Source organism: Schistocerca serialis, chromosome 2 (genome assembly GCF_023864345.2).
Source record: "Schistocerca serialis cubense isolate TAMUIC-IGC-003099 chromosome 2, iqSchSeri2.2, whole genome shotgun sequence".
NCBI lineage: Eukaryota > Metazoa > Arthropoda > Insecta > Orthoptera > Acrididae > Schistocerca > Schistocerca serialis.
In genome coordinates, this window is record NC_064639.1 from 908,026,512 (window position 1) to 908,314,869 (window position 288,358).

A 288,358-nucleotide genomic window follows, 5' to 3' on the forward strand; every position below is an offset into this window, starting at 1 on the left:
AAGTTAAGGATAGGAAAACTTACATTTCTAGCATTTGTAGACTTAGAGAAAGCTTATGACAATGTTGACTGGAATACTCTCTTTCAAACTCTGAAGGTAGCAGGGGCAAAATACAAAGAGCGAAAGGCTATTTACAATTTGTACAGAAACCAAATGGCAGTCATTAAAGTTGAGGGGCATGAATGGGAAGCAGTGGTTGGGAAGGGAGTGGGATAGGGTTGTAGCCTCTCCCCGATGTTATTCAGTCGGAATGCTGAGCAAGCAGTAAAGGAAACAAAAGAAAAATTAAGAGTAGGAATTAAAATCCATAAGGAAAAAATAAAAACTTTGAGGTTTGCTAACGACATTATAATTCTGTCAGAGACAACACTGGATCTGGAAGTGCAGTTGAACGGAATCTACAGTGTCTTGAAAGGAGGATATAAGATGAACATCAACAAAAGCAAAACGAGGATAATGGAATGTAGTCGAATTAAATCATGTGATGCTGAGGGATTTAGATTAGGAAACAAGACAAAGTAATAGATGAGGTTTGCTATCTAGGAAGCAAAATATCTGATAATGGCTGAAGTAGAGAGGATGTAAAATCAAGAGTGGCTATGACAAGGAAAGCGTTTCTGAAGAAGAGAAATTTGTTAACATCGAGTATAGATGTAAGTGTCAGGAATTCGTTTCTGAAAGTATTTGTATGTAGTGTAGCCATGTATGGAAGTGAAACATGGATGATAAATAGTTTAGACAAGAAGAGAATAGAAGCTTTCGAAATGTGGTGCTACAGAAGAATGCTGAAGATTAGATGGGTAGATCACACAACTAATGAGGAGGTACTGAATAGAATTGGGGAGGAGAGTAATTTTTGGCACAACTTGACTAGAAGAAGGGATCGGTTCTGAGGCATCAAGGGATCACCAATTTAGTATTCGAGGGAAGCGTGGAGGGTAAAAATCGTAGAGGGAGTACAAGAGATGAATACACTAAGCAGATTCCAAAGTATGTAGGTTGCAATAGTTACTTGGAGGTGAAGAACTCAGAACTAATTAAACCTAACTAACCTAAGGACATCACACACATCCATGCCCGAGGCAGGATTCGAACCTGCGACCGTAGCGGTCGCTCGGTTCCAGACTGTAGCGCCCAGAACCGCACGGCCACTCCGGCCAAAAATCTTAACGTAATATGGGGTATTATGCATGCACAAACTGACATTAGACACTATACCTTAACAATACTCAACTTAAAACCGAAAATGTGATGAAACCGCAATTGAGTTAACGAATAACTTCTACTAGTATGCGTCTCAGGTCGTTGTACAGCGTTCCGAGGTGTTACTACAGCGGCAATTTGCTGTTTAAGCCATCGACGAGTCGAGAATCTTCTTCCCGATTTTCTCCGCTATTCTTCGACAACTGCTAACAGTGTTAACGCAGCTATTTCACGTGCTTGCATTTTCGTAAGGAAACTGTGTGGTTTGCGTGCCAAATAAAGCCGACAACGGCCACTAGAGAGCTGAAAGCGCAAAACACGTTAACCAACTCGTGCCGTGTGCCGACGGCGCTGTGTCTTGTGAGGTCGGATGACACGTCCACGTTCACGTTAACGTTGGCTGCCTCGTCCCGTGCGAGGACGGCTTTATTGGACTTAGCTTCCTCAGTATCGAAAGTGAAAGAGCTAGTTCTGTCGATGTTAGTGAAACTGTCAAACAACACATAAAGCTTAGGCCTATGCTTGTTGAAATTGAATGTCAATCAATACAACCAAACAAATTTTTAACAACATTTACCAGTATTTTGTTTATGTTACATGGGATTATACAACATATTGCCTTAAATTTCTACTTTTAGCCGATGTAATTAAAGTTAAGTTAGTTACTTATAAGCTGTAAAGTTTATTTTAGACGAGCCGGATTCGTATTCTTACAGGGCGGCCTGTATTGCATACGTTAGGCCTCTGATGGCTGCACTACATTCTTAGATTCATAACTCGAAGTTGTTTCGTAAAACTTTGTAAGTAGGCTTTGATGGGGTAGCTTGCGTCCGTCTTAAAGAGCGTGCCAGTTCAGATCTTTCAGCGCCGCCTTCCATATGTTTTCCGTAGCAGGTTATTCCCACCACTTTTACTGAAGTCGCCGGCCGGAGTGACCGAGCGGTTCTAGGCGCTAAAGTCTGGAACCGCGCGACCGCTGCGGTCGCGGATTCAAATCCTGCCTCGGGCATGGATGTGTGTGATATCCTTAGGTTAGTTAGGTTTAAGTAGTTCTGAGTTCTTGGGGACTGATGACCTCTGCAGTTAAGTCCCATAGTGCTCAGAGCCATTTGAATCATTTTTTTGCTGAAGTATTTTTTCATTTCCTTGTCTCTAAATATGGCGTAACAGACGATCCAAGCTCACTATGAGAAAGCTCCAGACGGTGCGAGTACATTACAAGAAATTATTTCTGACTGTGTGGTCAGACATAAAAAAAAGAACAATGTTTCAGACTTGCAAACAGCAGTGTGTCCCCAGTCGCATGAGAGACATGTGTCACCGTCGCTTGACGATAAGCACTCGAGTAACTGAAGTTGTTCGTGGAGTGAAATACCGAGTTAAGCAGTAATATACAGCTCTTATGATAACGCTAATGAGTTTTAAGAATGTGAGGGAAGTCCCTGGCGTTCTTCAAACTGTTACCATGCGAGAATGTCAGGAACTGGCGATTCATCAACTTTATCATCAGAACGCAGTAACATTGTTTCCCAAAATCTGAATTTTCGTGCGTTGTTCCACGTCGACATCCTTATTTACTACGTACTGGGAAGTGGGAGGCGATTTGATAGCTCAGCCAACGAAGAAAAGTTAGAGGAAAAATTCGTGCAGTTGCAAATTTTTGTACAGTGGTAAGTAGGAGTCTGATGAATAACATATCAAAAATCCTGACTGGTGGGGTGTGAGGGTGGTGGCGAGAGGCGTTTAGCCATGGCAATACCAAGGTGAGGATGAGGGATGGGGGACATTATATCCACCATTTGAAAATACTGTAATCTAGTAATGTACTTTACATTATAAAATTTGGAAAAGATATTTATTGTGTTTAATGATTTCTTATACGAGACCGAGCGAGGTGGCGCAGTGGTTAGACACTGGACTCGTATTCGGGAGGACGACAGTTCAATCCCGCGTCCGGCCATCCTGATTTAGGTTTTCCGTGATTTCCCTAAATCACTCCAGGCAAATGACGGGATGGTTCCTATGAAAGGGCACGGCCGACTTCCTTCCCCATCCTTACCTAATCCGATGAGACCGATGACCTCGCTGTCTGGTCTCCTTCCCCAAAACCAACCAACCTTATACCAGATTCCGAAATTATTTTGAATTTTTCAGTAAAATGTAACACAAGAACTTCAGTCTCGGTAGTGAATATGGCTTTTCTAAACAAGTGTTGTGTTCACATTTTCAAGTTCAGGACCCTTTTTACACATTTATATATCTTTAAAAAGCCCTCTTCTCGGCACTACAGGCAGCCATTTTCCACTTATACACACTTTTCCATTTATACACATGGCAAGAACCTCACAGAAGTAGCGGAATGCACATGTATACAGACAAACCTGAACGCAGCACGTGGCGCAAATGACTCAAAGCAGTAGTCACCCAACACATCGGCAACCCTGGGGAGTTGCCATGGTAACGTAACGAAAGCTCTCGGTCTGATTGGCCGTCGTGGATGCGCGAAGCCCGTGCGCCAAGGCTGCGTCAACTGTCACAGCTCTTCTCTCGCCATATGGAGTATAGTGTTGAAGGTCTGATTATTATGGTTTTCGCAGCTTTTAGGGAAAATGTTTCGCCATAGAAAACTGAACTACATTAAATTTCCTACAAGAAAGGTCCTATTCCTTTTTTTCTTAGGACTAATGTTTTTCGTATTGCAGGGGACAGAAAATAGCGGATTGTTAACAATAGTGTTTTAATAGTATAAAATTAATGTATATTGTTCAATAACAAATATTAAATTTGTTTACCACATATAATGCAGCAGAACCGCATTCAGGAATAAATTGTGTTCTGGGGTGTAACCGGGCGGTAAGGTGAGAGTGGTGATGAAGAAGCATGAGGGGAGATAGGCTTGGTTCAAATGGCTCTGAGCATTATGGGACTTAACTTCTAAGGGCATCAGTCCCCTAGAACTTAGAACTACTTAAAACTAACTAACCTAAGGACATCACACACGTCCATGCCCGATGGAAGGTAGGTCCCCGAATTGTGTCATGCATTTCCCTACTTCATAGTTCTGCAAACGAAGGGCGAGCAGGCAATTCCCCATTCTCTCTTCGCCGCACTACGTCAGAAAAAGCTACTACAGGGTGTTTCACAAAGCTATACTGACCCTTCCTCTGCTCGGCTAATAGATCATTGGCAGCGCAGGGTGGCAGACAGACCCGGAGGTGTTTATTTTCCACAGAGTGCGAAGCAAGACATGGAATACAGATATGAATTACTAATAATACTAACTCAAGAGACGCATATGGACAGAATCTACGTAAATCTCTTCACAGTGATCTACAATGCTATATAGGTGGAGACTGATTCTTAGTTATCCTGTATTCTGTGTTCTTCTGGGAAAGGCTACTTCCCCTCACCAGAAGCACTGTTCGCTTTTCAGAGTACAGACTACATTTCCGCAGCATTTCCTGTACAGCTCTCTAAAATGAGTAGCGAAATATCTACAGTCAGCTCATGTTTATACGGGGTGCTCAGAAACAATAAGCTGTCTCAAAAGCTTGTTAGTATGTTGCAGGGTACATCGCCTTGAGAAATAACTGTCAAGAAAAAAATTCGATACACTGCGCCATTTCCGATTTAATTGGCACTGAACTTAGCCAATCAGTGCTGTGCGCGCAAATTGAAGCAGTCTGCCAAAGCCAATGTCGCCAGACGAATACTTCCTTTGGATTTCCTCAGACCAAACAAACGTAGCTTTTGTTCACCTGGCTTAAATTTATCACGTCCAAAAAAGGTACATTTTAAATGGTTATGGGCATTTGAACAACTGGTAACTCACAGTCCCACGGAAGTCTGTGCACTACCGCATTTCAGGGCGTGAAGGTGCTTGAATTTGCGAGCACAGCGATCTGATTGGCTAACGTCAGTACCAATTAAATCAGAAATGGCACAACGTATCGAATTTTCTTCTTAACAATTATTTCTCAGCACAACCTACCATCAACAGCCTTACAAGTTTTTAAGCCTGTTTCTGACCACCCTGTATAATGGAGTTTGTATTATTTATGGCCTTTGGATCGCAGGCTTCCGTCCTAAGATTCAGATTATAGTGTTGTTGAGATTGCAGTAGCTGAGGCATAACGCAAAGCCGGGTGAGAGGCGTACAGAGAGAACCAGTTCCGCGAGAAATTGCACTAGTGTAATAGGTGGATAATCTGATTGGTTATTGGCCAGCGATTCCAGACAATTTTTGAAATTCCTCCACACCAGACAAATAAATTCCCCAAAATGATACATTTCAGTAACTTTTCCCAAAATATCTTAAACCTACCTATTCCTTTTAACCAGTGTTTTTCAACCAGTTTGAATACGCGACCCCTTTCCAAACAAAAACATTCTGGCGACCCCTAGAACCCTAATAAAAGTACGTCAGCGATTTCAAAGGCAGCATACTTAGTTTTCTTTCTACTGATACTATACTGATCGAGAAATCAAGTGCAATGTGAAAAGAGGTCGCAGTGCTCTGTGGGCAAAGATATAATTATATTCCTTGTCGCTGTGGAGGCGTAGTGATGAGAAGGGGTCAGTGGGGGCATAGTCGCGCGCTTTCTGTCACTGCAATCAGTTGTCCCAGTTCGCCAGCAAGTACAGTTGTGATTATTGTCAACGCGCTTCGTTCTGAGCGAGCATAAAATGGACAACTTTCTTGAAAGATCTGTGCAGCCCTCCACGTCTGGTACAAGTGGCAGTGGCGGTAGCGAATCAAAATCGAAAAACAATAGACTTTATGATGACTGTTATCTGAAGTATGGTTTTACTGTCATGAACAATAAACCTCAATGTGTAATTTGTCGCGAAGTATTGTCACGTGAGAGTATGAAACTATCAAAGCTTCTGCGTCACGTCTCAACTAAATATTCCATGGAAGATGAAAAACCTTGCATTTCGTCGAAAGGAAACTGAAAACACTTAACCAGCAGCAAACTACTATGATCAGGTAATAAAATAGCAATATTATTTGTTGATTTAAAATAATATTAATGTTTCTGATTTTTTATTCGTTTTACTGATTTAACAATACGTTTTCTCTATTTTTAGGTATCCAGTGTCAACGAGAAAGCGATACTAGCTAGCTACCGAGATGAATTACGTGTCCCTAAAGCAGGGCAGCCGCATACAGATGCAGAGAATCTTATTTTGCCAGCAGCTCTGAATATGGTTGAAATTATATTAGGTAAGCAAGAGGCAAACAAGCTAAAAAGCATACCACAATTGATAATACCATTGAACGCAGATAAACGGTATGGCCGGTGACATCCTTAACAGTTAGTCGAAAAATTAAAAGAAAAGCCCATGTTTTTCTGAGCAGTTTGATGAATCTATTAATGTTTCAGATCGTGCTCAATTTGTGGTATTTGTTCACTGTGAAGCAGACGAAAGTATCGTGGAAGACAGTGGCCAGTGTTTGTATGACATGTTTTTTTTGAAAGCACTCGAAACTACGAGATTCATTGGTCAAAACGTGTCGCCATTTGTAGTGACGGTGCTAAAGCCACGCAGTCTGGAACCGCGCGACCGCTACGGTCGCAGGTTCGAATCCTGCCTCGGGCATGGATGTGTGTGATGTCCTTCGGTTAGTTAGGTTTAAGTAGTTCTAAGTTCTAGGGGACTGATGACCTCAGAAGTTAAGTCCCATAGTGCTCAGAGCCATTTTGCTAAAGCTATGACTAGCAGTAAAAGTGGGCTCGTCGCGAAAGTAAAATCAATAATGCCGAATTTTTTGTGGACACACTGCTTGCTTCATCGACAAGCTCTGGCAGCCACGATTTTAACTTATGATTTAAATGATATGCTTAAATAGGTAATCAAAGTTGTAAGCTCTATTAAAGGTAAAGCGTTGCAAACTCGACTGCTTAGGATTGTAGGCAGCCGCAAAACGCGCAGTAAATTCTGCGCTGCCTCGCTCTTTCCACAGTCCAAACGAATGCATACACTGGTTGTAAAGGAATGGCGGTTGAAATGAAAGTACATGATTCGCAAAAACAGACTGTATTTAGAGTTAAATTGCGAGACATAGATACAGATGCGTGCGCGCTGCTTGGTGGTCACGGCCCGTCTGGCGTCACCCCTGCCCCGGCCAGTTCGGCCGTGCGTTGTGTGCTGCTGCGTGCGCCCTTGTGGCACGTCGCACCAATACAGAACAAGGATCATTTGTGAAGACGTGGGTTCGCTCCATCAAAATCTCCTTTATCACACAGGGGTCAGGTGGCTTTCCAAAGGAAAGGTGATGACACGAGTTCTGGAATTAAAAGGTGAATTGTTAATGTTCTTACAAGATTCTCAATCTGGATATGCGAATTACTTCTGTAACCCTGTTTGGCTATTACGATTATCATCTCTCGCGGATCTTTTTAACTACCTAAATATTTTAAACAAGAGTCACTAAGGGAAAGAAGAAAACATTATAACAAACTAGGATAAAATCAAAGGATTCCTCGCAAAACTCAGTTTGTGGTCACCTTTTTTACAAAAGATGATGTTTGAGTGTTTTCCTTGTATTCAGACGATTATCTTAGAAATTTCAATGGAGCAGTCGGTGATACTAAGTTCTCACATTCATTTCGTGATACAGAGCTTTTTGGAAGAGAAATTGTTATTTTCCAGAGCTGAACTCTGACGCTGACAACGGTCATAGATGGATACTAAATCCTTTTTTAGATATGTCAGCACAACTGGCTGCCCTGAGCACGATGATGAAAGAAACACTTACAGATTTAGCAGCTGACGGGATGCTTGAAATAGAATTTAATTCGCGGAAAATTGGCGTCTTCTGGATGAAGAGAAAAGAAGAGTATCCACAGCTGGCGAAGGAAACTTTGAAATTATTAGTGCCATTCGCCACTTCCTATCTTTGTGAAATAGCGTTCTCTTCAATAGTGAACATGAAAACGAAGAAGAGAAATAGACAATTAGAAAATGATTTGGTGATTTGTGTCTCAAAAATAGAACTAAGATTTGAAAAATTATTAATACATAAACAGGCGCAGCCTTCTCATTGAAACTGTTGTATTTTAATTGTAGTCTAGAACCTATAATCCTTGCTCACTTTCATCTGGCTAAGTGGCATCCCTGGCAGATTCGCTGGTGTCACCCTATGATTAAAAACTGTTCAAAACAATAAAATCTTAATAAGTGTCAAGTAAGCTTTTTAATAATACAAATGAGAGACATTAGTCAACAGGCAGCAAATTGCAGTTGTGCCGATAAAGCGCTGTGCATCTGCGTATAATCGCTGGATCGTACCATTATTGTTATTGACTTATTCTTGACGGTATGGCTCCGCGGGAAAGAAATGACAATGAAATAACAGAAAACGCTGAGGAGTAAAGAGCGCAATGTTTTACACCAGTGTCATTATTATTATTATTATTATTATTATTATTACCACGGGGAAAAAATACATCAGATGCTCCAACAAACACAACGCCTGACAGCAACTGAATAAAACACAATTTTAGTGTCATACGCGTTTCGCCTTTATTTTCTGCAAGGCATCATCAGTGGCAGGTTGCGTGGACAATTTCCTACATATTACGCTCCTGTTGCATTTTTGGTGTTGTTCAGTGCATAGTGTTGTGGAATGGGGAAAAAACCGCAAATTGGCGTTCATAAGAGGAAGAACAACACCAAAAATGCAACAGGAGCGTAATATGTGGGAAATTGTCCACGCAACCTGCCACTGATGATGCCTTGGAGAAAATAATTTTAGTGCCATACGCGTTTCGCGTATGGCACTAAAATTGTGTTTTATTCAGTTGCTGTCAGACGGTCCATAAGTAAAAATTATTAATATACCGTAATATTACACGCAACTGAGGAAGACAGGACTATAAAAGTTGAAGATGTAAACACAACGCCGCCGACAATGCAGTATTCAGCTGTACTGTTAGCTACACTCCTCGTATTGCCATTATTGTAACCTATACCTCCGCTCGGGTCTCCTCGACGATATTACCAAATTTTCTGTGACGGTGTTGCAAGCAAGACTCATGTTACTTCATGGCCTTGAAATACCTCTATATGAATTCCATTTTAGATACGTCGTCGTTAACCAACACGAATTCAGTAAAGCTGCGGACTAACCAATACGTAGGCAGATGTTTCATTCAGCTAGCCGTCTTCTGTGTTAATGACTCATTTTGAAGAGAAGGTAAAAACAAATGCCTTTAGACGACTTCTTGTAAAAAAGAATGTACATTTTATAAAATGTTTTAGTATTTTGTCGGAATAGAATGCATTATCCTTTTTTTTACGTGAATTACAACAGAAAAGTAGTTTCGCATAACGAGTGTTTCGCACTGCAGATAAGACTCAGAAGTGAATTATCCTCATTTTACGAGATCCCACTGTATAGACAATTTGTAAACAAGAATATCTTTTTTCGAATTTCTCACAGTTACTTATTGGATCTTCTTCATTTAGTTATCGATCGTTTCCTGAAAACAGTTTCCCAGTTTTGCGTTTATTTATCGAAAACACTGTATTTGTTATAAAGCAATCTACATTATGCTCAATTCAGAATTAATGTTAAACAAGGAATTACGTAATTTTAATAAAAAATAGATACTATTTTCCTTAGGCCTATGTTTTTGTATTACAGAACCCCTAGTTTTGAGACATGTAGCAGGATGGTTATTTCATTTACTGTAATTCAGTTTCAAAAGAAGACATTTATTTTTAATTAAATGCGAGAATATGTAGTATACGTATTTACAAATGATGGCACTAGTTTTTTGTAAGATATTTTTCAACTCTTTTGTAGAGCACTATCTAAGAAACAATGATTCACTTCACGGCAATCACCACAATTAACTACACGAAAGAAAAGAGAAATTACCCAGGTGATCAGCAACGACGATTTTGTGGGAATCCCGATGAAGCCACAGATATAGAAAAATAGAAACAATGTCAACATGCAATGTGTGTATGTTGAGCTCAGGCATCCTAGGTCCGCTCGATAGAAATTGCTGTACTTCGTGCCTTGTCTCACAAGTGCCAGTGCTAGCGATCTATTGTTTGGTTCGAAGCTTGTTACCGAAATGCATTCTAGTAACAGTGGTGCCAAATTTTGCACGTGAGGTGCGTGCGTGTTGTTGCAGCCATTTTGTATCACATCTGAACGTGAGCATGTTTTAAACGCGCTTTCATAAATTGTTCTCGTTCCGCCGAGAAGTTGATGTGGCCCTTTCCCTCTTCCTGCAAACCAACCAGAGGTAATTACTATCTGTACAGGAATTAGTGACTCTCGCCGCCCTAGTTCCATTCTGCAGAAGTGTGAAGAGATCGATAGACATCGTGTTGCTTCTCACTGCTGCAAGTGTTTGCGTATTTGAACTCTTCAACAAGTTTAGATTAAATTCGTATTCATTATTATAAATAAGTACCAGATGTGAACGTGAGCGAATTTGCAAGGTGCTTTCACAAAGGAGGTTCGAGTCCTGCCTCGGGCAACGGTGGGTGTGTCGTCCTTAGCGTAAGTTAGTTTAAGTTAGATTAAGTAGTGTTTAAGCTTAGGGACCGATGACCGTAGCAGTTTGGTCTCATAGGACCTTACCACAACTTTCCAATTGCTTTCACAAAACCTTGTCACTTCCGTGTGACATTTGTACAATAGCAGATGATCGTCATGAAACATACGTTACCAGCCATGGTGCAACTGCTTTCTCCTGCGACTAAGACATCCTGAGCAAGGCTTTGGGACGCCCCAGGTTGAAAAACTCTGGTTTAAACTACTGTTTATTATCTTTGTTGGCAGCTAGAAGAGGTAGGTTTTTGCATTCAAGGTCGTGAAATTATCGTACACAACTACAAATTATAGTACATTGATTAAGTTTGCAATTTGTAAATGAAACACATAGCCCGGCCATAGTCCCTACGCTATACTGCACCGAACACTCAGACTCCATGCCTGTGTTGTTTACTTGCATTCAGTTATAACAAATTATGCTAATACCGACACGTTTTCGAGATTTCCTCAATATTTGAAACAGCATACATTTCATAGGACATACGTTTTAATATAAAACCCTTCAAGGAACTCGATACGACAACGACAGTCGGTCGAGACCGGATATTTACACGTCGTAGTGGTGTCACGGAGAGGTATCAATGCGCTGAGTCTTCAGTCCCCTAAAAGAAGAAGGGTGTGTTAATTGGTTTGAAGAGTGAGAGAGTGACATCTGCTGAATATCTAGAAAGCGAAGTATTTGTAGAGATGAGTCAACTCGAGTTACCAAACCGAGTTAACTCGGGCTGATGGGATTTCAGTTTAACCCGAGTTAGACTGTTGCTTATTCGAGTCGTGTTCACGCGGTGCGCGACGGCCGCCATTATTATGCTTTATTTTGTTTGCAGAACATTTGCGTCATGACAACTAGGAAATTAAAATGTTGCGTAGAGAATGAGTGAAGGAAACGATGACGAAACGGTAACTTTTTCTCTGCTAATGCTCGAGCAGTGGTATTTTGCTACCTTAAGATCATCCGAGTGACATCATAATTGTTACGGCAAATTCCGGGTATCTCATGACTGTATTTCCGAATTGCGGCCTACAGCAAGGCAACCATTCATGCATATGACGAGGCATTTCGCTACCTTAAAAGATCGTCCGATCACTGTTCAAATCTTACAGCAATTTCAAAATGTCTGGCGAGGGTCTTCTTAAATTTCAGTCTGTAATGTGGTATCCATTAATTCTCGTGACGAGGCATCTGGCTATCTTACCATTACAACAATTTCAGCTGTATCAACTTCTTCAAAGTTTCACGTCAAAAAACTCGAAATTGATGCCTGTATCGCGGTTCATAGTCATGACCGTAAACTGGAATTTGGCTACGCTACGATCTAAAGATAATTGTCAGAATCTATGCAGCAAGTTTCAGATGTTTCAGAAGTCTATTTTCAAAATTTCAAAACAAAAGACCCAAAAATGTCGCCTCTAGCGAGGTATGAAATCATGCTCGAGAACAGACTTTTGGCTGCCTTACAATCGACCAATGGCTGTCGGAATTTATACCGTGAATTTCTGGTATTTCGCAAGTCTATTTTCAAAATTTCAAATCAAAAGACCGAATATTACGGCCTGTAGTGCGGTATGCAGTCATAATCGTGAACGGGAATTTGGCTACCTTACCATCACCCGATAGTTGTCAAAATCTACACAGCATGTTTCAGATTTTTCACAAGTGCATCTTCAAACTTTCAAACCGAAAGACCAAAAATTGCACCCCACATAGTATCCATCACACTCGTGACTATAGATATAATCATTAATCACCAATTAGGTAACCGTGAAGCTCGGGTTGGTTAACTGACCTGAATCGTAAGCAGCGCAGACGCGAAAGAGAGAATGGCGCTGAATGTTATATCAGTTTCTTCGTCCCAACTTGGTTTAACTCTATTTGAACTCGGTTTACGCAAACTTTCAACGTGGTTTCGTGTAAACCCGCGTTGGCCCATCGCTAGCTGTTTGAACTAAATTATCAGAGATGGTTTTAGAAGTAACGCTAGGTGGATACAGTACTTCCTCAAGTTCCCAGGTGCCGAAATTTTCTTCGCCAAAAATATCCCCAAGGTTTCCCTTCCCCCAAAAGCTTCCCAAAAAATTATATTTTACTAAAGTTGCACAAAAAAGAAACACTATGGAGCTGCTGTTGTCGCCACAGGAGTCAGCGCTCCAAATTTCGTAGATTCATTTATTAAGATCAGTAACGTAGAATTCAGATTTATTTGTCAACGAGACTGAATACACTCTCAATAGCAAGCTTACGTCCACTTGTTTCATATATCGTTTTTCTAACACATTTTATTAAGGTTGCAATAACCATATTCGCACGAAGCACTTCGTGCGTCTTCGGCCCCCGCCAAAAGTGCATTAGGAAGCGAAGTGACTCGGGCTGTCTAGTCAGTCTGGAGCGAGGGGCTGAACGCTACAGTTCACGATACACGCTGCAAAATTACCGTAAGACCTTCGATGCGCGCCTTGTGAAATTGTACTTAAATATCGTGACTCTGCGTGCAAAGCAGAGACTAACAGAGTAACAGTGTCAAGGTTACTCACTGTGCGACGGACTCTTTTTTTTTTTTTTTTTTTTTTTTTTTTACGTGCGTGCCTGTGATGCACCAATTGCGACGGATTATACGTTGCTGCTGCAATGCAATTTCTTTTATAATTTTTGTTCACCTACCTGTTTACAGCGGTAGATCTTCGCACGTAAACTCCTGACTGCAGCTACTTACGAGATCACAGAAAAGCAGTGTTGAGGAAACTGTAACCTCATAGCTACACGCCGGATGCCGCTATAAGTAAAATTTGCTGAAAATTTTCTATGTACTTTAAAGAAATGATTCGGAAAGGGGATGTCACTCGTACTTTAAACATGAAGTTCAAATTTAAACCTTCAATAGATCTTTATTGCCGTTAAGCAGGATCATCAGACCACATTTACGAAAATTACGAAAGTTTCTGCTCACAGTTATCACCATACCTAAAACAGCCAGAACTTTTTCCTTCCCAAATCCCGAAACCAATTACTTGTAACACAGTCATTGATCGGCCAATTACTTCTGCACACGATATTCAGTGGTTGTCTTTCGTCAAAGTTTATGCTCGCCATAAAGTACTCATGAAGAATATACTCAGTACCGCCACGCTATATAATTCAAAGTTCACTCGCGATTTTCGTCGGAACGAATTATCACAACACACTAAAGTTTTCATAAACAGTTTCTGGTCACTACCAGATACCATTAACACTGGACCATAACGCGGAAGTCATCCCAAGACTTCATCTTACACGTAATGCGAAAAGTCACATCCAGCATAACCGCCTCCAATCAAAGCTAGCTCGCGACTCCTTTCTCACTCTCCCACACTCAAAACTATATCTCCTCGCTAGGCGGCCAACCGTCTCGCTTCTCATTGGCTGTCCGCACTTGGGTCATTCCATGCCAAGTGGTCTAGAGGCTCCCACATGACCCTCATGGATTTTGATGAAATTTTGTATGAACGTTCACACATGTTCTCAATGAACACTGGTAAAGTTTCAGTTTCAAAAATACAATACTTTCGGAGATACAGTCACTTGTTTAAGACCATAGCACAGCTTTCTATAGTGCGTCCTTGAATTTTCAGCAACTTTGAGATGAGATATCTCTGTAAGTATTTGCATGAAAGAAACAAAACTTGGCCATCTTATACAACTTTTAGAGCTCTTTAAATTAAAATATTAAGAAAAAGATTTCTGAGCAATTTTCATATAGATAATTTGAAGCAAAATTGGGCGAAACAGTAGCTGTTAAAAAAAATGCGAACTTTAATTTTTTATATCTCCAAAAGTAATTGTGGGATGTACATGAAACTGTGCACACCATAACTCACCAACACAAAGTCTTAGAATATAAAATTTCATTCACCTATTGCTTTCCATTATTTCACAAATCCAGGGTGAAGTTGACGATTTTTCAAAAAGTTCTAAAAATGGGTAGTTTTAGTCAAATTTTTCAAAAAAGTGTTTTCTCCAAACTCTTCTAAACTATGGTCATTAGAAAGAGCATATTCTAAACTATCTAGAAAAGTGGATTTGGTTTTGCAATGCAAGCATATAAGGCCATAAAAAGTAGCATCATCAAAGAGGCGCACTGGAAGTTTGAACACATTAGAATATGCTCTTTCTAATGACTATAGTTTAGAAGAGTTTGGAGAAAACACTTTTTTGATAAATTTCACTAAAAATACCCATTTTAGCACTTTTTGAAAAATCGTCAGTTTCACCCTAGATTTGTGAAATAATGGAAAGCAATAGGAGAATGAAATTTTATTTTCTAAGACCTTAAGAATCATGAAAGAAGGTTGTATACATGGAAGAACCCTGGAGATACTAAAAGGTATCAGATAGATTATATAATGGTAAGACAGAGATTTAGGAACCAGGTTTTAAATTGTAAGACATTTCCAGGGGCAGATGTGGACTCTGACCACAATCTATTGGTTATGACCTGTAGATTAAAACTGAAGAAACTGCAAAAAGGTGGGAATTTAAGGAGATGGGACCTGGATAAACTAAAAGAACCAGAGGTTGTACAGAGATTCAGGGAGAGCATAAGGGAGCAATTGACAGGGATGGGGGAAATAAATACAGTAGAAGAAGAATGGGTAGCTTTGAGGGATGAAGTAGTGAAGGCAGCAGAGGATCAAGTAGGTAAAAAGACGAGGGCTAGTAGAAATCCTTGGGTAACAGAAGAAATATTGAATTTACTTGATGAAAGGAGAAAATATAAAAATGCAGTAAGTGAAACAGGCAAAAAGGAATACAAACGTCTCAAAAATGAGATCGACAGGAAGTGCAAAATGGCTAAGCAGGGATGGCTAGAGGACAAATGTAAGGATGTAGAGGCCTATTTCACTAGGGGTAAGATAGATACCGCCTATAGGAAAATTAAAGAGACCTTTGGAGATAAGAGAACGACTTGTATGAATATCAAGAGCTCAGATGGAAACCCAGTTCTAAGCAAAGAAGGGAAAGCAGAAAGGTGGAAGGAGTATATAGAGGGTCTATACAAGGGCGATGTACTTGAGGACAATATTATGGAAATGGAAGAGGATGTAGATGAAGATGAAATGGGAGATATGATACTGCGTGAAGAGTTTGACAGAGCACTGAAAGACCTGAGTCGAAACAAGGCCCCCGGAGTAGACAATATTCCATTGGAACTACTGACGGCCATGGGAGAGCCAGTCCTGACAAAACTCTACCATCTGGTGAGCAAGATGTATGAAACAGGCGAAATACCCTCAGACTTCAAGAAGAATATAATAATTCCAATCCCAAAGAAAGCAGGTGTTGACAGATGTGAAAATTACCGAACTATCAGCTTAATAAGTCACAGCTGCAAAATACTAACACGAATTCTTTACAGACGAATGGAAAAACTAGTAGAAGCCAACCTCGGGGAAGATCAGTTTGGATTCCGTAGAAACACTGGAACACGTGAGGCAATACTGACCTTACGACTTATCTTAGAAGAAAGATTAAGGAAAGGCAAACCTACATTTCTAGCATTTGTAGACTTAGAGAAAGCTTTTGACAATGTTGACTGGAATACTCTCTTTAAAATTCTAAAGGTGGCAGGGGTAAAATACAGGGAGCGAAAGGCTATTTACAATTTGTACAGAAACCAGATGGCAGTTATAAGAGTCGAGGGACATGAAAGGGAAGCAGTGGTTGGGAAGGGAGTAAGACAGGGTTGTAGCCTCTCCCCGATGTTGTTCAATCTGTATATTGAGCAAGCAGTAAAGGAAACAAAAGAAAAATTCGGAGTAGGTATTAAAATTCATGGAGAAGAAATAAAAACTTTGAGGTTCGCCGATGACATTGTAATTCTGTCAGAGACAGCAAAGGACTTGGAAGAACAGTTGAATGGAATGGACAGTGTCTTGAAAGGAGGATATAAGATGAACATCAACAAAAGCAAAACAAGGATAATGGAATGTAGTCTAATTAAGTCGGGTGATGCTGAGGGAATTAGATTAGGAAATGAGGCACTTAAAGTAGTAAAGGAGTTTTGCTATTTGGGGAGCAAAATAACTGATGATGGTCGAAGTAGAGAGGATATAAAATGTAGGCTGGCAATGGCAAGGAAAGCGTTTCTGAAGAAGAGAAATTTGTTAACATCCAGTATTGATTTAAGTGTCAGGAAGTCATTTCTGAAAGTATTTGTATGGAGTGTAGCCATGTATGGAAGTGAAACATGGACGATAAATAGTTTGGACAAGAAGAGAATAGAAGCTTTCGAAATGTGGTGCTACAGAAGAATGCTGAAGATTAGATGGGTAGATCACATAACTAATGAGGAGGTATTGAATAGAATTGGGGAGAAGAGGAGTTTGTGGCACAACTTGACAAGAAGGAGGGACCGGTTGGTAGGACATGTTCTGAGGCATCAAGGGATCACCAATTTAGTATTGGAGGGCAGCGTGGAGGGTAAAAATCGTAGAGGGAGACCAAGAGATGAATACACTAAGCAGATTCAGAAGGATGTAGGTTGCAGTAGGTACTGGGAGATGAAAAAGCTTGCACAGGATAGAGTAGCATGGAGAGCTGCATCAAACCAGTCTCAGGACTGAAGACCACAACAACAACAACAAGACCTTGTGATGGTGAGTTATGGTGTGCAAAGTTTCATTTACATCCAACAATTACTTTTGGAGATATAAAAAACTAAAGTTCGCATTTTTTTAAAACAGCTATTTTTTCGCCCAACTTTGCTTCAAATTATCTATATGAAAATTGCTCAGAAATCCTTTTCTTATTATTTTACTTTAAAGAGCTCTAAAAGTTGTATAAGATGGCCAAGTTTTGTTTCTTTCATGCAAATACTTACAGAGATATCTCATCTCAAATTTGCTGAAAATTCAAGCATGCACTATTGGAATCTGTGCTATGGTTTCAAACAAGTGACTATATCTCTGCAAGTATCGAATTTCTGAAACTGAAGCTTTACCAGTGTTCATTGAGAACATGTGTGAATGATCATACAAAATTTCATCAAAATCCATGATGGTCATGTGGGAACATTTCTCGATATTAGACCACTTGGCACGGAATGGCCCACTTACAGCCAATGAGAATTCACTTCTAGGGCGCGGCTCGCGCCAAAATCTAGCAAGCACCAACCACTTCTCTAGGCTCATTGACGTCATCAAATTAAGTAACACAAAACTCTCTAATTAAAGAAACAAAACAAAATGAACTATAAGCTTTACTCTACATCTGGAAATTTATTATGTAGTCGCGAATGTTCTGGCTGTCTCATACATAAGCATACATACTTGGACATCCGACATTCACTAGTAAGGGAACCACTAGTGGATTCGTTCCCACGTTACAGAGTTGGAACAGTTGCCAGTTCCTGTAGAGAATCACATGAATGATTGTTAATAATGCCGAGCATCCCACATACTCTCACGCACGCATTCTCATTCACACGCACCCCAACACACAATACACATATTTACTTAGAATTTTTGAAATTATTATTAAAGAAAAGTCACAGAGGTTTTCTGAAACTAAAAACCTTCCAAACACTGAAAGTGTTATCAGATCTTCGTACATAGTCACTGAAAGTGAACTATTACATCACTGTATTTATTTAAATTCTTGACTGTCGAAAAATTACGGTTTTTTTTGGAATTTTACTAACTTCCAAAATACAACTATTTTTGATCTCAGACTTTGACATATTGTTTGTTTTCACAACAGAAGGATGTACATCAAATATGACATTCCTCAGGTTATTCCTTTATTAGTTATTAATATTCTTAGTTTCGTATAATGTAAGTGGCCTGCCAGCACTGCTCCACTGCTTTCACACGTGCAGCTGCAACAGATAATTGTGGCGTCAGTCTGCAGGACACAACTCGTCAGTTACTGACTGTATAATACTCTACCGGCTTACATTGCAGCCCACATAATTCTGAAGTAAAGCTTTTAATAGACAAATGGGTGATTGCACACTAGTTGCGACGCCACAACTGAACTACTAGTTTAACATTTTATGAAAAAGTTATGACATAATGTTTCCCCATGGTGGAGGTCGAAAGATTTGGTAGTGAGTTATACAGGGTGTATAAAAACATGTCTTAGAAACTTCAGGTATTTATTCTTGTCATCAAAATGTTATAAGAGGTTCATACGAACGTCGGTCCGCAAATCCATCTTTAGGGAGAGACGAAAGGATTTGCTATTATTCATGGCACAAAAGTGATACATTTACCAAACACATTTCCATTTTCAGAAATTGCTCGAAGTAATCGTCTCCTGCTTCTTTGCATCCCCTGAGTTTAAGTTCCATAGACTGCTGTATGTTGTGAAAAACTCCCTCTGGATTTCAAATGTTCCCAAAGGAAAAAGTTTCATCGGATTCAAATCTGGCGATCGGGCAGGCCACGCAGTGAATTGCTCTCGACCAATGCACCTGGTCAGACTCTGGTTATCGAGACTGTGATGGTCTGCTTATGTCGGTCGCCTTATACTTCTTTCCCCAAAGATCGCACATTGTAAACATGTTGGAATGGGAAATTATACATACAGTCGAGACAAAAAAAGACATACTTCCTTCTCATGCGTGAAATAATGAGTTTATGTTCCCTTATTGTCAGCGGTGTGAGCTGCAGCTATGCACATAGTCGAAAGTATTACTTCATGAATTACTTGTAGTTTATGTCATAGAATCAGTAAGATTCGGCTATTTTTACATTAATTCATGTCTCTTGGTAATTTACTATTCCATGGAAGGAATACAGTGACTATTTCATTAAATAAGTAGTAAGAAACAAACGTTATCCTTACGATGCAAGTGACTGCTTTGTCACCAGCTGGCAGTGTTGCCAACAGTGAAATGGAATTTCCCACTAAAAACCTCATTCAAAATCACCATAACTTTTTCGTGCGTTTAACAAAAGAGTTACGTTGTAATTTTTTTAAGCATTGAGTATGTGAAGTAGCCAAACATAGGAGACAATTCGTTTTATTCCACATGTTTAAAGCTAGAACAGTATTATATATGTGTCACAGTGAACTTACCTATGAGAACATGAGCAGCAAGCAATCATCATCGTCTTCCTTGACAGAAGGTTCAACACCAGAGGCAGAGGTAATAGCGGATGAAGTACGTTTAGATGTTTTATATGCCGTAACACTTCCTATCTGCTTCAGCATTTCAGTTGGCAGTTCATAATTGTGGCAACATTGTATCTTCCTTCTCACTCCTGCTCGAATCGACATAAGTGAATTCATCATTTGGATTTCATCCTATTCCTATTTCTAGTTTTAATAATGTTCATCTCGCTAAAAGGTCTTTCCACTTCTGCATTCAACCGCAGTAACACCACTGGAGCCATTGTTAACACCTACCATTACATTCGAATTGACTGTGTCTATACCCTACAGTTTGTTTGGATCTAATTTGAATTCCTGAAGCGTGTCTTTAATTTCTGCTTCAACAGACTGTGCTTTTCAATATCTGACGTTGGATACCTTCAAAAACGTTGAAATGATGGAGCTGGTTGCAGCACTGTAGTACATTGTTGTTATTCCTAAAAATTTGATCACGCTAATATCCATCGATTCATCAGTTAACACTAGAAGGACCAGGGATTCGATCTTCCTAGAAGGGCCAACCTGTCATTTTAACAGGTACAGTTTCATTTGCCGTTTTTAAAAAAGTAAACACATTTTAAAATATATCAGTTTGTTTCAGACAAGTTATACAGTTTACCAGGATACAGTTTTACTTTTTTGTATAGAATTACATGGTACAATGAACATTTTATACCTAAAAATTAATCAAAACATTATGTAACAAAATGTTGAATGGATAACTTTCTGTAGAAAAGAAAACCATGTGTTTCAACAAAAATATCAGAAAAGCGGAATATATTTTATAGAAAACATTTATAACCCATCTTTTACTCATTCAAAACCACCTGCTGCGTCGTGACACCTCACACAGAAGTATTCAGCATTGTCTAATCATGGTCCGCAAACCTACTTGCTGCACTTTATACATAAATGCTTGCTTCTTCTATTCTTGCCTCTACACCCTCCAATTTGACAAGTCTTCTGAATGTTGCAATGTCGTGATACTGTATTAGGAAGAGTGTTTTGTACCCTTGTGGCCTTATATTTTGAAGCCAACTCTTCTGCCAATTTGAATATAAGCTGACGTCTGCTTACTTTTTCTCTTGTTAGATTAGATTAGAGATTAGATTAGATTAATACTAGTTCCATGGATCATGAATACGATATTTCGTAATGATGTGGAACGAGTTAGTTCCTTATAGAGTGTCCAAGCATTTATAGCTGCTAAATGCGAGACATTGAAAACAAAACAAAAAAAAACTGTCATGGGCCATCTGCGGCATCCATATTTCAGTGTAAAGCCGAGCCATTTGATCGATTACGTCAAGGCCATAGTCTGTGTTATTGTAGTAGACCACTGACTCTGGTAGCTTTTTAGGGTGTCGTTCATCGATAGTTACTGTGTCATGCATTGAACTCAAAATAAGCACATTTCTGTTCTTTTTCCCCTGATTGCATGTTAGAGTCATGTCACCTGACTTATAAAGGATAGTTGTGTGCAAAGGTGCTACAGCAGATTTTACTGATCGAGGTATTTCCCTTCCAGATTTCTTCACTGTGCCTACAATGCTTGTACTCTTACGTTTCAAATTTTCTGCAAGGCATTTCGTTGCGAAAATACTGTCGCAGGTTATGTTTCTTCCTGCGGAAACAAAGGGCTGCGTAAGACACGTTACAACATGCTCTGCAAGTGGAACACCTGCGTAATGCTGCTCATCTTTGCCTAGGTAAGGAAACCTATTAACCAGAAACTTTATTCAAAATTTGTCTGCTTTATTGCTCACGCATTGAATGAAAGAGCATCTATCCTTGCATGGAAACAGTTGCTCATCCACAGTGATATTTTCACCTGGAATAACACACAGTAAGGAATTGGCAGTGAAAGAATAGCAGGTGCAAAACGATCTGTCGTATCGCAAAATTTCGGTGAACTTATTTCTACTCACTATGTTCCGAAAAAATACTGGTCCCCATCTATTCGACCATAACAGCTTCAACGGAAAGATTTTGCTCCATATTCACCTTGTAAATACATTTCATAGATGCTAATGTTTCAGTCATCATCATGTAGCTCTTAGCGTGCTCCGTTTTCTGTACCCTTCTTTATATTTTGAAGCATGCTGTCATCAATCAACCATCCCCATGCACTAGAATATATACCTTTCCTGACAAACTTCTTTGTATAGCCTGTACGTCCTGGAGCTACCTTCAAGATGTTTTGCTATGGACGTCTTCCAGGAACAGCTTTCGTAGGTGTAACAGTCCATGTTATTCCGTCATTAGCTGTCTCACTACTCCCAATGGAAGGATTTCCTTCCATCTAAATTTTTCCTTTCATTCTGCCACGAGCGCCTCTAGTGTTGTTAGCTGGAGGTAAGCGCATGCTGTTGTTTGACGTACATGAATATACAGTATATAATAGAATAATTCAATTACAACAAAACATGAATTTCAGATTATAATACAGCAAAATAGAAAAAATTTATAATGCTTGCTGAAATATCAGTTGCGATAAAACATAAAATAATAGTACAGGGTATAAATAAAGTCCAGGAACACTTTCAATTAGTTATTGCGCAAGAACCAAACTTTTACAGTTATCATACATATGTCATTTTGAAGAGAAACCCCGAAAGTTTTCTTTGTTTTTTTATGTATACCGCCACAGCGTAGTTTGGTAATTTTCCGATAGTCAGCGCTAGTCGCAAACATGGCGAGTTCAGGTGCGGAGCGAGCTTTCTGTGTGTTCGAGTTCGACAAAAACTAGTGAGCTACAGCTGTTCAACGGATGTTCAGAACGAAGTACGATAAGAAGCCACCAACAAGGAAGGCCGTTTACCACTGGCACAACAAATTCGTTACGATGGGTTGCTTGTGCCCGGCAAAGAGAAGCGGACGTCCCAGGCGACGATGCCATGCTGGGACGGCTATGGCAAGAATATAGAACGTCTGGAAAAAAAAAAGTTCAGAGTTTCTTTTCAAAATGCAATATGTGTGACATCTGTCCAATGTTTAGTTCTTGAGCAATGAATAATCGAAAGTGTTCCCAAACTTTATGTACATCCTGTACAATGGCTATACAAACGTACCTGCTGTAGATGAAACAACATTGGTTTGCTACTTCTCCGCTTGCTCTTGTCCAGTAGTTGCAACATCGCTGTCTGAAGACTCACTGATTTCATTGATGGGAGGGATACATTCCTCATTAACAGTAGCGCTTGCAGCGTCATCTTCTCGTAATTCATCAGCTTCACAAACATCACAAGGATCTTCTCCATCGGATTCACCATCTGACATTGACATCAAATATTTTAAAAATTCTTCTTCAGACAAACCGCGTCTTTGAATCGCCATTACGAAACAACTGAAATGTGGACAACACAAACTGCGTCACTTGAGCAACAAAGCTCGTTGTTCATCGACAATGGGTCTGCAGAAGACAATAATCAAATTAGGGTGATAAACAACAATACCTTTGGACATGTCCGAAAGCTGTTGTCCACATTTCGGTACCCGTCAAAATGACGGATTTTGGTCCGTGTAGTAGGAGTTGTTTCATCCGATCTGCCGAGCGCTATTGGCAAGCGGGGTGCACTCAGCCCTTGTGAGGCAAACTGAGGAGCTACTTGATTGAGAAGTAGCGGCTCCGGTCTCGTAAACTGACGTACAGCCTGGAGAGCGGTGTGCTGACCACATGCCCCTCCATATCCGCTTCCAGTGACGCCTGTGGGCTGAGGATGACACGGCGGCCGGTCGGTACCGTTGGTCCTTCATGGCCTGTTCGGGAGGAGTTTAGTTTTTTAGTTTTAGTAGGAGTTGTTTAGGTCACTTTTCAGAATGGACCAGTGGAAGAATCCATTTAGGAGAAATAAGCCTATAGAAGTTGAACACTCGTCAAAATGACGGGTGCGGTCTCTCTAGTGTTCAATTGCTATACATACTGTCATTGATATCTTGCTCAAATTTTCCACAAAATAGGGCCTTAGTACTGAGTGTTTCATAACTGCAGTACATTTCGTTCTATGTATTTGAAGTTTTCTGGCGTCATCACTGTCTGTGAATTTAATCTTGCACAAATCACTTAACTGATCAGATTACATGATAACACAATGGCTAGAAACAAATAATGCAACAGACCCTTCAGCTTGATTCACTTCTAAAGATTGTTTCACGATTTGAAGGGTATTTTTGTTTGTCTTACCCTAGAAAATGGTGCTGTAGCTGTTTGTGTTCTTCTGTGTCTTGTTAGCTTAATATGTCAGCATAATGAGCCAACAAAGTACAGCGACAAAATTTACAATTGCTCTTGTGTCATCACTTTCAATTCTTTCTAGCCACTCTGCAAATTTACGATCGCGCAGCCACTCAGCACGAAATTTGTGTGTTTACTGTGCCTTTCCATAATAATCTTCTATCAAAATAAAAAAAAAGATTTTCGTTAACGAAATAAACAATTATCTAGTCATCTGGGACAGTAAACGAAAAGATCTTCAATAACTTTTGGTCATTTCATTTACATTTATAAGTAAATAACAATGCAAAGTTATGTAACATTTTGTCATTTGAAACCACTGCATCAAGATAGTTCTTTTTCTTGTAAATCATTTCGTGGAACTCTTTGTGATTGTATTGGTTTGCAGTTTATTGCGTTCCTTTCTCCACTGGGAGTTTGTGAAAGAGAGCACTTTTTTTGGCCATTAATTTCCTGAAATTTTGCTACTGGTCAATGAATTTACTGTCATGCAACTTTTTTTCTGATAGTCTCTCTCTTGATTCCTTCTTATAATTTTTCCTCGAGCTTACGTCATTAACTTGGGAGTGGGCCTTAGTTGTGCATTCTCTACTTAATCGCTAAAAAGCCTAACAAAAGCCGGACTTGTATGTATTTGGCCGAACACGACCGTAAAAAGCCGGAATTTTGCGGCTAAAGCCCGACGCGTGTCAACCATACTTCGGCGCTCCAGTACAAGAGTTGCCCATCCACTCTTTCGCTACAGTGCCAGGTGTGGTGTCACCGCCAGACACCACACTTGCTAGGTGGTAGCTTAAATCGGCCGCGGTCCATTTAGTACATGTCGGACCCGCGTGTCGCCACTGTGTGATCGCAGACCGAGCGCCACCACAAGGCAGGTCTCGAGATACGGAATAGCACTCGCCCCAGTTGTACGACGACTTTGCTAGCGACTACACTGACGAAGCCTTTCTCTCATTTGCCGAGAGATAGTTAGAATAGCGTTCAGCTAAGTCCATGGCTGCGACCTAGCAAGGCGCCATTAACCGTATCTGAAGATAGTCTTATTTGTATTATCAAGAGCGATGTACCACAAGGATGGAATAAAGTTACGTATTCGAGGAGCTGCATACTTTTCTTATTAGCATTCACTATTTCTCCTGTTCCAGAATTCACGCCCGTCTGCGTTAGATAGCGTGCATTTCGGCCTCCTCTATCTACAAGGTGTTGGCACATTTGCCAACACATCACCAGGGCCGCTGGAATGGCCTTGGCAGGACACCACGGGAGATCCCCAGATACCAGACGCGGGACGTCATCTCAGAGGGGACTCCCAGCCCTTCTGCACTCATCTTTCTGCCTAGTGCCGGCACAAGCGCAACTCCTGTGGTGTCGAAAGTTGTCCAGTAGCAACCCAGCGCATTTCTCAGAACTTGTTTAATTTCCACGAGTTCGCGCCACGTTCGCGATTCCCTCTACACATTGTACGTCATCAAAGGGACGTTGGAGGATGACACCAAAGGAAATCCAAGTTATATACTTGTATTGTGCGTTAACCGGGTACCTAGAAACGACGGAGGGCTCCGTCCCCGCCGCAGCCGCAGTGGTCCACAACCCCACGACGACTACCGCAGTCCACTTCACCCCTCCGCCGCCCCACACCGAACCCAGGATTATTATGCGGTTCGGCCCCCGGTTGACCCCCCCCCCCTCCCCCCCAGGGAACGTCTCACACCAGACGAGTGTAATCCCTATGTTTGCGTAGTAGAGTAATGGTGGTGTACGCGTACGTGAACTGGTTCGCGCAGCAATCGCCGACATAGTGTAAGGGGAACCAGACCGCATTCGCCGAGGCAGATGGAAAACCGCCTAAAAACCATCCACAGACTGGGCTGTTCACCGGACCTCGACACAAATCCGCCGGGCGGATTCGTGCCGGGGACCGGCGCTCCTTCCCGCCCGGAAAGCCATGCATTAGCCCTTTGCACTCCGTAAAGCATGCACAAGGCGGCATCGCGCGGTCTTATTTAAATAGGCGCTCCCTGGGCGGCAGCGCGCCACAGCGAATTGCGCGTACCTCCTTGTGAAGGCAATGAAGCCACTGACCAAGAATTAGGGTGTATATTAAAATAAAAAATGCGCTTTCATTCAAATATATTTACAGAAACATGACAGTAAAAACTTTTCTTGGTGTGATATTTTTGCAATAGGAACTTCGCTAGCGCAAAAGTGATGGCCTCTCAGAAACACTTCTCATCCGATTTTAAGAAAACTATTCACTAAAAAAAGACTGAAGTTTTAAACATATCATAGTCAAATATGTTAGCTTGATAATGAACTGACAATCTCTTCGTAATTCGTTATGTTTATGGTTCAACTTTGAAGTAAAGTAAGCCATTGCATGTGCTTATGGGGAATTTTCATGTTACTACTAGTTTACTTTTGGTTTACGTTATACCATACATTATTGGCTTTGAAATGAAGCTAACATATCAAAGTTCTATTTAGAGTCTGCCCTAAAGTCATATCTATTTTTATTCTCGAGTTATTAGTTTGTACGTGTGGCGTAAGATTAGTGCGTGGTTCATCCAATACTGTACTGCACATTGTATAGGACTGAAATAATTCTTAAACACGTTGAACTGAACTACCCAAAAAAGAAGTACCTCCTTTCCTTTCTTTACATACATGGCAGCAGTATGTAGCATTGATGCTGAGTACAGTCAGAATCGACATGAAGCATGTTAGAGCTACAAATAATCGTGTCGAATGAGGCTCGACATCGGAGCGGAAAACAAAATTTGCAATGTTGAGCCCCACTCAACGGGGGAGCGGAAAGCGTTAGACCGCACGGCCAACCGGCCGGGCAAAGTTATATACTTACTTCACTTTACTTTACATGTGGCAAGGGCCTGCTCGATGAGTCTCTTCCAATTCTCTCCGTCGAGTGCACTATTTGTACATTATGAGTTGATGTTCATCCTAGATGTATCGTCACGGATGTTATCTGACCACCGAATTATGCGACTTTCTCTCGTTCCCTCTATTGTACTGCAGAATGCTAATCTAGGTAGTTTGCTCTCCGTCATTCTTGCAATATGACCAGCCCAGCTAGGATTGCCAGGTGAGCAGCTTTAACATGACATATCCGGCTGTTTGCGATCATGTCCGGCCACATACGAGGCGTATTCGGAAAGTAAGGTCCGATTAGGCGTGAAATGGAAACCACTGTAAAAATCTGATAGAACTTTGCACAGATCTGTCGGCCAGTGTCTTTAGTGTGCCTGTCGATCGCTTCACGTCGTTCTTTTCAGTTCAGAGCGCGAAGTGATCACGTAGAGAGGCCTAAAGCAACAGTGTCTCCTGCCAAGTAAGTGAATCTGGTGAGAGATTTCGCTTGAAACTATGCAGCACACATAACATAAATGTCATGCGTTTCTTTCTTCAAGACAATTCTCAGCCGCATTCTCCAGGAACAACGAAGACGCTCCTGCAGCATTTTCGGTGGGAAGTGTTTGATCATCCACAATACAGCCCCTAATTGGTTCCCTCCGTTGTTCAACTCTGCTCACATGAACCCCTGACTACTACGACAACATTTTGGCGCAAACAACGAAAGGCAGACCAGCGTTGGGAATTGACGGAAATCACAGGCGGCTGCTTTCTGTGGCGAGGATACTGGAAAGTTTGTGCAACGCAACGACAAATCTTTAAGTAGGAGCGGCGACTATTTAGAGAGGTAGTTGGAAGGTGTGGCTAACTACAGCGAATAAAAAATTTTTGATTTTCACTGTGGTTATCATTTCGCGGCCGATCGGACTTTTGCCTTTTGAACAGCCCTCATATAAACAGGGTAGGCCTGTCCAGGTTTTGTTACGCTTTTTAGCGATAACTAGAGAACGCACAACTAACGCGCCAGGGTAGCCGAGTGTACTAACCCGCTACTTCCTTGACTCGGGTAGGCGCGCCAACCCCGGATCGAATCCGCCTGGCGGATTAACGACGAGGGTTGGTGTGCCGGCCAGCCTGGATGTGGTTTTTAGGCGGTTTTCCACACCTCACTAGGTGAATACCGGCCTGGTCCCCACGTTCCGCCTCAGTTACACGCGCCACGGACATTTGAAACACATCCGCACTATTTCACGATTTACACTAGACGCAGACAGTTGGGGTACACTGATTCCATCCTGGGGGGTACGGAGTGGCGGCAGGAAGGGCATCCGGCCATCCCTAACACTAACACTGCCAAATCCGTTGTAACCATGCCGACCCTGCGATCGCTGGGGGACTATGGCATAAGCGAAAGAAAGAAAGAGAATGCACAACTAAGGCTTGTTCCCAGCAAATGACGTAAATTCCCAATCAAAAATCTCGGAATATTAAGATGTTGATTATAGACCCACCAAAATCAGGTATAAGAATTTAGAACAAAAATGATAAATACACTCCTGGAAATGGAAAAAAGAACACATTGACACCGGTGTGTCAGACCCACCATACTTGCTCCCGACACTGCGAGAGGGCTGTACAAGCAATGATCACACGCACGGCACAGCGGACACACCAGGAACCGCGGTGTTGGCCGTCGAATGGCGCTAGCTGCGCAGCATTTGTGCACCGCCGCCGTCAGTGTCAGCCAGTTTGCCGTGGCATACGGAGCTCCATCGCAGTCTTTAACACTGGTAGCATGCCGCGTCAGCGTGGACGTGAACCGTATGTGCAGTTGACGGACTTTGAGCGAGGGCGTATTGTGGGCATGCGGGAGGCCGGGTGGACGTACCGCCGAATTGCTCAACACGTGGGGCGTGAGGTCTCCACAGTACATCGATGTTGTCGCCAGTGGTCGGCGGAAGGTGCACGTGCCCGTCGACCTGGGACCGGACCGCAGCGACGCACGGATGCACGCCAAGACCGTAGGATCCTACGCAGTGCCGTAGGGGACCGCACCGCCACTTCCCAGCAAATTAGGGACACTGTTGCTCCTGGGGTATCGGCGAGGACCATTCGCAACCGTCTCCATGAAGCTGGGCTACGGTCCCGCACACCGTTAGGCCGTCTTCCGCTCACGCCCCAACATCGTGCAGCCCGCCTCCAGTGGTGTCGCGACAGGCGTGAATGGAGGGACGAATGGAGACGTGTCGTCTTCAGCGATGAGAGTCGCTTCTGCCTTGGTGCCAATGATGGTCGTATGCGTGTTTGGCGCCGTGCAGGTGAGCGCCACATTCAGGACTGCATACGACCGAGGCACACAGGGCCAACACCCGGCATCATGGTGTGGGGAGCGATCTCCTACACTGGCCGTACACCACTGGTGATCGTCGAGGGGACACTGAATAGTGCACGGTACATCCAAACCGTCATCGAACCCATCGTTCTACCATTCTTAGACCGGCAAGGGAACTTGCTGTTGCAACAGGACAATGCACGTCCGCATGTATTCCGTGCCACCCAACGTGCTCTAGAAGGTGTAAGTCAACTACCCTGGCCAGCAAGATCTCCGGATCTGTCCCCCATTGAGCATGTTTGGGACTGGATGAAGCGTCGTCTCACGCGGTCTGCACGTCCAGCACGAACGCTGGTCCAACTGAGGCGCCAGGTGGAAATGGCATGGCAAGCCGTTCCACAGGACTACATCCAGCATCTCTACGATCGTCTCCATGGGAGAATAGCAGCCTGCATTGCTGCGAAAGGTGGATATACACTGTGCTAGTGCCGACATTGTGCATGCTCTGTTGCCTGTGTCTATGTGCCTGTGGTTCTGTCAGTGTGATCATGTGATGTATCTGATCCCAGGAATGTGTCTATAAAGTTTCCCCTTCCTGGGACAATGAATTCATGGTGTTCTTATTTCAATTTCCAGGAGTGTATATACATAACTGCCAAATACCACTTACAATCCTGGACATGTAAATTTATCGCCCATTTAAAGCACTTTCAGTGAATGACAATAGCTGATGCTCTACCCTCGCAATAAACAGCAAAAACTATCGATATTTTGTATAGAATAAACCTAAAGCTGCGTTGACACATAATTCTTAGATCAGAGGCAAAATTTCACGAAATTGATGCAGCCAAAGAAAGATGACATCGCATCGTAAAAAGTTTACGACACATGAAAAGTGGACAGCTTATTTTCAATCACAGCACTATGAAGAATTTTATTTCTTATGACTGAAAATGGCAGAATATTGCTTTGCAATTCCAGGCCATATGCCAGCATTGGTAGGGTGATCCGTTTCTTAAACGCCCAATGGAGGAAGGAACGCATTAAATTGTAAACCAAAAGAATCACGAAGATGATGCTGTTATGTAATTTAAAATTATCTTCTCAAGAGTTCCACAAAATGATATCGCAAAAAGTAACATTCCTGATGAAGTTGGTCCAAGGGAAAAATATTAATACTTCACAACAAATTATTGTTCTGTCTCTGCAAGTCTAATTGAAATGACAAAAGTTATTGAATATATTATCCTTTTCCGTCTCAGAGAAAAGATAATTAATATAAAAGTGAGCTAAAGATACTTGTTTATTTTGTTTAAAGAAGAGCTTTTGCTTTACTTTGGCATAAATTATGATAGGAAGAAGAATTAGTATTAACAAGATCTACTGATTTAATTGGTAATTTTAAGAATATAATTACGACTGGAAATTGCTGGCGCCGCGCGAGAGGTCCAACTATAGTGATTCGCTCTGGAGCGTGTATCTCAGCTAATTTACGCACCGCGTCGCATAATCCAGACAGTCAGGCATATGATTTTTCGTATACACGAAAAATCTGTAACATATAATACTGTATTTTTAGTTGACACTTGTGCGAACCTTGAACTCATTTACTTCCTCTTCGTCTTCGAAGACAATGTTATGGCGTCCAGCTTGCTCTCCTTACATTTCTTGTTTCTCCGAAGTATTACAGGTACCGGTGATACAGATGGATAGATCAGTTGACTTCGCACCATAAAAATTAATATATTTCACATTATTAGTGAAATTCACAACTTCCCTCTATCATGGACGGGAAAAGGCAGATAGTTCAAGACCGATGAAATATCCCATGGGGATTTTTACAATACATAAGAAAATTAATAATCTTGATTTTTGTCTCTCTGTCTCCACAGGCTGCATTGCTGTGGTCGTGTCGGATTTCAATCTTTGCCGTAAACTGCTTAGGCGAATAAACAGATGAAATAAAAAGAGAAAAATAAAACATATACCCATATAGGTAAACCAGCATAAGTCCCAATACAAAGACTGAGCCTGTAGCTGCTATAGTAAAAGTCAAATTATAAGGGTGTTGGTTGACTGTTTTCTTAGTTTACGCACATTTAAATTTGGTCTCGCACAAAACTGACCGTAATTGATTATTAAGCAACAACTGAAAATATAGAAATGACTACTTTTATTTAAAATAGGCAGGCCCTAATCTGGCTTTTAGGGCGACTTTGACGATGTTACGGCGTTCGCACAGTTCATGTAGTTCACGTAGTTTCATATCCTCCATTCCACGTTATTTTCAGGTCCAAAGTTTTTTCTTTAGAATATTAAAAGTTTTTCTCATTTTTCTTTTTAAACATTAATGTTTCGTATCTGTATACTGTTGCCGTTACAACAGTTGTTCGATACAAGCGAATTTTGCTATTTCTATGTCCGTTCTGTTCTTGTTATTAAAATGACTCCCTAAATGCTTGTAGCGATCAGCTGTCTTGAAAGTGAGGAGTCCATTTACAGTGAAGGTGGATCATCTCGGATTTTCTTAGTCAAGACCAGTCAAGACCATCACGCTGGTTAGTTCTCTCTTGGAACCACTTATTAATGCTGCATCATCTGGGAAGGTAATTCTAGTAACTTTCACGGCCTGAAACTGGATCCCGTGTCAATTAGTTTTAGTAAATTCCCCTACCAAACTTCTCTAAGAAGAAGTTAAATAAAATAGGTCAAATAGCTTGCCCTTGTCTCATTCTAGTGCACTCAGTCAAATTTCCAGGATCTCCTAAAAGTGTCCTTGTACGACATACACTTCCGTGTACATGCATCTTAACTACTCTAATTAATTTCAAATGATGAAAACTGCATAGTTTGAAAAGGATAATATCTCCCCATACTAGATGGTTTGTTGTGGTCTTCAGTCCTGAGACTGGTTTGATGCAACTCTCCATGCTACTCTATCCTGTGCAAGCTTCTTCATCTCCCAGTACCTACTTCAACCCACACCCTTCTGAATCTGCATCTCTTGGTCTCTCTCTACGATTTTTACCTTCCACGTTGCCCTCCAATACTAAATTGGTGATCCCTTGATGCTTCAGAATATGCCCTTCCAACCGATCCCTTCTTCTAGTCAAGTTGTGCCACAAACTCCTCTTCTCCCCAATTCTATTCAATACCTCCTCATTAGTTATGTGATCTACCCATCTAATCTTCAGCATTCTTCTGTAGCACCACATTTCGAAAGCTTCTATTTTCTTCTTGTCCAAACTATTTATCGTCCACGTTTCACTTCCATACATAGCTACACTCCATACAAATACTTTCAGAAATGACTTCCTGACACTTAAATCTATACTCGATGTTAAAAAATTTCTCTTCTTCAGAAGCGCTTTCCTTGCCATTGCCAGTCTAACTTTTATATCCTCTCTACTTCTACCATCATTATTTATTTTGCTCCTCAAATAGCAAAACTCATTTACTACTTTAAGCCTCTCATTTCCCAATCTAATTCCCTCAGCATCATCTGACTTAATTCGACTACATTCCATTATCCTCGTTTTGATTTTGTTGATGTTCATCTTATATACCCCTTTCAAGACACTGTCCATTCCGTTCAGCTGCTCTTGCAGGTCTTTTGCTGTCTCTGACACAATTACAATGTCATCGGCGAACGTCAATGTTTTTATTTGTTCTCCATGGATTTTAATTCCTACTCCAAATTTTTTCTTTTGTTTGCATTACTGCTTGCTCAATATACAGATTGAATAACATCGGGGATAGGCTACAACCCTGTCTCACTCCCTTCCCAACCACTGCTTCCCTTTCATGTACCTCGGCTCTTATAACTGCCATCAGGTTTCTGTACAAATTGTAAATAGCCTTTCGCTGTCTATATTTTACCCCTGACATCTTCAGGCTTTGAAAGAGAGTACTCCAGTCAATATTGCCAAAAGCTTTCTCTAAGTCTACAAATGCTAGAAACGTAGGTTTGCCTTTTCTTAATCTATTTTCTAAGATGAGTCGTAGGGTCAGTATTACCTCACGTGTTCTAACATTTCTACAGAATTCAAACTGATCTTCCCTGAGATCGGTTCTACCAGTTTTTCCATTCGTCTTTAAAGAATTCGTGTTAGTATTTTGCAGCCGTGGCTTATTAAACTGATAGTTCGGTAATTTTCACATCTGTCAACACCTGATTTCTTTGAGATTGGAATTATTATATTCTTCTTGAAGTCTGAGGGTATTTCGCCTGTCTCATACATCTTGCTCACTAGATGGTAGAGTTTTGTTAGTCCTGGCTCTCACAAGGCTGTCAGTAGTTCTAATGGAATGTTGTCTACTGCTGGGGCCTTGTTTTGAGTTAGGTCTCTCAGTGCTCTGTCAAACGCTTCACAAAGTATCATATCTCCCATTTCATCTTCATCTACATGCTCTTCCATTTCCATAATATTGTCCTCAAGAACATCGCCCTTGTGTAGACCCTCTATATACTCCTTCCACCTTTCTGCTTTCCCTTCTTTGCTTAGAACTGGGTTTCCATCTGAGCTCTTGATATTCATACAAGTGATTCTCTTTGCTCCAAAGGTGTCTTTAATTTTCCTGTAGGTACTATCTATCTTACCCTTAGTGATATGCCCCTTTACATCCTTACATTTGTCCTCTAGCCATCCCTGCTTAGCCATTTTGCACTTTCTGCGATCTCATTTTTGAGACGTTTGTATTCCTTTTTGCCTGCTTCATTTACTGCATTTTTGTATTTTCTCCTTTCATCAATTAAATTCAATATTTCTTCTGTTACCCAAGGATTTCTACTAGCCCTTGTCTTTTTACCTACTTGATCATCTGCTACCTTCGCTATTTCATCTCTCAAAGCCATCCATTCTTCTTCTACTGTATTTCTTTCCCCCATTCTTATCAATAGTTCCCTAATGCTCTCCCTGAAGCTCTCTACAGCCTCTGGTTCTTTCAGTTTATCTAGGTCCCATGTCCTCAAATTTCCACCTTTTTGCAGTTTCTTCAGTTTTAATCTACAGTTCATAACCAATAGATTGTGGTCAGAGTCCGCATCTGCCCCTGGAAATGTCTTACAATTTAAAACCTGGTTCCTATATCTCTGTCTTACCATTATGTAATCTATCTGAAACCTTCTAGTATCTCTAGGGTTCTGCCATGTATACAACCTTCTTTCATGATTCTTTAACCAAGTGTTAGCTGTGCAAAATTCTACCAGGCTTCCTCTTTCATTTCTTAGCCCCAATCTATATTCACCTACTACGTTTCCTTCTCTCCCTTTTCCTACCATCGATTTCCAGTCACCCATGACTATTAAATTTTCGTCTCCCTTTACTATCTGAATAACTTCTTTTATCTCATCATACATTTCATCAATCTCTTCGTCATCTGCAGAGCTAGTTGGCATATAAACTTGTACTATTGTGGTAGGCGTGCTCTTCGTATCTATCTTGGCCACAATAATGCGTTCACTATGCTGTTTGTAGTAGCTTACCCGCATTCCTATTTTCCTATTCATTATTAAACCTACTCCTTCATTACCCGTATTTATAAACCCGTATTCACCTGACCATAAGTCTTGTCTTCCTGCCACCGAACTTCATTAATTCACACTATATCTAACTTTAACCTATCCATTTCCCTTTTTAAATTTTCTAACCTACCTGCCCGATTAATGGATCTGACATTCCGCACTCCAATCCGTAGAATGCCTGTTTTCTTCTCCTGATAATGACATCTTCCTGAGTAGTTCCCACCTGGAGATCTGAATGCGGGACTATTTTACCTCCTAAATATTTTACCCAAGAGGATGCCATCATCATTTAACCATACAGTAAAGCTGCTATCTAATTTTTAGGGCATTTGAAATTCTATCCCTATATTTAAGAGTTTCTTTGGTTTATGGATATAAAAACCAATAGGCAATCTTAAATAAAATCACAATCGTATCATATTTATGAGTGTCTGTTGGTTTGTATACATGTAATCGACTGCTACTCATATATATATATATATATATATATATATATATATATATATATATATATGGTGTCCAAAAACTTCTAAATGGGCAGAATGCAATATCTTATCTTGGATAGGGAATCATGCACAGATAGACATGGCACCAGGTGTGCCCTGTGGAACTGTGGCACAGCCACTACTATTTGGAACACGTCTCTTGGGCTCTGCAAACCACAGTGAATGAATGACGGAGGTCTTCCATGGCGTCAGTTATCAGGTTTCTTTCCCATTCCATGGTGTATGGAGCGCGGAAAAAAGGTTGTTTAAATTAATAATTAATGTAGTCTTGTCCTCATAATCCCTACAGTAGTGATATATAGGGGTTGTAATATATTCCTAGAGTCATCATTTAAAGCTTGTTCTCGAAAATCTTTAAGTAGGCTTTCTCAGAACAGTTCAGGGCTATCTTCAGGAGTCTGCTAGTTCAGTTTCCTCAGCATCCATGTGACACTCTCCAATGTATCATAAAAGCCAGTGACCACTCTTGCTACCCTTCTCTACTTCGCTCATTATCCTGTGTTAGTCCTTAGTCCTATTTAGTATGGACTCCGCACAATATTATAGAATGGATCGCTCAAGTGATTTGTATAGCAATCTCCTTTGTAGACTATTTTCTGAATATTCTACCACTGATCTGCAGTGTGTGACCTGCTTCATCTACGACTGAACCTATGTACTCAATCCATTTCATACCCCCACGTATTATTACATGCAGGCATTTATATTGGTTGACTGATTCCATCTGTGATTCACTGATATTATATTCCTAGGATACTACGTTTTTCTTCAATGAATGGAAGAAGTTAGTAGATGGAACTGGAAAGAACCTTGATTCTCAACTAAAGGCTCAAGAACATAGTAGTCAGGTGGGTAAGTATTAGACTGCAAGTTCCGAGTATCAGTCGTAAAGGCTCAAGAACGTTGTCAGTGGTTAGGTGGGTAAGTATCAGACCGCAGATTCCGGTTATCAGTCATAAAGGCTCAAGAATGTAATCAGTGGTTAGGTGGTTAAGTATCAGACTGTAAGTTCCGAGTATCAATAATAAAGGCTCAAGAACTTAATCAGTGGTTGGATGGATAATCATCAGACTGCAAGTTCCAGGTATCAGTCATAAAGGTTCAAGAATGTAGTGAGTGGTTAGGTGGGTACGTATCAGACTGCAAGTTCCAGCAAACCATGTAAAAAAATATATATGTTCCTGTAATCCCAGAGTATGGAGATGATCGCAACTCATTGCAGGAATCATGGTAGCAAGCAGACCAGATCAGAAACAGTACTGTCAGTTGATGCCTTTTTGCTGGGGGAACCAGCCCAGCCTATGTACGCCAGTTCGGAGAGTGGCTGCATTCCACAGAGAGCACTCTGACTGAGCAGCAGGTCAACGTGTGCAGTAGGTGGTTGACTCATAACCATTGGCCGCGGTCGCTGACTGACCGACCTCACGGGAAATATCCAATGCTGTGACTATATATGATGCATGTGCTTATGTTTTATGGGATCCGTCCGTCTGCGCAGTATATGTATGAGTATCTGGTGGTTGATAACTATATGCAGGATGCAAAGTGATGATTTTGTATGGTGCAGGATACAAACTGCATTTTATTGCATCGTTATGGTATGGTAGTGAAACCGTTTGTGGTGATACAGCATGGTTGGAGATCGCTTTCACGCCACTTTTGCACTTTACCTGTCAGTGCAATATGACTGCTGTATGTTTTTTTCGATTTGTACAAAATAGTTTTTCTAGTAATTTGTCCATCATCAGAAAGTGGCAGACAGAGCTCCCACACCACCATCAACAGTTTGTTGGGCAAATTCAGTGAGAACCTTTAGAGCATCTCCAGACCAGCAGTTGTAGGACATCGAACATTCACCAAAAATTCCAGCCATTTTTCTCGTCTATAGGACAATGCTTTGAATTCTGTTTGTGTTTTCTTCATTTCTGTTGTGATATTCGAAATGTGTCACGAACTTTTAGGTATGTAATTGTTCTGATTTTCCCATCTGTTCTTAAACACTAGCGTGCTTCGAGAAGGAGAAAAATAAAAAGTAAGAGCTTTAAGTTCATGACTCCAGCAGCAAATATAAACTAAGCCGACTCAGTGTTCCATAAAAGTGATGAATACTACAGCAGCTGTAGGACTCAGAAATTTTTCTCTCTCTGGCAGTGCCATCAAATAAGAAGTTAAAATTCGAAAAATGGTGAGTGTCCTGTTTAGAGTTACAGAGATATTTATTTCAACTTCCAAATATCATCCTTTTGGGGTGTGAAATCAGATACTGCAGCCAATATCAGTTTTGGGCTCTATTTCCCACAAAAGCTTGTGAAGTGTCTCAGGGATGAAGACAGAGGTTTCACAAGTGTGCCAAAATATTTTTTTTTAGATTCCAGGTTCAAGCACAGTGGTGGTATTCCTTGAAATAAAAAATGTAATTACAATGGAAACTGTTTAAATATTTTTCCATCATCTGCAAAACTCTCTCTCTCTCTCTCTCTCTTTCTTTTTGTGCAGTGGTAGATTTAGCTCCTTTCACATCTTCAAGATGTATATGTGGCAATATCCCGCACATTGCTTAACACTATTTTACTAACCTTGAAGCATTATGTTTTCAATGACAAAAGGGAGGGGAGAGGAAGGAGGGGGTGGAATTAGGTTATTGGAGGTAGTATGGTTGACCTGTTTTCCCACCAAAATTGTAACCTCCCTCTATGACGTCAGAGCGACATTGCCACATCCATGGCCCCCATCTTGAATCCGCCATCTTGAATAATTTGGCGATAATGCAGAGTGGGGTGGTGTCCTTGTTGCCCTACTACTTGCAGTTCACATCAGATCTGACTTTCCGGAGTTGCACACTAAGAAGGGTAAATCACTTCATAATGAAACTAGGAATGAAGTGACAGGTGTGAATTCAGAATATTTATTCGAGATTAGTGTAATGTATGGCGGTCCAGTGTCTAACTTAACTCAATACGAAATACTTATTTTTTAGATGATTCATTTGGGTTTTAAGGAAATACTGAAAGATGACTGATGATCATGTCACTGAGGTATGCAAGTTATTTATCAATGAATATTTTGATGAGATCACAATAGATTTAGAGGACGATATTAAATGTTTGAAAACAATTCATACTTCTACCTTAAAATACATTAGTCTGGAACCACTGTAATTCTTGAATAAGATGTGCAAGCTTGAAATTTTAAACTGGTTTCCGCAGTTTTGCGCATATTTTTCACTCTTCCGGTGACTGTATTGTTGTCTCAGATCAACTATGCATCAACAACCTGTCATCATAGGTTTTGGAATTTTGGCAAATGAATATAACTTGGCAAGGCGACTAGTCTCCTTCTGCATCAAAGCATCATGGCTCTAGTATTCTTTCTCAATACATTTAACCTTTGCACACTCAATCATTTTTCATCTGACTAGTGTATTAGGTCTTTCAAAATCCGCAGTGGGAAACTGGAGACATGACTGGCGTCTATTTTTTTACTATATTCCAAATAATTTTGATTGTAACAGAACGTCATGCAAAGTATATCATAGTAGCTATTATTACTTTTCTGAAATAACAGGGGGCCTGAAATTAAACATATTTTCAATAAAGCAATACCCAGTTATCCATCGTTTTGAACTTGCACTAGGATGAAGGATGCTATATATTGTTAATACAAATTCTGGAAAGACATCAGTGCAAAGCGGGTGTCACATTTAGAGCATGATATTAGCAAGGGCAGATAACGCAGGTGTGCAACAAATTTTTTTTCTTTGTACAAAATTATAATTAAACACAAAGAAAATTACAAATACATTTATAAATGCTATTTAAATTTGTAGTTAGGCAATCTACTGTAATTCTGATTGAAAATATGTGTGGAAAGCAGAAATGTGAATGCAGCAAATGTGCTTGGAAAAAAATTACGTGCTGAAAACAGGAAATTCAACTTTCAGTGCCAGTCCTGTAATTAGGAAGCCAGTCTCATCGCAATTTCGTCGAAAAACAATTTGTACTGTGACTTACAACAAGAAACTAACTTGAGTAGTTTATTACTCCCATGGTAAGAATAACAACTGAAAGAAAAACATCTAAAATCTGAGTGATGAGCTCTGGCTGTTGTATAGAAGACGAAGCATTTGCGGACACGGTATTACTGATAAGTACCGGTAATGAATACATTCTCGTCCTCTACGACATCAGAAAATTAGGAACAGTTACTCTGATAAATCTGTATATAAACTTTCTGCTGTGCATTGGAACATTTTGTGCTGTTGCTTCGGGAAGATCCGCTTTCTAAATACAATACAATGACCAGTTACGGTCTGTATAACTTCCTTGAATGTTCACATGTTCTCTAATAGAGGATAACACTGCATACAACATGTAACTGGAGTTAGTAACGTTAGTAGTTGGTCAATGATGCACATGTGTATACTACCGCACACTCAGATTCATCGTATTGGTCCAGGAGCAACTGTTAATTCCCTCGAATTCCTCCGCAGTATCTCGTGTAACATAAATTACAATAGTATAAACCAGCGGAAAAATGCTCCTGTCGGAGCACAACAAGGTGGATACGCTCCTCTTGAAGAGGCTCTGACAGAATATTGGCAAACCTGTTGCATTAATCCTTATCCAGCCTTCCCCACCAAAAATTTTGGCATGCCATCATATTTGCGCTGTTTTAGTACAGAACATTCTACATGCTCAGTCTCTCTTTGTAGTGAAGCCTTCATACTCAGTGTCTCCCTCTTAGTACCACTGTCTATGTCTCTCTCCCACTGTCTCGATTCTCTCCCACCGATTTACATTATATCCCACTACCACTGTCCCCCCTCTCACTTACACTGGTCTTTCTTTGCCACTGTCTCCGCCATTTCTCGGCAGTTCAGAAATTCTGGAAAGGGGGGGGGAGGCCAATTTAATTTTTATCCTATACCCACATGTTTAAATTTCGGTCCAGAATGCACCCTCCTCAATACTTATGTGTTAAAGTTCGCCGATCTGGGAGGCTGCAGAACCCTCCCGACGCCCCCCCCCCAAGCTTATGAATGGTGACTATGCATCTCTCTTTTCATTTCCGCTCTCTCCTCTTTCTCTTCCTCCCAGTACTTCTATACGCATTCACCTGTCTCTTTCTTTCTCTCTTACTGCCATTGTCTATCACTGACCATTATAACGTTTCCATATTTGGACATTAAAGGCTGCATGATTTTTGTAACTGACTATTAAAATGTTAGAAGTGTATAGTAATTATTTTTCATCGAAGACATAGTCTGAACAATATAGCTACCATACCTGACAACTGCAATTATACATAATAATCCCTTCTCTTGTTCTATAAAGAAGCCGTCCTAATAGCCACTATGGTACTTCTTCTGTCTATCTTATTTTCGTTTCCCCTGTTCTTGGAGAAGAGTCATTTCCGTTGAGGAATGAAATGTTAGCCTTGTTGTTATTCAAAGTAACCTTCTGATCCGTCACGTCAATATGTTGAACATTTAAACAATTTACAGCAATTTATAGCTGCTGCGCCTCCAGGAAACAGAACATCTCTGGTGTGCAGCAATCAGCCGCCATTAAGTGGCAACTTCAACTATTACAAAATATTTCATGTCGTTTTCCACTGCAGCAGCCACAAAGCACTTTAAAGCATTTGATTTATTAACAGCTTGCATAGCAAAGAGTTTATTTTATTACAATGTCAGTGTTTACAATATTTTAGATTCAAGGTAGATACAGCAGCTGTGGCCTTGACTAGGAACGAAAGAAAATGTTTATATGTTTATTTATTAGCCGTTCAGATTGTTTACCATGCAGTTGGCTTCGTCAAAATTCATTTTACATACTCCTAAAAGTATAGAAGTTAGTAATTTTTACATTATGCATACATATACATACACTCTTTTTGGTAGTTAGTAATTTTAACATTTTACACATATCATCATTTTACATATACCCATAAATACGAGGTGCGACAATAAAGTAATGAGACTGATGTGGGGAAAAAAAATGTTGCTCACCATCTTAGTCAAGTTTAGTGTTGTATACTTCAAAGTAGTTCCCTTCTGATTGCACACACTTTTTCCAGCGCTCCTGCCATTGATGGTAACATTTCTGGAACTCATCTTCTGTAATATCCTTCAAGACCCTCGTCACAGCTTTTTGGACATCTTGTGTTGTTTGAAAATGGTGTCCCTTGCCCGCCATTTTGACTCTTGGAAATAGATAAAATGGTGGCTGTGGTAGTACTGAAATTTGTTTTGAAGTTAAAAATTGCTGTACTGACAGAGCAGTATGGGATGCTGCATTATCATGATGCAGAATCCAATTATCAGCAATGTTATTATTAGACGAACCGTTTCTCGATTGATGTTCAGTTCTTCTGCAATCATTTTCACGGCTAACCTTCGATCAGATCGTACGAGTTCATGTACCCTGGCCAAGTGGACATCCGTCCTTGAGGTTGATGGTCGTCCACTGTGGCCTTCATCTTCAATATTCGCTCTGCCTTCACTAAACAATTTATGCCAATGAAAAACTTGAGCTCTTGACATAACCTCCTCTCTAAAAGCCTTCTGAAGCTTACCGTAAGTTGTTGTCGTGTTTCCACCCAATTTAACACAAAAAGAAATGGCATACCATTGTGCAATATTATGCGGTTCCGCTTTCATGACAAGAGACACAAACACGTTATCTTATTAAAGCACAATTCACGATGGCCTGCAGGGTTGCCACATCTTGCAAAGAAAATCAGTCTCATTAGTTTAGTGTCGGCCCGTGTACATAAACTTCTTATTAATCAGAAGATTTCAGTAATAATCATTGTGTAGTTCACATTCAAGAATTAATTATGCAGTTATACACATTTAGTTAATGATAGTTACATTACTTCATTGTTTATACATACCTTCCAAATTACTTCCAATATATTCTTCAATTGAGAAATAGGCTTAATTTTTAAACCATGTGTCTAATACCTCCTTAAACTTAAAGAGGGTGAGTGTTTTGACTGATTGTGGCAGTTTATCATATAACTTTAGACTTAGTTGTTTGTGACTGTTGTGTGTCAGTGACAGCCTAGAATACGGTATATCAAGCATGCAGTCATTTCTAGTGCTGTGCAAATGTAAATTTATTCTCTGTGTAAATTGCTGTATATTTTCTTTTACATATATATTATAGAGACTTGGGAGGGTCATTATGTTTAATAGGCTGAAGTTCTCCTTACTGGTTGCTCTTGGCCCCTATCCTTGTCAACATCTAATTGCCTTTTTTTGCCATTTGAACACACAGTGTGTGTCTGTTGAATTATCCTACAACAGAATCCCATATTGTAGCTGTGACTGAAAGAATGCGTAGTATCAAAGCATCAATAAACTTTTACTGACAGAATATCTTAGTTTACACAGCAGGAATATCACATGTGCAGATATCTGTCACCCCATGAGAGCCTTTGGTCTATTTTTAGTCCCAGTAGAGTGACACTGTGATTCACATCTTTCCATACCTTCAGATTAAAATAAATTTCCATCGTTTTTGTGTTGTTTGTACATAATTGGTTAGCAATACAACATACCCTACATTTTTCCAAAAGTTCATTATTTTTGTTTACCATCTCTTGCGTACTCTCACCTGTGGAGCTCATGGTCATATCATCAGCATATAAGACATTTTTGCAGGCTATTTAGTTTGAGAAGTCATTAACATAGACAATAAAGAGGAGGGGTTCAAGAACGGAGCCCTGTCGAATACCTCTCTTAATTTTCATTAGTTCTGATCTTTCACTGTTCACATACACTAACTGTTGCCTGTTATTTAGGAATAATTTAATCAGATTAAGTGGTCTGTCTACAATGCCATAATTTCTAATTGTTTAACAATTATCTTAAAGTATATAAATTGCTTAGGCGCCTTTTTGATAAAATTGAACCACCAACAAAATGTAAATGCAAGCCAGTATTTTATTGTCTTTACATATTTTTATTGTATTGGTTTGCCTACGGAAGTCTGACGTCTATTATAAGCAAGTTTGCGCGATTTCTAGGCAGGCTTGGTGTCGGAATATCAATTAACGGACCAGTAAGCAAGAGTAAAATGAAATACCATCAATATCTGCTTTCTCTTTGTCTCCCACTGCTATTGTCTTCAACCATCTCTCTTTCACAGGCACTTTCTCTCTCCCACCATCACTGTTTCCTCTCTCTTCCACTGTCACTGTCCTTCTGCTACTCTCTTCAAAAACAAAAAGTACGAATATGTTTCCATGCCAAAATTTTTGGTGAAAAAGACTGAATGAGGATTGGGATAGCTTGTTCCCCACTTTTCTCTCTGAATCTTTTCGAGGGGAACATATTCGCCTTTTTCTGGGCCCACAGGAGTATTTTTCGCTGTTGCCCTTCTTTTCCCTGCCAGAGCAGCGTATGCAGCTTCCACCAAACGAATCCTAAAGATTGGGAAAGTTTTAAAAGTTATTTACATACTTCGACACATTTATATAAAGGGTGGGGCAAATAAAAGTGACCCAGAGAACAGAGTTCCAGGATACAAAGAAACAGCAGAGAAAAGGAAATACAGTACTAACTTGACAACAGCAGATGTTGAAAGTGACCACCACTCATCTCTTGGTGCTTTTGGGCCCTGTTGTCAAGTTGCTGGAGGCAGATAGAAGCTGGACTGCTGGAATTGCTGCAGTCTCATCCGAAACGCAGTTCTTGCGGACTGTGAGTGTTGTTGGCGATACACCTTAGACTTGAGGGCTCCCCACACAAAGTAACCGCACACTGACAGATCAGATGACCTGGGTGGCCAGCTAGGCAGAGATGCATGTGCAGGTCCAGGTGGAGTATTCGTCCGCATGATCGACGTGATGTGCCGGTATCTTATGACATGTGTCGAATTCATTTGATAGGACTTTGAAGCATTTTCTGATGAACTGCAGCCTCATTATCTGGTGTGCGGGCACGTTTCGGAATGTTTTTTGACTAATTCGAAACATATCCTGTCTGACGCCATTTTCGACCTAAGCTTTGCAAGGAACTCTTTGCTGAGACTTTGACACCTTTAAACTTCTCAGGAACAACTGACAACACAGTTTCCACGATTTTCTTATCACGTAACTTTCCTCATCGAACACCCTCTGCTCCACTGTGACTATGTCTTTATATGTTTATTTATTAGCCGTTCAGCATGTTTACCACGCAACTGGCTTCACCATAATGCGTTATACATATTCATAAGAGTGTAGTTGTTATCTAGTTCCAGAGATATGTGATAGATTACGAATACAATGTAAATTCGTAATGTCAAGTAAATATTTTTTATCTAATTACAGATTAACAATTTTTGGATTTTTTCCCTTACTTGTACGAAACTTTCCTTCTTGCCAAATTTCATGATTCTAGGAAAACCGGAAGTACCTTATGAGTTTTGCAAGAGAGTTTGCAAGTATCAAAAAATTGCAGTATCTTTTGATTGCATGAACTTTCAAGCTTATATTTTTCAGATCGCTAAGGTACCGTAGATGTTGGTTTGTGCCATCAGTTTCAACTCGGTATCTCTACCTGTTCCTGAAAGAAGGGGACGTAACAGTTCGGTGGTGGGCGGAGTACGGTATTGATATTGTATTTGCCCAGAAATCGTGCAATTTTGGCCGAGAGCGGACCCACGTACGGAAGGAACGCGAGTCGTTTGTCTCCTTCTTCTACTTCCGGGGTTGTCGCTGCTTCTTTCTTCCTCTTTATCATCCTGTAGATTTGCGTTTCGCTGTAGCCATTTTGGCAGAAGACCTCCCTCAGGTATTGCAGCTCGGATGGGTAGGCTCTTTGTTGGAGATGTCACGCCCCCTATGTACCAGGGTGGTCAGCACTGTCTGTCTTTGTGCTGGATGGTGGCAGCATGTTGCATGAAGATATAGGTCCGTATGTGTCTTCTCCCTATGCACTGTATGGCCTAGTGAACCATCTGCCTTCTCGACACGCCGCCTGAGGATGCGTAGTTTGACACTTCCCGAGAAAAGTCACGATATATCAACGCTACCACACGGCTGGAGACCCGAGAAACCTTCATCAGTAGTATACGTTCGGAAAGCCTACAGTCACATACCCGGAAAGTTATTTCAACTGTGTGAGAATGTCACTAGAACTGTGTACGCTTCTTCTTAATAGGAGTTAAGGATACGATAAGAAAGGAGGAAAGATATTATAAAGCAGTGACGTCATATAAATAAATATTCAATGAAGACTTCAGCTTACCAGAGTTGTGTAGCTTCTCCTCCTGTAAACAATCGTCGACAAAAAGGAATCCGTCAATTCGAACCACGGGATTTTTATACTATACATGTGGCTTGTTCGGCAGCCAGATATTTTTAAGTTGCTTATATTTTTCGTAATACATTTGTGTTTGTATTCCTTATGGAACGAATTTTTTGGTCTGCGGCTCAGACGTCCTTAAACCATCCATGAGCCTGCCGCCGTGGCCGAGCGGTTCTAGGCGCTTGAGCCCGGAACCGCGGTGCTACGGTCGCAGGTTCGAATCCTGCTTCGGGCATGGATGTGTGTGATGTACTTGGGTTAGTTAGGCTTAAGTAGTTCTAAGTCTATGGGACTGATGACCTCAGATGTTAAGTCCCATAGTGCTTAGAGCCATTTGAAACCATTCATGTACAAGTCGTGTAGGACGGCCTCAAGTGCTTCTCAAGTTGCCTACTTTTCTAGTCAACGTTTCCAAATCCCACAAACACCTAGACATAGCGTAGATGTCCAAGAAGCGAACAATTTTCTCCATTTCCCACTTCATATTTAACTTGTTGACATGCTACAGACTTGACATCTAACCTCAAAGCAAACGCAACTACTAGTTTCGCGTCTCCGAAGTTGGAACAAGCCGAAACTGAGTAGTTTTGACAGCGACTTGCGCAACGTTGCACCGTGAATGAGCAAAGGCAAGCAGCGCAGTTTCGAAACTTAGTTTCACCAATCTAGTGTCGGCGTGCAAGCTAGCCTTCAGAGAACCTGCATTTGTATCTCGCGTAAGGTTGGTTCAAATGGCTCTGAGCACTATGGGACTCAACTGCTGTGGTCATTAGTCCCCTAGAACTTAGAACTACTTAAACCTAACTAACCTAAGGACATCACACACACCCATGCCCGAGGCAGGATTCGAACCTGCGACCGTAGCAGCAGCGCGGCTCCGGACTGGAACGCCTAGAACCGCACGGCCACCGCGGCCGGCTCGCGTAAGGCCTAAATGAGAGAGATTAGGGATCGTTATAGAAGCATACATACAAACACTTTTGCGTCATTTTGTAAAGTAACGGAATAGGCTGACTCCTGATGGAAATAGCAATTCCCGGCCAACTGAGCCGTTAGGTACCACTTCGCGATGTACCGGGTGATCAAAAAGTCAGTATAAATTTGAAAACTTAATAAACCACGGAATAATGTAGATAGAGATGTAAAAATTGACACACATGCTTGGAATGACATGGGGTTTTATTAGAACCAAAAAAAGAAAACAACCCCATATTGCTAGACGCGTGAAAGATCTCTTGCGCGCGTCGTTTGGTGATGATCGTGTGCTCAGCCGCCAGTTTCGTCATGCTTTGCCTCCCAGGTCCCAAGACCTCAGTCCGTGCGATTATTGGCTTTGGGGTTACCCGAAGTCACAAGTGTATCGTGATCGACCGACATCTCTAGGGATGCTGCAAGACAACATCCGACACCAATGCCTCACCATAACTCCGGACATGCTTTAGAGTGCTGTTCACAACATTATTCCTCGACTACAGCTATTGTTGAGGAATGATGGTGGACATATTGAGCATTTCCTTTAAAGAACACCATATTACTTTGTTATGCTAATTATTGCTGCTCTGATCAGATGAAGCGCCATCTGTCGGACTTTTTTGAACGTTTGTATTTTTTTGGTTCTAATAAAACCCCATGTCATTCCAAGCGTGTGTGTCAGTTTGTACCTCTCTATCTACATTATTCCGTGATTTATTCAGTTTTCAAATTTATACTGACTTTTTGATCACCCGGTATATGCGATGTAGCGAATCTTAGTGAGCACATCTTGTAATGTTGTTAGTTGGCTAGAGTGATGAAATTATGGTACTCTGAGCACAGTTATTATGACTTACAATGAAATTTTTATGAAATATAGCTTTTATTCGAAGCTGTACACAATGAAAGTAAGCAAACAGCAAAACACACATTTATAAGAATTGTGAAGTAAAACCTATTTGTTATTATTGTTCAGCTCAATGAAAAGGCCCAGGAAACACGTTAGTAATAAAATCCATTCCGTAATTAAAGAGTTATTTAGTTTTGTAAATTATATATTATTGTACAACTACATTTTCTGTTTTGGGAACGTTAACTATACTCTTTGACCTGCTTGTTATTCTAGAGTGTTTGTAATGATTTATTAATCTAAATTTTGTAACTCATCTGCTAAAACTGTTAAACTTTTAACTGAAATCATGAAAATTAATATTTTAAACAATGCAGACCGCTGTGTTCCGATCGTTAGAATCTGTGTAAACCTCGGCGGTAGCAGCCGGAGGCAGGCTGTTCTGTGCCAGATTTCGAAGTGGTCAGTTGTATTACAGATTTTGTAAGGCTCAGTTATATGTGACGTTATGTTGTGATGCAATAACGGTGTTATAAAACAAGTTTTATATGTTTCCGCTACATCATGGTTCCATTTGCGACGGGAGGGGGAATTACTAGCCGTGCACTGCATAGTCGCTTGCGGAATATGTAGGTAGATTTATGTAGGATGCAAGGCAAGAATGCAGCATGCAAGACGCTACCGGAAAGCTACTGGCTCGCGCGGCAGAATATCGCTGCTGGAAGGATGTTTTCGTGTGGAGTAGGTTTCGCCATGTGCGCGCCCACTTCCGAGGAGCGGCCACCTGGCGTAAGTGCGGCAGCCGGTGCTACTTAAAAGGGCAGAGCTGCCAAGCCGGTGCCGCCAGCCACTCCCCTGCAGACATGAAAGGAAGAGTAACGGCTCTGGTAGCAGTCGTAACGTGCGCCGTGTGGCTGGCGGCCGCCGGCGAGTGCGGGGCGCCGTCGACGTCAGCGTCAGAGGAGTTCCCGGAGGTGCAGACGCCGCTGGGGCGGCTGCGAGGCAGCGTGCTGCGCTCCCTGGACGGCCGAACTATTTACTCGTTCAGGGGAGTGCGCTACGCGCAGCCTCCAATCGGCGGCTTGCGCTTCAAGGTACGCTGCAGTCTGTTGGTAAACTGAAGAGCGAGCCGCGCTTCAGGCAGAGGACGAGGCCTGCCGCGGAAGAGCATATATATATATATGAGTCGCTTAGATGCAAAACTGTCCATGTCCACTTTTTAAAAAAATTGAGTTGGCAACTCTGGATTGTAGAGCATGACATTTTACACATGCTTGAAATGCTATTTATGCTCAAAGCTCTCCATGTCCTATGGAAAACTGCTCACGAAAAGTGTGGTTAGATTCAAAACTGTCCATGTCTATCAGTAAGTTGGGTGCAAAACTTGCCTTGTCCCTTTTGACAAATCGCATTGAAGGCTGGGGTCATGTGACTGTAATGCAAGATGGCTACCATAAGCATCTAAACATTGTACTTGTGTGGTCTGTTACAGCTGTTTATTCTGAAAGCTATACACATTCTCAGAATGCTATAAAAGTCCAAGGGGAGCCTAATTATAATTCTGAAATCAACCTACCAGTGTCCGTATGCAAACGTGGCAAACACTTAGGACACATATACTCGAGCTGCATTACGAACACGGTTGTTCCCATTAATGAAAAGAAACTGGAGGATGTTTCAAAACTCCTCGAGAAACACTACGGTGAGTCCTGGAGGGAACGTGAATCCCTGTCGTGGTACATTACATTACTAGGTTCCAGCGGGTCAGGGGCATCAGTTGAATCAGAATGTCTATCAGGAGAAGATGAAGACATTGTTCCAGATATGATGTGTCAAGTGGATTGCAGTTTGTCAGTCGTTACACCATGTACCTTCAGAAATATTAAAAGATATTAAAACTGAATACATAGTTTTATGTTCGCCCCATATCCTCTCCTCATGTACAACTAGTCAGGTTCAAAACTGTCCATGGCCATTTCAGTTGCATGCAAAAGTGGCCATCTGCAAAGTCAGATGCAAAACTGTCCAAGTCCATTTTTATTTTGCTTATATCTTACATGCATTGAGTTCCTGACGTTTTTTCAATAGCGCAAATGGTTTTGTACTATCCATACTTATGTATACAACATACAGTGTAGGGCAGTTTGTATTTACCCACTGAAAACAATTTTTCCACTTTTTCTCAAAACCGGTTATGGAGGACATGGACAGTTTTGCATCTAGGCAACTCATATACATATACATATACATATATATATATATATATATATATATATATATATATATATATATATATATATATATATATATATATATATATATGCTTGGCCATGATGATAATGTTTGTGTTTTTGTGCGTGGTAAGGGTGTTGATATGAAATGTAAAATAGTTGGCGATATGCAAACAATGGAAAATCCAGGATGGAATGTAACGATACGAGAGAAGGAAAGTTGCTACTCATCATATAGCGGAGATGCTGAGCCGCGATAGGCACAATAAAAAATTCACACAATCATAGCTTTCGGCCATTAAGGCCTTTGTCTAGCAGTAGACGCACATATACACACCCACTCACGCAAGCGCAACTTGCACACACATCTGCCGTCTCAGAGAGCTGAAACTACACTACCGATGTGTGAATCTTTTTATTGTGCCTATCGCGGCTCAGTATCTCCACTATATGGTGAGTAGCAACTTTCCTTCTCATATGTATATATCAATTCGATATCTTGGAGTAGGGACCGGAAAATGTAGCATCTATTTTTGACAAAATTCCCAACAATTTTTTGCACAATTCTCGTCTATTTTTGTCGAAATTAAACTTAAACGGTTGTCACTCTACATGACTGAAGACAAACAAATTATTAGTTCTTTGAGATTGACTGTTTAAAAAAAGTGCTGATTGGGAACTTTTTGACTTGTTGGCTTATCCAAAAACTTCAAACATCTCTGCCGGCCGCTGTAGCCGAGCGGTTCTAGGCGCTTCAGTCTGGAACCGCACGACTGCTACAGTCGCAGGTTCGAATCCTGCCTCGAGCATGGATGTGTGTGATGTCCTTAGGTTAGTTAGGTATAGTAGTTCTAAGTTCTAGGGGACTGATGACCTCAGATGTTAAGTCAGATAGTGCTCAGAGCCATTTGAACCATTGAACCATTTAAACATCTCTTTTTTCCGAGATGGCTGTTGTTCTGTTCGTTTGACAATTTTTAAGCTTTCAAAAATGGTTGTTCTGTTGAAAAGTAGCAGCATTTTCCCGCCACTTAGGTGAATGCGTCTCCGATATAAGGTGTTTCCAGACATTATTTGTTTTTTCCCGCCCAATCTGAAAATCAAAAAATCTGCAGGTTACTAATTTCGACCTTTCGTGGCTATTCGTAGACCTACGACACATGCTTCACAACGCTGCAGATAGAACTGACAAGGCCCTTAGCGTAGTAATAGAACCGGGCGTACAGCAACTTGATTTTAAAGTTAGGGGAAGAATTTCGGCGCGATCGAAAAACGTCATATGTTTTGTTTTCCAATCGCTATAGCGCAGAGGACGGGCTCTGTACGCTGTTGTCGCAGATGGCCGCGAGCGTAAACAAACGAGAATTTTGACCGCCACAGGGGAAGGAGCGGTACGGGTAAGCAAACATTTCGCTAGGCAACAGCCTACAGTAGAACTGACACATTGTTACAGGGATCACCGATCTCTTCTGGTGTCGTACGAGTCGTAATCGAAACACGTGATAGACCAGGTTAGTCTCTTATTTCAAAATAAGCAAAGAAAAAAAGCAACGCGCAACTCTAAGCATTCGGGGACGCCTACCGCACAAGTGTTTGTTGAAGTCAGCAGAGTATTGTTAACGACGTAGTTCAGGCCCAACCTCTAGCGGTATTCGATGCAACTGTAGTTCAAAACATTCGCCACGTTAAAATTGTCCGCATTATACTATCTTTTGAGCTTTAGCTAACAAACAAACGTACAAGTGGTAATTTATTGAAACCCTCAGCTGCCGACAGGTGTTGCTGATATACCTCGATGGGGACAGCTGAAAATGTGTGCCCCGACCGAGACATTTTCAGCTGTCCCCATCGAGGTTTATCAGCAACACTTGTCGGCAGCTGAAGGTTTCAATTAATTATTATTATTCTAGAGAAGCTGTACGGTCATCAGTGGTATCTGTTCTTTCGAGAACAGTTACTATCTTCAAAAATACAAGTGTCTTTCTTATAAATGCTAGGTCCCGTTGCATTATGCGACGTGTATCTTCAACAGGTAATTCAACGGTCCACAACTGGCATGGCACCAAATCATTGAGCGCATTGATACATCGTAGCTTACGTACATTTTATTTTGCAGGTAGGTTACACGCATCATCTTTTCAAATTGGGCTTCATCAGATGATGTACAATGCCAGTTTTCGATATTGTATGCAGAAAATAAAGCTGTTTGTAATTATCTCTTATAAATACATTAGCTGATTCGGATACAATTCGCCATCAAACAGCATCCATTGAGTTATTTTGTGTTTTCGCATTTTGAGGCAGAATTGGCATCTATTTCACATTTATCGCAAATGAATTTTTCCGGCCCTTGGTTATGAGATACGTTGATTATTACGACCATATGATTGTCACACGCCACAGGCCTTCGGATTTAAAATCCGGTAACTCGAGAACGAAAAAAGAAATTCTTCTGCTTTCAATTTTAAATACCATTTAGTGATCGTATCTATATTTCACTCACTGCATTGTACGAGCTAAAATCAACCATACGCAACATTTACGTAATGCGTTTTTACACCTGACTTTGATGCAGCACAGTAACTATGACGAATAACGACAATAAATACATTCAATTCTTTATCGAGTAAAGATATCGGACTGTAAGATGCGTAAAAATCAAATTTTTTCACGTAATAGTTTTCGAAAAATCGTATGATAAGTCTTTCATTTAGGCCAGAACGCTGTCTCTCAGCAGAGGCACAGAGAAAGGACTGACAAACAGTTTGCCATCTAGCGGTGCGGTCCACCGAGCAATTTTGTCAGTGTGTGTTTCTTGCGTTAGTTATATTAATGACTAATTTCTGTATTCGGTTAGACCGTCAGTAACACAGCCGCTCGAGTTCCTGCTGCTAATAAGGCGAGTACACCATTCGTTTATTACATATTTATAAGAGCTTCAATCAGGAGCGACTTATTTTCGGTTTCCTGAGTAGTTACTAGTATATCTTTGTAATTTCTTGTGTGTTTGAGTGCTTACTAGGAAGAACCTTTTATTTTAATTTATTTTAATAACAGTGTAGTGTAGAGTACCGCTGTTGCTATCGACCCTTGTATCGACTCTCGCATTGTACAGGATTTTGTTTGTTTTCCTTAGACCAGCTCAGTGTCGGTTAGATCGTCAGTGACAGAGCCGCTCAGTTCCTGCTGCTAATAAGGCGAGTGCACCATTCATTTATTACATATTTTTTACGAGTTTCAAACAGGAGCGACTTCAGAAATGGATGGGCACTGTGATTGCTGTGTGCAAATGCGAGCTGAGTTTGTGACCCTTCGCTCATAGCTCCAGGCAGTGTTGGCTTCCAACACATAGCATGAGGCTGCTGCCAAGGGCACCACTGTGGGGGGTCGAACGCGAAGGACGTCGAGCATGACCCACGTGTCCCCCGATTGGTCCATTGCTGTGACCGCCCCGGGTACTGCCTGCACTGAGGTTGATCCTTCACCCGTGGTCGAGTGGGAGATCATTCCAAAGTCTGGCAGGCAGTGGGCAGGCAATGGGCCGATCGTAGGGCCTCCCCAGTTCGTTTGACGAACAGGTTTCTGGCGTTATCTGTGACTGACGAAGTCTCTGAGCCGGGTGCAGTCGTCCACGCTGTTGCAGACGAAGCTTCTCGACCCTCAAGGTCTGTGCATCCACAGAGGGTGGGTTTGCTGGTGGTTGGGAGCTCCAATGTTAGGCACGTAATGGGGCCCCTTAGGAACATGGCTGCCAAGGAGGGGAAGGAATCCATTATGCACTCCATGTGTACTGGAGGGAGTCATTTCGGATGTGGAACAGGTGCTTCTGGATGCCATGAAGAGTAGAGGGTGCAGCCAGCTGCTGGTGGTGGCCCATGTGGGTACCAATGACGTGTGTCGCTTTGGATTGGAGGAGATTCTCTCTGGATGCAGAAATGGTAAAGACTGCCAGTCTTGCTTGCGAGATTAAGGCGGAGCTCAGCATCTGCAGTATCGTCTACAGAACCGACTGTGGTCTTTTGGCGCAGAGCCGAGTGGAGGTTCTGAATCAGAGACTCAGGTTGTTCTGTGACCATGTAGGCTGCAGAATACTTGACTTGCATCATCAGGTGGTGGGTTTCTGTGTTCCGCTTAATAGGTCAGGAGTCCATTACACACAGGAAGCAGGTACACAGGTAGTGGGGACTCTGTGGAAGGGACTGGGCGGTTTTTTAAGTTAGAGGGTCTCAGGAAAACACAGAAAGGGCGTCCGTCCAAAATGGGCAGGTAAAACACAGTATGGTAGTTTTAGAAACGATCGGTATTGTAGTTGTAAATTGTAGCTGTGTCGGGAAAGAACCAGAGCTTCAAGCCCTAATAGAAAGCACTGAAGCTCAAATAGTTATAGGCATGGAAAGCTGGATAAAGCCGGAAATAACTTCAGCCGAAGGTTTTTCAAACGACCTAACGGTGTTCAGAAAGGATAGATTAAATACAGTTGGTGGAGTATTTATTGCTGTCAGAAGTAGTTTACCGTGTAGTGAAGTTGAATTAGATAGTTCCAGGGAAATAGTATGGGTAGAGGCTATACTTGACAATCGAACTAAACTATTAATTGTATCGTTTTACAAACCCCGCGACTCAGAAGATATAGTTGTTGAACGGTTCAAAGAAAACTCTAGTCTCATTTCAAATAGGTACCCCACTCATGCAATTATAGCCAGTGGCGACTTCAACCCACCCTCGATATGCTGGAAAAATTACACGTTTAAAGCCGGCGGCAGGCATAAAACGTCATCCGAATTTGTACTGAATGCTTTCTCAGAAAGCTTAAATGGTTGCGAAAGCATACTTGACATCTTAGCAGCAAATAGCCCTGGACAAATAGGGAGTATCGTGACGAATACAGGGATTCGCGACCATAAGGCAGTTGCTGCTAGGCTGAACACCGTAACACCCACAACCATTAAAAAAACGCAAAGTACGTCTATTTAAAAAAGCTGATAAAAATGCTCTTAACTCCTTTTTAAGAGACAGTCTCCACTCCTTCCGATCTGATCACGTAAGCGTAAAAAAGATGTGGAATGATTTCAAGGAGATAGTATCGAGGGCAATTGAGAGATACATGCCACATAAATTAATAATTGATGGTACTGATCCCCCATGGTACACAAAACCTGTCAGATCGCTGTTGCAGAAGCAACGGAATGAGCATGCCAAATTTAAAAGAACGCAAAATCCCCAAGATTGGCAAAGTTTTGCAAAAGTTCGAAATATAGCGCGTGCTTCAAAGCGAGATGCTTTTAATAATTTCCACAATGAAACTCTGTCTCGGAATCTGGCAGAAGACCAAAAGAGATTCTTGTCATACATAAAGCACACCAGTGGCAAGACGCAATCAATACCTTCACAGAGCGATAACAACGGTAAAGGCACTGATGACAGTGCCACTAAAGCAGAGTTATTAAACACAGTTTTCCAAAACACCTTCACCAAAGAAGACGAAGTAAATATTCCTGAATTCCAATCAAGAACAACTGCCAAGATGAGAAACGAAGTAGATATCCTCGGTGTGGCAAAGCAGCTTAAATCACTTAATAAAGGCAAGGCCTCCGATCCAGATTGTATACCAGTCAGGTTCCTCTCAGAGTATTCTGATACAATAGCCCCATACTTGGCAATGATATACAACCGCTCGCTCACAGAAAGATCTGTACCTAAAGACTGGAAAATTGCTCAAGTCACATCAATACCCAAAAAGGGAAGTAGGAGTAATCCGCTGAATTACAGGCCCATATCACTAACGTCGATTTGCGGTAGGGTTTGGAAACATATAGGCCTACTGTATTCGAACATTAGGAACTACCTTCAAGAAAACGATTTATTGACATATAGTCAGCACAGATTTAGAAAATATCGTTCTTGCGAATCACAAATAACTCTTTATTCTCATGAAGTAATGAGTCTATCGACCGGGGATGTCAAATTGATTCCATATTTTTATATTTCCAGAACGCTTTCGACACCGTTCCTCACAAACGTCTTCTAACCAAACTGCGTGCCTATGGAATATCACCTCAGTTGTGCAGCTGGATTCGTCATTTCCAGTCAGAAAGGTCACAGTTCGTAGTAACAGACGGAAAGTCGTCGAATAAAACAGAAGTAATATCCGGCGTTCCCAAAGGAAGTGTTGTAGGCCCTGTATTGTTCCTGATCTATATTAACGACGTAGGAGACAATGTGGGTAACCTCTTAGATTGTTTGCAGATGACGTTGTCATTTACCTACCGTCTTGTAAAGTCATCAGATGGCCAAAACGAATTGCAAAATGATTTAGATAAGATATCGGTACGGTGCGAAAAGTGGAAATTCACCCTGAATAAAGAAAAGTGTGAAGTTATTCACACGAGTACTGAAAGAAATCCGCTAAGTTTCGATTACGAGATAAGTCACAAAAATCTGACGGCTGTAAATTCAACTAAATACTTAGGGTTTACAATTACAAATAACTTACATTGGAACGATCACATAGATAATGTTGTGGGTAGAGCAAACCAAAGACTGCGATTCATTAGCAGAACACTTAGAAGGTGCAACAGACCCACTACAGAGACTGCTTACACTGCATTTGTCCGCCCTGTTCTGAGTACTGCTATGCGGTATGGGATCCGATGAGACGGGACTGACTGATGGCATTGAAAAAGTTCAAGAAGGGCGGCTCGTTTTGTATTATCGCGAAATAGGGGTGATAGTGTCACAGACATGATACGTGAATTGGAATGGCAATCATTTTTCGTTGCGACGGGATCTTCTCATGAAATTTCGACCACCAGTTTTCTCCTCTGATTGCGAAAACATTCTGTTGGCACCCACCTACATAAGGAGAAATGATCATCACGATAAAATAAGAGAAATCAAGACTCGCACAGAAAAATTTAATTGTTCGTTTTTCCCCCACGCCGTTTGAGTGGAACGTTAGAGAGACAGCTTGAAGAACCCTCTGCCAGGCACTTAACTGTGAATAGCAGAGTAAACACGTAGACCGTGGACGTAGATACATTCTGTATATTTAACACATTCAGAGGAAAATAAATGCTCCCAGGTATGTCTGATTACTCCGTTACCATTCATTTTCTGATTACTCCGTTACCATTCATTTGAAAGGCTCGTTGTGAAAGGGCGTGAATAACACTGTGAAACAGCCTGTGGCTGTCCTCGTGACGCACTCTTTATTTGCCGATAGGTTATACTTGTTGTGTACGTGTACTGCATTTTCTACAAGTAGCACGTCTACAATCTGCAGATCACTGTAAAGTGTATGACAGACGGGTACTGTTGTGGTTAAGGTACGGATACATGTATCGCGACGTGTATAGGTACGTTTACACTGGGATACATGTATCGCGACATGTATGAGCGACATGTCAATTTGACATGTCGCGATACATCACCTCATACAGAAATACGCGGAACTTGTATGCGGACCCTCGAGCTCATACATGTCGCGTATACATTTTGTATATCACTTTTTGGCCACAACGCGACATGTATAGGTACGTTTACACTGGGATACATGTATCGCGACATGTATGAGCGACATGTCAATTTGACATGTCGCGATACATCACCTCATACAAAAATTCACGGAACTTGTATGCGGACCCTCGAGCTCATACATGTCGCGTATACATTTTGTATATCGCTTTTTGGCCATATACGCGACATGTATGAGCGACATTTGAAGAAATCGCGCATGCGCAGTACTATCATTTCCTGTCGCCTTGTCGACTGCCGCTTATTTCGACGATTAGCGTATGCGTAGTACCAGGCTCTTTGGCGGCTGTTTGAGTTTTGAAGGTGCCGACTGTCGTTTCGACGTTAATGTATCTGCATAGAATATCAAAAAGTGCCATATGCAACATTATTCTTCGTGTTTGAGAGGCCATTGTGCAAGTTTTATCCCAATAAGTGAAGGTAAAAGTTTTATATATATCAGAGTATGTAATACATTATATAATTTTTTCATGCATCTGGCACGTATATCAATGTTTTGCTGTTATTCCGGCGGCCTCGCGTGATAATGTTGACAACGGATGCCGACAATCGTGTGTGAGACGTTGGCATTAGCTATAGCGCGACAATGCAAATGTTTTGTCATGAAATCTTCGGTTTACGAGGAATCCCCAGTGGCTAAAAACCGGATTGTTACTGCCAACTGATCCTCTGGTGGAATCGCTTCCCGAAAGTTTGTGTTGGTTTTGGACACAAGAGGAGCCAAAAGTGATAACAAACCGCGGAAATCCTCCATACTCATCCTAACATAATTTCTAAAATATGCGCCATCCTCTAGCGTTAATTCGCGAGAAACTCTCTGTGCCACCATCTACGCTTCCTCCGCCTTTTCTTCTTATCATCTTCCAAAAGAGCAAGTGTATCAGCACATAAAAATGTGAAAACTTCCAAATCGTCGTCGGAAGCTATCGCACAGTGATACATATCAACCAGTGTAAACGCACGCTCATACATGTATGAGGTTGATACTTGTCAACTCATACAAGTCGCGATACATGTCGCAAAGTCGCATATACATGTATCTCATACATGTGCCGATACAAATGGCAGTGTAAATGCACCTTTAACAGGTACTAACCGTTCTGCACATAAATCTGTGCTCTGCATTCCGTCGTAAGGTGTGTAACACCGGGCACCTCTGCTATCGACTAGAAGCTGAACCTGTGTTGCGGACACTTCCATGTGAAATTTTGTGGTAAATAACGCATAAAAAATCTTTCCAGGGCAATTTTCGAATTAAAACCCTATTGAACAAAATTTAAATTTCGTTATGGTGAGGGAATTTGGTTAGGAAGTGAGACGTTAAAAATAGTGTTTGAGGTTTGAGCTAAAGTTTAAATCAAGCCAGCAGCAGTCACAGAATATTTCCCTATTGTTCATAGGTTGGCAACATGTCCAGTTTGCGTGGCCATTGGGGTGACACTTTCACATAACTAATGAGAGACGCTAAAGAAGTAATAAATTTCTAGTGACAAAGTTGAAACCAATCTGCCCTTCATTTTCATTACAAATATTTGAGTGTTTTTTCCCAAACATATATCACAAATTCACCCCCATGAACTTGGATCTTGTCGTTGGTGTGGTGACTTGCGTGCCTCAGCGAGACAGATAGCCATACCGAATGTGCAACCATGACGAAGAGCTATCTGTCAAGAGGCCACAGACAAATGGGTGGTTTCTGAAGAGGGGCAGCAGACTTTTCAGTAGTTGCAGTATGGATGAGTAACAGAACTGGACCCCTAACATCAACTAAAATGGTCTTGCCGTACTGGTGTTGCAAATGGCTGAAAGCAAGCAGAAACTACAGCCAGTTATACTGATGGCATGGTGCCCTATTGTATTGTTAAATGATGATGATGTCCTCTTGGGTAAAATATTCTGGAGGTAACATAGTCCCCCGTTTGGATCTCTGTGCAGGTATTACTCAGGCAAATGTCGTTATCAGGAGAAACAAAACTGGCCATCTATGGATTGGAGTGTGGGATGTTCGATCCTGTAGTCAGGCAGGCAGGACAGAAAATTTAAAGAAAGAAGTGGATAGGTTGCTTTTAGATAGTTTGGGAATTAGTGAAGTTCAGTGACAGATGGAAGTGGACTTCTAGTCAGGTGATTACAGGGCTATAAATACAAAATCAAATAGGGGTAATGCAGGAGTAAGTTTAATAATGAATAAGAAAATGGGTAAGCTACTATGAACAGCATAGCGAACACATTATTGCAACAAATATAGACATTAATCCCACTTAAACACAGTAGTATGAGTACATTGCCAACAATCTCTTCAGATGATGAAGAGATTGAAGAAATGTGTGATGAGACAAAAGAAATTATTCAGAGAGTTAAAGGAGACAAAAATTTAATTGTGGGGACTGGAATTTGATAGTAGGAAAAGGAAGAGAAGGAAAAATAATAGCTGAATATGGGGGGGGGGGGGGGGGGGGGGAGTAATGGAAGAGGAAGCCACCTGGTAGAATTTTATGCATAACATAATTTAATCATTGCTAACACTTCGTTCAAGAATCAAGAAAGTAGGTTGTATACTTCGAGACACCAGAAGGTTTCAGATTGATTCTGTTGTGATAAATCAGCCATTTCAGAACCAGATTTTAAATAGTGAGACATTTTCAGGGGCAGATGAGGACTCAAACAACAATTTTTGGTTATGGTCTGTAGATTAAAACTGAAGAAATTGTAAAAAGATAGAAAATTAAGGAGCTGGTACATGGATAAACTGATAGTTTCAGAAGGAACTTTAGGCAGCAGTTGACTGGAAAAGGGGATGGGAATACAGTAGAGAACAGATGGGTAGCCTTGAGAGTGAAGGCAGCAGGGGACCAAATAAGTGTAAGGACAAGACCTAGTGGAAATCCTTGTACAACACTGAAGATATTGAACTTAACTGATGAAAGAAGAAAACACAAAAATACAGCAAATGAAGCAGGTGAAATGGAATACAGAAATCTAAAAAATTACATTGATAGTAAGTGCAGAATGGCTAATCAGGAATGGCTAGAGGTCAAATGTAAGTATTTAGAAACATATTTCTCTAGGGGAAAGATAGATACCACCTACAGGCAAGTTAAAGAGGCCTTTGGAGAAAAGAGAAGCAGCTACGTGAATATCAAAAGCTCAGATGGAAAACCAGTTTTAAGCAAAGAAAAGAAAGCTGAAAGGTGGGGAGAGCATATAGAGGGGCTGTACAAGGGAGATGAACTTGAAGACAGTATTATAGAAATGGAATAGTATGTAGAGGAAGATGAGATGGGAAATATTATACTGTGAGAAGTTTGACAGAGCCCTGAAAGACCTAAGTTGAAGCAAGACCCTGGGAGCAAACAACATTTTGTCAGAATTACTGATAATCTTGCGAGAGCCAGCAATGACTAAACTCTCCCATCTGGTGTGCAATGCATATGAGACAGGTGAAATACCGTCAGACTTCAAGAAGAATGGAATAATTCAAATTCCAAAGAAAGCAAGTGCTGACAGGTTTGAAAATTATTGGGGTATCAGTTTAATAAGGCATGGTTGCAAAATACTTACACAAATTCTATACAGAAGAATGGAAAAATTGGTAGAAGCTGACCTTGAGGAAGGTCAGTTTGGATTCTGGAGAAATGTAGGACCTGTAACTTCTCTTAGAAGACAAACACACGTTTATAATATTTGTAGTGCTAGGGAAAGCTTTTTCCAGTGTTGACTGGAATACTCTCTTTGAAATTCTGAAGGCTTGAGTGGTAAAATTCAGGGAGAAAAAAGCTATTTCTGACCTGTACAGAAACCAAATGGCAGTTGTCAAGGGGCATGAAAGGGAAGCAGTGGTTACAAAGGGAGTGAGTCAGTGTTGTAGTGTACCTCTGATGTTATCTGATCTGTACATTAAACAAGCAGTCAAGGAAACCAAAGAAAGATTTAGGGTAGAAACTAAAGTTCAAGAAGGAGAAGTAAAAACATTGAGGTTTGCTGATGATGTTGTAATTCTGTGAGAGACAGCTGGAGACTTGGTAGAACAGCAGAATGGAATGGGCAGTGTCTTGAAAAAAGGGATATAAGACAAACAGCAACAAAAGCACAACAAGCATAACAAGCATGTAGTCAAATTTAATCAGTTGACACATAAGTGAACTAGGAAGTGAGACACTTAAAGCAGTGAATGGATTTTGTTATATGGGCACCAAAATAACTGATGATGGCTGAAGTAGAGAGGATGTAAAATGTAGACTGGCAATGACAAGGAAAGCATTTCTGAAGAAGAGAAATTAGCTACCATCGAGTATAGATTTGTGTGTCAGGAAGTCTTTTTTGAAAATATTTGTAAGGTAGTCATGTGTGGAAGTGAAACATGGAGAATAAACACATTAGACAAGAAAAGAATAGAAGCTTTTGAAATGTGCTGCTACAGAAGAATGCTGAAGATTAGATGGGTAGATCATGTAACTAATGAGGAGCTACTGAACAGAACTGGGGAGACAAGAAATTTATGTCACAACAAAACAAGGGCTCAATTGACAGGACACATTTAAGACATCAAGGGATCACCTATTCAGTGTTGATGTGAAGTGTGTGACAACAAAGTTATACCTTAAAAAAACAGTATCTACATTTTAAAAATAACATATTGTAACTATAAGCAGACATGATTGTTTGGTAAATGCCAGATAACAAAGTGGATGCATTTTTTTTACAGGGTTTTTCATTAGTAACTCCATGGTTTCTGAAGATGATGCTGTAAAAACTACAAGACATACAGAAAAAATCAAACAATGGAAAATCCAGGATAATATGTAACAGTATTATGAAAAGGATAGTGGCTACTCATCATATAGTGGAGAAGTCGAGGGGCAGATAAGCATAACAAAAAGACTATCAGGAAGTGAGCTTTTGCCCAATGAGGTCTTTGTCAGAAATATGAAACACACACACACACACACACACACATTCACACACATGAAACTCGCATACATATGACTATAGTCTCTGGCTGCTGATGCCAGACTGGCCTCAAGAGGTAGAGACTGCAGTCATGTGTGTATGAGTTGTATTTGCATGTGTGTGTCCTTTTATGGATGCAGCATCTCACTGAAATCTCCTGTGTCCATACTGAACAAACAGTGTAATTGGCAGTTAATAATAAAATCAGCATTATGAATTCATCTCTTATTTTACCTTTTCTGCCCACACCTCATTTCCAATTCATTACATATGAGACATTCATTGACATCTTTCTTGCATTCATAGCATCAGATTTGTATCTTTTGGCCAAAACTGTAACTAATTTATTTCCAGCACAATTTGGTTCTGCATTAAAGCTGTAGAATGTTACCAAGTTGTTCTGCCACACGATAATTACAGCCCATACTAAACCTCTGTGAGTAGTTGCACTTTAATTATAATCACCCAGTACATTGGCCAAGTCACAAACAGTGCCCATATTGAGCACCCCTAATGTTACTTAAGAACTTCCTCCATCCAGCGATATGAATCTGTTTCTGTATCTCCTGTAGTTTTCAAGTACTCATCTTCTGAAATTCTTATGAACAACAGTATTCATTTAATTCAAATACAATACTTTCCCGCAATGTCTTGTTAGGAAATAAAGTTATCTGAAAGTGGGTTTACCAAACTTTTAAGAGCTCAAGAATCTGTGCCTGAACATGGGAGGTAAAAACTTTTATGAGTCCTGGATTGGATGAGATGAGGTATCGAAGATTTAACTTTTCATAAATCAATCTCACTTCAAACTGACAAAAGGTTATTGATGTCTGTTTCGTGTTCTTTGACTGAAGTTTGTTTGACAATTTTCCTGATGTTTTGCCAGCACCAGTGTCTGGCATTGTCAAATTTTACCCTCCATTGCTACTGGCAGCCTGAAGGGTGAAGCATTGTCAGTGCCAGCTAATCATGCTGATGAAATGGCAGAAAAATAGTCCAACAAATGTTGTGTGAAGAGCACGAGACAGAAGCCAGCAGGAAATTTGTCAGAAAGTGGCCACAATAGTCTTAACAATTTTATCACTTCAAACTGCTAAAATTCCATGAACCATTCTTTTAAAAGTTTTAGTAATTTTTGCCAAACAGTGGATCAGGCATCACTGGGAATTTGACACAAAAGAGGATAGAGTTTTAATGGTAAATACTGACTTAATTCATATCACCTGTCCACTAAAAAATTCAGCTGATTAAGCCCATACAGAATAACTAAGTGTAATTCCTTTATTATTGTAAGGCATGTTGCACCATGGTATTAAAAGAAACTCTTTTTTGATTGAAATTTTTGTGGTGTGGACCACTTGAAGGTCAGTACCCTGCTGGTATAGTCAGCTATCAAATAATTTCGACCTTTCCTGCTCTGTTCATGAATAAAGCATGGAAAGAGCAACTGTTGGTGATTACACCTCTGTATGAGCTAGAATTTCTCTTATTTCTCTGATGAGGTCATTTCATGAGAAGTTTCTTTAATGTTCTCACCCCTTGGTCTTCCTCTAAAATTTTAACCCCTCCTCCCGCCCCCCTTTCCTTGTGCTATCAAATTGACAATTCCTTCATGTCTCAGGATATTTCCTGCCAACCAAGTCAAGCTGAGCCACAAATTTCTGTTCTCCCCAATTCAAATCACTACCACGTAATTAGTTTCACGACATCTCCAGCTGATCTTCAACATTCTTCTGTAGCAACACATTTCAAAAGCTTCTGTTGACTTCTTGTCTGAATGACTTATCATCCGTCTTGTATAAAGCTACATATACCTTCAGAAAAGACTTTCTAACACTTAAATTTACATTAGATGTTAACAAATTTGTCTTTTTCAGAAATGCTTTTCATGCTATAGCCACTCTGCATTTTCTGTTCTTTCTACTTTTGCTATAATCAGTCATATTGCTGCATAAATAGCAAATCTCATCTATTACTTCTAGTGTCTCATTTTCTTATTCCCTCAGTATTGCCTTTTTTAATTTCATTACCATTGTTTTTATTTTTTTGGTGTTCATTTTATGTCCTCCTCCTCACGTCTATTCCATTCAACTACTCTTCCAAATCCTTTGCTGTCACTGGGAGAGTTACTATGTCATCAGTTAACCTTGAAATTTTTAATTTTTTTTCACTGAACTTTAATTCCTTTTCCAAATTTCTTCTTCTACTGCCTGCTCAATGTGCAGATTGAATAAAATTGGGGATAGTCCACAAATCTGTTTCACTCCCTTCTCAACCACAGCTTCCATTTAATGTCCGTTGATTCTTACAACTGCAGTCTGGTTTCTGTACAACTTGTAAATAAGCTTTTGGTTCCTTTATTTTATCCCCGTTACCTCCATAATTTCAAAGAGTATATTCCAGTCAACATTGGCAAAAGCATTCTCCAGATGTACAAATGCTTTCAATGTATGTTTGCCTTACTTTAACTTATCTCTTAAAATAAATTATAGTGTCAGTACTGTCTTGCATGTTCCTAAATATATCCGAAACCCAAACTGATCTGCTGTAAAGTTGGCTTTTGTCAGTTTTTTGATTCTTCTGAAAATAACTCTTGTCAGTATTTTGCAATGGATTACAACCAGTTAAATATTCTTTATTATGTCTCCACACTCTCTGCCAAATACGTGGTGTGATGGAAGCCTCCCTACTTGGTTTGCCAGACAAACATTCAGACAAATCGTATTAATGAGTTTTATTACCAAATGAAACCAAAAGAAATTTACATTACTTATCTTTTGCAATTACACTGATGTGTCACAAGCAAAGGGCAACATACAAAATAATTAATCTTCTTCAGTAATAGGCAGTTCTCAAGTCTGAGATACATAGAGACTACCAGCAAGAGTTGATGTTGCTATTGAACTGGCCATCACCAGTTGTTCGCAGCGCTTATGTCCTCTTCACATTGTTGTCCTGGAGAGAGGTCCAGTCAGCATGTGATTGGCTGACTTCTTATCATAGCCTTCCCTTCTCTATCATTCTCAACTGGCGTGCCAGCTCTTGACTTTACGCTGTAACATTCTTCCCATAGAGATCATAAAGACAAGATTAGAGGCATTTGAGCAATCATTCTTCCCACACTCCATATGCAAAAGAAACGTGAAGTAACACTTATGTATAGTATAGCACTTACTTCACAGTAATTTTCAGAGTGTAAGTATAGACAAAGTTTTAAAAAAACCTATGTAAATAAAATATGGATATGATGCAAATTATCACATATTATTATGGACTTGCAGCCACCAGTACCATTAAATCCATGGGATGGTGTAACGGATGCCACAAAGGATGGTGCAAGATGTCCTGAAGCAGAAAACACTAACCAGACTTCTGAAGACTGCTTGTTTCTCAATGTGTACACAACTAAAGTAAGTAAAAATACTTCTATGATAGACACTTGCTATCTGTTTTAGGAAATATATAGCTCCAAAACGTTAATGGAAAATTCTCCTTGCAACATGTTTCATTAATTTAGATACATACTTTCAAATCATTGTTCCATCAGCATGAATCCTTTTCCATTACTGCATAAATGTTGGTCTACATACTAAACTAATGCCAGCTCCCAATGCAGAAATTGTGAAGTTAGGTAGGTACAATAAAACATAGACATCCCAGACAGAGATCTTCTACAATTCAGAGTTTGCAGTTATTTCATACTTTGAAAGAATAAGCCAGCTCCTTTCTCCATTATGGAGGAATAATTACCTGCAATTCTAAAAGCTAGGGAGTGTGTATTTTTTATTTTATATGTGTCAATTGGAAATGTGCACATTTCACATCCTCACACCTCAGCAATTCTGCCTCATAGTTTAAAAGTTAAAGGAAAGAAGTAAAATACATTGAGATAAACATAAAATATATCTGGAAAAGTAGACAAACACTTATGAATATACATTTGAATTTCCTGAATCCTTGATGTCCGTGGATACACTTATCTTTTTGATATCATTGTTTTATCCAGAGGCAGATAAACCCTTTGAATATACATTTGAGTTTCCTGAATCCTTGAGTTACATGGATACACTTATCTTTTTGATATCATTGTTTTATCCAGAGGTGCACACGTGCCTTTGTTAAAATTGTAAGGTGGCAGAAATGTTCCCATCATAATGTTATCTGTAATGAAAATATGGATGTGACACACATCACACATTGTATATAAATCCCCCCCATGCTGTCTGATCACACAGCCCCTCTTTGGCTGAGGCAGCTTCTTTTGACATGGTGGCTAGTAATGTCACTGTTACAGCATCAGCTGATCAACATATCATGATAATGACATGTCTCTAAATCCGATTTATATTTTACATTATGTTAAATTAAGCATTGGAGCAATTTTGTGCCTATTTCAGAACATCATAATAAAAATGTAAGTCCTTCAGAGTGTCAGCTCTGTATGCAAGCAAATTACACTCGTAATAGATGGAAGGACAAAAAAATATGAAAGATGAAATTTGCAATAATATTACCAAAATAAAAACTTAATGAAATGCTGTTATTATGAATGTTAGGCAATACAACTAAATCTATAAGTAAAATTCTGAAATTATATTTTGTTGAGGGAATGTATTTGGAAAGTAACTCATGTTTTAATTTACTAATATTAATTTCCAACAATATCTTTATACGACAAACTATCAGTTTTAATCCAGATATTTTGATCTATTTTGAATCAGGTTGTTCAGCTATTTCTGGAGGCTGCTTGTAAAAAGTTCAGAAAACCTATTATATCACTGTGAATAACTGGTTGCTCTGACTTTCAATAAATGTTTGCAATCCTTGGAACAATTTCTGAAAGAGAGACCCAGATTGAAAACATGAGTCACATTATGACAAATGGATAGCAACTAATATGAAAATAGTCAGGTAATTTTGCAGTTTTATGTTGCAGCCAAAAGTGTGTGTCATATTTCTTCAGAACCAGATTTTAAAATGAGAATATTGATATGGAAAGAACAAAGAGCTTTCAGTCGGAAGCATTTGATCACACATTGATTCAGTGCTTGCAATTGATCTTTAACTGTTAAAGGGCAGTGAATTCAACAGAACAGTGTCATAAGGAGCATGAACAAAGAATGTGCTGGAAACCTCTGCTGAAGAGAATCTACGAAAATATGAAGTCAATATAATAGAGGGAAACATTCCACATGGGAAAAATATATCTAAAAACAAAGATGATGTGACTTACCAAACGAAAGTGCTGGCAGGTCGATAGAAACACAAACATACACACAAAATTCAAGCTTTCGCAACCAACGGTTGCTTCATCAGGAAAGAAGGAAGGAGAGGGAAAGACAAAAGGATGTGGGTTTTAAGGGAGAGGGTAAGGAGTCACTCCAATCCCAGGATCAGAAAGACTTACCTTAGGGGGAAAAAAGGACAGGTATACACTCGCACACAGACACATATCCATCCACACATACACAGACACAAGCAGACATTTGTAAAGGCAAAGAGTTTGGGCAGAAAGATCTGAGCACACAGACACATATCCATCCACACATACACAGACACAAGCAGACATTTGTAAAGGCAAAGAGTTTGGGCAGAAAGATCTCTGCCCAAACTCTTTGCCTTTACAAATGTCTGCTTGTGTCTGTGTATGTGTGGATGGATATGTGTCTGTGTGCGAGTGTATACCTGTCCTTTTTTCCCCCTAAGGTAAGTCTTTCTGATCCTGGGATTGGAGTGACTCCTTACCCTCTCCCTTAAAACCCACATCCTTTCGTCTTTCCCTCTCCTTCCCTCTTTCCTGATGAAGCAACCATTGGTTGCGAAAGCTTGAATTTTGTGTGTATGTTTGTGTTTGTTTGTGTGTCTATCGACCTGCCAGAACTTTCGTTTGGTAAGTCACATCATTTTTGTTTTTAGATATATAAAATATGAAGTCACATTTGCCTATATTGCACAATGTTGTAGTAGGATACCTCAGATCTACCAAGTCTTGAAAACATGAGATTGTTGATTATTAATTTTACTGATTTTTTTTACAGAGTAAATAATCTCTTAATAATAATCATATTAATCCAGTAAATTGTATCCAAGATAATATGAAATGTGGATTCCACAGTGCTAATGCTAAATGAAGGAATTTTTCATAACAATATGACTTGATTGGGATGACTTAGTAGTAAATAATACAAGTTCAAAGGAATTAAGTAGATTAATTTATACACATTTCTATAATTCCAGTTGCCAGACGATACTAGAAACCCTAAGAGACCAGTGATGGTCTTTCTACACCCTGGTGCCTTCTATCTTTTTAGAGGAACAAGCGACCTGTTTGGTCCTCAGTATCTATTGGATGAGGACATAGTTCTTGTGACTCTCAACTACAGACTTGGAGCTTTAGGTATGTTGCCCAAAACCCACTAGATTTGTCTTTAACAAAGTACAGGGTGGCGCAGGGAAACAGGAAATTCTGTAATAACGTCATTTCCATAAATAAATTCATAAAACCAATAATTTATTAACGAAAGTGAATGTATTCAGTATGCCATTATTCAGTATGGCTTTACAATCAAAATGTACAAAAGTGTCTCTTTACTTTTTAAAGATGACATAGGAAAGATGTGCTCCCATTCGACGTTCACACTCTAACAGCCTGTTAAGAAAACTCTGGAATGCGCGGTGTAGCAAATCTTGGGGAATGGCAGTGATTTCGTTTTCAATGTTCTCCTTCAGTTCATGGATTGTTGTAGGATGTGTATGGTACACCTTGCCTTTAAGATATCCCCAAGGAAGAAGTCGCACACACTAAGATCAGGGGATCTCGCAGGCCATGCAATGTCACCGTTACATGAAATAATGCGTCTTCCAAACAACTGACGAACTGCTGCCATCGATTGTCGAGCAGTGTGTGATGTGGCTCCATCCTGCTGAAACCACATGTTTTCGACGTTAAGAATAAGCTCATACAGTCTTGGTGTAAAGAATGTTTGAAGTATTTCAACATATCGAGCGGATGTTACTGTCACTGCACTACCATCCTCACGTTCAAAAAAATAAGGGCTGATAACACCATGACATGATACAGCACACCATATTGTGACCTTGGCGCTATGTAGTGGTTGCTGGTGAAACTCACAAGTATTGTCCTGTGCCCAATAACGAAAATTCTGTTTGTTCACGAATCCATTCAGGTGGAAATGGGCTTTGTCTGATATCCATAAATTACCAAGGAAATTCCCATCCTCATTGATTTTAGCCAATATCTGGCTACTAAACTCCATACGTGACGCTGGGTCTCGTTCATGTAAGTGTTGCACAATCTGCAACTTATAGGGATGGAAGTCTAATTCGTGCAGTATTCTTTGTAAGCTTCGTCGCTTAATCACTAGTGAAGATGCATGCTGTCGAACGGAGCAGCGAGGACTTCTCTCGATTGCAGCTCTAGCAGCTGCAATGTTCTCTGGGGTATGTACCATTGGAATGCCACCTGGAGGTTTCTTTTTCAAGGCAGATCCTGTTTCTTCAAAATTACACACCCACGTTGTAATCGCATGCGCAGATGGGACAGGTCCATGACGTCCAAGCTGATAATACTGTTGAAATGTTGTCTGCATGGCAGTCGCACTATCACCATTTTTGTAAAACACTCTCACAGCTACTGCATGTTCCGCACCAGTCCAATTCTCCATGATTACTAAATGACAATGCGTTCACATCAATTGTGCAAAGTTTTGAACATCTGCCGGCGCTACTGTGCTTCCAACTGTAACGTTCAAAATTTCCCATTCCCCTGCGCCACCCTGTATAAAAATATTAGTAAATATGCTGTGGTTCAATGCAGACACAAAAATTCATCAAATGTCATTGATTGTTTCACAGAAGAAGAAAGCTGTAGCATTACTAGCTTTACATTCTGCATAATATTCATAGCATTAAAATCAAAAAATAAACTTCACTTTCTATATTGTCCACCATTTATCTATACCCAACTCCTCTCTCATCCATTTTCCTAATGAAAAAGAGAATTGTACACTATTATTTTATATGGCAATAAATAAGAACTGCAACAACGAATTGCCCAGACATTATTATCCACTTCATAGTGATTGACCCCTGACTTTGAACTCCTTTTCTTGTTGCACTGCATGATGGAAATCAGTGTGTTGTATGCTGTAATATTTAAGAGAAAATGTGATTTTGGAGTATTTTTTGTGAAAGCCAATTTTGAGGTTTTATAGAAGCCAGATAGCAATTTGGACAAAATTTCCTTTTTGAAGTTTAGAGATACAACCTTTTTCTGTATTCAAGTGGATTTTTCTTATTTTCTGATTACAGTAGTAATTTAATTGGTATAATGACAAATGCAAGACAGTGCCACTGTGCATACCACTGTTGTAACTATTGTGCCAAAGAAAGTATGGTTGTAAAGCTTGAGCTTTTCTTAGTTACATCATATGTCATTACAAAAGAAAACTCCCCATGTTTGTCAGTTCAGAGTTTTTAAAGCAATTGCATTAGTAGCTACAATGGCAACTTGTAATCACCCCCTTCTTCCTTCTTCCATCAATTGTCCACATTAAACAATTCCCAGTCCAATTACTTAAGAAGCAAAGTCTTTTATGAAGATTTGAGAGGAGCGAAGATTACAAAAAACTTTCAAGTTTACTTAGCTTGTCATGCTGAGATGGCTCCAGTTCTTGTCTAGGGGTCTCATTCTTGAAGCTGAAAATCTAGCATCAGGTCCTCATAGTTGATTTGAACTAAATAAATTGGAATATTGTTGTTGCAGAATGTTTTTCGAAAATACATTTTCCACTGATTTTTTCATATTTTAGTATTTTATTTATTTACATTTTATGGCCTTCATTGGACCACTCTAGCCTACTTTATACAAATAATTTTTCAGTTTCCTGTCAGCCCAGTACTTCTTCATTCTCTTGGATCTTATCCTTCTTTCTTCATTGGATATCACCCTTCCTATTGTCTGTTTGCTGATTCTCGTTTGCAGTCTGGTTTGTTAGCCTGTGAATTTCCTGATTTTGTCAGTTTTGTTTCTTAGGTCTTCCAATTTAATCTGTAGTTTATCCATACCTTCCTTGATTTCTGTAATCCACTTAATATTCCACTTACTATTCCACAATTTTTCTGATGATCCTGTTCTCTGGTGTTCTGATTAGATGTCCGAAATTACACTGTTTGCACCTATTATACAAAAATATGTCTGATCACATCAGAGGCAAGCTTATGACTCTCTTCCTGTGGAAATAACAATATTCCAAAGGGTTCACAATTTTTCTTAACAAATGAATTCCTGCTATTTTTTGTTACATTATTAATTTTGTTTATCATTTCATAAATGAATCTGTAATAAACATAGTAAACACTACAGGATTGCGTAATTAATAATAGAAATTGTAGAGTGAAAATAATTCATAATTTTGAGTGTTTCTAAAAAAAATTAACTTTACATTCAGAACTAGTATTTATTGATTTTAACATTGAAACTAAAATATTTTATACAGTAATCTCTTTTCATAAATTTTAGCATGAAGTACAACTTACTATGTATAAAATTAATAAAATTATATGAAAGTTATCAGAAAAGCAACTGAGATACCATTGACCTGCCCAAAAATCAAAAAATAATACTGGTATCGACAACTACTGTTAACAAAAAGTAATGCTAGACAAGGACGTCCCATTACAGACTTCACATTTGTATTCCAATATGGCAATGTGTATTTAATTGTTGCAAGTAGAGGGAAATAAAATGGAAAATTGTAAGTGAACACTTAATATACAAGCAGCTCTTAATAAATGAACAATAAATTATATGGTACATTTTTAACAGTAAATAAAAAATTGGTTTGCCCAAATAAATTTTGCAGGAGAGAAGAAAGAAAAAAATAAAACCTGCCTTAATCACTTTTGCTGCTGGTTGAGTTCTTGCTGCAGCAATTGCAGTCATCTACTTGGATCAGCAACATGTCTATCACTGTATGAAGACAACAGGCTGTTTGTGCATGTCTATTTGACAAAGGCCCATATAAACTGAATGGCCATAGAAGTTTAACTCTTGTGTCAACTGAGCACAGTACGCTTTCCAAATGCTATTCTTGTGAGCAGATGAGGTCACAAGTTCTGCCTTATTAGATTCCTCATATGATGTGGCATTAGCTGAAAGCTCTGTGTTATTGGTTTCCATCCATTCGATAATAGAGCCCTTCCTCTGTGATAGCTGCATACATTTTCTGATACACAAGAATTTTTTTTGTTTCTGCCATCCAAACTTCTGGAATGATTTGCATCACTCCAAAATTCATTAGTGTCTTATTTCCCACAAGAACTTGTCTCTTTTTCCAGCTACTCTGTTGTTTTCTGTCAGCACAGGTTTTGGTTGAACTTTCTGTATCTGAAGCACAATTTCCGATTACTGCGCCAAAGCATTATTTCACTCATATCAGATGATTCTCTATGTAAACTTGTCCAATGGAAACTTCTGTAACTTGCCAAACCCTTTTTTGATGACAAAAGACATTAAGTTTTTGTATATTCCCAGGAAATTCATTTCACTCTACTTTCAGTAATACCGAAATATTCAGAAGTTCTATTTGCTGGGTGTGGTACAGAGCTGCTTTCATCCTTCTCTTTTTCAGCCCTAAAGTAAGCATGTACAATGATCACATTGGACTTCTCACAAGTCCACCAATGACGCATGGTCTCACACAGGGCAGTTAATTATATCATGAGGACTGTCTCACATAAATACATAACAACAAAAGCCAGCACAACTGTTTCACATACGACACCAAGCTATTACATAAATACTGTAGCAATGTTCATATGAAATAGAGAGTGGAGAAAGGAAGGCAATAGGGATGTGACTTCCAATTGCTCAGGGCATTGTGGTAATGAAATGGTAGAAATTGAAAACTTGTTCTGTATCAGGACTCAAACCCAGATTTACCACTTCTCATGAGTGGTTGCATTAACTGTTTAGGCCATCTGGATATGGTCCCTGACTGACTCAAATTTTCAACTTATTGAATGCTCCATTGCAGCATCCATTGTGTATTAACCCCCTAACTACATATTATTCATTGCCATAGGAGTACGGACAATATTAGTACATCTGCACTGAAACAAATGTCAAGAAGCCATCATGCTATTACAAAAATTTATGCAGGGTGTTTAGAAATTCCTGTTACAAACTTGCAGAACTTGTAGAGTGCAGTAAGTTCATTATATTTTGAATAAGAACCCATGTGTAGAAATGTACCATTTCCATGTGACAGCCATTTGACAGCATGTTTGCTGGTAGATAGGAGACAGCTTAGTCATGGTGGGGTGGGTTAGGTCAGATCAGCTGATGCCATGTGAAGTACATCCTACCTCTCTCACCTGCTTCAAGCCTTATTCATATGTCTGTGCATGTTATAACAGTATGGTTGAATACACATTTGCAGAATACAGACACGATCCATCCAATGGCGAAGCTCACAGTAATGGAAGAGCTGCTCATTGTCTTTATCAAAGTTGTTCTCCACTATGTCTGTTGCATACCTTTTTAGCCACAATTACGCAATGGCTTCGAGAAAGGGTACCTTCACTGTCAGCTGGCATGACTGTGATGCTCTAAAGAAATGTTGCTCACCCAAACTTGAAGAGGCTGTACTGCATCACATTGAAGAGAGGTCTTCAATGAGTACATGAGCAATTTCTTTGGCTATTACTGAGTGGAATTGTAAAACAAGTGATGTACTGGGTCACACCTAATCAATTACTTGTATGAGTGATTGTATTACCAGCATGTTTTAAAATTTGTTGTAGCATGGAAATGGCACATTTCTAACATAGGTTCCAAGTCAAAATATTATCTACTCGGTCCTGTCTACAAGTCCTCGAAGTGTGTAATGGGTATTTCCGAACACCCTGTATATTTGAGTGATGTTTGTTCTGTCACATATGTCCAACAAAACAGACACCATTCGTGATGATGTGGCTGGTTGATACAGTTATCTGAAATATGGAATGCATCATCCCTCTTCCATTAGCCCCCTACTCACAAATTATTCATTCTCATAGGAATTGGGACAATACTAGTGCAGCCACAGTGAAAAAATGTCAAGGCACCGTAGTGTTGTCATGTCCAGATGGCCAAAGTGATTAAGGCAACTGCTCAGGAGAAGCTGTAGATCTGGGTTCGATTCCTGGTCTAGCACAAATTTTTGACTTTCACTGCTACATTAACACAGTGCCCTAGGCGGCTGAAAGTCATGAATTCCCACCCATGTTTTCCCTTTCTTTCCCCGTTCTCTACTTAATATAAATGTATGCACCAGCCACATCATCACAAGTGACGTCTGTTCTCTTGAACATGTGTGACAGAATAGGCACCACTCAAATATGTACATTACTGCAACAATGAACAATGAAATTAAAATTCTGTTCAAATGTCCAGCAATGTAGCATATATGAGCATGTGGCACACAAAAAGATGCAACAGCAAATAAATTAAACATGTGATATTAGCACTTTACGTAGATTTATGTGCAGAAAAACATAACAGCTGTGAAAGGCAGTTACATAGCTCACATTTACAATTTTAATCTAGTTCATACATATCACCACTAGGCAAATTGCACCTTAAAATTATTAATGTAACTACAGTCTGACTTCTGTGAATCTTCAGAGTTGACAGTCATCAAAAAATGCTTGAATAAGCACATTTTCTCTTAAATATAAGCCTGTATCTTGCCCCATTTTCAACTACAATGTAATACTTATACATCAAATAAAAGTAGACATCTCCACAGTTCTGGCAACATACAACTTATCAATGTTTGTTAACCAGGATATAAGCTCAAAATCAGGGATCAATATTTATGAACTGGATAATAGTGAGATCTCAGATTCAACTGATACTCTTTTTATTAGCTAGGTAGAGCAACTTTGCTTAACCATGCCAATGGTTTCTGACTTCCCCTAATAATAAGACATGAGAAACAAAGAATTATACCAAAGCACATGTTCAGCTCAAGAAAATGCTAAGGTACAATGAGACAGAATGGCTGTCAAGTAGTTATCTTTGAGAGGTCAAATTCCAAGTATGTACTGTCAATGGAAACACTAACTATAAAAAACTTTCCTACCTTGCATAACACTCTGTTCCTTCCTCAGGAAAGAAAGGGTGATAATTGTTATAATTTTTTCACTGAATACAGAAGTACCAAGTTAATTTTTTCAGTAGTAACCTGTAATTACACAGCCATTTTAACAAGATGGCTGTAGCTAAAATATACAGGACTTTCTTTTGGCCACTACATTGACATGGCAGTTTTGAAAGGTCTCTTTATAAAAGGCTGATAGAAAAGAGAGAGAGGGGGGGGGGGGGGGGTAGTTCCAATGAAGAGCAATGCGCTTCAGCATGGGTTCATTTGATTGACACAGGATTGTTACAAAGATGCTCAGCAAACTCCAGTGGCAGAAGTTATAAGAGAAGCATTTTGCATGATGGAGAAAGGTATTATTAAAATTTTGAGGGAGTCCTCTTGAGGAAGAGTTGGACAACATATATCTTCCTCCCACATACATCTTGTGAAATGACCACAATGAGAAAATTTGAAAAATTAAAGCTATATAGAGGCTTACCCACAATCATTTTTCCCGTACACCATTTGCAAGTGGAACAGAGAACAGCTGATCAGTTAGTGGTACCAGGAGTACCTTCTGTCACACACCATTAGGTGGCTTGCAGAGTATGATGTAGATGTAGATGAAAAGAGCAGACATCAAATAGAAACAAGTCACTCATATGATAATGAGGAATACCAGGTGAAATATAAACTAATGGCACAAGGGAGTGCAACCATGACATGTAAAGGAAATATTGATCATTAAATAAATAAGGTGTTACAGATTTCAGCCCAGGTTTTTAACTTGTGTTCATCAAAGGAGAAAGGAGACCACCCTTTGTGAATGGCTTACTTTACTCATAACATTGTTAATGAAACATATGGTCTGACATTCTGCCACAACCCACATTTACATAGTTATTTGCTGCTCAACCACAACCAGATTCTTATTCTGGAGTGAAAGCTCTATATTAACACTCAAGTGAAGATAAACTTCTCAAAAGATAAGGCAAAGGGGTTGATTATACATTGCTTTGACATAGATTAAGTGCTATTTTACAGTTGTGATCACCAAATTGTTTAACATCTCCTCTGCAGTTTTATAAACAGTATAACATATTACTATTTACCATTCAGATGGATATGTTAAAGTAACTATTGGTAACTCATTTTGTGCTTTTAAGCACATGATGGCACCTTACTTAACCATCATGCATTTTGCTCAATATTCATTTGCTATGCTATCTCTTTTACACATTGACTACAACAGTGTAACAGAGATAAACACATTCTTTGTCCTAAAATTATTCCAAGGGTGTGGCCAGCAGAACATATTACTACCTAAGTAATTCCATCATACATAGTTGATTAATAGTTTCATTATAAAAATGTTTTCCTTTTCTGTGCACTGATTATCCTATGACAGACAAAGATACAGAATACCTTATTTGCCTTCCTTAAGGTAATATGCCTATTTATATTTACAGTTTGTAATTATACAAAATATTCCAATCATAATGTGTAAAATGAAATGAAAACATCATTGATTATAGAAATATATACTAACAATAATCAATTATAGGGTTCCTAAGCACTGGAGACTCAGTTCTTCCTGGTAACAATGGATTTAAGGATCAGGTGATGGCTCTCAGGTGGGTCCAGCAGAATATTGCTTCTTTTGGAGGTGACCCAGATAATGTAGCACTCAGTGGCTATAGTGCTGGCTCCACCAGTGTGTATCTGCACATGCTGTCTCCAATGTCTAAAGGTGTGTACCAACTGTCACAATACACATTTTGTGAGCTTGTGGCTTGTTAAGTACAGATAGTGAAATTAATGAAATATTTTAGAAAACAGAGCATAAGTACTGCTAAACATAAATGTGAAGCTGGAAATGAAAGTTGAATTTTAGCTATTAAAAAATACAGGAAATTCATGTAGTAGCAATAATAATATGCCAGTCTTAAAACATGTCCTAACATCCTGTTCCTTCTTGTTGTCAGTTATGACATATGAGTCATTCTTTGCTGATTCTGTGGAGAACAGCTACACAGGAAATATTATGAAATAGTCATGGATGTTGAAGTGTAAGGGGTGTTCAAAAAGAAAAAAGCTGGAGCCTGGAATATGCAAACAGGTGACAGGAGGGTAATATTGTAGCGCTTGCAACAAGGTGTGGTTCCAACCGGAGTGTGGAAGTTCACAGCCCGTCACTAGAGGACATGCGTGCACATGACATGACTACACAGAGCTAGCAGAAGCGTGCATCAATCATCCAACACTGCCAGTTGCATTGCAAACAGTGACATGGAGGCCTCAAAATAAGAGCAGAGAGGTGTTTTTTGTTTTTTATCAGTGGAAGGAGTAAGAGGAACGGACATTCATCGATGAAGGTCACAAGTGTATGGCAAACACTGCATGTCCCTTGCAAGGGTCAAGGTGTGGCACAAGCACTTCAGGGAAGAACAGGTGTTGTTAGCCAACAATGTAGGGTCGTGGCACTCCTGCAGAAATCAAATGGGAGGTTCTTGGCCATATTCTATACAATCCGGACCTCTCTCCCTGTGATTACGCCATTTTTGATCCCCCTAAAAGGCTCTGAGTGGCAAACAATTCACCTCAGATGACTAATTCCAGCTGTACATGTGGAACTGGTTCACATTGCAGCCCCGGGAATTTTATGAGACAGCCACTCAGCCTTGTGTCACAGTGGGACAAGTGACTCAACAGTACTATTAACATATAGGTACTGCTTTCTGTAATTATACCTCCAGATCATTCCTTTTTGAATGCCCCTTATAGTTCCTGAATTCATACTCTAAAGCGAACAAAGAAATGTAGTACCATGATTCCTGTATATCAGTAGACACTTGTATGTAATTAATGTAACTGGAAATGCAAAATAAAGTATTTTTATACTGTTGGGCACAGCCTTGAGGTTTTGTGTGCCCAAACTACCATAAACAAATACTAATTTCAGTACAAGTAGCACAACTAATTTGGAGCTTCATGATGTGTAAAATAGTTCACTTATATGATTCATAAGAAACACTTTGAAAAAAGCCCAAGGCATAGAAGAAGCTTAGGAAGGAATTTATTAAGAATGGTTGGGGAGCTGACTGTGGGTGAGTGGGCCACATTTACCAGTCTGTGTCTTTGCATATCAATTGTCATTTCACCTTTAGTTTTGTGCTGGTGAATATCTTCTCTTACATGAAATTCTGTTATATTCATTTGCCCATTTCTGTGTCATTATCATTTCTCCTACACCATCTCTGCCACAATGGACTCCTGCTCCATCTTTCTGAGCCAGTTCAGAAAAGTGTTCCTTTCCCTCTTTCCCTGGCTAAAACCATTCCCACATCCTGTTTCTTAAGTGCTGTCTAAGCCATGGAATTCAACCCAATGGTCTAAGCATAAAAATTCCTTTCTCTAGACCACCACCCCTCCTAACACAATGACCTTCACCTCTTCAGTTTTTTGCCAGTCCCTAGGCCTCACAAAGCTGGTACTGAAAAAGCACATCTCCATGCCACACAATCCAGAACCGTCTCTGGTTCCACCTCAAGATGCTGCTACTGAGCAATCCATGATACCTACGTCACATCTCTGAAATTCACATAACATTGTTGTCAAACTTTCCACCAAAACCCTTAGCTTCATAGAAGTTTCAGTCCTATCCAAAGGCCTCACCTTTAACACTGTAGTGAAATTTAACCATTTGGACTTGTCAAAGAACTACTCTCCTTCTACCAACCCCTATAATGGAAACACTTTTTTGCTACCAATTCCTCCAACCAAAGCCAAACTAATCCCAACACTGAGCCATGTGACTCCCAGGTCATACCACCATCCAACCATGATCATCCTCCCTCCCACCTAAATGCCTCCTTGTCACCTTAATGGATTTCTTACCTCCAACTTGGCCTCTCCATCCTTCCCCAGGTCCCTTCCTAGAACATCAACCTTTCAGCAGAAGAAAGGACAACCATACACAGCCTCAAAACAAGTTGTGACCTAATCATCCTATCTGCAGACACAGGTTCTACCACTGTTGTGAGGAATTGCAGTAACTACCTTTTGGAAGACCTGTGCCACTTATCCAACTCCTCTACCTATAAATTTTGTCGGAGTGATCCCAGCTGAGAAGTCCAACAGAAACTCCAATCTCTGCTTAAAGTCTTAGCCCCTTCCCAGAACCGTTTCCGTGAATCAATTGCCTTCCTCACCCCTTTGACACCCCACACACTCACCTTCTACGTGCTCCACAAAATTCGCAAACCCAACAATCCTGGATGCCCCATTGTAGCTGGTTATTGTGCCCCCACTGAAAGAATTTTGGCCCTCATTGATCAACGCCCACTGGATGGAAAAATACATAAAATAAGGGAAAGCCAAACACTTACCTACAGAGAACTGGTGTGTGGCACACAGAAACACATAATAAAAAACAGTTAACATTAGTTTTTGAGTGAGACTCATTGCTGCTGTGAGCATGGTTGTTTGGGTGTCTGTGAGTATGTGAATGTATGAACTCTTACTAAATAAATAAAACCAAATAATAGAAAATGAGCAAGAGCTCAAAAGGTAATGTTAACTGTTTTCTGTTACATGTTTTTGTGTGTCATGCACTAATGCTCTTTGCGTAAGTGGCTGCATTTCCCTTATTTTACGTAAAAAATAAGCAGAAACATGAATAAAGTTGAGCTTATGTTTGTAGTCACTTTAATTATATTCTAATTATGGCTACTGCAACAAACTGTAAATCATTCATGCACTTACACTTATTTACTATGCATTTCTGCAAAAAACAATTTTGTGTTGAGAAATACGTCAGGTGTTCAGAATGGAACTTTCACTCTGCAGCAGAGTGTGCACTGATAAGACACTTTGTGGCACTTTAAACTTGAACTTGGGACTTTTGCTGTTTGTGGGCAAGTGCTCTACCAACTGAGCTCCCCGAGCATGACTCAGACACGTCCTCACAGCTTTATGTCCAACGGTATACCATCCCGTACCTGCCAAATTTCACGGAAGTTTTCTTGCAAAACTTGCAAGCCTAGCACTTGTGGAAGAAAGTATATTGCAGAGACGTGACTTAACCACAGCCAGGAACTTTCATATCAGTGTACATTTCACTGCAGAGTGAAAATTTCATTGTGGAAACATCCTTCCAGGCTGTGGCTAAGCCATGTCTCCACAATATCCTTTCTTCCAGGAGTTCTAATTGTGCAGTTTTCACAGGAGAGTTTCTGTGAAGTTTGGAAGCTAGGAGATGAAATACTGTGAGAAGTGAAGCCATTAGGATGGGTTGTGAGTCATACCAGGATAGCTCAGATGGTAGAGCACTTTCCCACAAATGGCAAAGATCTGAAGTTTGAATCCTGGTCTGACACACAGGTTTAATCTGTCAGGAAGTTCCAAATCTTTGCATCCTACTGACAAAAAATTGTCTCAGGTTTTTCACAGTTTTAATCACCTGTCAAATTAATACAAAAATGTTATTTTAAATTCAAAATGTGGTAAAAATATGAGAAGAGGAGTATATTTGCAACAAGAGATAATATTTCAAATTTCACCATCTGTCTCCTTTTACTAGTTTTGACAATTTGCAAGGAGGTACTCTTTTTCTAGATAATCTCTTGTTTCAAATATTGTTTTAAAATACTGAAACAGTATTTATTGTACATAATTATGACCAAAGTCATTATTTTGTAGGCTTGTTTCATAAAGGAATTGCAATGAGTGCAGGTTTTCAATCAAGTGCTGTAAAGGAACCATTGCAGCAAGCAAAGAAGCCCTGACACAACATCAGAGAAGATTGTTGAATGTTTGAAAGGAAAGGATGCCCTAGAAATTGCAGAAACACAGCCACAGTTTTTTGTAAGTATTTTGTTGTTACTAACAATATAAAAGAGCTAAAGCAAAAACTGGTAATGGAACTTTCTTGAAGGAGTACAGATAATTCAGGGGGTTAAGGTATAATACCAAATAGGGAAAGCACAGAATTGGGAGGGGAAGATAAAATGTAGGATGAGGGGAAACTATGGAGAAGAGGGTGTGAGGGCAGGGTGAAATTATAACCAAGGAGCAGGGGTGGAGTTGTGTGTGGGGTACCGGCTAGCAAACATTGAGGTCAGGAGGGTTACAAGAACAAATGATGTGTAGCAAGGACAACTCCTTGTAGGTAAGAAATCAATGATAAGTTGAAGCATTGAGTCATTCCACAAGGTGTGCTCGTATGGTAGGACACCACCTGTGAGAGGTAGGAACTGAGTGGTTTGAATCTCAGTCAACATTGTTTTAACTTTACACATAAAATTAGCACTTGTGCCTTCTTTGGTGTGGGAGAGATATGGGAAGAATTGGAGAGTGATAAAAAAGATAGGGCAAGGGGTATGGGGTAGCTCAGAGAGAACTCAGCTCAGTAGATCAAAATGGATTTGAGTCACACGTAATGTGTATACAAGAAAAAATACTGTCTACAACACTGTTATTTGAAGAACTTTAAAGCACTAAAACTCAGCTGCTTGAATATTTTGAATAACAGTAATTTTCGATAAAATAACATCACCAGAAACTGAGTAATGTTAATACTCGTTTCCAATCTTGCTAGACTAATCTCAATCATTTTCAGTGGCATCATTAAAAATACTCATACTGTGTGAAATTCACTAAAAATATGACAGCAGTGGGTCTTGCCAACAGACTGTATCTCAGGCATGAAAGTAACTTCAGAATGGGGGGAACATAACGTGAAGTGCCACAAGGGTTAATACAGGGCCATGTTTTTAACCTACATAAATTGTTTCTAACCTACATAATTATCTTTCAGTAACTTTAAATGGGTGTTAAAAACTGGAATCTTTGCTGATAAAGGGCAGAAAGGATAGATAACATTCCTCCATAATTTCTAAACTCATTGAGGAATTGGCAACAAAATGCTATTCATGTTGCTGTGCAGAATGTCTGAGATTGGTGATATATCATCAGATTTTCAGAAAAACATCATCCACAGGGTTCCAAAGATTGCAAGAAATGACAAGTGTGAAAATTATCACACAATTGGCTTAACAGCTCATGCAGCAAAGTTGCCAATTAGAATATGCTATATGAAGATTAGTTTGGCTTTAGACAAGGGAAAGATGCCAGATAGGTAGTTCTGACATTGCAGTTGATAATGGAAGCTAGACTGAGGTAAAATCAAGTCATGTTCATTGGATTTTCAATAATATAAAAGAGTGCAAGTTGTTCAAAATTATGAGAAAAATAAGAGTAAGCTATTGAGAAATGGGGGGAGGGGTATATACTGTATGAGCAAGAAGCAAGAGGGAGCAATAAAAATGGCAGACCAAGTACAAAAAGGTCAGATTAAAAAGGGTATAAGACAGGGATGTAGTCTTTTGCCCCTACTGTTCAATCTATACATGGAAGGAGCAATGACAGAATTAAAATAAAGGTTATATGTGTTCTGAGGCTTTCCCATGTATATGCTGTTTGAAGGGTCCTCATGTGTCCAGCCGGGTATGATAGTCAAATGTCCATGATATTAGGCAAACAACCATTCCACCATCATCAGGTGATGGTGATGCAATGATCTGTCTGCCCTCTGCTGCTAGTATTTATCTCTTGTGGGTCAATGTGTGATTCTGTGTTCCGACAGTGCGCAGCATGTTCAGTTTTGGGGGAAGCAGAGGCTGCCGTAGGTGGTAGGAAGGGGGGCACAGTATCTCTTTGGCAGCCATGCCAGAATGATCTCATGTCTGCTTGCACCATTATTCCCTGATAGGACTTATTTTTGGGTCCCAGGCCTTGCTGAGTTGATAACCAGTGTCCCTGTTGACAAGGTTGTCTGTTATGCGAATTTACATGGCCTCTTTGAAAATGCAGTCCCAATAGTTATTTCTGGAGCCAATACATTTGTCTTGTAATAATTTGCTGTATGTTCAGTGATTATGCAACATTCTGCTAGGGCAGATTGGCTTGGTTGGCATAGGTGTGTATAGTGATGGTGTTCTTTGCCTTGATCTTCCAACATACGAAATGTTTGGCCAATATAGGATTTGCCACAGCCACATGGAATTTTGTATACATCCACTTTCTTGAGGCTGAAATCATGTTTCACTGTTTCTAGTAAGGTGCATGTCTTAGCCGGTAGTTGGAAGACTGTGTTGATCTTGTGTTGTCTCGTTACTCTCACTATTTTGGATGATACGCTGCCTGCAAAAGGTAGTAATGCCAGCCCTTTATTTCTCTTTTTGCCATTTGTTCTTCGTCTTGGTCCCTACTGTGCTTCTGTTATTGGAAGGCCCTTTGGATTTGGTGGTTGCCTTATCCATTCTTGCTGAGCACAGTCTTCAGGTGTTTGAGTTTCATTGATAGGTTTTGTTCATCTGAGATCACATCTGCTCTGTGTACCAAGGTATTACGAACTCCATTTAGCTAAGCTGGATGGTGGCTACTGGAAGCATTTAGGTACAGGTCAGTGTGTAAGGACTAGCAGTACATCTCACCTGCGCTGCAACAGGACATCAAGAAAGGGTAGTTGTCCATCTTTCTCGATTTTCATAGTGAACTGTATATTATTATAGATGGAATTTAGATGTTGTAGAAATATTTGTAGTTGGTCCATTCCATGTAGCCAGATTACAAATGTGTCATCCACATATTGGAAGAAACATACAGGTTTCAGTTCAGCAATTTCCAGGGCTACTTCTCTGCAGCTCTCCATGAATAGGTTGGCTACCACTGGAGAGTGAGGGCTCCCCATGGCCACTCCATCAGTCTGCTTGTAGTACTGGCCATTGAAGACAAAGTGGGTTGATGTTAACACATGCCTGAAAAGTTGTGTCAGTTCTGCCCCGAATTTCTCACTGTTTAAGTTGATTGAATCTGCCAGAGGGACTCACGTAAATAGTGATACTACATCAAAGCTGAAAATGATGTTGAATTCTTGTAAAGTTAGCTCCTTTAGGTGGCCAATGAAGTCCATCGAATTCCGGATGTGGTGTGCACATTTTCCCACAAAGGATCATAGCAGGCCTGCCAGATGCTGTGCCAGAGAGTATGTCAGAGACCCTATGTTGCTGACTACCCGTAGCATCCCATCTTTATGTGTCTTTGGAAGGCTAAATATCCTCTGTGCTACTGCCAAGTGTTGGTGAGGTCTCATGATATCCTTATCCTTGAGTGCGCCATTTTTCATCAAGTTGGAGATGCTTTGATGTATCTTCTTAGTAGGGTCTGTTTTAAGCTTTGGTATACTGAACCATCTACTAATTGCAGCAACTTCTGTTCATAGTTGCGTCCCTCAAGATTGATGGTAGTGCTCCCTTGTTGGCTGGGAGAATGACTACCCCCGTATTTTCTCTGAGGTTATGTAGTGCTGTCCTTTCCATTCTGGAGATATTTCTTCTGGCTGGTGTTGCTCTTGAAGGAACCTGGCACATTTCCCTCCTGATTTCTTCAGCCTTGTCATCTGGTAGCCATCAGACCACCTGTTCTATTGAAGATATTTCAGTGAATGGGAGAGTTTGCAGGTGTTGGCACAAAGCTGGGCCCCTTTTCAGGCACAGCTATAGCTGTGTCGTCAAGTGGTTTCCCCATGAGATTGGTCTCTGTTTCTTCTTGTGATTTGCCAGGTAGCCGTGCAAACTTAGTGATCTGCTTCTCCATGGATATCGAGTGTGTCCAGTCTGCTTGGGCCCAGGTGACACCACCCACCCACTCCCAGGCATATTCTTGAACCACAAAGGATTATCATAGGTAACGGTGCAGCAGGTCCTTGGTGCTCTTGTCGAGTTTCTGTCGGGTGTAGCAATTCTGTTCCCTGACCAGGGCCAGGCTGGCTCTACACTTGATACAATTCATAGCAGTTGTGCATATGTGACACAAGTCTTTGGTGAAGGTAGGTATGGTGTGTTTGTCCCTTCACCTTAACAAGAAGGCGAGAGAACTTAGCAGACATCCTTTCTGGTTTTGAAGCTTATCCAGTTTCTTCACCAGATGGTACATATGCTCCCCATAGAGGTTGGTAATATGTACTATGAGGCTTTCCCATTGTATGTGCTGTTTGAAGGGTTCTCAGGTGTCCAGCTGGATATGATCATTGAATGTCCATGATATTTTGGAAAATAACCATTCTGCCATCATCAGGTGGTGCTAATGCAATGATCTGTCCACTCTCTGCAGCTAGTATTTATCTCTTCACAGGTCTAGGTGCGATTCCCTATGCTGATGGTGTGCGGCTTGTTCAGTGGTGGGGGAAGTGGAGGCTGCAGTAGGTGGCTGTGGTAGCCAATCTGGCCTAGCAGAACATTGAATAAACACTGGACACACAGTGAATTACGACAAGACAAAAATACTGGCCCTACAAATAACTGCTGGGTCTGCATCTTCAAAGAGGCCATAGAAATTTGCATAACAGACAACCTCATCAACTCAGTAAGCTCTAGCAAGGAGCAACAGTCGACAGTGCAAGTGGACATGAGAGAATTCTGCCACAGCACATGGAATAGCACCTTGACCTGCGTGAGATAAATACTAGTGGCAGAGAGCAGACACATCATTGCATCAGCACCACATGATGATGGCAGAATGGTTATTTGCTGAAATATCGGGGCATTCAATGACTGTATCCAACTGGACCCCAGAGAACCCATCAAACAACAAAATAAAGATTCATGATTTGGATAAAAATTCAAGCTGAAAGGACATCAATGCTAAGATTTGCTGAAGACAATGCTGTCCTGAGTGAAAGTAAAGAAGAGTTACAGCATATACTGAACTGAACGAACGGCCTAATGAGTACAGAATATGGATTGAGAGTAAATTGAGAAATGTTGAAAGTAGTGAGAAGTAGCAGAAATGAGAACAGTGAGAAACTTGACATCACAGCTGGTGATCATGAGCTGGATGAAGTTAAGGAGCTCTGTTACCTAGGCAGCAAAATAGTCCATGATGGATGGAGCAAGAAGGATATGAGAAAGCAGACTAACATGGGCACATGGGCAAAAAGGGCAGAGGAGATTAATGTTTAACGCCCCATTGAAAACAAGGTCATTAGAGACAGAGCACAAGTGCTCTGTCTCTAGGAATTAGGAAAGGATGGGGAGGGAAATCGTCCGTACCCTTTCAAAGGAACCATCTGCCATTTGCCTGAAGCACTTTAGGGAAATCATGGAAAACCTAAATTAGGATGATCGGATGAGGTTGTGAACTGTCATCCTCCCTAATGCAAATCCAGTGTGCTATCTACTGCGCCACCTTGCTCAGTGCAAAAAGAGCATTCCCGCCCAAGAAAAGTCTGCTAGTATCAAACATAGGCCTTCATTTGAGGAAGAAACTTTTGAGAATGTTCATTTGGAGTACAGCATCGTATGGATTGTATGGTAGTGAAACATGAATTGTGGGAAAACTGGAATGGAAGAGAAATGAAGTATTTGAGATGTGGGGCTACAGATGAGTATTGAAAATTATGTGGATTGATTAGGTAAAGAATGAAGAGGTTCTCCACAGAACTGGTGAGGAAAGGAATATATGAAAAACACTGACAATAAGAAGGGATAGGATGATGGGACATGTGTAAGACATGGGGAATAACTTCCATGTTACTGTAGGGAGCTGTAGAGGGTAAAAACTGTAGAGGAAGAAAGAGATTAGAATACATCCAGCAAATAACTGAAAACATAGGTTGCAAGTGCTAGTCTGAGATGAAAAGGTTGGCACAGGAGAGGAATTCATGGTGCATCAAATTAATTAGAGGACTGATGACTCAAAAAAGTCCTCATTAGTCAATCTTCCTACAAATTATCTGAATATCTAGATTCAGGGTTGAAAACATCAGCTAGTTACTAATAGCAGATTAAAAGCAGATGTGTAGTAGAATTGAGGAGGCAGCAGACATCTTCAAATTAGCAGATTTCTTATTAATTTACATAATTATATTTGGATAGCATAAGTTGGAACAACATTAAGCAGTATAGTTATACTTAGCATACCTATTTTCACTATTGACCTAGTAGAATATTAAGTATGTACAGTGTCCTTATGTTATGTTAATGTATTCCTTAACTTGTTCCACATCCATGAAGGTTCTCCTTCTTGATGGAATCTACATAACTTGATGAATGAATGAGTGAAAAAATGAATGTCTGTTCAAATGAAGCTCATGTGTAGTAGGGCTTCCAGTATACTGACTGCAGCAGACAAGTGATGATAAGCACAAATGACGGTGATGTGTGTACATAAGTAGGCAACACATGACCCATCATCACCATTAATATTATCTTTTGATACATGTAAAGACATCCCTGTTGATGTGAGTTGTTTTTGTAATGACAGCACACAAGTACTCTTTGAATAACAGGTACACTGTGCCAACAGTGGCAGTAAGTCTCTTGTTAATTTCCTTACATCACTTATACTATGCTCTTACTTGCATATTCAGTATGCAGTTATCACATAGGATTGCTTGGAGATAACACACACTAAGTATCACACACACATTTATTAATCACTGATACATAACAAACGAACATGGCAGCAGAACAAGTTGCGCGCCAAAAATGCAGACTAGAAAAAACCGTCCAAAGAACAAAAGTTACAAAGGTAGGGCACTCTGTGCCAGAGATGCCACAAGTACTTTTCAAGTTATGAGTTTTCTTCCTGGAGCATGCCTGTTTTCATGACTGAGTGCACTTTTTGTATATTTTAATTACAATATGATAAAACACATACAGAAACTTAGAATAGGGATGAGTGTAGAATATTAGATGCATGATCTGCGTGTAGAATAATACCACTTTATTGAAGATGACATACACAAGACATCCGGATAAGAACAGAGCACAGCACTTACTAAACACTCAGAGAGAGAGAGAGAGAGAGAGAGAGAGAGAGAGAGAGAGAGAGAGAGAGAGAGAGAGAGAGAGTCCATAAAGTCCCTCTTTTTGGTCAGTAATATTGTTGTTATGGTCAAGCGCCACCAAACTTATCTGCCATGCACCTTGCACAGTATCAATGTTTTAATTGTGCCACTAATGATGACCTCAAAGCTTGGCACTAATTTTGCAAAACTGTAAATGACTATTAATATTACACAGTTTGAGTTGCTATTATTGTATTACAAATGACCAACATTCAATGTGGTGTAGATTAGTTTCTGCATGTTCTATGGATCATATTTGCAACACATTAATAGTTTTTGTAACAAGATACTGTTTCTCTGTAAAAACATGCTACATAACTGCATTCATTTTCCTTTTTTTAAATTTTGATCTATGACAATACCTCACAAGTGTAAACCATTCAAATATAAACTATCTGTTAAGAAAATCATCTATGGAGTAAAAGGAACTGTCAAGCAGAAATGATTTCAATCAGTTTCTAAAACTTCCATTATCTTACAGAACTTTAATTAATGAAGGTGGTCAAATATTTTTATGGCTGCATACTTCTCTCCTTTGTACAGTTGTCAGGTTAAGTTGTGGATAGTGGAGAACATGCTTGTTAATAGAGTTATATTTATTTCAGCTGCTATTAATTTCAATTCGTGCCTGATTCTTTACAAAAAAACTTCATAAGGTAGTTATGGGATTCTGGATATGGATAGTAATACACATAATAAACAGTTCCCAAGTTTTCTATATACACATATATTTTACCATAAAGACGGATACACATGAACACTCCATGAAGTACAAAGGCAAATTGAATTAAACATGGCGGCTCGTCAGAGCAGTTAATGGTCCAAAGATTGTAATTTGTGCGGTCGATGTGACCTATCAACGCCACACAGCCCCCCCCCCCCCCCCCCCCCCCCCACGCAGTACGGAGTACGGCCTATGAGCCCTGAGTGGAGGTCATGGGGTCATGTGGGTGTCAGTGTCGGCGTGAGTGGTGTGAGGCAGCAGGCACACAACTAGAAGCACCATAGCAGTATGGGAGAGGAGGCAGCGTATGAGCGTGCCTTCCCTGTGCATACTGAGCTGTCCATATAAATGAAACCTCGAACACATGATGGGTCGCACTCTTGCGAGAGGGACAAGCTGTGCACTATCTTGACGTTGAGTTCCTCGGTGAGGGTAGGGTCTGTGCTGTTGGTGAGCAGTACAAGCACATGATTATCTAACACCATAATCAACATGACGTCGATACAGTCAGGTCGTACGTTGCAGCGCAAAATGAAGGACGGGGTGTCTGCGTCTCAAGTACCTGAAATGTCTTCAAAACCTGTGAATGGGGATGATGATGACATGCCTGAAGAACCCTCGAACTGTGGTGGTGACTCGTTGGAGGGAGAAAACCCAACCCAAGCGTAGGTTGAACAGACTCGTTAGCAGGTTTGTTAAAAGAACATGTGCTCTGGCAGTCTGACTGGGACGGCAGAGCGGTGTCGAAGTCTACGAAGGCAGGCTTGAGCCTGTGTAGAGAAACGGTTTGCAGGTGATCTTTTATCATAATGTTGAACGTCGTCTCACCCCTCTGGAGTACTTCGAAGGGGCCGAGGTAAAGGGGCTGTGAGGGTTGTTTGACAGAGTCGTCCCTGAGCATGACGTGTGAGCAAGCGCTGAGTGCGGTCAGCATGTAAGTGTCAGCTAGGGAATGGCTGACAGGTGGGTGTAGCTGGGTGTTTCTAAAGTGTGCAAGCATCCTTCCAATAAAGTCTGGGAAGGAGGAGGAATTCCCGGGATCTTGGGGGAGAATTAGTTCCCCAGGTAAAACCGGGTTTTTGCTGAAAACGAATTCGGAAATCATCCCATGTAAATCTGGTTTAAATGTAGAAAGTAGGCTCAACAACACCCAAGGAAGTGCCTCAGACCAGAGACAGTCATGGCACCTGAGTGTAGTTTTTAGGGTGTGGTGCCATCGTTCCACCAACCCATTGCTTTGCAGGTGGTAGGCTGTTGTATAGATCTTTTTTATACCGCAAAGATTACAGAGAATCATAAAGAGTGCAGATTCGAACTGTCAACCCTGGTCGGTTGTGATGGTGGATGGGCAGCTGAACTAAGTGATCCAAGAAGAAATGAATCCTTTGGCCACAGTTTCTGCTGTGATGTTGGGTAAGGGGACAGCTTCCACACAACGAGACATTCGGTCTATTGTGGACAGGATATACCTGTGGCCCTCCGACGGAGACAGGGGACTGATAAGGTCGATATGTACATGATGGAAATGTCCCTTAGGGATGTCAAACTCGCTGAGTGGTGGAGAGGTGTGACATTCTATTTTGTTTCATTGACAGGAAATGCTGCTGCGTGCCCATGTTTGGCAGTCCCGTTTCACATCTTTCCACACAAAATGCTCGGTGATGAGGTGAGTGGTGGCTCAGATGCCGGGGTGGGCGAGGTTAAGGAAGTCGTCAAAAACCTGTCGGTGCAGCATAGGTAGGAGCAAAGGCCGCAGAGTGCCTGTAGAAGAGTCGCACCACACTTTGTCTGAAATGCCAGGGAACTCAGCCTTGGTAAACATGAGCAAAGACTGCGGGTCCATGAGCAGACTCTGAGTGTCCTCGTCCAAAGCCTGTAGAGCGGCAAGGTCAGATAAATCAATGATACTTGAAACGGCATTGATTCGCGAGAGGAAATCAGCAGGGATGTTCTCCGTGCCTTTGATGTAGCATACGTCTGTAGTAAATTGAGAGACCAGGTCGAAGTGACGGAAGTGTCGGCGGGAGGGGGGGATCCTTTGGTGGGTTGCAGAAGGCGTCCACCAACAGTTTGTGATCAGTAAGAATCAAGAAAGGATGGCCCTCGATGTCAGTGAAGAAATGTTTGATGGGCTCGTACACCACCAGAAGCTCTCTATCAAAATTGGAATATTTCTTCTGTGCTGTAGACAGTTTTTTGGAGAAGAAATGAAGTGGTGAAACTGTGTCACCTTTGATCTGTAGTAATACTGCCCCGACCTCGATGTTGCTGGCGTCCGTAGTGATGAACAAACCGGCAGACTGTCTGTTGTTAACTTTGCCTTGGGTAACAGGCGAGGCCGAGAGAGGTGCTGGCATCGTGCAAGGGACAGTGATGGATGCTGAGTTGCTTGGCTGGCATGCGGGACAGGGGGAATGTTTATCAACAAGCAGGGTGACTGACTGCGTAGCGGGCACGGTCGTGCTGCGTGAGCGACTGTTATTAGAGACACTGTTTGAAACACGAGGCGCTGTGCGTAGTGGGTGCTTAGGCAGTGCTGAGGTCACTGAACGTGAATTGTCACATGCAATGAATGTTTTTGAACTAACCTGATGAGTGTTTGAACTGATGCTTGGCGATGAAATTCGATCCGGCGCAGGAACTGTAGATTGCAGTATCAACAGCGAGGTACGAGCTGCAGCGAGCTTGTTGTAAGTGTGAGCAATGCGTTGTTTCAGCTCATCGTTCTCCCAGCGGAGGTGCACCACAGAGTCATATTCCAAAAGCAGGTTAGTGACACAAGTCACAATCTTGCCTGTGAGGACGGAACACTCTTGAACTAAATCCCATGTTGTGGTAGAAATGGAACAAGGAGAATGGGTGCCAGAGCATGGTATCTGAGTGTTAGACGGGTGGTGTGACACTGAACACTGGACTATGTTCAGAAAGAGCTTGTAATGGGACAAAAATTCCATACCAAGAATTGGTTCGTCAATGTCAGTGATGTAGAAGGTCCACGGGAAATGCAGAGAAGTGGATAGGTGCACCATCAATTTCACAGAACTGACAGTTTGTAACATTGATGCATTGACAGCTTGTAGGAGAGACTTTGTGGGTGAAAAGTCAGTAGGAGCCAGTGATCGAGATATGATAGACACATCAGCACCAGTGTCAATTAGGTAGACAAACTGCAATGAAATGTCTGTCACGTATAAATGACTGCTTGGTGGAGGAGACAAGTGGACAGGGTGCAATGTTAGGGAATGCCTCTGAAGTTCCCCACAGGACTTGGCATCACATAGTTCCTGCGGTCGGTGTTTGGGTGTTGGCAAGGTAACCTGCACTTCTTGGCCTCAGCTCCATAAATCTTGTGGTACCAACAGTACGGATGAGCCAGATGTGGCAGTGGCGGTGACTATGATAGCGGGGGAGGCTTGTCCTCATTGATCTGTACTGGAACATAAACTGGCACATATGGAGCGTCGGCGATTCTTGAGTGCTTGGAAAGAGGAGAGAGCAAACGAGTACTGCCTGGTGGTGTAGAAGGCATAGGAGTGGAATGGGTCTGCCTGCAGACAGCCAGTAAATAGGAGGTGTAGTCTCACCACAGCGATGGTGGATGAGCTGGGTGTTTCTGGTGCAGGAGCACATACAACTGATCTGCGATGTGTAGACGAGAACCGATGGACTCAAAAGAGTGCAGCAGTAGGTGTATCTGTAGGTCAGTAGGTAACTTGGCAGACCATACTGCCCACAGGGTGACGTCTGGCATCGTGTGTTCACTCACGAGTAACCTGAGGTGGCGCCAAAGTTGTGATAGAGTGTGGTCCCCCAGGTGCTCCTCGTATAGAATCTTGATTATCAATTCCTGTGGTGAGCAGGCAAGTTGGTCCAATATCATTTTCTTGGTGAACTCATACTTCGGTGGCAGTGGAGGCGAAAGTAGGAGATCACAAATTAAATCTGAGTGGTTGTGAAGGTGTGTGACCAAACATATGAAATTGGAGTTGTCATCAGTCACTTGATGCAGCTTGAAGAGGTGCTCCACCAATGTAAACCATGAAACTGGATTGTCCTCTTATAGGGGAGGTAGCTTGGTTAGGCAGCCTGGAGGTGGAGATGAAGGTGGCTTCGGCGTGTCTTGGAAGGCCTGCGGTCCCGCTGCACAAGAGTTCATGCTGGGATCCAGCATCACCGGAGTGGAAATGTTACTAGCACACACAGCTGGTTGTAATGTCTCTGAAGATGCCCGAAAACACAATGCGGCAGGCACGGTCAGTACCGTGGAAGCAGATTGTCAAGCAGTGCATAATGAGGGCCCGTAAAGTGGACTGGAAATTGCAGAAATAGCACTGACATTGTCCAACTCGGAAATGATGTGGAAGGCCAGAAAAGCAGACGCAGACGGTACTGCAGAAGGAGCGAGTGGTTGTATGGTCAGAATCGAGGCCCCCCGTGGGTGAGGGGTTGGCCTGAAGGTTAAAGTGGCAACAAAGAGAGTTTTCCATGCACACTGGCCACATACCCTTCATGGTAGGACCATAAAACACTGGTGAAACCTGTTGGCGGTCGGACTGTCATAGTACAACATTGCTGGGTGAAGAGGCTATGTTGAGTGCACTCGTACCCACATGGTCGCAAGCTGGGCTGCTGATCTGGCGGTTTGTTATGGCGAACTGTATGCATAAAAATGTCTGTTACTGATTTGTGAGGAAGGCGAGGTGGTGTAGCTTGGTAATAGTTGACTGCATGTGCATTTTGCACAAATGGCGGCGTTGCACGTGGCACTACTGTAACCGACGTCGTGGCACATGGAGGATCAAAGCACGTGTGCGAATTTCAGTCCCTTTGAACTTCGTACGAGTGGTCGATTGTCACACTATTTAGCAAATCATCCACTTCACTTTTCACTTGTTGTTGTGCATAATCCAGCGAAACAAAACCTGAGTCCATTGTTTGAGCTAACTGCGTAACACTTGGTTGTTGTGGAGTTGCTAAAGTAGAGGTTATCCTCGTCGAAGATTGTGGATTGTTGTCTCTTAGCTGTGAAATAACCAATGGCGGAGGGCTGTGTTGGCCTGGTTGTAAGAGCTGGACCTCCAAATCTTCGTAAAGAATGTTCGGTGATGTAGCCATGGCGTCATATGTGAAACCTGTTGATTCAATACGACTGGGGCGGAAGTCGCAGACGATGAAGAACTTTTTGTCCGGGGTCACCAATATGGGATACTGGATATGGATCATAATATACGTAATAAACGGTTCCTAAGTTTTCTATATACACATATATTTTACTATCAAGACTGATACACATGAACACTGCATGAAGTACAAAGATAGACTGAATTAAACATGGTGGCTCGTCAGAGCAGTTAGTGTTCCAAAGATTGTAATTTGTGTGGTCGATGTGACCTATTGATGCCACACAGTAAATATGTTGTGATACTATTGTTATTATTGTTTTTATAGCAGATTATGACTATAAAAATTAAGCACTTACCATAAACACTTACAATATTCACTACTTAATAGTCATAAGGCCTTAAATATTACTCTAAATAGCTTTTACTGTATTTTTTGGCACCTTTACAGGAATTTGGTTGGGATCCTATGATTATTTTTGGTGTTGTTATTGAGCAAGATTTTGGAGATGGAGCTGAGAGATTCATAACAGCAGATCCAACAGAGCAGCTACTTTCAGGGAACTTTGCTCAAGTTCCATTGATAGCTGGAACAACAAAAGATGAATTCACTTGGAAAGGTCTGGGTAAGTACTCTGTTTTCTATATTAACTAATACTTTTTAAAATAGTCAGTAAATAGAAATATCAGTATGAGGAGCAAAGAGTCACAATCTACATTTCTCATAGGAAGTCAAAAAATACTTACAATGGTCAATAAGTAAGATGTGATATCATTTAAAAATAAAAACCACACAGCCAGCAGTAGCTGTTTTAGTAATTGTACACACAGTTCTATATATTAAAATAATTTTTGTTCATAATTTTCTCCATTTATGAGAAACATAATCTAATATGAGACTTAAAAATGTGTCCTTTTGGCCTAGGGAGGCAACCCCTACAGAAAATAGGGAAGTTGCAAAGACTCAAGTAAGCAACACCATCACTTAACTTACCCTTTCAAGGGGTCTGTACATTCTTATAGAAAACATTGTAATATGTACTGCAAGTTTCATACCCAGCCTCAGATAAAGAACAGATATCATGACCAATGAACAAGCAATGAAATCTATGTGAAAAATGAATAAAACAAGTGATAGAAATACTAATTGTGCAACATACAATATTCAAAGTTTAGGAACAAAAGAACATGATCGCAATAAGTTTTTTAAAGAGTACAAAGTGAATACTAACAGTTTAAAATGGATAGATTAACAACTATATGAAAATGGATAGATTCCTATCCCCCACATATTGACAGATCTGTCTAACAGTCTTTTTAATGTGCCTATCTGCCACACAACATCACCTGTATGTAGTGAGCAACAGTCAATCCATTTCGTATTGTTGTATTCCATCCCAGATTTTAAAAAGTGAATACTGTAATAACAACAGAGGCATAGAAAAGAGTAAATGATATTAAAGATTCAGAACGCTAAGGTAACATTCTTCACGTATTCACCCAAACCGTACCATCATATTTCCAGCAGTTATAGTGTGATTTAGCACTCCAGATCATTGGTTTCAGTCATCCACCATCCAGTGGCATTGTCATTTACACCTCCTCAAGCATCACTTATCATTGACTACAGAAACTTGTGGTTTATGAGGAGCTACTCAGTCATTGTACCTCATTCTTTTTTACTCCCTCTGCACTAGCTGGACTGCTAGTAGCTTAATTCCATCCACTGATTTCATCTGATTTTTTACAACCAGCCTCTACAATGTTCAGTAGTTCCTGTTGATCACCACATGAGGTCAGGTAGGTCTTGATTTTGCTGTGGTTGTTCCTTTGTCATTTTCACTTCATAGTATCATCACGAACAGCTGACTTGGCCAGCTTTAGAAGGATTGAAACGTCCCCTGCGAGTGGTGCATGGTGCTTACAATTTTTTTTTAAATATAATTTCCATTTTTGGTGATACAGAAGTCAGTACTTTAACATATTTTGCATATTGTCATACATTGTTATTTTATGAGATAGTATTCTGGAGTAAATCTTCACTTAGGCAAAAGGTATTCATTGCATGAAAAAAAAGTAACTAGTATTGTATGTGAGGCTCACACATGTACAGCTTACTGGCATCTGGAATATCAACCGCAAGTTCACAGTACATTTATTCACTTATGACAATTGTTATTAACAATCCAAGTGATATAAGAGTTACATATATGTTCACAGAAACAACAGTGGAAGGAAACATGATTTGCTTTACTCTTTAATCAATCTGACTTTGGCACAGAAAGTGGTGAGACAAAGTTGAGACAACAAGCATCTAGCTGGCACAGACAACATTGATATTGTTGTCACGTTTGCCTGCTTTATTCCCTCATTGATTGTCCTTAGTGTCAACATACTGTGTTGCTATACTGGCTGAAAAATGGGGGGTGGAAGTTCAGCTCTGACTAATGTAATTTAAATGATGTAGCCAACAGGTGCACATTTGCATTTCAAGTTCTTTACTTTCATTGTTCTCAACCCCCCCCCCCCCCCCCCAATAATACACATCTATATAGCCAGTCCACTATTGGTTAACTTTGATAAGCCTCATTAATATGTCGCAAGCAAACATCAACATACTGCTATGATAGTTTACTGTTGAATATCTATGAGCAGCAAGAGCCTAGCCACACAGTTCACAATTCTTGCAGAATACTGTGGTGTGTATTGAACAGACACTGTCATTGCTTTAACACACAGCCTATTTGTCTTACACTTGTTCCACTGTTAAGTTGATGCATTGTTGTTGACCTAACCAGCACGGGTTTCTCATCTGAAAATCGGCCATGGACTGACTGTCTCAAGACCAAACATTGGACCTTGTATATCATCACAATAACAGGCACTGAAACTATACATTGTTGATGTTTAAGTTACAGAAATTACAACTGAAACATACTTCATTCAATTAAGTGAATATACAGAAAAATTCCATCTTTTTAACAGGTTGTTCTACTACAAGGGTTAGGCTGTATTATTTGTTTGAATCATGAAATTAACAGATATAGTTAAGCAAACAATACTTTTGAAAAAACTGCTAATTACTTTGGAACAGAACCAAATAAATACTTAAAGAATGCCAATGTTTTGTCTTCCAAATGTTTATAATTAGTACAGAATTTAAATTTGTTTATAAGTCAAAATTAGAATTTAAGTTATGAAACAAATACTGATTTCACCCTATAACAAAAGATAGTAACTAAGAATAGTCAAAATAAATTATGAAATCAATTACATGCATAAAACTAAGCACAACATTAGATCTGGTGGTATATTCTTTAAGACTGAGGGCCAAGCTTTCTCTTTTATGAAAATGCAGATTATTCTCATGTATGTTAATGGCAATTAACCAAAAATGAAGGAAATGAATTTATGGAGGCATATGGCAAAACAAGAGGGGAAGAAAAAAGATCCCAGCTTGCTTCGTCACATCACCCCCTCATTGGATTGACCAGACAAATATTGCTAATAGCTAACTGGGCAATTCAGTAACTGCGAGTGGGGCCAGAAATTGTGTTTAACAACTTACACACAATAAAATATTACATATGAAATCTTATCAAAATTACAGTACATATGTTTTGTAAATTCCTACTTATATGAACTGACCATATGAAAATCCTCATGCAAAATATTTACATAGAGTGTTTTGTACAATTGCACAAAATTATCCACAAGTTATACTTTTACTAAAAATTAAACATGTTCATCATAAGAGATGTCCTTTTTGGATAAACGAGGATTACATTTTAAGATACATATCACTTTATACAAGTCCTGTCGTGCTTAAAAAAATAAATCCTCATGCCTGGCAAAAAATTAAATTACACTGCGCATTGCGGTTCACTTTTTACACAGAAAATTTCACTTGCTCAATGTTTAGTATTTTTCACAAGCACTTTTACTCCTTTAATGAGGTTTAACACACTTTCTCACCAAGTTGTCCTTGCCTTCAACAGGTCATAGTAGCAGTTAGTAAGGAAATGCACTGCTATCAGTTCCCTTGGAGCTGGTTCTCCTCCGCCACCATACATGAAAAAATTAGACAATATACTCTACTTTAGTACACTTACTTTTACTTCTAACTAAGTATAAGGAAAAAATGTTTAACACTAATGGCAAATAATGGTCATTACTTCATAAGTAAATACATTACATAGTCCTCATGACATCACAATAATTAGCACTAAAATTGACTATAGTACAAAAGATGGAGACTAGTAAAAATTTAAAATCAAGTGCACATTACACTACAAAACATTACTCTAAGTCATAACTGTCTGAAACTGGTTAAACTTGAAAGATTTGAGTCTCTTTCCTATTTGCAAAATAGCAAATACTCAAGATGTGCGCTAACGAAGATTTACTAATAAATTACATTATGAAAATAGAAGAGTGTCACCATCACTTAACGTAATTACTATTCAACTCAAAATCAAGGGGATGGAAATTGTACCAAACCATTGCCCCACGTCTCTACTCAACTCTGAGCACTGCTCTCATTCAACCAGAAAATTAAATCCCCACAAAATCACAAAATGTTACCAAAGAGTTGACCTGTCAGAAGTACTTGCATCAGTCTAGGATCACAGTTATCAGTTAATCAGCAAAATTACTTTTCTTCATTCCAGTATTACCACTTTAAGTCCATAATTCCTTAGTACACAAATAGAAGTTCTGAGATACCTATAGATCCAATAATGCAGCATTATATGACTTGTATCTCACTAAAATATTGTCCTTTCTGTTAAGCTCTCATTCCCAGCTGCAGTGTCATGAATTGCACAATATACACAGTACCCAATGTTGCCTAGTTCACAAATAGATCATCAAGTTAGTTACACCACATTTGTTTTGTATATGGTTAGCTTTTTTATTCATCATGTCTGTCAGCACCATTATTTTACTTATATTTCTTACCTCGTTAGCTAGTCGAGTGCATTCTCAAAAAATATCCCTACTGCAGTGACAGGCTCCCTAACCATTAAGATCCTAACATTATTCATTATTTTATTATTTCCTTATTGCTTCATTAACTAGTAAATAAATACCTGCTCTGCTTATCCAATGAAAAATTGATTCTACTGGAAAACACTCCTCATTAACAGGTCCTTATGCTAAGGCAAACTTAACTCTCATTACTGATCAGACAAAATTATCACTTAGAAAACTATTATTTCACTGCATTCTATAAAATTGCTTGAGATTCTTGCCTGAAGGGCAATATGCATACAAATCTTGCTTATTCTTTCCACACACATTATTCCAGGCAACTATGTTTAAAGTTGTAATTTCTTAATACTAAGCAAGGTTGTACCATGACACACTTCTGTAGGTAGATAGTTATCTCAATATACTGACTGCACTGACCAGAAACGCTTCTATGACGGTAATCCCAAAAGTAAGGACTCCTATTTTTTATAAATACGTAGACCTGTTTATTTCTACAATGGTTTACATCAGTTTACAGCTTCAACTTTTAGCTATTTTTTGACATTATCACCATTTCTGTCAATGCATTTTTGTAGATGCTGTGGTAGGTTTCGTATGCCCATGTCATACCAGCTCGGCACCATGCTGTTCAGAAAGTTATGAATCTCTTCTTTCACTTCATCATTGAAGCTGAATCGATGGGACCACAATTAACGCTGACAGGTACTGTGAGACTCTGAAAAAACTAAAACGGACAATTCAGAACCAGAGAAGAGGAATGTTGAGCAAGGGCATACACATTCTCCATGACAACGCTTGCCCACGCATCGCTCGGCAAAGCATTGCTCTCCTGCAACAGTTTCAGTGGAACATAATCACCCACCCTATAGTCCTGACTTGGTGCCCAGTGACTATCACCTGTTCCCTAGGTTAAAAGAACATTTGGCCTGAAAGTGATTCAGCTCCGATGACGAGGTGAAAGAAGAGGTTCATAACTTTCTAAACAGCATGGCAGCGAGCTGGTATGGCATGGGCATACAGAAACTGCCACAGCGTCTACAAAAATGCATCAACAGAAATGGTGATTTTGTCAAAAAATAGCTAAATGTTCAAGCTGTAAACTGATGTAAATGATTGTAGAAATAAACAGTTCTATGTACTTATAAAAAAATAGGAGACCTTACTTTTGGGATTACCCTCATATTATACTACAATTAATGTTAATAACTTGGTATCCAAGATGGTTTTTTTATACTGCATATTGCCTCTGCTGCTGCACCAAATTATCCTAACTTCATACATGATGATGATGATAATTTATGGCGGAGGGAGCTAAACAGCTAGGTCATTAGCGCCCTTGCATTAATGTTATACCAAAGAAGATTTTCACAATCCATGTAGGGAGATCAATAAACTGGTAAACTATGTTTGATCCCACCACAGGAAACATAAAGCAACCCCAAAAAGGTGAGGTTCAGAAAAGCCCTTAATAAAAACCCCATGAGACACAGCGGGAAAACTAAATAAAATCTTGGATAAAATACCTGTGAAGATGCTGTTAAAAAAGGCAAAAATAACCATGGCTGTAGACGACTTACAAATAATACGTGACCCAGTGACTCTGTGAGACATTAAAATCTCACACCAAGTGTTTTGGGAAGAATTGCAGACACTACACATAAGACATGAACAACACTCACCTCATTATCTGTTAAAATAGAGGTAAGATCCTGTGGGAGACCCAGTTTAACCCACAGGTTGTCATATAAAACACACTCAGTTAAAAGATGTCATACTGACAGCTGTATCCTGCATCTCTGACATACCGGGGGCTCCTCCCGACGTAAGAGGAAGCCATTTGTCAATAGACAATGTCCCACTCTCAGCCAAGTCACACCATTGCAAGCAGAGGGAGGTGATCCATGGTCGCACTGAAGTCTTGATGGAACATAGTTTATTGTCCCTCACTTACAGCCACTGGGACTCCCACCAACGTATGCCCTTCCTGGTCACAAATGAAGTGACAGTCCACAGAGGTACTGAACAGTGAGCAGGAGGATGAAGGGAGCAAGCCTCCTTAGCAGCAGCATCATTGAGTTTGTTTCCTGGATGCATATGTGCCCTGGAACCCAGCTAAAAATGACTTCCTTGTTTCGCCTTTCCAAGAGAAGGAGAGCGTCCTGCACTTGTTGCACCATCCAATCTGCTAGGTACATCTGTCCAACAGCCAGAAGGGCTCTTTGAGAATCAGAGCAGATGATAAATTTTTTGCCATGACACCATCTCACCTGCTCTATTGCCTTCAGGATGTCAAACAGTTCCACGTAATAAATTGAAAACTGCTCTGGGAGCCCTATCAAGAGGACAAAGTCAGGGAACACAACAAAACAACCGAAAACATCTCCCTGCTTAGAACCATCCATGTAGACAGTAATAAAATCTGGGTGGCTACATAAAATTTCATTAAATTTAATTTTAAAAACATGATCTGGGGTGCAATGCTTCTTGTAAGCAGTCAGTTATGAAAACAACCTGGGCCTTGGTAGTAGCCAGGGGGGGATCCTACTCCACCCCTGGCTTTGGACCTGAATGTCCCCCACCTGTAATAACTCAAGGCTCTCCCTTGCACAGATCCTAAATGGCCATGTTGCTTGTGGTTGATGATTGACCAGTCATCCAGTGGCTGCTGAACAATGTAACTGGATGTTGGCAATGTAGGAATGGACAATGTCCTTTATGCTTGGCATACCACGGGGAGAAGACATCGAATAGACGGCGGAGGCTCACCAGCCTCCGCACACAAACTAACAACAGGGTTTGTGCGATAGGCCCCTGTTGACAGCCTAATACCTTTGTGGTGAACTGCATCCAGCATTTTAAGGTATGAAGGTCTTGCTGACCCATAAATCTGGCATACATATTCAGGCTGGAGTCGCACAAAGGCCTTATAAAGATGCAGCAGACGTGCTCTGTCAGCTCCCCAAGACCTATGACTGACACATTTAAGGCTGTTTAAGGCCTTGAGACATCTCAGTTTCAGTTCTTTAAGGTGTGGCAACCATGTTAACTTCTCATCAAAGATAAGACCCACTTCACCTTTTCCATAAAAGTGGGAACGGTGTCCCCAGTTTTAAAACAGGGAAATTAAACAGACAGTTGGAATGATTAAAATCAACACAAACTGTTTTCTCTAATGAGAATTTAAAACCTGTGGCGCAACACCATTCTTCCAACCACCTGATCGTCAGTTGCAATTGCCGAGTAGCTGTGGTGAGGCTGGAGGATGCCCAGAAGATGGAGAAGTCATCCACAAACAAGGAACATAGTACTGGACATCGCACTGTGGTTGTAATACTATTGATTGTGATGTTGAAAGCACTTAAGCTTAAAACACTCCCTTGAGGAACACCATTCTCCTGCTTAAAATGGTCAGACAGGACATTCCCAACCCTGTATCTAAAATATCAGTCCAAGAGAAATGACCATATGAAGGTCATAGATGTCCACGGAATCCCCACTGATGGAGCTGCAACAAAATATTATGCCTCCAGGTAATGTCGTAGGCCTTTTCCAAATCACAGAAAACACCGATAAGGTGTTGCTTATGAAGGAAAACTTGTTGAATGGCAGCTTCATGCAGGGTCAGGTTATTGAGAGTGGAGCGATACCTTCTGAACCCACACTGGGAATAGCTGGGACCTGGTTTCCAGAACCCACACTAGGCACTGATTGACCATACACTCCAGTGTCTTTCCTGCACAGCTTGTCAAGCTAATACTATGATAACTATGAGGGTCTGTCTGATCCTTTCCTGATTTTAAAATTGGGATTAAAATAGATTCCTTTCCTGAGTTGTGAAAGTCACCAGTTATCCAAATTTTGTTGAAGAGCTGAAGGAGGACTTCCTTTGACCGTCAGTCCAAGTGTTGCAACATGCTGTAGGTTATCAGGTCATTTCCAGGGATTTATCACAAGCAACTGACAATGCAGAAGCCAGCTCCCACAGAGAGAAAGGCTGGTTGTATTCTTCCATGTTGGTGGAATGGAAATCAAGATCATCCTTCTCCTGTGCCTCCCAATATTGATGGAAGGTGGGATCCTGGCTGGAATTAGCCGTAAAGGATTTATATGATTCAGCCATTGTCTGAACTATATCCCTTGTTGATGTTACAAGAGACCCCTGTATTCATACAGCTGCTATTGGCAGTCGAGAGTTGAGATCCCCCTGATGGATTCCCATACTTTACATCCAGGTGTGGACCTATTGATGGAGTTTAGGAACTCTTGCCAAGACCTCTGCTTACTCTCTTGAATTATTCTCCTCGCCTTTGCATGCACCATTCAAAAATTTGCAAAGATCTCACCTGTAGGGCATCAACTGAATCTGCCCATTGCTGCCCTCCTGTGCCTGATTGCAAAATGACACTCATCGTTCCACCAATGGACAGGTTGCTTCCTAGGTGTTTCCATAGACTTTGGGGTGGATGCATTAGTGGCATGGTGAATCACAGCTGTAATGTGATCCACCAGTCCTGGATGCCGTCGCATTGCTCTAAAACAGCAAACTGCCTGTAAAACATCCAGTTAGCCTTTTTGAACAACCATCTTGGTGGCTTTCTTTCAGGCTCTGCTTCATCAGGCAGATGGATCCAGATAGTGAAATGGTCACTACGATGAAGGTCATCATCCACTGCCCACTGAGCAGTGTCCCCAAGAGCAGGCAAGCAAAAGGAGAGGTCTGTGGTGGTAGACAACCTGTAACAGTGCTAAAATGTGTAGCTTGACCTATGTTCAAAAGTATGAGATCTGTTGTGTGTAGTAGATCCTCAAGTGCCTGACCATTTGAGAAAGTTGAGTGAGAATCCCATAGTGCACTGTGTGCAATGAAGTCCCCCAAAAGGAGGAGGCGGCGGGGGAGTTCATCAAGAAGATGAGTGAGGACACCCACTGTCAAAAGGCTCTTGAGGTGGTAGGTATAAAGAGCACACAGTGAAGTCAACATGGGCCACTATCCGAACAGCAACCACTTGTAGTGTTGTTGTTAAGGGAATAGGTGAGGAGTGAAAAGTGTCCTTTACGAACACTGCAACCCCTCCTTTTGCCATATCACCAGTAAGGTTGTCTTTTCTGAAAAGGTGATAGCCTCCAAATAAAGGTGTGTCAGTCTCTTTAAAATGAGTCTCTTGAAGGCAAAGGCAAAAGGGTCTCTTCTGTACAAGAAGTCTCAGTTCCTCCAGATGAGTCCTGTATCCATTGATATTCCATTGTAGTATGTGGGCATGTCATCAATGTGGTCTTGATTTACCCCTGTCTTTGTGCTGAGGTGGTGAGGTGCTCGTAGAGCGAGGTGGAGTGGTGGGGCTGACTAGATCTGGTGATGAGGCATGATGTCCTCACCGGCAGTCACTCATGCCAGAATGATATCTGATGGCACCCAGGTCAGCTTTCCACCTGAATGTTGAGTTCCTTTCCCCACTCTCTTTCCCAGCAAGGATGTTGTGGAAGGGGGGCGGTGAGAGCCACCTTTCTTTGAAGATAGTTGGCATTGAGAGGCACTCTGCTTTTGGGGTGCCTTTGAGCTGCATGCTGTGGAAGCATTACTGGTTTCTTCCATTGTAGCTGCCTGAATTGCTATCTCTTTCACTCGGCTTTGGCACACGCAGGTGCAAGTACAGGTACTAGTGGTAGATAATGGTACATGGGACGTCGTATGAGTTGAAGTGTTGACCTTAATGACAGGTTTCTGCACCAAGGAAGCATAAGAAGTGACAAAGACAGGGGGTTTCATTGCCTGATAGTCCCTCTTGGCTTCTGCATAGGGGATCCGCTTGGTCACTTTGATTTCCTGAATTTTGTGTTCCTCTGCAATAACAGGGCAGGCTCAGCTCCAAACTGGGTGGCTCTCAGAGCAGTTAATGCAGACTGCTGGAGATGACGGACAGTCAGTCCCAGCTTCATGGGCTGCCTTTCACACTTTCCACAAGTTGCTTTGCCTCTGCAGCTTAGGATTGTATGGCCAAAACGCTGGCATTTGAAGCGTCACATAGGGTTGGGTATGTAGGGCTGAACCCTAAGTCAGAGGAAACCTGCCATGATGTTTTCAGGTAGTGTTGGAGAGTCGAAGGTCACAATAGAAGTAGCAGTCTTCTTAGTCTCTCCATTGGTCTTGTGTGTCCTTCGTTCCACATCTATGATCTGCTCTGGTGCCCATTCCTGTTTCAGTTCAGCAATGTCTATGTCCATAATATCATGGCAGGTTACCACACTTTTGCTGGAGTTAAGGGAGCCATGCAGCTCAACAATGATGTCATACTCACCCAATTTCTGTGATCTCATAAGAAGTTCCTCCTGCTTTGCCCAGTTAGTCTCAACAAGCAAGGAACCATTTCGCATCCACTTAATAGACTTTCGGGTACTAGCCAGCCATTCTAAGCCTTTATGGATATAGAAGGGGACACTTTTTCAAATGTTGCCTCCATCCTCTTGATCACTACAAAGACATTGTGATTCATTACGTCTTGAGCCACGTTACTGATAACATGTTGATTATCAGGAGGACTAGCCTCCCTCATTCTTTATGATGAATGGCTTTGAGAACTCCCAGGTGGTACACCTTTCCCACTGGGAGGAAAAGAAGATTTCAAGGGTTCCATCTTGGTCCCACGAGTAGCTGGTGAAATAAGGGTCCACTCAGACAGAGCCCCACATCCCTGAATAAGCCTTGTACAATTGAGTTGAGGCAGGTTCTCCAGAGGTTGTCCGCTAACAACTGTTCCACCTGAACAGCCATGCATCTCATCAGCATGTAGCACACTTTGAGATTGAGGTTTTTTTTATAGAAGTTTTTTTCCATCCCCGCGATCCAGGCAGTCAAGCCAAGATCCCCATTCCCTGAGACACACAACGTTCCACCACTGTGCAGCATGGTGGTTGCTGAAGCATGCCCAGAGCTTATGGTGGCAGGGGACTGGTGGCTCTTACCAGCCCCCAGCTCAGGAACTCCGGTGTCACCAAGCCCTTACTCAGCAAACAAATGCTGAGCCCCTGAGGGCTTCACACATGAGCTGATTACCTCAGATGTTATAGTTTTCAGATAATCTGCACCATCTCCTTCACCTATGCTGACAACTTTCATTTTCTGTTTACCTTACCTCACTGTTTGACATAAATTCTTTAACCATGGTACCAATTTATTTTCTTTCATCCTCTTATGATTTCATAACTTATCAGTAACAACAAAATATATATGTAGATAACACTGGAGAAAACTTTTTAAAAATATTCCTATACTAAAGTATCCTACTGTACAAAAGCACATGAAAGTCAAAGATAGAATGTTTCTGATTCACTTATAAACTACAGATAGGATAGGAGAAGAGTTTGACTGCCTCAGGAAACATGAAAAATGAGAAAGACAACTGGGGTAAGCATTATCGCCACATAATGAATCCAACATAATGTTGAACCCCCTACTTGCTTGTAGGTCTTACTTCTGGTTCAATGCACATTATAGTAAGTTCCTCCTCTCCTTTTATGGGATAAGCATTGTTACCCACACCATCATTCAATTTCTCACTAGAATTAGAATTTATACTTGTCTTACTGCTATCATTTACATTAACCTTACCTGTGATTACAGCACATTTATATACAAGTGGTTCTTGATCACTACCTGCTCTAGTGTGAGCTAAAACTGGTGTATTACCTAGTTTAAATGGTTTGATCCAGAATTAAAATCATCTCCTATATTTCTGTAATTGAATTTCTCCTACCATTTCCGTGCCCATTCTGGCTACCCTCCACCCAACCACTCCTTGAATTTCTACTTTAATTAGTCCTGTTCATCATATTTACCTGAAATTCTCTCCCTGCTTGATTATTATCATCAAAATTCCTCTTATGTTCTTCCTCTGAGGGCTTCACCCTCTCCACTTTATCAACATAATTCAAGAAATCACTAATATTACCCTTAGGGGTAGGTACAAGCAATTCTCTAACTTCCTGAGGCAACTTACTTTCTAAACCCATAATTATTGATTCACTATATAGCTCTTTGTCCAGATATTTCAGTTTGTTTATCCAAAGCTGACAGAAACCTTTCACAGTACCCTTCCTAGAGTCAAATCTCTCCTCCCCAAAATTCACTAAAAATTCTCTGCTGCTTCTCTTTTGACCAATATTGATCTAAAAATGCTTTCTCAAAGCTTTGCGATGAGGTATAGCTATCATCTACCTGAGCTGCCCATCCATAAGCATCCCCATTCAAAAAACCTCTCACAAATGACATTTTATCTTTGTCATTCCATCTTTCAGGCAAATCATTAAATTCCCTAATGAAATCCAGTGGATGCACTTCCCCATATTGTTCAAAATTATTAAATTTCTTACAACTGATAAATGAGGGACTGTTTGGGACACTACATACTCTCCATATCTCCATTCTACATATCTCTACTCTCCATATCTCTACTCTACATATCTCTTCCATCTTTTTCTCCATTTCAGCTAATTTTGAATCTACATTTTTATTTACTTTTCCCAGTATTTCATCTATCACTACTCCACACTTGGTTTATACCTCTGCCTCTACATTTTTAATCTGATCGATTTGGTTCTGAAGTTTAACCCTATTTCCAGCACAAAATTTCCTGGTGGCTCTGACTTCATCTTTACACTGTTTTTTGGAAGCCTCTGCCTTCCTACTACAGTCATCACAAAGCTTCTTTCTCTCTTCTACACATTTACTACTCATTAGTGTTAATTTCTCATTAGTATTATGTACTACCTTATTTACCTTTTCATCACAATATTTAACTGCTGCTCCCACCTTCTTATGTAATTCTGTAAGATTAGAGTTGACTACCTTAATTTCTTTTTTAATTTCCTTCTTTAGTTCATCCTTTAAGCTAGTCATGTCTTGTTTCATACACATACTACTCATAATTTGCCTTAACATCACTTCCAATTTTCTGTCTGCCATAATCTCTTAGCCTTGCTGACTTTCGTTGCTAGATTCCTCCCACTTAATGTAAATGATTTCATTTGCTTCAGTACTGTTTTCATCCATTTTGCTCACATCATCATAAAATGTAGATGGCACTTTTGTCATCTCATTTACAATAGGAGCTTCTTCCCCATCATTCAAAGTTACATTCATGTCTGATTTATAACCATCATCTACAGAACCGGTCCCCTATTGTCCATGCTCTCACGCTGTCTTTTTAATTAAGGCCACTCCTTATCTGTCACTTAATATAAAATGGCTTTTGCTATGAAACTACCTTATTCTTATTCACTCGTCTCCTGCTGCTGCTGCTATGGTTGTCATCTCGATTCATCGTCTGCGTGGCTGCTGCAAGTTGTAATTTTCACAGTGAAGTGTGTTGTATCTCCTGGTCGGCTGCATCCAACAGCTGCTCCTGTACTCAATGGCTGCTTCCATAGAACCCACTCACTGATGGGCTGCTGTCCTACTGTGATCATGAAACCCAAGTGCTGATTGGCTGTTGCACTTCCTTCGTCAAGGTCACAGCACTGTACACCGTTCTTGAGTTCACTGTTCACAGTTTGCGAGCCCTAGTTTATTGTGCCCACATAAAATATTCCTCACACGCAAGGGCACAATATGTGACATTCACCTGCTTTATTTCCTTGTTGATTGTCCACAGTGTTGATGTACTGCATTGCTATACTGGCTGAAAAATGGAGGGTGGCAGTTCAACACTGACTACTTTAAATGATGTATCCAACAGGTGCACATTTGTGTTTCACAGTTCTTTACTTTCAGCATTCACCCCCCCCCCCCTCCCCCCCCCCCCCTCCAATAATACACAGTTATATAGCCAGTCCACTATTGGTTAACTTTGATAAGCCTCATTAATAGGTTGCAAGCAAACATTAACATACTGCTACGATAGTTTACTGTTGAATATCTATGAGCAGTAAAAACCTAGCCATACAGTTCACAATTCTTGCAGAATACTACGGTATGTGTTGAACAGACACTGTCATTGTTTTAACACACAGCCTATTTGTCTTACACTTATTCCATTGTTAAGTTGATGCATTGTTGTTGACCTAACCAGCATGGGTTCCTCGTCTGAAAATCAGCCATGGACTGACTGTCTCAAGACCAAAAATTGGGCTTTTATGTATCATAACAATAATAGGCACTGAAACCATACATTGTTCAATGTTTAAGTTACAGAAATTACAACTGAAACATACCTCATTCAATTAAGTGAATATACAGAAAAATTCTGTCTTTTAAACAGTTTCTTCTAGTACAAGGTTTAAGCCGTACTATTAATTAGTACAGAATTTATATTTGCTTATAAGTTAGCAGCCCCCCCCCCCCCCCCCCCCCCCATGAACCATGGACCTTGCCGTTGGTGGGGAGGCTTGCGTGCCTCAGCGATACAGATAGCCGTACTGTAGGTACAACCACAACGGAGGGGTATCTGTTGAGAGGCCAGACAAACGTGTGGTTCCTGAAGAGGGGCAGCAGCCTTTTCAGTAGTTGATCTGGCCTTGTAACAATAACCAAAACGGCCTTGCTGTGCTGGTACTGCGAATGGCTGAAAGCAAGGGGAAACTACGGCCGTAATTTTTCCCGAGGGCATGCAGCTTTACTGTATGATTAAATGATGATGGCGTCCTCTTGGGTAAAATATTCCGGAGGTAAAATAGTCCCCCATTCGGATCTCCGGGCGGGGACTACTCAAGAGGATGTCATTATCAGGAGAAAGAAAACTGGCGTTCTGCAGATCGGAGCGTGGAATATCAGGTCCCTTAATCGGGCAGGTAGGTTAGAAAATTTGAAAAGGGAAATGGATAGGTTAAAGTTAGATATAGTGGGAATTAGTGAAGTTCGGTGGCAGGAGGAACAAGACTTCTGGTCAGGTGACTACAGGGTTATAAACACAAAGTCAAATAGGGGTAATGCAGGAGTAGGTTTAATAATGAATAGGAAAATAGGAACGCGGGTAAGCTACTACAAACAGCTTAGTGAACGCATTATTGAGACCAAGATAGATACGAAGCCCACACCTACTACAGTAGTACAAGTTTATATGCCAACTAGCTCTGCAGATGACGAAGAAATTGAAGAAATGTATGATGAAATAAAAGAAATTATTCAGATAGTGAAGGGAGACGAAAATTTAATAGTCATGGGTGACTGGAATTCGAGTGTAGGAAAAGGGAGAGAAGGAAACGTAGTAGGTGAATATGGATTGGGGCTAAGAAATGAAAGAGGAAGCCGCCTGGTAGAATTTTGCACAGAGCACAACTTAATCATAGCCAACACTTGGTTTAAGAATCATGATAGAAGGTTGTATATATGGAAGAACCCTGGAGATACTAAAAGGTATCAGATAGATTATATAATGGTAAGACAGAGATTTAGGAACCAGGTTTTAAATTGTAAGACATTTCCAGGGGCAGATGCGGACTCTGACCACAATCTATTGGTTATGACCTGTAGATGAAAACTGAAGAAACTGCAAAAAGGTGGGAATAAAGGAGATGGGACCTGGATAAACTGAAAGAACCAGAGGTTGTACAGAGTTTCAGGGAGAGCATAAGGGAACAATTGACAGGAATGGGGGAAAGAAATACAGTAGAAGAAGAATGGGCAGCAGAGGATCAAGTAGGTAAAAAGATGAGGGCTAGTAGAAATCCTTGGGTAACAGAAGAAATATTGAATTTAATTGATGAAAGGAGAAAATATAAAAATGCAGTAAATGAAGCAGGCAAAAAGGAATACAAACGTCTCAAAAATGAGATCGACAGGAAGTGCAAAATGGCTAAACATGGATGGCTAGAGGACAAATGTAAGGATGTAGAGGCTTATCTCACTAGGGGTAAGATAGATACTGCCTACAGGAAAATTAAAGAGACCTTTGGAGATAAGAGCACCACTTGTATGAACATCAAGAGCTCAGATGGAAACCCAGTTCTAAGCAAAGAAGGGAAAGCAGAAAGGTGGAAGGAGTATATAGAGGGTCTATACAAGGGCGATGTACTTGAGGACAATATTATGGAAATGGAAGAGGATGTAGATGAAGATGAAATGGGAGATACGATACTGCGTGAAGATTTTGACGGAGCACTGAAAGACCTGAGTCGAAACAAGGCCCCCGGAGTAGACAACATTCCATTGGAACTGCTGACGACCTTGGGAGAGCCAGTCCGACAAAACTCTATCATCTGGTGAGCAAGATGTATGAAACAGGCGAAATACCCTCAGACTTCAAGAAGTATATAATAATTCCAATCCCAAAGAAAGCAGGTGTTGATAGATGTGAGAATTACCGAACAATCAGTTTAATAAGCCACAGCTGCAAAATACTAACACAAATTCTTTACAGATGAATGGAAAAACTAGTAGAAGCCGACCTCGGGGAAGATCAGTTTGGATTCCATAGAAATACTGGAACACGTGAGGCAATACTGACCTTACGACTTATCTTAGAAGAAAGATTAAGGAAAGGCAAACCTATGTTTCTAGCATTTGTAGACTTAGAGCAAGCTTTTGACAATGTTGACTGGAATACTCTCTTTCAAATTCTAAAGGTGGCAGGGGTAAAATACAGGGAGTGAAAGGCTATTTACAAATTGTACAGAAACCAGATGGCAGTTATAAGAGTCGAGGGACATGAAAGGGAAGCAGTGGTTGGGAAGGGCGTAAGACAGTGTTGTAGCCTCTCCCCGATGTTATTCAATCTGTATATTGAGCAAGCAGTAAAGGAAACAAAAGAAAAATTCGGAGTAGGTATTAAAATCCATGGAGAAGAAATAAAAACTTTGAGGTTCGCCGATGACATTGTAATTCTGTCAGAGACAGCAAAGGACTTGGAAGAGCAGTTGAACGGAATGGATGGTGTCTTGAAGGGAGGATATAAGATGAGCATCAACAAAAGCAAAACGAGGATAATGGAATGTAGTCGAATTAAGTCGGGTGATGTTGAGGGTATTAGATTAGGAAATGAGACACTTAAAGTAGTAAAGGAGTTTTGCTATTTGGGGAGCAAAATAACTGATGATGGTCGAAGTAGAGAGGATATAAAATGTAGACTGGCAATGGCAAGGAAAGCGTTTCTTAAGAAGAGAAATTTGTTAACATTGAGTATAGATTTAAGTGTCAGAAAGTCATTTCTGAAAGTATTTGTATGGAGTGTAGCCATGTATGGAAGTGAAACATGGATGGTAAATAGTTTGGACAAGAAGAGAATAGAAGCTTTCGAAATGTGATGCTACAGAAGAATGCTGAAGATTAGATGGGGAGATCACATAACTAATGAGGAGGTACTGAATAGGATTGGGGAGAAGAGGCGTTTGTGGCACAACTTGACCAGAAGAAGGGATCGGTTGGTAGGGCATGTTCTGAGGCATCAAGGGATCACCAATTTAGTATTGGAGGGCAGCGTGGAGGGTAAAAATCGTAGGGGGAGACCAAGAGATGAATACACTAAGCAGATTCAGAAGGATGTAGGTTGCAGTAGGTACTGGGAGATGAAGAAGCTTGCACAGGATAGAGTAGCATGGAGAGCTGCATCAAACCAGTCTCAGGACTGAAGACCACAACAACAAACAACAAGTTAACAGTAGAATTCAAGTTACAAAACAAATATTGATTTCACCCTATAAGAAAAGATATTAACTAGGAATAGTCAAAATAAATTAGGAAGTCAATTACATGCATAAAACTAAGCACAAAAGTAGATCTGGTGGTATATTCTTTAAGACTGAGGGCCAAGCTTTCTCTTTTATGAAAATGCAGATCATTTTCATGTATGTTAATGGTAATTAGCCATAAACAAAAAAAAATGAATTTAAGGAGGCCAATGGCAAAACAAGAGGGAAAGAAAAAAGATCCCAGCTTTCTTTGTCACATTGCTTCTAAGATGTCAGACATTATCCTCCCTCAGAGCTAACTAAAAATATATACCACACACACAGAAAGCTATGTTGTTCTCAACAGCTATGCTGCAATGACACTGGAGCCAACAGCATCTATACTTTTGTAAATTGTATGACATGTATACAGAACTTCAGCCACATGGAGCCGTTGCTTCAGGGCATTCATTTTTATTTTAAAACTTTGATAAAAAGAAATTAATCAAATTAATCCCTATTTCTTTTTGATTTTTCTGATATATTGACTGTTTAATTGTGCTAATTCCTTGTTTCAGAAATTACCTACAATAATCTGGCAGAAAATATGTCTGAAAATTACGAGACAGTATTTCCAATTGCATTTGTTTATGAGCGGGGTACGCCACACTCACTTGAAGTTAGTAGAGAGCTGAGAAAGTTTTATCTTCAAGATAAACCAATGACAAATGATTCTGAGGTTGCTCTTGGACAAGTAAGTAAGGCTCAAATACGTATGACATGACTTACATAAAAAGTACTATAGCGTACTGAGTGTGATGCCCTATAGTCAGCTGTTTTTGTAACTCACCCTGTTTACTAGTGCCTTACACTGTGTATGTTCTTGTGAATCTTCCATCAACTATGTGCAATAATAATAGTTAAGAACAACAGTAACACTTATATTTTTACAATCTGAAATGCCAGGACAAACTTCAGAACATGTTTCTTGGCACAAAAAATGACAAAGACTCATCTCAACCAATACCAAGAAATGCATGACAATGTTGATCTTTAACAAGACCAAATGCACCCTTTGCGAGAAGATCCAGTTATTCCTTTTGTCAGAGAAAGTTTACTGAAGTTCCATAGCACCCCAGCTCAGCAAGCTTCAATGTGATGTTCATAAAATGAATGTTGTTATCCCTCTGTATTTCTGGCGTGTTGAGAGCTAGTAATATATTTAATAAATCAAATATGATCAAGACCATTTTCAGTCCAATCATCCTCATAAACTTGAAAAGCTGAATGGTGGCCATTTCCTCTGAGATAAATTTCAATGTGTAGAGGCAGTATCTACATCTACATCTAAAGCTATACTCTGCAGACCATTGTGAGGTGCATGGCAAAGGGTACATCCCATTGTACCAGTGTCAGGATTTCTTCCTGTTCCATTCATTTATGATCATTTGAATGTCTCTGTGTGTGCAGTAATTATTCTAATCTTATCCTCGAGATCCCTGTTCGAGCAGTATATTGGTGGTTGTAGTATATCCCTCAAGTAATTAATCATTTATAGCTGGTTCTTGAAACTTTGTTAATAGACTTTCTCAGGATAGTTAACATCTGTCTTTGAGAGTCTGCCATTCCAGTTCCTTCAGTATCTCTGTGGCACTCTCTCATGGATTAAAGAAATCTGTGACCATTCATTCTGCCCTTCTCTGTATGTGTTCAATATCTGCTGTTAGTCCTATCTGGTAGGGGTCCCACACATGTGAGCAATATTCTAGGATGGGTCACACAAGTGATTTGTAAGTAATCTCCTTTGTAGACTAATTGCACTTCCTCAGTATTCTGTCAATAAACCAAGGTCTACCACCAGCTTTACCCATAACTGAATCTATGTGATCATCCCATTTCACATCCCTGCAGAGTGTTATACCCAGGTACTTGTATGAGCTGGTTGACTCCAACAGTGTCTCATTGATATTATAGTCATAGGATACTACATTTTTTCATCTTGTGAAGTGCAAAATTTTACATTTCTAAACATTTAGAGCAATTTGCCAATCTCTGCACCATTTCGAAATGTTATCAATATCTGACTGAATGAGTATGCAGCTTCTCTCAAATAGAACTTCCTTATAGATAACTGCATCATCTGCAAAAAAAAACCTGATTTTACTATTAATATTGTCTACAAGCCCATTAATATACAACATGAATAGCAAGTGTCCCAACACACTTCCCTAGGGCACACTGGAAGTTACTTCTACATCTGACAATGACTCTCTATCCAAGATAACATGCTGTGTCCTCCCTACTGAAACATCCTCAATCCAGTCACAAATTTCACTCAATATCCCATATGATCGTACTTTTGACAGTAAGTATAGGTGCGGTACTGACTCAAATGCTTTTCGGAAATAAAGAAACACTGCATCTACCTAGTTACCTTGATCCAAAGCTTTCAGTATGTCATGTGGGAATAGTGCGAGTTGGGTTTCACATGATCAATGTTTTAGAAAACCATGATCATTGTGTTTGAAGTTCAAGGTAGAAGAAGGCACTACCTACATATGATTGATCAATTATTTTTCATCCATTAGTGAATATTTTAAAGGCATGTTGCTAGGCATCCTGAATTTGTTGTTAGCACTTGACTTTTTAGTTTCGGAGAGCAGATGGATTTTGCTTGAATGGGTTACTTAGAAAAAGACTGTCACAGATATAGCTTTCTGCCAGTAAGGCCTTCATCAAAATTAGATGACAAACACACACATACACACTCACGCAAATGCAACTCACTCACCCATAACTGCAGTCTAAGGCAACGGAGGCCACTGGCCGAAAGCTATATTTGTGACCATCTTTTTGTTGTGGCTGTCATGACTCAGCATCTCCACTATGTGGTGAGTAGCAACTTTCCTTTTCACAATATTGTTACATTCCGTTCTGGATTTTCCATTGTTTGATTTACTTAGAAAAAGGAATTCAGATTTTCTACTTAGCCCAGTAAAACTATAATTGTTTTGAAGAAGCTCCTGTAATTTTTAATTAATTGTCATTTTGCTACTGACACTTAGAGCTACCTATCTCCTCATCTTTTGCCTTCTGTTGCCTCCCTAGCTCCTCTTTGTCCCACATATGTAACACTGTATGTCTTTCCTCTGTACACACCCATCATTCCACGCACTCACTCATAAATAAACATCATCATTGTGGTCATGAGGACTGAGTTTAGATGTGTGTTGTAGAGAAAGAGCTAAATAAAAAGAGTGGTAGCTTGAAAGTTGGTGGCATTTTCTGTGCTGTAACATTTGTTTGTAAGCCATGCACCAACCAGCCAACCAGTTGCCTGTGAGGGCTCACCTGTCCTCATTTTTGTCTGTTATTTTAGTTTGAAAATTTCTATCATCATTAAATTTTACTTCTATTATTTTGTTGTTTTAGAACAGAAATTTTTAATTTATATTGTGGTCTATTTTCCTTTCTGTTTCCCTTTTACAGGCATATTCTGATGCACTTATAATATTCCCTACAGACCGTGCTGCAAAGATAGTAGCTCAGCTGAGTTCAGCACCTGTGTACTATTACCACTTCACGTATGCAGGCAGGTACAGCTGGTTGTACTCCCCAGGAACTCAAACTCCATATGGTAAATACCTTGTTTCAATAAAATACAGCTGTAATGTACATATTATTTTTGGGTAGTCTTTGCAGCAAATTTTGATCCAAAGGTAATTCAGCTAATAACTGAAGACTTTACAAGTTACTGGAATTTCTTTCACAGTTCTAAAATGAAACATAATATTATTCTCATGTGGTATATACCAAGCTTCAAACAGCTCTGCTTGGAAAACACATATGGCAATAAATAAATGCTCTAATGTCAGTATACATTCTTCTCAAATTATACTGAGAAATTTATACTGGGAAATTCTTACTCTCATTAAGGAACAGAACAACTCACTCATTCATTTACTCATTCTTCATGCCCTGCACAGTCCAGCATTCAGAGGAAACTTCAGGTTGTGTAAAAAGTCTTTTTATTTATTCATAATGTGCCCACTGTATCACATTTTTGATATGTATAGGACTTCTCAAAATACAGACAGTATAAAAATTTTCATATTTACATTCATGTACAAAATCTAGGCAAACATAAGTTGTAATATTAGATGTAGTTTGGAAGCTTTCTAATCAACACATCTTGATGACTCTAGGACAATAAATAATATACTGCTTAATCAAACAATGGATACTCCAGATAGGAATGCCAACAATATAGGAAAAGACAGATTTCTACTTACTGTAAAGAAGACCTGTCAAGTTGCAGACATGCAGAATTGAAAGACATTTACGTAAAGGTTTTGGCCACAGACCTCATCAGTAAAGAGAGACACACACCATTCACTCACACAGGCAGGTACTCATCAAGCACACACCGCTGCCGACTCCAGCCACTTGGACCAGAATAAGTGGCATTCCAATCTGAACCACCAGAGATGGCAGTCACATGTGCATGAGATATGCTTGCATATGTGAATGAATGTGTGTTTTCTTTTTCTGATTAAGGCTGTAGCCAAAAGCTAAAGTGTGTCTTTTATTTGTGTCTGCAACTTAACGTTTATTTGCAACTTAATGTGTCACCTTCATGGTAAGCAGCAATCTGCTTCTCCCTTACATTGTTGATACTTGAACTTGGAGTTTGCATTGCTCAACAGTCTGATAATAATAAATTTCTATGCAAGGTGATGCAGATAGTGGAGATTTTCTAAGAGAGATTAATATAGCTGTGTATGAACTTATTTTATTAATTAAAATAACTGGCTTTCCTTGTGACAGCTGACTTTTCAAATGCAACAAAAACAATGCAAAGAATACTACCACTACAAAGAAGACAAAGATAAACAGCTGCACTCAAATATGCACTAGTGGTCAGAATATGAGCATAAACAAGAGCAAGAACTGCAAACACATACAAATGCAATTATGCAAAACATTTCGAACATAGGGAGATTATGAAGGAGAACTGCAGCCATGAGCAATATTCCAGATATTCATTAATGCTGTAGAAGCTATTATTATGTTGGCAAATCCTGTAGAAGCTGTTATTACATTGCCAAAAATTATGATCTGGAAATGGTTCACTTTGAGTTTTTTAGTCAGAAAGTAGCTGATTTCTAGAATGCTAGCCAACTTGATTATTGTTTTTGGCAGCTTGTTTGCATTATTTTAGTGAAGTCAGTTTCTAATGACAGACACACCAAACATATACATGAAAAAAACAAGTAACAACATGACTGTGTGTGTGTGTGTGTGTGTGTGTGAGTACTCAATCCAGAAAAATGTTTAATCAAAAGTCAATGAAATTTGCTACAGTTTTGTATGTTCCTTCATACCACACATGAATCAGCTGCAGGTGACTGACTGTCTAAATCAAATGATGGAAAGTCCAGGTTGTAATATCAACAGTTATTGCTACTCACTGTGCAGATGAAGCATTGCTTACAGACAGGCACAATGAAAAGACAGTTACACAGAGAGCTTTGAGCTACAAACTTCTTCAGCAAAGAAAGTAAAACACACTACATGACACAAGCAGGCACACCTCACACACACATGACCACTATCTACAGCCACTCTAGCAAGACTACAATTGATGTGTTGAATGAAAGTAGCAGTTAGGGATTGGGAGGCAAGGGGAGCGATATCAGAGTACAATGGGTGGGCAGAGAGAAGAGTACTGTCTAGTGGAGTGTGTAGGGACTAGAACACTTCTGGGCACGGCTGCCAAGGGCAGCATTGGGTGGCTGTGGAGGAAGGAGGGAGGTGGGTGAAAATGGGCAGTGAAAAAGGACAGGAGCAGTGAGGAGAGAGACTGGTGGGTGCTTTGGCAGGAAGCAAGCACAATGAAGGTGAGGGAATATGAATGGGGAAGATGCTATAGGACAGAGGGAGTGGAAACTGTTGGGTGGAGGGTGCGGCAACAATGTGTTTTCAGGAACAGAGAAAGTGTTTTGCAGTTCAGTGAAGGTGGTGGTGGAGAGAAGGATCCAGATGGCCTAGGATTGTGCCATAGGGTGGTCCACTTTGCTCTTGGCCACAGTTTGGCAGTGGTCATTCCTCCTGGTACATAGCTGGTTGTTAGTCATACCAATACAAAAATGTGTGCAATGTTTGCAGCCCAGCCGGTATATGACATGGTTGCTTTCACAGGTGGCCTAGCCTCTGATGTAGCCTGTAGCAGGACTGGAAAAGAAGTGCTGGGTGGTTGGATTGGGCAGGTCTTACACCTAAGTCTACCACAGGGATCCCTGTGGCAAGGAGCTGGGATTGGGAGCACCATAGGAATGGACTAGGATGATGTGGAGGTTGTGTGGGTGATGGAACACCACTTTTGTGGGGAAAGACCTCAGGTACAATGTCCCTCATTTTAGGGCATGATGATAGGTAATCAAAGCCCTGATGAAGGATTTAGTTCAGTTGTTCCATTCCTAGCTGTAGCAGGTGATGAAAGGGGGTGCTCCTTTGTAGCTGGTTCTTGGGGGTTGTGGGAGGATTAGGGGTGTGTAGGAATTTGGCATGGGAACTCTTTTTGTGAACTAGGTCTGGGGGACAGGGCCTGTCTGTGAAGGCCTTGTTGAGACTTCAGCATACTGGGCAATGAGGTCTTGTCACTCCAGGGACACCATTCCCAGGTGGCTGGCAATATGGGAGAGATATTTTAGTGTGGAAGAAATGGCAACTGTCAAAATACAGGTACTCTTAGTGGTGTGTGGCTTTAATGTGGACAGAGGTGCGGTCAGAGCCTTCAGAGAAGAGGAGGACAATATCCAGGAAGGTGGCACACCAAGTTGAGGAAGACCAGGTGAAGCATATGGGAGAAAAGGTGTTGAGGTTGTGAAGGAATGAGGAAAGGTTGACTCCGCCCTCGGTCCACATCATGAAGATATCATCAGTGAACCTGAACCAGACCAGGGCTTTGCGGTTTTGGGAATCTAGAAAGGCTTTCTCTAGGTGGCCTGTAAAAAGGTTGTCATAGAAGGGTGGCATTCAAGTGCCCATTGCTACACTGTTCCCTTCAAATAGTCCCATGTTAAGATGGTTATTGTGCCCCCACTGAAAGAGTTTCATGAAATAGTTGTATGTTAGGATTACGTTATAAGGCATATGAGGAATGAGGTTGCGTGTTTCGAGTCTGAAGGACATTGTGAGAGATTGTGTTCAAAATCAGCAAGACTATGGGTGTGAGGGATGTTGATGTATAGGGAAGTGGCATCGGCACTGACAAATAGGAATCCAGGAAGTGAAGTGACAGAGATGTTGGAAAGCTGGTGAAGGAAGTGGTTGGTATTTTTGACATTGGAGACTAGATTTTGGACAATTGGTTGGAGGTGCTGGTCAATGAGGGCTGAAATTCTTTCAGTTGGGGCACAATAACCATCTAATATGGGACATCAAGGATAGCTGGGTTTGTGGATTTTGGGAAATATATAGAAGGCAGGTGTGTGGGATGTCAAGGGGGTATGGAGGGAAATGAATTCAGGTGAGAGGTTCTGCAAATGGCCAAAGGCCTTAAGCAGGTATTGGATGTTATGTTGGACTAGACAACAGGCAAAGGCCTTCTGCTAAGGAGTCACTGACTAGCTGGCAGGCCTTTGCCAATTGTCTGACTCCTCCACTTACAGTGATATCATCCCATTAGTCCAGCATAACCTCCAATACCTATTGAACACTAACTCTCCCAATATCCTTCAGACTCCAAACCTTCTACCTCATTCCTCATACACTTTACTAACTTTATTGTCACCCATAACTACTTCTTGTTTGAAGGGAAGGTATACAAACAAATCCTCAATGTAGCCAGGGGCACTTGTATGATACTGTCCCATGACAATCTGTTTATGGGCCATCTGGAGGAAGCTCTCCTGGATTCCCAAAACCCCAAAGCTCATTGATGATATCTTCATGATCTGGGCTCATTGCTGAAACAACCTTTACTCATTCCTTCACAACTTCAAACCTTCTGTCCCAGCTGCTGGTCTTCCTCAACCTGGTGTGCCACCTCCCGGGACGTTAACCTCCTCTTCTTTGAAGGCTCTGACCATGCCTCTGTCCACATTAAACCCAGAAACCACCAACAGTACCTGTATTTTGACAGTTGCCATTCCTTCCACACCAAAAAATCTCTCCCATACTACCTGGCCACCAGTGAATGGTGTATCTGCAGTGACAAGAACTCATTACTCAATATGCTGAAGGTCTCACCAAGGCCTTCACAGACAGGCACTGTCCCGCAGACCTAGTCTGCAAATAGAGTTCTCGTGCCATATTCACACATACCCCTAATCCCCTCATCAACCCCAAGAACCACCCAACACCACCCCAGACTGGAACAACTGAACGAAATGCTTTGTCAAGGCATTGATTATCTGTCATCATTCCTTGAAATGAAGGACATCTTACCCAAGATCTTTCCCTAGAAAAATGGTGTTCCATCACGCACACTGCCTCCACTACATCCTAGTCCATCCCTATGCCACTTCCAATCCCAACTCATTGCTACAGGGATCATATCCCTGTGGTAGATATAGGTGCAAAACCTACCCAATCCACCCACCCAGCACTTCCTATCCCAGTCCTGTAACAAGCTTATACTGCCCCATCAGAGGCTGGGCCACCTGTGAAAGTGACCATGTCATGTAGCAGCTATGCTGCAATCATCTCTCAGCTGTTTATGTTGGGTTGGCTACCAGTCAAATGTCCACCATGAAGAATGGGCATGCCAAAATGTGGCCAAGAGCAAATTGGACCACCCTGTGGCATAGCAAGCAGTCAAACATAAAATGTTTGGTTTTAATGGCTGCTTCACAACCCTAGGCCATCTGGATCCTCTTCTCCCCCATAAGCTTTTCTGAACTGTGCAAATGGGGTTTATCCTTACAACACATTCTCTGCTCCTGAGATTATCACAGTCTCAACCTAAGAGAACCTGTTGTCCCACATCCTCTACTGAACAGTTTCTGCCCCCTCTGCCCTACACTATCCTCCCAATTCATGTCCCATATCCTCCTTGTGCTTACTCTGTGGCAACACCCAATTTCTCTTTTCTCCTCTCTGCTCCTCTTCTTTACCACTCCTCCTCCTACTCCCTCCCCTCCACCACAGCCTCCCCACTCTGCCTCTAGCAGTGTTGCCATGTCACCTTCTAGTCCCTGCATGCTCACCCAGACAGTGTTCTTCTCTCCCTCCCCCCTCCACTCATATTCTGTTATCCCTCCCCATGCCCTGCCCAAGCCCCGATTGCTGCGTTTAGTCAATTCAACAGTTGCAGTCAAGCTATAACAGCAGTAGATAGTGGTTATTGTGTGTGAGGTTTGAGGTTGCTTGCCTGTGTGAATGTGTGTGTGTGTTTTCCTTTTTTTTCTGAAGAAAGAAGGCTTCAGCTGAAAGCTTAGTATGTAACATATTTTCATTGTGCCTGCCTGCAACTCACTATGTTGTCTTTATCGTGAATAGCAATCTATTCTTCTCATAACTGTTGAATAGTTGACTATTAGTTTTCATTTTCCAGCTTTAAATTATAAAAGGTACACGTGTGTTACTAGTGTATGTAACTGGTTTATTTTTCATCTGTGACTTGTGAATAATATGAAATCCTCTAAAAAATGTTGCTGAGAAACTATATACCTATCATGTCACTGGCAGAAAGATCCAAAGAACATTATCAGGGAAAATGAGAAAAGGAAAAAGAATGAAGTTTTACAACAAGATGGCTCTTTCAGTTTTTCCATGTGGCTCAGAGGAATTTTAGCTGAGTACTCAATACCTAAATAAGATACATGGATAGGAAATGAGAGTCCTGAGATTTGTAGAAAGCTACACAAGATTTTAGAGAGTTGAGAAGAGTAGGAAAGAGATACAAATAGACTGAAGATTTGTCTGGGTGTGTGGCAAGAATGGATTGCTCAGATAGTGGCCATTTCCTATAAGAGGGGAAAAAATCTGGATTTGAAAACTGTAATTCTAGTTCGTCACACAGTCTTAACATTTTATGTGATGTTTTTGTACTTTTTCTAGTGGCTTTGTTTTGGATCATTGAGCAAAGAGCTGGACTTTATTTATTTTCAGTGGTAATAGTCCACATTCTCAACTGATTCCAGTTGGCATCTTTAGTTCTGATGTTCTTAAAGATCTACTTTTCCCCACCATCACAAGATTTTGCCCCTTGATCTTTTCCAACATTCTGATCAAAGAATACACAAAAGATCTTTTGTACGGGGGTGGGAGCATACCACTGTAGTTGTTTTTCTTCAAGAATCTCCAACAGGATTTTTTCCATTCCTAGATGTTCTCAGATATCTTCAGTCATTATGCTATCCATTTTATCTTTTGTAGGGAATAAAAAGGGAATGCCACCTAGCTGGTCCACTCCACACATAGGTATGAAATGTTTTGTGTAGGTGATCTTGGAAACATATGGAACTGTTCTATCCCAAAGTATCTGACATGGTTCCATATTTTAGAGTTTGGAGGCTTTTTATAGTCTGTTACCAATCTCTTGGAGTATGGTGTTATCCAAGGAGACAATATTACCTAAACAATGGAAGTTAGCCTTGATCTCATTTTTAATCTCAGATTCATAGGTGGTGTATAGGAAAATTTCTATTCAATGCTAGACTGATTTTCTTGGGCTTGCTATTTTTGAGACCCATAGCCACAATTTTTTCTTGCCATAGGTCTAGATTATCTAGTACAACCACTTGTGTCTCATCTCGTATCGAAACATCATCAATGGATTCATTAGCTCTATATGATGGAGCCTTTCTTTTTGCTGCTTTTAAAATTTAATCCCTTATGTTGATGAATAGGAATGGTGAACTACAACTCTTCGCTTCAGACCAGTCTGATCTCTGTTCTGGAACTGTACTCCAGAGTACTTCTCAGGAGAATGAGCAGTGATTTTTTTCAAAATAGCTGCTTTTCTCCTAAAGTACATATATAACTAATATAAAAGTAATTGCCATAATGATCACTCTGTGCAGATTAGCACTACTTTCAACTTTTTGGTAGCATATTTGCAGAAGTAGCAAGCAATGGTTGCTTCTGTCTGTTAGAGTATAGGTTGGTGCATTCACATCCCTGAAGATTCTTTTTCACAATGTGATCTATGGACACAGTATATGAATGAATGATATGAATGGATGAGTGAAAGCCACATATAATCCTCATAGCAATAACAAGGTAGAAATTGATGCACGAAGTCTACAGCCATATTGCTTTCTCAAGTGTAGGTTCAACAGATTTTCTTGTTCTGTCCTTGAGGGTTGGATTGTCTCATAGGTTTGTAGGCCATATGACAGCGTAGTTACACCTCTGTAACACACTTCTTACTGTCACAATACGAGAGAAGGAAAGTTGCCACTCACCATGTAGTGGAGATGCTGAGCCGCAATAGGCACAATAAAAAGATTTATGCAATCATAGCTTTCAGCTATTAAAGCCTTTGTCAGCAGTAGACACACATACACATGGGCGCACACACACACTCACGCAAGTGCAACCTGCAGTGTGCTTTCAAAATTGTAAACTTTCATATGTATACTGTTTTCAATGACTTTTGATTTAATGGAATCTATGGTATTAATATGGGTCTATAATTGTTTGGCATTTCTGTTTCATCTTTGTTATAAAATGGGAGGTGTAACTGTCATTTTCACACATTCGGGGAACACACCTTCATCAAGAATACAATTTGCAAGATATGTTAGGGGTATCATGATTGCAAAAGCTATGTATTTAATAACACTGTTAACAAGCCTATAGTAAGCCTTTGTTTTTGAGTTTTTAAGTTTTTAAATTTATTTATAGATCTGAAGATGTTATTTGAGGTGATTTTTCACCAGAAATTTTTGGTTGCTTATGCAGAGATATAGAAGCTGAACAGTTAATAGAATTATTTGTAGTAAATGAAGAATGGGACCAGGTAGAGTTTATAAAGTATTCATTAAAGGCATTGCAATCTATTGGGACTGTGGTTTTCCCTTTGCCCATATTGATCTCACTTTTTATAATATTCCAGGCTGCTTGACATCAGTTTTTTGGGTCTGTGATATATATTAGTCATTTATTTTACATTTAACTGATTTTAATTCATATTTGTACGGCTTCTTAAGGGTAATATGGTGTTGCCTGGCTTCCTCCCTTTGACCACTATTATTTTTGTGCATAAATAGCTGTATCTTTATTTGCTCAAGTTTTGGAGTGTACCGCTTGTTAGAGTGCTGAAGTATCTGTTGTTTCTGGGGAGCACTTTTTGTGACAAGCAGGTAATACCTATGTATTGCATTTTTAATTCTAGATAAAAACATAGAGAAACCCTCCTCAACAAGATTTTATTTTATTTTATGCAGTATATTCTACCAATGTATTACCTTCAGTTCATGTATCAATTGCTCAGTATTGCTCTCAATTAATATTCTATATGTGACTAACTGTTGAGTGCTCTCAGGTTTCATACTGCCTATTCTGATGCATATCCCATCATGGTTAGATAATTGCAACTTAATCACACCATATTCTAGTTGACACCTATATACATTACTAATTATGTTGTCAAAGCATACATCTAACCTAATAGGATTTTCATTTATACAGTAGCAGTTTAGTGATTTTAGACAGTTAATCATGCCGTTTACATTTCTTCTACTTTCTATTACATCTATGTTGAAGTCTTATGCAATAAAATTTTTGTGGTTTTTGTGTTTAGTGAACTGTTTGATTAATGCCTTCAGTTTATCTATTAGAACTTCCTCATCAGAAGTTGGAATTCAGTATGCAGACGCAATGATAATTTTTTGTGTTTGCGGTATTATAGCTGCTGCCTCAAATGCACCTTCAATGTAGTGCTTGCCTAAGTATATTACTGAATGCTGCAAATTTAGATTTTCTTATATGTAAATTGCCCCACCACCATGTGCAATATTAGTTCTACAATAATTTAGGGTAAAATGTAGCCATATGGTCTATTTCTTAGTTTTGCAGCCAGTGCTCATTAATACATAGTATGCTGCAGTTAATTTTATCTGACCAGTACTGTAATTTATTAAGCTTACTTCTCAGGGATTGTGCATTAACATGTAACAATATCAAATCATTTTTGATATGGGGAGAATACTTATTGCTTCTTCTACTGTATTTTCTTTACTTCTCACTGCAAATTGTTGTGACCAGATCCAACATGTGTTAGGCTTGGTCACTGCTGGAAGCTTTCATGTACTGACTCTTTAAACTGAAGCCTATATATTGTTTTATTTGCACGCCTAAATCTGTTTTATTTTTTACTTCTTATTTTTATTTTTTTATTTTTTTACAGCCTCAAGTAGTGTTTTGCTTAGAAGTGATTTCCTAAGCCATTTAGGTGTTGACCATGCCTTGCGTGGCAAGCTGTGTTACAATGACAAGTTTACTGTGGGGCACAGTTGTGGTGTAGCTACAGACCAACATATTTTTAATGTCAGTCACTGTTACAGCTTTAACAATGTAGGAAAAGATAGATTGCTATTTACCATAAAGAAGATACGTCAAGTTGCAGACAGGCACAATTGAAAGACACTCACATATAGCCTTTGGCCACAACCTTCATCAGTAAAGACTCTCTCTCTCTTTCTCAAGCAAGCACACTTCATGCACACATGACCACCAGCTCCAGCATCTTGGGCTGGAATGTCAATGATTGTTACCTTTTTGAAATGATTACATGTTGAACCATAGAGCTTGTTTGCTCTTTTTTAGTATCATTTCTTTTATTATACACAGACATCATAAATGTACTCTTTCTGTATTTCTCTTTCATCCTATGCAGTGTCATTGTGAATTAGTATCCCACTCCTTGTGAGACAAACTGCACATTAAAATTGTTTGTTCAATTCAATTTCCACAGTCTGTATTCTCTTTTGGCTTCTTCAGGAATTCATCATTTTATTTGTTTGATCATCCTCTTTGTGGGATATAAATTGAATCACACCTCAATTTCTTCCTCTCAAGTCATCAACAATTTTATTATCCTTCTACTAACAAACTCAGCCAGAGTGTAAGTATTTAATTACTTATGGATGAACAATTTCACTTGATTTTACCCAGAGCAAATACAGCCTATGGTCCAATCTGAGATTTATTTTCATGATTATTGTGTGCTTCATTTCACTTAAGCCCAAGCTTACTTCTTAACATTTATTTATTTATTTATACCATAAGAGTGACCCACTCATTGAAGTTATTTCATGTTCCATCCTGATAGTCAATTCAGTCTGCTTTTGATTCTGTTGGCTGGAATGGCATCACAGTATAAGCTGTTGTTCACTGATGGCAATACATTTATCCTGGAAATACCATCCCCATCTTCTTTGTGATATATTACTACTGCAATTTCTGTCTCACTTGTTTCTGAGAACAGTCTTTCTTTCTTTCTTTTTGTCCCCCCCCCCCCCCTCCCCCTCCCCTTTAAACACCACACACTTGAATCTCAGTCTAACATGCTAATTGTGATGTAATGTTACGTATAAGAGACCTCTCTCTATGTGTCACCAACTAAAAAGGCACGCACATTTCTGTACATTAAAAGATGAGTTATAAATTTTTTTATGTTTGTTGGAAAGAAAATATATGTATATTTTATTAAGATGCAGTTTCTAACTCATGCTTTGTTTGTTTTTCTCTCATAGGCGTTTCACACCATGATGATCTCATTTATTTATTCTACATCTCAGCAAGATTCCCAGAATTCATTAAAACTGATCCTGAATACATAACAGTGAAAAGAATGACAAAAATGTGGACAAATTTCATCAAAATTGGGTAAGTTTATCCATTCAAAGATATAAATTTTAGTAAGTACCTTTCCTGTTGAAAAGCACATCAGTTAGTTAATTAGTTTCTCCATGAGCCTGTTTGATGTACAATATGATAGTTTCATATGATATACTCAATATTTTATAAAGTCAATATTTTTCTTGTCAGTGTGAAGCATCACAGTGCTTTGTATCTGCATATCACACTTCTGTCTGCATCCCACTTAGACTGAGTATTGGGCAATGTCAAGTCCTTTCTTACCTTGTATTGTATCTGTAATAGTTACTTCTGTTTGTGAGCTGCATATGATTTTTCAAAACAAGCCTGATAAGTGAAAAGTACCATACACTGTGAGGCAATATTCAATATTCTCAGCCCTATACAAGAGAATCATGAATAGATGACATATATCACCATTACTACATGTTTCTTAATATTAGGGATTATTAAATTCTTCCTTGATGTAAATTTTCACAGAAACATCTGGCATAACACATATTGAGTGAAAGTGGGCAAAATAAGTTAACATATAGTTTGTTTGTCCCATAATTAAGATGTCACCAGGTCTTGTACCGACTGTCAGTATGACAGTTACATGCACAATGTGCACACTCTTTGCAGCCTGATGTAAGGGACAAGCTTGAGCAGATGTGGGTGTTGGACTCATAGAAAACTAGCACTCCCAATTTCCGTCACAGTGGGAAACAGCATGTTAATGACAGAGGCTACTGTGAAATATTATCAACTGTAACAGCAGATAGATGGCTTGCAGTTCAGTAAACCTCTTGCCATTTCAATGCTGGACTGCTACAATGGCCAGTGCCCATACCATCCAAAACTACCTCCTCAGTATGAGACACAGTAGTTGCCACCTGATGCATGTATGTCTGCTCAGTATTTGTCAAAGGTCACATACATTGGTGTGGCCACAGGAACACTAGACTAGGATGCTCAAAGAATTGAAATAGGTCATCTGATACACACTGACACATGCCAGTGACTGGGTATGAATTTGCTGAAAACTTCATGTAGCAGTACAGCTTGGTCACCAACAGGTCAATGTTCAGGAAGAGTGTTATTGTACTCTCATGTGAAAGATGCATACTTAGCATGGAATGGGGCCCCTGATATGCCATAGTGAACATTCAGGAACAAACTGTCTGATAATGTACATCTGTTTCTTTGATTGTAGTACTTCACAGTTGATCACTACCTTCGGTAAACAATGCACTAACACATGTTTCCAATTAAGCTAGAATGGTTTGTGGATGCTACTTCCCCTCCCCCCCCCCTCCCCCCTCCCTCCACCATACCCTTCCACGTATTGCCTGACATAGGGATATCGCTTTGTGATGTGTGTGGGCTCAGACCCAGTTCCAATCAAATTCATTCAGTTTTTGATGATGACTGGATGGCCATGCATCAGGTTGACACCCCTAATTCTCTCATTGTACTGCAAAATCCATGCCATGGTGTACTTGTACTTCTGTCTTAATCAGGACAAACCCGAGTGATGTATGCTACTACATAGGTGCCTATAATTCAATTGCTTGTGATTGGGTATTTGTAATGTGAGAGAGTTTGATGGTGGTGGTGGTGGTGGTGGTGGTGGTGGTGGTTAGTGTTTAACGTCCCGTCGACAACGAGGTCATTAGAGACGGAGCGCAAGCTCGGGTTAGGGAAGGATTGGGAAGGAAATCGGCCGTGCCCTTTCAAAGGAACCATCCCGGCATTTGCCTGAAACGATGTAGGGAAATCACGGAAAACCTAAATCAGGATGGTTGGAGACGGGATTGAACCGTCGTCCTCCCGAATGCGAGTCCAGTGTGCTAACCACTGCGCCACCTCACTCAGTGAGAGAGTTTGATAATTGCTCTGCAGTGTAGTATCAATTTATTGTTTTTATGAATGAGAAAGGAATACAAGAACAGGAATGGATAAAACCTAGATCTGGCACATAATCTGTTCCCCTCAAATGGCCCTAAGAGGCCACTGTCTCTGTTCATAGTTAAACCTGACTTTCTTACAAGTGTGTGTACAATCTTGACATAGTTTATATCCTGTTTCAGAAAATATTGTTTTGTTTATTTGGATGATTTGAAAATGAGTTCAGGTAACCCATAACTAGTCATCAATTAAATAAAAAATTAATCTTGCTGCTTTGACTATTTCTATATAAAATTTAGTAAAATATCATCCAGTACCATGTTGAAAAATCAATAATGTAACTAAATAAAAAACAACAGGAGATGTCACATTCAGTTCTTAAAAAAATAGAGAAATTTCTGAAGAACGTGTTAAAACAGAGAAATAAAATAACGGTGGAGAACTCAAGACAAAAAACAGGACAAGTGTGAATAGGACTTGCACTCTGAGAGTTCTGTGCAAACTTAATTATGTATGTAGATAGTGTATCTATTGGTTCTGAAGAGTGTGTTTGTGAGTATGAAAATATGTGACATAAATGACAATATCTTTTGATTGCATTCATTTAGAAGCTTAAATATTTTTACACCACCAAGGGACCATAAACCCTAGTATTTCACATAAATTTCAACTTGACAGCATTTTATTTATTTATCCGTTTATAGGCAATATAAATTGTGTGAATGTTTTCAACACATAAACACATAAAATACAGACACAGAGACATAAAAATATATACAATTACATACATAAATAGATACTTACATTACTTGCCTTACTGAGTTACCCATTTGGACATTGTATTTCACTGTTTTATTGAACATGTTGTAAAATGCCTCTTATTTGTAGTAATTAATCATTAGCACAATTGTCAACAGAATTTACACATCATTTTTAGGTAAGCCTTTATGTTATAAAAACACTCTTTCAACAGATAATTTTTTGGGGTATTCCTGAAGGCATGTATTTCACTTTTATCTTTGATCTCTTGTGGTAGTTTATTGTATTGTTTAATTCCATTATGTAGCACACTATTTTGGGTTTTTGTTTTTTCTATTGAGAGGTGGGTGAAGGCTGGATGTGGTACCATGTTCATGTAGAGACCTGTTCATTGGGTACTAATCACTGTCTTTTTTAATGTGGATCACTGTTTGCAATATGTACTCGCATGGAACAGTCAGGATCCCCATAGATTTAAACAACTCAGTGCAATGAGTTCTCTTGGTACTATTTGTCATAATTTGTACAGCCCTTTCTCGTAGCTTAAAGATTGTTTGTCTGTTCTGATCATTTGTTCCCAAGAACAGTATCCCATAACTCATCACAGAATGAACATACACAAAATATGTTGTTCTGGTGCATGAGCTACCACACACAGAATTTACTATTTTAAGTGCAAAGCATGATGAAGCTATTCATTTCCAAAGGGCAGTAAAATGCTCAGTCCCATTTAAGTTGTGTGTCAACATGCATCTCCAGAAATTTTGTTTATGATACGTATTCTATGAGTTAATCTTCCACTTTTAACGAGCTATTTTTGGGTTTTCTGCTTGTGTGAATACTAAAACTGTTGTTGCTTTTTTTAACATATAAAGTTAATTTATTGTTGTCTACCCATCTGCATACGTGTATGAATGTATCTTTAGCTTTGTTCTCTAGTATATTTGGTGATGCTTCACTGATCAGTATGTTACTGTCATCAGCATGCAATACTGTTTCACTGTGTTTGACACTCTGAGGAAAATCATTGCTATATACCAAGAAGAGTGTTAGGTCAAGCATACTTCCTTGGGAGACTCCAATATTACTGTATTCTGGGTCAGAAAGGCTTTTTATGAAATGAATGGAGTTTGTTTGTCAGACCTCTACCCATTGCTCTCTGTTGTTTAGGTATGAGTGAACCCACTTATTTGCTACCCCTCTTATACCTAGAGCTTTTAGTTTATTTAACACAATTGTGTTGCCTACTATATTAAAGGCTTTGCTGAAGTCAAAGAAGATACATGTTATATGATTTCCTTTGTATAGTGCTTCCTGAACAACATTTGTAAAATGAGCTTTAGCTGTTTGTGTGCTTTTACCAGGCCTGAACCCAAACTGTTCTGTACACAAAAGATTGTGCTTTTTGGGTACCCCAAGAGTCCAATTTTGATTATGGGTTTCCTTACTTTTGAAAATGATGACAGTAAAGAGGTGGGCCTATAATTTTTATGCAGGGGCATGATCTTTGCATACTTTAGAGCCTTTGGGAAGCAACCTGTGGTGAATGATTCATTTACGATGTGGAGTGAAGGGTCTTTTATACTCTCTATACAGTCCTTCAGCAACCCCACAGGCATTTCATCCGTACCTATTGAGGTTTTAGTTTTTAGGTTCCGAAAAACAAAACTTATTTCCTCTGAAGTGGTGGCTTGCAGCAGCATTGTGTTTGGAACATAGTTCAGTGTTTGTATAGGCTGTATTTTGTCAAATTTGTTGTGTAGCTTGGTAACTGGGTTCCTGAAATTTTGATTGCGAAGTGTGCAGTTTTTTCGAGATCATGTATTGTGGTACTATTTTGCTGTAATTGTATGTTTACCTGTTTTGTCTCTCTTCTACTTGTCTTCTGTTTGGCGACATACCAGGCAGCTTTTATATTGCTTTTTGCCTTTTATATAATTTTAACATTTTAGAACTTTTTGTTGTAACTAAAACTTTTCGATATATGATATGCAGTATCATTTTGGTTGTTTTGTATGCTGCTGAAGTGTTTGGGTGTTGCAGAGGATTTCCTTATCCGTTTGGTCACCCAGTTACCTTTTTTGTGTTTTAGTGACTCGCAGTACTTACGAGAACACTTCTTCCAACCTAAATTTCCATAGAAACATTGAAAACTTCCTATCTGTACTATTTCCATGTAAACTTCTTCTCATGTTTCATTGTTCATTTGCATGGTAAATTCAACCTTTGTGCTTGCTATGTTTTAAGAAGTGACTGGAATGATCTGAAAGGCCCAGGTTACCTACAACAACACAATTTTCTTTCTCCAAGTCAGTTGGTATATGGACAATGATTGATGCTGAATGCTCAGTTACCCTTGCGGCTGTGTTAATCAATGGTGATATTCTATAGATGTACATGATGTCCTAAAATGTGCTGCACAACCCATCTGGCTTTAATGTGTTGATGTTTAAATCTCCACAAATCAGAATTTTGCCATTAGGATGATTAACCATGTCTTATACATAGATACATTAACAGCAAAACTAATCCATGTCACCACTGGGAGAATGGTAAATATGTAGTGCAGTAAGTCTTTGTAACATATGTGGCTTTCTCATCTCTGTAGCTGATACTTCTATATGTTTTTCTTCACGTAATGAAATAATGTCATTGCTAACTTTATACAGAATCCCTTCCTTTACATTCATATGTGATCCACCACCTCTTATAGAGGTTCTACTATAATGGCATGCTAGATTACAAGATCTGTTCAAAAAATTCCAGAACTTTGACCCAGAAAATTTTTCTATGCTTACCTTTTACTTATTGTGCATGGTCTCCTTTGAAATACTCTCCTCCACAATTGATGCACCACTCTCAACACCGTTTCTACTTCTGGAAGCAGTCTTGGCATACCTCTTGCTGGATTGCGTGATGCACAATTTGTAGATTTTCTTTTATCTCATGTATCATTGCAAATCTTCATCCTTTCTACATCTACATCTACATCCATACTTCGCAAGCCACCTGACGGTGTGTGGCGGAGGGTTTTCAACTTTGGAAATAAAAAAAGTCCGCAAGGGCCAGATCTGTAGAGTAAAGACGACGAGGCAGACAATGACATCATTTTTTGTGCAATAGTCATCCACCAACAGTGACGATGAGTTGTCTCTCCACATTCCAGGCCGTTTCCTTCTCACATTTTCTCGCAGGCATTCCAGCACATCCCGATATTACCATTGATAACAATTTGTCCCTGTGGCATGAATTTTTGATGAACTAATCCTTCAAAATCAAAGAAAACTATCAACATGGCTTTACATTTTTCCTGGCCTGAAGAGCTTTTTTTGGTCTTGGAGAACCTTTCCAAACCCATTGTGAAGGTAAAATCTTGGTCTCAACATCATAATGGTAGACCCTTGTCTTATCACCAGTTATGATTGTCTCAAGGAACATCTCATTCTCATTTGCACAATGCAAAAGCTCTTTACAGATTGCAATGTGAAGTTCCTTCTGGTCTTGACTCGTGAGCCATGGGACAAACTTGGCAGCAACATGCTGCGTTCCAAGATGCAGTTTTAGGATTTCATGACATGATCCAACTAAAATGTTACTTTCTTCTGCAATCTCTCAAATGGTCAGTCTTCATTTGACACATACAATTTTGTTGACATTCCTGACATGAGCATCATCGGTAGATGTCGAAGAGCGTCTTGAACGAGGGTCACCTTTAAGTTCCATCTGGCCATTTTTAAATCATGTGAGTCATTTGTAACACTGAGCATGGATTAAGCACTCACCATAGGCTTTCTACATCATTTGGTGTGTCTCTGTAATTGAATGTCATGCAAAATTTAGTGGAGACATGCTGCTCCTTTAACTCTCCATCTCAAAATTTGCAAACTGTATCACACATCATTGTACTCGACATATTACTGAACAAATACTAACAGACATACAACAACAAAACTTCTGGTAATTACACATTAAACACAGGTGTGTCCAGGAATGTCAGCCACGTTTCGCGCCAACGCATTGGCGCAAAATTACAAATGTTCCAGAATTTTTTGAACAGACTTATTATATGTGCTTAGAGCTACTTTTGTAATTTCTGATCCCCTGCACCAATCTTCTGTTATGCAAACAAGTGAACTATCAATAGTCTGCAGTTCCACTTGTAGCTGTTGCACTTTTATTTCTTATGGACTGGATATTCTGTTGGAGAACTGAGAAACACTGAGTACTTCTTGCCTTGGAGGCTTCTTGTTTCCTTTGTTTTTATCTAAGAAATCATTTGGGTGATGAAGAGCTATAGTTTTCTTGTATTCACCTCACTATCCAATGTTCTTTCTGCTGAATCCTCATAATTTTTTGCATGATTTGCTGCCGCTGATGGTTCTTTCACTTCTACTTTTTCTTTGGTGTTTTTGTTGTTCCTGTTTGGTCTTGTGATGGTGTTGTGTCTATCAATTTGGTTTTGAAGTTATATTGGTGTTCTATTATTTCCTTAGTTGTCATGTTTGGCCAATATTCTTTACCCAAGCCTTCCAGGTGTATTCAGTGTTGTGTGTGGAATCTACATCCTATATTACTCATGTCAACACATTTCACATTTTTAAAATGTCTGAAGATTTTAGCAAATTGATTATTGGCCCTTTGTATCTTTGTATTAACAGACAACTGTCTCGCAAGATCATGGCAGTGTGGAATATTCACAATTATGACATTTGTATGTGTGAGAGTTTCCAGACACTGTTTAAGATCATGGGTAGCACTTGCCATTTTGGTTTTGTATATGTCGTTAGAACCTCTCAGAAGTACGACAGAGTCTCTATGGTGTAGATTCTTTACCTCTGTAGATGCAATCATCTTTTTATTTTCACAAATTGGAGCTCCTAGTTTCCCTATATCTCGCACATTTATATTAGTTTTTCTATTACTTTATTTGCAAGACCACAACCATGGTTGTCTGAAAGCATAAATAGTTTACTATTGGAGTTTACAGTCTGGAAGTCATTTCATGTTGTTTCACTGAACACTTCATCACAACTTTGGGTTGGCAGAATTGCATTGTCCATATTTATGCTTGGTTTCTACTCATTCCTCAGGAAAACAGGTCTTAACAGACAGACAGATAGAGAAGAAAGTTGTCCTAAAGGGTTCTGTTTTTACTGATTTAAGTACAGAACCCTAAAAATGCATCCATTGTAAAAGAAACAATGCATGAAAGGTGAGGTGACACATTAAAAAAATACATTGTTATATGTGAGATAGGCAATTTCAAATGTAGGGGTCTATCAGCCAGTGGGCCAAGGAGCATTTTGTGTATGGGAGGAGGGGGAAGGGACAATCAAAATGGGTATCATATCTTATGAAGACTTACTCCGTGTAACTAGAATTGTTAAGCAACATTGTGGTTGCGATTATATGTATTCCTGATAACTGCTGGATGAACAGTTAAAACTATTAATACTAAATGAGGTCCAAAGAACCAACTGAATCTCTGACAGGTTCTATATAGTTTTTGGAAGTGAATTAGCACTCCATGAATAGAGTACTCTGTGGAGTTTAGAAGAGAGCAAACACCACATGTAAGTACAGAAAAGACAATGATAGTGACCCACAGAACTAGTGCCCTAGTAAATAATTATATTTGCAGCACTCCATTTCCCTGTCAACACACTACTCATTTTTACAACCCCCTCCCCTCCGTAATATGTTGAGTAAACTGAGTACGATAGTTGTAAAGCATCAGAACTTAATTTAGTAACGATTTTTGATATTTAAATATAAAAAAGAACTGCAGATCAATAAATAATTAACGAAATATTAGAGTTATATTAAGTCAAGAAACAATAATAAAATGTTTATTGGCCCTTGGCCACTATGTGGAGCTACAGTAATAAATTTCTCATCAATTTTACTTCAGCATTTGTGATCCACCAATAACAATTTGGGCACAAAATTTCAGATATAAATTTCATTGGGAGTGCACTAAATACAGCCTACCTCCAAAGTTTGCTTAGAGAGATTATTTTTCTATATCGTGCCATGTTATGCGTGTTTAAGAGTGAAGTCTGGGTCTAAGCCAGGGGATTTGGGTATGAGAGACCAACTCACTAACCACTTCTCCACCAGCACCAGCTGGAGGGTGTGGGTACATTATGTTGCCATAGGTTGAGGCCAGGATAATTACAGGAGCAGAGAATGTGTTGTAAGGATAACTCCCATCTGCACAGTGCAGAAAAGCAGATGATGGAGGAAAGGATCCAGATGGCTCAGGTAGTGAAGCAACCATTGAAATCAAATGTGTTATGTTCAGCTGTATGCTGTGCCACAGGGTAGTGTGTTTTGCTCTTGGCCACAGTTTGCCGGTGGCCATTCATCCTTGTGGACAGCTGGTTGGTAGTCGCACTAATATAAAAAGCTGTACAGTGATTGCAGCAGAGCTGGTAAATGACATGGCTGCTTTCACATGTAGCCCAGCCCTTGATGGTGTAGAATAAACCTGTGACAGGACAGGTTTTCCATCTGGGTCTTCCACAGGGATATCATCCTTGTGACATGGGGTTGAGATTGGGAGTGGCATAGGAATGGATTAGGGTATTGTGGAGGTTGAGTGGGAAACACAACACCACTTTAGGAGGGGTTGGAAGTATCTTGGGTAGGGTATCTCTCATTTCAGGGCGCAATTACCTGTCATTGTGCCCTGAAATGAGCGACATCGTACCCAAGAGATCAGGGCAGCCTGTTCTAGAACATGGTCATTTTCAGCCAAATCACAGCAAACTGAAAAGAGGCAAGTTGTTCTCCACACAAAATATTTTATCTTATTTCAAAAGGAATTCTCTCAAGAAGCTAGGTTAGATCTGAAGGACTGCGACTATTTGTATGGGAGAGCTTGCAGGAAGAGAAAGTACACAGAGTAAACACTATCACTACCAGCCAGTGTGAGATAATTACCTCCAAAATGGTAGAGATATTAAGCACTAACAATCACCTTTTGTTTCAGCTGAGTAAGGGGAGAATTTAAGTGAAACTCTCTTTCCTAGTTAATAATGCTACATGGGAATGTAATCCAGATAATTTCTCTTAGAAACCAGTCCCAATAGTTGGAAGCAGAAATCAAAACCAAAATTCTGAAATAGCATATTTGCTTGTTCATAGTAGATGTATATGACATTTATATTCAGTAGAACAGTTTTTAACAGTCACAATGGTCTGATTGAACTAGCAGGCACCCAATGGACACCTCCCTTGTGCAAACCTAAATCATCCAAGGATAGCATTGTTTACACATGCTCTCTTACATTCTTCATGATGTCTGAGGTTTACCCGTTATAGATTTGATTTATGAATTAAAAGCTTGTTGTACTGCATTTCCTGCCCTGAGAATGTGTAGGAAGCTGCTGGCTGAAATAAATATTGTTTTCAGTTATTTTGCCCATCCACTTTCTTGTGAACAGTTTCTGGGCCAAAAAAATCATAAGATCCATGTTAAAGACTAGTACAATGAAAAATACTCCCTGCCTTGCACTTTACAGTGGTTGTCAGTATTTAGATGAAAGATAAAACTGAATAGGACTCAGAAGGACCTTGAACTCATCTGCTCAGGATATTAATTGGCATCACAACTAGTTTAGATTTTTCCATTGGTGTTTACTAACAGTGAAAATAACTTAAGTTTCATAAATGAAATCAAACAATGGAAAATCCAGGATGGAATAATACCAATATTATGAAAAGTATAGATTATGCTCACTATATAGCAGAGATGCTGAGTCACAGATAGGCACAACAAAAAGACTGTCAAACAAATAAGCTTTCCGCCAAAAAGACCTTCATTGGAATTAGACAACAAACACACACACACACACACACACACACACACACACACACACACAAATGCAACTTGCACACACATGGCGACGGCCGAAAGCTTACTTGTTTGGCAGTCTTTTTGTGGGGCCTATCTGCAACTCAGAATCTCTGCTGTATGGTGAGCAGTAATCTATCCTTTTCACAATATTGTCTCAAGTTTAATAAGTGGTTAGATCCTAGCAGTGGTGATGGAAAAGTATGTGATTGAATTTATAGCCAATCTTTACACCAAATGTTATAGGAACCCAACTCCAGAGAAGACTGACGTCATAAATGTAGAGTGGAAAACACTTAACCTCTCAAAGCCAGCATACCTAGAGATTGGCTCGGAGCTGCAGATGAGGCAAGGCCTGTACTACCAAGAGCGCATGCAGCTGTGGGATAGGCTCTTCCCTCTGCCCATCAGCACATCTGGGGCCAACAGAAGGAGATCCAGGCCTGTCAGGAATCACCATAGCCTCCATGCTCACCATGATTAGTCATGTGGTCCATTACTGTAAGTGCCATACTGAAGAGCAACACTACAAGTGTATATGTTTGTATGATATAATGTGTAGTAACATATCATTGACCACAATGACAATTCTGTCACTAAATAAAACCAAAATTATGTATTAAACAAATTTTATCAGTTTACCTTATTTGTGTAAAATGTTTTCAATAAAAGAATGATAACACTTGAGCTAATAATAACTTGTTTATGAACATAAAGCAAACCCATATTGCTTTGCAAATTTTGGTACAGGCTATGTCCAATAAATATAAAAATATATCAAAATGTTAATATAATCAGCTGTTTCCACTACTTAACAATAAAATTAGCTATAATATCAGCAGGAATGTACAGGTATTAATGCACAGGTGTTAATGGCTGCTAATTGTTGAATCACACATCAGAGTGTGATGGAGAGAGAATATAAAAGTATGTAGTTGTAACTTTTGTTCCACCATTTAAAGCTGGTTGGTCTTTTCGTTTATACTTTTACTATTTTCAATGTTTTAAAAGAATGGAACAATGAAAGTCATTGTTCTGCACAATACGTAATAAACATCAGGTGCAAACATTTGAAATAGTGAAGTTAACTGTTGATTTGTTGAGCAAACTGATACAACAGAAACCTTCATAAAATGTCATTTTGCCCAATTTAAGTAACCTTATCAAAAATAATTAAAAAATTACATTGTGGTCTTCAGTCTTCAGTCCACTTCCGTACATGGCTACACCACCTTACAAATATTTTCAGAAAAGACTTCCTGACCCTTAAAAATATACTTGATGGTAACAAATTTCTCTTCTTCTGAAATGCTTTCCTTGCTGTTGGCAGTCTACATTTTATATCCAGTCTACTTTGACCATAATCAATTATTTTGCTGCCCAAATAGCAAAATTCAGCCATTACTCATGTAAAACTCAGCCATGTCTCATTTCCTAATCTAATTCCCTCAACATCACCTGGTTTAATTTGACTACGTTCTCTTATCCTTGTTTTCCTTTTGTTGATGTTCATCTTATATCTCCCATTCAAGATCCTATCCATTCCATTCAACTGCTCTCCGAAGTCATTTGCTGCCTCTAAGAGAATTAAAATGTCATCGGCAGACCTCAAAGTTTTTATTACTTCTCCCAGGACTTTAATTCCTACTCCAAATTTTTCTTTTGTTTCCTTTACTGCTTGCTCAATTTACAGATTGAATATCAGGGATAAGCTACAACCCTGTCTCACTCCCTTCCCAACCACAGCTTCCCTTTCATACCCCTCGACTCTTATAACTGCCATCCACTTTCTGTACAAATTGTAAATAGCCTTTAGCTCTCTGTATTTTACCCCTGCCACATTCAGAATTTGAAAGAGAGTATTCCAATCAACATTGTCAAAAGCTTTCTCTAAGTCTACAAATGCTAGAAACGTAGGTTTGCCTTTCCTTAATCTTTCTTCTAGGATAAGTCGTAGGGTCAGTATTGCCTCACGTGTTCCAACATTTCTACGGAATCCAAACTGATCTTCCCCGAGGTCGGCTTCTATCAGTTTTTCCATTCGTCTGTAAAGAATTCGCGTTAGTATTTTGCAGCTGTGACTTATTAAACTGATAGTTCGATAATTTTCGCATCTGTCAACACCTGCTTTCTTTGGGATTGGGATTATTATATTCTTCTTGAAGTCTGAGGGTGTTTCGCCTGTCTTATACATCTTGCTCACCAGATGGTAGACTTTTGTCAGGACTGGCTCTCCCAATGCTGTCAGTAGTTCTAATGGAATGTTGTCTACTCCGGGGGCCTTGTTTCGACTCAGGTCTTTCAGTGCTCTGTCGAACTCTTCACGCAATATCATATCTCCCATTTCATCTTCATCTACATCCTCTTCCATTTCCACAATATTGTCCTCAAGTACTTCGCCCTTGTGTAGGCCCTCTATATACTCCTTCCACCTTTCTGCTTTCCCTTCTTTGCTTACAACTGGGTTTCCATCTGAGCTCTTGATATTCATACAAGTGGTTCTCTTTGCTCCAAAGGTCTCTTTAATTTTCCTGTAGGCATTATCTATCTTATCCCTGGTGAGACAAGCCTCTACATCCTTACATTTGTCCTCTAGCCATCCCTGCTTAGCCATTTTGGACTTCCTGTTGATCTCATTTTTGAGATGTTTGTATTCCTTTTTGCCTGCTTCACTTACTGCATTTTTATATTTTCTCCTTTCATCAATTAAATTCATCATTTCTTCTGTTACCCAAGGTTTTCTACTAGCCCTCGTCTTTTTACCTATTTGATCTTCTGCTGCCTTAACTATTTCATCCCTCAAAGCTACCCATTCTTCTTCTACTGTATTTCTTTCCCCCATTCCTGTCAATTGTTCCCTTATGCTCTCCCTGAAACTCTGTACAACCTCTGGTTCCTCTGGTTTAGTCAGTTTATCCAGGTCCCATCTCCTTAAATTCCCACCTTTTTCCAGTTTCTTCAGTTTTAATCTGCAGTTCATAACCTGTAAATTGTGGTCAGAGTTCACATCTGCCCCTGGATATGTTTTACTATTTAAAAGCTGGTTCCAGAATCTCTGTTTTATGATTATATAATCAATCTGAAACCTTTCAGTGTCTCCAGGTCTCTTCCATATATAAAACAGCCTTTCAAGATTCTGAAGCCAAGTTGTAGCGATGATTGACTTATGCTTGGTGCAAAATTCTACTAGGTAGTTTCATCTTTCACTCTTTTCCCCTAGCTCATATTCACCTACTATTTTTCCTTCTCTTCCTTGTCCTACTATTGAATTCCAGTCCCCAATCACTATTACATTTACTTCTCCCTTAGCCATCTGAATAATTTATTTTATATCATCATAGCTTTCTTCAATCTCTTTATCATCTGTGGAGCTAGTTGTGTGACAGTTCACCTTCTTTATTTTGTTGTTTGTTGTCCTCGGTGTCGACATACTGCATTGTGATACTGCCTGAAAAATGGGATGTGGAAGTACTACACTGACTACTTTAAATAATGTAGCCAACAGGTCCACAGTTGCATTTCACAGTAGTTTACTTTCACTGTTCATAATCCCCCAATAATACACAGTTATATGGCCAGTGCACTACTGTTTAACTTTCGATAAGTCTCATTAACAGGTTTCAGGTGAACATGCACATACTGCTACAATAGTTTACTGTTGAACATCTACGAGCAGTAAAAGCCTAACCACATAGTTCACATTTCTTAAAGAATAAAAAGGAACCTATGGAGCAGACACTGTCATTGTTCTAACCATCACCAGTTTCTTGTCTGAAATCTGGCCATGGATTAGCTGTCTCGGGACCAAAAATTGGACCTTTGTATATCCTCAGAATAATAGGTACTGAAACTTCACATTGTTTGGTGTTTACTTTACTGAAATTACCATTAAAGCTTAACTCATTAAATTAACTGAATACATCAAAAAATTCCCTCTTTTTAACAGTTTCTTCTGCTATGAGAGTTAATCCAAATTATTTGTTTAAATCATGAAATTAACATATATAGTTACGCAAATAATACTTTCCACGGAACTGTTAATTACTTTGGAATTAATTAAGGGCTGGCTTTTCTAACATGTTTTCGAATAAAGCCAAATAGATCCTTTAAGAATACTATTAGTTATTCCTCCAAATGCTCATAATTAGTACAGAATTTATATTTGTTTATACATAAACAATAGAATTTAAGTTATGAAACAATTACTGATGTCACCCTGTAACAAAAGATACTAACTAGGGATAGTCAAAATAAATTAGAAAATCAATTACATACATAAAACTAAGCACAAAATTAGATTATTATTATTATTATTATTTATTCAGCATCCATTTTATCATATACAATGATATAGGAGTTGTTATATTCTTTAAAACTGAGGGCCAACCTTTCTCTTTTATGAAAATGCAGGTTATATTCACGTATGTTAATGGTAATTAGTTAAAAGTGAAAAAAACGAATTTAAGGAGGCAGACGGCAAAACAAGAGGGGAAGAAAAATACCCCAGCTTGCTTTCTCACATCACCCCTCATTGGATTGACCAGACAGATATTGAAATAGCTAACTGGGTGAGTCAATGACCGCAAGTGACCCCATACAGTGGGTTAAAAATCTACACACAAAAAATATTACATAATAAATACTATAAAAACTACAGTACATACATTTCTTTCAAAATTATATGAATTGGCCAAATGAAAATCCCCATACAAAATATTTACATACAATGTATTGTACATTTGCACAAAATATCCACAATTAGGCATCTTCATCATAAGTGATGTCCTTTTTGGGTAACAAAGATTACATTTTAAAATACATATCACTGTATAAAAGTCCTGTCTTGCTTAACAAACAATTAATCCTCATGGGTAGCAAAAAAGTTAAATTAAACTGCACATTGCAGTTCATTTTTAGACAAAAAATTTCACTTGCTCAATGTTTTCACAACACTTTCATTTTTTCTGTGATCTTTTACACATTTTCTCATCATGTTGTCCACACCTTCAACAGTTCCAAGTGGCAGTTAGCAAGAAAATGCACTGCTGTCATTTCCCTTGGAAGTGGTTCTCCTCTGCCACAATACATGGAAAAAATCAGATAAAATACCCTACTTTAGTACACTTACCTTTACTTCTATGCCTAAAAAAAGTTTCACACTAAAAATGACAGTCATTATTTAGCACTAAAATTGACTATAGTACAATAGGTGGTGACTATAAAAATTTAAAATCAAGTACACATTACACTACAAAAGCCTGCTCTAAGTCATAACTGTCTGAAGCTTGTCAAACTTGAAAGACTTTTGTTTCTTTTTCATTTGCAAAATAGCAAAAACTCAAGATGTGCAGTAGCATAGGTTTACTAATCATTATGTTATGAAAAAAGAAAAAAGAAAGAGCACAGCAAATCACTAAGGTTTACATGGCCCTTTTGGAACCCATTTACCCCACAAATATTTAACTATACTTCACTGCTATTCACAAGCTGATGACAGTAACGTGTGCACATATTCGTCTTATAGTTCAGGCTTCTCTCACTAGAGCTGCACATGAAAACAAAATACCCTCTCTACCATTAATTTCAAACAATATCATCATGAAATTTCAACATTCCAGCTGCGGTACCAGGGGGGAAAAATTATTGTGCATTACTTTCTGATCCTCTGTTGTAGAAAGAATCAGTAAGGTGTAAAAGGGTGTATATCAAATGTGTAAAAGCAACATTTATAAAGAGGAAATGGAAGAAATTCCTTGATTGTATTCTAAGGAAACAAACCAAATGATGCAGCAAGCCTACGCTGATAAGTGCTTAAGCTGTACTCAATGTTACAAATCGTTCACATAGTTTAAAAATGGGCAGATGGGAGTTAATGATAATCCTCATTCAAGACACCCTTTGACGTCTGCTCATGATGGCCTTGTCAGGAATGTCAACAAAATTGTGTGTGCCAATCAAAGGTTGACTCTCTGAGAGATTGCAGAAAAATGTAACATTTCAGTTGGATCATGCCAGGAAATCCTGACACAGCATCTTGGAATGTATTGTGTTGTAGGCATGCTCGTCCAAAACTTATGAGTCAAGAGCAGAAAGACCTCTTCGCAATTTGTGAAGAGCTTTTGGATTGTGCAAATGAGAACAAGGTGTTCCTTAAGAGAATCACAACCTGTGATGAGACATGGGTCTTTGGTTATGATATTGAGACCATGGTTTAATCTTCACAAAGGGTTGGGAAAGGTTCTCCAAGACCAAACAAGCTCATCAGGTCAGGTCAAATATCAAAGCCATGCTGATAGCTTTCTTTGGCTTTGCAGGATTAGTTCATCACAAATTCATTCCACACAGATAAACTGTTAATTGATGGTACTATTGGGATTTGTTGCTATGCCTGGGAGAAAATGTGAGAAGGAAAGTGGTGAGAAAATTCATGGCTCTTGCATCACAATACCACATCCGCACATTAACCCCTATTGGTTTGTGAGTATTGCACTAAAAACAAAATCACTGTGCTGCCTCATCCTCCATACTCTCCAGACCTGACCCCCGTGGACATTTTTTTATTTCCAAAATCGAAAACCCATTGAAAGGACAAATACTTGCAATGATAGACGAGATAAAAGAAAATTTGCAGATGTCACTTTGTGTGATCCAGCATTGTGCAGGAGAGTATATCGAAGGTGACTATGCACAAGTAAAAAGTATGTGTTGAAAACTTTTGTGGACAAAGTTCCAGAATTTGTTGAACAGACCTTGTAAATATACTTATATGGATATGGTGTGTGCTCTTTTGGACATGTCCAATAGAACAGACACCATTGATGACCTGCAGCCATCTAGAACGAAATTAGAATTATATATTAATACCTTCAGCTGCTGTTGGGCATTGATATGTTGACATGGCCAAAAGAACAGACACCATATCCATATAAGTATATATTTCTGGCATACCGGCCATGACTTCCCTCTTCTGTGCCGATACACACATATTACCTGAACTCTTACAGGAGTTGGTAAGGATTTCTTCCACGAGTAATGAGTATGTTGGGTAGAGACACTACAAATGTAGTGTGTGGACAGATAAGGTGATAATGCGGGTCTCACGGGAGGCATGCGCGAGATAGTCCCTGTCGTCATACTATCCTCTGTGCCCTCGGTGGCTCAGATGGATAGAGCATCTGCCATGTAAGCAAAAGATCCCGGGTTCGAGTCCCGGTCGGGGCACACATTTTCACCTGTCCTTGTTGATATACATCAACGCCTGTCAGCAGCTGTAGGTATTAATATATAATTCTAATTTCGACCTTGTAAATAGTTGACTGAGGAAATCTCTCTGCATTTAAATCACATCTACACAAGCTTTACTGCATGCATGTTATTGTCAGTTTATTTGACATTATATCTGCATATTTTTTGTATGGGCACCATTCTGTTTGTAAATTGCTGGTATAGCCCACCATTATTGATCCTAAGGACTTTGTCACAATTATTTACCTTTAATCAGTTTTATTTATGTTTAATTCACAAACTTACCACACTTAGAATTTAGAATGTAGGTTCACTTGCACAACCTATTTCACTTCAACTAGCATAGCTGCAGGGCATAAGTTTAACGGTGTGTGACCTATCCCTGCGACAGATAATGAGCAAGAATTAGCCAAGGTCATACATTTGCCTAACTCCTGCAAGCAGGTAGGCAGCCCTCTTGTTGTCTCAGGTACTCAGGTAGAGTGAACCAAGCATTTCCCTATTTTGTGTTGAAATGAGGTATCTCTCAGGGAAAAGCAGGTAAGTCGAGAAGGAAAAGGAGGGACACTACAGCTAGACGACCCAGTTGCCAAGCATTCCTCACAACATGGTGTGCTTGGCTTCAGTGGCTGCTTCACAGGCTGCACAGTTTGGGTACTTCCAATCAACATTGTCTTTTCTGAATTGTGCAGGTGGGAACTCTCCCTGCAATATATTCTACATGCCTGTAACCTCTGTGCCTGTAACCTTAATTTGTCCTTGTCTTAAGACTGCCTCCATCTCATTCCCTGCTCCTACTCCAGCCTCGCATGATCCTTCTATCACTTCAGCTCACATGCATAGTTCTTTCCCTTATTCTACTACTCTTCTCTCCCTTTCCCTCCCACTACAGCTCTCTTGATGGTACATCCGGCAGTCCACTGACCAAGTCTCACCATATTCTTCCGTGCTCCCACAGGCAGCAATACAGGCACATAAATGAGATTGAAAATGTCACTGAGGTTTCAGAAAATGCCCTTCTTCAGAGCTGACTGACTAAAACTCCCACTCTCTCTCTCTCTCACTCCCCCCCCCCCCCTCCCCCACTCTCTTTCATACACAGATTCCAGTGGCCAGGGAAGTGTGTGTGTGTGTGTGTGTGTGTGTGTGTGTGTGTGTGTGTGTGTGTGTGTGTGTGGGTTGGGGGGGAGGGGGGTGGGGGGAATCGGACATAGGAGCTTAGTAAGGGCCAAAAGCGAGTCAAAGGTGGGGCAATCTCATGCACTGTCATTTGCGCTGTGGAAACAACTGGCACTAATAGTAACTGGTGGGCACCTTGAATTCACATGCACAATGGTCTGACTGGCTAACTTCAATTATAATTAACTCAGAAACAGTGCAGCATATCAATTTTTTTTTGTTAGTAGTTATTTCTCAACACAATCTCCTACCATGCAACAACTTTTCAGTGTGTTTCTGACCACTCTACACACACACACACACACACACACACACACACACATGTACATATGATGATGTATGGTCACAGAGCACTCAGAGCACTGAATCTCATATGAGGTAAGGCATTATATCAAATGGTGTGGATGAAAAGTAGTGCTCAATGACAGCAAGACCATGGCCATTGGGTATGTTAGTATATAGGGGTGTGATGTCAACATTCCCAAGAAAGGACCAGATGGTAGTAAGGTGGAGATATTGCAGAGGCATGGTAAGATGTGGCTAATGTCAGTATAACAAGTTAAGCTATAAGTGTTGGTCAGCTATAGCTGAGATTCGTTACATAGGAGCACAGTGGCTACCTACAATTGAATCTTCAGGATGGTTACAGTAATGAATTTTTGAAAGCATAAATAAGGTAGGTTCATGAAAAGGGGAGTCAGGGTATAGGGGTGAGGTTCTAGAATAGATCTGTGGTTTCAAATTGGGATTGGAAGTTATAATGGAGTTCTGGAATGGACAGGATCACTACAGCCAGTTGTGGATGTGGGAGAGTCAGATGATTTGTGGATTCTTTCAGTTAGGTAATCACTGTGGTTCACCAGAACAATGACTGAGCCTTAGTCATTTGAGGGGAAGTCTGTTCTAAGAATGTGGTTAACTACTCTTTCTTCTGGCAATACATTGGTGTTCTAGGGACAAGACCTAGAAATGTAAGGTGAGGCCAGATTGGAGATACGGAATTCCTGAAAGGTAACCAAGGAGCTGGATGGGAGTTGGAGATGTTCATAACTAGACAAAAGTACAAACTGGGAGAGGCACAGTTCAGTGTTAGCTTTCAGTTACTTTTTGTTACAGATGTCGGTGACAAGTATTTATTTTACTATAGGAACCACATGAAGGAGACCAGATTTTTGACCAATCCAATATGACTTAATTCTGGTGTAGAGCTGAAGGTGTGGCTTTTGAAAAGGATTACTACTTCTGTGAAACTGAGATTCTCAATGGACTTGCTGACAACAGTGCTCCTGGTCAAGATGGCATGAGTTATGAAGCAACTATTGAAATTGATTATGTTGTGCTTGAGTTTGAAAGTATGATCAGAACTTCTCTTCCGTAAACAACTCTGAGTCTAACTGAAAATACACACAGTGACGTACCTAATTCAAATGTGAAAATGTGTCAGATATAGTACATATGGGATTGTTTTGTGGAAAAATGTATTTTTTAGTACATGAATAATGCCTTAGTCATTGGAATATGACACAAAAAGATTAATAATTGTCCATTGTAATCTTAATTTCTCATATAATAATACTTAACATGCCAATGAAGATAACATGATATATGAATCAAATCTCATAAAAGTATGTGTTTATTCCAGAAACAGCAAAATAGAGAAAAAAATAAAAAAAATCTCAGTCATAAAACCTCCACTTATTGAGATGAGCAATAAATTTTATTAAGTGATGATATTTACACATGTCTTGATGTATATAGGTTTTATGTATATGACTGTCTATGTACACTAATGATATTTCGAGGCAATAAATATAAATTCATATAAATCTTGAGATTCACATTGATTTGAAAGATGCAAATAAAACTTTGCATCTAAATTTAAAGCACATGAGAACATTAAACAACTATTGCAAGTAACTTTTTTCCATTACAACTAAATTAAAATGCTTCTGATCTATCAAAGAAATGGTGACTCTCATTTTCATATCACAACATCACAAAGACCAGCTACATTAAAATTACTAGAAATTACATTACATATGTGTCACTACATCTTTTGTTTCACTTATATTTATTTTTTCATGTGGCTTGTTATTATCACCAGCTGCTACAGACTCTTTTGCCCAGTGCTGCCTTTCGGATGATCCCAAAACACCAAAAATTAAAGCAGCTGTAACATAAACTGCAGCAGCAATGAAGAAAACAATTCTCCACTCTTCAGTAGTCTGAAAAAAAGAACTCAAATCACTAATTGTTGACTTGTATTGTAAAGCAATCAGCATGCCTCTAAGTGGCAACAAATTTCTGGAAAAAATCTGTCAGTTTGTAAAGTTAGTGTATTCTTGATAGATGAGCTTACAATGTCTTTTTGAGAATATGTTTGAGAGTATAGAGTAGGGTAGATCTAGTCGCTGAAACTGTTCCTTCCTTTAAGTGTGGACACTGTAATATGTTTATACACGAGAATGTGAGACCACAAGAATGTACCTAGCATCTGATCTGGAGGGAATCTCAGGGGAAGGGGAGAGTCAGTAGCCATTACAAATACTGGTTTTCAAACTTATGTATTTTTCTGGAAAAGGGGGGGGGGGGGTGCAGGGGATTGGCACTGCAGCCTTCTATTCCCCTCATACTCCGTAGTCTGATCATGAATTCATCTCGATTCACAAGTCATTTTCAGATCACAGCAGCTATCAGTTTTCCTTGGGTAGCCCATTTTACAAGCACAACATATTGTGCAGGGAGCTAGTTGAAGAAGAAACATTAGTGCTCTATCACAATACATATGTTTTTATGGCGGAAAGAATGAAAGAAAGAAAATTATATACAGTCTGGTTACTTTCAAAATAGTTGCCTCTTTCTTGTAAACATTTAATTTTGTGAATGACAGGTTTCTTTGCATATTTCAGGAACGTAAATACTAAGATAGCATATAGCCAAAGTCTTACAGTTTTGTTAAAGATGGGAGTATAACTAGTATTAATACAAAACTATAAAATACTACCTAACAACATTTTTGGTGTATATATTTCATACTTCCTGTCACTTTAAATACTCAGTGAAGCTTCTGCAACTTTTCTTGTTAAATGACTGAACAAAGGTAGTATTACTAAAACTTACCTTGTTCCGCACAATAAAGCCTGCTACAACTGGTGCAATCATTCCAGATAAATTTGCCACAGTGGAAGAAATTCCAGATAATATGCTGCTATGTAATGGTGACAGATCCATAAACAATGAGCTGGAGAAATAAAAGCCTAAGTCAACTTAAAGCACAGCAAAAATACAGTGCAAACAAATTATGTATAACACAGAACAGACTTCGTCACCTTGTATAGAATAATAAATATAAATAAACATTATTCTGGTTCATTTATATAACACCTCCAACCAATTGCCCAATGTCCTGTCAGACCCACTTCCTCATTCCTCATACATCTTACTAACTGTATTCTAGCCTAAAACTATTTGTCCTTTGAAGGGAAGGTATACAAATACATCTGCAGCACAGCCATGGGCACCTGCACTGCACCCTCATATGCCAACTTGTTGATGGACCATCTAGAGGGGACCTTTCTAGCCTCCCAAAACGCCAAACTGTAGTCTGGCCAAGGTTTATTGATGATATCTTCATGATCTGGAATGAAGGCCAAGACACCCTACCTTCATTCCTTCATAACCACAACACCTTCTTTCCAATTTGCTTCACCCGATCTTCCTCAGCCCAGCATCCCAACTCCCTAAATGTTGACCTCATTCTCTCTGATGGCTCCATCTGCACCTCCGTCCACATTAAACCCCCCAACTGCCTGCATTTCAACTACTTTCATCCCTTTCACATAAAAATATCCCTCCCATACAGCCTGGCCACCTGGGCACAGCATATCTGCAGTGACAAGAACTCCCTTGCCTAGTATGCTGAGGGTCTCACCAAGGCCTTCACAGACAGGCAGTATCCCCCAGACCTAGTGCACAAACAGAACTCCTGTGCCATTTCCCCTCACACCCCCAATTCTTCCACCGCTGCCAAGAACCAGCCACAGAGGAGTGGGCCTTCACCACCCAATACCACCCCAGACTGGAGCAATTGAACCTCATCCTTCACCAGCACTTTGATTACCTATCATCATGCCTTCCACAACATACTAGTCCTTCCCTAAGCCACTCCCAATCCCAACACCTTGCCACAAGGATCATATCCCTGTAGAAAATCCAGGTTCAAGATCTACTGATCTGCCCAATCCATCCACCTAGCATTTCCTATTCCAGTCCTACCCCATCAGGGGCTGGGTCACCTGTGAAAGCAGCCATGTCATTACCAACTCTACATGCAATTATTGCACAGCTTTTTATATTGGTATGACTACCAACCAGCTGACCCTCCAGGCTGAATGGCCACTGCCAAACTGTGAGCAACAGAAAAGTAGACCATCCTGTGGTACAACATGCAGCTGAACATAACATGCTTGATTTCAATGGCTGCTTTGCTATCTGAGCCATCTGGATCCTCCCCTCCACTGCCAGTTTTCTGAACTGTGCAGATGGGTGTTATCCTTGCAAAACATTCTCTGCTCTCCTAAGTATCCTGGCCTCAACCTACAGTAACATACCACCCACACATTCCATCCAACAGTTTCTGATCTGTCTGTCCTATAATCTCCTCCCCTTTTTGTATCTCACCCTCTTTGTTTGATGCCCTCTGCAATATACCACCCATCTTTCCCCACTCCTTTTTTGCTCCATTTTCTCCACATCTCCATGCCTAACAACTTCCTGATACAGTGCCTGTTGGCGTTCTAGCCCCTGTACACTCCACCAGACAGTGCTCCTCTCTGCCCCACCCTTACACTACTATCCCTTCCCCTACCCCTTCAGATTGCTGCTTCCATACCATGTGATAGTTGTGTTATGGCCCAAACTGTTAGTGTTGGTGGTATTGTGTGTGTGAGGTGTTCTTGCTTGTGTGAATGAATGCTGTGTGTTTCTCTTTTTCTTATGAAGACTGTTGCCAAAAGCTTTGTGTAAGTGTCTTTTAATTGTGCCTGTCTGCAACTTAATGTTTCATCTTTATGGTAAGTAGCAATCTTTCTTTTCCTACATTGCCCGCATCTCGTGGTCGTGCGGTAGCGTTCTCGCTTCCCACGCCCGGGTTCCCGGGTTCGATTCCCGGCGGGGTCAGGAATTTTCTCTGCCTCGTGATGGCTGGGTGTTGTGTGCTGTCCTTAGGTTAGTTAGGTTTAAGTAGTTCTAAGTTCTAGGGGACTTATGACCACAGCAGTTGAGTCCCATAGTGCTCAGAGCCATTTGAACCATTTTTTTTTCCTACATTGTTTACAAAAATATCTTAGATAAAAAGAAAGAGATTTTAATATTGATGTAAGAAAGTAAATGAACAAGTAGAATATCTGAAGATGTGTTAAGATTATCAGAACATCACTTGGAAATACAGACATCAGTATTATTAATAAGTCTTTGTTGTTACTCATAGAAAAACTGCTATCTTAAAAGAAAAACAATGTTTTAATATAAATATAAAGCTGCCAATAAGAGATTAAAGGCAACTATTGATATGAGTGAGGAAACAGTACTGTTTCAAAAGTAGAAGTTTTCTTGTTGATTATGTTGTATCTAACTTTAGTAGGGACAAATGTTTTATAGCAGTTTAACAATATTTTCTTATTAATTAAGTTTGTAGCAGCTGATAACTTTATTAATTTATATTTTTCTCTCATACATCTTCCCAGAAGATTCACATGAAAGATTTGAAGTACATAATGTAATGAATGTGTAAAAAAATAAAAAAAATTTGAATATAGTTGACAAACTGAAACATCAGGAGGAAAACTGAAGATTAGGAGTATGTCTAAAAGGAAGAAGAAGAATGCTTGGTTACAAGTTGGGAGGATAAGAGGCTGTTGCATTATGAGTAGGAGGAACATTGATTAAAAAGTCCACTATGCTGTATCTACTGCAATTGCCTATTATGTCACCAGAAAAGGGAAAAGGGTTAGTAAAAATGCAAAAATAATACAGAAGATACAAAGCCAACACATACTCTAGTTTGGGAGAGGCCTAAATAAAAGGCACTGTGTCACAAGTATTTACACATCCTTGATTGCATATTAGGCAACATATCTAATTAATTAATTTATAACAATAACAGATGTTCCTGGTAGGAGGAATATGTAAAATAAGGGAAAGGCAACAACTCACCTATATAATTAATTAACATAATGATATATATATATATATATATATATATATATATATATATATATATATATATATATATATATATATATATATATATAAAAAGAAAGATGATGAAACTTACCAAACAAAAGCGCTGGCAGGTCGATAGACACACAAACAAACACAAACATACACACAAAATTCTAGCTTTCGCAACCAATGGTTGCCTCGTCAGGAAAGAGGGAAGGAGAAGGAAAGACAAAAGGATATGGGTTTTAAGGGAGAGGGTAAGGAGTCATTCCAATCCCGGGAGCGGAAAGACTTACCTTAGGGGGAAAAAAGGACAGGTATACACTCGCACACACACACATATCCATCCACACATACACAGACACAAGCAGACATTTGTAAAGGCAAAGAGTTTGGGCAGAGATGTCAGTCGGGGCAGATGTACAGAGGCAAAGATGAAGTTGAAAGACAGGTGAGGTATGAGCGGCGGCAAATTGAAATTAGAAATTAGCGGAGATTGAGGCCTGGCGGATAGCGAGAAGAAAGGATATGCTGAAGGGCAAGTTCTCATCTCCGGAGTTCTGACAGGTTGGTGTTGGTGGGAAGTATCCAGATAACCCGGACGGTGTAACACTGTGCCAAGATGTGCTGGCCGTGCACCAAGGCATGTTTAGCCACAGGGTGATCCTCATTACCAACAAACACTGTCTGCCTGTGTCCATTCATGCGAATGGACAGTTTGTTGCTGGTCATTCCCACATAGAACGCTTCACAGTGTAGGCAGGTCAGTTGGTAAATCACGTGGGTGCTTTCACACGTGGCTCTGCCTTTGATCGTGTACACCTTCCGGGTTACAGGACTGGAATAGGTGGTGGTGGGAGGGTGCATGGGACAGGTTTTACACCGGGGGCGGTTACAGGGGTAGGAGCCAGAGGGTAGGGAAGGTGGTTTGGGGATTTCATAGGGATGAACTAAGAGGTTGCGAAGGTTAGGTGGACGGCGGAAAGACACTCTTGGTGGAGTGGGGAGGATTTCATGAAGGATGGATCTCATTTCAGGGCAGGATTTGAGGAAGTCGTATCCCTGCTGGAGAGCCACATTCAGAATCTGATCCAGTCCCGGAAAGTATCCCGTCACAAGTGGGGCACTTTTGGGGTTCTTCTGTGGAAGGTTCCGGGTTTGAGGAGATGAGGATGTGGCTCTGGTTATTTGCTTCTGTACCAGGTCGGGAGGGTAGTTACGGGATGCAAAAGCTGTTTTCAGGTTGTTGGTGTAATGGTTCAAGGATTCCGGACTGGAGCAGATTCGTTTGCCACGAAGACCAAGGCTGTAGGGAAGGGACCGTTTGATGTGGAATGGGTGGCAGCTGTCATAATGGAGGTACTGTTGTTTGTTGGTGGGTTTAATGTGGACGGACGTGTGAAGCTGGCCATTGGACAGGTGGAGGTCAACGTCAAGGAAAGTGGCATGGGATTTGGAGTAGGACCAGGTGAATCTGATGGAACCAAAGGAGTTAAGGTTGGAGAGGAAATTCTGGAGTTCTTCTTCACTGTGAGTCCAGATCACGAAAATGTCATCAATAAATCTGTACCAAACTTCGGGTTGGCAGGCCTGGGTAACCAGGAAGGCTTCCTCTAAGCGACCCATGAATAGGTTGGCATACGAGGGGGCCATCCTGGTACCCATGGCTGTTCCCTTTAATTGTTGGTATGTCTGGCCTTCAAAAGTGAAGAAGTTGTGGGTCAGGATGAAGCTGGCTAAGGTAATGAGGAAAGAGGTTTTAGGTAGGGCGGCAGGTGATCGGCGTGAAAGGAAGTGCTCCATCGCAGCGAGGCCCTGGACATGCGGAATATTTGTGTATAAGGAAGTGGCATCAATGGTTACAAGGATGGTTTCCGGGGGTAACAGACTGGGTAGGGATTCCAGGCGTTTGAGAAAGTGGTTGGTGTCTTTGATGAAGGATGGGAGACTGCATGTAATGGGTTGAAGGTGTTGATCTACGTAGGCAGAGATGCGTTCGGTGGGGGCTTGGTAACCAGCTACAATGGGACGGCCGGGATGATTGGGTTTGTGAATTTTGGGAAGAAGGTAGAAGGTAGGGGTGCGGGGTGTTGGTGGGGTCAGGAGGTTGATGGAATCGGGTGAAAGGTTTTGTAGGGGGCCTAAGGTTCTGAGGATTCCTTGAAGCTCCGCCTGGACTTCAGGAATGGGATTGCCTTGGCAAACTTTGTAAGTAGTGTTGTCTGAAAGCTGACGCAGTCCCTCAGCCACATACTCCCGACGATCAAGTACCACAGTTGTGGAACCCTTGTCCGCCGGAAGAATGACGATGGATCGGTCAGCCTTCAGATCACGGATAGCCTGGGCTTCAGCAGTGGTGATGTTGGGAGTAGGATTAAGGTTTTTTAAGAAGGATTGAGAGGCAAGGCTGGAAGTCAGAAATTCCTGGAAGGTTAGGAGAGGGTGATTTTGAGGAAGAGGAGGTGGGTCCCGCTGTGACGGAGGACGGAACTGTTCCAGGCATGGTTCAATTTGGATAGTGTCTTGGGGAATTGGATCATTAGGAGTAGGATTAGGATCATTTTTCTTCGTGGCAAAGTGATATTTCCAGCAGAGAGTACGGGTGTAGGACAGTAAATCTTTGACGAGGGCTGTTTGGTTAAATCTGGGAGTGGGGCTGAAGGTGAGGCCTTTGGATAGGACAGAGGTTTCGGATTGGGAGAGAGGTTTGGAGGAAAGGTTAACTACTGAATTGGGGTGTTGTGGTTCCAGATTGCGTTGATTGGAATTTTGAGGTTTTGGAGGGAGTGGAGCTGGAAGTGGGAGATTGAGTAGATGGGAGAGACTGGGTTTGTGTGCAAACTATCCAATCTCCTGGTTTCCCACCTCCGGAAAGGCAACTCACTCACCCTTCACAACCTTTCCAGCAAACCTCAACCTCCTCTCATTGCACACAAACCCAGTCTCTCCCATCTACTCAATCTCCCACTTCCAGCTCCACTCCCTCCAAAACCTCAAAATTCCAATCAACGCAATCTGGAACCACAACACCCCAATTCAGTAGTTAACCTTTCCTCCAAACCTCTCTCCCAATCCGAAACCTCTGTCCTATCCAAAGGCCTCACCTTCAGCCCCACTCCCAGATTTAACCAAACAGCCCTCGTCAAAGATTTACTGTCCTACACCCGTACTCTCTGCTGGAAATATCACTTTGCCACGAAGAAAAATGATCCTAATCCTACTCCTAATGATCCAATTCCCCAAGACACTATCCAAATTGAACCATGCCTGGAACAGTTCCGTCCTCCGTCACAGCGGGACCCACCTCCTCTTCCTCAAAATCACCCTCTCCTAACCTTCCAGGAATTTCTGACTTCCAGCCTTGCCTCTCAATCCTTCTTAAAAAACCTTAATCCTACTCCCAACATCACCACTGCTGAAGCCCAGGCTATCCGTGATCTGAAGGCTGACCGATCCATCGTCATTCTTCCGGCGGACAAGGGTTCCACAACTGTGGTACTTGATCGTCGGGAGTATGTGGCTGAGGGACTGCGTCAGCTTTCAGACAACACTACTTACAAAGTTTGCCAAGGCAATCCCATTCCTGAAGTCCAGGCGGAGCTTCAAGGAATCCTCAGAACCTTAGGCCCCCTACAAAACCTTTCACCCGATTCCATCAACCTCCTGACCCCACCAACACCCCGCACCCCTACCTTCTACCTTCTTCCCAAAATTCACAAACCCAATCATCCCGGCCGTCCCATTGTAGCTGGTTACCAAGCCCCCACCGAACGCACCTCTGCCTACGTAGATCAACACCTTCAACCCATTACATGCAGTCTCCCATCCTTCATCAAAGACACCAACCACTTTCTCAAACGCCTGGAATCCCTACCCAGTCTGTTACCCCCGGAAACCATCCTTGTAACCATTGATGCCACTTCCTTATACACAAATATTCCGCATGTCCAGGGCCTCACTGCGATGGAGCACTTCCTTTCACGCCGATCACCTGCCGCCCTACCTAAAACCTCTTTCCTCATTACCTTAGCCAGCTTCATCCTGACCCACAACTTCTTCACTTTTGAAGGCCAGACATACCAACAATTAAAGGGAACAGCCATGGGTACCAGGATGGCCCCCTCGTATGCCAACCTATTCATGGGTCGCTTAGAGGAAGCCTTCCTGGTTACCCAGGCCTGCCAACCCGAAGTTTGGTACAGATTTATTGATGACATTTTCGTGATCTGGACTCACAGTGAAGAAGAACTCCAGAATTTCCTTTCCAACCTTAACTCCTTTGGTTCCATCAGATTCACCTGGTCCTACTCCAAATCCCATGCCACTTTCCTTGACGTTGACCTCCACCTGTCCAATGGCCAGCTTCACACGTCCGTCCACATTAAACCCACCAACAAACAACAGTACCTCCATTATGACAGCTGCCACCCATTCCACATCAAACGGTCCCTTCCCTACAGCCTTGGTCTTCGTGGCAAACGAATCTGCTCCAGTCCGGAATCCTTGAACCATTACACCAACAACCTGAAAACAGCTTTTGCATCCCGTAACTACCCTCCCGACCTGGTACAGAAGCAAATAACCAGAGCCACATCCTCATCTCCTCAAACCCGGAACCTTCCACAGAAGAACCCCAAAAGTGCCCCACTTGTGACGGGATACTTTCCGGGACTGGATCAGATTCTGAATGTGGCTCTCCAGCAGGGATACGACTTCCTCAAATCCTGCCCTGAAATGAGATCCATCCTTCATGAAATCCTCCCCACTCCACCAAGAGTGTCTTTCCGCCGTCCACCTAACCTTCGCAACCTCTTAGTTCATCCCTATGAAATCCCCAAACCACCTTCCCTACCCTCTGGCTCCTACCCCTGTAACCGCCCCCGGTGTAAAACCTGTCCCATGCACCCTCCCACCACCACCTATTCCAGTCCTGTAACCCGGAAGGTGTACACGATCAAAGGCAGAGCCACGTGTGAAAGCACCCACGTGATTTACCAACTGACCTGCCTACACTGTGAAGCGTTCTATGTGGGAATGACCAGCAACAAACTGTCCATTCGCATGAATGGACACAGGCAGACAGTGTTTGTTGGTAATGAGGATCACCCTGTGGCTAAACATGCCTTGGTGCACGGCCAGCACATCTTGGCACAGTGTTACACCGTCCGGGTTATCTGGATACTTCCCACCAACACCAACCTGTCAGAACTCCGGAGATGGGAACTTGCCCTTCAGCATATCCTTTCTTCTCGCTATCCGCCAGGCCTCAATCTCCGCTAATTTCTAATTTCAATTTGCCGCCGCTCATACCTCACCTGTCTTTCAACTTCATCTTTGCCTCTGTACATCTGCCCCGACTGACATCTCTGCCCAAACTCTTTGCCTTTACAAATGTCTGCTTGTGTCTGTGTATGTGTGGATGGATATGTGTGTGTGTGCGAGTGTATACCTGTCCTTTTTTCCCCCTAAGGTAAGTCTTTCCGCTCCCGGGATTGGAATGACTCCTTACCCTCTCCCTTAAAACCCATATCCTTTTGTCTTTCCTTCTCCTTCCCTCTTTCCTGACGAGGCAACCATTGGTTGCGAAAGCTAGAATTTTGTGTGTATGTTTGTGTTTGTTTGTGTGTCTATCGACCTGCCAGCGCTTTTGTTTGGTAAGTTTCATCATCTTTCTTTTTAGATATATTTTTCCCACGTGGAATGTTTCCCTCTATTATATATATATATATATATATATATATATATTATTGTGTACATTGTGATTCGACAGTCATGTTCCATAGGACAAAGTCTACATAGGTGATTCAGTAGTCTTGGCCCATAAGACAAAGTTGTAATTATTTGAGAAAGTGAAAATATGAAGAGATGAGTGCATGCTACAGATGTGCTTTAATCATACAAACAAAATGTTGCATCATTGGTCAATCAAGGCATGAAACAGTAAAAATGCAACCAGCACCCCTGGGCCAGTTGTTCACATGTACCTCTAACACACAGGGAGTTCAAACTGACTGTCATCCTGCAGATGCCACACCTGAACACAGTGACGGACACTGCTGGACACTGACCATAATACCGCTGCTGGTATTTCTGTACAGGCTCTAGTGATATTTTCCTGCAGGTCAATTAATGTTCTTGTTATTTTGATGTAGAATGTAGACTTGACATGCCTCCCAAAGGAAAAAGTCCAGTGGTGCCCATTCCATTGGACCCCACTTGCCAGTCCAGTAGCTAGGAGACACCCCTTCCAGAAGTTGGTTAGTGTTTCATTCGAAGTGTGGCAGTGCGCCGTCCTGCTGGAAGAAAAACCTACATCTCTGTTTGAGTGGCCGATAGGTAGTTCAGATAGGGTAGCAACGTTTCCTCAAGATGATATCTGTAGTGTGCAGCACTGAGCATTCCATTAAAATATATGTAACCAATGAGGGCATCCCCATATATGCACACCACTCATTGAACCTAGGGTTAGACTGGTGTATGCCTCTTCAGCGAGATGGGGAGTGTTGTTTGCCTGATGGATGGCATTGTGTCTATTCATTCTCCTGTTTCTAATTAACCAATCGCTTTCAAGGTTAGGGAACTGATGACCTCAGATGTTAAGCCCCATAGTGCTTAGACCCATTTGAGCCTTCCAGGTTAAAAAAAAAAGTTTGATAAGAAAAAGTATAAATTCAAATTCCTTAACACTTTCGTGTCAGAATAACCTGACATATAAAGGTATAGTGGTATTTGGTCGAAAATGGAGTTATAGATTGTCCGTAAACTGGTTATTACATGAAGATCCAGATATATATGTATACTCATCTTAATTTAATGTTAAAACAGTGCCTCAGCTCCTCAACCAGTTTTTCTGCAAGGGGATGATTGCCAGAGAGGCCCAGATTTCTATCATTTTTATGTGAAGACGCCTAGTTGCCGAAAATAATCCTTAACAATGTAAGTTCCATTATTAATCATTAACGGTCAGGAAAATAAAGGTGTTGACCAGAAATTAACATCCTTCTTTCTATCTCCTAAAAATATTTGTTCTTTCCAAAATTGATGGCTAACACACACGATACAAACTTCTGTTCACAAGATAAAGTTACATTTTACTTTAATGGATGCTATTTTTAGTATTCCAAATCAGTTCAGGCTTCTACCAGTACCAAACACAAATACTCACCTTCTTCAACTAACTCACAACTTTTCATGCCATCAGAACAAAGGTGATACATTACAAAGAGTTTAACACTTGATGGAAATATTGATCTATAACAACATTTACGTAAATGACAATATCTTTATCATACATACCGTATTTACTCGAATCTAAGCCGCACTTTTTTTCCGGATTTTGTAATCCAAAAAACCGCCTGCGGCCTAGAATCGAGTGCAAAGCAAGCGGAAGTTCTGAAAAATGTTGGTAGGTGCCGCCACAACTTACTTCTGCCGTCGAATATATGTAGCGCTACACAGGCATGCTTTGTAGGCACAGAGATAAATACTGGCGCCAAAACCTCTGCGTCAATGCCTAATAGTGATACAGTCAGAAATGAAGCACGGCAGCTGACTAGATTTTTAAATCTAAAATCACTAATTTCTGTGCAGAATTTGATGTACTAAAGAAGCGGCCGCAAAGATTTTCAAACGGAGAAAAATTTTCGCCTAACTCTCGTTCAGAACATGTTCTATCAAACGCAGTCTATTATTTGGTTCTTGTTGATCATTATCAAAGAAAGCAGCAGTGTAAGTAACAACAAGTAGCAGTCACTTGCCATTGTTTCGCTAATGAGACAATTCCTCTCTTTTTTTAATTGTAAGCGGCGGTAGCGCGCACAAAAGCAAGCCATGCCGCGGGCGGCGACAGGCCGTAAACACTCACTATCAGAATGCGACAAACAATGCATGACGCAGTACAGTAATGCATTTTCAGCTTAGAGTGACGTAAACGCCTATAACAAAGAAAACGGCACTTATCAGATCAAAGCAAAATAAGCAATCGATTCAAACCACACGAAGCACATGAAAAAGGGAGGGTACCCGTATAAATACAGACGCAGCACCTGACACATAGCAATGGCTACCTGGTAAAGCTTAACTGCTAAGCTTACGACTCGAACCAAACTATTGTAGCTGTATCGTCTTTCATTCGACCTAAATTGTGTCTCATATTACAATGGACCAACTTTGTTCCGATTTGAAGGTGCGGCCTAAAACTTTTCTCTCCCCTTGAATTTCGAGTCTCAAATTTCAGGTGCGGCTTAGATTCGGGAATTTTTTTTTTTTCCTTGATTTCGAGTCTCATTTTTCAGGTGCGGCTTAGATTCGAGTGCGGCTTAGATTCGAGCAAATACGGTATATTTTGTAAAATAGAAATGATCAGGTAAAATTTTTGAGTATTGAGAGGCTCTAATCACACATCTGTGTCACCATCTACCCCTCTTCAGAAGTCACAAAGGGAAAGCTTCGTTTCATGTTCAGACAGAAACTGGTTTTATCACTGAAGAAAATGTAAGCTTCAATGTTCTGCTGGTGTGTGCATCTTTCTTCAAACCATCCAAAGAACTGCACCCACCTGTCAGCATCATCACCATGAAGTTATTTCACAAAGTGGATTCGACCGGGATGGAAATGGTTGGAGGACAGCATTCTGGATATGGACGCCTGGCTGATGCCATGCCATGTTGCTTGTTGACATTAGGTAGTACAGCTGCTGATTGTGTAACCCTAATTGCTGTGCGTGGTCATTCAGAATGTCTTTTGTCATGTAAATGCCTGTAGACTTGAACCATTTGATCAAACAGCCAATCATTCTGTGATTAAGATAATGTTGGTTCTCCTGTTACTGCTTCCCACTGACTCATGCCTGCTGCATGGATGAGAACCATTTCAGTCTGCTCCTGACATAAGTAAATTCCTATATGAATCACCACAATGTAGAACAGCACCACTACACAGTTGTGATAATTGATGTCCCTTTAATATCCTCCATCAGAGTGCATTAATCAACTGCTCACAACCAGCCACATTGTACTATGCACTGCACTAACTAACTACTTTTGGCAGTGTGGTTGTGGTGGGCCGTTCCTCTGGTGGTAGTTTTTGATGTCTCTACTAATACCAAATTTATCCTATGAGACATTACTTTTGAATCACTCTGTATATTTTATTATATTAATATGTTTATTACATAACACATATATAATTAATTTATTTATTTTGTACATAGATTCTTGTATGTACCTACCACAGAGCTGTATAGCATAATGCACCTGCCCCCAGACACATTGTTAGACACAGTGCAACTGCTGCAGGTATCCTGAGATAAGAAGCTAGCACTAAAAGTGCAGCCTGTATGGTAAACGATCCACAAAGAAACAACTTTCGCAACTGTAAACACAAATTTTTATCAGTTAAGCATTCACAATACAAACAGTACACATGCAAAAAACTAGTAGTTTTATTTCCTGCCACTAAAGTATGCTGACTGTATTATAAACTAAGTACAAATTAACAAAATGAAAGAATTTACTGAACATTATTTCCGTTTTTCAAAATCTAGTAAAATGTTAATGTTTTTTCTAATATGCACAAATGTTTATGTAAATACATAAAATTTATCTGATGTGTATGTGTGTGGCACTACCTTGGTATAACAGAGTGTGCCACTTCACAGCTACACATTATGGTGTAGGTATGTATACAGAGTGTACATAAAGTCCGACAACACTTTCAATTATTTATTGTACAAGAACTAAACATTTTACAGATGTCATACATATTGCATTTTGAAGAGAAACTCTGAAAGTTTTTTTTTTACAATCTTTGAATATGCGAACCATGAGTGACCCGGCAGATGTCAATACAGTAATCAAATTCTTGCCATACCTGTCCCAGCATGGCATTGTTGACAATGGAAGTCACTTCCCATATTCTCTCCCAAAGCTCTGCTATATCACATGGTAGAGGCAGTATACACACCAGATCTTTAATGTGTCTCCATAGAAAAAGTCACACGGTGTGAGATCTGGTGATCGGGGAGGCCATTTCATGAAACAGCTGTCCCCTTCTGTAGCACGGCCCATCCACTGATGCAGCAGCTCAGTGTTCAGGTACCCACGACCTTCACGCTGAAAATGGGGTGGAGCCCCATCCTGCTGAAAGATGAACGGAGAGTCCAATTGCATTTGAGGCATCAGCCATAGCTCCAAAATCCAAGTAGGGATATCCAGTGAGAGTGCTCTCAGTGAAGTGCTCTCACACTTGAACTTGCCATGATTGCAACTAGCGCTCACTATCAGCAAATTACCAAACTAATCTGTGGCAGTATACATGAAAAAAAGACTTTCATGGTTTCACTTTAAAATGACATATGTATGATATCTGTAAAATGTTTGGTTCTTGTGCAATAAATAATTGAAAGTGTTCCTGGACTTTATGTATACCCTGCATATGTCTCAAAGAACTAAATTACAGTGTTAGATCAAGAATTTAGTCCCATATCAAAGTGCAGTAAAATCTACATTTATTTTGCCTTTGAAACTGCAGTGAAATCAGTAAATATAATATAATCATTCATCACTGAATTGATGATATGTAGCTCAATGTCACTGTTGAAAGAAAATTAACTGACAGAGACTGGATGACAGGCTTTGAGTTTGTGTTTTTTTTAATACTGTCTTAGAATTCTGTACTCTCCTTTCCCTTGCATTCTTATTCCCTCATACATACCTCATCCTCACCTTCTCCTCTCCCTGTTCATCTGCCCTGTCCTCTTCTCATTTTGCTCCCCTTTCTACCTCCTTTCTCTGTCTCTCCATTTTCCTTCTCCCTCCTCTCACTCATCCCTCTTTCCTTGACTCCACCGACCACCCTCACCCTCATCTCATTTTGCTCTCCTTTCTCTCCCTCGCCCTCTCCCTCACCCTCACCCTCTCCCCCTTTTATTTATAGTGTTTTAGTCAAAGACTGTCTACCTGATTGTCTACCCACCTCATTAAATGAGTTGTTTTCAACCTGTTGGTGTATTCCCTTTTACACATATACATCATACACAGAGAAATAGGTGCAATAGTGAATTACTTAAGTTTAGCACCAGAAATAATCACATTATTTTACATTACATATGCTACAGGTTTATAAATAAAAAATTGTCCTTAGAATATTATTGATAAAGTAACTTGATGGGATGTAGTACCTTACTTCTCCAGACTAATCAGCTGGTTTGCTTTGATTGTAAATACCATATTGACTGCTTTCACTATCAAATATCTCTTGTTTTGACTCTCTCTTATTTGATCTTACATCTTCTGGAGCATCATTTTCTAATATAAACATTTTTTTATTATTTATTATCCCCCCTTTCTTTTCCATATCTTTTTCCCCTTTTCTAATTTTGTGCTACACCCTTGATTAATGTATCTTTTTTTTCTTCCATTTCCTCTTTATGTATGCTGCTTTTAAACATTTGATATACACCCTTTTCTATCCTACTGATTCTTTCTATGGAAGAGGATCAGAAAGTAATGCACAATAATTTTCCCCCTGGTACCACAGCTGGAATGTTGGAATTTCATGATGCTATTGTTTGAAACTAGCACTAGAGAGGGTATCTTGTTTTCATGTGCAGCTCTAGTGAGAGAAGCCTGAACTATGAAACAAATATGTGCACACATTACTGTCATCAGCTTGTGAATAGCAGTTAAGTATAGTTTAATATTTGTGGGTTAAAGGGAATAAATTAAATGAAATTCACAGGGAGAAGCATGGCATGTATGAGTACAATGGTAAGTACTGTAGCAATTTCTCCATGTACTGTGCATTCTTCCAAAAGGGCCATGTGAACCTTAGTGATTCGCCATGCTCCAGGTGGCTGGTAACAGCTGCAACCCTCACATTGAGGCAGCTACTTCGAATGAATGGTGTGTGCAATTGCAGACCTTATTGCACCAGTTCAACACTTCCTATGGTGCGATATATGATACTGTTCGTGACAAACTGAAATTTTGTAAAGTTAGTGCTCACTGGGTACCTACAAACCTAACAGACAACCAAAAGGACCAGACAATGATGACAAGCATGGATCACTTCACATGTTCTGCAGCAGAAGGGCATGGCTTTATGAAAGGAACAGTCACTGATGACGAGTCGTTGGTGTACCACTACATGCTGAAACACAGCAGGACTCTGTGGAGTGGAAACATGCTGGTATCCCAGAAAAAAAAGAGAGAAAAAAAAACATCAAAGTGACTGAATCTGCTAGGAAAGTCCTTGTAACAGTTTTCTGGGATATGCATGGCATGTTATTGGTGAACTTTGCTGAAACAGGACAACTGTGAATGCTGCAGCCTGCATTAAAACTTTGGCTAAGTTGCATCATGTCCTTCATGAGAAACATCACAACATTGATACTGACAGTGTCAAACTTCTTCATGACAGTGCTTGCCCCCATAGTGCTACTCCTGTTCATGAGAAAATTGTCAAATTTGGGTCCAAGTTGCGCCATTGTCCACCATACAGCATCGATCATCAGACTTTTGTCTGTTTACTCCCAAGAAGAAATTCCTGACTGATCAATGCTTTATGACAGATGTGAAAGTGAAATCAGCAGCCTCCAAATGGCTATACTGCAACCAAACAGACTTCAGATTTCTACAAACAGTGTGTATTCAAATTGGTACCACAATGAGAAAAATGTGTTGAGAATGTTGGTGACTATGTAGAAAAGTAGGTAAAATTATAAGTTCATTTGAGATTTTTAATTTTTTTTTTTTTTTTTTTACATATTAAACTTTTTGATAGTAAAATTATTGTGTGTTATTTTCTAAGCTTCCCTTGTATATTACTGTTTCTTGTGTCTGTACTTCTCATCCCAGTTGGATGCACTTTTATCTCTGAAAAATCTGCTGCCATCACTACAAGAGAAATGTCCTAGTTTTCTGAAGTTTTAATTGTTGGTTAGTATTTTAAATAGTTAAGTTTAATGACCAGTTTTCTATTTTATCTCTTTTATCATGACATTTAGATGTTTTATCATACTGTACGGATGCACTAGTATGCATTTGTGTCTGCTGCTTGTCTGCCCTAGCAGACAATCACGTGGTCTGGCAGCCACAATCAGGCAGATTCAGTGCCCTAAGAGACTGGCTGATAATGCTGGCTTCATCAGAGGAATGCGCTGGCATGCAGCCCCTACAGTTCTTCCAGCATCTCTGCCCACTTGCAGAGCCTGTGATCGTTCCCAAAACACTATCACTTGCAAATTGGTTCCCACATCTGCACCTCACAATCCACGTGGTGTTAGCCACACATGACTATACAAATGAGGACGTGGTGTTAGCCACACATGACTATACAAATGAGGATGTGGCGGCCTTTGTGGTGGACAGCCTTTTTGAATCACGAGCCCCCACACTGTCACCACCACTACGCCGTGTCACAATGCCCTCTGCACTATTCCCCACAAGGACAGGCCACATCAACGCCCAAGCACTCCAAATGCCATGAACCCTCCATGGACTTAGTGAGCTTACAGTTCACATGACTGGCAAAATCCTGCCCCATGCTGTGCCCGCCCCATCTGACAATGTCTATGGCTGCCAGTGCACATCCCCCTCTCCCAAACAGCTAGTGATGGCTGGGATGTTTGACATTTAGGGTACCAGTGATCTTTACTGGAACCAAAAAAGAACTGGCAGTGATGCTGGAAACTGCCAGTCACCATGTGCATGGTCCCCAAACACCAGTAGTGGCCAGCATTAGGTGCTCCTGGCTGCTCCACTATTTCTCAGCACCTGTTTGTCCATAATTGTTGGAGTTCTTCCTCACCAACAACCCTACCATCTTGGCACTGGCTCTAATCTCTTCATCCATCCCTGGAAACTGTTACCCTCATCAGGCTTCACCTCCACACTGTGACAGGCCTGACTACAACCACCCCCTGTCCCCACTGGCAGTACAGTGGGGTGTTGCTACCACACCTGACTCACAACATGATATCCCAGAGGCCGCTGCATGCCATGCTGCCATCTCTACCATCACCAGCAGACCCAGTCCTGATCACACTGCACTGCTGCCCCGGGTGCATCCACTGCGTCCATCAACCAACTCTCTCCTCCTCGCAAGGGGTGAGCCGTGTGATGACAGGGGGGTGAGCTGTGTGATGACTCACAGCTATGCATTTGTGCCCACCGCCCATCTGCCCTAACATATGACATGTGACCCAGGAAGCAGTAAGCATCCAAGGAAAAGACTTTTCTCTGCTATGCACCTGTTTGTTGCAGCACCTGGCTTTTACCTGAAAAGCATGTTATAGGAAGTGCTCACAACTCCCAACACTTCCTGCACTGATGCTGAGCTGTCCACGTGATGAGTGAAGTTATTAAATGTTTCTTACATGTTCAAGTTACTAATTTATAAGAACTTTACAGTTTGTTGTAGCAGTACAAAATAAATGGATGTCCCATGACATCAAAGGTGAGTCAGTTTTGTGTGCCTACGAAGCGAACAGCATTGCAGGCTTCCCTTGGTACTTCTAGAGGCTAGTTGGCATAGGACTGACATGATATTTTGGGGCAGTAATGATTCAGCACCACCTCACTGTGGCCTTTCTGACTGGAGTATCCGCTTCACAGAGTCCTTATGATATAGCAAGTGCAGTGTGATCTGACACCTCTGTGAATGAAGTAACCAGCTGCGGTATCAAGCATGCAGCCGTTAAGAGACAAAATCCTAAAATTGAGAGATTAGTTTGCCTATGGACCATGAGTTCATTATTGTGTCATGCTATAGCTTTGGTTATTGTACTTGTTTAGTCACTACATTTGTAAATTGTATATATCTTTGCATTGTTCCTTTTTGTTCCATTAGATACACTCACACTACTCATGTAAATCCAGTTGTTTGTGTCTTGCATAGTTCTTCAATTCCTATATTAAATTAGTCACATTTGTTGTATCACAACAATATTGATGATGTCCTGATCTTTCTGATGGATGATCGGCGCTCGTGACATGTACTGGTAAACCAAATGGCCCTAGTTTCCTCTGTTCACAGACATTTTTGTATGAAATGATAATTAAATCAAGACCCTACGCTGTCGACAGGCATTGATATACATCAGTGGGGACAGTTGAAAATGTGTGCCCCAACCGGGACTTGAACCCGGGATTTCCTGTTTACATGGCAGATGGTCTGTCCATCTAAGCCAACGAGGGCACAGAGGACAGTGCGACTGCAGGGACTTATCCCTTGCGCGCTCCCTGTGAGACCAACATTCCCAACTTACTGTCCAAACACTACGTTCTTAGTGCCCCTGCATTTTTGTAAGTTTGTGTAACAGACTGTGATATTCCAATAAAGGAACTGTTTGAAGCTGAACATTCTTTCATGACACGTATCCATGATGTACCATTCCCTTTTAGCCTGCTCTTGTAGCAATACTACTATACCTGCATGTCATATTCAGTTAGAAAAAAATTCCCCCACTATCCTCACTTTTTAATTTTTGCATATTTACTTTTCTTTCTACTTTTTTCATTCTATTCTGGGGAGAAAAATGCAGATTTTGAAAGATTTTGCGTCTATAATTTTTGTAATAACCTATTTAGTTTCCATCATATTTTATTTCAGTATTTTTATGGTTCTTTAGATCTTAAAATAGTTTTTCAACACCTTTCAGATCTATTTGATTACTTAACTCACCAGTGTGGGAGAAAGAACTTTCTTCTTATTTAAGTAGTCATACAAGTGACCTGAGATCTGAAGGACAATACACATCACTAAGTGGGGGAGAGCAGAAAGAAATCCTGTTTTCTGGAGATCAAAATTAAGAGTATCTGCAAAATAAATAGTAGGCCACATTAACAAAGATACATATATAATAAATCAGTGTACTTTATTCTTTATTTATCATAATTTTAGACAACATACCACTCATAAAAGTAGGTAATTCTGTCAGAAACATGAAAAGTCCATAATTAGCTGCAAAATGTGATATGACAGTTGCAATGAATGGTGGTGATGAGAATATTTTAAGCCAAGGAGTTTTAATAGTCTGCAAAATAAAGAAACAATTTGAAATACTGTTTCAGTGAAAGTTGAAAAATAGTTTTCATTTGTCAGCACATATTATTAATTTTCCTCTTTAGTCTAACGTGTTTTTGTGAATTATTGTGTACTAAAATATAGTTAAATTTTGAACTCTGTTCTTATGTCTCTTAGTGTTTCCATAGAGCCCCTCTCCATTCTGGTAGTGCAGAGCATAAGTGGGAGAGAGACTGTGCTTACAGCTCATCATCTTTGTAGAGATGTGCTTGACTAACCATGCTGTGGCTGGGCTGGGAACCAGTCACAGGTGGATCATTTCTCATAGCTGTGTTATCCTACTGGAGGTTGAATGTCTCATTTATTGTTGTGGTATAACTGTTACACAGTGGAAGTAACTAGACTAATGTTGTGTCACAGTTCTCTAGGTGGTGTAATCACTGCAGTACAACATCATTGTGGTTATTGTTTACGTCTGTGTGTGGGTTGTTGTATTGTCATATTTACTAGGTGGGCATCTTGAGTTGCATCTGTGATTCGATGCGGACAGTGCATTTCGTTGGCAGAGCTTGCATGGCATGCAGAGGAGCTGAAATGCAGACGGAACTAACGTAGACTTGGACCTGTGGGACAGGTTGCTTGCTATGTTCATTGACTGTTGCTGTGGAAAAGTGGTGTTCTCCCGGTCAGTGAAATTGAGCCAAGTCGCATCATCTCAGCGGCGGCCGGGTGAGGGCATGACAGCATAGCTGAATGCCATGGTGCATCAGCTTCAGTGTCTATGGTTGTGTGAAGTTGTGATACCTTGGCGTGGAGGTGAGCATGTCCTGATCAGTGAAGGTCAGCTGAATTCATGTGGCCAAGCTCTTGCTGTCGTGAGGTGAGCTGAGGTCGCGGCAAGGCAAGATGACTGCCATTATTGGCCATGTCAGTTGCATGTTGTCGACTGTACGAAATGGTAGTGGAGTGGGAGGGAACACCTGAGCACTGTTCAGTGGGTTGAGAAGGATGATCATGGAGACATTGATTGAACAAGTGTCCCGTGGTTGTGGAAAGGGGATCATTTTGTGAGCACTGCACAACTAATTGGGTAGTGTGGAACTGTCTGGCACTGCTCTATATTTTTGTCCCTTGGAGATGCTGAATGAATCACTGCAGAGTACTTAACATGTCAAGTAGATATTCCTTGTCCAGGCAGGCTATTTCTTGGGTGCTGATGTAGGCAAAAACACTATATCTGGAATGCATTTTCGGTCAGTAGCCTTGTTTGAATACGTGTTTGTAGGTGTCAAAAACAGTGTTCATGAGTTTTGTGGGTCACCAACAAAGGAACTTAGATACTAATAGGTGTAGAATATGTGATGCACAACCTATATTTAGAGTAACAATGATTTTATATAAGTGTACACAGAACATCAGAATGTGATAGAGACACAGCATGCACTAAACTGTCAAGAGTCCACATAGTCGCTCTAACTGGTCAGTGATGTTGCTGTTTCTACAAATTACTTTCAGTAATTATTATGAGCATCACAAGTACCTCTATTAGCTTTACTGCTGGACTTATGGTTACATATAAAAGTAAATGAATATAAAACTGTTCATAATGAACTGCCACAACTTTAAAAAATGCAATACTATAGTTGCAGTTCCATGTTTGAATCCTGGCCCGGCACTCAGTTTTAATCTGGCAGGAAGTTTCAAATCAACTCACAATCCACTGGAGAGTGACAGTTCCTTATTGAAGTTTATAATGACATATAAAATATTAGTTACAATCACTTGAAAGTAATGAGGATGCTATATGCTATTTGTGAATATCTTGACTTCCTCAAATAGCAAATTTTATGAGTCAGTATGTGTGGTCTTTGGTTAATATTCCACCCAACAATAAATGCATGTGAGAAAGACATGTTCAAACACCAAGACAGTTGTGGTTACTATCTTTTTTACAACGATCAACTTTTATTTGAGGCAGGAGCTCAAATATTACTCTGTAAGACATTTGTCCCTGAAGTTAACAACAGTTCTTAGGGAACAGACCTAAATGTTTGTTTGTGATAGCCCAATCAATAAACGTACGGAAACAATGATTCCTTTAAGATCTTTAAGATGGAAAATCAGGGATGGAATAACATTGTGAATTAGGATAGACTGCTACTCACCAAATAAAGGAGGAGCTGAACAACAGACATGTACCTGTACATTAAAAGTAGACTACTCAATATCTACTACTGGATGTCTTTTAGCTACCATACAAAGTCCTTCATCAGATGAAAGAAACACACACGTGGTTACACTGTGGCGATCAGCAATCTTGACTGGGGTGGGTAGATATTTATACATATTTTTACCTGTCTACCTCAACTACTGTGTTGTTACTTAGATAGAAAATGGATTCTACCCTCTCCCAATGGCCTAACCATCAAATTATCCATTTCAAGCTGCAACTCATCCTTCCACAATAACCTATAACTATTCAAGTTCTGTTAGTACATGACTCTCATCAGCCTAGTCCTGCAAGACAGTATCACTCAGCCCCAAGCCTCCTTGAACTACCTCTTCTCCATTGTAAAATCCTTCTGCTCCACAGTCTCAAATATCTACATCTCATCTTCCAGACTGAAGTCCTTGTCCTCCAGGAAATCAGTATGCGCAACTCCAGCTCAGAAAACTGTCTGATCTAGTTACCTCATACTCGCACCTTTGACTACAACTATCCACCACCACCACTAAAAGACCCTTCATCAGATCTCCTGCACACTCCATTGTAGCCATCAAATCCTGTTTTGCAAACCTACTAAATCTGAAATACCATCAAAAAGTCACTCCCCCTTCCTGCAGGACACAGAGCCTAGACAAACACAAAACTCAGTTATGAACATGTCCTCCAAAAACCTCATTCCTACAGAAGTATCCATCCTTTGAAAAAGCCCATATTTTGCCCACTCCCAAATTCAGTCACGCTGGGCCCACCAACACTACCAATCAGCCTCAACCCAAAACCAAAATTGAACAGGCCTAATTAAGTTTACTCCTTCATTTAAGCACAGTTCACCTCTACTCAACTACAACCATCCCCTGACAAATTTGCAAAATTTCCTAACATCAAATATTCACTCATCATCATTCTCAAATCCTTCAACATGGAAACCAGCCTTGCATGCACAAGGAGGACTGCAATCCACCACCTTAAAAACTGATGTTTACATTATAATCCTACCTGACAATAAAGGCTTCAACACAGTTGTTCTGAACTGCAAGACTATGTGAATGAAGGCCTCCACCAGCTGTCGGACTGTCCATCTACTAGTCCAGTCACAGTAACCTCATTCCAGAAGCAAAGCATGATCTCCAGTCCCTCCTAAAATCTATTGGTCAATGCCAGAACTTCTCCTCTTCTTACACCACCACTCCTAAAATACATAAACTCAACCACAATCACCCAGGACATACCACTGTAGCTGTATACTGCAGCCCCACAGAAAAAATCACTTGTCATTGCTGACCATTATGTTCAGCTGAATACTCGTAAACCTATCCTCCTGTACAGGATACACTAACCATTTCCCCTATCAACCCTGCATTGTTCCTGTCCCATTGCCACCCAGCACCTTGATCATCACTGTTTATGCCACCTACTTCTATATCAACATCCCCAACAACTATGGCCTCCCTGCTACTGAATGCTATCTATTACAATGCCCAGTTGATTCTAAACCCACAACCTCTTGCCTGGTCATCATGAACAGATGTATCCTAACCTGTAACTATCTTTCTTTTGAGGGCACCACGAACAAACAAATTCATGGTGTGGCCATGGTCAATCACACGGCACTATTCTATGACAAACTATCAATGGGGTATCTAGAGAAACCTTCCTAACCACCAGAATTCCAGACCCATCGCCTTCAGATTCAGTGAAAACATCTATGGACCGAGAGTGAAAACACACTATTAACACTCTGCCAGAACCTCAACTTCTTCTCTCCCATTCATTCACTTCACCTGGCCCTCCTCAGCCCAACAACCCACTTTGACGTCAACAGCGATTTCAGAGCTGGCTTTATCAGTACCTCAGTCCACATTAAACCATTAACAATACCTCCATTTCGACAGTAGCCATCCATTCAACACCAAGAAGTACTTTGCATATGGTCTAGCTGCTCATGGCTGTTGCATCTGCAATGACGAGTTGTGCCTCTCCAAACATCTTTATATTTTTACAAAATTTGCTGCAAATAGTTTATTTCTTGCTGTTTTTATACAGGTACATAACAAGCTTGTTTTGGCATTTGTGCAATTTTCTAGTGTTCGTCATGGGTACTATAGGTCACATATTTACGATTTATAATAGAAATTTCAAATTATTATTTGACAGGTGTCAAATGACAGATCATTCCATTGATACATTATCTTTAGAAGTAAATTATACCTTCAAGATATATAATGCATTGTATAAAAAAAGTCATATAATGACCTTATGCAAGCTGAGGGAACAGCAGAGAAGCAGCTGTCGAAGTATATCAAGGGTCTTGTTGAGGCCCTCATAGACCAAAATTACCCTCCCCCACTGCCCAGAAATGGCTCTCTTCCACCTTGTCTCCCTAATCACCTAACATCCCCAACATATTCCATGACTAGCAAAAAAGGAGCATCCCTCTCATGACTCAGTACCACCTACAACAGCAACTGAATAAAGTTCTCCATCAGGGTTACAACTACTTCCCCTCGTGCTTTGAAATGGAGAGGTACCCTTCCAACTGCTCCCAGTGTGGTAATCTGCTGCGCATCCAACCTATACGGTATCCTTATCTGCCCCTATTTACTCCTGCTTGCAACCTCTTGTCCAATGATTCACATCTCTGTAAAACCCATAGGTGCAAAGACCTGTCCCATACATCCCCTCACTATGACTTAATCCAGTCATGGCACATGTATTTCTCCCCTGCCAGAGGCAGGGACACCTGTAAAAGCAGCCATACAGTCTACCAATTTAGCCGGAAACACTGTCTGGCATTCTACGATATTATAACTGCTAACAGGCTGTCTCTTCAAATGAATGGCCGCTATCAAACACTGGTCAAGAGACGAGTGGACCAGTCAGTTGCTGAACACGCCATGTAACACAGTGAGCCTGTCTTGAATGACTACTTCACAGCTGGTGCCATATTTATTCTTCCCACTGGTGCCATATTTATTCTTCTCAACACCACCTTTCTGAATTACACAGGTGGGAACTCTCCTTGCAACATATCTTTCATTCCCATAAATCCCCTGGCCTCAACTTTCTCTAGCCCCTGTCTTCTACATGCCTTATGCCCTTGCCTGCTTCCACTCCAGCTTCACACATGCCTTTTATCTCCCCAGCACACCTGTATAGTCCTTTCACCTTCTCTGCTTCTCTCCCGTCCCCTTCTCCCCTCCAAGTGCTGCTTCCTGACGATACACATAGCAGTCCACCATCATGTACCTCCCAAGTCCTTCGTCACTCTCACACAAATGACTACCATATCTTCACCTACCTCTGTCATGTTATTCCTCTCCTTACCCACCCCACACCTCTTCTGCACCCCTACTACCCACACTAGATGAAATTTCTACTTACTGTAGCCAAGCATCAGGCCTGGAGATAAGAGCAGCCATGTGTATGTCAAGCAAGCAAGCACTCCGTCGTCAGACCACAAGTGGCTCATCGGGACCATCCGACCGCCGTGTCATCCTCAATTGAGGATGCGGATAGGAGGGGCGTGTGGTCAGCACACTGCTCTCCCGATCGTTACGATGGTTTTCTTTGACCGGAGCCACTACTATTCGATCAAGTAGCTCCTCAATTGGCATCATGAGGCTGAGTGCACCCCGAAAAATGGCAACAGCACATGGTGGCCCGGATGGTCACCCATCCAAGTGCTGGCCACGCCTGACAGCGCTTAACTTCGATGATCTGACGGGAACCGGTGTATCCACTGCGGCAAGGCCATTGCCATATGTATGTCTGCTGAACATTTATCAATGTGTGTGTGTTTTTCTAAGTCTGACCAAGCACTTTGCCCAATAGTTTACTCTGCCTTCACATGTATTTTGGAAAGGGCCTGTCTGCTGCTCAATGTTTCCTGTATGTGATGAATAGAAACATAACATTCAGTCATGGATTTTCAATTGTTTGAAAAATAATTTTCATGTAGGCTGTCTCCTTGTGCAGGATTCTGAATAGGTACACATAATGCATCTGTTGTTGGTTGCCAGTAGTGGGTGCAAAATTTTTTGCTTCTGTGCGGAAGTAGCTATTAAAAATTTACTGGCTGATGATATGGAAGTGTGACCTGTTATGTGAAAGCTATTTCTGAGTCAGGCTTCCGCTTCATTAGGATCTCTATTTTTGTTTGGGTTTAATAATATTGAAAGATACTATCATCTTATATGTGTGTGTGTGTGTGTGTGTGTGGCTGGCCGGAGTGGCCGTGCGGTTCTAGGCGCTACAGTCTGGAGCCGAGTGACCACTACGGTCGCAGGTTAGAATCCTGCCTCGAGCATGGATGTGTGTGATGTCCTTAGGTTAGTTAGGTTTAATTAGTTCTAAGTTCTGGGCAACTGATGACCTCAGAAGAAAGTTTTAATTATTTCTCTCAATTATTTGCATGTAACCTTGTTCCTATTTCATTAACTCTCATTTGATTTTGACAGTTAAATCTGGATACACTACAGCTGATATGATACTATCAGACTGGGTGCATTGCTGGCTATGTTTTGCATCCATTTGTTAGCAACCTTAGACATAAGGGAGAAAAACTGCTATTTTGGGAGAAAAAAAGAAGCCCCTACCCTGACTCTTCGACTATTCAGTTGTTTTTTCTATTATTTCATACTAAGTGTTTAAGCAATTTTATTAATTTTCATTACCAGCCATCTATATACTAGAAAAGTTAAAAATGTGTAAACCATGAATATTATTGTTAATCAGAATTTACATCCCTCGGTCCATACAATTTTTCAATTATCAAAGTGGCTAATAATGTATTCTTTTACTTTGTGTTTGAATATCTGGGAATTCACAGTTTTGTACCTGATGTCTATTAGCATTCTATTAAAACCATATGCATCAGAATATAAAATTTAGGACTAAATGGATGTTAGAATTCTAGGGCAACTGTAAATGAATCTGCAATATATTTAATTATTAAAGTTACATAATTTTCATACAGCACATATCTGTAAAAGGGTCCATAGAAATCAAGAGGAAGATTTGACTTCAATGTCCTATTGCTGATGCAGTCTTTATTGACAGAACATGAAGTTGGATTAGGGGGGATGAGGAAAGAAGTCGGCTGTATCCTTTTCAAAGTAACCAGCCATTGTCCTAAATTAATTATGGAAATCATGGAAAACCTAAATTTGAATAACCAAACAGAGATTTGATCTCCCATCCTCTTGATCAAAACTATCACTGGTGATCACTATTCTCCTTGCAGATGAAAATACCTGATGGCTCTGTGTCCTAAGCCCTTACAGTGGCTTTGTACTTTCAATTTTTGATGCTTTTCCTCAAGTTAGCATCCAATGAAAAATACCAAAAATATAAATCTGTTTCTGAGCTTTACCTGCCTGACAGCAAATTAATGTGTAAAAATCTCATACAAAATGAGCTCTCTCAGTTAAGTACACTACAGGTAGCAGGTACCTGTTAATATAAAGTGCTATATGTTTGATTGTTATGGATACAGTCTTCAATAGTTTTGAGATTTATTTTATAATAAATTGTGCTTCACCTCTTCTGCTTCCAGAAAACAGATATGAAATGCCCCCAATCCCACCCCCACTACCATAACCTATGCTACTGTCTGTATAACTGTATCAGTCTCTAAAATGAAACTATAAATATGCCTTGTTAAAGTATCTTTGTTCATGTGTACCATTCTGTGTCACTTGATAAACAGAAATGCTTCTTATTTTGAATTTTTATATTGTAACAGCCTGACTTTCTACTTCAAGGTCTTAAAATGCAGCAAATGTACTGTAATGTATACTTATAACTATCAGCATGGTTACATACATCTCTGACTTGTCTTCTTTGTGTGTACTGAACTTTTTGTGCCGAACTCGAAATTAGTTTAAGCTTACTGATACATGGTAACTCTATCTGAAAGTTTCTCACCTTACTCTCTTGAGCTGAATAGTCTTTCCTTTCAGTGATGTATTTTAACTCTTCTACTGAAATTCTGGTGTCATTTTCTGGAGTATTCTTCACACATGGCACCCAAATTGCATACCATAGTAATCCTAATCCTCCTGTAATGACAACTCAGTTGTATTATATGACATAAAACGTTGATCTTATTTCATATACCTAACAACAGAATACAAAGTAGGCAATAATATCTGATTCTCTCTCCTTTCCTCTCCCCCCCCCCCCCCCCCCCCTCCTAACCATCTCTCTCTCTCTCTCTCTCTTTAGAAACTGAAACAATTACAGCCTCCACTTTAAAGTATACATAACTGACATACTCATTACTAGCAGAGACAATTTCTGTTTGTAATGACACATATAGAACACAAAGTATGAAGGTTGCGCAGAAAGTAACGCACCACTTTTTTTTTTCTCAGCTGAAAACAAGGATACGAATGTGAAATGTTATATATGTATCATTTGAAGTCTCCTGAGCAAGTGTGCCAAGTGTCCATCACTTTTGACAGATAGCGTACCGTATCTGCAGGACAGGTTCAAAATGGTGTCTGTAGGTGATGTACGTTTCAAGCACTGTGCCATCATTGAATTTCTCATTGCAGAGAAATAAACTGTGGGAAATATTCACAAACACTTGTGCAAAGTCTATGTCGACAGAAGTACAGTCACTGGGTGTGGAGGGTGAGGTCATCAGAAGGAGGTTTGGCACTGCTCCACAGTTTGCAGTGGTTGGGGAGACCATCCATGGCTGTCACACCTAACATGTTGCAGTGAGCTGCTGATGTTCATCTGCAAGGACAGATTAAAGGATGCCATTTGTGGAAGAGATTTTGCAGATGAGGAGGAGGTGATTCACACAGTGAAGCACTGGCTTTGTGACCAAGGCAAGGATTGGTATCAAATGAGCATATATGCAGTTCTTTCACTCTGGAGGAAGGCGAAATGGAGATTATGTGGAAAAATAGGATATGTAGATAAAACACCATTCTTTCATGTGTGTAATTCTCAATGCAGAATTCTTGAAGAACAAACATGTGGTGCATTATTTTCTGGGCAACCCTTGTAACCTATGCTCACAGTATCAGTGAGTGTTGATCAGTCAGCTCTACAAATACCTGAGTGTAATAGTTTGTACATATATCAAATGGAATGATCACAAACTCAGTGATAGGTGAAACAGGTGGCAGACTTTGGTTCACTGCTCAGATACTGATTAAATATAATGTGTTTCTATAGAAATACCTTACAAATACTCATCTGGCCCATCTTACAACGTGGTTCAAGTGTGTGTGTGACCCATACCAAATAGGACTAATGTGGGATATTGACTGCAAGCACAGAAGGACAGCACAAATAGTCACATGTTTGTTTGATCCACAGCAGAGCATCGTGGGAAAGTAGAAAAACAGAACTTTAGGTGCTTGAGGACAGACCAACTATTCCGTGAAAGCTTGCTTACAAAGTTTTAAGAAGTGATAATAAGTTAGGAATTTATAAGTCTAGTGCAGCAGCCACTGTCTCAGTGGTGCAGGAGTTTCAAAGACTATATTAGACTAATTACAGAGCATATGAAGCCATTTGACCAGTCATTCTTTCATGTTCCATACAAATTGTAATTCGAAGAAACCATAATGTATGGTACACAGGGAGAGAAAGTGAGTTGGAAAATAAACAACTGAAATTCTTCAGGCAATGTCTGACAAAAGCTTCAGCTGTGTCCATACCCAAGATGGAAGAACTGATTGGTTTAGGAATGTTATGGGGTTGAGACATGAACATGTGGTATCACCATTTTTATTTATAATGGTGATGGATGAAATTGTGAAAGAGACAGAAGAATCTCATAAAGGAGGAGACATGAAAATACTGAATTTTGCCTATGCTATTGTGATGTGGGAAACAAACAGTAAGGATGTATATGAATAAATAGAAATCTTAGATTAAAACATCAAGATATATGGAATGAAATGAAACGTGGAAAAAAGCAAGACTATGTTGCCAACAAGAGGAGACAGAGAAGGCAAAGGACAAATTAATATTAAAGGGAAGGATACTGAAATTTTTTTATAACCTTAAATGTCTAGAAAGTGTGGTACAGAAGAATGGAGGTAGAAGTTAGCAAAAGGATACAATAGAGCAGCGCATTTTACCAAAGTGTGAGGGATTAGTCTTGGAATGAGGGGCACCAAGGTAGTCTAAAGAAGCACTCTACAAGATGTACTTTACACCCTTGCTGACATGCATCAGAGACCTGCAAAATGACAAGAAGGAAAGAGAGAAAAATCCAAGACAGCAAAGCAAAATTCTTAAGAAGCATCACAGGGTAAACAAGGAGAGACAAAATGAGAAACGAAGATGTTAGGAACAAAACTGGAGTAGAAAATATGAATGAGGGAAATGAGAAGAACAGGTTAAAATGGTTTGAAGTTAGTTAGTTAATTAGTTTCATGTTCCATTAATCATTTTAATGTTAAATCACAAGATGCGGAACAAGTCATTTTACATTCACATCATAAATTAATCTGTAAATATGGCTGCATGCTGATCATTTCTATTTTATTTTATTTTTAAAAATACAGATGGTGAGTTAGCAATTGCTAACTACCAACTTTTACGCATTAAAATAACAGAAATTCTTCTACAGAGTAGAAGGAGTTTTTACTTTGCTGTCTGTGAGACATTTTATATCACTGGATAAGTGATCAAGAATTTTTCTTGCAGCATTGTGTGCCACTTTTTTTCTAAAGACAAGCTTCACATGCAGTAATGAATGTCATTCTTCCTTCTGGTGTTGTAATTACATACATTATTGTTCCTTTTGAACTGTAGTGGATTATTTTCAACAAACTTCATGAGGGAATAAATATACTATGAAGCAGTAGTCAGAATGTCCAACTCCTTAAAACAGATGTCTACAAGATGATTGTGAGTGAGCACCACATATTATTCTTGCAGGACATTTTGAGCAATGAAAACTTTCTTTCTTAAAGTTGAGTTACCCCAGAACATTATTCCATACGACATTGTTGTTGTTGTTGTGGTCTTCAGTCCTGAGACTGGTTTGATGCAGCTCTCCATGCTACTCTATCCTGTGCAAGCTTCTTCATCTCCCAGTACCTACTGCAACCTACATCCTTCTGAATCTACTTAGTGTATTGATCTCTTGGTCTCCCTCTACGATTTTTACCCTCCATGCTGCCCTCCAATGCTAAATTTGTGATCCCTTGATGCCTCAAAACATGTCCTACCAACTGATCCCTTCTTCTGGTCAAGTTGTGCCACAAACTTCTCTTCTCCCCAATCCTATTCAATACTTCCTCATTAGTTATATGATCTACCCATCTAATCTTCAGCATTCTTCTGTAGCACCACATTTCAAAAGCTTCTATTCTCTTCTTGTCCAAACTATTTATCGTCCACGTTTCACTTCCATACATGGCTGCACTCCATACAAATACTTTCAGAAATGACTTCCTGACACTTAAATCTATACTCGATGTTAGCAAATTTCTCTTCTTCAGAAACGCTTTCCTTGCCATTGCCAGTCTACATTTTATATCCCCTCTACTTCGACCATCATCAGTTATTTTGCTCCCCAAATAGCAAAACTCCTTTACTACTTTAAGTGTCTCATTTCCTAATCTAATTCCCTCAGCATCACCCGACTTAATTCGACTACATTCCATTATCCTCATTTTGCTTTTGTTGATGTTCATCTTATATCCTCCTTTCAAGACACTGTCCATTCCATTCAACTGCTCTTCCAAGTCCTCTGCTGTCTCTGACAGAATTACAATGTCATCGGCGAACCTCAAAGTTTTTATTTCTTCTCCATGGATTTTAATACCTACTCCGAATTTTTCATTTGTTTCCTTTACTGCTTGCTCAATATACAGATTGAATAACATCGGGGAGAGGCTACAACCCTGTCTTACTCCCTTCCCAACCACTGCTTCCCTTTCATGTCCCTCGACTCTTATAACTGCCATCTGGTTTTTGTACAAATTGTAAATAGCCTTTCGCTCCCCGTATTTTACCCCTGCCACCTTTAGAATTTGAAAGAGAGTATTCCAGTCAACATTGTCAAAAACTTTCTCTATGTCTACAAATGCTAAAAACGTAGGTTTGCCTTTCCTTAATCTTTCTTCTAAGATAAGTCGTAAGGTCAGTATTGCCTCATGTGTTCCAGTATTTCTACGGAATCCAAACTGATCTTCCCCGAGGTCGGCTTCAACCAGTTTTTCCATTTGTCTGTAAAGAATTTGTGTTAGTATTTTGCAGCTGTGGCTTATTAAACTGATTGTTCGGTAATTTTCACATCTGTCAACACCTGCTTTCTTTGCGATTGGAATTATTATATTCTTCTTGAAGTCTGAGGGTATTTTGCCTGTTTCATACATCTTGCTCACCAGATGGTAGAGTTTTGTCAGGACTGGCTCTCCCAAGGCCGTCAGTAGTTCCAATGGAATGTTGTCTACTCCGGGGGCCTTGTTTCGACTCGGGTCTTTCAGTGCTCTGTCAAACTCTTCACGCAGTAACGTATCTCCCATTTCATCTTCATCTACATCCTCTTCCATTTCCATAATATTGTCCTCAAGTACATCGCCCTTGTATAGACCCTCTATATACTCCTTCCACCTTTCCCTTCTTTGCTTACAACTGGGTTTCCATCTGAGCTATTGAGGTTCATGCAAAGTGGTTCTCTTATCTCCAAAGGTCTCTTTAATTTTCCTGTAGGCGGTATCTATCTTACCCCTAGTGAGATAAGCCTCTACATCCTTACATTTGTCCTCTAGCCATCCCTGCTTAGCCATTTTGCACTTCCTGTCGATGTCAGTTTTGAGACGTTTGTATTCCTTTTTGCCTGCTTCATTTACTGCATTTTTATATTTTCTCCTTTCATCAATTAAATTCAATATTTCTTCTGTTACCCAAAGATTTCTACTAGCCCTCGTCTTTTTACCTACTTGATCCTCTGCTGCCTTCACTACTTCATCCCTCAAAGCTACCCATTCTTCTTCTACTGTATTTCCCTACCCCATTCCTGTCAATTGTTCCCTTATGCTCCCCCTGAAACTCTGTACAACCTCCGGTTCCTCTGGTTTAGTCAGTTTATCCAGGTCCCATCTTCTTAAATTCCCACCTTTTTGCAGTTTTTTCAGTTTTAATCTACAGGTCATTACCAATAGATTGTGGTCAGAGTCCACATCTGCCCCTGGAAATGTCTTACAATTTAAAACCTGGTTCCTAAATCTCTGTCTTACCATTGTATAATCTATCTGATACCTTTTAGTATCTCCAGGGTTCTTCCATGTATACAACCTTCTTTCATGATTCTTAAACCAAGTGTTAGCTATGATTAAGTTGTGCTCTGTGCAAAATTCTACCAGGCGCCTTGTTCTTTCATTTCTTAGCCCCAATCCATATTCACCTATTACGTTTCCTTCTCTCCCTTTTCCTACTACCGAATTCCAGTCACCCATGACTATCAAATTTTCATCACCCTTCACTATCTGAATAATTTCTTTTATTTCATCATACATTTGTTCAATTTCTTCGTCATCTGCAGAGCTAGTTGGCATATAAACTTGTACTACTGTAGTAGGTGTGGGCTTCGTATCTACCTTGGCCACAATAATGCGTTCACTATGCTGTTTGTAGTAGCTTACCCGCGTTCCTATTTTCCTATTCATTATTAAACCTACTCCTGCATGACCCCTATTTGATTTTGTGTTTTATAACCCTGTAGTCACCTGACCAGAAGTCTTGTTCCTCCTGCCACCGAACTTCACTAATTCCCACTATATCTAACTTTAACCTATCCATTTCCCTTTTTAAATTTTCTAACCTACCTGCCCGATTAAGGGATCTGACATTCCACGCTCCAATCCGTAGAACGCCAGTTTTCTTCCTCCTGATAACGACATCCTCTTGAGTAGTCCCCGCCCGGGGATCCGAATGTGGGACTATTTTACCTCCGGAATATTTTACCCAAGAGGACGCCATCATCATTTAATCATACAGTAAAGCTGCATGCCCTTGGGAAGAATTACGGCCGTAGTTTCCCCTAGCTTTCAGCTGTTCACAGTACCAGCACAGCAAGGCTGTTTTGGTTCTTGTTACAAGGCCAGATCAGTCAATCATGCAGACTGTTGCCCTTGCAACTACTGAAAAGGCTGCTGCCTCTCTTCAGGAACCACACGTTATTGAATGAAAATATGCAAAATATGTCTGCTTACTGATTTGTCTCTCCCCAAGATTTGCAATGATTCTAAGTGCAAATGTGGTAGAACTAAGTTGATTTAGGAATTCCAAAATGTGCTTTTCTTGGTTTAAATCCTCAGCAATAAAGACACCTAAAAGTTTTGAAGTTTCCATCCTATTTATTACTTCCTCACCATGTGTTACAGGTATCATTTGTGTACTACCTGCAGAGCTGAATATGTAGTATCTTTTTGAAACTGAGGGTGAGACCATTCACAAAAAACCACTGATACTTTTAAGAACATTTTTTACCATTTGTCCCATTTCTGTATGTATGCTTGGATTGTTTATAATACTGGTGTTATCTGCATGAAGAACTAATTCTGCTCATTGTATATTAGACAGAAGATCATTTACATTTTTGAGGAGCAATAGTGGATGTAAGATTAAGCCTTAGGGAACCCCCTAAGTGATTTCTCCCCAGTCAGAATTACACCCCCAGATTATACTGACTGACTTACTAGCTTTCTGCATTCTTTTGGGTGGATATGACATTATCCATCGCCTGGCTATACCATTAATCTCATAAAACTTCAATTTACCTAGGAGAATACTGTGATTCACATAGTCAAATGCCTTAGACAGTTTGCAGAAAATAGGAACAGGCACTATTTTATTATTTAATGCTTGTAAAATTTGGTGACTAAATATATAAATGGCTTTCTCAGTAGAGCAACACTTCCAAAATGCTAACTGTGATTTGCTGATGATATCTAAGGTATCTAAGGTAGACTGGCAATGGCAAGGAAAGCGTTTCTGAAGAAGAAAAATTTGTTAACATCGAGTATAGATTTAAATGTCAGGAAGTCGTTTCTGAAAGTATTTGTATGGAGTGTATCCATGTACGGAAGTGAAACGTGGACGATAAATAGTTTGGACAAGAAGAGAATAGAAGCTTTCGAAATGTGGTGCTACAGAAGACTGCTGAAGATTAGATGGGTAGATCACATAACTAATGCGGAGGTATTGAATAGAATTGGGGAGAAGAAGAGCTTATGGCACAACTTGACTAGAAGAAGGGATCGGTTGGTAGGACATGTTCTGAGGCATCAAGGGATCACCAATTTAGTATTGGAGGGTAGCGTGGAGGGTAAAAATCGTAGAGGGAGACCAAGAGATGAATACACTAAGCAGATTCAGAAGGATGTAGGCTGCAGTAGGTACTGGGAGATGAAGAAGCTTGCACAGGATAGAGTAACATGGAGAGCTGCATCAAACCAGTCTCAGGACTGAAGACCACAACAACAACAACAAGAAGGTGAAACACTATTCTAGAATATATCACCTTCTCAAACACTTTGTAAATTAAATGGAAGATAGAATACCACAAAGAATGATGGAGACCAAATTTGAGGGCAAGAGGGAGACCCAGAACAAGATGAATTGACTCAATAAATACCAGTTGATTAGTATGATCTATCATGCAAAATGATACAGTGGAACATGAAACTATCTCTCTATAGCAGGAGTCATATCATTATGTACCCTTGAAAGCATGGTAATTGCAATCTATTACATTAAAATATAAACAATAACATATTATTAAATAACGTATCCACTGCCAAAAACAAAACAAAATGTGTAGATTTTTTTAAAAGACAAATACTTAGTACTACTTAAGTGAAAGTAGCCACAGTAGGTGTCTTCCAAAAATTGAAATTTTCCTGTGATCAAAATAGAGTTAGTACTGAAAACTTGAAATCAGTTGTCTTTAATTTTTCCTCAGTTGTTTTCAGTTAGCAGAGGAATACATAATTTTGACTGTTACAATGCTTCCTTTCATGTTTTAGAGTCATGTTGAAATGTTGCTGTGTTTATCATAGGATGTATACCGACCATCCAAAAGTTCTGAGACGTTTTATTCCTGGCATCTGTGACGTCAGTATAGTAATTATAATGGCAGCTTGAATTAACAACTGTAAACAACAGATGTGCATTCAACCAGTCAGTTGTGAGAAGGCAGTGTTAAGTGGTATAACTGCAGCTGTATTGTATCGATGTTGTTTTGCCATGAATCACAATGATGCAGTCAACTGAAGATCTGTCAATCAAGTGTTCAAGCCATTGTCAAGAGGAAAGTGGGCTGCAAAGTTTGTCCTACACACACTGACTCTCAAACAAAATGAATAATTCATGGATGCTTGCTGTGACTTTATTGAAGCAGAAAATGTAGACAATTCTTTTTGGAAAAGTATCATTACATATGACGAGACTTCGTATTATCAATACAAATCTACCAGAAAATGACAATGTGCTAGGTTGGTCTGTGAAGGTTCACAAAGATGAAAGATAGTGTGAATGTGACATGCAAGTTAAACAATATCCCAAATGAGGTCTTTTCTGACACTTTCACATGATTGTATGTACATTTTGCACATTGTACTCAAGTGGGGGAAGACTGCATAGACCATATGAAGCACTGAAACCATTATCATAACTTTTCTTTATTTTTTACTAATCCAATCTCAAAACTTTCTGGACTGATGTGGTGTGTGTTAGCAATGTGTCACTGTTAATCTGACTTAATTTCTTCAGATAGTTCCCTGCAAACTCACACTTTCATTCTTAATTTGGAAATATGCAACATACATACCAAATATGTAGAACACAAAAGGCCAACTGAGTGAAGAAGCTATGATTCCAGATGCTGGCATTGCAATTACAGTACCAAATGAACAGCCAGACAAAGTAATTGTAATCAAACGAGAGCGTTCTTCAATTGGTGCCCAATACACCCACATTTCATTCATTGCTGGCATTACCATTCCCTGCACAGAAAATAATTTTTCAAAGTAATGTTTGTGAGAGTAGTTTTCCGAATAATACATGAAATACATACTATGTTCTGAAGAAGACTGAAATTTTGGTAGCTCAGCAGCTATTCTCAATTTTTATATGCCTGTCTACTTATCAACATTTTGATGGTAAGGTGAGTTGTAGAATGTTCTGTCATTATTTTTAAAAGTGAGCTATATTCATCCCAAGCTTTTGGGAACAAAACAGAGAATTAGTCTGAACCTACTAATAAAAGCTGTAAGTAAAACAGTCTATAATTTCTGTACCAGCCAATTGCACTTATTTATTCAAAAATTTAAAACGAAACAAAATGTTTTCTCATGATTCTATGTCTGTTTCATATTATCAGAATTATATTACAGCAGCTAAATGAAGTGATACTCTCTGTTACAGTGCATCTCAACAATAAGAAATCTCTCTCTAGAATTTAAGTGAAAAACAAAAATGGCAAATGCATGAATTATAGGAAATGCTCTGTGGTTTAGTTAAAAGTTTAAGGAGATTTGTTGTGCGAGTTTTTTTTTTTTTATGAAATTACTTGTTGGGTTCTACTTCCCACAAAGTTCCTTAATAGGAATACATTTAACATAAGTAGGGTGTCTTAATTATACTTACTCTGCTTTGTTTTCAAGATGATCAAGCTTCTATACAAACCTCTCTGAAATTGTTAAAGTATATTATCAAAGGTACTTTGATTAAGTTGTTACTTGGGAGTGTAGAGAAAGAGATATTACCAGGATAAAATATGTCACCAAATATTGTGAAGTGCTTCTGTCAAAGCCATTTAGTAAACACATTCAAAGAATTTCACTCTCCTGTAAGGTACCCAGTTTAATTACACAATTTTGTATGTAATTGCACAGCCACACCACAAAGGCATTTCTTACCCCATCAACTGTAGGAGCACATTTGTAAGCAGACCTGTCACATGCTATGCTGAAATTACTGTGGAACATTTAGCATAGGTATGACAACTCTTCAGCTATCTGCCCACATGAATGGCAAGTTCCAAATTGCAGCTAATTACGAACTTGGCTGCTCAGTTGCTAAACATGCTGCAGCCTGATCTGTAGCTGTCAAGTTAGGAGAGCTAGATAATGAAATACCTGTCACTGGATCCATATGAGACTAGGAGATAAAAACTCTTCAATTTAACTATATCATACATATGTACAATTACTTGAATACCCGATTTCTTATATTTTTATGTTTACATGCATTTTATGTTCATGTTTCTTAATTTCACCTGTGTTAAAGGCTATTTAAGATTATTTTAAGTATAATGATGACTTGCAAATGGCAACATTCATTGTCTTATTCCAAAAACTAAATTATAAAAATGTAGAAATGAACATTTCCAGTGAACATATTGTAATTCAGTCTATTTATTCATTTTAATGTCAGACCACTTATTTAATACAATCTTTTGGTTAAGATTCGCATCACAGAACTACCTAGAGAATAATGTAAAATAAATGGCTGCTTATCCAATATGTAAATAAATATTGTAATTATGACTTTAAAAATATTTCTGCTCTCTGATGGGCAATTATTTAAAATTTTACATACTTCCCTTGTCATGATGTGTTAAAATATTTTTTTTATTTTTATAGAACTGTTCTAGAACATATTTTACTATACACCAGAGGATATGTCAGAACACCCAACATTAGTGACTTCAAGAGCTGCTTCAGCTATGGGGCTCCCAACCAGAACCAGCTCCTTTAAAGGTCACATGTGCAAACTGACCCTCCATCATATCCTCTGTTCTCATAATGCACATTGCCAAAAACTCTCTTAGTCCATTTTCCAATCCTTTACTTTTATCCTTTCCTCTAGTAGTTTTATTCACGTGTAGATCTCGTTTACAAGGATATAGGACATCCTCCTGTACATCAATATCAAATCTAGACCTTGCATGGCGTTTTCCCCCACATTTTTCTCTCACTACTGTCCCTACCTTTCTCTCTCTCTGTTTGTCTCTCAATATCTCTTTTTCTCCTTGTTATACACCATTGCTTCAGTTTTGTGACTTAGCTTGTTGAATCTTTCCTTCCACTGTCAATGAAAGACAACTGTCTCTCTGTCTCCTATCCCATTACTTACTTCCTCCCTAACAGGTATATCTTTTGCTTGTCCAGTCCACACTTCTTTTCTTCTCTTCTAACATCTGTCCACCTGCCCAACCACTCAAAAGCATTCATTGTCACCATGGCCATTGATGGCTGTTTTTGGAAGTCTTTGTGTGTATGAGCAGCTGCTGTTAAACTGAAAGAGGAGTAGGGACTTGAAAGATAGTGAAGTAACCTGTACCCTTATTGTTTATGAACAGTGCATCAATTAACAACAGATGGCTTGTTATTTATCCCCTTTTTGGTTTATAGTTCATTCTGATGCAAGTACTCTTTTGTATGAAATATACTACAAGCGTCTAAATAATAATTATGTGTGAAACAGAAACAACAGCTAAGTGTAGGTAACTCAAAGTATTATTTTATAAACTTTCTCCACCTTTTCGAAACCTCAGTGGCAAAATACAAAGCAGTATCACACCAGATTACATGAGTTGTTTAGGATTGATATGCTACTATGCAGAAGGACAGTACGATGGGTCAAAATGTTTCATGTTATGTGGGATAAGTCAGCTGATTTGGCCCATAGTGGAAACCAGTCTGGTGGACTGTCAGGTGATTATTTGTTAAAATGAATTTGTCCCATGAAATAAACTGACATGGAAAAGTAGTGGAATGGTGTACTCTCATCAGTGGCATCAATACACAGTAGTATTATTGGAAATGGACAAACATGTCATCAAGACATAAGTATTTATAACCTGTATTGTTACCAACACCCATGTGTGGGGATGAGTGTGGAAACCCACTTCACAGAGTCAGTCTAGTGAATGATGTCACCAAGGGTCAAAAAGTGACACATAAGGAAATGACTGTATGCCAAAATGAAACCATCAGCACAATACACTACCAGTTTTTACCGCAAAACTACCACCAAATCACAATTTTGGTACCTACCAAATATGTTCAATCTAATTTCTTTACAGCCATCATAAAAATTAAACACTGCATTAGATAACTAGAAATTATACTTCTGCCACTTAGTTTATGAGTACAGAGAAAGCACTGAGGAATCTATCTTTTATTTCTTTTCTTCTGTAAAGGATTTTAGTTAAAATAGCTTGTTTACTCTTTCTCTCTTTTTCTCATTTGTGTGTGTGTGTGTGTGTGTGTGTGTGTGTGTGTGTGTGTGTGTGTGTGTGTGCACCCACATGCATGTAACAAAGCAATCCATAGTGCCATGATTGTGTTTTGAACAGAACAAATGAAGTGTGCCACTAGAAAGCTTCTTAATGTAGATTTGAATATGTGATACTCATTATTCATATCTTTCTGTTCTGTTTGGAATCAGTTGGTGATAACTGCCTTTTGATAGCAGACAGCAGCTCCAAACACTGTGTTATGGGTTAATTAATTGTGATCAGATGATGGTTAATAAAACTGAAACCAGTCATCAACAGAAGTAACAGAAGTTGCAATTTGTAATGTTACTATTTATTTCCAGTTAAGATAAATCTTGCATAATAGCATGTTCAGATCTTTATAACATGTAGGGAAATGTAATCCAAGAGCAAATTGTGTTTCTCTATAGTGTCCACTGAATGAATGTAGCAGATACTTTGGAATAATTAAGTCCATATTATAAACTACAAATCCCATACACACACAGACAGTCAAGTTTTAATTTACATGGTACTTAAAGAGTGGCCTACAAAAAGTTCGTGAGTTCATGAACTTATACAATTTACTCTGAATGCTGTTTGCTGGGCTAAGAATGTTCACTGTGAATACCAGAGTTGTCTCAAAATTATACCATCAAATATATTATCTTGGAAAAAAGCAGTGCAACTGTATATTTCACCTTCTGAGGGTAACACTGTCATAATTTTTAGTTTTCTCAATTAAATTTTTCTTTTGATACAATGTATACTGTGTCTGTTTAAGTGAATACAGAGATTTTTCTCACACAGTAGGAAAGACACTAACAGCCCAATTTTACACAAGATCCTGATTGTGTTATAAAATAAGGATTCCATCTAACTTCAGTCCCATAAATTCAAAATGTTTTACTACAGTGATTTTCAATCATCCTTTGATAGTAAAATGAAATTTTTATGAGGGTTCTATGTCATGAATATTGGTTCAATGACATTATGTTCTCTCTAAGCTATGTGTTGATGTCACCAACCCTTGTAAAAATTACATTTTACTAGCAAAGGATGACTGAAAATCACTGTAGTAGAACATCTTAAATTTATGGGACTACATTTTCTGCATCATTTACATTACAGACTACATCTACGCCTACCTACATACTCAGTAACCACTGTGAAATGTATAGCAGAGGGTACTTACCATGGTATCTCATGTTTGGGTTTCTTCCTGTTCCAATCTTATATAGAGAATGGCAGTTTAAATGCCTCCATATGTGCTGTAGTTAGTCTAATACTGTATACATGACCCCCATAGAAGCAGTATGTAGGGAGCTGACGATAATGATGTATTCTTCATGTTCCTTGTAGGCTTCAGCTCCATACATATTGTTCCTACAGGAATGATGAATACATTATTAAACTAATTACAACACAATGTGTGTGTGTGTGTGTGTGTGTGTGTGTGTGTGTGTGAGACGGTGTATGACTCGTTCTCCAGTTATATCAGACAGCAAGGGACCAACCTGAAAACAGCCCATAAGGACACGAGCAGCCATCAGCAGGTATAAGCTGGAATAGGCAAGGGGTGGTGTGAAAACTGACAACAGTACAGAGCCAGCGACTGCTATCCCTACGAGTCTAGCACCACCAAACCGAGTAGCTAGCCAGCCACCTGCCAGCTGTGTGAGCACATAGCCATAGAAGAACATGCTCAGCACTAGGCTCTGCACTCTTGAGTCCCATGGAAAATCTTGCTCCTGAAACAAACAGTTTACTATGAAACTTTTATGAGGGGTTCATGCTCAGTGCACAATACTCCATTAAGAGATTGCCAAACTGTGTCAATAAATTAATTACATTTGTTAGCTGAATAACACAAATGATAACTGCACGTGCCAAAGATTAATTTCTAGTCAGTAACTTTGTGTGTTTTCTTTTAAACTGAGTAATGTGGCACATAGTTCAACACATTGTATTTATTTTTAATATTTAAGACTACACTGCAATGGACTCCTCAAAGAATGAATGCATAATAAAATGAATGAACTTTAATCATCCAAAAGCGAATTATTCAGAGGTGGGACACATCACCGTGACCACAGCAGAAGCCTGTTTATATATATATAAAATTAACATAGACGATGAGAGTTTTAATGTTAACTTATATTAAGACTCCTACTGAGCCAAATATGGCTCCATTATCTGTTATTTTCAGATTTGTTTTAGAGTCAGATGCAGAGTCATCGTTGGGGAGTGGAAAACATTGGTGATGGCAGCCCTTGATAATATGAAGTATAGTGCAACAAATTATTTGCACAGAAACAGTAATCAGACTTTGTAATAAGAAATTTAGATTGCAAGGTTCACCTTGTAAAAACACATGGTGTGTGATGGGGCGCAATCAAAACGCCACCAAACCATTCACTTCCCAAAGCAGTTAAATAGCTAAAAGATGAACAAACTGTGTGTACATCATTAGTAAAGGAATATGGATGAGTTGCCTCTAAATAGAAACATACATGTACTTGAATAACATTATTATCATAACAAAAATTACAGAGAAAAAGCAAATGCATTTCCACAGGAAGACAATCATGACACAAAAGATAGTAAAAGGAGTCTTTGTGTGCTTCATTTATTTTGAAAAATATGAAACAGAAGCAGTGCTAATCATCTGCAATGATCTCTGACATAGCGAGATATATTAATTTGTTACAAGCCCTAGCCCAACAAATAGAACTAAGCTTGTGAAGGCTGCATCACAACTGTATGTTATACTTTCAGAACAATGAAGCAATTTTGTTGTTTTAACACGCCTGATTTAGACTGTTTGTGGTTCATGTAAGGATAATGTTAGGTTAGTTCCCTAAACGGCTGTGGTTGCTTCATTCTCGCATTCTAACCCATTTGAGCTTGTACTCCATCTTGAATAAGCTAGTTGTGAATTGCGTATTTAATCTCAATACATTTTTGGGTTTTAAAATTTTAAAGTCCTTATTCTTTTCTTAAGATGCATCACCCTCTTAATGAAAATAGCATTAAAAACAAAGAACAAGCAACGAGGAATGCATTCTGCCCTTCTCCTGGTGTGATTTAGGAAAACAAAAAAAAGGCAAGAAAATGAGATGTGGTGCAGGCCAGCTGACGTAGCCTGGTTTCATGTTTTTTTACTGAGTATATGAAACCATAAAGAGAAACCATCTCTGGTGGTATTATTGCTAATACAGCCTGACACCGTGGTAGAGTGATGGTGTACTGGAGATAATCTCTCAAAATCTGATGGTGAGAGAAATTTTATCAGTCAGTATTTGATGTTTTAGGATGAGAAAATGGATTAACACATAATTCTTATCATTGGACTGTGGACCTACTGCAGCATTAAAGCTCAAGTATTTCCATAGTATGCCATGAAATAAGAGAATATAGCTCTGTTGATGGTGACCTGAGCGTCAGATGCGAATGTTAAGCTCAGTTGCTCTTTTTGGTACGATCCAAGAGTTGTAGGTTATGTGCAAACACTGTGTTTCACTCTCTCCTTCAATTTCATTTCCACAGTCATTATGGTAATACAGACAATGATGCTGTAATGCAGACCCAACATTGGAACAAACTAGATGCTGATAATGGGTTTGATAGGAAATTGTTGGTCTTGTATTTTCCACGGTGCAAAGGGACACCCTCCTCTAGCAATACTTTTCCTCAACAGAAGTAGTCAATACCAGAAATATTTCTCGAATTTTGGACAGGTCAGTGTTGTCTCAGCTGTTTTTCTGAAAAATTTCATATAATTTTATATTCAATAAGTTATATTATGAGCTAAAATCTATGAAAAGGAATTACTTTATTTTCGTTGCTACAGTTGATGTGTACTAGCTTTGGATGTACAGTTAAAATTATTTTTTTAGAAACATTTGAAATTATGAAATATATGGCACACTTAAAATTTCTATCATTAGTTACACAATCTAGTACTGTTTATTATATTTATTTCTGGATTCATTTATCAAATAATAATAATAAACTGATACAAATTCATTTGCAAGAAAGATTGTAAACCTTTTGGAATACTGTTATTACCGCAGAGTGAGGGAGTAGTAAACATGCCTCTGATGTGATCGGACATATTTTTGTACTTTGGATGAACAATGTAATTTTGGCTTTGTTAATGTGAAAATTCAAAAGACAGTGTGATACAGTAAAATGTGATGCAAATAAACATAGAAAAACAAGAAGTCTGCACAGACATTCTTCAAATTTATTTAGATCAATTGGACCATGAGAACCTAAAATGTGAAAATTTCAGTTTCAAGAATCAGACGCCTAGACATGAAGAACTGGAGCCAACCATGAGAGAAAAGATAAGTAAAGAGTTTATTGTAAATCTCATTCCTCTCAAATCTTATGAAAAGACTTACCATCAATGACAGTAGTGACAAGAAAGGAGGGAGGAGTAGATTACAAGTGTGGGCATTGTACGGGATCAATTGACTAATAATGTAGTTTTATCTGTTGCAGAAAAGAACGTAGTTTATTTACAATTTATGTATGAATAAATTTCTGATCACACGATGCAAGAAAACCGAATGCTGCCCAATAAAGCACATCATACCAACAGTGAAGATGTGGTACCAATAATGACAGACCGGGTCAAATGAAAGAGGACTTTACAACTACAACCAAGGACATCAAAAAGAAAAGATAAGTACAAACTATTTGTGAAGTTAATTTGTTTGTTGACTTGTGCGCTTGTTAACAAAATGAATAGAGATGAGGGTAGGAGTGAGGTGGAAATGAAAGCTGTAGGATCCAGTCAGGACATGTCTGAGCTGAGCGAAATCATAGTCAGTAAAGAAACAGTAAAAACTGATATTTTTCAGTTAATTTTGGCAAAAATAGAGGAAAGGAAGACAGATAACAATGACAAATTACACAAAGTACAAGATCAGATGGACCAACTTACTAATCAAGTTTCAGAGCTAAAAAATGGGTTGTCACATGGGTTAAAGAGTGTGAATGAAAAAGTTGATGTTTAAGAAAATAAGTTTATTGCTTTGGAAAATGAGTTGGTAGATGAGTCAGTGAAACATTAAAGAATGCTGATGAGATCAGAGTTGAAGAGAAGGCCACAGCGGAAAAAAATGGAACAAAATATCGCTAGTTTAAACCAAAAAATTTAATTGTTGAAAACAAAATACAAACTAATGCAACTGTTTTAGATCAAAAAATTTCAGCAGTTCACGAAATTTATCCAAACAATGGTACTGCATGGTCTAACACTCCTATCAAAAGTTTTTCATCAGATAATTTACCACACTGCACCACTGTAGAGATAGTTTTGTGTCAGGCATGAATGATAGTAAAAAAATTAAATTTGTTAAAAGATGTCTTGAAGGCGACGCTCTGTCATGAGTAAATTTAAATTTACGTCAGTGGTAAACATATAAGAGTTTTGAGAAAAGTTTTTAAAATAAATTTTGGTCAAAAGTTGAACAGGGGAGAATCAAGATTGAATTTTTGAATGGTCCTAATTATAGGAGTAGGGACGGCACTTTGAAAGAGTTTTGTAAGAACCAACTTAAAAACTTAGCACACCTTGACAAACCATTTGACAAAATGACCTTGACTGATGCACTTAAGAGGAGATTACCAGAAAGGTTGTGGTGGGATTTAGTCCACGAACCTGACGATTGTTTTGAACAATTTTTACGATATGTTGATAGGCTGGATAGGGCAGCAGAAAGAAGTATGTACCATAATAATCAGAATAATAGAAATCACAATGTGGATAATTACAGAAACAGAGATAATGATAACTTTTATCAGGATCAAAGTGTTAATAGAGAGAGAACTTTAGATCATCATCAGGATAGGAATAATGGGGATAACCATGGGCAATTTAATAGAAGAAACAATCATAGCCCCCAAGTTATTCTTGCAATTGGGTAATAATAACAGTGTTAATGATATGGCACATGTATCTGAAACTGAACAGAACGAATATCAGATTTCTCATTAATGTTTTGCTCAAAAGTTTTGGTCACTAAGTTTAATTATGGTGATGTAGATGCTAATCACAAACCAGAATGTGAGAATAGTGAGAATTTTGATATAGTATGTACTAATGATTTCTTCTCTTGGTTGGAAAACAGTGTTGTCGATGTACATAAATCAGGTGATAGATTAGATTAGTTTTTCATTCCATAGATCCGTGCTAAGGAGATCCTCGTGGATGTGGAACATGTCTTTTTTTTTTAATGAGATCTGAACTAGATGATATTTTTGATGTACATGTGAATGAGAGCTGTGAAATAAATGAGGTTGGTGAGTCTGAGACTAGCGGCTTATTGCAAAGGAATGTAGGTGAAGTACGTGACTTTGATGGAGATGAGAGTTGTATTGTTAGTGATGTTGTTGATGAAGTAATTTTGGAGGAATAGAAGATGATTGGTATCAGGTATTTTTGGTGTTTAAGAATAATGAAGTTTCAAAGTTATTTGAAAATGGTGTTAACAATACAGGTAAGGTAAGTGATGTATGTGGTGTTGAAAGTGACAGTCATGGAATACCATTCCAGGCAAAACAGTTTTTCATTAATGTTAAGCAGAGTGGTGACCCAGTCCGTAAAGATGAGGTATCTGTGAACCTGGAGAATAAAGGTGAAAACTTTTTGAAGTTTGTTTGGGACCATACTGATGATAACATAGATAAATGTGCATTCTGGAACAAGTTAGCTATGATTAGTCAGATTTTGTATCCAAATTGATGGAATGAAATGAACACGGATCTAAGCAGGAAGTTTAAATTTGACAGTAATGTGTTTTGTTTTCCTTATGTAAGAATTGGTGATAGTTTTGCCATGTAATCTATTCATTGTGTTCAATCTTTACCTGACAACATGAGTAACCAAAGTAATGCTATGATACAAGTTGCAGTAGCCACCAGAAATATCGCAGGAGGCACACATCGGCACGGTGCATCACGGACAGTAGTTGCAGCAGGCTGGTTCCCCTGTGGTCGTCCCTTCCTCATCGTCCCTGCCACTGGTTCTTGCCCCTCCCGACGTGGACCGGGATCCGAGGTTCGACAGCTTGTCGCCCGTTCTGTCCCGGGCTCCAGTGGTGGGACAACGGGGGCCTCTTCGTGTGGGTCACTTCCAACCATATTCGAAAGTTCCGGCTCAAGGGTTGGCAGATCCCCCCCCGACTCCAGCCTTCCAATGGATGTGGAGGTCATCGCTACTGCACGACACTCCACCTTCCGACGCAGTGGCTTCACCCCCCGAAGGAGGAGGAGTGCAGTAGCCACCAGAAAGATCGTGGGAGGCGCACATTGGCACGGCGCATCACGGATAGTAGTTGCCGCAAGTAAAGTCCCATCCACCAGAGGGCACGCGAGAATTCGGCCGCGCCCTCTGCCGGCGGAAAAACAACAACTCGGGCAGCACGGGCTGTGCCCAGTCAGTTCACATTGGGCATGCCTAGCAGCCAGTTCCTGGTTTACACTAGGTGAAGTGCGACAGAAATTGTGAATCATGTTACTACACCAGTGAAGTTGATAAATCTCTGAAGACAGTGGATGTAGCATGAAGTGACTGACAACAGAGAAGATGATTCAGATTTTGAGTGACCTTATATTAGAATTAAGATTGATCAGTGGGAAGGTGACTGTTTTATTGATACCGGTAGCCCGATTTGTAGTATATCTGAACAATTTAGGGACAAGATCAAGTACAGTACGAATTTTGTGGAAATGTCCATTATAGGTGTAAAGATAAGAGGAGCTACATAAAAGCAAAGCAAAATGTTGAAATCTCAGGTACTGTTAACTTTTTGCATAGAAAACAAGAGCTTTGAACATGGATGCATAGTGACCTCTGGCCTGGAAGAGAATATACACTACACTTGCAGATTCATACAAATATATATATAGTTCTGTTTTGTTTGTCAGGAATGTAGTCTGTAAGTTGATCCAATTTCTAAAGTTCTGTCTTATCTATCGACTGAGTTTAAATCTATGCTACACTATATTTGCAGGTTCATACAACTATATAATTATGTTTTGTGCTTTAGAATTTGATACATATATGCCATGATACTAAATGAGTAGATCCTTTTACAGTTTTGAAATGGGACAATGCCATTAAAGATCTAATAATAAATTTTCATATCTTTTACTGTTAAAATTAGAAATAGTATCTTAGTATATCCGTGTGTATCACCTTACTAGTTCATTTTTTCATTGCATTTAGCTCTGTTTATTAAAGTTTCATATATGAACACTTTAATCCTTTCTGATGTAAACCCTGTATACTTAGCTTTTTTTTCCAAATATACAGCGTGTACATAAAGTCCAGGAACACTTTCAATTATTTACTGCACAAGAACCAAACATTGTACACATATCATACATATGTAATTTTGAAGAGAAACCCTGAAAGGTTTTTTTTTTTTCCATGCATACCGCCACAGCATAGTTTGGTAATTTGCCAATAGTCAGTGCTAGACACAAACATGGCGGTCATGCTATAGAAGGAGACAGCTGTTTCATGAGATGGCCTGCCCGATCACCAGATCTCACGCTGTGTGACTTTTTTTCTGTGGGGACAAATTAAAGATCTGGTGTATGTACTGCCTCTACCATGTGATGTAGCAGATCTCTGGGAGAGAATATGGGAAGTGACTGCCACAGCTGACGATGCCAAGCTGGTACGGGGATGGCAAGAATTTGATTACCATATTTATGTCTACCGGGTCATTCATGGTTCGCATACTGAATGTTTCTTAAAAAAAAAAATGTTCAGAGTTTCTCTTCAAAATGCAATATGAATTATATTTGTACAATGTTTAGTTCTTGTGCAATAAATAATTGTAAGTGTTCTCGGACTTTATGTACACTCCGTATATAGGCAGAGCATATGCCGTGTGATGTGAGGGAGGTATTAAACAGCATACTTAGCACAGAAAACAATGTTGCAGGATTTGATATGAATGCCAGACAGGAAGTAATCTATCCTTTGGAGAGTGTGATGAGAAATCTAGGGAGGAAACTGAAAGATGTGGGAGGATCCACTCCCACACTCCTGTATGGTTGTACCATTGCTGGTCCATCAACTTACAAGAGATCATAGGTGCTGGGTAATGTACTCAAGCATCTGTTAACTACATCTGTGTTGTGACTGAAATTCGTAAATTGTTAGCCAAGAAATTATCCTATATGAAGAATTCATGGAATTATTTGTTTAGAAAAACAGTCACTGCTATGGACAGTATTATTACACATAAATGTATGTTTTTTCAAGTAGGGGGATTAATTTTCCAATATATTATGTATTTTTTTATCAATGGTAAATGAATCTTCTAGGCTTCTATGTACATAGGTTAGTTTGTATGAACAATTAGCAAATAGTGTGGAAGACATTTATGAGTACAGACAGTATAACAAGATATGTCGAGTACTGCAATATTGTATTTCATTGGAACTTGAGTTTGTAACTCTGCTTTGGGTACTCCTGGTCATCGCGACTCTGTCTCATTTTGATATCTCAAGCCGTTAATGAAATATAAGAAATGTTGCGGATATTACACTCCGGCTTTGTCGCTTGTGCAGCGCGATCGCAAATGATTGTGCTATGTCAGATCAGTTTTCTTGAGATTGGTAACAGGTAGAGACCTCCACCCAAGTCTAAAGAAAAATTCAATATGTTAGTTAAACTTCATACATACCAATATATTATGTAGTACACACCAAACGCAAAACTGTAGCGACCCCCATTTCTCGTTGAAAACTTTTACGAATCTCGCGCAGTGTATTAGTTCCACGAAAATATCACAGTAATTATGAGCATTAAAGAAATGATGGGCACATCATCATGAACCTGACATACACATTTTTTTACTAAATGGTTTTTGTAAAATCGTTTGAGAAAAATTGCAGGGCGTGCGTCTCGATTCTGTCCTTGACGACCGGCCGAATGATGGCAAGACAGTGTCGGCCTCCCCTTCCGAACAAACAAATGAACTCGCACAGCGCTTTGGACGAAAACTGTCACTGCGCATCGGTCACCTAATCCCGCGCGCACTCTTATTTCTCCCCCGAAACAACACATTTCTAGACGCAAAAGTCAGGTTACATGACAAATTACCTAGTAAAGAATGTAGTTCAAACTAAGAACTCTTAAATTTGTAGCATGATATTTAGTTGCAGGCCAATGAGTCATGTCAAATGCAGATCACACAGAAAGGGAAAAGAGAAGAATTTTATGATGTAGCTGCAATAACTCACATATGTCACCGTGTTGTTTTCTGTGCTAACTGAACGGTTAGCCACCATGTCGACAATGGCGACACTGATGTTAACTCTGACAGCATAGAGATTTGCGAATCCAACGAAGCACAGGAATGCCAGTTGGAAACGTCTTCGCCTCCACCACATGTATCCTCGGCCCAGGCCATCGCTAAAAGAAGGGAAAAAACGTTTCATTCCAATTATACAACGGTTCTTGCGCTCTCTGTGTGTGCGCTTCACTTAATGACTAGACAGAATCGAAAAATACAGCTCAAGTAAGCACATTGCAAAGAACCACTTCAACGCATCTGTAACTGAACCGAAAATGCGCAACATACTTCATCCAGCGGATTTTTTTTTCTGATTTATTTTCGATGGTGAAGTGTTGCACAATGTTGTGGTGCAGCGACATCTGCGGAATAGCCAAATAAGGAAACGTTTCAGGGAGCCCGGTGATTGGTGAAGACAGCGAGCAGACCGATTGGAATTTTTGAGGTAAATTGTCTTGGATGTTAAAAGGGAAAAAAATAAGGAAATTAAAAAGGAAATCTGACAGATACAGAAATATGTATATATCTTATGCATGTAAGAAGAAATGATACAGTTTACTAGTGTAATAGCAATTGAAAAAAGATGTGCGATAGCAAGCAAGGAAAAGTAAATGGAACAGCCAACAGCAGGCTTTCGTCGTAACGAGGCAGGCAGATCAGAACACAATGGGTCACAAGACGTACGCTGAGGTGACAAAAGTAACAGAATATCTTTTAATATCTTGTCGGACCTCCTTTTGTTCGACGCTGTACAGCAACTCGACGTGGTATGGAGTCAACTAGCTGATGGAAGTCACCTGCAGAAATAGTGAGCCATGCTGACTCTACTGCTCCATTGACACACAGTCAAAAGGGATTTAGAAAAAGTCCTTCCTATGAAACACAACTAGCTCTTTACTCGCACGAAGTGTTGAGTGCCATTGACAAGGGATTTCAAATTGATTACGTATTTCTGGATTTCCGGAAGCTTTTGACACTGTACCACTCAAGCGGTTTGTAGTGAAATTGCGTGCTTGTGGAATGTCGGCTCAATTATGTGACTGGATTTGTGATTTCCTGTCAGAGGTCACTGTTCGTAGTAACTGACGGAAAGTCACCGCGTAAAACAGATGTGATTATTGGCGTTCACCAAGATAATGTTATAGGCCCATTGCCGTTCCTTACCTACATAAACGATATGGGTCGCAATCTGAGCAGCCGTCTTAAGTTGTTTGCAGATGATGCTGTCGTTTATCGATTAGTAAAGTCATCAGAAGATCAAAATAAATTGCAAAACAATTTAGAATAGATATGGGTGTGGTGCAAAAATTGGCAGTTGACCCTAAATAACAAAAAGTGTGGGGTTATCCACAGGAGTGCTAAAAGGAATCCGTTAAACTTCGGTTACACGATAAATCAAGGCCATAAATTCAACTAAATAACTAGGAATTACAATTACGAATAACTTAAATTGGAAGAAACCCACAGAAAATGTTGTAGGGAAGGCTAACCAAAGACTGCATTTTATTGACAAGACTCTTAGAAAATGTAACAGGCCTACTAAACAGACTGCCTGCACTACACTTGTCCGCTCTCTTTTAGAATACTGTTGCTCGGTTTGGAATCCTTATCAGAGAGGATTGACTGAGTACATCGAGAAAGTTCAATGAAGAGCGGCACGTTTTGTATTATCGCGAAATACGGGAGATAGTGTCAGTGAAGTGATACAGGATTTTGGGTGGATATCATTAAAACAAAAGCGTTTTTCGTTTCAGCGGAGTATCCTCACAACGCCGGGCAGAGTGGCCGAGCGGTTCTAGGCGCTACAGTGTGGAACCGCGCGACCGCTACGGTCGCAGATTCGAATCCTGCCTCGGGCATGGATGTGTGTGATGTCCTTAGGTTAGTTAGGTTTAAGTAGTTCTAAGTTCTAGGGGACTGATGACCTCAGAAGTTAAGTCCCATAGTGCTCAGAGCTATTTTGAACCTCAGCAGTTAAGTCCCATCATGCTCAGAGCCATTTGAATCATTTTCTCCTCACGAAATGTGAAGCACCAATTTTCTACTCTGAATGCGAAAATACATAGGGAGAAACGATCATCATAATGAAATAACGGAAATCAGAGCTCGCACGGGAAGATATAGGTGTTCGTTTTTTCCACCCGCTGTACGAAATTGGAATAATAGGGAATTATTGTGAAGGTGGTTCGATGAACCGTCTCCGAGGCACTTAAATTTGATTTGCAGAGTATACATGTAGGTATAGATGTAGATGAATACAGTTCGATCTGAACAGAAGTCATTTATTGCTCTTAATTTCTCAGAAACTAAAAGAATTACTTTAAATATTACTATTCCAAAAACCCTGATCTCTGTTTGTAGTGGTAGGATTTATCTCTGTTTGCATGCATGTATGAGGTTCCAGACTTTTTCAAATCTTGAGACTGTCTTTCGGTATAACCACTTTAGCTGTTGCTACGTAGTCAATGAATTTGAGCAGTCTGGAGTACAGGGTGGCATTTAAATCTAGAGCTAAAACTCCATTAACGGCCCTGTTGGGTCAATCAGTACTGACCAGCCACCGTGTTATCCTCAGCGAATGACGTCATTCGGATGCGGTACGGAGAGGCGTGTGGTCGGCACACTGCTCTCCTGGAAGTTGTCAGCTTCCCAGACCTTGGAGCCGATACTTCTCGCTTAAGTAGTTCCTCAGCTAGCATCCTGTGGCTAAGCGCACCCCTTTCCAGTCCTCCCAACAAGGAAAAATCCCTAACAGTACCAGGAAAAGAACCCAGGCCCGCAGGCAAGCTGACCATTGAGTTATAGAAGCAGACACAGAGAGGTAGTACTGTTCCAAAAATTACAAGTGATAATTAATTTTGACGACTAAACAGAAGTTTGATTAGCTGTTGTCGCCGACTACATGAGAGTTTGTGTTTACAGAGAAGACACGTAATGAATGCAAGGCAGTCTCACCCATAGAAAGGGAAAATCCATCTGGGACCTGGGGTGGGAGGCCGAAGAAGGATCACAGACGCTGGTAACCGCCTGGTACAACGGGAACGACCAAAAATTTGGCGGCGTTGTGGTAGCCAAAATCACCGTTCAGAGCTATATAGGGCCCATAACCCCTTATGACATCTAAGTGGAAAAGTGGCAGAATTTCGGTTGAATAATATTAAAAATAATCGTATCTGAAGTTCGATTAGCTGCGAAAGAGCGGCCGGCAGCGACCGTTACGATACTTCGTAATCTCTTTGCATATTCCAACAGGCCAGAGTTATGCAGTGATAAATTAAATTACTCAGCGAAAGAACGTGGTGCTATAATACGTTCATCATAAGAATAAACCTGATGTAAACATCGCAATATTAACAAAAGCGAAACAAGGATAATGGAATGTAGTCTAATTAAGTCGGGTGATGCTGAGGGAATTAGATTAGGAAATGAGGCACTTAAAGTAGTAAAGGAGTTTTGCTATTTGGGGAGCAAAATAACTGATGATGGTCGAAGTAGAGAGAATATAAAATGTAGGCTGGCAATGGCAAGGAAAGCGTTTCTGAAGAAGAGAAATTTGTTAACATCCAGTATTGATTTAAGTGTCAGGAAGTCATTTCTGAAAGTATTCGTATGGAGTGTAGCCATGTATGGAAGTGAAACATGGACGATAAATAGTTTGAACAAGAAGAGAATAGAAGCTTTCGAAATGTGGTGCTACAGAAGAATGCTGAAGATTAGATGGGTAGATCACATAACTAATGAGGAAGTATTGAATAGGATTGGGGAGAAGAGAAGTTTGTGGCACAACTTGACCAGAAGAAGGGATCGGTTGGTAGGACATGTTCTGAGGCATCAAGGGATCACCAATTTAGTATTGGAGGGCAGCGTGGAGGGTAAAAATCGTAGAGGGAGACCAAGAGATGAATACACTAAGCAGATTCAGAAGGATGTAGGTTGCAGTAGGTACTGGGAGATGAAAAAGCTTGCACAGGATAGAGTAGCATGGAGAGCTGCATCAAACCAGTCTCAGGACAGAAGACCACAACAACAACAACAAGGAAAGGGTTCACCTTACAGCAGGATAATGACCCAAAACATCGGTCGGCATACTTTACGAACTACATTGCATCAAAGGAAAAGCAGAAAGTACTGAGTGATATGGCATGGCCGTCCTAAAGCCCCGATTGTAATCCCATTTAAATTGTCTGGCATGAAGTGGACAGTCGTATCAGGGAAGTTAATATATCCAGCAAGGATCATCTCTGGAAAATTGTTAAGGATGTGTGGAATAGATTCACGATACTTACAAAAACTGATGGACCGCATTACTCGAGTTTGTGAGGCAGTCATTAAATCCAAAGGAGGATACTTTGACGAAAGTAAAATATAATGATTTTGATTGTATTATATACGTGAAAGTTGATATAATTATATTCTGTGAGAAATAATGTTTGATTTGTGTTGTAAATATGAAATACCAGGGTGTATTGAAATTAATGAGCGGTAGTGTAATAATAATAGAAGGGAAGAATAGCGAACAGTTGGATTGATCAAGTCAAGTAGATCGCTGGTCTGCCTCTTCAGCAGGCTCTAAGAGAAGCTGGTAAAATCGTCCAGGATGGAGCCGCTTGGTTCATGGGCTCACGACGGTCAGCAGTTAGCACAACGACTTGTGATGATTCAGTAAGAGAAGTAAAAGGGACGCATCCTGCTAATTAGACTCCACGGCGGCACGGAAACACGGCAGCAAGGCAGCAGCGGCAGATCAAAGCGACGCAGCGCAAGGACAAAGGAGTCGCTTCTTTTCCCAGTAGGCCACGCAGGGCCGTTTAAAGGCTGGACCCGCTCCGGAGAAGCGCATTTCGGTGGCCTCGTGTGAAGGGGTACTAAGTTCAGTGTTAATGACTCCCTTTCTGCAGTTCACATTAATAAGGTGAAGATATTAATTTCAGTGTTTTATCCGTGTCTTTGTCCACTAAAAAACAATCCATTAGCCTTGTTATCAATCCGCGTCCCTCGTTACCAATCCTATCCCTCGATTCTTCAGTTTCGACAATCGAAAACTGGCTCTCTTACAGCACAGATACATGCGGATTTCAAAAATGGAAAACCAGAATGAGATCCAGCCTCAGTGGCCAGAGACGGCGGCCATGTGTGTATGTGTGAGCTGTGCTTGCGTGAATGTGTGAAGAAAGGCTTTTGGCCACAAGTTCATTTGGATATAAATCTTTTTGTTTGGCCTTTCTGCAACTCAACATCTCCTCTATATGGTGAGTAGTAGTACATGCAGGTACGAAACTTTCATGCTCAGATGGGTGTGTTATCCCGAAGTATTGACTTTTGTTACTGAACATAAAGAATAAATCAACCTACTAAAGAAAAAATGAATATGTAGGCTCCATAGAACTATATCTTTACAATGATCTATCGGACTTTTGTCAGGAGGTCGAGCTAACTATTCAGCACTCTGAGTTGATAGTAGCAGAGGCGTTCTTCGTCGGTGGATCGCTTTTACGAGGATATTGGACATGTCATTAAGTTCAAGAACTAAAAAAATAACTTACTCTTATGCACAGACATTTACATACTTACAGGTCTAATTTGGCAAGGATGGGAGAGGTGGTCGGCCATAGTCTTATAGTAGGAATCATCCCGGCATTTGCTTGAAGTAATTTAGTGAAACCACGGAAAACCTAAATCGGAATGGCCAGATGTAGGTTGGAGGCTCCAACTTTCCGAATGTAAGTCCATAAGTCCATTCTGTTTAAAACAGCGCTGTTTCATTTGGTTTATCCTTAGTGTGCAATACTGATTCGCAAAGAAGTTATTTAATAATATAAAAGGTTAGTGTTAACTGTTCACTACTTTCTCACCACCGACCAATGCACACGCTACACACACCATAAAAACATTGTTTCGTAATGTGACGCTACATATACTATCAGCTGGTACCAGTTCCATAGCGACGATGTTTTTTTTTCATTTTATGTCTAGCAACTTCCCATTTGCTAGCCTGAAAAAGTGAATTAGCATCCCTCTGTAATGAGTGAGAGGGTGAGTTGAAAATGTGAATAAGGTGCTAGTATCATACAGTGCATAGCTTTGAGAGCAAGGATCACCAGAAAAGAAAAATAACATAGTGTGGAAGCGTCATGTGAAATTATAGATGTTTATTATTATTATTATTTTCATATGTTACATATTTTACCAAACCTGTACTTTGTGTTAACTAAGTGATTCTTCACTGTATAGAATGTATTGCTTAACAAGAATTTTTTTACTGCCTTTTTACATAAGTTCGTTTTAATAACCTCTTTAATTTCTCATGGCATTTCGTTGTACAATTTATTGCGCAATTGTATTCCTGGGTAGAAAATGTTGCTTTGAGTTTTATGTTAATTCTTCTAAGTAAATGTATGTTCAATTTAGACGTTGTTCTGTGGTCATGGACGGACATGTTTGCGCAGTAGCTATCAATGTTATTTTATATGTAAATAATCGACTGATAAATGTACTCACATGATTCAGTTAAAATCCCCAGCGTTTTGAACAGATCCTTACAATGATCTCGACTTTTATTTTTGGTTATCACTACTATGGCTCCTTTCTGTAAGTTGAAAACTGTGTTTATATCGTCTGCTTTTGTTTGTTTCTCAGAATCCCATATCCAAGAGTTGAGGGTACATATGAGTACTATGTACCGCTAACTAAAACACGCTGGCTGTTACACACTGATGACGGGTCTCTAAGGGCGTAACATGATGGTGATATTCTGTTTGCAGGAACCCTTGCATGTTGACACCTCTTCGGATGAGAATCGATTTTTACTTCTAGAAATTTTGTGTTTGTTCCGACGTTGGAGGAAGCATCGTGCCCAACGATAAATACAGGCCTAAGCGCACATCTGCGTGGCGTCAACAGTGTAGTGTTAACCCCGGCCGACGCAAATGCATGAAGCCTGGGGCCCATATCACACTATAGATCTGTGACCAAGATCGTTGTCAAAGATATCGTCAAACTTCTTTAATCAAACTACTTCACTGAAGCTATTACATGATCGTAAAGTTTTTCGTCAAGCCGTAGGTATTCGGGATTGGACGTGGACCTGCTAATCGCCTGTACAACAACATAAATGTTGGTAGCGAGCGCATGGCTTGAAAAGAAAGAGGAGTTGAAACGATTGTGGGTGAAACGGTGGGCAGCGAGAAGAAAAACCCGAAGTGTTCACCAGAACTTGCTTCGTGAGCTACAGTGCGAAGACATAAAGAACAACGAAAAGTACCGGGTGATCAAATAGTCAGTATAAATTTGAAAACTTAATAAACCGCAGAATAATGTAGATAGAGGGGTAAAAATTGACACACATGCTTGGAATGACATGGGGTTTTATTAGAACAAAAAAAAAGTATTGCTAGATGCGTGAAAGATCTCTTGCGCGCGTCGGGTTTGGTGGTGATCGTGTGCTCAGCCGCCACTTTCGTCATGCTTGGCCTCCCAGGTCCCCAGACCTCAGTCCGTGCGATTATTGGCTTTGGGGTTACCTGAAGTCGCATGTATCGTGATAGACCGACATCTCTAGGGATGCTGAAAGACAACATCCGACGCCAATGCCTCACCATAACTCCGGACATGCTTTACAGTGCTGTTCACAACATTATTCCTCGACTACAGCTATTGTTGAGGAATGATGGTGGACATATTGAGCATCTCCTTTAAAGAACATCATCTTTGCTTTGTCTTACTTTGTTATGCTAATTATTGCTATTCTGATCAGATGAAGCACCATCTGTCGGACATTTTTTGAACGTTTGTATTTTTTTGGTTCTAATAAAACCCCATGTCATTCCAAGCATGTGTGTCAATTTGTACCTCTCTATCTACATTATTCCATGATTTATTCAGTTTTCAAATTTATACTGACTTTTCGATCACCCGGTATTTGGGACATTTCAGTTCGTGCATATGAAAGTTGATCCCGTATTTGCGTACACGATGTTAACTTAAGAAATGCCGTTTCTTAATTTCATTCATCGAATTCGATGTTTTTAAAAAGCCTACAACTGAGTCATCCATGAATTAAATAATGAAACACTGCACTGGTCACCTGTACGTATTTTTTCACGCTCGTTATGACGCGTTTCGAGAATTTATTCTCATTATCAAGAGGAAATATTTACATGGATAATTTATGTGGTGTTTGTATGTGTGTTGTTTTGCCTCTCTTGTTGTGCTTTTATGGTTTACTGCAATCAAACATATTTCTTTTGTTCAATTTTCCGAAGCATCACATAAACACCTATGTAAATATTTGTACTTTATAGTGAGAATAAATGTTCGCAAAGCATAGTGTAAAACGTGAAACAATACGTGATTGATGCATAGTTTCATTATTTAAATCACGAATTTTATTTCTAAAGAAGACCTGTCTTCTGGTTTGGTTAAGAATTTTAGCAACAGGCAATAAAAACACATTAAAAAAGTTTTCGCATCACCTCGGTTCTGAGAGTTCCGAAACCTGTACAGGAAATTGGCGTAGAGATCAACATAAACATCATTTCCTTCTTTTTTATTGCTCATGAAAACCACACATTGCATGTTGTACCACCATACAGCGAGACCTTCAGAGGTAGTGGTCCAGATTGCTGCACACACCGGTACCTCTAATTCCTAGTAGCACGTCCCCTTGCACTGATGCATGCCTGCATTCGTCGTGGCATGTTATCCACAATTTCATCAAGGCACTATTGGTAAAGATTGTCCCACACCTCAACGGCGATTCGGCGCAGATCCCTCAGAGTGGTTGGTGGATCACGTCGTCAATAAACAGCCCTTTTCAATCTATCCCAGGCATGTTCGATAGGGTTCATGTCTGGAGAACATGCTGGCCACTCTAGTCGAGCGATGTCGTTATCCTGAAGGAAGTCACTCACTAGATGTGCACGATGGGGGCGTGAATTGCCGCCCATGAAGACGAATGCCTCGCCAATATCCTGCCAATATGGTTGCACTATCGGAGGATGGCATTCACGTATCGTACAGCCATTACGGCGCCTTCCATGAGCAGCAGAGGCGTACGTCGGCCCCACATAATGCCACCCCAAGACAGCACGGGTCCTCCACATTGCTGCACTCGCTGGACAGTGTGTTAAGGTGCTCAGCCTGACCAGGTTGCCTCCAAACACGTCTCCGACGATTGCCTGGTTGAAGGCATATGCGTCACTCATCGGTGAAGAGAACGTGATGCCAATCCTGAGCGGTCCATTCGGCACGTTGTTGGGCCCATCTGTACCGCGCAGCATGGTGTCGTGGTTGTGAATATGGTCCTCGCCATGGGCGTCAGGAGTAAAGTTGCGCATCATGCAGCCTATTGCGCACAGTTTGAGCCGTAACACGACGTCCGCACGAAAAGCATTATTCAACGGGTGGCGTTGCTGTCAGGTTTCCTTCGAGCCATAATCCGTAGGTAGCGGTCATCCACTGCAGTAGTAGCCCTTAGGCGCTCTGAGCGAGGCATAAGATCGACAGTTCCTCTCTCTCTGTATCTCCTCCATGTGCGAATAACATCACTTTGGTTCACTCCGAGACGCCTGGATACTTCCTTTGTTGAGAGCTCTTCCTGGCGCAAAGTAACAAAGCGGAAGCGGGCGAACTGCGGTATTGACCGTCTAGGCAGGGTTTTACTACAAACAACACGAGCTGTGTACCTCCTTCCTGATAGAATGACTGGAACTGATCGGTTGTCGGACACCCTCCGTCTAATAGGCGCTGCCCATGCATGGTTGTTTACATCTTTAGGTGGGTTTAGTGACATCTCTGAACAGTCAAAAAGACTGTATCTGTGATGCAATATCCACAGTCAACGTCTGTCTTCATTTCTGGGAACCGGGGTAATGCAAAACTTTTTTTCGTGTGTGTAGTACTCGAATGCCACTGTGTACCCATCTTACGTATTATTCAAGAAACAAGTGAACCAATACAAAAATCACCTAAGGAGTAATTTTTGAAGGTTAAGTTAGGTTATTTAGAGCGTAAATAAATACATTTATTTCACTTCTGTGCACTTTGAACAGTCTTGGCTGTTCACAACTACATCTTCTTCCACATCCTTTGTTTTTATATGTAAGCTTGACATCATCCAGAGAGCAGCAACTTCGAATGCAGTGGATTGCTGCAGCTACTTCTTTGTAAGATTCCAACCTCTCATTACGGTTTTTGTAGTCAGCGTGCTTAGTGTTATGGAGAATTTCGTATTCTTCATACTTTGCAATAAAGACTGTGGTGGTAGCCACGCACCAAATGTACTTCGTCATTTTATAGCTTAAATGTACTAAATCAAGCGAAGCAATATCTAAACAACGGCCCTCACTTTAACTTTCGTCAAAGTCCTTTGCTAAAAGCTTCCCTGCTACATTGTCAAAGATTTCACAAAAGGGTTTTGATAAGTATTTGTCGTCGGCCACGAATACTACACTGCTGACGGCACACAGACGTGCGCTCAGGCCTGCATTTATCGTAGACCACGAGGTAGCATGGTGGTAAAAAAAAAAAGGGGGAGTTGTCATTACGTCACAAACTTGAAGCCGACATCTGTCACCTTATGTAGCCCGTAACATTCGGTTCACCGCATTTATACTTCAATGATTCACAGCGGTGATACTTCCCCGTGGTGTCACCCTAGCATGCCTGTGGCCAGTTTCGAACATTGTGGGTATCTTGTGGTCGTATCCTCGTATCCCAAGTAGCATTTGGTGCTTTTATTGTGTGCAGGCGCAGTTATTTTCTCAAAACTGCAAGCTTGCGCCGTTTACGGATGTACTAAGCGATCCGGTCGTAATCTGAAGTTTAAAAGAATCACTTTTCATTCCTAAGTGAAGCCGTTCAAGCAATATTTTATTTTTTATACATGAATTATGGTTGCGCTGTTTACTTTTATTCTTTCCTGTGTTTTTCACTGCCTCCAAACTGCAAGAGGTTGTTCCTCCCAATTTAAATTAAAAAAATCTAGCTAGAACAGCCAACGACGGCTGTCTTGTGTGTGTGAGTTTTGTGTGTATGATTGTATCAACGTGTGTGTAATTTCAGTTTATTGTTTACCGACCAATTGTAAACTTACAGGAGCGTTTCATTTGCTTTCTCTGTAAGGAGTTCCCTGGAGAGAGAGTCACGGGTGCGCTAAACGAGGAGAGGTCGCAGTCATTAAAAGAAAGGCGTTTTTCGTTTCGGTAGGATGTTAAAAAAAATGGTTCAAATGGCTCTGAGCACTATGGGACTTAACATCGGAGGTCATCAGTCCCCTAGAACTTAGAACCACTTAAACCTAACCAAACTAAGGACTTCACACACATCCATGCCCAAGGTAGGATTCGAACCTGCGACCGTAGCAGTCGCACGGTTCCAGACTGAAGCGCCTAGAACAGTTCGGCCGCCGCGGCCGGCTCGGTGGGATGTATTCATGAAATTTCAGTCACCGGTGTGAAGACTTTTTCGCACAGTACTCGAAGATGTCACTTTCTCAGTGGTTGCAGCGAGACTCATCGTAGTCATGAAGGGTCGCGGTTTCATAATTTGCTGAATCTTCGACTTGCTGAAACTTAGGCGGTGAACCTGAACAGCAGAAGGAGCACCATTTAACCTTTTGACCATATTTTTCTGAGTTTAACCAAAGTTTAAAGGGGCGCTCCATGTCAGTTTGTAGCGCAGCTGGTGCTTCATATTATTCGACTATTACTTTTATTTATTTTGGTATTTAATTGTATTGACCATACAATCATTGACTTATTATAAAATTTAATAACAAAAACATATTACAAAATTTGGTTTTCCTTCTTATACGGCAGTTTTGTTTAAATGTAATACATTCACATAAAAAAGAAACTAATCTATTATACACTCTCATATCGTCAAATAGTCGAGAGCACTTGGCAGCTATTGGCCAGAATTTGCTAAAATTTTCAGCAAATTTTTATGTTGACTATTATGTCTCTAGCAGGAAGAAAAAAGCACATGGTTGAGATCTCCAATTGATGTCCCGTCAAACTCAACATGGAGACTCAATAACTTTGATTCGATACAGATCACTAGAAAATGGACCGTAGCTGAATCTCATTATTATGAGGGGGTGTTCAATAAATTTCTTTCTTTATTCAGGATTCCAGTACACAAGATTATTCCCCACTCTTTTCGCTACAAAACCCTACTTTTCAACATAATCTCCATTCAACACGACGGTCTTACGCCACCTTACTCGAATGGCCTGTGTTCCCGCATGGTATCAGTCTATTGGCCGACGTGGTGGTACCACTCTACTGGTCGATGTCGGAATCAACGTCTTGCTGCGTCAATAACCTCTCCATTATCCATGTACTGCTTCCTGCTGAGTGCAACATTCATTGGGCCAAGCCGATGAAGTCGGAAGGCGAAGAACATACCGGGCACACGCCTTTGAGTATCCCAACTGGTGGACGTGTGTCCCAGCACTACCAACAGAAACGAGCAGCGAGGTGTTTGATTGTGTCTGTCGATCACATCGAATGAGTGTCTGCACGTTCCAGTGTTGCAGGAGCCAAAGCTGTGTGCGGCCAGCCGGCACGCGGAAGATCTGACAGGGTAGCGCGACCTTCTTGTAGACGTCTCGCCCAACGATTCACCGTGCTTTTGTTCACTACCAGGCCCCCGTAGACACTCAGCAAGTGCCGTGAATATCTGCGCAAAAAAGGCCTCAATGACAGCGCTCTGCTTGGAACGCACATCTGCTACAGATACTATTTTCAAGGTTATGTATAGCGCCGCCAACTGTCGGAACTTCATGAAGCTACATGAAACAATACAGGCTGAAACGGGAATATTCCACGATGTCCCACAACGAATCCTGCATTTTTTCAAGCGAAACTGACGGAGAAAAATGTGTCATGCATTACTTATTGAGCGTCCCGCGTGTTAGAGATGTTTATCTCCTGTTTCCTTTTAACGACGTAAACGAAACTTTTTGGAGAATATTTGGCTACATTTTTACGTAACTTTTGCCTCTTATAGTTTTAGAATGATTCCACCTTCTTACCCATCTTGAAAGGCTCGTTTTTTTTTCAATCATACTGTTTTTTTTCGATCCGTGGTAGTCTGAAATCACGAGTTTGTGGCTTGTTCATGAGCGTTTATGTACTCGTTGAATATCGTTCTTACGTGGCTCCTCACCCACATGGATTATACGTGTTGTCCAGCCGCATTGTTTTTTCTTTCACTTCTTGTTTGACATCCAGAATGAAGTAAGACAGACATTTCTTTGTGGACTGGGAAAATTGTTGATGGTATCCAGCGTTTCAGCAGAAAAATCTGGAAACTGGGTACAGATACTGATACGTCATAATTTAGCTTTTGATACAGAAGAAGACCGTACCTACCAAATTACAGTTCTATCCAGCGTTTCAATTTTGTCTTCTAACGGGTGCGTTTGATGAGTTGCTCTTCTAAGGGAGAGTTTTCCTGCCATCAGGAGCCTTCTGTCAATAGCGAACTATGTCGACTATCCCAGCCACCTTCGCTCATATCTACGTCATTCTCTGACATGCGTCAACTGTTTAATATATACGGTGGCAGTAGTTTTGTGAAACACTACTTTTGTAACAATGTCGTGTCAATTCCTTTATTGCGCTATTTGTATTTTTTCCCAATTCGCGAAAACTAGTGTATTTAGCGGAATCGTCTCGGACAGGTGCTCAGAATTCAGATTTTGTTCCTTAATCATTAGACACCAGCACACCAGCACGCATGGCTGTCTCCGGTCCCCGTTGCGCTGCGTCTCACGAACGGTGTGCTGCTGGGACCTAATGGCTTCCTGAATGCTGTAATTACTCTACGTCACAGTCTGAGCAGAGTGCTGAATAGGGCCTCCCAGCTTCGCGTTTACCTTTTGTGGCTGACATGGAGGGAGAACAATCGGCACCTTCATTATTGTGTCGATGTTTTAGTTTAGTTTAGTTTTATTTTTAGTTATGTCATGTTCCGTAGATCATTTTCCCGATTATTTTATCGATATGATGTGGATCAAGTCAGATTACAACATATATATACACATATGAATAGTGCTAATATTAATATTAGTGAAATTTTTAGTTCTACACATACAACTACATTTAGAGGTGCTTTTTTTTTACCATCTTTGAAACAGAAACTCATCCATGGAGTAGAAGGAGTTGTCCAAAATAAATGATTTTAAGCTAGATTTAAAACTTGATCTGCTACCTGCCTGACACTTTATGTTGTTGGGCAAATGATCAAAGATTTTCATTGCTGAATAACAACGGATAGGAAAGGTCGTTTTTCCCTCTAGTGTTGTAATATATTTTGGAGGTCGAGAAACACCTTATCACAAGTGCCATTTTCGCTACTAGTAATGACGTTCTGACCTTCTTTTAACGTATTCAGGATTTCTTAACATAGGTTTTACCTTTGCTCCCTGTACTTATATGCAATGGATTATGAATAAATCAGTATTTTGTAGAACCTTACGATTTCCTAATTCTGTCCCTTACTAATATCTGGTTAACTTTTTACCCACAGGGCAAGTGGTATAAATCTCGCCTGTGCCCAGAGTCGCCCACGAACGCTAACACCTTGGTGTTCATGCTAAAGGTAGCCAGTGTGAACTGTAGTGACGGAAGAAATTTGTCACTGCCAGTATTTAACTGTAAAGGAATTGAAGGAGAAGGCAAATTTCTCGACCACCAAAATATATTATGACGTCGCGGGTTGCGCACCATGCTCTAAACAAATATCTTATGGGGTGCGGACACGTGAGTTGGTTGCTAGAGAACCGCCCGTTGGATTTGGACATTAAGTTCGGCCATCCTTAGAAGTCCTCAATGATGAGTGGCCTATTTGGTGAAATTGGTGTATTTTTCATAACGATCATTAACAAAAGACTCCCTGCGTCGCGATTTCCTCCTGAAATGTTCCAGTAGTGTTAAACTCTCCCAGTAGTCATTGCAGTGTACTCACATTACTCTTCACCTGCAGGAATGGCATTTGCTGCTCAGAAAGTATACTGGCATAAAGATACAGTTTCAGTCAGAGTATACCAAAGGCATGGAACCACATCGACTGTGTTCGGTCAAGCTGATTATGATGTAACGCTTTCATATTCCGTTAGTGTACTTTTCTTAATGAGTTAAGAGTTGTATCATAGTTTAGGATGCACCAACAACAATGGAAAGCAAATGAATCATTCCTAAGTTTTCAGTATGTCCCACAGTTAGCCTCGGGAACAGCTTATAGCCTCCATAACATGAACGGATTAATAATCTTACCAGACCGGCTGATGTTGCTTCGCTAGTGTCCACCTCCACACAGAGATAGGAGAATGATGACAAAGAAGTACAACTGGAAGAAGCTGGTAACTTCAAAGAGCTTTTAGCTTCGACCGTACAGAACAATCAAGCAACACAGATGTATAAAATAGTGTCTGCTTTTTGAGGCTTTTTTGGGTTGTCCATCAGCATCTAGTAATGTCAGCGGACAAAATATTAGTAACCTCCTTAAAAAGCACGCACGCCAATTTGGAGCACCGTAGATGGTACGAAACTGGTACCAGGAAGTTATGCGATCCATCTTCCACCACTGACGTAACTAGTAACAGTTACGTCACCTGTATTTAGCCCTCAGTTGTATGTAATCAAAGGGGTAAGATGGGTCGATATTGAAACTTGATAGGATGACAGAGAAGGACTGATTTGTTTTGATGTACCCGTGACCACGCCGTGACTGAAGTTGCCCGATTAGTTTGTGTATCAGTGTGCACTCTACAACGTGTCCACAACGAATGCTGTGCCATACGCTAGCGTGTAACAAGGCGTAAGAACGGTAATCGTAAAAGTATTCTAACCGAGAGGTACCAAAGGTTAATGTAACTCCCTGTCAATGACAGTTGGTTTCAAATCCGACAGGAATCACTGGTATCAGAGGATGCAAGTCTATCCCAACTAGTTAACGAGTGAAAATTGCATACAATGCATATTTGGACTCAGGTACCTAGCAAAGGGCTATTGCCCAAGCAGCACATAAAGTGGAGAGTAGCTGACTCTAGGCGATGTGGTCCTACGAGTCCCATTTTCTCTCTTTTTCGAATGATGCAAGGCGTCGATGCACCGACGGTTCAATGAACGCGTTTGGTGAGTCCAGTTGAGGCTAGATGAGGTTCTGTGACCTTTTGGTGATGGTTTCTTCACCATGATTTCAGCTCACTCGTTCAGGTTACAGTCAACGTGAACCAGGATATTTACTTATCATTCTCAGTAACCAAGTGTTACCATTTCCTCTACATCTTCGTGATGCTTGTGCTGTGGACCCTCCCGTCTTCCATGCTGAAGTCTGCAAGCATACGTTCCTGATTTGGGGTAGGACTGTTCATATTTTGAAAAATATGGGGAGTCTAATATGTGGAGTTTTAAAAAAGTATCATTTTCGGCTCTCGATAAAATTAAAAGAAGTATCGATATCTCGACAGGAAAACTATCGAAGTACCTCCGTATAAAAATATCGACTGTACATTGTAAATACACTGTCGGTTTAAGATCTGTACATTTAAGTATTGATTTATTATTAGATATTCCGTACATCAACAAGGTAGCAGCCTGCCCCTTAGAGTAATAATTGAAAGGAAACCGATGCAAGTTCATGCTTGGCGATAACCACTTTGCTAACGATGGTAATTGCACGTAAGTGGCACAATAGAAGGTGTCCGATGGGTCCGTTGTTCGGTTTCGTCATATATCGGGTTTGTCAGGAACACTTCATGTCGACTTCCCGGTATTTTTTTTCATTTCTGCAAACGTCTGTGACCTAGTAGGTGCGGTATCAACATTGCGTGATGACGTTAAACATTGCTATTTCTGTTTGTAGCGTCGAGTGCTTACTGCATCAGCATTTGGCTCTCACACCTCTCCGCCCATCTCTGAGGCCAATCATGTCATTTAGATTTTTGTTCGTCATTTTCAGCAACTGTTTCTGAAGAAAACCAATATTTTTTAACAGAACTGGTATGATATTTCGTCAGACTGGAAATCCTGTTATTCCATCCACACCGAACCTCCCCCCCCCCCCCCTCCAGCGCAATCGCACTACTACTTTTGCCCCACATATAGTTGCTTCACATAGTAAAAGAGAAAGACTAGACGTGATGAAATCTCAAAAAGTAGTAAGATTCCTTCAGACAGTGAAAGTAAAATTACGTTCAACTACAATTTCAAAAGAAGAATCTCAAATATTTAGCGGAAACTGTGAAAAAAAAATAACATAAAATAAAAATATCGGCACTCGATATCCCAATTTTTATATCGGCGGAAATGAAATCGCCTGTATGTATCGACATTCTGGGATAAAATATCGATTTATCCATATTCTATCAATAGGTCTAGTTTGAGTGGCACCGAGGCACTGTTTGCACCACGACTGGCCCGCTAAATCACTCGATCTTAATCCCATGAGACGTTGGGAACAGTGGGTGAAACGTGACAGTCAATACCACGCAATTTCGTAAACCTGCGGGAGCTTATCATCGGTGAGTGGCTTCAGGTTGTTTTGGCACACCCGAAGAAACTTGTGGACTCCCTTCTTCGCCGAATGGAGGCCATTATCAAAGCAAGAGACAAGGCTACACGGTATTAGCCTGATTCCTGGGTGCCGGCCCCTGTGGCCGTGCGGTTCTAGGCGCTTCAGTCCGGAACCGCGCTGCTGCTACGGTCCCAGGTTCGAATCCTGCCTCGGGCATGGATGTGTGTGGTGTCCTTAGGTTAGATAGGTTTAAGCAGTTTTAAGTGTAGGGGACTGATGACCTCAGATGTTAAGTCCCATAGTGCTTAGAACCAATTGAACCATTTTTAGACTCCTAGGAGTGACTGCTTTTCGATTCTGTATGCCTACTATCGCCGTAGTTTCGACATCCTTGATGTAACAGGTGATGGCTTTCGTGTAGTGGCCTCCTCGCCTCTCTTTCTCGCCCAGTTCGGAGACAGCATCGTAGTTGTCGACGTGAGAGAAAAGGACTTACCATCGCAGGGCCTCTTCCTTGCGCTCCACGCTGTCTCCATCAGTGGTGGCAGCCATCGCCGTGCTGCAGCGCCCTCTGTACGTCACTGTCTCGCAACCTGTAACACACACGACCACTCAATGAGTGCCGAAAACGCTGACGACACAAGAACAGCCAGTTCATCCATCGGGCAGCCCATACACGCTCCCTCAATAAGCAGTCTACTATCTTGTGATAACGTAGATTTTCCCGGTGTATCAAATACTGATGATTTTCAGGGGTTTGCAGCCGGGTTCCATCGTCCTGACGACAACACGATATTTCGGCGGACCATCTGGCTGCCATCTTCAGGTGATATTGAGTGCACAACCACGCCGGAACTGAAGAGACCTCGCAGACGTAGACGCACGTGACTGAGGGCTGAACCTTCTGCTGGGGACGAAGTTCTAGCGCTACTAGGGCGCTTCACCTTCTTATATGGTGTGTTGAGGATGTGGGTTAACATGGTGGTTGTGGTCGTTTCTTGGCTTTTGTGCTGTTTTTTTTTATACAAAGGTTGAAAGGATAGTCAGAGCGATAGTGAAAGAAATGGGAAAACGAATGGCCCAATTGACTGGCCAGTGTTTTTTTTTTTTTTTTTTTTTTTTTTGTAGAATGAAAGAAGACAGGACAGTAGAAGAGTGGGGGAAAACGAACGGCCCATTGACTAGCCGGGAATTACGGTTAAATTACAGAATAAAGGAGAGGAGGAGAAATAGTAAGAGTTAGTGAAAGCGAAAGGCCATTATCCTGGCCTCTTCTTCTTCATAGCGGCGTCTTGATGGTGGTGGCAAACAATCTTGAGGTCGTGGGTTGGGGGAGGGAGGGGGGGGGGGGAAGAAAAAGAAGTCAGAGGGTGACAGATGAAGAAGTGGAAAAAGGAAGGGCCTGTCATGATTAGGCCAACATTGGGGATAGTATGGGTGGAAGGGGGGTGGCGTGCTGGGGGGGGGGGGTGAATGACATGACATGTTGGGGGGATGATCGATGATGTGAGGGGGAGTAATTGTCATGAGATGAGGTGGCTAGTGCATGCGAAGTCATGGGGGGCGGAATAGAAGGTCAGGCCATCGAGTGGTGGCTAGACGGTGGATACGGGTACCAAGGGAAAGGATTAAGGGATTAGGAGAGTGACGGGTTTGTTGGTAAAAGGAATTGGCTGCGGAGAGGATGCGGGTACGAAGGAGCAGCACCTCGGCCAGGATGTGGAGCTCTTGGGTTGGGAAGTCGAAGGGGAGGTGGAGGGCACGCCGGAGAGCCCGGTTCTGGACGGTTTGGAGTCGGTGGAGGTGGGTGGGGGCAGCATTGCCCCACACCACCACCGCATATTCAAGGATGGGGCGAACAAGGGAGGTGTACAGTCTAACAGCAAGGTGTGTGGGGAGTGAAGAGGTTGGATTGATGAGAGGGTAGATCAGGCATAGCCGCCCCATTGCTTTACGACGCACGTCATCGATGTGGGGGCGCCAGGTGAGGCGTTGGTCCAGGGTAACACCCAAGTACTTCGCAGTACGAGTCCAGGGGACTGGGGTACCAAGGACCATCACCTGAGGGAGCCGAATGGGAATATGGCGTCGGCAGATGATAAGGGCTTGGGTTTTGGAGGGATTAAATGCCAGATGCCAGGTCCTAGCCCAATCGGTTAGGGAAACTGTAGCCCCTGGAGCCGCTGTTGAAGACCTGCCGCACTCCGAGAGTGCAGTATCATCTGCGTAGAGAGATAAATGTACCCTCGGCGCAGAGGGCAGATCGGCTGTGAAGAGGGAGTAGAGTAGCGGTCCAAGTACGCTGCCTTGTGGTACTCCTGCCCTGATGCGTCATCGTGTAGATTTCCCATCAGGGATCTTAACATGGAAGGTGCGACCTTCCAGGTATGTGGCTATCAGCCGTACATGGGACACTGGAAAGCCGAGGGAAAATAATTTGTAGAGCAGCCCTTCGTGCCAGACCAAGTCAAACGCTCTGGACACGTCGAGGAGTATGGCCCTGAAGTACTCCCTACCTTCTATGGCGTCCAGTGCCTCTTCTACAAGGCGCAGGAGTTGGTGAGTGGTTGCGTGTCCCTGCCTGAAGCCGAACTGCTCATCAGGGAGGACTTGTTCTCGGGCAATGTGGATGAGCAGTCGTTTAAGGTACAGCCTCTCGAACACCTTGGAGATGGCGGGCAAGAGGCTGATGGGGCGGTAGCTGGCAGGGGAACAAAGATCCTTCCCAGCCTTGGGTATGGCGACCACTTCAGCATGTTTCCAGGCAGTGGGAGATTGCCTGGTTGTGAGGATGCTGTTGAAGGTGGCCGTCAGGATGGGAATAGAAGCTGGGGGTAGCTGCTTAAGGAGGGCATTCGTCAGCTTATCGGGGCCACCAGCTTTCTTGGATTTGAGGTACCGCAATTGCAGTTTGGCCTCCTCTTCATTGATGGGGGTGATTTCATCCTCAGGGTCCTGGATGGCAAGGAGTTGTGGGTTGCGTACCGTTACCAGGCGGATATAGTCGGGGTCAATGGGGTCATTGACCGGGGTGAAGTTGTGCGTGAAGACATCAGCCAAGGCATTAGCCTTGGCGTCTGGTTCGGACACAAAGTCATCACCGACCTGGAGGGGGGGGATCCATTGCTCTCGTCTCAGAAGGCTTTTTGTGAGCCACCAAGCAGACAGGTCACTCAGGTCAATGGCAGAGATTTTGTTCTCCCATGCCTGATTGCGGTGGTCTTGCACCGCAGCCTTGATTTGGCGCTGTAGTCTATTGATGAGGTGCTTGGTTGCCGGGTTCCAAGTGAGCTGCCATTCTCGGATGGTCCGGTTTTTCTCTGTGATGAGAGCAAGGATGTGGGGGGGGGGGGGGGGGAGTGGACGCAGATGGTCTGGGGGCCGTTGTGGACGGTGAGGAGTCGCTGCTGTTGCAGCACAGCATCTAGGGCAATGGTGGTGAGGTGTATGAGGGTGCGATCTGCGTCCATTTGATCGGCAGCAGGGATTGTGGGTAGGGCTGCTTCGACCCGTCTCTGGTAGGACTGCCAGTTAATACCGCGGATGTTCAGGCCTTCACTCGGTGCGGTCGTGGTTCCAACGAGATCGATGGAACAGATGACTGGCCGGTGGCTGCAGTGATGGGGTCGGGAAGACCTTTCACCACTGCGATGTCTAAGACATCTGGGGGATGTCCTCCAATAGGGTATATGGTGGGGTCGTGCAGGCCGATGGTGCGGGCATGATGCCGCTCAGTGACCCAGAAGAGTTGACGACCAGATGTGTTTGTTAATCTACTGTTCCAGGCAGCATGTTTGGCATTGAAGTCACCGCCAACAAAGACGTCGTTGCCGAGCGACAGCAATGCTTCATAGTCCGGTGTTTCAAGAAGGCCTCGTGGTGGTCTATAGAGAGCCACGAACGTAATGGGACCCCTCACCGTATGAACAACAATACCAGTTGCTTCCACGGTGTTAAGTGGGGGGTGGGGCATAGGGTGGTGGCAGAGGGAATTACGCACGTACACCGCCGTACCACCATAGGCGGTGGACCTGTCTGTCCTGTAGCAGGAGTAGTTTACTACATGGACAAAAACACCAGGTTTGAGGTGCATCTAAGCAACAAGGCAAATGTCAACCGTCTCATCAAGGAGGAACTGACGGAACTCGCCCTGCTGTTTGTGGAGACCATTGGCGTTCCAGATCATGGTTGTCAGTCCGTGATGTCTAATGGCCATGACTGGTTGGAATGGGAGTGGTGGTGGTGGTGGCGGAAATGGACTGGGAGAGGGCAGTGGCAAGTTGGAGTGGAATGGTTTGGAGGAGGGAGTTGAATGTAGTGGAGATTGCCAAGGTCAATGCCTCGACAACTTTGGTGATGAGGTCAGCAAAGGGGGTGGAAACCGAGGATGGTGTGGGGAGAGGGTGCTGCTGAGATTGTACCGGGGTGGGAGGGGGGGGCAGCAGTGCTTTACACCTGCTGGTCGGGTGGGGAAAGAACAGCAGAGCGTGGGGAGGGGGAAGCAGCGCTTTACGCCTGCTGGGTGGGGAGGTGAGGGAAGGCTGTTGGGGGGGGGGATGGGGATGGAGAGTAGGTGGGGTGGGTAGGAGCCCAGAGGGGCGGGATGGGAGCGAGTCGTGTGATGGGGGTAAGCCTGCGACACGGATCCCACCAGGGCACCAGAGTAACTGGTGCCTGCGTGGGTCACCGCCGATGGCCTTGCAAATCGTTTCTGATTTGCCCTAAACGACTTGATTTTTGGGCAGCCCATGTAGCTGCCCGTGTGATTCCTGCCACAGCCGGCACAGGTGGGGGGGGGGGGGCGTCTCGGGGTTTGGAGCACTCCGAGGAGGCGTGACCACCGGCACACTTCATGCAACGCACCTCACGGGTGCAGTCACCCGCGAAGTGCGCCAGTCCCTGGCAACGATAGCATACCAGGGTCATCCTCCTGGAGCGTGGTTTCTCCATCGTCACGCTAACGTGATTGAGGGTTGGGAGGCGGCGGTTCTCCGGCGTGTGAGGGGCGGAGACGAAGAAGAGTGGGGTGGGGCGATGGGTACGAGGGGAAATGATTCTGGATATAACTGTAGGTGTGATGTTCAATGACGTTATGGCCGTCCTCAGGTCATCATCAGAGTACTTCATTGGAAGCCCCCTGACGACCACCCAGAGACGGCGGGACTTGGTAGGGGAGGTGCAGCAACTTATATTGAGCTTGTTGAGGACGATGAGGGTCTTAGCAAGGTCGGCGGGTGACTGGACATAAAGTTTGTAATTATCTTCGACTGCCGATTTGAAGATGAAGGGGAAATCAGTGTTGTTAATGAGAATGTCTTCAAGTTCTTTGAAGTGCCCCGTGTATGTTATGTTGATGGGTGGGGGGGCGAGGGGGGTGGGGGAGGGTTTGGGGGGAGGGGGACTTGATTGTGGGGTGTCTGCGGCACCATCAGTGGCCGCAAATGCGTTGTGGACGGGCACGTCCGTCACAGTCGCTGCTAGTTGACGGCGGGGTGCCGTCTTACGCGGCACCTGGAAGCCTTCTGCGTCAACGATGGCTTTTTTCTTTTTGGACTGACCGCGTTCAGCAGGCTGAGTGGTCTCAGAATCGGAGGAAGAGGCTAACTGCCGCTTCCGACGCTCAGCGATCGGGCGCCGATGGTCGTCATCAAACTCCATCACGTTCCCGTCATCGCTGTCGTCGGCCGCAGCAGCCATGTTGGGGTACGAGAGGGCCTGAATCCGAACACTGTCGACCTGCTGGCCCCCCTCCTCTGCGGCGTCACGGAGGGTAATCAGTTGCTCCTGCAGCCCCTCCTGAATGTCAGCGTCGGACATCAGCGACGACGCAAGGTCCTCTTCAGGTGCCGGCGGCTGTTGCGGGACGCAGACGGCGTCCTGTATGTCCGGCATGTCAAGTGGAGGTCTGGTGGGAGCGGGATCTAGAGTCTAGAGCGCGGCGCACGCGGGCTTGTCCCACGTGAAGGGGGCCCTGATGCGCAAATTTCCCTATTCCTGGCCCTAGGTGCAGCTTCATTGACGGCTGCATCAATGAAGCTGCGACCGGGAGTGGCAGGGGAGGGGCAGATGACTGTGGATGTGATGGTTGTGGTGGTGATGGTGGAGGTGCAGATGGTGGGCATCGGCAACGCAATAACATCGCCGGTTGCAGCTGGCTTAGTCCTTTTAGTAGAACCAATCGTGTCCGTTGCCGTGTCCGTGGTCGTTGTAAGTGGGTGGCCGGATGGGACCGCCGTCGGAGCGAGCTCCGCCGGACAGCGATCCGCCACACCCGTCGCACCTGAGCGCACGTCTTTCACTCGCGGCATCCCAGCTCGGAAAATGAAGAGACCTCATATTCGGCGGCTCCTTTATACCGCGGGTACTGACCGTTGCGCGTGCGCGAGCAGCGGATGAGCTGCCCTCTGTGAGGCGAAGAATTGCAGCGGCGCCAGCGGTGAAAATTGTCAAAAGCGAGAAATCGCAAAATTAAAATGCAGCCGGTCGGAAGCCAGACCGTTGTTGTTTTATCTGTGATAAAATAGGATTCCACGTCTTACTTAAAGGAAATCCTTTATCTCTATTAATAATATCATCAGACAGAGGTATTTCAACTGATTCTTTCAATACGCAATCCTAGTAACGGGAAGCCGAGGCAATAATTTGCGTCTCATTATACGACATATTGTGCCCTTCATTAAGACAGTGTTCAGCAACGGCTGATTTTTCCGGCTGGAGCAGACGTGTATGTCGTTAATGTTCCACACATCGATCTTGAACTGTAAGAACAGTCTGTCCAATGTAGGCCTTTCCGCAGTGACAGGGGATCTTGTATACCTCAGGCTTCCTCAGACCCAAATCATCTTTAACCGCTCCAAGAAGGGATCTAATTTTGGCCAAAGGCATAAGGACGCTTTTAATATCATATTTTCTGAGGTTTCTTGAAATTTTCGAAGAAATACTTCCCACGAAGGGTAAAAAAGCAACTGATTTGGAAGTGTCTACCGTTGGTTCTCGTGGGGGTCCAAATTGAAAAGCACGAGTAATTTGGCGATCAGAATACCCATTTTGCCTGAAAACAACCTTAAAGTGATCCAACTCCAGTTTCAAGTTATCGGAATCCGAAACAGCATAAGCCCTCTTGACCAGTGTGCGTAAAACTCCCAAGCATTGATGTTGTGGATGACAACTTGTGGCATGGAGGTAGCGGTCCGTATGCGCAGGCTTTCGGTATACACTGTGTCCCAAAGTCCCATTTTCTTTCTTATGTACTAAGACATCCAAAAAAGGTAATTTTCCCTCTTTTTCAATTTCCATCGTAAATTTGATTCGTGGATGAAGGCAATTAAAATGATCTAAAAATCGATGAAGAGATTCCATTCCATGTGGCCAAACGATGAAAATATCATCCACATATCTCAAAAAACATGTAAGTTTAAGAGAAGATGTCCTTAGTGCCATATGCTCAAAATCTTCCATAAAGAGATTGGCGACAGTAGGGGAAAGAGGATTCCCCATAGCTACACAGTCAGTTTGTTCATAAATTGCTTCATTAAATAAAAAATACGTCGATGTCAATACATGGCGACACAGCTCACTAGTTTTGTCATCCAAAAGCTGACCAATTAGCAATAAAGACTCCTCCAAAGGTACCTGAGTAAAAAGTGAAACAACATCAAAGCTCACTAGAAGGTCAGATGTTCCAGGGCGTAGAGACGTCAGGCGTTGAATAAAATCGGACGAGTTGGATATGTGGTGTTCACACTTCCCAACGTGTGGGCTCAGAACAGAAGCAAGATATTTGGCCAAATTATAAGTAGAAGCGCCCAGATTACTAACGATCGGACGAAGAGGTGCCCCAGGTTTATGTACCTTGGGTAGAACATACAAGCTGGGTGGTACTGCCGCCCCTGGATGAAGTTTTTAATGACATCCTCAGGCAATGAGCTCTTCTTAATAAGAGAGATGGTCTTCCGCTTTATCATATCGGTAGGATCGCTCCGTAGCTTACGGTATGAAGAATCCTCCAACAAACAAGCCATTTTTGCCAGATAATCTTCACGAGTAAGAAGAACAGTGGCACTGCCTTTATGAGCAGGAAGAACTAAAATATCCTTATCTTCCCTCAATGACCGAATGGCCTTCCTTTCACTAGAAGAAATGTTTTTCCGTGGTGGTGGTGCTCGACGAAGATGATGAGACACTTCCTGTCTAATTTCTTCTGCCCGATCTTCGGGAAAACGGGCGATGGCCTGCTCCACAGCACTAATAATATCGACAGTAGGCAAATGCCTCGGTGTGGAAACGAAATTAATAATATCATCAGACAGACGTATTTCAATTGATTCTTTCAATATGCAGTCGTATAATGAGACGCAAATTATTGCCTCGGCTTCCCGTTACTGGGACTGCGTATTGAAAGAATCGATTGAAATGCGTCTGTCTGATGATATTATTAATAGAGATAAAGGATTTCCTTTAAGTAAGACGTGGAATCCTATTTTATCACAGATAAAACGACAACGGTCTGGCTTCCGACCGGCTGCATTTTAATTTTGCGATTCCTCGCTTTTGACAGTTTTCACCGCTGGCGCCGCTGCAATTCTTCGCCTCACAGAGGGCATCTCATCCGCTGCTCGCGCACACGCAACGGCCAGTACCCGTGGTATAAAGAAGCCGCCGAAGCTGAGGTCCCCACCGCTTGGTGCAACCAGTGGTTGCTCAAGGTCAATCCCTCCAAAACCCGGGCGATCATTGTAGGCAAAACCACCCCTTCCTTCCGCCTTCTTGATTTCTATCTCACCATCTATGGCCGTCCTATCGCCCTCACCCCCACCCTTAAGTACCTTGGCGTCACCCTCGACCGTCGACTCTCCTGGACCCCCCATCTCCGGACAATCCAAGCCAAGGCACGGTCCCGACTCCATCTCCTCAAGCTCCTTTCCGGCCGTACGTGGGGTCTGGACCCCTCCACCATAGTCCACACCTATAAATCCCTCATCCGCCCTATCCTTTGTTACGCCCATCCAACCTGGATCTCCGCTCCCCCCTACCTTTTACAAATCCCTTCAAATCCTTGAACGCCATGCTCTCCGCCTCACCTATCGCATCCGTCTCCCCTCCCCCATGCGGATCCTGTACGGTCTCATTCCGTTCCCCCACCTCCTCCTTTTCCTTGAAAGGATACGGATCCTGTACACCTCCTGCAAGCTCGATCCTCCCCACCCGCTTGCCTCGCCCATCCTCTCCCACCCCAGCCCACTGCTGCGCCTGTATTCCCATGTCCCACCCGGTCTCCATCTCTCCACCCTCCTTACCCTCTCCCACGGTGGCTTCCGCCAGCTCCCTCTCCCTGATGATGCCCTCCTCCCCTCCATCTACCCCTCCTACCAACTTTGATCCTACCACCCTCATCCTGTGTTTGCTGCTTTGGGCACCCTCCGTCCCTTCTCTCCCTCTTCCCTCCCTCCTCCATTTCTCCCCACTCCTCCCCTGGGCTTCCCCTCCCCTGTCCCTCTCCTCCTCCCCCATCTCCTCAGCCATTGGCATCCTTGTTCTCCCCTCTCCCCCACCTCACCCTTATTCCCCTCTTGGCAGGTCCCCGGACTCGCACACGCTAAGTGGACATTCACGCGCCGGAGATCATCGCCATCAGTGTCTCGTGTGTGCCATCGTGTTTAGTGCTCAGTGTTCACCGTCACACTCCATCGTTCACCAGTGCCATCGACATCTTCAGTGTTTGTGCTTCGTGTCAACAGTTTGTAGTGTGGATTGTCATCGAGTATGAACGGCTTCATGTTTTTTATGTTCATGTGGCTACTGTTTTTTCACCGCCGTTTTGTTCCAACTCATGTGTCTTCTCTGTTTTTATCATTGTACTATCTTTGGCTGAAGAGCGACGTATTGTGCTGCTGCCAGCCTACCTGTTCTACGGGTTTTAAAATCACAATAAAGAAAAAAAAAACTGAGGTCTCTTCAGTTCCGGCGTGATTGTGCACTCAATCTCATCTGAAGATGGTGGCCAGATGGTCCGCCGAAATATCGTGTTGTCGTCAGGACGATGGAACCCGGCTGCAAACCCGTGAAAATCATCAGTCTACTATCTTCTTTGTGTATGAGGAACAACCATAGGCACTGTTTCTGTTATTTTTGTTGTTACAATACTGCTTACTTCGTGAGCAAATTAATTGCATGAGGCTAGATTTATTTATTTACGCTTTTTTTTACATAGAAAATTAGGAGGGCTTTCAGGTCCTCCCTTACATCTAATCACACATCCCTAGTGAGTCAGCTTTACAATTTGTGTAGTATACGAGCAATCTATAATGAATATTATAATAATAATGGTAATATGTACAGTAATGAATACGTGGAATTTAAGAAAAGTTATTAACAATGTATTTAGTAATTTCATTCTTGTTCATACGAGCAATGGTATCTGACAGAAACGTACGACGACAGTTCAGAAGGTACCAATGTGGTCAGAGGAAGGGCGAGACATAATGAGGCAAGATTAGTAAATAAATTAAGGAAGAAAACAATGATAGAAAGGGGTACGAAAAGCATAGATAGTTTACAATATGACAAAGATGACTGATTTCCTGTTGGACAGAAATGAAGCAGATCGGATACGCCGAGAGGGAAACCATGCCGTTGATAACAGATAAAGCTTAAATCACCTCTTGAATGAACAGTGCTTTTGGATAAGACGAAGGTTACTCAGTCTTGTGGCTAAAATGCAGAACGACGTGGAGAAATATTTATTGTTGTACAAAGGTACAGCCAAGATGCTAGATGCATCCGTTCTGCTGTTGTAGTTGTGGAATGATGACAGGCATCTGATGTGTGAGGAGAGGTATTGAGGACATCAGTGACTAAGAAAGTAAACAGAGCAGAGAAAATCGCGTCGCCTATCCAATCTAATCCAACCTGACTGAGAAATCAAGGACTGGTGTTGTAAGTAGTTTGTATACATTTTTATGTTGGTAACGCCACGTAGCTCTCTGTATGAAAATCACTGGCTGTGCTGTGTGCAATCTGTGGCTGGTTGGACTCATTGTTGGGATATTCGCTTGTGCAGTGTTGGGCAGTTGGATGTGAACAGGGCGGAGCGTTGGCCAGTTGAAGGTGAGCCGTCAGCAGTGGTGGATGTGGAGAGAGAGATGCCAGAGTTTTGAAAGGTTACTATAAGCGGGCGATCTGGACGTGTGTCCGCCAGAACAAGGCAATTAGTAAAGATGGATGGCATGAATTGATAGATATATGATGACTTTTGAACATTATTAAGGTAAATACATTGTTTGTTCTGTATCAAAATCTTTCATTTGCTAACTATGTCTATCAGTAGTTAGTGCCTTCAGTACTTAGAATCTTTTATGTAGCTGGCAGTACTGGCGCTCGCTGTATTGCAGTAGTTCCAGTAACGAAGATTTTTGTGAGGTGAAGTGATTCATGAAAGGTATAGGTTATTGTTAGTCAGGGCCATTCTTTTGTAGGGATTATTGAAAAAAAAAGGTATTGTGTGTCAGTTTAGTGATGATCCGAATAAGTACAGAGAGAACTGCCTGAATACGTTCAGTTTTACTCAGCTGTCTTTGTATCAAATAACGTAGAAGTTTACTAGCACTGTCATTCATAATTTTTCTAAGGGGTCGTTTCAGTGTAATGCTGTAATCGAATAACCGAATGTTGCACACATATTTTACGAAAGCAGTCATGAATGTCCGTGAAAGAATGCTGGAGGTGTCATTATTCCCTATATTGTGCATCGCGAACTGTGGTAAACTTGAGACAATAAAATAACGAGATGATTTATCCTGAACTGTAAGGTTGTTTCATTTGTTGTTCGGAATCAGTAAAACTGGAGATATATATTTAGATATCCGAGTAAGTACGACCTCCTGCCTGATTACTGAATACAGCATGAGCAGAAAATTCTTGAATCATATACAATGATCAGTTGATCATCTCACTCTTCTCTATAGATGAGGAAAATAATGTATAGCAAAACAGAAAATAAAGATGGAAATGCAATGGTCGACGATTATTTTTAATCCAGAGAAGGTAATACACGTACCAGAAAGGCATACTTCTTTAGTAAATAGAAGAAATTCTAGAAACGAAACCCGATATCTTCAGTCCATTTATGAACTTCAGTGATGTGAAATGTTTTTAATGTAATTTTATCTTTTTTATTCATCTATCACAGCTTTTACACGAAATCGATGTCTTCATGAGCAATTTAAAAACAACTTTTACGCTAGGGTTTGACATGGAAAAACCGTGGTTTCATATTATGTGGTACTACACACTATTTACACATAGTACATTTAGTCTCATGCATGATTTAACAATTTAGGTTAACTTTTGAACACTTTGGCCGGCCCTAGTGACCGAACGGTTCTAGGCGCTTCAGCCTGGAACCGCGCGACCGCTACGGTCGCAGGTTCGAGTCCTGCCTCGGGCAGGAATGTGTGTGATGTCCTTAGGTTAGTTAGGTTTAAGTAGTTCTATTTTCTAGGGGACTGATGACCTCAGATGTTAAGTCCCATAGTGCTCAGAGCCATGTGAACCATTTTTTGAACACTTTTCAGACTCTTCGAGTGTGTAAATATCTTCCTCATTCACCCATTAGTGTGTTTTATTCTTAATGAAACTTAGTGCCCAAGAAGATTAGATATTAATTAGATTTATATCTAGATCTTCACAACTACACTGTGTTTTCCTAAGCCTACTTTTAGACATAGCTATCTTTAATGCTTGTCAAGTATTATGTTAGTTATATTTGTTATAGTTTTATACGCAAAAGGCACCTGTATGTAAAGAGAGCTAAGACTGTTAGTGTGTTTGACTTTTTAAAATAAGACCTAAAACATTTTTACTATTGGAAATTACAGACTTGCACCTAATAATCTCCTTCCGCCAGATAAAAATTTTTCTGCTTCCAGGAAAATTATTCTCGTAAATAGGTGTTCAGGGTCCCTGGAGTGAATAGGGATATAGCATAGTTACATAATTGTAGTGATACTGTAAATTAAACAAAAGAGAATCAAAGCAAAGAATCAAATGGCTCTGAGCACTATGGGACTTAACATCTATGGTCATCAGTCCCCTAGAACTTAGAACTACTTCAACCTAACTAACCTAAGGACAGCACACAACACCCAGCCATCACGAGGCAGAGAAAATCCCTGACCCCGCCGGGAATCGAACCCGGGCGTGGGAAGCGAGAACGCTACCGCACGACCACGAGATGCGGGCAAAGCGAAGAATCACCATAGACACGCTCGTGTAAAAGTGAGCCTGAGGCCAGCTTCCAGTTTACCACTTTTAATTCTATATTGACGAACAAATGACTTAGTGGTACCCTCACAGTAGCATAATGGATCCACAAGAGGCCATTAACGAACAATATTCTCGGTGTGACGGTACGTCACATAAATGGACATTTGGAGAAAGGGAAAAAAAGTTTTTGCTATGAGACGTGTGAACCATAAATTATCTAAGGATTAAGTACGTCTGCGCGATGTATAACAAATAGTAAAGAACATAACACAAATACCGATGTAATTAATAAAACACAGTTTTTTTGGTATAATCTCTGTGTAACATAGGCCATGAAGATCAGAGACAATGCTTTAACTGGGCTCTCTCCTGTTTTTGTTTCGTCTAGAGGTAGGCCGCCATTGTAGCGCTGGATAATATTTATTGTAAGTTTGGTTGGAATTTAGTAAAATATACTTACAATTGTTATTAGAAAGTGTGTTTTATTGACTTATTTGTCACATCTCACGGTCGCAACCATTAATTTTCATTGAAAGTTTTTTTACAGAACTTCGTAATGCAGGGAGCTCATTTCCCCTAGTAGGATTTAGTCGGCCATTACGCTGACTGTATTATTTAATTAAATGTAAATGCGAGAGACTTTCATTAATTTCAAAGTTAAAAAGAGTAGTGATAGATTTCATTTACCAAAATTCACAGCACTGAATGAGTTCAGTATGTTTGATTTTGGCCGCCTAACGGCAGATGAGATTCTCTCCGGTTTTACCTTGCCAATAATGAACAAGAAATATTGAAAATCATTACAGTCAATAAGCTCCGCAGTATCTCAGTTAATCTTTGTGACATTTGGTACATAAAAAACAGAAGCCCCTGACACCCATATTAATAATTACAGTTTGCGTAAGAATACGCATACTTTCTTTTCTAAATAGCAGCGCTCACGCAAACTATTTATCAGAAGGCGGTGAGTCACGCGTTGTGTTTAAAAAATATTATATCATACGTACTTCGGGGCAGCCGATGTACGTACGAGTGTTACCGCGGTGTAAGTCAATTAAAAGTCTCATGCTAGCCCACAATATTTAAATCCACCCGAACCAAAATCATAAAATATATAATTATAAAAATAAATAATTATACAGTGATAAGTGACCACACACCCATATATACACTCCTGGAAATTGAAATAAGAACACCGTGAATTCATTGTCCCAGGAAGGGGAAACTTTATTGACACATTCCTGGGGTCAGATACATCACATGATCACACTGACAGAACCACAGGCACATAGACACAGGCAACAGAGCATGCACAATGTCGGCACTAGTACAGTGTATATCCACCTTTCGCAGCAATGCAGGCTGCTATTCTCCCACGGAGACGATCGTAGAGATGCTGGATGTAGTCCTGTGGAACGGCTTGCCATGCCATTTCCACCTGGCGCCTCAGTTGGACCAGCGTTCGTGCTGGACGTGCAGACCGCGTGAAACGACGCTTCATCCAGTCCCAAACATGCTCAATGGGGGACAGATCCGGAGATCTTGCTGGCCAGGGTAGTTGACTTACACCTTCTAGAGCACGTTAGGTGGCACGGGATACATGCGGACGTGCATTGTCCTGTTGGAACAGCAAGTTCCCTTGCCGGTCTAGGAATGGTAGAACGATGGGTTCGATGACGGTTTGGATGTACCGTGCACTATTCAGTGTCCCCTCGACGATCACCAGTGGTGTACGGCCAGTGTAGGAGATCGCTCCCCACACCATGATGCCGGGTGTTGGCCCTGTGTGCCTCGGTCGTATGCAGTCCTGATTGTGGCGCTCACCTGCACGGCGCCAAACACGCATACGACCATCATTGGCACCAAGGCAGAAGCGACTCTCATCGCTGAAGACGACACGTCTCCATTCGTCCCTCCATTCACGCCTGTCGCGACACCACTGGAGGCGGGCTGCACGATGTTGGGGCGTGAGCGGAAGACGGCCTAACGGTGTGCGGGACCGTAGCCCAGCTTCATGGAGACGGTTGCGAATGGTCCTCGCCGATAACCCAGGAGCAACAGTGTCCCTAATTTGCTGGGAAGTGGCGGTGCGGTCCCCTACGGCACTGCGTAGGATCCTACGGTCTTGGCGTGCATCCGTGCGTCGCTGCGGTCCGGTCCCAGGTCGACGGGCACGTGCACCTTCCGCCGACCACTGGCGACAACATCGATGTACTGTGGAGACCTCACGCCCCACGTGTTGAGCAATTCGGCGGTACGTCCACCCGGCCTCCCGCATGCCCACTATACGCCCTCGCTCAAAGTCCGTCAACTGCACATACGGTTCACGTCCACGCTGTCGCAGCATGCTACCAGTGTTAAAGACTGCGATGGAGCTCCGTATGCCACGGCAAACTGGCTGACACTGACGGCGGCGGTGCACAAATGCTGCGCAGCTAGCGCCATTCGACGGCCAACACCGCGGTTCCTGGTGTGTCCGCTGTGCCGTGCGTGTGATCATTGCTTGTACAGCCCTCTCTCAGTGTCCGGAGCAAGTATTGTGAGTCTGACACACCGGTGTCAATGTGTTCTTTTTTCCATTTCCAGGAGTGTAGTTATACCGTGATATCGGACGGCTCACGGAGACTGGCCAGATAAGGGGGAAAGATACGAGGGCGTACTAAAAGTAATTCTTCCGAAATATTTATTCTGTTGTCAATATCGGTTGAGGTGTTAAATGTCATGCGTATTACTCGGTCGACTTTTCCTGCTCCGCTGACGGAGGTTGCGACCCTCTGTCGCTAGACGGCTCCGAATTCTAGAGCGTAATATGACAATGTAAAACGTAACTTTAGGTTTGCAACTGTACTAGGAACAGCTAATGTGGCAAATATAGCAGATACCGCTCTCCTTAGGGCTGAAAGTAGAGGGCTACAGTTTTAATTACCACCACGAAAAAAGAAAATTAATTAACATTTTGTTTGTTTACAAGCACGAGTCTGCAGTCTTAGTACACACTGAAATCTCCCGCCCTAGCGTAACATTTTGCTAGAGGAGCCAAAGTAACATGGTGTACACTTTTTATAAAGATGAGTATCGAGCGGTAATTCGCTTTCTACATTTTGAGGGGAATAACCTTGCTACAATCCATTTAAATTGATGGAAATGTACGGCAGCAGTGCACATCATATTGTGACGTCTATAGTACATAGTGCCGCCTAACTTTTCACCATATTGATTTCATTTTTTTTTTTTTACTGAGCAATCTATATATGTAAAACTGAAATAATTTTCTATTTATTCGTAATGTAAATACGTCAAATGTTGTGTTATCTAATGTAGAATTGTTATTGTCAAACATTGTAATGATACTGAGTAATCGCGAACGAGAATAGAGTAGCAGCTGGGTAGAGAGCATAGTTTCTCGTCGGTGGTGCGTGACGTCAGAGAGCAGTGACGTAGGATAGATTCACTGGGAGCGGACAGTGAGTGACGGAAGTGGTTGGACGAGAACGTAGCGTGCTCTTTGTGGCTGTGGTTATGTCAAGCTACTTAAGATACATGGTGAGTCACTAACTGTTGCCACCTGGAATAAATCCGAAAGTATGATAGTAGCTGAAAAGTTTGTATTACAAATGTTGCATGCATGGGACAATGGGGTCCATAATATGACGCTGGTTTTTTGTTGCTAGGTGGGGGTCGCGTCAGAGATATGAAGGTCAACTTTATTTTTTTTAAATGGGATGCTATAGTTTGGTACTTATTTTCTGATAGTGACTATCGAGACGAATCCAATGATGTGTAGCAGTAAGGTCTTTGAAGGTCAACGAAGGTAAAAAAGGTGGCATGAACATCCAATTTCAGGTGTTCGAAGTGATGACCATTGGTATCAATGAAGTGCTGCAATATTCTTATCATTGATTGAATGGTATTCCTTATGAATTCAGCACTTATCGAAGCACAAGCCCTGACAATTTTCTCATATATCGTGTAAATAGTAAATATTCGACGAATACGGCATATCCATCTAACGTGCCGTTGACATGTAAACACCATTCGACGGTTTCGCAATACAACACTCGGTAAGACTGGTATCGTCGAATCAAGCGAATGTGAATGATGTATTCCTTCGAAGAACAAGTCGATATGCTTCTCGCTTACGGACAATGCCAACGACATTCAGTGAGAGCTAGAGACTCATACGCTGAATGATATTCTCAACGTACTCACCCTGCACGACGTAATTTAAATATGTGTATGATAAATTGAGAACAACTGGATCTTTAACGCATCGGAAACATATCCGGCCAAGGAAAGTTACTAACGAGGAAACGGAAATTAGTACTCTTGCCATTGTGGTTCGAGATCCTTGTGTTAGTTCGTTTCAAATCGCAAGGGAATCTGATATGAGCCAGAGTAGTGTTGTCCGTGTTCTGCATCGCCATAAATATCATCCTGACACCAGTTTCTAACAAGAATTAACTGGTACGTATTGTATGCGTCGCACTGAATTCTGCCGATGGGCTCAACTACAGATTCAGAGGGATAACACATTTATTAATTTGCTTTTATTTACTGACGGGGCTACATTCACGAACCTTATTGGGCAAATGAAAATCCATATTGGGTGCGGCAAGTTGCTCACCAAAAACTGTGGTCGGTAAATGTATAGTGTGGTATTCTGGAGGACAGAATTATAGCCGGCTGCGGTGGCCGAGCGGTTCTAGGCACTTCAGTCGGGAACCGCGCGACTGCTACGGTCGCAGGTTCGAATCCTGCCTAGGGCATGGATGTTTTTGATGTCCGTAGGTTAGTTAGTTTTAAGTAGTTCTAAGTTCTAGGGGACTTATGACCTTAGATGTTAAGTCCCATAGTGCTCAAAGCCATTTGAACCATTTTGAACAGAATTATAGGCTTTCATCGAAGGAAATCTTAATGGTAGAAACTACACCACATTCCTACAAGAAACATTAGATCTGTTATTGGAAGGAATACCTTTAGAAACAGGGAACAAAATGTGGTAAAAACACCATGGGTGTCCGGCACATTTTTTGCTGATGGCTAGAAATGACTTGCAGAGACTATTCCCAAATCCTTGGATTGAACGCGGAAGAGATGTGTCGTGGCCAGCTCGTTCGCCTGACTTGACGCCTCTGGGTTTTTTCTTGTGGATATTCGTAAAAGACATTGTTTATAAGACGTTCCAACTACACCTGAAAATATGTGAGAGGGCATTGTCAGAGCATGTACTTCGATAAGTGCCGAAATGCTAAGGAATACCATTCAATCAATGATAAGAATATTGATGCGCTACATTGATACCAATGGTCATCACTTCGAACACCTTCTGTAAATGGACGTTCATGCCACCTTTGTGACCTTCGTTGACCTTCAAAAACCTTACTGTTACACATCATTGAATTCGTCTCGATAGCCGCTATCAGAAAATAAAGTATCAAACTATAGCATCCCATTTAAAAAAAAAAAAAAAAAAAACAAAGTTGACCTTCATGTCTCTGAAGCGACCCCACATAGCAAAAAAAAAAAAAAGTCATATTATGGCCCCCGTTGTCGCATGCAACTTTTGTCCCACAAACTTTTCAGCTCCTAACATACTTTCGAAGTTATTCTTGGTGGCAATAGTTAGTGACTCGCACTCTATACACTATATGATCAAAAGTATCCGGACACCCACAGAAACATACGTTTTCCATATTAGGTGTATTGTGCTGCCAGCTACTGCCAGGTACTCCGTATCAGCGACCTCAGTAGTCATTAAACATCGTGAGAGAGCAGAATAGGGCGCTCTGCGGAACTCACGTACTTGGAATGCGATCAGGTGATTGGGTATCACTTAATCATGAAAAATCCCAAGAAGCCCACCTGGCGTGCCGTATTACAGGTGCTCCTATCGCTGATCCCGAACTGCGTGAGCTTCAGAGACCTGAGATGACGCAAGATGCTGCTAACGGCAGTGGCGTGCATAATGTTGGTGTCGAGGTCTCCGTTCTGTGTCCCAGATAGCTTGTGCCGAACTTTTGGTCCCTATACGAGCGCGTAAAGCCTCGTTTTCACCTCAGCAATTTGAAGCGAACAAAAGCGATCGAACATTCGACAGTGTTCACTGCCATTCCCTTGTATCAATGAACAAGCGTTTACACTAGAAGGAACGGAAGAGTATACGTGAGAACGACCATAGCTTGTCAACTGTCTACGCTGTGTTATTATTTTTTGGCGGTAACAGTCGCAACACAGGTTTCAATGGGAATGACGCTATAGCCACGATGATAATTGTGGTGTTAAGATATTAGTTTGTATGGGGAGCGCGTTGAATTTAAGGAAGCAAGCAAAATGGCGTACGAAAAGAAGAATGTAGACGAAGGTGTTTGAATTGTAAGTGTGAAGATACTGCTTTATCATTACAGCTGAGGGGAAAATTTTAAAGCAGACGAGTAACATAACATCAAAAAGGGCTAGCATTTACACTCTGGTTATTATCAACTGGAGACATTTACCTTGAAACTCTCTCGCACTTGAATAGCTTCTGTGCCTGAAATAGTTCATGATGCGTGCAGTGACGTATGTGAACCACTTCTAGAATTTTATTAAAGTTTATATAAAGAAGGTAACGTAAAGAAAGTGTGATTAAGGTAATGTCAATATATACACAACCTGTCATATAATGTAGTTGATAAAATTTGGTATAAGGTTTGCTAGAGGGCAGATAGCGTGATCTCACGAAAATTATTTTTATGTTATCGGTTGTTACATCAAAAGCCTGTAAAATAAGTGTGATCCATCAACCATACAGCTTCAGCTACAATGAAAGTAAGCGTCGAGAACGATCAGGTCTTTCCCATGTTTTGCCGTGCGGGATTAGCCGAGAGGTCTAAGGCGCTCCAGTCATGGACTGTGCGGCTGGTCCCGGCGGAGGTTCGAGTCCTCCCTCAGACATGGGTGTGTGTTTTCGTCCTTAGGATAATTTAGGTTAAGTAGTGTGTAAGCTTAGGGACTGATGACCTTAGCAGTTGAGTCACATAAGATTTCACACACATTTGAACATTTTTCCCATGTTTTTAATTTTAATCAGCTGAAAAGCACAGACTCCGAATGTTTTATGTAAAAACTCTTGAAGTTCTTTAAATTAAACAAACTTTAGTAATAGTCTACGATTACATTCTTCGTTATCTACATATTTATTTCTCAGCATAGTTAACCTGACAACGAACGCATTTCTCCCAACGAGAGACCAGTTTGTTAATACCGCCACTGTAGGATGTCTGATTTTGTTGACTGAGCCACAACCTCACCCCTGTCTGCACTGTTTCAAGACTATCACAGAGAAGACATCGAATGTATTTTTTAAATTCTGGAAACAAGTGAAAATCGGATGGGACTAAGTTGGAGCTGCATGGAGGATGATCGATGACAATGAACCAGGGAGTCGGATTGTTGCAGATGTCACAACGATCGTGTGTGGACTGGCATTGTCACGCTGATAGAGAGGGTGCCCCGTGTGTGGACGAAGTCATAGAATTCGAAACTCGATTACAGCACGCAGTTTCTTACACACCGACGTTTTTACTTTACACTCTGCCATATTTCACGCTACAATTCGGAGCCCTCTAGCGGCAGTGGGCTATGACTATGTAGAAATAAAGAATAAAAATGTATAATGTTAATAACGTTTGTCTTATTTAAGAGGCTTTAAGAGTTTTCACATAACAAAAAAAATGTTCAAATGTGTGTGAAGTCTTATGGGACTTAACTGCTAAGGTCATCAGTCCCTAAGCTTACACACTACTTAACCTAAATCATCATAAGGACAAACACACACACCCATGCCCGAGGGAGGACTCGAACCTCCGCCGGGACCAGCCGCTCAGTCCATGACTGCAGCGCCTTAGCCCGCTCAGCAAATCCCGCGCAGCTTCACATAACAAAGTCGGTGGCAATCCTTTTCAGCACGTCCTCGTTGATGAATATTCACCCTTGTTTACTTCTAAGTAAGTTCATTGAGCTGTTACAGTTTAATAAAAATAAATAAATAAACTTACACTTATTGACTCTGTTCCCGTCTGATATCTATCGAATTTACCTTCTTCAGGTCCCCAATTGGACCTTTGAGTGCTTTGGCAATTTTCTACCGATCTCACAAGCATCTATCCCATCCATATTCCGATATCACGAATCTTACATTGCCTTCAGATCAAGCCACCCATGACGCAGCTCATACAACAAAAGATCACTTCACAAAACAGCTGACCAATGTTCTCTGTGATGATAGCGCCAACGCGGAGAAGTTGTCAACTTTCTTTGATGGTTCTCTCTCTGAAAGACCGACAACGAGCAGAACACGAGTGAACACCAGCGAACGTGAACCAACATAACCGAACGCTGTGCGCTCGAGCTTGGCTACCATTTACACAAGATAATTCTCGTTCTCTGATACTCGTTCGGTTGCGTTCGCTGCGGTGTAACCCAGGCCTTATAAGTGTCCCCACATTTATGAGTAATTTGTTGAGAAGTAGGCAACTGTGAGAGAAGATAGTAATTCAAGAACGCTTTTATAAAAAAATGGGGTTCACCGCCGGTGACGTCAGCTAGAGTTTCGAAAAGGTTTGACATTATGTGAAGAACTTGTTGGAAGTCGCTAAATGCTCACCTTCTAAAATGCTGGATGAATATAGTCTCTATGTGATTTGCGCGTCTGACTTTGATATTTGACCCATTGTGGTAATTCTTTAGCGAAAGATTATAGTCGTAATGAGTACATTATGAAATCGTTTTAACTTTTTAATTCGGTAATAATTACATGAGGTTCTGAAAGTCAAATTTTTGTTGTTCCTGGAAGCCGTTTGATAGGCAACTTGCAACTTGGATAAGATGATCGGATGACCGTTTTAGTTCTTTAGCAATATAGATGTTAACAACAGGTACACTACTGACTTCCATATCACTTGTTGTTAATTGTGAGGGAGAGTTAGATTATATGACATGGCAATTGATATCAGTACAGCTGTAGAGTAGGTATCCCACAAACAGTTAAATTGAAAAGACCAGTTAATATAACTTCATTTTGTTTCAAAATTAAAACTTTAATAATGCGTCTAGTTTTTTCATAAACAAATCATAGTCAACTTTTGGAACCCAGTATGTTATGTCTCCCAATGAACTGCTACTTTCTACAGCACAAGTTTCAAAATGCTACTCGTGTAAAATCTAATACTATCAGTGTTTTTAGATTTGTATTCCTTTTGGATATTAGTAGCAACCCCGCCTTCAAATTCAATTTGCAGTGTGGTTCGAGCTCTCTTAATAATTATAAATTCCCATATAAAGTCCTTACTGCACGTGGACGTAGCCAAACAGCTAGACAAACGGGTCACGGTCAGGCAGCCATATTACAACAGTAGCCAGTCAGTCGCGTCCGCTTCATCAGATTGACTGGGAATTAAGGTCGACGAGCGATCAATCGCTGCAGTCAGCGATTTGCTCACAAGGGTACAAATCGCGCTACCTGACAACGTGTCGCTGCTATCTGTCTCTCATTTGCATCTACATAGATACTCCGCAAGCCGCCGTACGGCGTGTGGCAGAGGGTATCCTGTACCACTACCAGTCGGTTCCTTTCCTGTTCCACTCGCAGATAGAGCGAAGGAAAAACGACTGTCCCTATGCCCCTGTATGAGCCCTAATTTCTCATATCTTATCTTCGCGTTCCTTACGCGCAATGTATGTTGGTGGCAGTAGAATCGTTCTGCAGTCAGCTTCAAATGCCGGTTCTCCAAATTTCCTCAATACTGTTCCTCGAAAAGAACCTCGCCTTCCCTCCAGGGATTCCCATTCGAGATCCCGAAACACTGCCGTAACACTTGCGTGTAGTTCGAACCTAGCGGTGATAAATGTAGCAGGTCGGCTCTGAACTGCTTCGATGTCTTTCTTCAATCCGACCTGGTACGTATCACAAACACTCGAGCAGTACTCAAGAGTAGGTCGCACCAGCGTCCTTTATGCGGTCTTCTTTACACATGGACCATACTTTCCTAAAATTCTCGCAGTAAATCGAAGTCGACCATTCGTGGTCCCTACCACAGTCGTCATATGCTCGCTCCATTTCATATAACTTTGCAACATTACGTCCAGATACTTAAAGGGCGCGACAGTGTCAGTCATGACACTACTAATTCTGCATCCGAACGTTACGGGTCTGTTTTTACTACTCATCCATTTTAACTTACAATTTTCTACATTTAGAGCCAGCTGCCGCCATTCATCACACCAACTAGAAATTTTGTCGAAGTCATCCTATATCCTCCTACAGTCACTCAACTTCGATTCCTTCCCGTACACCACAGCATCATCAGCAAACAACCGCAGATCCCCGGGTTCGATTCCCGGCGGGGTCAGGGATTTTCTCTGGCTCGTGATGACTGGGTGTTGTGTGATGTCCTTAGGTTAGTTAGGATTAAGTAGTGCTAACTTCTAGGGAACTGATGATCATAGATGTTAAGTCCCATAGTGCTCAGAGCCATTTGAACCATTTGAACCAACCGCAGATCGCTGTCCACCCCGTGCGCCAGATCCTTTATGTACACAGGGTGATTACTTTCCACCGTGTACAAACTCTAGAGATTGATCGATGAGATGATACTGAACAGAAAAGATCTATGAACTTATGTCCGGAAATTCATGAAAATGAAATGATCGTGTGGCATGTTTCCATGCTACAGACCATTTATTCGATCATATTTCGTCACACAGACTGCGGTCTAATACGCGCTATACCAAACAGCCACAGCTACAGTAAGCATAATTTCCTCCTAGAGGATGCTACTGTTCCTCATAAGTCATGCCCTAGTGTTCTCTCTTGCCATAGTAATTGGTAATTTGTGCCCGATTCACTTCTCTAGCTGAGTCACCTTGCAGCGGATGTGATACAACCTTGTACGCAATCGTTCCGTATTCGAATCGAGAGCCTGCCGACATAATGTTTACTTACGGAAAGGCAAATGGCAACGGGCGGCGGGCAGCAAGGTTGTGTCACGAAACCTATCCCCGCCGACAACAACCACAGCATTCAATGTTTGCAACAGTGTTTCGCCGTCTTTCTAACGTAAGGCAGGGTCGTTTCAGGAGGCAGGAAGTCATGAAGGACGTACCCGAAATGTTCGGAAGCCAGGCTTGGAGAAAAACGTGATTAACACTTTGGAAGGAGATCGACATGTCAGTACTAGTCGGTTGGCCCGACAGTACAAGGTAAGCCAGTCGAGCATGTGGAACATCCTCCATGACAAATGTTACAACCCTTATGGCTTACAGCATGTGCAAGGCTTACTAGCGACAGACTTCCCACATCGAGAGCAGTTTTGTCACTGGTTTCTTCATCAGGCAACCATGATTCCGGGACTTGTGTCATGCATCCTATTCACAGATCAGGCCACCTTTACACGGAGTGGTATCTTCAACTTTCATAACAGTCATCTGTTGGATGGTACGCAGATCCTCCGTGGTATGGTGACAGGAATCATCAGTGTCACTGCAGCCGGAATGTGAAGGCCAGGATAACTGGCGACCGTATTTTGGGACCAGTCTTCCTTCCACGTCGCCTAACAGGCCAGAACTATCGGCGTTTCTTGCGGGTGACTTTGCTTCCCTGCTGGAAGAACTGCCACTGATGATTCGAAGGGTTATGTGGCTGCTACATGATGGTGCTACAGCCCACTTAATACCCGGACACATCTCAATCGGTCTTCCCTGGTCGATGGATCGGACGAGGAGGTCCATTTGCATGGCTTGCTCGTTCAACGGCTCTCAACCACTGCGATTTCTGATTATGGGGCTATCTCCAAAGTATCGTGTATGCAGAGCCCATTACAGACGTGGAGAAGCAGCATATTTATGCTGCCTTTAACACTGGATGCTGACTGGTAGGTGTGAACGTGTGAGACAGACATGCTACGACGCGTACATGTATGCGTTGAGGCACATGGAAACCATTTTCAACATATACTGTAACTGTGGCTGCATGGTACAGCGCTTGTTAGACCACAGTCTCTGTAACAAAGTATGACTGAATAAATGGTCTCTAGCACGGAAACCATGCATTTCCGGACATAAGTTCATTAGACCTTTTTTGTTCTGTATCCTCTCATCGATCAATCACTAGGGTTTGTGCACGGTGGAAAAAGACATCATGTCTAGAAAATAAAAGCAGTCCTTCCACACTTCCCTGGGCACTGGTGACGATACCCTTGTCTCTGACGAAAGCTCGCCATCGAGAATAACATACTGTCTTCTATTAATTAAGAAGTCTTCGACCCACTCACTTATCTGGAACCCATTCCATATGCACGTACCTTCGTTAACAGTCTCTCGTGTGTGTATCTGTGTGTGTGTGAAGGGGTGGGGGGCAGAGTGGATGGGAGGGAGGAGGGGTCGGAGGATGGGCGTTAAGTTTCCTTCCCGTACACGTCGCGTAAAAAGACAGATAGAATGACTGTTTCAAACCCCTGTATGTGCTGTAATTAGTATAATTTCGTATTCACGGTCCCCAAGAGAGTAATAAGTACCGTGCTGAATAATATGTATAGATTGAAATTTTGTAAGTAGGCTTTTGCGGTAGGGGTGAGCGGGGCAAGATGGGGTGGAGGGCAAGACGGGGTTTTTTGTAAGTGCTGCTACGACAGATGTTGCAACCTAGCGGCGAATAGTTGAACTAGTACGCTGTTGCTACGCTAGTGTCTGACAGTACTGGTACTCATTTTGAGCAAACCATTCGGAGTGTATACATCAAAACGTGTTTTCGTCTGTGCTGATGTAACTTTTCGTCGTTTTCAGACGTGAAAAGGTAAGAGAAGTAATTGTTTTCGTACTCTTAAGTATTATCATTTAAAAAAGCGCTTTTAGCAATAAATTAATGCATGCAATAACTAACTGAATATATCCTAAAAATGGTCCCTGGGGACAAGACGAGGTATGTAGTGGGAGGCCCCACATGACATAACACATAATGCAACAAATCTAATTATATTTTTTATTTCCAGAAAATGGTTTGGACATATAAAAGGAAAACAGAGTGAAGAAGCTATGAAAAATGCTATCACTGAAGTAGTCAACGGCCAAATGGGTTATTATCGAGCAGCAACGGCATTTCAGGTGCCTCAAACAACTCTTGAACGTAAGGCAAAAAAATTCAAATCAGAATCTAATGAAGGTGAAAAAAGTGAATCTCTTGTGGTAAAGGACCAACTGGGACCTTACAAAAGCGTATTTAGCTCTTAAGAAGAACAAGAATTAGTTATTTATATAAAGAATATGGAAAGCCATTTGTTTGGTTTGACTGGTAATGATGTAAAGCGGCTGGCATACCAGTTAGCTGTGAGAAATAACAAGCACCATAATTTTAACCAGACCAAAGAATCAGACAGAAAGGATTGGCTTAGGAGATTTTTGCAAAGAAACCCAGGTTTATCATTTAGGAAACCTGAGCAAACCTCTACAGCTAGAGCGATGGCTTTTAACAAAGTTAATGTATCCAAATTCTTTGGTTTATTAGGGGAACTATACGACTAGCACAAATTAGCAGCAGATCGAATTTATAATTGCAATGAAAGTGGGATGTCTGCTGTTTCAAAGAACACTTCCAAGATATTGACATCAAAAGGGAAAAAAACAAGTAGGCTTGTTATTATCTTCCGAAAGAGGGAACACTGTCTCTGTTGAATTTTGCATGAATGCAGCTAGAGGTTTTATGCCACCCATGTTAGTATATCCTTGCCAGCGAATGAAGCCGGAACTATTTAACAATTGTTCACCTGGAATGAGGGCGGAATGTCATGTCTCTGGTTGGATGCAAAGAGACATTTTTGAGAAATGGTTCGACAAATTCATTGAATTTTCTAAAGCAACCAAAGAGAAACCCGTGCCGTTATTGTTGGATGGACATTCAACCCATATGCAGAGCCTGACTACAATTGATAGAGCAAGGTTCAAATGGCTCTGAGCACTACGGGACTTAACACCTTAGGTCATCAGTCCCCTAGACTTAGAACTACTTAAACCTAACTAACCTAAGGACATCACACACATCCATGCCCGAGGCAGGATTTGAACCTGCGACCGTAGCAGCAGCGCGGTTCCGGACTGAAGCGCCTAGAACCGCTCGTCCATAGCGGCCGGCGATACAGCAAAGGATAATAGTGTGGTCATTCTCTCTCATCCGCTTTCCCTATAAGTTGCGCCTTTTTTCAAGAGTTTTTGCATAATTAATTACTCTGTTATTGTTGAATAAAATGTGATAGAGGATTAGTATCGCTTTTTTGTGATTTAGTGGACAGGTAGTATTAACTTAAAGTTTTACCTGTGTGCCAGTGAACAGAAAATATATGAAATTTACCGTTTTTTTTTCTCTTTCTATCACATGTGGTGTTGTTACACTGGTCACCAGAAACTGCAGTTAGACTCAGTTAACTTGGAATTTAATACTAAGATCAAACAGTCTAAGAAGATCTTTTTAATTACTATATTAAACCTAAAACTCAAGGCACAAATTCGTAAAGAATAGGGAATTCTGAACTGCTTCATGTGAGTCACATTGAAGGTGCGTAGGTAAGAGAGTTACGGTCAGGATTACGGCAAAGTGCTATGGTTACTGCAACTTGAATTATTAGTTCCGGCAGTGGTATTATTAACTACTTTTGTGGTTGCGATAAAAAGTGCGTACTGTCCGGCTGCGTTCAGCGGTTTGCGGTGCCCTCGTAAGCTTTCCCAGTACCACTGAATGCTTCTTTTTAGTGCGCTGTTGTTCCGAGTGGGTATCACGCGAAGCACACTTGACTGAGATTTTAAGGGGTACTGTTACTGATAGTGTACAGCTAGCAGTACTTAAAGGGCGAGAGAGATAAAATACGTAATGCGTTAACTACTCGGTGGAACTGAATGAAAGTGCGGGAGTATATTGACAGGGTTCTCGCGGTCGTGCATACAAAGCTGAACGTCACAAGACAGAGGTCGGCATCACTACACCGCCAAATGGGGCTGGCCCTGCAATACGAGGCATTTGAAGAAACGGGGAAAGGCACTGTGTGTCAATTGGCGAGCAGTTACGGTGCATTGTGAAGGTGTTCTTCATTACATGGCCCGGAGACAATACTGTGATGAATTCACATGGGAAAGAATCATCGGGAAACTGGAAGGAGTCTAGTATTGCTCACATCATTGTTTCACGTGCAATGGGAGCGTTCTGAATCAAAGGCACTGCTGCCCAAGAAGAGGAGATGGTCGACCACAGTCAACTACAGCAACAAATGACTACGACATTGCGAAACAGGTAACGAGGAGTGCTCTTTCAGATGAAACCAGATTCAGGCTGAGTATGATTCCAGATGTACTCTTATATAGCGAGAGGTGGGAACCTGCAGTGTTCCACAAACTTTATGGAAAGTGATCGTTTTGGTGGTAAAGGTTTTATAGTGTGGGGAGGCATAATGTTGCATCGGCATACAGACCTTCAGATCTTTCTGCACAATACACTCATCGGCCAACATTATTGTAGCACTGTGCACCTTACCCATGAGCAGTGGATGAAAGCTGAAGGCACCACAGTGCATTGTTGCCAAATTTATTCAAGATGGCAACTGTAGTGGGTGGTCGCGCCACCTCCTCTCCGTAGGTGGTAGATGTGTCGATCTCGCACTGATGACGTCACCATTCCTACTCCTCACCCCAACCCTCACTTCCCCTCCCCACTCCACTTCACCCATCCCCTCACCGACTTCCCCTACCCTCCCCCACTTGTGAATTGGCAGGAAAGACTCAGTCTGTTCTGAGCTGCTGGAGAGGAAGGACATAAGACACTGTCTTTATTTTTTTACTTTATGTAGTTTTTAAGGGTCTTATCCTGCCAAGAGAATTTCCTGAATTTCGGTCTGGAAACTGACAGTTGTCCTGAAGCCTTACTGCTTGAAATTCAAGTAAACACAACTGCTTAAAATTGGCGAGACGATATAAAAACGCTTTCATAAAAAAAATGGATCTCATAATACGAAAGGGGCCATAAATTCGAGCAATATACGGTTTACTTAACTAACATTAATTAAATTTCTGGGAAATATATTCATTTGATGCGGTGTTGGTATTGGATAGAGAGGAGTTTAACAAGTGTACTACCTGTAAGCATGAGGCTGAGGAATATGTCTGTAGCCACCTGTACAAGGAATGGGATGATGTGGTAATGAATGAGTGTTGGGGAAATACTTTTCAGCAAATAATAGTGATTTATTTAAATTTCTGGGAAATATATTCATTTGATGCGGTGTTGGTATTGGATAGAGAGGAGTTTAACAAGTGTACTACCTGTAAGCATGCGGCTGAGGAATATGTCTGTAGCCACCTGTACAAGGAATGGGATGATGTGGTAATGAATGAGTGTTGAGGAAATACTTTTCAGCAAATAATAGTGATGCAGCAGTATGGACAGAGAATGCTTTTTGCAACCCATAGAGACTACTGCCTGTGCTGGAGCTGTTCGTGTTTTTTGAAATGGACGGTCAATCCAGTCCTATTCCGCTGCCCAAGGCTGAATGAACCAGAGGTGTTCGCCTTGATGTATGGGGCTCGACTAAAGACATTTGAAATGGGTTTTTTTCCCTTTTCCGATCGCGCGTGTATATATGTTCATGTTGTTGTGTACCCTAGTCCACAACACCACTCTAAGTTGGCAGGGAACTGTACTACAGCCACAGCCAGAAGAATTGCCTCCGGTTGATCTGCAGATGTGTAGCTGCTGAGGAATGTGTATACAGCTACATGATAAGAAGAGACAGGACAGCGAACTATCACTGAGTTGTTGGAAGAGTACCCTCCCAGCGATCTACAAGAGAAATAGCTGCTGAGGAACTTGTACACACACACATGTTAACAAAGGTCATGACACCAAACTATCACTGCCAATCTACAGGCAAGTGTACATACATACATGCATACATGATAAGAAGGGGTAGGGCAGCAGACTATCACTGAAGTGTAGGAAGGCCAAGACATGCTACCACAACTCCAATTACACATCAAAATCGTAGTGAAAAAACCACCACTCATAAACTATGGATCGAAATGCAACATACGCACTGCAGATTGACAAAAATCATTGTAATAACACAACTACCACAAACACTGATCCCAAAAGATCTCTCCAGGAGAGAATGGGCAGCAGCTGCAAATGTGTTCACCTCGATGTTTTGACACAGACAAAGCAGTTCACAACCAGTCTTACCTCCCCTCCTACGCCCCCTCCTCCCTCCCTGTCATCCATCCCCCCCCCCACCCACCCTGTAGGTAGGGATAATGGTTTTCCAGGCTGGTTCAACCCTGTTGATGATGGTACACAAAGAGATACATATGCTGGCAGTGATATACTATTTCTGGTCTGCAGAAATCAGTCGCAGATGGACAAAAGACTCAAGAACAGGACACTTCCTGCAAGCTGTTAACTATATTTCCTGGAAAGACTGGCCTCCTGGAACAACAGCGAAAACCCTGACTATTTGTCATGCACGAAGAACTGATCTGTCAATAGCAGTGTGCTTTCAAATATTCTGGATGTGCCAACACTGTCTGAAAGTGATCCTCGGCTAAGTAAAATCAGTCTCATGTAGGAAAAACATTGAAATAATACCTTCCATTTAAATGAGATACATAAGGCTCTTGATACTATCCACCAATCATATGGAGAGCACTGCCCACACTCTCTAGTCTCTGCTCCTGCATGCGGTTACAACCCTTCATTGGTCATATTTATTCTACTTCTGCAGGTAAACTGTCGAAAGGCTGTCTGGTAGAGGATTCATACGCCTAACTGTACTGAATAACATCTTTGTGTGTGGATGCTCTTGTATAATGTTGAAAAAATGAGATTTATGTAGTAGAGACAGTGAAGGAATAGACGGGGGAGGAATTTTACACAGGTCACTTGGTTCTCCTGGAGTAAAAACACTGTGAGTGTGCCTAAAGTATTGCCGTTCTTAGTGGTTCTTAGTGGCTCAACTGCTATAATGTCAGCACATTTATTTTTAAAAAATCTGACTGAATAAAGATGAACACTCATTTGCTGTGTGAAGTGTTAGCACCATGTATTCTCCAGTGTGATTCTCGTGCTTGGTACAACGGATATTGTACCGACAGATTTCACATCAAGCGGATAGTACTAAATCGATGAAATCTCCAGCTAAATAAGTGTAAATTCACACTCGTGGTATGAACTTATACTTGCTATAATAAATACCGAACTGAGAACATTGACTCTTACGTTGAATATACTAGAAAATAAGCACTTAATACCGGCCAACAGTCCTTAAACATACATTCAGGTAGCAAGTTCTGCACACTATGGTGGGCAGAAGACTGCACCAATAACGTAATGCTAGTAGCACCAGACAACAAAACAATAACCAATATTGAGCAAACATTCCGAGATGGATAGACGTGTTTTTCTTGTGAGTGGTAGTAGTGTGTCTTACGAGGAGAGAGACATAATCCTCTTATATGCGAGCAACTATTATAAAAACGAAACATAGTAGCAACGACTCTCTTACACTATGATTGCATCCCAGCCTTGATTCTACAGGAAGACGAAACACTGTAATAACATCACGCAACTATCGAAAAAAAGCCTTCCATCAGAACAGTACATGTGTGTTCACCTATGGATGTGTGTGGATAAAGACTAAGCAGCTTAAAACCAGTCTTACCTCCTTCCTGCTCCCCTCCTCCCTCCCTCCCTCTCCTCCCCCCAAAGGTAGGGATACTGGTTTTCCAGGCCTGTTCCATCCTGTCGCTGATGGTGTCCAAAGAGTTCCATCCACTACAGGTGCTCTACTTTGGTCGCTGTTAGGCTGACAGTGATATAAATTCATGTAACATACGTAAAACTGGGGAAAATACGACAGAAATAGTTGTTACAGAGCTGCGAACACGACAGTTTTCTCATCCATGGTCGATAACAGTGTCCTAGACCAAGTTTGTAGTTTGACTCAGTTAAATCTTATAAATAACGAGGAGGGAGGGGTTGCGAATTGTATCTTGCTATCGGGTGTGATAATGATTGTGCTTTTTTTCTGAGATGTGAATAGATAGCGTGAAAGCCGCTATTCTGTATTGATACTTGTCACGGCACAAACCTCTTTGGTGAGTGCTGCCTCTTCCCCCCGTGAGATGTAATCGAAGGCCACAGCGTGCTGTTGGCTGTTCCATGACAAATAATCAAGTATTTCACTACTGTTCCAGCGGTCGGCATTTCCTAGATACGTTTCATTTCTGTAGACCTGAAACAGTATATCATTGACAGCCCAGCACCGACCATAGGAGAGCATCGCCAGCAAAATGGTTCAAATGGCTCTGAGCACTATAGGACTTAACATCTGAGGTCATCAGTCCCCTAGACTTAGAACTACTTAAACCTGACTAACCTAAGGGCATCACATCAGTCCATGCCTGAGGCAGGATTCGAACCTGCATCCATAGCAGCAGTGCGTGGTTCCGGACTGAAGCGCTTAGGACCACTTGTCCACAGCCATCGCCAGCAGATGGATCTCTTTGTGTACCATCAGCGACAGGATAGAAGAGTCCTGGGAAAGCAGAACCAATACCTATTGGGGAGGGGGTGGGGGAGAGGGAGATAGGAGGGGGGTAAAACTAGTTGTAAGCTGACTTGTCTGTATACAAACATTGAGGTGAACACACATGTAGCTGCTGGCACTCTCTCCTGGCGATATCTTCCAGGGCCGCTGTTTGCGATAGTTCTGTTGTTGAAAGGTTTTTCTCAATTTGCAATATGTGCATTGTGTTATGACTCATTGTTTCTGAGTTTTGGTTGTTCCACGACAATTTCGATGTGTAATTAGAGCAATAAAGGATTCTCTGTCAGTTGTGGTAGTATGTCTGGGCCTTCCTACACTTAAGTGATAGCATGCTGTTCTACACCTTCTTACTAAGTATGTAGGTCTGTGTCTACAAGTTCCTCAGCAGCTATTTTACTTCCTGGGAAGCTACTCTTCCTACACTTCAGTGATAGTTTGCTGTTCTATCCCTTCTTACCCTGTAGCTGTGTACAAGTGTGTGTGAAATCTTATGGGACTTAACTGCTAAGGTCATCAGTCCCTAAGCTTACACACTACTTAACTTAAAGTATCCTAAGGACACACACACACACACACACACACACACACACACACACACACACACACACACACACGACCGAGGGAGGACTCGAACCTCCTCCAGGACCAGCCGCACAGTCCATGATTGCAGCACCTAAGACCGCTTGGCTAATCCCGTGCGGCTGTGTACAAGTCCCTCAGCAAATCGGTGGTAGGCAATTCTTCTGACAGCGGCTGTGGGACAGTTCCACGTCAATGTCGAGTGTTTATGGACCAGGGCACATGGCACTGTGAACATATGCTCACACATGATCAGAGAGGGGAAGAAAACTCGTAGCAAGTGTCTTCAGTCGATTCCCATCCATCAAGGAAAACATCTTTGATTCATTCAGTCAGTCTATGTCACAGTGGAATAGGACAAAGTTATCTCCTGCACTATGGATTGACCAGCCACTTCAAAAAACATGAACAGCTCCAGCACAGGCAGTAGTCTCTATGGGTTGGGTAATGCTTTCTCACTCCAACCTAATGCATCACCATTATCTGCTGAAAAACATTCCCCATACACTCACAATTAATTTAATTAATGTTTAAGTGAATAAGCAATTTATTTCTCGAATTTATCACCACTTTTGTGTCATGAGATCTATTTTCTCACGAGTGTTTCTCTGTCATCCTATAAATTTTAAGCAGTTTTGTTGAAGCAGCAAGGCAGTAGGGTTATTGTCAGTTCGGTTTCTCAACCAAAATGTACGAAAGTCTTCCAGCAGGGTAACACCCTCATAACTAAATAAAGTAAAAAAATAAAGGCAGTACCTTAGGTCATTCCTCTGCAGCAGCTCAGCACAGACTTGAGTCTTTCTCCTGCAAATTGCACAAGGGGGGGAAGGGAGGCGAACTGAGGAGGGGGGGGGGGGAGATAGAGGAAGTGGGGGAGGGTGGAGTGGAGGAGTGGGGGATGTGATGTGACATTGCCATATCTACCTCCCTTGGGGTTGAGGTGGGAACCACCCAAGAAGAACAGTCATCTTAAATAAATTTGACAACAATGCAGACTATGCTGACTTTGGCTTTGTTCCACAGCTTTTGGTATGTGTCTTTTCAGGAGTGCATTCTGTGGTCATTTCAGTTTTGCAGATGACACTGCACATCTGCACAACCAAATTGTACAGTGCAGGTGGGGGAACTCTTGGAATGAGAGGATATTCAGCGAATGGACTAGTCTGCCCGTTCCCACTGCTTCAGTCCCATCGACACATGTGAGATGCATTGGGGAGACCTACAGCAGCATGTACACATACAACAACAATCATGCAACAGTTGTCAACTACACTAGTGAGGGAATGGAATTTCCTTCTACAAGGACTCTTTACTAAACAAAATACAAAAATATATATAAAAAAACTTCCTACGAACCTCGTGGCCAGCATGGGAGCACGTTGAAGAGCATGCATTGTCTGTGGTGATCACATACCCTATTAAGAACCACGTTTCGCCTTTTATAATGTCCAGGGGACCGTAATAAATTACTATGAGTTCAGTGTAATCATTGTCTTTGAAGATAAGTGTCATTTCTGTTCGTCTCACTGCGTATTTCTCTGAGTTGCCTTCTGTGCTGTATTGTACTATACTGTAGCTGTTCTTTCACTGTGGTCCAAGATTCATCATGCTATAATACTGGTCGGTGACACATCGCGCGAAAGTTACTTTCGTCCTTAAGCTTTTACACCGGTGTAGTACGACGTAGTAAATCGTAACTCTTAGCCATCTCTGGTTCTCTGGAACTTTCGAAGCTGGGTGCGGTTTATTCTGGCAGGGGAACTGCCTTCTATGGCTCAAATGGCTCTGAGCACTATGGGACTTAACTGCTGAGGGCATCAGTCCCCTAGAACGTAGAACTACTTATACCTAACTAACCTAAGGACATCACACACATCCATACCCGAGGCAGGATTCGAACCTGCGACCGTAGCGGTCGCGCGGTTCCAGGCTGTAGCGCCTAGAACCGCTCGGCCACTTCGGCCGGCAACTGCCTTCTATCTTAATCAACAATAACCAAGCGCTAGGGCGCGCCAGAATGAGAAAAGGGAGTCTTTCGGTTTGCTTGCAGAAAGCGTGGAGGTACAGCGTGGGGCAAACAAGAGTGGCCTGAAGAACAGAGTTCCAGGGTACAAAGAAACACAGCAGAGGAAAGGAAATACAGTACTAACCTGACTATAGCAGATGTTGAAAGTGACCACCAGTCATCTCTTCGCACTTTTAGGCCATGGTAAGCAAGTTGCTGAGGCGGATCGAATCTGGACTGCTGTAATCTCATCTAAAATATTCTGCCGTAGTTGTTGAAGACTATCAGGATTATTGTGGTACGCCTTAGACTTAAGGGCTCCCCACACAAAGTAATCGAACACTGACAGATCAGGTGACATGGGTGGCCTGCTGGGTCCATGACCAGACTACAAGTCCAGGTGGAACATCGTCCGCATGATCGACGTGATATGCCGGTCTCTTCCGACAGGAGTCTGGCTGCTTTAGTAGGACTCTGAATATTTTCTGGTGAACTGCAGCTACATTTTCTGGTGTGCAGGCACGTTTCGGAAAGTTTTATGATTTGTGCAAAACAGATTCATTCTGACGCCATTTTCGGACTAAGCATTGCATGGCACTCTTTCTTGAGACGTTGACAGCATTAAACTTCTCAGCAAACAGCTGACCATGCCGTTTCCACGACTTTACTGTCACGTAACATTCCACAACGAACATCCGCTGCTCCACTGTATCAACTCCTATGTACTGCTCCACACACACTGACATACCTCGCACTACGCTCTGTACCGGTGTGGATAACGTGGCGGGTGTACACTTGGTGTACGCGTAACGGGATGTGGTTCTATGTATACAATCACGTCCAGTGGTATCCATTCGTCCGGGCGACTTTTATTTGCCCCATCCTGTAAAATAATTATGCAGAATGGCCACGTGTAGATGCGTAATTGCAAAATTATTTGAATAGTTTTTAAAGTGATTAATTATGATTTAAGTGTTATGTTGATTGGTAGAATAATAGGGATCAAAGATACATACCATTCGTGGAATGTGCGCTCAATTACTTATGAAATCGGTGGACAAAGCGCAAACGCCGTTGTCAGTAGCCTCTGTTGGTGGAACATAGTACTATTTGAACAGTTGTACAACAGCTACAGTGGACAGATCAGCAATAAGTAGTGACAAACTTCAGTGTGAGAGTGGAATGCATGTAACTGTTAAGTACAGCATGGTTTGGTCTAGGCGTTGTTAGGAAGTGTGTTATGTGCAAAAAGTCAATAAACAGAGAAAAAAATAATATGTACTGTTCTCATTCAAAGTAAATTTTTCCACCTACAGTTTGGGAACTTTAACATTCACCAAGTAAAGAGACACGTGTTCGTATCAGGCAACACGGTCACTTTCATTTAGCAATGACTCTTGTTCTCTCTGTTAACTATCCTATACACACGCCCGATAACCACAAAATTAAATCTATAAATAGGGGAGGGGAGGAAACAACGGAAAATTAGTTGAAAGAGGATTAATACATAAAAATAGTATTCTGTACCCGGCGGGGTCAGGGATTTTCTCTGCCTCGTGATGGCTGGGTGTTGTGTGCTGTCCTTAGGTCAGTTAGGTTTAAGTAGTTCTAAGTTCTAGGGGACTTATGACCACAGCAGTTGAGTCCCATAGTGCTCAGAGCCATTTTTTTAGTATTCTGTATGCCAAGGAAAAATAAGTGGCTAATCAAAACTTTCAGACTTACGTTCGAGATTCGGCTTCATGCATCACCAAAACTAATAGTTCACGTTTCGTTTTCTGTTACACGCACTAGTATGGAAGATATTCACTATTTAAGCCATAACATGATTTTTGATGTTAGATACGAAATCTTTTGTCGTGGCGACCTTCAGAGTGTTCTTCGATCTTTATTATTTTGGAACTGAGTAGATTAAAAATGTGACGCAGTTCCTATTACATGAGTGGGACCTTCCACCATTTCATGGAATAGATCTTCTAACTTTCTATACTGCAGTCAGAAGTGCTCTGTCGTCTAAGATCCTTTGCACTGAGACCTTTTCACCTTGCATAATTGTTTATGTAGTGATATTTTTCTTTCAGTCTCTGAAGTGTTTCTGCAGGACACAAGCTAAGTGATAGTGCCTGTAGGCTGTAACCCCGTTTCTTTCTTAATCCTCCATATCCATTACTTCCAATTGGGTTTTATAGGTGGGAGGGATAAGGCAAAAAAGGAAACGACATTGGACATTAATCTCATCAAAATTAGTGATAAAGCCAACGCAGGTAGTCGGGAAATGCCTACGTAAATTGTAGTATAATGTGATGGGAGAGTAAAGACAGAGATAATATCCTGGGAAGCTACATCTGACGTCCTTATACGATGAGATTTCGCCATCTAACACACAGTACCGGTTTACAAAGGCGAGGGAAACGTTGACACATTCACATACTAAAAGACAAAACTTATGCAACCTGACGTGTTGTTGAGAGATGGTACTCTACTGAAAACATTCTTGGCTTAGACGATAGTTACCTGGAAATACATCTGCATCATGTTCTCTGTACGTCACAACAAAGACAGGACATTTCGGCATTACTGAGAATCGTTGATAACAATTTACCGCAGGTTCTTAAGAAGAAAATTGTAAGTAATCATGTAACGAAAAACGAACAGAATGGCTTTGCTAACTTCATAGCCTCTCCCTATTTCGCTTCAGTTTAGAGGTTAATCCTATATAATTTTGGTATTTCAACGTTTTCTTCTCAAAATGCAGCTCACAGGAGGCCGTTGTGTATTTCAAGGCGCATTTTAACTGCATCCCCTGAAGGGAATGAGATAGGGCTGTAGCCGATCCTCAATTTTATTCAGTTTTTACTGCGGGCAATCAATAAAGGAAACGATGGAGAAATTTAGAAACAGAATTAAAGTTCAGGAAGAAGCAAAGAAAACGACGTTTGCCGGCGACATTGTAATTCTGTCACAGTCGGCAAAAGACTTGGAACGCCAGCTGAAAGGAAGTGACATCTTCTTGAAAAGATGTTATCAAATGAACATCAACAAACGTAACACAATGGTAGTTAAATACAGCAGAACTGAATTAGGTGATTCTGAGACAATCAGATTACGAAATGAAATGCTAAAAGTAGTAAACGTTTGGTTGGTTAATTCGGGAGAGGGGTCCAAACAGCGAGGTCATCGGCCCAATCGGATTAGGGAAGGATGGGGAAGGAAGCTGGCCGTGCCCTTTCAAAGGAACCATCCCGGCATTTGCCTGAAGCGAATAAGGGAAATCACGGCAAACCTAAATCTAGCCGGATGCGAGTTTGAACCGTCATCCTCCCGAATGCGAGTCCAGTGGGCTAACGACTGCGCCACCTCGCTCAGTAGAAGCACATGAGTTCTGATATTTGGGCAGTAAATTAAATGATGAGGGCCGAACTAGAGAGGATATAAAATGCAGACTGTCAATAACAAGACAGGAATTTCTGAAAAAGAGAATGCAAATTTAACTACTAGGAAGTATTTTCTGAAAGTATTTGTATGGAGTACAGCTTTGTACGGAAGTGTTACGTGGGTGATAGACAGCTCTGACAAGAATGGACAAGAAGCTTTTGAAATGTGGTACTACGGTACAGAAGTTTGTTGAAAACTGGATGACTAGGTCGCATTATTAATGAGGAGGCACTGAATAGAACTGGTGAGAACAGAAATTTCAAGTACAACGTAACAAAAATAAGGTATCGGTTGACAGGATACCTTCTGTGGCATGAAGAAATCGTCAGTTTGGTGCTGGAGTCGACTGTGGGAGATAAAATTATTGGAGGAGGTCAAGGCTTGAATACACTATGCAGGTTCAAGTGGACGTGGGTTGTAGTAATTATTTGGAGAAGAAGCAGGTTGCACAGGATAGAGCAGCATGGAGAGCCGCATCAAACCAGGCTTCTGACTGAAGATTGCAACAACAACATAGCTGTATGATGTGGTAGACTTTGAATTGCATCCCGTACTGAGCAACGAAATACAGAAGCTTCAGATACCATTTTGCAGTACAGTGAAATTGTGTTACGTGTTAATTTACTAATAATATTCAGTTCCATACAGTTTTCTTCTTTTGATTTTTTGTGTCAGGTCCTGTATTTTATGTAATTGTCCCGCTTTAAATTCGCTTACTTTTTGCCATATAATGAACGCCATCAAGAAATACCGTAATTTCGGAGAATTAATGTAGTAAACAGAGTTAACTCGCACGAATTGGAGCAATTCGCTGTGCGTACTATTGAAAGCTCGTGTTATATAAATTTTCTTAAATAGTAATCTGAGGCTCCCATTAGGAATTAACATACATGGTGTGTACGGGTTAAATAGAAAGCGTCTTGACTGTAATACGAGTATTATGTGAAATGCTGAACATTGTGTTTGATTTCAAAAGTAACTAATGTAATGACATCACAGTAATGAACAATAGTATTAAACAAATTAAAGTCGCAATAAATATCCAAAGATTATATTAAACAAATTTGATGTGAACACAACTACGTAAATACATTACTATATTTATTCACTGTACTGCACGGTACTGGAAGTTTATTGCTGCACTGGCTTCAAATGGTTCAAATGGCTCTAAGCACTATGGGACTTAACATCTGGAGTCATCAGTCCCCTAGACTTAGAAATGACTAAACCTAACTAACCTAAGGAAATCACACACATCCATGCCCGAGGCAGGATTCGAACCTGCGACCGTAGCAGCAGCGCGGTTCCGGACTGAAGCGACTAGAACCGCTCGGTCACAGCAGCCGGCTGCACTGACTGTAGAGTGTTTACAATGAAATGGTCCGCAGCAAACAATGATACACTGTTGTACTAACGTTGATGCCAATTCAGTACTTTCATCCGCAGTATCTTCTAACTTTAGTAATTTATATTTAATTTTAACACTCATTTTGGTTACTACGCTACGCTTACATACACTTTTAAGCAATTATTAAATATGGAATTTAACACAACTGGTCACGTGGGTTTCGCGAACTAAACAGGCTTGGACTTCTTGTATGGTTGTAACCATGTCCAAACCACGTCCAAAACAAAATGCAGCTAGTGTAGTACAATCACCGACATTAAATTCAGAACACAGGAAATACGTGTAATATATCTAGGCCACTTTGATCCTCTTTCAGGAAAGAATGATTGAATAGTTCTCCACTCAGCAGTGTTGCGAATGTTAATCCTTTCACGATGATCTCCCATTCGAATTAGCAAAACTATTACGTAGCCCATTATAGCTGCAGGTAAAGCTATTGGGAACAAAGGGGATGCGTTTAACATTTTATAATAAATGAGCCTGGAAAGAATAAACTCCGCGTTCCACTAAGCGATGAAGAATGTCTTAGTTGTCGCTAATTCCGAATCAGTGAAGTCCGAGTTATTGAGGATGTACTGTACTTGCTATTTCAGTTTAACCGTATGAACGTACCATTTCCTGCCGATATGAAACTTTTAGAGCGCAAAATGAATTACTAACGCACCAAACAATAGTTGGTGACTTTGACTATCGCCCAGCGGCTGAAGGTTGCAGCACACGAGGTTAGGAGTGTTGGCAGCCTGCTGCACCCTACGTGACGGTAACGTGACTTGGCTGGGTCCCTGCCGCGGCAGAGTTCGAAGGTCCAAGAGGACTCTTCCTGCCTTTTGTCTCAACTGGAGGTTCACGAAGTCAAAGGCCACTCTCATCGAGGTCAAGAAATGTGATTCGTTGCCAGGAATGGGCCTTTGTACCGAAAGTGATGAGCCAATATTCTATTGCTTTGTTTGTTTATTATTCAAGGGACGTCGATGGCTAGTATAGCATGAGATGGCATGATATTGTTTCGACAGTCTTTGATAGTTTTGGTCACACTGCATCTCAGTTCTGGTGCTTGTTATCTACTTACTGTTGGAGCATCCTTGCAAATTACACCAGCATTAAATCAAAATGATTAATCGTTGTGTGATTGATCCAGTTAAAAGCTGTAATTGTTGTGTGGCTGATCCTGCTGCTAACTGAGTTTCATATATGAAGCTCTCTGTGCTGGCAATGTCATTACTAGAGACCGGATTATATGCATAATAAAAACCTTAAAATATGCATGAAAAATGCTTAAAAATGCATGAAAAGTGTTGAAATATGCAAGATCAAATAATGAAAATATATGGTAGTTACTGCGTGCATTATATCTCAAAGTCGAACCTGTGCATATCAGTTACGAGGAAGAGCGCCGGCCACGCGAAAAATCGGTACAGTTAGAATGCTCATATCATTTTCTGAGTACTTTCTGGTACAGGTTAGAAAGAGGGACTTTCTAGGATTGTTTTCTAAAAATTTGCAAAATGGGGGCGCATACCGTGTTTCAAGAATTGTTCCTTCTTTGCTACTGTTGTCGGTAACAAGTGGATGCGATGCGAGTGAGTCGCAGCGAAACAATCGATATGTACAGGACCAACTTCGAGATATATCGCACGCAGAGGGGCACGCTCGGAAAATCCGTGATATTTTATTTAAAAAACAACATACATTCATGAATTTTTTTTACAGTATTAACTTTTAATTAGTACTATTGGATCAAAGCATCATTTACAATTTATTTTACATTTTTCTGCTACTGTAAACATAATCGACCAATATTCGGTAGTAAGATTGTCTCTTCGAGCACTCAAAACACTTGTTGCCAACGCGTACTGTATGACAGCGGAGGGAATTAAATGGGGGTGCGGGCGGAGGAGCACTGACTCTGTCTGCCTGTTCCTGTACCTCTTCCGCAATGATTTCGCTAGGCAGTGGTCTCTCGGTTAGTGACTGCACGTAGTTCTAGGTCGCAGTCAGTCTGTGAGACATCTAAACTAGATCGAGCTAGAGACCGCAAGTCTAAATTTTTAAAATATTGTAAACATAGAGCGAAAATATGTATCGTCACTAGTTTTTAGTTAAAATATGCAGTTATCAGTGAAAAGGAGCCAAATATGCAAATGCATATGCGACATGGTAAATGCATATAATCCGGTGTCTAGTGATTACGTATCCTGTAGGTGAGCAACAATGTCACGTGGAACAGCAACAACTAGGAACGATATGCACCTGTTTGCGTTGGAAGTAGCCTTCACTTTTTCGCCGAGACTGTATTTATAAACTAGTCGTTTCCCCACGGCGTCAGTCGCGTACGTGCTGGGCACATATATGCACACACTCTTCCCTCTCCATGTCACCTCTTCCTCCCCTGTCTTTCCATTCACCCATCCTTCCACCTCTACCTCTCCCTCTCTTTCTCCCCATTTTCTCTGTCTGTCTATCTCCTCATCCGCCTCCTCTTCGCCCATTTCTTCCTCTCCCTCTCTCTGTCTATATATTCCTTTGCCCACCCTCTGTCCATATCCTCTTCCCCTGTCTCTCTCCATCTCCTCCTCCACCTTCTCTTTGTACATCTCCTCTTTCCCCTCAATCTGTCAGTCCCTTCAGTCTGCCTCCCTGTCCATCTCATTCTCTTCCACACTCTTTCTGTCCGCCTCCTCCTTCCCCCCTCTCTGTTCATCCCCCCTCCTCATACTCTCTCTCCAATTACTCCTTCCCACTTTCTATGTCCACCTCAGTCTCTCCCCTCTCTCCGTCTGTCCCCTCCTCCACTCAACTGTGCCTATTTGAACTTGTAGCCCCTGTAAGGCATGCTGATACTACATGCTCAGCATGCATCTCATGCAGGGTAGCACACATGTCAATGTTGGGAAACCCTTTTTTCCCCAGATCCCCACTCCTATGGGAGCTAGGAGGTTGTAGTTTCAACAGCACGGATTCTCATATTGCAGTCAGTAATTGTTCTAAATTTGGCTGAAATTGATCTAGTGGTATAGGAGGAGATGTTGCCTATACATGCATACATAATGTTTTATGTATATAGAATTGACTTCTTGCAAACATTAGATGCAGGTGAACTGGTGGATTCCATCTCCTAGAGTTCTGAAACGGGTTCAGTACTAATTACTGGCTACTGACCAAGATGTAACCATAAGGAGTGTCTTCACAAATATGTGATCGGCTTGAGGAAATTTTGACTAGTAGAACACAATGACGATTGATCCATAGGAATGGAAGTAACTTCGGGTATATCCCTAGGAAGCTTAATAGAACCTCTGTTGTTCTCAGTACACATAAAGAGATTATAAATATGATTAGCAGCTTGTTCACAGTCAATACTGTCGTCTACAGAAAAGTGCAGCTATTGGATGATTGTAAGGAAAATTGTGGTAAGGTCTTATTGGACCAAACTGCTGAGGTCATCGGTCCCTAAGCCTACACACAACTTAATGTAACTTAAATAAACTTATGCTATGAACAACACACACACACACCCATGTCCAAGGGAGGACTAGAACCTCCGATGAGGGGAGGATCAGTGTAAGGAAATGCAGAAAGACTTGATTAATATTTCCACTTGGTGTAAATAATGGCAGGTCGCTTTAGACATGGAAAAATTAAACCCTTATCAAAGAGAAAGAACCTGATAATACCTTTTTACAAGATTAACGGTGGACATTTTGAGCATGTCACATTGTGTATGTATCTAGCAGTAACACTGAGAAAAGTTGTAAAAATGGGGGACGATCATGTAAAACCAGTACTAAAGGAGACGAATGGAAAACTTGGATGTTGAAAGGGTTTTGGGAAGGTGCAATGCTTCTGTACAGGAGATCTCCTACAAGACGCTAGTGCAGTAAATTCTAGAGTACTATTCCAGTGTTTGGAGGCCTTATCAAGTAGGTATGATATCGGACAGGCAGGGGCATGCTGCTAGCGTCCTATCACGTTCGGTATAGAATGTGAAAGTTTAACCGGAATATTCGGGGCACTTAAATAATAATTCTTGCAAGAAAAACTAGGTAGTTCACGTGAAACGCTTTGGGGTAAATTTACTAAACTTTTATTCGAATAAAACTGTTCGACCATTATTCTGCCACTATCTCACATCTCGCATAACGACCATGAGTATTACGTAAAGGAGATTAGGGCGCTCACACAAGCATATGATCTGTTCAGTGGCTTGTGTGGTATGGTTGATTTGGGGAAGGGGACCAAACAGCGAGGTTACCGGTTTATCGAATTAGACAAGGATGGGGAAGGAAGTAGGCCGTGCTCTTTCAAAGGAACCATCCCGACATTGGCCTCATATGATTTAGGGAAATCACGGAAAACCTAAATCAGGTTGGCTGGACGCGGGTTTGAACCGTCGTCCTCCCGAAGGGCGAGCCTCGCTCGCTGCTTGCGTGGTGTATACAGTATCTGATCAACAGCATCCGGACACTAATTACTGGACATTGTTTTTATGAGGGTATGAACGCTGATGGGAACGCTTTTAGTGAGGTGTCTGAATGTCTGTGGAGGAATGGTAGTCCATTCTGCCTGAAGATCTGAAACCAGAGTAGGCAGTGATGCTGGACGCTGTTGTTTGGAGCGTAGTTGACGTTCTAACTCATCCCAAAGCTATTCTATTGTGTTCAGGTCGGAGCTCTGGACAGCCCAGTGTATTTCAGGAATGTTATCGTCCAGAAAGCACTGCCTCACAAATGATGCTCCATGACAGGGTGCATTGTCATGCTGATACAAACAAGCACCGTCTCCGAAATGTTTCTCTAGTGTACGCAATATACAATGCTGTAAAATGTGTTCGTACCCCTCCACATTTATCATTTTCTTAGGCCCAATATGGGGAGCACACCTGAAGGGGAGGTTTACTAACTTTTGGTTCAAAAAATTGATTTTTTTAAAAAATTGCATTTTTTGATCCATAAAAGTGTTTAGAATTCACCCCTGAAACGGTTTTTCTGAATACGGAAAGGAAATATTTGTTATTCGCGGTTGAACAAGAAAATGCACCTGCCTGAAATCGGCCTTTTTCACGCACCAGTTTTTCTCTTTCGGAGGACGAGTTACTGTACCGGTGCTTGGGGGAAACACAAAATTCAAATGAAAGTTTGAACGCGTGTGTTTGGAAGTTAGCCCCAAGCATTTGCATTCTGGTGCGAAGACTGTGGAGATTGCGACTCTCCTGGCAGTGAGCAGCTTCAACGAAGGGTATTCAGCAATTCTGAAGACCATGACAACGATGGACGTCACCCTGGGACTATTCGACGCAGTTCGCCAAGCATTCGGACGACCACCGGATTCAAGCGGCCGAAAACCGCTTGTCACCGGCCGTACGAGCGGCTCTGGAGCAGCGCAGGATAGCCCAGATCGAGCAGAACGCCCAGGATGAGGAAGAGGAAGGACTAGTTTATGGACCCGGAATAGCAGATTGAACGTAAGTTCCATACTATTGCATTTATATGTAGTCGAAACTTCAAACGCGTTTTTCTCGAAATGACCTTTTTTTATCGCGCGGTATGGTAACTTCAAATCTACTGAACCGATTGGTATGCTTCTTTGTTTCCGACGAAGCTAACTAAATTGTCTAGGAGTTGTATCACTTTTATTCCAATCCATCAACTATAAATATTTTTACTTGGCCGACGAAGTCGAAAAATCGATGAAAAAACCCTATTTTTTCAAATGGTCGCCATTTTGTTTCCTATGGTCCAAATAAGCGAGGTACAACTCCTAAAGAATCTTATATACATCGATAACGTCAACTCAATTTTGATTTCAGACGAGCCGGCTGACCTGTGACATACCGCGCGTGGAGGTCTACATCGAAATTTTGTTTCGTTCCGACGGCACTTCCGCCTTTGCTCTTCAACATTTCCGGTCGAAAAAATTCCAGTTTGTAGAGGAAATATCAATAAACATTTTGACCAAATTTGACATTGATATTATAAGACATTCCGAGAAAACAATTCTCAAAGAACACGCTTTTTTCGGGCCAAAGATAGTAAATCTTCCCTTAAACACGAGAAACACTCCCATAGCGTTAAAACTACCTCATCTGTACTTCATTGTTGGCACTGCACGTGATGGGAGGTAACGTCCTCCAGGCTTTCGCCAAATCTAAACCCATCCTTCAGGTTCCCACAGGTGTACCGTGCGTCGTCACTCCAAATCACTCGTTTCCAGCCATCCTCTGCCTAGGGACGTCGCTCTTTACGCCACAGACCACAGAAATGTGTAGCTTACAAGAAGCTGCCGACCAACTCCGTACACCTAGACGTTGTTCCAATTGGATTGTTGGTAGCGCTTTGAAAGTCATGAGTGATTCCTTTCGCTGATTTTCATGCGACTTTTTTACAACCGACCTCTGCAATACTCGACGGTCAATGTTCGTTAGCACGTGCGGTGTGCCTGGTCTTAGTTTATCTTTGGTTGTTGCACCAAACATCACCACACTGGACTTAGGCAGCTTGAAGATTGGAATGACCACGCTAGATCTGTTACTCAGGTAACATCCAATGGTTAGTCCACGTTCGAAGTCACTGATCTCTCCGGACAGACCCATTCTGCTGTTTCTGTTTCTCTACTGGCAACACGACAATCCCCGACCCCTTTTACACTGGTGGGTTCGCCTCTCGTGACATCTGGTGATCAATCTCGCATTACGTAGGAGCATCAGCGCACTTGATAGGACAGTCTGTCCTGTGGAGTAGATGTGTCATCCAGTTACTGTCGCAAATTAGTATAGAACGAAGCGGCGATTGCAATTAGTATGCAAACCAAGAGGCGCAGATTGCTCAGTAAGCTTGTTGCACACACATCAAAAAAGTATTACATCACCTCGGTTCCGATAGTTCCGGACCCTGTACAGAAAATTGGAACAGAGATCGACATAAACATCATTTCCGCCCTTTTTATTTCTCATGAAAAACCACACATCGCATGTTGTACCACCTTACAGCGAGACCTTCAGCGGTGGTGGTCTAGACTGATGTGCACACAGGTACCTCTTATACCCAGTAGAACGTCCTCGTGCATGGATGCATGCCTGCATTCGTCGTTTCATACCATCCACAAGTTCATCAGGGCTCTGTTGATCCAGATTATTCCACTCCTCAACGGTGATTCGGCGTAGATGCCTCAGAGTCGTTGATGGGTCCCGTCGTCCATAAACAGCCCTTTCCAATCTATCCCAGGCATGTTCGTTAGGGACTATGTCTGGAGAACATGCTGGCCACTCCAGTCGAGCGATGTCGTTATCCTGAAGAAAGTCATTCACAAGATGTGCACGATGAGATCGCGAATTGTCGTCCATGAAGACGAATGCCTCGCCAATATGCTGCCGATATGGTTGCACTATCGGTCGGAGGATGGAATTCACGTATCGTACAGCCGTTACGGCGCCTTCCATGACCACTAGGGGCGTACATCGGCCTAACTTAATGCCACCCCAAAACAGCAGGGAACTTCCCCCTTGCTGCACCCGCTGGACAGTGTGTTTAAGGCGTTCAGACTGACCGGGTTGCCTCCAAACACGTCTCCGACGATTGTCTGGTTGAAGGGATATGCGACATTCATCGATGAAGAGAACGTGATGCCAATCCTGAGCGGTCCATTCGGCATGTTGTTGGGCCCATCTGTACCGCGCTGCATGGTGTCATGGTTGCAAAGATGGACCTCGCCATGGTCGTCGGGAGCGAAGTTACGCATCATGCAGCCTATTGCGCTCTGTTTGAGTCGTAACACGACGTCCTTTGACTGCACGAAAAGCATTATTCAACAAGGTTGCTTTGCTGTCAGGGTTTACCGAGCCATAATCTGTAGGTAGCGGTCATCCACTGCAGTAGTAGCCTTTGGGCGGCCTGAGCGAGGCATGTCATCGACAGTTCCTGTCTCTCTGTATCTCCTCCATGTACGAACAACATCGCTTTGGTTCACTCCGAGACACCTGGACACTTCCCTTGTTGAGAGCCCTTCCTGGCACAAAGTAACAATGCGGAAGCGATCGAACCGCGGTATTGACCGTTTAGGCATGGTTGAACTACAGACAACGTGAGCCTTGTACCGCCTTCCTGGTGGAGCGACTGGAACTGATCGACTGTCGGACTCCCTCCGTCTAATAAGGGCTGCTCATGCATGGTTGTTTATATCTTTGGGCGGGTTTAGTGACATCTCTGAACAGTGAAAGGGACTGTGTCTGTGATACAATATCCACAGTCAACGTCTATCTTCAGGAGTTCTGGGAAGCATGGTGATGCACAATTTTTTTTTGATGTGTGCATTTGTCCCAGACAGTCCTCCTTGGCATACGATTCAAGTTATAAAATTTTATGCAGCCTTTACGCTGGAAATTGTTCGACCTTCAATCAAACCTGTATTAACGATACCACTCCTACCTGACTAATACTGTCCGGTCAACATTTCCACAAAGCTGTTAGTTGCAGACGACTGTTCGACACTATTTCCAACCCCCATCTGCAATTTACAAAGACACGTGAGTGTACAAACTAGTCCAATAGCGGGACAAGTTTTTCTGTGCTGATGGTGAACATAATGAGAAGTAGCTAAGCGACTGTCATATTGTTCCAATAAATGTTCTCAAAGAATTGCTTTTTAACGGTGTACAGATCTTGATATGCCTGTTGTACTAAAGTATGGTGAGCGTGTTCTAATTTTTCAATGCCTTAATGGCAAATGTAGTTTAGTGTAGGTCGCTGGGCCAACAAAGAGTCCCTAGCGATTGGGGAAAAAAAGCACAGGTCATTCCCGTATTCAAGAACAGTCTTAGGACACATGCACATAATTATAGGCCTGTATCGCTGAAAATAGTCTGTTGTAGAATAGAGGAACATGTTTTATGCTCAGATATTATGACACTTCTAGAGAACGAATATCTCCTCCTTGAAAAAGTCAACACGTATTCGCAAACAGAGATCTTGCGAAACTCGACTGGCTCGGCTCTGTTCGTCCGTGGGATTCAGAGGCCTGTATTCAACGACGCCCGCGTAAATTGCCCTGTTCCTTCACTTACGGAAAGCATTCTCGTTTAGTGAACAAAGCGAGGGTTTACCGATTATCGGACGTATCGGACTACATTTATAATTGATTTAGTAGTTAGAAATCAGGAAGTCACTCTCAACGGAACAAAATTGACATGCCGAATGGTAATTTCTGGAGTACTGTTTACAATTTATACACTGAAGAACCAAAGAAACTGGCACACCTGTCTAATATCGTGTAGCGCCCCCACGAGCACGCAGAAGTGCCGCAACATGACGTGGCATGGACTCGACCAATGTCTGAAGTAGTGCTGGAGGGAACTGACACCATAAATCCTGGAGGGCTGCCCTTAAATCCGTAAGAGTACAAGGGATTGGAGATCTCTTCTGAACAGCACGTATCAAGGCACCGCAGATATGCTCAATAATGTTCAAGCCTGGGGAGTTTGGTGCCCAGCGGCAGTGTTTAATCTCAGAAGAGTGGCCTTGGAGCCATTCTGTAGCAATTCTGGATGCGTGGGGTGTCGCATTGTTCTGCTGGAACTGCCCAACTCCGTCAGAATGCACAATGGACATGAACGGATGCAGGTGATGAGACAGGGTGCTTACGTGCGTGTCACCTGTCAGAGTCGTATCTAGGCGCATCAGGGGTCCCATATCACTCCAACAGCACACGCCCCACTACATTAAAGAGCCTCCACCAGCTTGAACAGTCCTCTGCTGACATGCAGGGCCCACGAATTCATGAAGGTGTCTCCATCCACTCGATACAATTTGAAACGAGACTCGTCCGACCACGTGACATGTTTCCAGTCATCAACAGTCCAATGTCGGTGTTGACGGGCCCAGTCAAAGCGTAAAGCTTTGTGTCGTGCAGTCATCAAGAATACACGAACGGACCTTCGGCTCCGAAAGTCGATATCGATGACGTTTCGTTGAATGGTTCCCATGTGGACACTTGTTGATGGCCCAGCACTGAAATCTGCAGCAATCTGCTAAAGGGTTGCACTTTTGTCACGTTGAATGATTCTCTTCAGTCGTCGTTCGTCCCGTTCTTGCAGGATGTTTTTCTGGCCGTAGCGATGTCGGAGATTTGATTCCTGATATTCACGGTACGCTCGTGAAATGAAATGGTCGTACGAGAAAATCCCAACTTCATCGCTACCTCGGAGATGCTGTGTCCCATCGGTAGTGCGTCGACTATAAGACCACTTTCAAACTCAGGTAAATCTTGATAACTTGTCAATGTAGCAGCAGCAACCGGTTTAACGACTGCGCCAGACACTTGTCTTATATGGGCGTTGCCGACCGCAGAGCCGCATTCTCCCTGTTTACATATCTCCGTATTTGAATCCGTACGCCTACACCAATTTCTTTGACGCTGCAGTGAATTAATGACTTGGTGAATGAAGTTGGAAGGTCTGTGAACCTATTCGCGGAAGATGTTGTTGTCTGTATGAAGGCTGTAACGCCAGAAGGCAATACAGAATTTCCGGAAGATCTGCAGAGGGTCGGCAATTGGTACAGGGATTGCGTGCTAGTCCTGAACGTAAATAAATGCAATGCAGAGCGAGTAGATAAACGAAGAGATCCACCACTATTCGATTACACTATTGACGAAAAATAGTCAGAAAAAGCAACTACCATAAAAATACCTAGGAGTAGCCATCCAGTGCGATGTAAAGTGGAAAGTAGGAAACGCAAGTATCAGGTTGAGACTAGCTGGGAGGATCTTAAGGAAATGAGAGTCATCCACTTTTAAGTGGCTTACGAAACATTTGTTGACCAGTTCTCGAGTATTCTCAACAGTCTCAGACCATTACCAGGTTGTATAAATAGAAAAGATAGAGCAGATCCAACGAAGAGTGGCGTGTTTCGTCACGGGATCGTTTAGTCGGCACGAGAGCGTTATGAAGATGGTCAACAAACTCCAGCGGCATTCGTTGCAAGAGGGGCATTGCGTTTCAGGAGAGGTTTACTGCTGAAACTACGCACGCGGACGTTCGATGAAGAATCTAACGGCTTATTACTTCCTCCCACATACATACTGAGAATTGCCCAGGATGACAAAAGCAGAAAAATTAGAGCCCATACGAAAATGTATGTAGTCACACTTCACGAGTACCATTCGTGAATGGAACAGGCAAAGGATGGTAGCAGAAGTACTCTCTACACGTAACGTTGCTAGCGGATTATAGATGAAGATGTAAATGATAAAACGGTATCTGCGAAGTTGCGAGTTGATGAGGACAAAACGAACTTCTTTGGGCATTTCTTGTCATTGCGATAGTTCGTGGAGACAAATTAGACTGTTTGCTAGCCGAATGGTAAGCAATGAAAATATTCTCACTTTGTACTTTTCGAGAAGAGTACGTTATGTGCCACCATCGCACCTCGCCCCCTACCTTCCTTCCAACTCATAGTCACGGAACCAAAACTGTCCGTCCGAGACTGGTTTGATTCCTGGTGTATAAGAGACGCCAGACCAGTAACTACGGTGGCAAACTGAGGTAATGAATGTAAAGAACAGATTCGACCAGTCAGTTGTGAGCAGACACTATTAAGCAGTGAGCGTGCAACCTCATAATATCGACGTTTTTGTGTGACAAATCTCAATGAAGAAACCTGTCTAAACCAAGTGTTCAAAACATTCTCCAGTATGCTTTGGAGACGAGAATAGTGAGTGCAAAGTTTGTCCCGCAAAGCTTGACGAACGAACGAAAGCAACGCTGTGGTACCCGTCGCAAATTGATTGCAACACAAAACACGGACAATTGTTTCCTCGAAAAAATCAGCACAGTGACCAGATTTGATTTTACCGATAGAAACCCACAACAAAAGGACAGAGTACAGATATTCAAGTTAAGGGTCAACGCTCTACCGCATAACCGACATTCAAGCCAATATGAAGCGGAGCTTGAACAATGTCCCATAGCAGATACGTTCTAACAGTTTTACATGAGTAATAAACGTCATTTTTTATGTTAGTGTTGTAGCTGCGGACATTGCCACTCATGTCAAATTGTGCTGGATTATTTAAGATGAATTTCATTAGTCAATATACACTACTGACCATTAAAATTGGACCGCTACGGTCGCAGGTTCGAATCCTGCCTCGGGCATGGATGTGTGTGATGTCCTTAGGTTAGTTAGGTTTAACTAGTTCTAAGTTCTAGGGGACTAATGACCTCAGCAGTTGAGTCCCATAGTGCTCAGAGCCATTTGAACCATTAAAATTGCTACACCACGAAGATGACGTGCTACAGACGCGAAATTTAACCGACAGGAAGAACATGCTGTGATATGCAAATGATTAGCTTTTCAGAGCATTCACACAAGGTCGGCGCCGGTGGCGACACCTACAACGTGCTGACATGAGGAAAGCTTACACCCGATTTCTCATACACAAACAGCAGTTGACCGGCGTTGCCTGGTGAAACGTTGTTGTGATGCCTCGTGTAAGGAGGAGAAATGCGTACCATCACGTTTCCGACTTTGATAAAGGTCGGATTGTAGACTATCGCGATTGCGGCTTATCGTATCGCGACATTGCTGCTCGCGTTGGTCGAGATCCAGTGACTGTTAGCAGATTGGTTCAAATGGCTCTGAGCACTATGGGACTTAACAACTGAGGTCATCAGTCCCCTAGAACTTAGAACTACTTAAACCTAACTAACCTAAGGACATCACACACACCCATGCCCGAGGCAGGATTCGAACCTGCGACCGCAGCGGTCGCACGGTTCCAGACTGAAGCGCCTAGAGCCGCTCGGCCACACCGGCCGGCGGACTGTTAGCAGAATATGGAATCGGTGGGTTCAGGAGGTTAATACGGAACGCCGTGCTGGATCCCAACGCCCTCGTATCATTAGCAGTCGAGATGACAGGCATCTTATCCGCATGGCTGTACCGGGCCGTGCAGCCACGCCTCGATCCCTGAGTCAACAGATGGGGACGTTTGCAAGACAACAATCATCTGCACGAACAGTTAGACGACGTTTGCAGTAGCATGGACTATCAGCTCGGAGACCGTGGCTGGGGTTACCCTTGACAATGCATCACAGACAGGAGCGCCTGCGATGGTGTACTCAACGACGAACCTGGGAGCACGAATGGCAAAACTTCATTTTTTCGGATGAATCCAGGTTCTGTTTGCAGCATCATGATGGTCGCAACCGTGTTTGGCGACATCGCGGTGAACGCACATTGGAAGCATGTATTCGTCATCGCCATACTGGCGTATGATCCGGCGTGATGGTATGGGGTGCCATTGGTTACACGTCTCGGTCACCTCTTGTTCGCAATGACGGCACTTTGAACAGTGGACGTTTCATTTCAGATGTGGTACGACCCGTGGCTCTACCCTTCATTCGAGCCCTGCGAAACCCTACATTTCAACAGGATAATACACGACCGCATGTTGCAGGTCCTGTACGGGCCTTTCTGGATAACAGAAAATGTTCGTCTACTGCCCTGGCCAACACATTCTCCAGATCTCTCACCAACTGAAAACGTCTGGTCAATGGTGGCCGAGCAACTGGCTCGTCACAATGCGCCAGTCACTACTCTTGATGAACTGTGGTATCGTGTTGAAGCTGCATGGCCAGCTGTACCTCTACACGCCATCCAAGCTCTGACTCAATTCCCAGGCGTATCAAGGCCGTTATTACGGCCAGAGGTGGTTTTTCTGGGTACTGATTTCTCAAGATCTATGCACCCAAATCGCGTGAAAATGTAATCACATGTGAGTTCTAGTATAATATATTTGTCCAATCAATACCCGTTTATCATCTGCATTTCTTCTTGGTGTAGCAATTTTAATGGCCAGTAGTGTAATATGTTGTCAGACTCCTCCTGAAAAGTGCTGTTCCGAAATTTCAATAGTAATTCTCCCCCTGACGCACAACGACTCTCTGGTAACGTCTGCCCGTAAAGCTCTCTCGCCAGCTAAACGATCCCGTTACGAAACGAGCCGCTCTTCGTTGGATCTTCTCTATCTCCTCTATCAGTCCTACCTGATAGGGATCCCAACTAGATGAACAATACTTAAGAATCGGGCGAACAAGTGCCTTGTAAGCCACTTCTTTCGTGTATGAAAGCCGCAACCTCAGCCGGCGTAAAGTCATGGCGACAGCCTTCTAGAACTCTGACGGGGTTATTCCGTTTGATGTCCTCCCTCGTGATGCAACGATCGACTCAGAAGTGTATTGTGCCACCCTTGGAAAATTGAAGAAACGACTTCAGCGTGTTCGTCATTACGAGAACGCAAACGAACTTTCTCTTCTCTATGATAACGCAAGGCCTCACTAAAGTCTACGCACCCGAGAGGACCGAGCGAGGTGACGCAGTGGTTAGACACTGGACTCGCATTCGGGAGGACGACGGTTCAATCCCGCGTCCGGCCATCCTGATTTAGCTTTTCCGTGATTTCCCTAAATCACTCCAGGCAAATGCCGGGTTCCTCTGAAAGGGCACGGCCGACTTCCTTCCCCATCCTTCCCTAATCCGATGACACCTATGACCTCGCTGTTTGGTCTCCTGCCCCAAACAACCCAACCCCAACCCGAGAGGAGCTCACAAAAGTTCATTGGGCTGTTCTTCGTCAGCCACCCTATATCCCGGATCTCGCATCTCCCGAATTGCATCTGACTGGCCCAATGAAGGGTGCACTTGGCGGGAAGCAGTCCGTGGATGATGGGGAGGTTATAATGATGCAATACGTTGGCTCCGACGTCGATCAGCAGAGTGGTACGAAGCGGGCATACAGGCCCTCGCAGTAAGGTGGTGTAAGGCCGTCGGATGCTGAAAACTAGCATTTTGTAACCTTAAGATTGGGGAATAATATGGTGTATTGGAAACCTGTATAAAACCAACCTGCTTTCAGAAAAAAAGTGTTGCGTTACTTATTGAACGACCCTCGTACATGACGAATGTGAGTGAACACTCCTCTTACTGGTTGCTTCTATGCAATCAGTACTTTCTTTCTAAGAATAATAAGACATAATTGAGGGCAACTATACAAATTATGATAGCAGGCTGATTCGTTTCTTTCCAATACTAGAAGGACACAAAGAGCAAAAGTAGCTGAATTCAGTTGTTTGTGCAGCTCAGTAATGTTTTTCTTCCAGTTCAAGTATTCCTCAGTATGTAACCCCAATAATTTGGAATGTCATACCCTGTTTATTGACTCTTGTTCATGTGCTACATCAATTGTTAGTATGACTGTGTTTTTTGTACATCGCGGAAGTAGGGTATTTCATTACAATTGATGGAGAGTCTATTTTCAGAGAACCATTTAATAATTCTTTTGAAAAACATCGTTAACAGTTTCTTCTGTTGATTTTTCTCTAATGTGATTTATTATAACAACAGTATCATGTGCAAAAAGTACAAATTCTGCTTGGTGAGCGTTAAGTGGCAGGTCACCCAAATGTATTAGAAGTAGAAGTGACCCTAAAATTGAGCTCTGTGGTACTCCTTTCGCATTTTTTCTCAAGTCACAAAAATTTTCTCTCCTTCCAAAATTGTTTGAAATATTCAGCACTACTCTTTGCATTCTTTACGTATGATTAATACCAGTTGTTTGTAAGACCATTAATTTCACAAATCTTATTTTTTTTATTAAGAGAGGAATTTGAGTTACACAATGAAACGCCCTGGAGAGATCACAAAAAATATCAGCTGGCGATATTTTATTATTAAAGCCTTGTAATATTGGATGAGTGAATGTATAAATAGTCTTTTCAGTCGAGCAAACCTGCTGGTATCCAAATTGTGATGCGCCAAGAAAGTTGTTTCTACTTCAACGTGAGACTACCGTTCAGTACACTACTTTTTCGAATATTTTATACAGAGACGTCAAGAAGGAAACTGGGCGATAATTATTTAGTGTTTCATGTCACCTTTCTTATAAAGAGGTTTAAGAACGACAGCTTTTAATCTTTGTTTCTCGTACAGGTTAGAAGAGGGCAGTGACAGACCACCTTCACACATAGAATCCTCTCCGTTATCGCGGCTTATCTCCAATGCCCTTTGATGAACGAAGTAGTCACAGATGAAAAAGCAAGTACTATGCTCTGAATTTCCGGATTCTGTAATAACAGTCGCCGGACTCTGCTCGCCGTCCACCGCCACTGACTTGGTTCCCACACCCCCTCATCTGTTTCCAGTACGACTAGAGCTCTTTATACAAACTACAGCGTGACTCAAGACACGTCCGTTTGTCCAGTGTGTCGACCCAGATGCGGTATCGGAAGCACTGTGTGAGGACACAGAGCTGCGGCTTCTCCCAGACGTTTTATTTCTTACCCTGTGCCCTTCGAGATAAGACGCAAAGGGCAGCTGAGTTATCAGCATTTGTTGTTCCTAGTGACAATGCTTTGTAACTAAGAGCTTCAGTTGTGGCAACAGGTCATCCATAGGCTTAATGGTACTCTAAGTTGACTAACTGCGTAAATTCCAGAATGCCTTATTCCTTTATATCTTAAAACTAGAGTTTCTGCAGACGTATGTCTGAATGTTCCATAACTCCACAGAGTCCTGTCATTATCGACAGTCAGAGTGCGGTGTACGTATGGTGACTTTGTATGCCGAGTTTTTCCTAGTCTGCCGTGTCAATATGTAGATTGTTGATTAAAGGAACAAAGGTCAGAGTTTAACGTCTCGTAATTAGAGAGAGCGCTCCGGAGCAGATCGACAGTGATGCTAGCTGAGAGTGGTCGTAGGCTTTTTGAGAAACCACACTGCCATTCACGCACAGCGCATTAGCGAAATTGCAGAGTACTCAAGTCATAAAAGTTGGTCGGGAAACAGGACCATACTGCTGCAGTGTAGCGTCCAGCTTCTTAAACAACCATTTCGCTGAAGAGAGAAACAGACAAACTATATCAATAAAAATGAAATAGCGCTGGGCGATGGTTAGGATTCAGGACAGATACGCTATCTAATCAGAAGTAACCGGGCAACCCAATGTGATATGCGCAACTGACCACTAGATGTCTTGAGAGGCGGACCCACCACTACAAAAGGAGGCGGAGATAATTGCGCTGTCGGCAGAGAAGCTGTAACAGTAGAATGAGTCGGTCAGGAAACCTCACAAGGGAAACTCCTCATCACAATCCCCTCAGATTTAGTGGTTAGATGTCCCAGTGTACAGTCCGTCGAAAACCGAACACAGATATAGCATGAAAACAGGAAGAAGGCGTACCGAACCGTGAAAAAAATGGCTCTGAGCACTATGGGACTCAACTGCTGTGGTCATAAGTCCCCTAGAACTTAGAACTACTTAAACCTAACTAACCTAAGGACATCACACACATCCATGCCCGAAGCAGGATTCGAACCTGCGACCGTAGCGGTCGTGCGGTTCCAGACTGTAGCGCCTTTAACCGCTCGGCCACTCCGGCCGGCTACCGTGAAAAAAGAAGCAAAATATAAACAGCGAATAGTCCAAGCTAAAGATGTGCAACATCGAGCAAAGTCGAACAGCTAAGTGGTCGTGGTTGTGTGGTCACGGTGTTGGACTGCGACTGCGCAAATCGATGTTCAGATCTCCCATGTGCCATTTTCTTTTCTTTTTTTTTTCACTAAGTTAGGAACTGTTCGTACAGTCATTCACGTATATGTTTGGTGTATTAAAATTCACATCTGTGTCGTGGTGTAACATTCGTATGCAACAGCGAGGTGTAAGGAAGGGACGTCCAGATGTACGTACCTCCTATTTCTTCCTCACAAGTACCACATGTTATGACGCTTGCGTTCCGCTTTGGAAGTTTTGACTCTTTAATTCCTTTGTTGTAACGTAGTTCACACCCATTTATTTGTTTTTTTTTCATTTCTGTGAGAGGTCTATGCGATATTTCGCCTGTTCTCACTATTCATCATATTTACTTGCGACCGTAATACACACATCAAAAAAACGTTTTGCATCGCCCCGGTTCCCAGAACTCCTGAAGACAGACGTTGACTGTCGATATTGTACCACAGATACAGTCCCTTTCACGGTTCAGAGATGTCACTAAACCCGCCCAAAAATGTATACAACCATACATGAGCAGACGGAGGGGGTCCGACAGCCGTTCAGTTCCAGTCATTCCACCAGGAAGGAGGTACACAGCTCGTGTTGTCAGTAGTTCAACCGTGCCTAGACGGTCATTACCGCGGTTCGATCGCGTCAGCATTGTTACTTTGTGCCAGGAAGCGCTCTCAACAAGGTAAGTGTCCAGGCGTCTCGGAGTGAACCAAAGCGATGTTGTTCGGACATGAACGAGATACAGAGAGACAGGAAATGTCGATGACATGCCTCGCTCAGGCCGGCCAAGGGCTACTACTGAAGTGGATGACCGCTACCTAAGGATTACTGCTTGAAGGAACCCTGACAGCAACGCCACCATGTTGAATAATGATTTTCGTGCAGCGACAGGGCGTCGTGTTACGACTCAAACTGAGCGCAATAGGCTGCATGATGCGCAACTCCGTTCCCGACGTCAATCTTTGTAACCACGACACCATACAGCGCGGTGCAGATGGGCCCAAAAACATGACGAATGGACCGCTCAGGACTGAGATCACGTTCTCTTCACCGATGAGTGTCACATACGCCTTCAACAAGACAATCGTCGGAGACGTGTTGGGAGGCAACCCGGTCAGTCTGAACGCCTTAGACACACTGTCCAGCGAGTGCAGCTGTTTTGGGGTGGCATTATGTGGGGTTGACATACGCCGCAGGTGGTCATGGAAGGCGCCGTAACGGCTGTACTGGAGAGCTTGTATAGGGAGAAAGTGGCCAACCGGACGATACGGCAGCCATTTTTCTGCCAAACAGCGGGCGGGACTTTTGAATGACCAGTAGTGGAGTAGTGGAGTACACACTCACCGAATCAAAAGCACAAGACAATATGGCGAAATCATCCGTTAAATGTCTTTCTTAACAGCTATAATATACTCATAGTAGCCTACTACAAACAGCACAGGAAAATTTGATACAGTGGCTGTAAAAATTATTCGTTACTTGCATTTATCTCCTTTAAAGTTCGTTTACTAGACATATTGCAATGAAAGTAACGTAAATAAAAAATATAGTGTATAGCATTTGTTTTGTATCGGAAGTGCATAACGCTAAAGATTTAACGTACCTGTATTACGTCAGATGAATGAAAATCGTAAGCAGTTGTTAACTTGTGACATGCAAAAAGTGTGAGACGTATTAGTACTTCTTGTCACGTCTTCAAACTTTTTGCATGTCACAAGTAAACAACTGCTTACGGCTTTATATATATATATGTATATATACTGAATACCTCTCTTAGATAACAAACGAAAAAGATTATAAGAATCATGTAATGTTAACTGGGAGATGAAGAAGCTTGTACAGGATAGAGTAGCATGGAGAGCTGCATCAAACCAGTCTCAGGACTGAAGACAACAACAACAACAACACAACAATGTTAAATGTGGGCTACTGTAATAACGACCAAATATAACAAGAAAACTGCCGTATCCCTTCTACCCCACAGTAAGCAGGCCTATTAAAAACTGTCTTCAAGAGTACCTACAATTATTTACTACGAATAATGTTTCAGCAACCACGACAACAGCGGAAAACGTGCTTACAACTTGCCTGCGTCAACAGTCAGCCAATAATACTGAAACCAAAATAATGCCTAGTGTTCTGATTCGGAACGAAATAAAGTTTGACACTATAAAGTCGAATGAGCATGGCACAACAATTACAGAAACTTTCCGTTTCCAGCAAGGACTGTCAGATATTGGCTTCAGAAAAGCTTGTGATGGTACCAGTATGCACGAACTGTTAAAGAAATAAGAGCTTAAAATGCAATAAATTGTAATAGGCCTACATGTTTTGCGTGACTTAAAAATATTTTAAAAAAAACAAACACCTTAAATTAAGAGTTCTCTGAGCCAAGTGAAGAACCAAAAAATTTTATAGGCGTAACTAAATAAATATTTCGGATAATATATACCATTAAGAAAGTTGTACCTGAACTGTATTACAAGAGTTACACATTCCTTCCTGACTGGGCATTTCAGACTGCAACAAGAAGTCACAAATTTTGCCAAATTCAAAACGCTAATTACGTACTAAAAACGATATAATACTAAATAGAACATGCATGCACAACGCATAACAAGTCTCTCAATAATTCAAATACGTTTTAATCGTTTCGCGCTCTGAACTTCAATTCAACTCAAAAGCACGGCGAACATTGGAAGCGCGAGAGACGTTTGGCAGAAAAATGGCGCCAAAGCTAATCAACCAATCACGGGCAACTTCACCTATGGCAACTCTCTCTGTATACAGGCTCTCTAGACCGTACGATACGTGAACGCCACCCTCCGACCGATAGTGCAACCATATCGACAGTATACTGGCGAGGCATTCGTCTTCATGGACGACATTCGCGCCCCCATCGTGCACATCTTGTGAATGACTTCCTGCAGGACAACGACATCGCTGGACTAGATTGGCCAGCATGTTCTCCAGACATGAATCCTATGGAACATGCCTGCGATCGATTGAGTAGGGCTGTTTATGGACGGTGTACGCACCAACCACTCTGAGGGATATACGCCGAATCGCCGTTGAGAAGTGGGGCAATCTGGGCCAACAGTGCCATGATTAACTTGTGGATAGCGACAAATACAGGCATGCATCAACTGCAGGTATTAGGTGTACCGCTGTGTACAGCAGCTGGACCACCACCTCTCAAGATCTCGCTGTATGGTGGTACAACACGCAATGTGTGGTTTTCATGAGCCATACGTCAGTTGTGGTGTAAAGAGTGACACCACTGCGTAGTGAACGACTGGAAGCGTGTGATTTAGGGGGATGACTCACACAACCCCATGTATCAATCCGATGTAAGGGTTTGTGGATGGAAAATGCCTGGAGAACGTTACCTGCTAGCACGTGTTGTGTCAACAGTCAAGTAAGGAGTCGGTGGTGCTAGGGTATACGTGTGTTTCCCGTGGTTAGAGTGTGGTCATCTTATTGTGATCAAGAAAATGATAACTACAGAGGAATATGAACACATCGTACAGCATCGTCTCAGTTACGTGACTGGATTCGTGATTACCTCTCAGTGAGGTCACAGTTTTTAGTATCGCTGCGTGGTCCGGGATCCTTACCAAATAGGATTAACGGAGTACATCGAGAAAGTTTTAAAAAAGAGCAGCACGTTTTGTATTACAGCGAAATAGGGAAGAAGATGTCACTGACATGATACAAGATTTGGTGTTGGACATCATTAAAACAAAGGCGTTTTTCGTTGCGCCGGAATCTTCTCACGAAATTTCAGTCACCAACTTTCTTCTCCGAATGCGAAAATGTTTTGTAGACGCCGAGCTGTATAGGGAGAAACGATCATCATAATAAAATTAGGAAAAGCAACACTCGCACGGAAATATATAGACGTGTTCGTTTTTTCCGCACACTGTTCGAGACTGGATTAATAGAGAATTATTGTGAAGGTGGTTCGCTGATTCCTCTGCCAGACAGTTTTTAAGTGTGATTCGCAGAGTATCCATGTAGTGGTAGATTGTACACTGCGTACAATAGAGGAACATTTGGGAGACAATGATTGTATGAGCATGACAGTGCAGCGTTTCGTAAATCAGCATGTGGTAGATAATGGTTTGTGGGCGACAACATTCCTGAAATGGGCTTTCCTTCCTAAAGTCCCGACCTGAACCTAATCGAACACGTTTGGGATGAGTTAGAACGTCGATTTGACTCCAGACCCCAGTGTTCAACATGACTACTTTTTCAGGTTTCTACCCTTGAGGACTAATGGTCTGCCATTCCTCTACAGACATGCAAAACCTCACTGAAGGAGGAGATTAGTGTATAACTTCGCGTCGACAACGAGGTCATAATAGAGCCTCACTGGAAGTGTCCCCCACAGAGTTCAAGCCGGCGTATTAATGTCCACTAACTGGTGTGCGGACGCTTTTGATCAGGTACTGTGTCACTGACAAGCAAGTTTTGACTTGCCCTTAGTGAAGGAAAGAAGAATCAGCATCTAGAGTGAATTTTTACTCTGCAGCGGAGTGTGCGATGATTTGGAACTTCCTGTTAGATTAAAACTGTTTCTCACACCCGTACTCGAACCCAGAGCTTTTGCCTTTCGAGGGGGAAATTACCGACTGAAATACCGACGCGTGGTTCAACAACCCCGCCCCCCTCTCCCCCCCCCACCCTCCATCCCCGTCACAACTTGCTTCCACCAGTACCTGACCTACACAGGACAACTTTTGTGTTGTTCCCCATGTTAGTCTGCGCTATGCACATCTCTTCATCTCCAGGTAACTGCTGCAACCTACCTCTGTTTGAACATGCCTACCGTCTTGAAGCCTTTGTCACCCTCTACAATTTTTGTTCCGCACACTTCCTTCGTAATTGACGACTCCTTCATGCACCGGAATGTTCCAACACAACAACACAGTGTCTGACACAAGAAATTTTCGCAGTATTAACGTTGTAATTTTGAGCAATGGAGTAATTTTTTATTCTGTGTCGTCTGAACAAGAGACAGCCACGGCATCGCTGAGGACGAAGATATTGAATTCATCTCGGCCAATTGCCAGTCTAGTACAATCCGCAATGACCGGCCGACAACGGACAGAAGCCTATTCGGAAGACAGAACAGCAGGTATCGCCACTTGGTTATAGATCATCGTCCAGGGCTATCTTAGACAAGGAGCATCGATTAGTGAACTGTTAGAAGTGAACAGACAGTTGTTGTAAAATTGAATTTGCTATGAACTGTGAAGTTGACCTACGATTATTTTCCCTTAGCCTTTGAGGGCCTTTTGTGTGTTATGTTACATGCAGTGTAGCATACTTCGTTATTCACAGACATAAGTAAACATTTTTAACTCATTTGTCTGACTTTGTTACTAATTTGTTGGAGTGTGGTAGAACCTTCGTTCTCCTATCCTGTTACCTGTCCCTGAGGCACAACTGTGTAATACTGGGAGAGAGAAATCGTCTTAGCGGCGTACTGCGCCAGAAGCCCTTTCACGAACTCACAAACTCGGCCTACCAAAGTGACAAGTCGGCCTCCACAGCAGAAGCGATGAGTCCTTTACAAAACTGGCGACGAAAGTTTACAAAATTTTATGTAATATATTTTGTCATTATTTTTTAAGTATTTTCGTATGAATGAATATGATAATGTCAATTAATTGCAATATTTAAAAAATAATTATGCAAGAATGTGTACTAAACACGCTGGTGTAGTCAGGGCGATTTGCTGTTGTGAACAGTCAAAGAATATATTTCAAGTAGGGAACATTGTGTCTGGCGCGGACGCGCACAGTGCAGTTGGGTGACAGAAGCGCTCGGGCGTTGTGGTTGCTAACGGCACCTAGTGCGCCACATTGTAAGGTAGCAAACTGGAAGAACTGTACGTTATGGCCGCGCATAATTACGGCGTTAATTGAGGACAGTGTAAAAGGTATCAGCAGGAATTAATATGTGAGCACTGTTCGCTCAAAATTGTTTACTGCAAAGCGACTCTAAGATGAGCCTGTTGCCATGCATTCTCAGTGATTATTACCTTACGTAGCACCAACAGTCACTCACAGAAGTAAGACCAGACCAAGTTTACTATTCAGAAGTGTACCAAGGCTTGCCAGCGTAGAAGTTTGATTTTGTGAATAATTACCAACTTAACGGTAACGCTGTGTTACATGCGCTATCCTGTCATTGTTAATTAAAACCGAGTGTTGCTGTTGACGATAAAAACACTACAATTGCTGAACTTAATTCAATGTTGATGATTTCTTTAAGAAAGTGGAAGTTACTAAATAATTGAGACCGATAGTTAAAGAAAATGGACTTTGTTGCTCAGCCAAATCGTCACTTAAAAATCCAGTATTAATATTCGGCAATTATGAAGAAGTAATTTTAGTGAGTTCTTAAAGATTATTGTAAATCAGAATGTTTAATTTCTTTTGTGATCAAATAATTTCTGTTCCCTTGTTCAAAATATGTAACAGTATTATGCAAAAGTTAGTCAGTATTATTTAATGAAAATTACACACGCTAATAGACATATTTTGCTTAACAGAAAATATTTGTTTAAGAAGAATTGCAATAGTAGAAATATTAGTAGTAGGCGTTGTGGTAGGCTGCACGAAGCTATTTATTAGGTAAACTGAGTACCAAACATTTAGCAGTCAAGTGCAAATGCTTAGAGAAATTTGCTTAACTGGTTTCACGGTTAGATTTATCTCATGTTGCTACCTGTGATTTTGACTCTGAGATCTAGTCAGTGTTATTGTTACAGTTCTCTCCTGACTGGCTTGCATTAATTTTACGTAAATACTTTTCCAAACTGATTAACAACTATGCAATATTGTTCGCTTACACTGTGAGCTGGCGACCGTTTTCTATGACCATTACAGTCTAAGCTAAAAAATATTTAACTTCTGTATCTGAAATATCACTAACCAATTTTCAGTTTTTATCATCTGTCAAAATTCTTTCGATCGTTATTGCGTAGAACTAGTCGCGCCATAACTTTTCGCTATAACTGATTTTTCGTTTTTTTTATTTAATTTGTTCTCCGGAACCGAAGCTTTTTTCCAGACGACAGCGACATTAGGAACACGTGTCATCAACTGTTGCAATTAGGTGTAGGTGTAGTTCCGTTATAACGTCTTCGATTCTGTACCTCGTCATTAGTCACCCGGTTTACTCATCTAATGTGAAACATTCTTCAATAGACCTACATTTTCAAAGTTTCTGCTCACTGCTTGTCTGCATTTGTCACATTCGCACAAGGCTACAGTCCCGACAAATACCTTCAGAAAAGACTTCCTAACACTTCAATTTATATTAGATGTTAACAATTTCCACTTTTTTCAGAAATACACTTCTTGCTGTGGCCACTCTGCACGTTATATTCTCTGTACCTTGGCCTTCATCAATTATTTTGTTTCCCAAATAGCAAAACTAATCTACTATTTTCATGTTTCATTTTCTAATATAAATCCCTCAGCGTAGCGTTACTTATTTGGTCTAGAGTGCACTACATTTGTTTTACTTTTGTTGACACTCATAATTTCTTTCAAGGTACTATGCGTTCCATTCAACTGTTATTCTAAGTCCTATGCCGTCTCAGAATTGGTATCTTCTCGGCAAACATCAAGGCTTTTATTTGTTCTCCATTAACTTTGATTGCCTTTCAAAATTTCTTCTTAGTGTGATTTTCTAATTGGTCAGTGAACAGACTCAGTAATATCTGCGATAATCTACAATCCTGTCTCACTGACTTTTCAACTACTCTTTACCTTTCATTCCCTTCGATTCTTACACCGTGGGAGGTGGCGCAGTGGTCGGCACACTTGACTCGCCTTCGGGAGGACGACGGTTCAACCCCGCGTCCGGCCATCCGGATTTAGGTTTTCCGTGATTTCCCTAAATCGATTCAGGAAAATGCTGGAATGATTCCTTTGAAAGGGCACAGCCTACGTCCTTCCCCGTCCTTCCCTAAACAGATCGGACCGATGAAATCGCTGTTTGCTCCCCTCACCCAAAACAACCAACCAAGTAATCTACTGTTGTAACTGTGGTACAGGTGTAGCTTGGGTACAAGTTGTAGGTAATTCCTTGCTCCCTGCATTTTTACACCTGCTGCCTTCAGTATTTTGAAGGGTGTAGTCCAGTCTACATTGTCAAAAGCTTTCTCAATATCTAAAAACTCTGTAATCATACGTTATATCTTCAGTAGATACTCTAAAATAAGTTGTAGGGGCAGTATCGTATTGTACATTTTTTCGATTCTTTTGTAAATAATTCGTGTGCTGTTACACTATTTAAACCAAATGTAAACAAGCCAAAGGGCAGCTTCATGTTAATTCGTCAATACGTTCTCTGCCATTAGTATTAGTCAGGCTGATACAGGAAGTTACCGGTAACGCGTGCGGAATCTCATTGACGCACACGCACACACACACACACACACACACACACACACACACACACACACAGTCCTTCGGAGACTAATGACAGAAATAATCGATGAGAAAACAAAGCTGTTAAGAGGATTTACCCACGGAAGACTGTGACGGCGCAGTGACGGAGAACTTGTATCACGGGAGGGTGACGGTTGTCGCATGTTGTCGTGCTACCGTCATTAGGAGCTGCGGACGGCTGGCGACGAAACCACTTGCAGGTGACAAGGGCTTGGAAATATATGCCCCATCCACGGACGTGTTAGCAGAGATCTATTCCCTCTGTAAACCGGGAGAGATGAAAATCTGAGACACTGTCGTCATTAGGGTACAATGCAGGTGGGGGTAGGAATCTTAAGAAATATGGAAATGAGACTTCCACGTTCTCTGCCTCACCCTAGGGCAATGCAGTTAACACAGCTATTGGACCTAAGCGCTTAGGTGGTCTGGTCAGCTAAGTCGTATATACTGCTACATCACACCAACTAAAATAGGCAACAGCGCATGGCGGCCCGGATGGTCACCCATCCAAGTACCAGCCACATAACTTCGGTGATCTGACGGGAACCGATGTATCCACTGCGGCAAGGCCATTGCCCCACGTCACCGAAAGCGCCAAGAAATGTCCACTTCGCAGTGCTAGCTGCAGTGTTATACTATGGAGAACATTTACATGAACTTTCATAGAACATGTGTTTCGTATAAAATCCCCCCATGACAGTTATGAGCTAAGTATTTTCTAGTGAAAAGCTTTACAAATCTTCTTGTCTAATGTCTTCCCCATTCGCACTGTTACGGACTGAGGTGAGTCTGGTCCCTTCAGCCCCCACAAAGCAACCAACCGGACTGAGGCGACTGACGACCAATTTCAGTTAATGTCTCGGTCTCAGAATTTATAGGGTATCAATCTAACCAACGTGTGATATCAGCTCGACACTCACCATCACCTCGAATTAGACTGTCTTCTTCCATTAATTTCGCTGCCTGGTGACAATGTGCGACATCTAACATTGCTATGTTTACATGATCCCAGTAATGCTGAGTTATCGTTCTTTTCTCAGAACAGTGGATGCCGTATCAGATGTGTAAATGTGCCACGTGGATTATTCACGCGCTCTTGTGCACTTTGGTGTCTTATTTGTGGTATGGAACAGAATGGAAACTAACACAAAATGGAGTGTTAAATCAATTTCTAGCACAGCATTTCCCATCCTACTGGCGCCACTGGGACCAACGAACATAGCGTTCTCATTCAGTGGAAGGATTTCTGTCGACTTTGGTTTACGTCTTCATTCCGAAAGACATGACGGGTATGTTTGAAATTTAACGGATGACACACACACGGATCAGCCAAAACATTATGACTATAGTGCTCCGCTTGATCGAATGCCGCCTGATGAAGTTACGGACACGCGACTCGGTAAGTAAAGCATATATAGTGCTTATTGCAGCCTCCTAGGCGTTGTAGGAAGCAAAGTTTTGGTGACGAACCCATGTCCAGTAAAGTACGATTTGGATATAAAATGAGTTTGAAGACCAAATCACTTTAAATGGTAATCGCACAACGCATGTGTCGAGCCGATTTCTGGATCACCTCAGTCCATCACATACACTTTTCGCCTGAGTACAACAGCGACTACGAGGCACTGGTATGTTTACATTTAAGAGAGTTTGAAAGGTAGCTATTTTATTGGTCATGACAATTTTCAGGAAGTTTTGGCCATATATTCCAATGAAATTACGAATCTGATAAATGTACTGTATCTCCGGAGTATCGATATAACCATATTCTTTGTAAGTCCCTTCTTGAGACCACAGATCTTGGTCAGAGAGGTTAGTTTTATTTTGTCATAGTAGCAGCCAGTGCGTATTAGACAGTCTGCTATGTATTTGCTTTGAGAAGGATGGAAACTGACTTGCCATGTAGTGGTGGCAGCGTTATTTGAAAAGGATTTTGTATTAATTTAATCTGACGAAAAATTTTGTGCATCAGAGATGAATGGAAGAATGTCAGAAGGGAAGTTTTCTAAGGTAATGTAGTTTTTTTATATATATTCGTAATTGTAAAGTTTCTTATTGTTAGAACATTGTGTATGGTTTAAATTTACTGTAAGAAGTATTATAGTGAAGCACATGGATCTGTCTTATAATTGAGATAAGCGTCAAGGAAAGTAATTGTACACAGGAAAATTTTTGAGAAAGATTTTGCCAATCAAGTTGTGAGAACTTTATGAAAGGGTGTATTGGTGTGGCTTAATGAAGCATAGTTTAACTTGGAGTCTTTGTTCTCATATATCAGTCGTTCAATTCTTTACCTTTATGAATGTGTTTTGTATACTCGCATAGCACAACGCGAGCTGTGTGCAGCAGAAGCATTTTTTAATGAAAAGTGGTAAGATACCGCCTTGCATTGCACTCTGCAAGTACGGTAAATGAAATTTGATTTTGACAGTTTCATCATTATTTTAATAATAACAGATTGCAGAACAGACGAGCGTTCCGTTCGCACAGGTAGGCCAGCAAATTTAATTATCAGTGAAATTTCTGCCCATTGTAAGGTACAGTGACTGTCGGAATGTATTTATGAAAAATACCATATCAGTTCAGAGGTTTCATATGAGTAAAAGATTTCAGAAATGTGCTATATTGTAAGTTTTTAAGTAAATTATCAGAAAGTGAGATGCGTTACATTTTATGTTGTGTAATAACATTAATAGTTCTAGTAGACATTATTTGAAAAACTAAAGATAAAGATTAGCTATATTCAGGCCCAACATTTTAATTTGTATACTTTTATTTTCCATTCAAATAACACACGTAAATTTATTTGAAAAAAGGATCTCTCTCTCACAGGCGAATTGTTTGACGTACTGGCTAGCCCGGATTTCGCATCGTGTAGCGTGTGCTTCACATACTTCTGTCCAAAATTTTATTTTAACACAGTTCTGTTGCCCTGCACTGACATTTATGTATTTCTGTATCACAACAAGTTTTACACATTTGTCAGAGACAAACTTGATACAAACACGGGTTTAAAAGTTTTCAAATTAATGTTTCAAGTTGACTGTGGTGGACCACGGACGTACATCATGGTTTGTGGATCCCGTGTATGAAAGCATGCATCAGCGAACACTGCAACGAATAGCAAGATATCACCGTGGAGCAGATCCTGTAGAGCACACAGGTCAGAAATCATTGCGTACACAGAGCACTTACCTGATGCGAGGCATTTGAAAGTGAACCGATCTTCTAACTTATTTTACGTCAATACGGTAGACTTCCGCACAACGGTTCCTCATCAGTTTTTATCTAAGTCTGCCCTAAAATCCTTTAGAAACCTGTTATAGGAATTCTGAAACATGTCGTGTAAGTGAAGAAGAAACAAATGCGGAACCATTCTAGCGACGATACGGGCCGCGAATGGAAAAATATGTTGACATAAACGACTTTGACAAAGGACAGGCAGTTACAGCCCCGCCTTTGGGAACTATCGGTAACATGTCGGAAACGGCGAAGCGGGTCGGCTGTTCGCGTGCTCCTATCTTCGGCATAGAAAATGTTTGAGCATGGGACGGTATATCGTGTCGTGTTACGAGTTTTCTGTTCCTGAGAATTCCTGCTGTCTACACGGTAACGGTCTTTTGCGGCGCAGTGCTTAATGTTCTCTCTGCTGCAGTCTTTTGTTCGTTATCCATTATGTTATGAGGACGTGTAATACTCGACTGTGTATCGTTCGCGGTACAAGTGAGATGTGTGTAAACTTGAGCGACGAGATTGCCATCTTGATTATTCACACATTGTATCGAGATTTATGGACTACAATTGAAGGTACCAATAAAGGCCTACACGTTCTTCTGGCGAGACTTATGCCTACATTACAGTGTCCGCTTCATTATTGTTGGACTGGATGATTATCTGTTTTTACGGTTCTGCACCTCAATCGGAAAAACGGAAGCCTTATAGAGTTACTTTGTTGTCTGTCTGTCCGAGTGTTAAAAACCCTTTTTCTCAGGAACCGATAAACGTGTCAAGTTGAAATTCATGTCACATATTAAAGTATACGGTTACTTGGCAGTTCTAAAAATTGAAGCTTCTAAATCAAGACAATCAAAACACATAGCCATTGATGTCACATATTTTGATACTTTCAAACTCATTCAGCATGACTTAAGGGAACTTGCCGTTGACCAGGAGTTATGCAATTTGACAAGAAGCAAGGTTTCATGGTACAACTACAGGAAAAAAATCCGAGATTAGTTAATTTGCATTTGTATCTCACGGCAAGGATATTTTGTCAATTGTAAACTGAGTGTCTACCCGTCCGTCTGTTAAGACCTCTTTTTTTCAGGAACAGATAAATGTGCCAAGTTGTAATTCTTGTCACAACATGTCGTCTAAGGTTCCTTCGTAGTGTAATAAATGCAAACTTCCAAATCAACGCAGTCAAAAGATACGGCCATTTATGTCACATTTTCATACTCCCAAATTCACTCATCAAAACCTATAGGATACTTCGCGTTGACCTGGAATCATGAAATTTGGCAAGAAACAAGGTTTCACAATACAAGTAAAGGAAAAAAATCATAAAATTGTTAATCTGTAATTAAATCACACGAAAAAATATTACTTTTGTCATTCGTTATTCGACTTCAAACTTAAAAATTAAATCATTATCGAAAGTCTTGGAAATGCCAGGACCGATAACTCATCAGTATCAATGTCGATAACAGGCATAGATCATCGCAGTTAATGGTGCGGCGATATAGAGAGTCTACAGTCGGTGACGAGTTTAATCGTACCATTCCTACTATTTCAAAATTTTTATCCGCGGCAACCATTACCTGCACAATCGAACAAGCGTTATACCACGCTCTGCTGTGCATCAGCCACTCAAATGAGTGTTCATTTAAATGCACTTCAAAATAATATTAGTTCATTACGAGATGACGAGTAGCCGATAAAGTGCTCTACGTCCACGTCTCAGCAGAGAACGTGGAAATCAGAGAGTTG

The 288,358-nt window shown here is 41.2% G+C and overlaps 2 protein-coding genes, 1 non-coding gene and 1 pseudogene across 3 annotated transcripts; 2 read left to right on the top strand and 2 right to left on the bottom strand.

Annotated features, from left to right (window-relative positions):
• The first annotated feature begins 48,358 nt into the window (after positions 1–48,358).
• Positions 48,359–138,646, top strand: LOC126456324 (esterase E4-like). Its single transcript, XM_050092073.1, is given in 11 exon segments — positions 48,359–48,596; positions 65,498–65,626; positions 68,454–68,613; positions 76,929–77,114; positions 81,065–81,143; positions 81,145–81,229; positions 94,570–94,744; positions 113,285–113,460; positions 116,196–116,343; positions 127,415–127,547; positions 138,292–138,646. Coding segments are annotated over 11 exon segments (1,740 nt in total). The 5' UTR covers positions 48,359–48,365; the 3' UTR covers positions 138,530–138,646.
• A 6,545-nt stretch (positions 138,647–145,191) lies between these two features.
• Trnat-ugu (transfer RNA threonine (anticodon UGU)) lies at positions 145,192–145,266 on the top strand. The gene has a single exon. It is a non-coding gene; the product is annotated as a tRNA-Thr (tRNA).
• A 3,183-nt stretch (positions 145,267–148,449) lies between these two features.
• LOC126456326 (vesicular glutamate transporter 1-like) lies at positions 148,450–199,596 on the bottom strand. Its single transcript, XM_050092075.1, has 9 exons — positions 199,467–199,596; positions 190,709–190,942; positions 185,757–185,931; positions 176,870–177,003; positions 168,604–168,727; positions 168,376–168,509; positions 161,921–162,063; positions 149,590–149,710; positions 148,450–148,694 (listed from the first exon to the last, which is right to left on the bottom strand). The coding sequence occupies exons 1-9, from the start codon at positions 199,512–199,514 to the stop codon at positions 148,503–148,505; spliced, it is 1,305 nt and encodes a 434-aa protein (XP_049948032.1). The 5' UTR covers positions 199,515–199,596; the 3' UTR covers positions 148,450–148,502.
• On the bottom strand, positions 174,585–174,702 carry LOC126459459 (5S ribosomal RNA; annotated as a pseudogene).
• Positions 199,597–288,358: the final 88,762 nt, after the last annotated feature.

What these genes read in the sequence shown, in the direction of transcription:
- LOC126456326 (XM_050092075.1), bottom strand. Translation starts at nt 199,514, where the DNA reads ATGGTGGCTAACCGTTCAGTTAGCACAGAAAACAACACGGTGACATAT. An exon ending in ATTACCTACTTTTATGAGTG is followed by an intron (nt 168,510 to 168,603) that starts GTATGTTGTCTA and finishes TTTATTTTGCAG; the next exon opens with ATACTCTTAATTTTGATCTC. An exon ending in GCTTTATTGTGCGGAACAAG is followed by an intron (nt 148,695 to 149,589) that starts GTAAGTTTTAGT and finishes TCTTTTTTTCAG; the next exon opens with ACTACTGAAGAGTGGAGAAT.